The following is a 288358-nucleotide window of genomic DNA, read 5'->3' as shown; positions in this document are numbered from 1 at the left end:
TGCCCTGGCTCTAGAAAACACTTCTCCAAATGTTCCGAAACAGCTGCGTAAAACTGGGACAGATCCTGATCCTGATCCTGATCCTGATCCGACTTCTTCCCCTGGAGCTGAGCACATCGTCTGGAATCACCATATCACCTTTTAATGTATGGAAGATGGAAAAATATGTTTTGAGGCTAAATATTTATGAGATTCGTGACTAGAAACAGGAGCTCCCCGTATAGTAACACAAATCTGAATGAGATTAATATGAACTGTAGCTGCTCCGTCTGTGTAAATGTGTATCGGCCTAAACTCGTCGTCTGAATAACAGCAGGAAGTAAAAAGTACATTTTTTTAACTGAAACGGTACTGAACTACAAACGCTCTCTTCCCTTCCACCTTATGGTCTTTCATTCATTCTTTTATTCGAGCAGCTTAAGAACCAACGCTGAACATAAATTTGAAAGAAAAAACAAGAAAAAAAAAAGATGTGTAAAAGTGATAAAGTGTAAAGTAACACAATAAGATTTGAGCCGTGGACGGGTAAATTTGTCCTTTTTATGGGTAAATATTGGTACATTCTGTTGTTTATTTGTTGCAGCTCGTGTCTTTTACTGAAATGGTCTTTTTAAAATGGTTCTCTAGGATTGTCTTGCATTATTTTAGTTTAAATATTATCGTTTATCTCAGTATTTTTCTGTTATGATGGGCCTTTACGCAGAGTCTGGGCCAGGGGTCGGGAACCTATGGCTCTTTTGATGACAGATAAATCTTAGCTGACATTTGTTAACACTATTTTTGAGAATTACTTCTGTATTTATGTATAATTTATTCATTACTTAAACAATACTACGGTAAGAAAACCATTTGGCGGTGTCTTTATGCGCTGCCTCACACGTTCTCACGACGCGTGCAGTTTTTTTCCCTTGTGCGCGGTAACATATTTACGTAAAACTTCAATAATGACATTCTTTAGATATTTTCCAAAATCAACATTAATGCAATAAAATAAATGCAGCTTATACATATAAATCAAATATTAACATAAAACAATTTATTAACATTAAAATATTAACACTCTGAATTTGCGCTTTACCAAATATAAACCAAAACGTGGCTCCCACAGATGTTATTAAAACACTTCTTATTCTCTAAAATTGTTGGTCTTGTTTTCACACATTTCACACATTTAGTCGTATTCAGAGCCAAAAAAAAAAATTGTATGACTCTCACGGAAATACATTTTAAAATATGTGACTTTTTTGGCTCTCGGCTTAAACGGTTCCCAACCCCTGGTCTGGACTGTTCCACTGACAAACCAGGAGGGGGGGTCCAACTGCAGAATGAATGAAATATAAGTGTTTTTTAAATATTTAATTCAACTGAACAAATGTAAAACTCTATAAAAAAACAATATATAAACTTGAGCGTGGGGAAATTTGATAAAGTTTATCGTTATATTTTCACCTTAACTGTCTGTATGAAAACTCAAAACATTCTATAGTCACTTCTGCAGCGCTTCCAACAGGGGGCGCTAAATCAGGTACATCCACTGTAGGTACTGTGCTCTTAAAGCTCCACTATGTCACTTTTGTGGTTGGGTGTTTGCTAATTACTTGTCTTTGAGAGTTTGTTGCGCTGCCCAGTTGCAGGTTTTCACACCTTCATTTCTAGAATCATTTGGATCATTTCAGCTCTGGAGTTTTCAACTGAACTAAAGGTAAAAGGAGCTGTTCACTTTAAAACTACCACTTGATGACATCACAAGGTGGAACAGAGCGTTTTGAGCTTGTCATTAAGTGGTAGTTTAAGTTCACAGCTCCTTTTACCTTTAATTCAGTAGAGATTGGCAGTAATTCCAGAGCTGAAATGATCCAAATGATTCTAGAAGTGAAGGTGTGTGGAGTTTAAAAACGCACTGTAGCACTTCCTGTATCACCACTTGATGACATCACAAGGTGGAACAGAGCGTTTTGACCTTTGGAGATGTTACAGACGAATAATAAAGTGTGACTCAAACATGTGTGAATGAAACAAAACACAACTCCAGGTCTGTTTTTGAGGAGGAAACATCATTAGAACACGACTTAAAGCTCATAAGAGTCAGTTTTGCTTAATATTGGACCTTTTAATGCTCTATTACGGAACATTCCAGGCTAATAGCATCTCCATGTTGCGTTTTTAACCGTTTTTTCCCCTGAATATTTTGTCTTGCAGTTTTACAGAGGAGCCCAAAACCCGGATCGTCCTCAAGCCCATAATGTCTCCGTATTCCCCTGACGCTAAGTCGTACATCCACTGCCGCGGTAAACACGCCCTCGGGAACCTCCTGGTGGTCCCGAGTCCCACAGAGGAGCCCGAAAAGAAGAATCGCACCATCAACCTCACTCCTCCCATGAATCTCTGCATATCTGTGACCCCCAAACCCCCAAACCTCAGGCCCTCGTCCACCCCCAAACTACTGTCCAAGTACAAGAAGAAGAAGTACAAGAACTGGGGTTTATCGCAGAGACAGAGCTGGAGGAGAGAGACCGCCGCCCTCGACCCAGACCCAGACCCGCCCAGCCCCCCGCCCACTGTCGCTATGCAACCGGAGCTGGACGATGTGGAGGGCCTGATGTTTGTGTCGTTTACATCCAAGGTAAAGATCCACAAATAAACCATAAAACACGAGAAGCTCAGTAAAGATGTTTACACGTGTTCTGTTTGGACCTGGTTTAGTCCCGGTTTAGCCCTGGTTTTTGTCCTGCTTTAGCCCTGGTTTTTGTCCTGCTTTAGCCCTGGTTTAGTCCTGGTTTTTGTCCTGCTTTAGTCCCGGCTTTAGTCCTGGTTTAGTCCTGCTTTAGCCCTGGTTTTTGTCCTGCTTTAGTCCTGCTTTAGCCCTGGTTTTTGTCCTGCTTTAGTCCTGGTTTTTGTCCTGCTTTAGCCCTGGTTTTTGTCCTGCTTTAGCCCTGCTTTAGCCCTGGTTTTTGTCCCGCTTTAGTCCCGCTTTAGTCCTGCTTTAGTCCCGCTTTAGCCCTGCTTTAGTCCTGGTTTTAGTCCTGCTTTAGCCCTGGTTTTAGTCCTGCTTTAGCCCTGGTTTTAGTCCTGCTTTAGCCCTGGTTTTTGTCCTGCTTTAGCCCTGGTTTTTGTCCTGGTTTAGTCCTGGTTTTTGTCCTGCTTTAGTCCCGGCTTTAGTCCTGGTTTAGTCCTGCTTTAGCCCTGGTTTTTGTCCTGCTTTAGTCCTGCTTTAGCCCTGGTTTTAGTCCTGCTTTAGCCCTGGTTTTAGTCCTGCTTTAGCCCTGGTTTTTGTCCTGCTTTAGCCCTGGTTTTTGTCCTGCTTTAGCCCTGTTTTTTTCCTGCTTTAGTCCTGCTTTAGTCCTGCTTTAGTCCTGCTTTAGTCCAGGTTTAGTCCAGGTTTAGTCCAGGTTTAGTCCCGGTTTAGTCCATATAGTCTTTATGATTTGTGCAAATCTTTATAGAAACTTGCTAAAAAAAACAGACGCTAATTCGATTCTTTCCTTCCATTGATTCTTCAGGCGGCTCTGGACAATCACATCGAGGACCAACCGATCAAAACTGAAGCACAAGATTCTCCACCTTCACAAACCTCTGTGCTGCTAAATCAACCCAGTAAGTTTTATTTATTTGAAAGAACATCTTTTTTTAAATAATTATCTTTATTTAAACTTGTGCTGAAACAGGAGCTTCGGAGACTGAAGAGAAGTTGATCTGTTTGGAGGCACAACTTCTACAAGACCTGCAGCTCCTGAAACACAGACAGACCCTGCACCCCGTCCTGCAGGAGGGTGAGTCACAGCGGAGCTTTACAGGGTTATTTAAAGCCACAGTGTGTAACTTTTTAGCCAAAAAACAGTCTAAATAATAAAATATGACTCGTTTTTAGGCCTGGAGGACGTCCCGCTCCTACTCGTTTCCATTGGGTTGTAGTTGTAGGACTGGGACAAAAAAATCGGTTAAATCGCAGTTGAAGTTCAGATCAGTTTGTTTGTTCGTTAGTCCTGGTTTAGTCCTGGTTTAGTCCTGGTTTAGTCCCGCTTTAGTCCCGATTTAGTCCCGGCTTTAGTCCTGGTTTTAGTCCCGCTTTAGTCCTGGTTTAGTCCTGGTTTAGTCCCGCTTTAGTCCTGCTTTAGTCCTGCTTTAGTCCCGCTTTAGTTCTGGTTTTAGTCCCTGTTTTAGTCCCGTTTTAGTCCTGCTTTAGTCCCTGTTTTAGTCCCGCTTTAGTCCCGTTTTAGTCCCGGTTTTAGTCCTGGTTTAGTCCCGCTTTAGCCTCGTTTTTTGGCCTGGAGGACGGCCCACTCCTACTTGTTTCCATTTTGTAGGACTGGGGGAAAAAAAATTGGTTAAATCGCAGTTGAAGTTCAGATCAATTTGTATTTTTATTTAATTTTTTTTCTTTTTTGACTTGGAAATGGCTCTAAAAATGCAAGAAAAGCCGGTCGCTGCCGTCACAGGAGCAGAGTTTAGTTTAGACGCTGTTGGGACACGTTTCTAATGTTTTAACATGTACAAACTCAAAAATTGTCTGTTTATAACTAACATCGCTTTACAAAGTTTAACCGAGTGGTTTTCTGTCTCAGTGGGTTTAAAGTTGAGCTCGTTGGACCCCGCTCAGCCCATCGACCTGCAGTATCTCGGGGTCCAGCTGCCTCTGCCTCCTAAAATATCCAGTGTAATGACCGGAGGTAAGTTCACTTTTACGCAGGTTTTGCCGTAAAAATGTGTTTAGCAAGCAGTTTATTTATATAACACCTTTCACGGACCAGGAAGTGACAAAGTGCTTCACCACGAGAAGGTAAAAATAAAAATAACACATAGTAACGTCGATATAAAGATTGTAGTAGCTCCCAAAAACGAATGCACCTTAAAACGCGTGAGCAAAGAAGTGCGTTTTACAAAGTACGTTCCAGAGTTTGGGAGCGACGACCTGGAGGAAAAGGTCTGAGAGCGAGGAACTACGGGCAGGTTCTGATCCAGAGACCTCAAAGAACGAGAGGGGGCATAGGGTCATAGAGTGTTTATATAAATGGACGTAGCTGACCTGCTAGCTGCAACGCTCCAAACAGGAAGTGAGCATGTGCGCACTTCCTGCTCCATCGTCTCTGGCTCCAGTTCACTTTCTGTGTAAAAACTCTGTCTCCTGTCTCTGTCTCTGCTGCTTCAGACTTAAATGTTCATATTAACCCTCTACATGATCCTGGGGTTCTTTTAGTTTTTTTTTACTGTATTAGTTTTTTGTTTATATATATAGTTTTTTTGTTATTTTGAGTTTTTTTATTTTTAATTATTTCTTTTTTTTTTACTGTGTCCTCTAACTGCTGCTGTCAGACTCATTTTGGTCTTAAATGTCCATATTAACCGTCGTATGTTGTTCGTATTAAGGCGCCTGATTTGTCTGTTTTTAATGTTCATATCTTGATTTACAGACACAATAGTGAAATAAAAACCCCAGGATCATGTAGAGGGTTAATACGAACATTTAAGACCAAAATGAGTCTGAAGCAGCAGGAACAGAGAGAGACACAGAAAAAAAACAACCCTCAAAATACCTTAAACAAAAAAAAAAAAAAAAAATCAACACAACTAAAAGAAATTATGATAAAAATAACAAACAAAAAAAAATTATAATAAAAATAACAAACAAAAAACCCTCAAAATAAAAACAATATATATAACAAAAAAAATAAAAACCCCAGGATCATGTAGAGGGTTAATACGAACATTTAAGACCAAAATGACGAGTCTGAAGCAGCAGAGACAGAGAGAGGACGGCGATGTGAAGTTATTACCATAGACTGTTCATATAAATGAAGATTTGAGCTGTAGAGACGGTGACTGTGGCTGATTCTCCTGGTTTGTGTCGGTGGCCTAATGCAGTTTCAGTTTTATCATTTATTCTGTAGCAATATATTGTTCTTCAAAACGTGTTACCGCGACACGTTCGTTTGTAACGCTGTAACGTGACTTCACTCTGCTCTTTTGACAGACGTGGGATTCCCATTTATCTCCAGAACGGGAAAAACGAGTGACTTCACCAAAATCAAAGGATGGAGGAACAAATTTGTGAAGAACGACACATTGGCTCTAGCTGATGGTCAGATTTTACTGCGTTCTTACCGTGTTCTTTCAATTATTCATTTTGATTTGTAGATATTGAGGTGTAATCGGATAAATATAGCAGAAAATTGACTTGGCGAGCGCTAATTTTGGAGTTATAAGACTGTTAAAATGCTCTGATTTCTTTCTGATCATGCTCCCTCTGATCACTCCTTTACGCTTTTACAGTTTACGTTTTATTTATGTAATTTTAACACATATTTAATCATGTTTTTGTCTTTTTTAGCAAGTCAATCTGACGGATCCAGCTCCAAAAACCTCTCCGCGTTCTGTAGCAACATGTTGGACGAATATCTGGAAAACGAGGAGCAGCAAATCAGCGAACGCGCCAAAACTCTGTCCTCTCAACCCGAGGGCTCCGTGTCGTACGAGCTGCCCGCGAAGAGCTCCAGCTACGTCAAAACGCTGGACAGTGTTCTCAAGCAGCGCGTGCCTCCTCCAGCTAGTGCTAATGCTAGTGCTAATGCTAGTGCTAGTCCGCAGTTGTTGAGGCCGTCTGGTCAGAACTCGGAGCCTGAGTCGCCGGCGTCTCCAGTCCCCAGTGCTTCTCCCGCTGTTTGTGAAGGTTACACCATCGACCACTCGCTCCGGCCGAGTCCTGTCGCACAGACGATGGCGCAAAGGTAAGAATCCGCGCTAGAGCTTTGAAAATACTCGACTTTTTTTTACAAAGATTGAGATTCAGGCATTTCTAATTGTCAGTCAGAAGCTTTAATAGTCTCGGATTATTATCAGAGCAGAGTTATAACCATAAAAAGTGTAAAGAAGTGGAATTCTGAGCGTGAGTATCATAGCAACCAAAGCGCCAATCCAGAGTGAGGCTGTTGAAGGTGACGCCTCTTCCCGCCCGCAACGCTGGTTTAGCAGGTGGGAGTGGAAAGGAGCCGTTATTTTGGTCTTAAATGTTCGTATTAACCCTCTACATGATCCTGGGGTTTTTATTTCACTATTGTGTCTGTAAATCAAGATATGAACATTAAAAACAGACAAATCAGGCTGTCAATCAAACCTGTTGCTAACGTTAGCGGGAGTGACCTCGGGGAAAGAAGGCGCCTGATTTGTCTGTTATTAATGTTCATATCTTGATTTACAGACACAATAGTGAAATAAAAACCCCAGGATCATGTAGAGGGTTAATACGAACATTTAAGACCAGAATGAGTCTGAGAGCAGCGGGTACAGAGAGTGGAGACAAAAAAAACAAAAAATCAACTCAAAATAAAAAAAAAGTTAAAAAAAAAGAAAATGAAAAAAAAAAAGAAAAAAATACTTAAAATAACAAAAACAAAAAAAACAACAACCTCAAAATAACAAAAAAGTGAAAAAATAAATATAAAAAGAACTCAAAATAACAAAAAAGAAAGAAAATTGAAAAAATCTACTCAAAATAACAAAAAAAAACCTGAAAATAACTAAAAACCAAAAAAAAAAAAAAAAAAAAAAATTAAACAAAAAACCCTCAAAATTACAAAAAAGGTAAAGAATAAATTTTAAAAAAGAACTCAACAAAAAAAAGGAAAAAAATAAACTCAAAATAAAAACTCCAGGATCATGTAGAGGGTTAATATGAACATTTAAGACCAAAATGAGTCTGACAGACGCAGGTACAGAGAGGGGACAGTTTTTCAATAGAAAGTGAATTGGAGCCAGAGTCGATGGAGCCGAGAGTGCACCCAGGTTAGCCATGTCCATTTATAGAAACAGTGATGGGAAGAGTACTTGGAGTACTTACAGAGTACTGAATACCTGCAGTAAAATGTATTTTGTTTCATATTTTAATAAATGGTCCAATCAGAGTACTGCGTTCTGAATACTTAAAATACTTTCACATTGAGCTGCATTTAAATTATAGCGTCAAAACACAACAGAGGAAATGCAGAACAAACAGTGAAATAAAAGAATGAAGCTGTTTGTAATTAGCATCACCAATTAGAGAAGTTAAAATCTCACCTGCGTCGCCTCAAGAGACGTGTTTTATATTTGTCACACTCATTCTGTGCAGTTTAATTTTATAATCAATGTGTTCGTTAGATTTTAGAAAAGTAACTGTACCAGAATACTCAAAATCATATGGTAACACACTTTAAAGTTCAATATATCGCTGAAGTAAATAGACGATAAAATGGCATATTGAAACCATAAATCAGAGGCGTCAAACTCATTTTCACCGATTTCACCACATCAGCAAAATGGCCGCCATCAAGGGCCAGATGTGACTGTGCGGCAGGATAAATGTCACTAAATGTAAACAAATGTCATGTAAAATAAATGTAACAACTTTTAAACTTGTTAAATAACTATTTCTGTATTTATTACTTATTCAAGTTATAAATATTACGTGTCCGTTTATCAGAAAATACACAGTTACACGGCGTTACACAGACATTTTTAAAAGTATCTGGTCAGAACCTTCAGCTCTGATTCAAAAACAGACTTTTAATTATTGGACAATTTGTTGTTTTTCTTGCAGACTCACTTTTTCACACTTAGCTCTGTGTTTGGTGTCAAAATGTCGACGTAGATTGTACCGACCGCGCCTCAAAACACAAAAAAAAACATACAGATTTTCTCCTTAAAGCACAAACTTGTATTCACCTTTAGCGTCTTTCTTGAAACTTCCTTCCACGCCGACAATTTTCCTCTTCCTGAACAATTTGGGATGATTATTTGCAAATATTTCTCAGTGTCACTTGTTGGAAAATCTCATACGTTTATTGTCAATACACACATTAAAGCAGCACAGACTTATTTTAAAATGACAGTCAAGCTTTAATTTACCTTCTCGTGGCCACATAAAATGACATGGCGGGCCGCATTTGCTCCCCAGGCCTTGAGTTTCACACATGTGCCATAGACTGTTTATATAAATGGACGTAGCCAACAGCAGCAGGATCTGGTGGAGGGTAGAATATCCAATGAGTAAGACCGAAACAAGACGGGGAAAAATAAGAACTGAGCCGAGCGAGAAAACCACTCGGGTACTCGGACGATCTGGCGCCGAGTGTCAGGTCCTGGCTCCTCTTATTCTCCTCAGGTGCGGCTGATTAGAGATTAGCCCCAGGTGTGTGGGGAGGAGCCAGCTCTCCGCCCCAGCTCCAGACTCAGACATTTGACCAAGCAGGAAAAAATACACAAAATATGACAGACAGACCAGGACCATGACAAGGAAGTGATCACGGGCGCACATCCGGCTCAATCGACTCGTCAGTTTTTGGTCTGGTGTTTTTATTTTGCTGTTAACCCTCTGGTGCACAGCGGTCATTGCAGTGGACGGCTACTAAAACATAACTTTCTCTTTAATGCATTGGTTTATGTGGTGGAGCTGCAGATCAGTCTCTAGAGTGCTCTCTGCTGCCACTCTCCATTGAGGTCAGTTCAGTGGTCAGTCGGTGTAACTGCAAGTAAATTTTCTCTGTTTAGGCGCAATGTTTAGGCCTGAATAAGAAACCCAGTGTTGAAATTTCCCCAAAAATTGTTGAAATGTTTTTCAAAGCATAAAAAAAACATGTGTTTGTATATTTACAATAGAACACAAGTTAATTCATTTTTACAGGCAGTTCACGATGTTGTTTCATGTCCAGAGAAGAATAAAAACACTTCAGAAAAAAAAATCTTGACCAACGCTTTTATAATTCATGCATCAGAGGGTTAATAACAGACAAATTGGACGCCCTTTTTCTCTGAGATTGTTCTTGTTAGCGTTAGCAACAGGTTTGAGTGACAGCGTCGCTAAGGAAGGGCCATTACCTTTAACAGCCTCGCTCCTGATTGGCTCTTTTGTTGCTATGATACTCATGGTCAGAACTTGGCTCCAAATTCGCCGCTATCATTTCTCTAGCCTCGAGGAGCTTCATTCGACTGGACTCTCAACGGCCTTAGTCCACTTCTCTCCACTGACACAACGACCCTAAAGGATTATCCCAAAAATATTCTAAATGTACAATATATATTAAAAAAAAAGTAAATAAATGGCAGATTGAAACACGTACTCGCTTTGTATCTATAATGAGTCACAGAAGTTACTTATTTAACCCTCAGAAAATGACTGTAGTACAAAAAAATGAAGTTCCACACTAGCAACTAAACATGGTTTGTTCTGGTGGGTCTGGTGGACCTGGATGTTCTGATGGGTCTAGATGTTCTGGTTGGTTTTGGATGTTCTGGGGGACCTGGATGTTCTGTTGGACTTAGATTTTCTTGTTGAGCTGGATGTTGTGGTGGACCCGGATATTCTGATGGTCTAGATGTTGTTCCTGTGGACCTGGATGTTCTGGTTGGTTTGGATGTTCCTGTGGACCTGGATGTTCTTGTTGGTCTGGATGTTCTGGTGGACCTGGATGTTCTGTTGGACTTAGATTTTCTGGTTGAGCTGGATGTTGTGGTGGACCCGGATGTCCTGCTGGTCTGGATGTTCTGGTGGACCTGGATGTTTCAGTGGACCCGGATGTTCTTGTTGGTCTGATTGTTCTGGTGGACCTGGATGTTCTGATGGACTAGACGTTGTTCCTGTGGACTCTGGATCTTCTGGTTGGTCTGATTGTTCTGGTGGACCTGGATCTTCTGGTCGTCTGCTCAGATTAAAACTGGACAAATCTCTTAAGCGATGGTTTTGCAGCGATGTTTAAAATTCTACGTATTAATGGCACATCTGAACACACAACGATGTGAACGGAGCCAGTGAACGTGTGGAGTTTGGAGCAGAGTTCAAACTTTGGAGGAAGAAATTTGTTAATGATTAAACATCTGCCAGGCTCATGTTTGGGAAGTTTATTTTGAAAGTAATTTGTTTAGTTAAATCATCCAGATCCAGGAGAAACTGCAATAACAATGATCACTGTTTAGCGAATCGATAAACATGGCGGTTATTTAGTTATTTTAGTTTTGCGAAAGCCCAGTGAACATCTGATTTTATTTATTTATTTTTATTAAATTTGACCCAGATTGGCCTGTCAGGATAACCACTAATACCAACTTATCATTTTGTGTATAAAAGCTGGAACAATGGTCAGTATTTATGTGAGTACTTTTACTTTTATTTGTTTATTTTTTAGCTCTACAATGAGATTTAAGTCGTAAAAACGTGAATTAATAATTTTTATGACTCATTACAGATGCAAAATAACAACTAAAGTGTTTGATTCTGCTGTTTATTTTTGCAGCTCATGATTTTTTTTAACAATATTGTAAATTTAAAATAGTTTTTGTGGTTTAAATCTACTTTTTTGGGGTTTTTTGTGTGTCAGTGGTGTAAATTCGTTCTAATATTATCGTTTATCGTCTATTTACTTAAGCGATATATCGAATTTGCGACAGACCTAGACACAAACTAGAAATAGATTTACACATTTCCTGTTTCATTTTTGAGATATTTGTTGGTCTGTGTTGAGTCAAACCTTCTCTCAATGGTTTTTGGACTCTGGTAAATGACTTTTTGTGTCGAAAAAGTCAATTAAATCAGTTAAAGTAACAGAATAATCAAACTGTAGTAAAGTACAGACGATAAACGATAACGCACAAAAACCCAAAAGCGGATTTAAACCACAAAACGATTCTAAATCTACAAAATAAAACACTTTAGTTGTTAGTTTGCATCTGTAATGAGTCATAGAAGTTAGAAATTCAACCTTCTGCGGCTTAAGTCTCATCATAAAGCTAAAAAACAACACAAAATTTCCCAGTAGTGCAAAGAAAAAGTCCACACTATAAATACTGACCCCAAAAACGTGTCGTTCCATCTTTCATAGACGGAACGAGAAATAGCGATTATCGAGACAGACCTAGTTCCACACACATTACCATAATCCTTGGTTTAGACCGTAGACTGTTTGTTTATATAAATGGACGTAGCTAACCTGCTAGCCGCCGCGTTCCAAACAGGAAGTGATAAATATCAGAGGTCGAGTGGTCAGATCACTGCCCCCCACAGGTTGACGGTCCAATCCCAGCTCCCACAGGTGAACGATTGAACGTGTAAATGTGAGGGACTGTTATTGTGTCCTTGGGCAAAACACTTCTCACCCCCAGTGTCAGAGTGCACCGGTGTGTGAATGTGAATGTGTGTGTGAATGTGAATGTGTGTGTGAATGTGAATATGTGTGTGTGAATGTGAATATGTGTGTGTGAATGTGAATATGTGTGTGTGAATGTGAATATGTGTGTGAATGTGTGTGTGTGAAGGGGTGTGTGTGGGGGTGTGTGTGAATGTGTGAGGGGGTGAATGTGTGTGTGAATGTGGGGGTGTGTGTGAGTGTGTGTGTGTGTGTGAAGGGGTGTGTGGGGGTGTGAGTGTGAATGTGAGTGTGAATGTGTGAGTGTGTGAATGTGAGTGTGTGTGGGGGTGAATGTGTGTGTGTGAAGGGGTGTGTGTGTGAATGTGAGTGTGTGAATGAATGTGAGTGTGAATGGGGGTGCGTGTGAGTGTGTGTGTGTGTGTGTGAGTCGTTCCTTGACATAGAGAGTTTTCAGTGACTTGAAGTTGGAAAATCGCTGTGTAAAAACGTGACTTTTAAACCATTTTACAAAAACAGATCTAATTTAATACCGTAAATTTCGGACGATAAGCCGCTACTTTTTTTCCCCACACTTTGAACCCTGCGGCTTATACAACAGTGCGGCTAATTTAACGATTTTTACTGCCTAACGGCCACTGGGGGGGCGCTCTAACAGTAAATTCAAAAGTGAGACATGGGGAAAGACGCAATATAAAAAATAAAAAAAAAGAAGCATTTCCTAAATTAAAACTAAAAAAACCTTCAGTGTACCGTCTTTCTGTGTAAATATCACATGTTACAACACAAAAACCTGCGGCTCATATTCAGGTGCGGCTTATATATGGACAAAATTGATTTTCTTTTCAAATTTAGCTGGTGCGGCTCATATTCAGGTGCGCTCTATAGTCCCAAATTTACGGTAGTTCCTTGGCATAAAGAGTTTTGAGTGACTTGAAGTTGGAAAAACACTGTGTAAAAACGTGACTTTTTACACCATTTTACAAAAACAGATCTAATTTAACACTTACCTTTACAACAGCACAGCAAATAAAAACGTAACGCCATTATAACCCCCAATCCGACCGAATCCAACAGGTGTACGTGCGTTTATTTGTAAATTTTGTGTTGAAACTCTAATTTGTTCAATAAATGCAAAAGTTTAATTTAAAAACAATTAAACCCTCGTTCTAATGTGCTCTAATTACAATCCCTCTGTTTTCAGGTTGGCCAAGTTTCTCCCCGAATTAACCACCACCTCAGAACTTGAGCCCAACCCCAACCCCACCTTTGACCCCGCCTTCAGACCGTCCCCTGACCCCGCCCCCTCCCAAGGCGATGTCTCCAAGTCGAGGGCGTCCAACGAAAGCTCCGCCTTCTCCAAGCCTCAGCTGCAGCTCCTCGAGATGGAGACGGGAGCGTGGAACCAAGGGCTGAGGAGGACGCATCTTACACAGGACAGACTGACGGTGGCGCTGTCTGCGATTTTAACCAAATGGGTAATTAACAAGTTATATTTTTTAAAACTGATGATCCTACTTTTTCCGCTGGTTTGACGTTTGTAACAAGAAGAATTTTCTCTTGGGGGTAAATAAAATGAAAGGCAGGTTTGTTTAAAGGTTTGATTTGCCTGAAATGTTGGGATTAAATTTAAGTCGATTTAAATCTCCATGGAAACGAGCAGGTGTGCCACGCCCCCAGGTTACCAGGTCAGAGCTGTGAGGAGAACGCGCTCGCCGTCACTCTGTGTTTGTGTGTTTTTAAGGGATTTTTGAGCAAAGAAAACACTTACATTGAATAAATACATGCAAGAGAAGCTTAATGCCACACTGCGGAACATTCCAGTCAAAGCAATCAGATCTAAAATGATGGATATCGGATCAGAAAAGCTCCATGTTGTAACTTTAGGTTAATTCAGCGTTAGAGGTGAACTATTTGTCTTCATGAGGATGTCGTTTGACTAGAATGTTCCACACTGCAGCATTAAACTTATCCATCTACACAAAGACGAGCAAGTGACGCCGCCAGACAAAGTTAAAGTCAGATCTGTGGAGAGGCGAGCCTGTAAAGTGTAAAAATGTGCATGTTTTATAGTTTTTTTCTAGCAGTAAAAACATCTGTAGGAATAAATGAAGGACGGATACATTTAAAGCCATACTGTGGAACATTGGCAAAGCTATAACATCGTCATGGAGACCAGCAGGGGGCAGAGTCTCCACCAAGAAACGCTACGAAGTGCATCTTTAACAGACCTGGAGTTGTGTTTTGTTTCATTCTCACATGTTTAAACGCACAAACCTGCAGATTTAGGCTGAGAAAATGCTCTGTTCCACCTTGTGATGTCATCGTGTGGTGATACAGGAAGTGCTCCACTGTGTTTTTAAACTCCACACACCTTCATTTCTAGAATCATTTGGATCCTTTCAGACCTGGAATTGCAGTTCTCGACTGAGCAAAAGGTAAAAGAAGCTGTTAACTTGAAAAACTACCACTTGATGACATCACAAGGTGGAACAGAGCGTTTTGAGCTTTGGAGATGTAACAGACTGATAATAAAGGATTTTTCAAACATGTGTGAATGAATCAGGTTTGTTTTTGCTGAGGTGACAACATTATAACATGGTTTAGCGCTCACAAGAGTAAATTTAGTGTAATATAAAACCTTTAATTCACTTTTTGCTGTTTTTTCATCGCAGACTCAACTCAACGAGGTGTTCAAAGTGCCTAGATACGTGAAGAAGCCGTCGCCCCCTTGTGGTCGGGAGTTCTGCAGGCTGGGCTGTGTGTGTGACAGTCTCTATGGGTATCACAGAGGAGCTTTCCGCGCCTCGTTCCACTGTAAACGCGCCGAGTGCATGTTCGGCTGCAGCTGCTTCAAAGAGACGATCACCAAAAACCTGTTTATGGCGATGACAGAGCCAGACCCCGCCTCTGCGAGCGGTGAGTCGTGTTTGTAACATAGACCGTTTATGTAAATGGACATAGCTAACCTGCTAGCTGTCGCTTTCTAAACAGGAAGTGATCATGGGCTGAGCTTCTCTGGCTCCAATTCACTATCTATGTAAAAACTGTGTCCTCTCTCTGCTGCTGTCAGACTCGTCATTTTGGTCTTAAATGTTCGTATTAACGCACTCTACAAGATCCTGGGGTTCTTTTTTTTTTTTGTTATATATAGTGTTTTTATTTTGAGGGGTTTTTGTTTGTTATTTTTATTATAATTTTTTTTATTTATTTATTTTTTTGTTTTCTTATTTTTTTTTAGTTATTTTGAGTTTTTTTGTTTTCTTATTTTGAGTTGTGTTTTTTTTTGTTATTTTGAGTTTTTTTGTTATTTTTATTATAATTTCTTTTAGTCGTTTTGAGTTGTTTTTTTTTTTTTTTTTTTTGTGAGGTATTTTGGGGGTTTTTGGGGTTTTTTTTTAAGTTTTTTTTTTACTGTGTCCTCTCTCTGTCTCTGCTGCTTCAGAGTCATTTTGGTCTTAAATGTTCCATATTAACCCTCTACATGATCCTGGGGTTTTTATTTCACTATTGTGTCTGTAAATCAAGATATGAACATTAGAAACAGACGAATCAGGCGTCTTCTTTCGCTGAGGTCGCTCTCGTTAGCGTTAGCAACAGGTTTGACAGTTTTCCAGTCATCCCTCTCTTTCCTCTCTATCACTCTTTCCTCCCCCCTTTTCTCCTTCTCCTCCTCACTCCCTCTCTTTTCTCTCTACGAGGCTTTCCTTCCTTCCTCTCTCTTTCCTCTCCTCTCTCCCTCTTTCCTCTCTACCACTCTCTTCCTCTTTTCGTCTCTCTCTTTTCTCCCTCCTCTCCCTCCTGAACATTAATAACATACAAATCGGGCGCCTTCTTTCGCTGAGGTCGCTCTCGTTAGCGTTAGCAACAGGTTTGATTAACAGCTTTCATCCCTGTCTTTCTTCTCTACCACTCTCTCCTCCTCCCTTCCTTTCCTCTTCTTTCTCCTCCTCTCTCCCTCTCTCGCTACCACTTTCCTCCCTTCCTCTTTCCTGTCTTTCCTTTCTACTTCCTCTTCTCCCCCCTCTCTTTCCTTCCTCTTTCCTCCTCCTCCTCACTCCCTGTCTCTTTCCTCTCTCCCTCTCTCTCTACCACTCTTTCCTCCCTCTGTCTCTTTCCTCTCTACCACTCTTTCCTCCCTCTCCTCTCTCCCTCTTTCCTCTCTCTACGAGGCTCTCCTTCCCCTTTCTTTCCTCTCGCCTACCTCCCTCTCTACCACTCTCCTCCTCTTTTCCTCCCTCTCTTTTCTCCCTCCTTCCCTCTTTCCTCTCTCCTCTTAAATATGTCCAAGTTATGAACATTAAAACAGACAAATCAGGCGTCTTCTTTCGCTGAGGTCGCTCTCGTTAGCGTTAGCAACAGGTTTGATTGACAGCGTTGCTAAGCTAAGCGAAGGGGCGTTACCTTCAACAGCCTCGCTCCTGATTGGCTCTTTGGTTGCTATGATTTGGTTGAAGGTGGAAAAGCGCTGTATAAAAATATGCCCAGTGTATTTGTATTGGTGACATCTGAAGATTTATTTTTATATATTTTTTAAACTCCATATTGAGAAGAAAATACATGTAGTTACATTTGTAGTTTTTTTTGTATTTTTATTTATTTAATATTTTGTTTTTCCCGTGTTTGCTGTCCCAGTGAGATAAATACATGTTTGAAATAATTCGTACAAAAGTGAACAGTGAATATGTAACTTTACTATAGCATAATTTTAATCCATAGATGTAAAATGCAAAATATTAGTTTATAAAATTAAATATTGTCATATATTTGTTGTCAATTTAAAACAGGACCTTGAGACATTATGGATCCAGTCTCCAACAAATGATTATCTTTTTAAATGTTCTATTTAATCTTTTTAATTATCTTCAAGTTTTACAAAAATTAATGGAACCTAGTCTTTTTAAATTATATAAATATTACTTTTTAATTTCTTGAATGCAAAAAAGAATATCAACACAAGATACAGTATTGGAATTTCTAAATATTAAACGACTTTTGCACATTTTGACAGGTTTTTGATGTGTTTTGCCCAATTATAATTTATCAGCTTTTATCAGTCAACATCCACCAGCAGAGTGAGGTTTTGTTTATTATTTTAACTAAAAATACAGATAAATCTTCTGAATTCATGTCATTTCCATTTAGATGTACTATTTTTGCAACTTCTGAAGCCGTAAATGTACAAACTTGTGTCTTTTTTTTCAGTTAAAATTCCTCAGTCGAAATCGAATCCCAAAAAACTCTGGATCAAAGACGCGAAAGATTTAGACAAAGAGCTGCTCCTGATCCCGAAACCTGGAAAGATCGATCCTCCGGAAGTTCAGACACCAAAGGTAAGGTTCAAATGCTGTTCAGTCCTGGTTGAGTCCTGGTTGAGTCCTGGTTGAGTCCCGCTTTAGTCCCGCTTTAGTCCCGCTTTAGTCCCGCTTTAGTCCCGCTTTAGTCCCGCTTTAGTCCCGCTTTAGTCCCGCTTTAGTCCCGCTTTAGTCCCGCTTTAGTCCCGCTTTAGTCCCGCTTTAGTCCCGCTTTAGTCCCGCTTTAGTCCCGCTTTAGTCCTGCTTTAGTCCTGCTTTAGTCCTGGCTCAGTCCTGGCTCAGTCCTGGCTCAGTCCTGGCTCAGTCCCGGCTCAGTCCCGGCTCAGATCTAGAGAAGTCTAAGGTCTCAGTGAAATCAGTTTCTTCTGTATTTAGAAGTTCTGTACAAATTTAGTATTGGACCTACATTTGCTTGAAAACTACCGTCTGCAAGTTTATTTGATCATTTATTTATTTATTTTTTCTACCACTAGATGACAGATGTGAAACCTGTCCCCTCCCCTCACCTGTCCCCTCCCCCCTCACCTGTCCGTTGTTCAGACTCACCTGTCCCCTCCCCTCACCTGTCCGTTGTTCAGACTCACCTGTCCCCTCCCCCCTCACCTGTCCGTTGTTCAGACTCACCTGTCCCCTCCCCCCTCACCTGTCCCCTCCCCCCTCACCTGTCCCCTCCCCCCTCACCTGTCCCCTCCCCCCTCACCTGTCCCCTCCCCCCTCACCTGTCCCCTCCCCCCTCACCTGTCCCCTCCCCCCTCACCTGTCCGTTGTTCAGACTCACCTGTCCCCTCACCCCTCACCCGTCCGTTGTTCAGACTCACCTGTCCCCTCCCCCCTCACCCGTCCGTTGTTCAGACTCACCTGTCCCCTCCCCCCTCACCCGTCCGTTGTTCAGACTCACCTGTCCCCTCCCCCCTCACCTGTCCGTTGTTCAGACTCACCTGTCCCCTCCCCCCTCACCCGTCCGTTGTTCAGACTCACCTGTCCCCTCCCCCCTCACCTGTCCGTTGTTCAGACTCACCTGTCCGTTGTTCAGACTCACCTGTCCCCTCCCCCCTCACCTGTCCGTTGTTCAGACTCACCTGTCCCCTCCCCCCTCACCTGTCCGTTGTTCAGACTCACCTGTCCCCTCACCCCTCACCTGTCCGTTGTTCAGACTCACCTGTCCCCTCCCCCCTCACCCGTCCGTTGTTCAGACTCACCTGTCCCCTCCCCCCTCACCCGTCCGTTGTTCAGACTCACCTGTCCCCTCCCCCCTCACCTGTCCGTTGTTCAGACTCACCTGTCCCCTCCCCCCTCACCTGTCCGTTGTTCAGACTCACCTGTCCCCTCCCCCCTCACCTGTCCCCTCCCCCCTCACCTGTCCCCTCCCCCCTCACCTGTCCCCTCCCCCCTCACCTGTCCGTTCAGACTCACCTGTCCCCTCTGATAATGTGACGGCTTTGTCCTGACAGAAGAATTACAGAAATAAAGTCACTCATTTAAATCGCGTATAGAAAGTGCGTCTGACTTCATTATTTTTGACACGAGAACATCCCTGTGTTTCTCTGATTGGTCACTTCACCTGTCAATCACCCTGTCCATCGTTGACCCGGTTTAGACTAGGACACGCCCTCACCTCTTTAATAATGCGTTTGATTCTATGATGTGTTTTTTTTTGGACACTTTACATTTGTTTGATTCTTTCACTTCACAGACGGAACCCCGACCTTTTCCAGTTCTCAGCAGATTCATCAAACCGGTATGTGACGTGTCTTGCTCAAGGACACAATAAACGGGAATTGAACCATTTTGTGTAGAAGGACAAGACACTGCGGTCCCTGTTTGTCTAGAATAGAAACAAGCAGTTCTTTTAATTCGAGATGTACTGCATTATGGCATTTATCTGTCTAAATTCCTTCGGTTAATCATGCGTTTGTAGTGTGAGCGGGGTCGCCTCTCCACAGTTCTGACCCGTAACATACATACACAACTTAAAGTGCCCATATTACACTGTCCTCTGATCTGTTCTAATGTCATTTCCTCGTCACAAACGGACCCGGAGTTGTGTTTTTTCGTTTCATTCGCACGTTTTTAACACACAAACCTGCAGATTTAGGCTGAGAAAAGGCTTTGTTCCACCTTGTGATGTCATCGTGTGGTGATACAGGAAGTGCATCATGGTGTTTTTAAACTCCACACGCCTTCACTTCTAGAATCATTTGGATCATTTCAGTGTCTGGAATTGTGAATCTCTACTGAACTGAAGGTAAAAGGAGCTGTTCACTTTGAAAACTACCACTTGATGACATCACAAGGTGGAACAGAGCGTTTTGAGCTTTGGAGATGTACAGACTAATAGTAAAGTGTGACTCAAACATGTGTGAATGAAACAAAACACAACTCCAGGTCTGTTTTTGAGGAGGAAACAACATTAGAACATGACTTATTTAGGCTGAGTTCTTCTTTCAAAACAGAAAACGCTCTGTTCCACCTTGTGATGTCATCATGTGGTAATACAGGAAGTGCTCCACTGTGTTTTTAAACTCCACACACCTTCACTAGAATCATTTGGCTGATTCCAGGGCTGAAATGATCCAATCTCTGCTGAACAAAGGGTAAAAAGGAGCTGTTCACTTTGAAAACTACCACTTGATGACATCACAAGGTGGAACAGAGCATTTTGAGCTTTGGAGATGTTACAGACTAATAATAAAGTGTGACTCAAACATGTGTGAATGAAACGAAACACAACTCCAGGTCTGTTTTTGAGGAGGAAATCACATTAGAACATGACTTAAAGCTACAAGAGTCAGTTTTGTGTCATATCAGACCTTTAATGCCATACTGTGGAACATTCCTGGGATAAGGGATAACATCGCCATGGAGATAAAGAGGTCGCCACTATAAAAAGTGACATGACGCGCCTGACGTTTTTTCCTTTTGCTTTGTTTTCAGATCCGAGAGGAGGACAAAGGCCCCGTGTACAAGTATCTGGAGAGTAAACTGACCTGTGCCAGAGTGAGAGAGTTCAACTACAAACCTCCCCCCGAGCAGACGTTCACCAGCCTCAAAGCCGCCGCTCGAGCCGCCGCCGCCGCCAGAGCCGCCGCTAGAGCCGCCGCCTACGCCGCCTACGCTGCTACTACAACTACTGCGCCACCTGCTGTTACTAGTACTACTACAACAACAACTACTGCGCCACCTACTGCTCCCAAAGCTGCTAACGCCACCACGTCCTCCTCCGCCGCCGCCGCCGCCACCACCAACGCCACCAACGCCACAAAACCAGGAGACACGACGACAGCCCCATCCAAAAGTAACGTGTTTGTGCTGAAAAAGAGAACAGGTAAAGTACTATTTAATGCAGTAACTTTTTTTTATTATTTTTTTTTATAATTCTTTTTATTTGAGTTTTTCTTTAAAACAAATGTAAAACAAAAACAATGTACAAAGTAAATACATGAAAAAAGACAACAAATGTAAAATTAAATAGGTAAAATAATTAATAAAAATAATGAAATAATAATAATAATAAAATAAAAACGGGGAGGGGTTCAGATAGCATTTTCTATACCTTTAATGCAGTAACTTTAAATAAATGTGTGTGTTTTTAAAGCGGATCTGTTCTGCAAAATGGACTTTTCAGAGTTTTTAAGCCGCGTTTTAGTCGTTTCCTTCACATTTTCCCTCTCAAAATTGTTCATGTTTGAGTTTAATCTTTAAATTGACTATTTTCAAGACGCCATTTTGTCCATCTGCCCCCCGTTTTTCACCTCGAATCATTTAGATAATTTCAGACCTGGAATTATCGCCGATCCACTGCTGAACTAAAAGGTAAAAGGAGCTGTTAACTTGAAAAACACTACCACTTGATGACATCACAAGGTGGAACAGAGCGTTTTGAGCTTTGGAGATGGAACGGTCTAATAATAAAGTGTCAATAATGAAACAAAACGCAACTCCAGGTCTGTTTTTGAGGAGGAAACGACATTAGTTTTGTGTCATATAAGGAACTTTAAACTGAAAGTGAAACTAAACCAGGTCTAAAATGGTTAAAGTTCTGTTAATGTTTCCCCCAATTTTGGTTAATCATCGTTTAGAACATCTACCTCTAATTAAAAACACATACTTCAGAGGAACCTGTATAACGCTGCTGAAGAAACGCTCTACTAAAGTTTAATATAACGTGATGTTTTTCTGTAGACTCCAGCGTTAAGGCGGACCACAGACGCCCGCGGACGCTCATCGAGATCCAGTCCACCTGTAAATGGGCCAAAGACGACAGGAAAATGGTTCTGGAGGCTCTGTGTTTGAACATGAACCGAAACCGTCTGTGCCGACCCTTCACGGTGGGAGCGTACCACATCAGACCGGTGGCGAAGGTCGTCATGCAGAAGCCCGACGAATGTATCATCACGTACAAGGTAGGACCATGTGTATATATATTTTATTTATCAGTCTCCTCCTGTCGTGCGTCCTGATTGGCTGTTGGACTGTAGACCATTGTGTCGTGCGTCCTGATTGGCTGTTGGACTGTAGACCATTGTGTCGTGCGTCCTGTTTGGCTGTTGGACTGTAGACCATTGTGTCGTGCGTCCTGATTGGCTGTTGGACTGTAGACCATTGTGTCGTGCGTCCTGATTGGCTGTTGGACTGTAGACCATTGTCCATCAGTCTCCTCCGTGCCGTGTCTCCTGTCCAGTACAGAATGTGTTCAGACAAATTTACATAAACGTTGGATCTCAGTGTGACTCTGAAGTGCTGTACGTTTGCAATTTGTTTTCTCCCCGACAAAACCCACAATGTCGATGAAACGTTCTGCACCGACAAAGACGCCTACGAAGGTTTGAACTTTGAGAGAGTTTAAACGAGAGAGAAATGTGAGAAAATTCTTTTTCTTTTCCTTTCTTTCTGTTCTTTCCTTTCCACATCCCTCTTTTCATAATTCTTTCCTTCATTCTACCATTCTGGTTTTATTCCTTCCTTTCTTTCTTTATCCATTATTCTTTCTTTTCTTCTTTCTGTCTTTCATCCTCCATCCCAGGCTTTTATCTTTGTTTCTTTTTCTTCTTTTCTTCCTAGTTCGCTCCTTTCCTAGTGGTTTCCTTCATCGAACCATTTTAGTTTCCTTCTTTCTTTCCTTCCTTCCTTCGTTCCTTCCTTCCTTCCCCTCAATTCTCTTCTTTTTTCTTTCTTTCCTTTCTTCCTTCTCCTCCATTCTCTTCTCTGTTTGCAATTTGTTTTCTCCACCGACAAAACCCACAATGTCGATGAAACGTTCTGCGCCGACAAAGACGAAGGTTTGAACTTTGAGAGAGTTTAAACGAGAGAGAAATGTGAGAAAATGTTAACGCCTGTGTGAGAAAAGTGTATAAAGTGTGTGGTGAGGGGTTTTACAGACAAAAACAGAGAGAATAATGTAAAAAATAAAGCTGATACTTCGCGGATTTCACTTACTGGGGGTTATTTTTAGAACGTAGCCCCTGCAGTAATATATAAATGGACATAGCTAACCTGCTAGCCGCCGCGTTCTGAATAAGACGTGAGCACGGACGCGCTTCTGGCTCCAATTTACTTTATATTGCAAAACTGTTGCCCGTCTCTGTACCTGCTGCTCTCAGACTGGTCATTTTTTTGGTCATAAATATTCATATTAACCCGCTCTACATGATTCTGGTGTTTTTTTTGTTTTGTTTTTTTTTGAGTGATTTTGAATTAATTTTTTTTTTTTTTTTTGTTATTACTTTTTTTTAGTTACATTTATTTTAGTAAATTTTTACTATATATATTAATATATTTTTAAGTTATTTTGAGTTGGGTTTTTTTTTTTATTTATTTTAAGTATTTTTATTTTATTTTTTTTGTAAAACTGTGTCCTCTCTCTGTCTCTGCTGCTTCAGACTCGTCATTTTGGTCTTAAATGTTCGTATTAACCCTCTACATGATCCTGGAGTTTATTTTTTATTTTATTTTTTATTTTTGAATGATTTTGAATTTAAATTTTTTTTTTATTACTTTTTTTTTTAGTTACTTTTATTTTAGTTATTTTTACTATATATATTTTAATATATTTTTAAGTTATTTTGAGGTTTGGGGTTTTTTTTGTTGTTGTAATTTTGAGGGTTTTTTGTTGTTTTTTTTTTAAACTGTCCTCTCTCTCTGTCTCTGCTGCTGTCAGACTCGTCATTTTTTTGGTCTTAAATGTTCGTATTAACCCTCTACACGATTCTGGTGTTTATTTCACCAATAATAGTCGACAAATCAGACGGCAGATTCAGTCATTTTCAGAAGTTAAAATTGTGGACTTTTGTTTTATTCCTGCTCTACTTTTTGCTCCTGGCAGGTCCGTATCAGTGTGAACCCGACGGGCAACAGCGAACGAGACGGCTGTGGATCAGACGAGGAGAAGAAAAGTGAGGGCGATAAGGAGGAGGAGGAGGAGGAAGATGCTACAGGAGACGGGCCTCAGTTTGGCGTGGGACTGACCCCCTTCATCGCCGGGATCCAGCCTGCGGGAATCCTCAAAGCCACGACGGCACAGTCCGGCCCAAACGCTCCAGGACTGATCCAGGTCGGTCTGTTTTCCACAAAGACGCAGTTGGACTTTTCTGAGCTTTTAATGTTCTTTTTCATCTTTAATCGCTTATTTCCAAGACCCCATTTTGCCGATCAAACCCCCATTTTCGCGCCCGCTGTGACGTACGCACTTCGTTGTTCGATTTTATTTTCTCAATCGATGATACTCGTAGGATCCGGGCAGCGTCGCGTCGTCATTTTTGGTACGAATGAAAAAAGTAGGAGGGGCTTTCGATGGTTTAATAATGGCACCGCTTTCTGAATTTCTAGAGTATAAGCCGCACCAGCAAAAAAATGACATAATAATGAAGACAAAAAAACATGTAAGTCGCATTTTTGGGGGAATTTATTTGACAAAATCCGTGACCAAGAACACGCGTTTTATCTTTAAAGAGAAGTTATAATAATAATAATAAAATGTGGAACAACAGGCTGAATATCAGTACGTCACGCTAACGTAACACATTTATATTTATTCAGCTCCATGAAGCACAGACAGAACTGAACACGTGTCTGGTTTGTTAACGTAAGATATTAACAGTTAATCAGATAAATAAAGAATAAAAACAAGCAACAAGTTTACTCTGGAGATGTGAAATTATATAAGATCTGCCTTTATTAGTCCCACATTTGGAAATTCCAGTGTTGCACCGCACAGTTCAAAAACAGTAGGAAAATGCTAACATGCAATAAAACAAGATAATAGATAATAGCTTAAAATAAAAATAAAAAATAGACTTAAAAATAAACTAAAAATAGACTCTAATGTAACATCTCTGTATATATTTGAATAATTTCACATATAAGTCTCACCCCTGGACAAACTGTGAAAAAAAACGCCACTTATCGTCCAGAAAATGTGGTACTAAATTTTTTTTTTCGACCTTTTACGTGTCTTCAACAGGTCAATAGAAAGTTCTACAGTCACGCCCGGCTGATGTTGGGCAGGATGGGCTCTCTGCATCCGGCCAATCGCGTCGCAGCGTTCGTCACCGGTCGATTGGGCGGGACCAGTAACCTCTACAAGAAACCCACCAGTCCTACTCCTACTAAACCTGCCACACATCCTGCTCCTAAACCTACCCCAGCCCCTGTCCCTCAGACCACCCCTCACCCCACGGCGCCCCCTGCGGTCCAGAAGAGGCCGCTCGTGCCTCAGATGCTGTCGTCGCTTCAACTGAAGGTTCCCGCGAGACCGATACGACCCGCAGGTGGGTAGATCGTGGTAAAAAGGGTAGACGGTAATCGTTCATGGGATGTTTTACTTTCCCCCGGTGACGTAAAGACGATTATCTTTGTTGCCGATTATCCTGATTGTGTAAAAGAGGAACAAAACGTTGGAAAAGCCGTCTCTGCTTATGGATGTCCAAAAAAATGGCTTTTGTTAAATCTAAGAGTTTAAAAAAATAGGACACAATTTTAAGAAAGAACAAGCTAATGTCGCCTAGCATGGACGAGAGAGAGAACAAGCTAATGTTGCCTAGCATGGACGAGAGAGAGAATAAGCTAATGTCTCCTAGCATGGATGAGAGAGAGAATAAGCTAATGTCGTCTAGCATGGACGAGAGAGAGAACAAGCTAATGTTGCCTAGCATGGACGAGAGAGAGAATAAGCTAATGTCTCCTAGCATGGATGAGAGAGAGAATAAGCTAATGTCGTCTAGCATGGACGAGAGAGAGAATAAGCTAATGTCGCCTAGCATGGATGAGAGAGAGAATAAGCTAATGTCGCCTAGTATGAACAAGAGAGGGAGAACAAGCTAATGTCGCCTAGCATGGACGAGAGAGAGAACACGCTAATGTCGCCTAGCATGAACGAGAGAGAGAACAAGCTAATGTTGCCTAGCATGGACGAGAGAGAGAATAAGCTAATGTCGCCTAGCATGGACGAGAGAGAGAATAAGCTAATGTCTCCTAGCATGGATGAGAGAGAGAATAAGCTAATGTCGTCTAGCATGGACGAGAGAGAGAATAAGCTAATGTCGCCTAGCATGGACGAGAGAGAGAATAAGCTAATGTCTCCTAGCATGGATGAGGGAGAGAATAAGCTAATGTCGTCTAGCATGGATGAGGGAGAGAATAAGCTAATGTCACCTAGCATGGATGAGAGGGAGAATAAGCTAATGTCGCCTAGCATGGACGAGAGAGAGAATAAGCTAATGTCGCCTAGCATGAACGAGAGAGAGAATAAGCTAATGTCACCTAGCATGGACGAGAGAGAGAACAAACTAATGTCACCTAGCATGAACGAGAGGGAGAACAAGCTAATGTCACCTAGCATGAACGAGAGAGAGAACAAGCTAATGTCACCTAGCATGGACGAGAGGGAGAACAAGCTAATGTCGCCTAGCATGGACGAGAGGGAGAACAAGCTAATGTCACCTAGCATGAACGAGAGAGAGAACAAGCTAATGTCACCTAGCATGAACGAGAGAGGGAACAAGCTAATGTCACCTAGCATGAACGAGAGAGAGAACAAGCTAATGTCGCCTAGCATGGACGAGAGAGAGAACAAGCTAATGTCACCTAGCATGGACGAGAGAGAGAACAAGCTAATGTCGCCTAGCATGGACGAGAGAGAACAAGCTAATGTCGCCTAGCATGGACGAGAGAGAGAACAAGCTAATGTCGCCTAGCATGGACGAGAGAGAGAACAAGCTAATGTGGAAACTAAACCTAGAAGAAAAGGTTTAAACGGCTGGTGAGTCGGAAAAGCTTCACAGGATTTTCAGACGATATGAAATTCCGGTCTATTTCAAATCTACCAACATTTTAAGACAGAAACTAGTTCACCCAAATGACAAAAACCCCGAGACACGAACAAATTAACGTGGTCTACTCCGCTGAGTGAAGTGAAGTTTTTCATTGTAAAGTCCTTGTTTTCATCCTGTTTTCAAAGATTTTGCGCTTTAGTGAATCGGCCAACGTCAGCCTCTTTGTCGAAGAAAAGAAACGGTTTGAGAGGCGAGTTAAAGAAGCAATTTTTGTTAGGAAAGACCATCCACCTCCTATTTTTAACTCCATCCTCAGACTTAAACTAGGAGAACAGTAGTGCTAGCCGGTATGCTAATGTGTGCGAGCATCATTAGGAGCCTGAATAATTATACTAAACATAACTCGGGCACAGTTCACGCTTAGTGTAGCTCATTAGACCTAACGAACAAGCACAAACTGTAAACAAACGGGTGTGTTAGCTTCAGTGTCGTTAGCTTCAGTGTCGTTAGCTTCAGTGTCGTTAGCTTCAGTGTCGTTAGCGCCTCCTTCAGACAGATATAAGTCCGTGTCCAGCAGGAATCTGACCAGAACCGAAGACGAGACTTGGACGAGCAGAGACTTAACTGGACAAAGACATTTTTATTGGACAGAATTAAAATTTTCTTTTACTATTACGTCGTCAAAATGTGCAGAACAAACCTACTTTTCCCCTGACGATTGCTTCTAGATCACTTTTGTTTTCACTTATAACAAAAATACAACAGTGTAACAGCAGTTTTAAATATGCAACCTTTACATAATATTAAAATTATAATAATATTCATGTCCAGAAGATTTTTAAACTGTCAGAAACTTCAGTAATTATTGTGATATAATTGTTAATCTCAATAATTTTGGCCTTGATAATCTCAATACGTCTCATGTCCACAGGTAGATTTTTTTTTCCTTCAAAATAACGAGAATTTTTGATAAATTTCGTAACATTTTTGGCTTTTCCTTGTATGATTCTTTTGCGTTTTGATCAGTTCGGCGTAACAGAACCTCGTAAAATTGACTGGGAATGTGCGGGGGGAAGGCTTAGGTGCGAGTAAACGTCCAAAGATTCCGAGGATCAGCACTTTCGTTTCCTCGGTGACGGCGCCGGGGAAACGCGAGGGCCCCGGGAACGCTGATCTTAAGTGCGTAAGTCGTCCTATTTTAGACCGTCTCCCTTTCGGCGGGATCGCAGCTTTGTTAAATATTTAAGCACAGTTTTACATCAGCGGAGTGGCAGTTTGTGAAGAAAGAAGAAGAGCGGAGGTTTAAAAGTGAAGCGTTTTATCTGCGCTCAGGGGCGGCGCCGGGAAGGGGGGCTCCTGGGGGCCCCAATGCACCACCCTCACTCCCTCACTTTCTTAGCTCATTCAGTTTTGACTAAAATGTTAAAATGGCGACTACAAAGTGAACAAAATGAGAAAAGTAACGTTAGAGAATGGTCTGTTGTGGTTCACTTTTGTCTCGTCTGTGCGTTTCTCTAAATCACACGCGTCAAACTCAAGGCCCGGGGGCAAAATGCGGCCCGCCATGTCATTTTATGCGGCCCGTGACGAGGCAGATTTAAAATGTCAGTTTATCAGGAGTTACGCAGTTACACCGACATATTTTTTTATATCTTTTGCAAATTTGAGACGAACCATTTTGCTGATGCGGCCGTCAGTGAAATTGAGTTTGACGTCTCTGCTCTAAATGTTCTGTTTCTGACCTGCCTTAGGACGACGGACGTAAACTCGCTATCGCGCTAATTCCCGGCAGATTTACGTTGATGCTGTTTGCTGACATGTTGATTAATATTCACTGTCCTAATTAAAATAAATAAATAAATAAAACTTGCTTAAAACATCGAATCAAACGTGGCAGGAGGAGATGAAGGTGCGATCTTTTTTTTTTTTAAACTTATATTTATTGTTTTCAAAAGACGTTACAATAAAACAATGAACAATCGATCAGCTGTTATTTAAATACAGTTTTCATTTTCTCAGAGTTCTTCTCATGCAAACGATTTAAATGAACATGTGTTAAGTTGTACGTCGTCTTTGAAGCTCCTCCGACCAAAAATGTCACACTTTCTCATTTATTTCGTCTTTATTTCTGTGATTATTTGCGTTGCAGATTCTCACTGAAGGCGTCAAAACTGAACGAAACACAAACGCACAAAAAACTAACTCAGACTTGTTTCAGAGTTTGAAAAATGGCCGCCCGTTGCTTTTATCACTGCTTTTGAGAATTGTCTTTCCATGTTCTTGGCACGGCACTTTTTTATTGAAAACCATTCCAGGAGACTTCGTTAAGGAGATCGTAGACAGAACGCAGAGGGTTTGCGGCGCCGTCGACAAAGCGAAGGGCGAATACTTCAAGGAATTGCTTAAAATACCGTCTCACACTCGCGTCACTTTTATTAGTGCGACGTTTCAGTTCCTCTGACCTTCCTGCCGAACGAGGACAGGACCTTCCGCTTCCTTTATACTGCCCCCTAAAGAGTAAACGACCAATAACGGTGAAAAAGTGTTGTTTGTAGACTGTAGACCATTGTGTCGTGCGTCCTGATTGGCTGTTGGACTGTAGACCATTGTGTCGTGCGTCCTGATTGGCTGTTGGACTGTAGACCATTGTGTCGTGCGTCCTGATTGGCTGTTGGACTGTAGACCATTGTGTCGTGCGTCCTGATTGGCTGTTGGACTGTAGACCATTGTGTTGTGCGTCCTGATTGGCTGTTGGACTGTAGACCATTGTGTCGTGCGTCCTGATTGGCTGTTGGACTGTAGACCATTGTGTCGTGCGTCCTGATTGGCTGTTGGACTGTAGACCATTGTGTCGTGCGTCCTGATTGGCTGTTGGACTGTAGACCATTGTCCATCAGTCTCCTCCGTGCCGTGTCTCCTGTCCAGTACAGAATGTGTTCAGACAAATTTACATAAACGTTGGATCTCAGTGTGACTCTGAAGTGCTGTACGTTTGCAATTTGTTTTCTCCCCGACAAAACCCACAATGTCGATGAAACGTTCCGCACCGACAAAGACGCCTACGAAGGTTTGAACTTTGAGAGAGTTTAAACAAGAGAGAAATGTGAGAAAATTCTTTTTCTTTTCCTTTCTTTCTGTTCTTTCCTTTCCACATCCCTCTTTTCATAATTCTTTCCTTCATTCTACCATTCTGGTTTTATTCCTTCCTTTCTTTCTTTATCCATTATTCTTTCTTTTCTTCTTTCTGTCTTTCATCCTCCATCCCAGGCTTTTATCTTTGTTTCTTTTTCTTCTTTTCTTCCTAGTTCGCTCCTTTCCTAGTGGTTTCCTTCATCGAACCATTTGTTTTTCTTTCTTTCCTTCCTTCCTTCTTTCGTTCCTTCCTTTCTTCCCCTCGATTCTCTTCCTTTTTTCTTTCTTTCCTTCCTTCCTTCCCCTCGATTCTCTTCTTTCTTCCTTACTTCCCCTCGATACTCTTTTCTTTTTTGTCTTTCTTTCCTTCCTTGCTTCCTTCTTTCCTTCCCCTCGATTCTCTTCTTTCTTTCTTTCCTTCTTTTTCCTTCTTTCCTTCCCCTCGATTCTCTTGTTTCTTTTTCTTTCCTTTTTTCCTTCTTTCCTTCCTTCCTTCCTTCCTTCCCCTCGACTCTCTTCTTTTTTCTTTCCTTCTTTTTTCTTTCTTTCCTTCCTTCCTTCTCCTCCATTCTCCTCTTCTTTCCTTCCTTCCCCTCGACTCTCTTCTTTTTCTTTACTTCTTTATTTCCTTCTTTCTTTCCTTCCTTCCTTCCTTCCCTCGATTCTCTTCTTTCTTTCCTTACTTCCTTCCCCTCAATTCTCTTCCTTTTTCCTTCCTTCCCCTTGACTCTTTCTTTTCCTTTCCTTCTTTTTTTCCTTCTTTCCTTCCTTACTTCCTTCCCCTCAATTCTCTTATTTCTTTCCTTCCTTCCCCTCGATTCCCTTCTTTTTTCTTTCCTTCTTTCCTTCCCCTCGATTCTCTTGTTTCTTTTTCTTTCCTTCTTTTTTCTTTCTTTCCTTCCTTCCTTCTCCTCCATTCTCTTCTCTGTTTGCAATTTGTTTTCTCCACCGACAAAACCCACAATGTCGATGAAACGTTCTGCACCGACAAAGACGCCTACGAAGGTTTGAACTTTGAGAGAGTTTAAACGAGAGAGAAATGTGAGAAAATGTTAACGCCTGTGTGAGAAAAGTGTATAAAGTGTGTGGTGAGGGGTTTTACAGACAAAAACATAAAAAATAAAGCTGATACTTCACAGATTTTGCCTGTTGTGGGTTCATTTTAGAACGTGACCCCCGCGATAAACGAGGGACCACTGTATAAAAAACATTTCTTTTTGACCTTTCTAAAGTCTTTGAATCTTCCATCTTCACTAATTTGTCTCCTGATTGGTGCGTTTCTTTCTCACAGTCAGAACAACACAACCAGACGTTCGACAACCAACCCAGGTCGACACCATGCCGCCTCCTCCTCCACCTCCTCCACCTCCTCCTCCACCTCCACCTCCTCCAGAACCAGTGAAGCCCAAACGATCCAGCCCCTTCCAGAGCGCGACCCCGGTCTCCATCACCGTCTCCCCCTCGCTAAAAACACCCAGCTTTTTGTCGCAGAAGGACACGTACTCCTTCAGGCTCTGCCCCCCGGAAAACGACACCTGCAGACTGCCCGGGGTGGCTCTTCCGGGGGGATTCACCTTGATCCATCTTCCCAAACCGACTTCCGATCAGAACCACGCCAACCGTTTGTTGTCTCAGATTGTGGAAAACGCCCTTAAGAAGAGCAGGTCTGTGGTTATCAGCGACGGCTCCGAGTCCGACGGGTTCAGCTCTGGTGGAAGCTCCGATTTCTCAGACGAAGAGATCGACGTCGACGGTGTAAGTGTTTTTTTTACGAAAATGAATTAATATCAACAAACGTAGAGAGAACATAAAGGTCCAATATTACGCAAAACTGACTCTTGAAGCTTTAAGTCGTGTTCTAATGTTGTTTCCTCCTCAGAAAACAGACCTGGAGTTGTGTTTTGTTTCATTCACATGTTTGAGTCACACTTTATTATTAGCCTGTCACATCTGCAAAGCTCAAAACGCTCTGTTCCACCTTGTGATGTCATCAAGTGGTAGTTTTCAAGTGAACAGCTCCTTTTACCTTTAGTTCAGTAGTAGATTGGCAATAATTCCAGAAGCTGAAATGATCCAAATGATTCTAGAAATGAAGGTGTGTGGAGTTTAAAAACACAGTGGAGCACTTCCTGTATCGCCACACGATGACATCACAAGGTGGAACAGAGCGTTTTCAGTTTGAGAGAAGAACTCAGATGGAAATCTGCAGGTTTGTTTTTGCGTTAAACATGTGTGAATGAAACAAAAAAACAAAACTCCAGGTCTGTTTGTGACGAGGAAACATCAGAAAATAGTGACATTAACCTTTAAACTTTGACCTGTATTTTTATAATAATGAATAAATCCTCTCTTTGTGTCTTTAGGAGATCTCAGTGGATGTAGAGACAGTTTTGGAAACGGAAGAACAGATAATGGTGAAGAGACTTCGAGTCGCTGCAGGTTTAGATCCAACTCCACTCAGGTAAAAACATTTAAATAATAACTGAATAGTAATTATGTAATGTGTCATGTATTTTGACCATTTTTTGCGTGTTTTTTTTTTTCCCATCAGGAGATTTATGCCCCGGAAGAATCCACAGCAGTTCACGAGGCCTGAGGTTGGTGCATAGACTGTTTATATAAATGGACGTAGCTAACCTGCTAGCCGCCGCTTTCCAAACAGGAAGTGATCATGTGCACTCTTCTGACTCCATTGACTCTGGCTCCAATTCACTTTCTATTGGAAAAACTGTCTCCTCTCTCTGTCTCTGCTGCTTCAGACTCGTCATTTTGGTCTTAAATGTTTGTATTAACCCTCTACATGATCCTGGGTTTTTTTTGTTTGTTTTTTTTGTTTGTTTTTTTAGTTATTTTGAGGTTGTTGTTTTTTTTTAATCTATATTGTTTTTATTTTGAGGGGTTTTTGTTTGTCATTTTTATTTTTATTTTTTCTTATTTTTTTAGTTATTTTGATTTTATTTTATTTATTTTTTTGAGTTGTGCTTTTTTTGTTATTTTGAGGGGGTTTTTTTGTTTATTTTTTTTAGTTATTTTGAGTTTTTTAAATATATGTTTTTATTTTGAGGGGTTTTTGTTTGTTATTTTTAGTAAAAAAAATTGTGGGTTTTTTTCTTTTTTTTTTTTAATTTTGAGGGTTTTTTTTGGTTATTTTTATTATTTATTTTAGTTGTTTTGAGGGTTTTTTTTAGGTTTTTTTTTTAGTTATTTTGAGGTTTGTTTTTGTTTGTTTTTTTTAACTGTCCCCTCTCTCTGTCTCTGCTGCTTCAGACTCATTTTGGTCTTAAATGTTCGTATTAACCCTCTACATGATCCTGGGGTTTTTATTTCACTATTGTGTCTGTAAATCAAGATATGAACATTAAAGACAAATCCGGCGCCTTCTTTCCCCGAGGTCGCTCCTGTTAGCGTTAGCAACAGGTTTGATTGACAGCGTTGCTAAGCGCTCGCTCCCTGCTAAACCAGCGGTGTGGTTGAAAAAGGAGTCTCGTCTTTCCAACCCTCCGTCCTGATTGGCTCTTTGGTTGCTATGAACGCTGTGGGTGACGTCGCACTCACTTAGTCCACTTCTTTATACGGTCTATGATTTATATAAATATTTTTGTGAAACTATCACACTTACAGAGCCAGGGGTGGGGGTAGGTGATGAGTGAAAATGCATTTTTTTTTTTTTTCAGCTCTTGAGCCTGAGTGTGTTAATAATGAGGGAAAACGTCTGGGAGTCCCTGTTTAGACTCCGGCCTCGGGTAAAGTGGAAGAAAATGGATGGATGTCTCCTTTAAACCAGCCCTATTGTGCTTGAGTCTCTATGGTTCTCATCTCTGGATGTTTTTGTTATAATTTACACATTTTAAATCACAATATTCATCTAAAACCACTTCATAAAAGAAACAAATCCGCTGACTTCCGCGTTAGAAAACTGTGGTGTCCAATAGGAGCTGACATCGCCGTAAACGTCATCACACTAAAGCGCCGCATGCTGTAGCGCCCCCTGTGGACAGACGCACGTCACACTAGAGCAGCACTTTTTTTTTTCATTTGTACCAAAATGACGACGCGACGCTGCCGAATCCTACGAGTATCAACGATTAAGAAAATAAAACTGGAGAAGGAAGTGCGGACGTCACAGGTGGAGGTGAAAACGGGGGTAAATCGACAAAATGGCGTCTTGAAAATAGTCGATTAAACTCAAATATGAATCAGTCCAAATACAACTTCAGGAGCGTCAACGAGAAGAAACGACTAGAACACGAATAAATCTCTGGTCTGATTTAATTCATGCCGCTAATTTAAGTCTTATCTTTTTGTTTTACAGGACGACACCCGGAAAGAGGAGAAAAGATGCACAGAGCAGCAGAGACGTAACGAACACAGGGAGCTTTTCGACAACCTCCAGAGTCTCCTGGAGCCGTCCAGCGTCGTCGCCAGCCCCAAACTCCACCTGCTCACTCTGGTCAGTGCTCCACCTTTGTCTCATAATGCTTAAAAAATAAATATATACCGTGTTTATATTGAGTTGGCGACGCAAGACGAGTTCATTTGTACAGCACAATTGGTCCATAAAGTGACATTAAAACACAATACAACAAATATAAACGTAAATAATCATCATAAATTAACATTAAAATAGAAGAAAAGTGCAGAATAAACCCCTTTCGGTCTCATGCACAGAACCGTTTGGAGCCTGGATTTACTGTGGAACATTCAAGGCAAAGCAATAACATCTCCATGACGACAAGCAGGCGACGGGCGTTCTACCAGAAAAGTTACACAGTGCGTTTTTAACTCGATTTGAGCTTAGATTGGTTCCGTATGTTTTTAGATTTTAGGCTAAAAACAAATAAAACTGTAGACTGTTTTTATAAATGGACATAGTTAACCCGCTAGCTGCCGCGTTCCAAACAGGAAGTGATCATGTGCGCACTTCCTGCTCCATCGACTCTGGCTTCAATTCACTTTTTATTGAAAAACTGTCCCCTCTCTCTGTCTCTGCTGCTTCAGACTCGTCATTTTGGTCTTAAATGTTCGTATTAACCCTCTACATGATCCTGGGTTTTTTTATTAGGCCCGAGCCTGGGACTCCGTCCCGGCGAGGGACTCATTAAAACCGCGTCCGAAACCCAGAAAATGGCAAAAATCAAGTAGTAAACACGCCCCGACATGGCAGTGAGTGGTGTCAAAAATTAGAACTCAACGAGCTCTAATTGTCACAAAAGACCCCGAGAAAAAATAACGAAAGATGACTCGGTAGCGCCACCTCAAACTTTGATTTTCATGGGGCCAATGGGAGCCCGACTCGGAAAAAAGTCGACGTAAAAATCCGAAACTCACATCAAAAAATAGTACATGTCGGGACATGACAAAAATGATATTATGGCCCCGCCCTAAAATGTACAGGACGTCGGCCATATTGGATCAAACCCGAGAACGACAAAAGTGCACACCCTCACATTCAGGACATTTTCTCGCCCAGTTTTCATCACAAACACGTCAAATTTGGCCAAATCCCTCTAAACCCATGTGTGATTAAAGATTAACAATTACATTTTGATTATGACTTTGGGTGTGGTCAGGGTGAATTTTCAACAAAATCGCAATTTTTGCAATATTTCAATAAAATATTTCTCTTTCACACATTTTTTGTTGGGAAAACGCTAATACAGCGTTTATGCACATTTGTAAGCTGAACGCAATGGTATGCAAATCAAGGCACTCTCTCACAAAATGGCTCTCTAGCGCCCTCTTCAAATTTCATTTTCAAAAATTCGTAGAAGACAAGCGATTTGTCGTGGACGTGTGAAAAAATTCACAGGGGCCTTATTTGTGATGGGGCACAATGTGAAAAAGTCACATGACTGTAGCTGTTATGGTTTAGGAGAAAAATAATGGGTGGAAAATGCGTTTCCATTATTATTATTCTTCTTCTTCTTCTTCTTATTTTGGTCGCGACTTTGAATCCACTTTTGACCCCCTGAACGTTAACGAAAAGTCAATTTTATTGGACCCAAAATTCAAGATTGGTGAAAAATTAATTATTTTGATGTTCAAAAAAATTAATGTATCAAAATGACTCAATAGCGCCACCTCAAAATTTGAAATACATTGCGGCAATGAGAGACCTTTTTCATCGTAGACAAATGAAATTTGGTACAAACATAGAACATGTCAAGACAAGTAAAAAATTATATTATGACCCCACCCTAAACCCTACAGGAAGTCGGCCATTGTGGGCGGAACCTCATTTTTTCAAAATTTTACCTCTCACATTTGGATTTTTTGCGCCTTGGATTTTCATTAAACAAACTTGCAAATTTGTCAAAATGAACTAGACTCATGTGGGATTATAAGCAACTCTTTTGGAATTTTCTAAGTAATAAAATGTGGGTGTGGCCAGCCTGCAAAGAAAAAAGCCATTTTTAAAAGTTTTTAATTGCATGTAACTCACACAGTTAGTGTCCTACGTCCCGGCATGAATATACTTTTTTATTCAAAATGTTGATCTGAACACATAGATATACAATTTACACAGGTCAGATTTTATATTGCTCCACAGCGCCCCCTCAAACTTTGATTTTATGGGGCCAATGGGAGCCCAACTCGGAAAAAAGGCAACTTAAAAATCTGAAACTCACATCAAAAAATAGAACATATTGGGACATGACAAAAATGATATTATGGCCCCGCCCTAAAATGTACAGGAAGTCGGCCATATTGGATCAAACCCGGGAACGACAAAAGTACGCACCCTCACATTCAGGATATTTTCTCGCACAGTTTTCATCACAAACACTTCAAATTTGGCCAAATCCCACTAAACCCATGTGTGATTAAAGATTATCAATTTTACTTTGATTATGACTTTGGGTGTGGTCAGGGTGAATTTTCAACAAAATCGCAAATTTATGAATATTTCAAAAAAATATTTCTCTTTCACACATTTTTTGTTGGGAAAACGCTAATACAGCGTTTATGCACATTTGTGAGCTGAACGCAATGATATGCAAATCAAGACACTCTCTGACAAAATGGCTCTCTAGCGCCCTCTTCAAATTTTATATTCAAAAATTCGTCGAAGACAATCGCTTTGTTGTGGACTTGTGGAAAAATTCACAGGGGCCTTATTTGTGATGGGGCACAATGTGAGAAAGTCACATGACTGTAGCTGTTATGGTTTAGGAGAAAAATAATGGGTGGAAAATGTGTTTCCATTATTAGGCCCGAGCCTGGGACTCCGTCCCGGCGAGGGACTCATTAAAACCGCGTCTGAAACCCAGAAAATGGCAAAAATCAAGTAGTAAACACGCCCCGACATGGCAGTGAGTGGTGTCAAAAATTAGAACTCGACGAGCTCTAATTGTCACAAAAGACCCCGAGAAAAAATAACGAAAGATGACTCGGTAGCGCCACCTCAAACTTTGATTTTCATGGGGCCAATGGGAGCCCGACTCGGAAAAAAGTCGACGTAAAAATCCGAAACTCACATCAAAAAATAGTACATGTCGGGACATGACAAAAATGATATTATGGCCCCGCCCTAAAATGTACAGGACGTCGGCCATATTGGATCAAACCCGAGAACGACAAAAGTGCACACCCTCACATTCAGGACATTTTCTCGCCCAGTTTTCATCACAAACACGTCAAATTTGGCCAAATCCCTCTAAACCCATGTGTGATTAAAGATTAACAATTACATTTTGATTATGACTTTGGGTGTGGTCAGGGTGAATTTTCAACAAAATCGCAATTTTTGCAATATTTCAATAAAATATTTCTCTTTCACACATTTTTTGTTGGGAAAACGCTAATACAGCGTTTATGCACATTTGTGAGCTGAACGCAATGATATGCAAATCAAGGCACTCTCTCACAAAATGGCTCTCTAGCGCCCTCTTCAAATTTCATTTTCAAAAATTCGTAGAAGACAAGCGATTTGTCGTGGACGTGTGAAAAAATTCACAGGGGCCTTATTTGTGATGGGGCACAATGTGAAAAAGTCACATGACTGTAGCTGTTATGGTTTAGGAGAAAAATAATGGGTGGAAAATGCGTTTCCATTATTAGGCCCGAGCCTGGGACTCCGTCCCGGCGAGGGACTCATTAAAACCGCGTCCGAAACCCAGAAAATGGCAAAAATCAAGTAGTAAACACGCCCCGACATGGCAGTGAGTGGTGTCAAAAATTAGAACTCGACGAGCTCTAATTGTCACAAAAGACCCCGAGAAAAAATAACGAAAGATGACTCGGTAGCGCCACCTCAAACTTTGATTTTCATGGGGCCAATGGGAGCCCGACTCGGAAAAAAGTCGACGTAAAAATCCGAAACTCACATAAAAAAATAGTACATGTCGGGACATGACAAAAATGATATTATGGCCCCGCCCTAAAATGTACAAGACGTCGGCCATATTGGATCAAACCCGAGAACGACAAAAGTGCACACCCTCACATTCAGGACATTTTCTCGCCCAGTTTTCATCACAAACACGTCAAATTTGGCCAAATCCCTCTAAACCCATGTGTGATTAAAGATTAACAATTACATTTTGATTATGACTTTGGGTGTGGTCAGGGTGAATTTTCAACAAAATCGCAATTTTTGCAATATTTCAATAAAATATTTCTCTTTCACACATTTTTTGTTGGGAAAACGCTAATACAGCGTTTATGCACATTTGTAAGCTGAACGCAATGGTATGCAAATCAAGGCACTCTCTCACAAAATGGCTCTCTAGCGCCCTCTTCAAATTTCATTTTCAAAAATTCGTAGAAGACAAGCGATTTGTCGTGGACGTGTGAAGAAATTCACAGGGGCCTTATTTGTGATGGGGCACAATGTGAAAAAGTCACATGACTGTAGCTGTTATGGTTTAGGAGAAAAATAATGGGTGGAAAATGCGTTTCCATTATTCTTCTTCTTCTTCTTCTTCTTCTTATTTTGGTCGCGACTTTGAATCCACTTTTGACCCCCTGAACGTTAACGAAAAGTCAATTTTATTGGACCCAAAATTCAAGATTGGTGAAAAATTAATTATTTTGATGTTCAAAAAAATTAATGTCTCAAAATGACTCAATAGCGCCACCTCAAAATTTGAAATACATTGCGGCAATGAGAGACCTTTTTCATCGTAGACAAATGAAATTTGGTACAAACATAGAACATGTCAAGACAAGTAAAAAATGATATTATGACCCCACCCTAAACCCTACAGGAAGTCGGCCATTGTGGGCGGAACCTCATTTTTTCAAAATTTTACCTCTCACATTTGGATTTTTTGCGCCTTGGATTTTCATTAAACAAACTTGCAAATTTGTCAAAATGAACTAGACCCATGTGGGATTATAAGCAACTCTTTTGGAATTTTCTAAGTAATAAAATGTGGGTGTGGCCAGCCTGCAAAGAAAAAAGCCATTTTTAAAAGTTTTTAATTGCATGTAACTCACACAGTTAGTGTCCTACGTCCCGGCATGAATATACTTTTTTATTCAAAATGTTGATCTGAACACATAGATATACAATTTACACAGGTCAGATTTTATATTGCTCCACAGCGCCCCCTCAAACTTTGATTTTATGGGGCCAATGGGAGCCCGACTCGGAAAAAAGTCAACTTAAAAATCTGAAACTCACATCACAAAATAGAACATATTGGGACATGAGAAAAATTATATTATGGCCCCGCCCTAAAATGTACAGGAAGTCGGCCATATTGGATCAAACCCGGGAACGACAAAAGTACGCACCCTCACATTCAGGATATTTTCTCACACAGTTTTCATCACAAACACATCAAATTTGGCCAAATCCCACTAAACCCATGTGTGATTAAAGATTATCAATTTTACTTTGATTATGACTTTGGGTGTGGTCAGGGTGAATTTTCAACAAAATCGCAAATTTATGAATATTTCAAAAAAATATTTCTCTTTCACACATTTTTTGTTGGGAAAACGCTAATACAGTGTTTATGCACATTTGTGAGCTGAACGCAATGATATGCAAATCAAGACACTCTCTCACAAAATGGCTCTCTAGCGCCCTCTTCAAATTTCATTTTCAAAAATTCTTAGAAGACAAGTGATTTGTCGTGGACGTGTGAAAAAATTCACAGGGGCTTTATTTGTGATGGGGCACAATGTGAAAAAGTCACATGACTGTAGCTGTTATGGTTTAGGAGAAAAATAATGGGTGGAAAATGCATTTCCATTATTCTTCTTCTTCTTCTTATTTTGGTCGCGACTTTGAAGCCACTTTTGACCCCCTGAACGTTAACGAAAAGTCAATTTTATTGGACCCAAAATTCAAGATTGGTGAAAAATTAATTATTTTGATGTTCAAAAAAATTAATGTATCAAAATGACTCAATATTGCCACCTCAAAATTTGAAATACATTGCGGCAATGAGAGACCTTTTTCATCGTAGACAAATTAAATTTGTTACAAACACAGAAGATGTGAAGACAAGTAAAAAATTATATTATGACCCCACCCTAAACCCTACAGGAAGTCGGCCATTGTGGGCGGAACCCCATTTTTTCAAAATTTTACCTCTCACATTTGGATTTTTTGCGCCTCAGATTTTCATTCAAAAAATTTGCAAATTGGTCAAAATGAACTAGACCCATGTGGGATTATAGGGAACTTTTCTACATCATAAAATATGGGTGTGGCCAGCCTGCAAAGAAAAAAGCAATATTTTGAAGTGTTAAAGTGAGCATAACTCACACATGCAGTGTCCTATTTCCCGGCATATACATTTTGTTTAAAATCTTGATCTACATGAAATGATATACAATTTACATATGTCAGAATTTTTTTTACTCCACAGCGCCCCCTTGAACTTTTGAATCGGCCCAAAAAAATTAATTTGACGTAAACATTTGAAATTGGGCATGGACATTTGGCTTGGCAACCTGAACAAAAAAGTCAATAAGAACATACCTCTAATTTCAAAGGTGTTGCCATGGCAATGTCTGACATTTCTCATTGAAATACATGGGTTTTGGTTAACTGGGATGAAAAATATTTACTGTGTCATAGACCATTAAAATTTGGTACACATATTCCTCTCATCATACTGAATAAAAAAGCCAACAAAGACATACCTCTATTTCCAACCGTTCAGGCGTGACAATGTCATAAATGCTCTCATTGGAATGAATGGAGTAGTATTACTCAGTTGCTGATTTTGGGGGGAGGGGCGATGTAAGCAGGAACGAAAGGCAGGATCTCCGCGGTGGCGTGTACCCCGCGGTCGCAAGGGGTGGCGAGGGCCTTTATCACTGCTTGCAGTTTTAATTTCACTATTGTGTCTGTAAATCAAGATATGAACATTAATAACAGACAAATCAGGCGCCTTCTTTCCCCCGAGGTCGCTCCCGTTAGCGTTAGCAACAGGTTTGATTGACAGTCTAGCTTTGATTTAGTAAGTCGTATTTTATTCGGTCATTACATTCAGAATCAAACATTATTCAACTCGTATAAGTTTGTACGTAACATTTTTATCATGACTGAACACACATCAGCAAAAAGGCAAATGTAAAATAAATCTAACTAATTTTATAACTTGTTAATTAACTGTTTCTGTATTTATTACTTATTCACGTTATAAATATTGTATATGCATTTGCCTCGATGTAAAAATATGACTAACTGTGTATCTCCTGATAAACTGAGATTTTAAGACCATCAGACCTTTTAATTTATCCTGTCGATGGCCACATAAAATGACGTGGAGGGCCACATTTGGCTCGCGGGCCTTGAGTTTGACACACGTGGTTTAGACTGAAGTAAAATTGACTAATAACGCACAAGAATTAAAAGAAAAGCAGCATCAGTTCTACAACAAATGACTGTAATGAATGTAACAAAAGAAAAACTACAAACCGCGACAGTCACATGGATCAGTCCTGAGTCCTGTCATTTTCAAAAAGTCATGTTTTTCCTCCTTTTTTAGAAGCTTTTTAATTCATCATCCAGGTCGTTTCACACATTAACCCCTCGAACTGAAGCACAATGATGTTTTTTTTACTGGTTCTAGTCTTACTTTTTTTTTTATTTACCGTTTATCGTTTATGATATTGACTCTTTGTTTAAATAACATCTGTAAAAGGAGCTTATGATTTTCTGCTTTATACATCAGTACGGCTCAGATCAACAGGATCGGACAATTTTACTAGTTTTAACTTAACAAAAATAGGATTTGTTGGATTGTTGTTGTTAGAATAGTTCAAAAGAAGGTCGTTAGGATTTAGATCGTCTGCTTGGTGGAGTAGAAAAACTGATTTTATATTAGATTTTATAGATATTACCCCAAATTTCTACACAATAATTCAAATATGGCAGGAATACGGTGTTGGTTTCAGTTGTACTTTTCTATTTTTAAAAGTAGATATGTCTGAGGAACTATTTGAACGTTTTTTTTTTAAGACAAACCTTGAATATTCTGAATGTATTTTCCGTTTCAGGCGATAAAAGAAATCAAGGCCCTCACGGATCGCTCTGAGTTTTTGCAGGAGGAGAAGAAACTGCTGAGTCGGATGAAGAAGGTTTATGTGCAGAAGATCTCCATCATGTCGGGTCGGTCCCTTTAAAACACAATTCACATCAGTTCAAGGTTATTTATATACAGAACATTTAAAACGACTGGAGCTGAACCGAGTCCTTCACATAAAAGTCATCTGTATATTTGTTTGTGATGACACCATACGTAGGAAAAAAGAACAATAAAACACCGAGATGTCCTGTTTGGCTCGTGTTAAAGGGCCCATGTTATTTTTATCATTTCTTTTAGTTGTTTTGAGGGTTTTTTTGGTTTATTTTTTTTAGTTATTTTGAGGTTTTTAATATATATTTTTATTTTGATTGTTTTTTGTTTGTTATTTTTATTATAATTTTTTTGAAGGTTTTTTTTTTGTTTTCTTATTTTTTGTTATTTTGACTTGTTGTTTTTTTGTTATTTTGAGTTTTTTTTTTAAATTATAATTTCTTTTAGTTGTTTTGAGGTTTGTTTTTTTTTGTTTGTTTTTTTTTTAGTTATTTTGAGTTTTTTTAATATATATTTTTATTTTGATGGGTTTTTGTTTATTTTTATTATAATTTTTTTGAAGTTTTTTTTTGTTTTTTTTATTTTTGTTATTTTGAGTTGTGTTTTTTTTGTTATTTTGAGGGTTTTTTTTTATTTTTATTATAATTTCTTTTTGTTATTTTGAGGGTGTTTTTTTTTTATTAATTAATTTTTTATTTTTTTTAACTGTCCCCTCTCTCTGTCTCTGCTGCTGTGAGACTGGACATTTTAGTCTTAAATGTTCGTATTAACCCTCTACATGATCCTGGGGTTCTTTTTTTTTTTTTTTTTTAGTTATTTTGATTTTTTTTTTAAATATATAATACGGTTATGCTATAATGTTCTTTCTGCATATTTAGGTTCTTCTCTCAAACTGGAATCACTCTGTTCCACCTTGTGATGTCATCAAGTGGTGATACAGGAAGTGCTCCACTGTGTTTTTAAACTCCACACACCTTCATTTCTAGAATCATTTGGATCATTTCTGTCCTGGAATTATTGCCAATCTACTACTGAACTAAAGGTAAAAGGAGCTGTTAACTTAAACTACCACTTGATGACATCACAAGGTGGAACAGAGCATTTTGAGCTTTGGAGATGTAACAGATTAATAATAAAGTGACTCAAACATGTGTGAATGAAGCAAAACACAACTCCAGGTTTGTTTATGAGGAGGGAACAGCGTTAGAACATGATTTAACCTCCTAGGACCAACACATTTTGGGTTGTCTAAGCCACAATGCAAATTTGAATAAGAAAAATATTTAAAACATTTTTGCATTGCACTGTTTCTGTTCTTAAGAGTTTTGAATGTTCAGAATCTTTTTTTTTTGTTTTTGTAAAGGCATACGTCTTCCTGCACCAGCAACACTTCAAATGAGCCACAACTGTTTGACGCACAACTGTTTTTACTCAGGACAAATGTTGCTGTGTTCAGGATCTTAATAGTTTTTTGCAAATCATTACTCCAATGTTTTATTAAAATGATTAAAATGTAGAACCAATGTCCTCATACGTGGACACCGTAATGTAAAAATATAATTCTTTGTTTTTACTCATCAGGTCCATTCAGCCTAAATAACAAAGAGAAATTAATAAAGTTAGGCAGGAACTCGGGTCTTAGGAGGTTAAAGCAACAAGAGTCAGTTTTGTGTAACACAGGACGTGCACTTCCTGATTAAAAATATAATGTTTTCTAGTTAGACGCAGATTTATATTGTATAAGTAGCTCTTGAGGTCAAAATACCAAATACGCTCAAATATATGTTGGAAAAAATCAGGCACAGGACTTTTAACGCTCTGATTAAACATTTTACTTGTGTTTTTGTCGTGTTTTAGGTCAGACAGAGGAGACCATCCTGGAGCGGCTGCTTGACGTTTGTGAAAAGCAGAGACAGAAGGAGCTGATGACGTCGGACTCTCCGTACTCGAACCTGCTCCAGTCCAACGCCGCCATGATCCAGGCCATAAGCCCCTCGAGCAGACCAGAGACGACCCCCCTGCTCAGGCCCGTCACCCTGGAGGTACGAGCGCAGAGGCTTTGTGTGATCAGGAGCACACGGGGGGATTATTACACTATCACCATGAATATTAAGTCCACCGTTTGAGTATTTTTACACTAATCATGTCTGTGTAATCTCTGTCGTCCAGGTCTGACCCATAGGACGGTTACAGATTTGAATTTATCTTTTACTTTTATAAATATTGAAGCAAGATCATTTTTTTTTTGTATGCATTTCGTTTATTCAGAATTCAGTTAATTTCATTTTTGTACTGAATAATTTACAGGGCGTACTTATTTATTATTTTTTTAAAGTACATTTTTTTGTGTTGTGTTGTTTATTCAATGTTTTCTTAAGATAAAGACGTTTCGCACATGATGTTTCTGAAGCCCGGTGCGTTGGCGAGAGCGTGTGTAATGCTCAAAAAATCAAAAATGAAAAAAAACTCCTGCACAAAATAAGCGTTATTATTTATTTACAGTGGAGCAGCAGCGTTTTGTCATCAGGCAAAAGTCCAGATTATTTCTAACAGAACAGATGAGTGATTCTGAACAAAAAAAAAAACATTATTGGGCTAACAATGTATATGTTTTATTTAAATCATATGTGTCCCAAAAATACTGAATCACATGCATATTTTTATATTTAAAAACACAACCTTTTTGTTCAGTAGAATTAATTATTAAACAATCAATAATTCATTTTATAATTAATAATTAATTTAAGCAAGGCAAACCAGATTTATTTGTAATTGGTCCACAAAATAATTAAGTGTTTTACAGAATAAGAAAGACATTAAAATCACAACAGAACAAATTAAAACATAAATAATCTTGATAAAGTGAACATTAAAAGAAAAGACGGAATTAAAAACCTTTCAGTCGCTGATTCCCCATGTTTAGTCCTGGTTTAGCCCTAGTTTGGTCCCGGTTTGGTCCCGGTTTGGTCCTGGTTTATTCGCGGTTTAGTCCAGATTTGGCCCCGGTTCGGTCCTGGTTTGGCCCCGGTTCAGTCCTGGTTTGGCCCCGGTTTAGTCCTGGTTTGGCCCCGGTTTAGTCCAGATTTAGCCCTGGTTTGGCCTTGGTTCGGCCCTGGTTTAGTCCTGGTTTATTCGTACTTTAGTCCAGATTTAGCTCTGGTTTAGTCCTGGTTTAGTCCTGGTTTGGCCCTGGTTTGGCCTTGGTTTGGCCCTGGTTTAGTCCTGGTTTGGCCCCGGTTTAGTCCTGGTTTGGCCCCGGTTTAGTCCAGATTTAGCCCTGGTTTGGCCTTGGTTTGGCCCTGGTTTAGTCCTGGTTTAGATTTGAACTTTAACAGCCAAATCAATAACATAACAAAATGTGTGAATGGTCAAAGGAGTTGGCGAATGTTAAATCATTTGTCGTTTTCATTTTCATAATTGTTCTCATAATTCCTCGTTCTCATCTGTCGCCTCAGTCTCCGTCTGAAACTGAAGAACCAGCCAAACCCGAACCATCCGAGGCCCAGAGAAAAGCGTCGGAGCAAATCCAAGCCACAGCCAAGAACTTCCTACAAGAGCTTCTGACCAAACTGAAACCGATCATCCACAACGCCAAGTTCTGCCACCAGGCGGCGAGACGGAGCCGCGCCGAACAGGAGAAGGCGCTGGGCATCGCGACAGTAGAAGTGCCCACGTCTTCAGTTACTATGCCAACGGTGTCCAAATCTAAAAGGACAAAGACGAGAAACAAACCAAACAAACCACAAACGCTCACTCTTCCTCTGATTCGGTCCAAAGACGGTCGAATAATTCTCCCCTCGTCCATGAAGCCAGGTACGTTTAAAAAAATTAAGTTTTTTTTTTTTGTTAAAATTATGGAAATAACAGAGAAAGTTAATCTATCATTCAAAGACGTGCTGCTCATTTTCATCCATGTGTGAACTGCTAAAGGTGCAATATGTAACCAAAACAGGAAGTGATCATGTGCGCACTTCCTGCTCCATCGACTCTGGCTCCAATTCACTTTCTATTGAAAAACTGTGTCCTCTCTGTGACCTGCTGCTGTCAGACTCATTTTGGTCTTAAATGTTCGTATTAATCCTCTACACGATCCTGTTCAGGTTTTTTTTTTTTTTTTTTTTTTGTTATTTTGTTTTTTTATTTTTTATTTTTTATTTTTATTTTTTTTTTTGAATTTTTTTTAGAATTTTTAGATTTTTTTTTTTTTTTTAAGTTTAGGTTTAAAATTTAATTCCCCTTTTTTCACGGAGGAGACTGATGGACAATGGTCTACAGTCCAACAGCCAATCAGGACGCACGACACAATGCACGTTAATAATAATAATAATAATAATAATAATAATAATACATTTTATTTATAACGCACTTTACATTTGAACAACAAATCTCAAAGTGCTACAGTGCAAAAAAAAAAAAGACATTAAAAACAGAAGACGCTGTTGTCTTAATCTCTCGGTTTTTTTTGTTCTTTGCAGCTCCTCAGACCTACTACACACTCACCCTCGCCCCGAACAGCGAGCAGAGACCCACCATTTTCCTAAAACCGTTGGAACAAGGATCTGCACCAGCGCAAGACGGCGAAACTCCGGCTGTTCTCGTTCAACAACCAACTTCCTTAGACCCTCAGCAGCCTCGACCGGCTCCGCCACAACCGTATATTTTTAAATCTCCTTTGGCAAACATCGGGTACCTCAATAAGACCGTCTCAAACCAAACCTTACCTACCTCACCTCCTTCTGCTACAACTACTACGACTAAAACTAAGCTGACGCCTTTCCACCAACCAAGAACCTACCCAACACCAGCGAATCGACCCAAGGAATTCCCAATCCCCCCAAAACTATTTCACAAACCGCAAACCATCGCCTCGTCTCCGGTTAAACGCAGAAGAGGTCGTCCACGGAAACACCCATTCCCGGATGACGCCCGGACCCCGAATTCAAAACTAGAAATAAAAGAAGATCCCGATTACTCGCCGACAAACTTGCAAACGACTCCATCGCCGACGAACAAAAGGGCAGCGGCGGGAATTTCCAGTCCGCAACCGGCGAAAAGAGGCAGGGGACGGCCTCCGAAAAGCAGACGCGGTTTGATGTTAAGTCCTCGGGTTGAATTGGAACGCTGCCCGTATCTGGAAGTGAAGAAGGAAGAGGAGGAGTGGGACATTGACATAAGCAGTGTACACGTGAACGGGTCGCGCCCTTTAACCCGCGGTTTGTTGGGGAAGGATTTTCCGAGCGCAAAAAAACGGTCCTGGATCGACTTGGAAAGCGAGTTGGACGTGGATATAGAATAAGTCGCGAGTCTATTGTTTTGAACACTACTGCGGTCTATGCACGGCCCTCACACTTGAATGCTGGAACTTCATCTCAGAAATAACTACTGTGCCTTTTACTTTTATAATAATGTTACTGCAATAAACTCAACGGTACGCTTAAAGTTCCGCTACGTAACTTTCCTGTTGTGGACTCGGCCACTTGCTCGTCTCCATTATGTGATATAAATTTGGTATTACTTTGAATCGTTGACCCAAAGATGGAAAAAAAAAACAAAAAAAAAGCATTAATCGATGAAATAATCAAACTGCAGAGGCGTTGCTGTACCACTAGAGGCAGCAGTTTGAGAAACACTGGTCTAGAATATTCCACAGTATGGCTTTATGTAATTACATAGGTTTTATTGCTTAGAAATGCTGTATTTTCTGGAGCATAAGTCTCGCCCGAGTATAAGTCTCAACAGCCAAAAGCCAAAAAATAATAATATAATAATGAAGAAAACATAGTTGACATATAAGTCGCACCTGAGTATAAGTCACACCAGCCAAAAAATGCACAATAATGAAGAAAAAAAACATACTCAGATGTGATTTATACGTGAAATATGCTTTTTTTCTTCATTATTATGCTTTTTTTTGGCTGGTGCGACTTATTTCATGTATAAGTCGCACCAGAGTATAAGTCACGGCAGACAAAAAATCCATAATAATGAAGATAAAAAACAGCATTTCACGTATAAATTGCACCTGAGTATAAGTCGCACCAAAAAATGCACAATAATGAAGAAAAAAAACATACTCGGATGCGATTTATACGTGAAATATGTGTTTTTCTTCATTATTATGCATTTTTTTGGCTGCTGCGACTTATACTCTGGTGCGACTTATACATGAAATAAGTCGTACCAGCCAAAAAAATGCACAATAATAAAGAAAAAAACATATTTCACGTATAAGTCGGACAAACTATGAAAAAGTGCAACTTATAGTCCAGAAAATACAGTTTATTGAAAAACAAACATTTTTAATAATAACTTCGATTCTTGTTGTTGTTTCCTGCTTTTTTTTCTATGAAGATGCTCAAGTTTAAACATCTCCATGGAGACAACCAGGTGGCGTACAGTCGACCAGAAAAGTTACATAATACGCCTTTTTAAATGCAGGGAAACGTGTTCTCTGCGTTTGACCCACTCTTCGTTTACAGAAACTTAGCTCTTCGTGAGGCGTACTGGAAAAATTAGCATAGCATTAGCATATACCTGACCCAAACACGGGCAGAACATGCAAATTCCACTTTAAACAACCTTATTATTATTATTCCGGGAATCAAACTTGAGACCCTCTTGCTACGATGCACAGTGCAGCTTCCTAAACGCATTACTTAGGGAATAAAACGTAGAAAAAATCAACATGAACTAGCTTTCTGAACGTAAACATTAGCGATGGTACCGTTAGCGATGTGTTTTATAAGCTAATTTAGTTTGTCTAATTATGTTTACGTTAAAATCACTGACCACGGACATTTTTTTGACGGATTTTTTTTGTGTGAATGTTTAAAAAAAATCTGTCGTGAAACATTTTGAAACTAGAGCCAATACTTTTACTTTTTTTTTTTTGTTTTTTTGGACAAACATTAAAATCATCACCGTTACATCCGTAGCACTTTGTTTGGGCGTAAGTGCACTTATCCCCGTACGAGTCACAAAAAACAGTCCGTGAGAGCCATATAGAGTCAATGATAATGTAAATATGTATTTCTTTTAAACGACTTTTTCTCCAGATGATGTTTTAAGACCCGGTTTTTCTCGCTGTGACAAATCGTGTGGCCTTTATCAATGAATAAAAATTATGTATCGACTCGTTTCTGTTTTCAGTTGTAAAATGGGGCGTTTGAGGTGAGTTGGACGAATTTAAAATCTAAAATCAGGTGAAATATTTATAGATTTCGCTGAATTTACACCTGCGTCTGTTTACGGTAATGGACCTTTTTTTTTTTTTTTTTTTTTCTTAGCGCAATAGCGGGTGAATATATAGCCAATAAAATCACATACGCAGAGACTTAAATGTTTTATTATTTAAAGCTAATTGTATATAAAGTAACAGCCTGTAAAAGTAAGATTAAATGACATCGATTTAATTAAAATAAAGAAAAGAAAATTATTTAAACCCGGCAGTTATTTGTAGAAAATTTTAATCAAATTTAGGTTTTTTTTTTGTTTTGTTTGGGGTTTTTTTTGTTTTTTTTCTATTGTCATTGGTGGAAGAAGTACTCAAAAAAATCTACTCAAGTAAACGTATAAAAATGTACGGAAAGAGTAAAAAGTGTAAGTATTTCTCGCAGATTTCAACATCTAATAAAACTTCAAATACAGTGATTTTGATACAGATTTGTGCTGAATTTTGTTCAACAGAAACTTGAATATTTTGTTTTTTCTAGCCGTTTTTATTTGTATATTTGTATTTGCTCAAATAACAAATGTGTTAAAAAATAAACCCTCAGCCTTTTCAGCAGGTCTCAAACGCTAATAAAAAATACTTTTACTTTTCAAAAATGTAGTGGAGTAGAAAGTACAGATACTGCTCTCAAATGTAGTGAAGTAAAAGTAAAAAGTATCACTGTAAACTTTACTTAAAAGTACTGCGCTTTGGTATAAATTGTAGGTATCTGTACTTTACTTGCCTTTACTTTGTTAATGTACATGAGGGGGGCCCACGTGAGGCTTCTTGACCCCGGGGGCCCCCAAATTTCTGTTGCCAGGCCTGGTAATGTTACATGATGTTGCTTTAATTCAAGTAAAAAGAGAAAACCAGTCAGAAACTCCATAAACGAGTCTAAATAATGTAATGCCTTTAATTTGATTAGATTTACGACGGAGGGAGCGGAACTTTTATTCCGCAGACGAACGTGATTGGGCGGGCGCAGCGTGGGGGCGGGCGCGGCGTGGGCGGGCGACTGTTAGGAGCCGACTCCTTTCTTTAGTGATTGGACGTTTGGCTCTTTTATGGGATCTGAATCTTCTGAATCAGTTCATTTCAAAGAGCCGTTCAAACGACTCTGGCTCTTTTATTTACGACCAAAGTGAAAACTCATTTTAACAACAAACTAATCAGAGAAATGTGTTTAAACGAGTTCAAACTGAGCGTGGGACTGAGTTTAACCTTTGGAATTATGCAGAACAGAAATAAAACAAAACTACAATAATAATAATTTAAAACTATTATAATGTGAAATGGTTTTTGTGCATAAATCTGTCGCTTCTTCTGCTTCTGTGTTGAATCTTGTGTCAGTTCAGTGTTAATCAGTAAAAAAATGCAGACTAATTAGAGAAAGATTAATCAAATAATTAATTAATACAAATTTGATCCGGATCCAACTGTTGAAAAGAGCCGACATTTCTCATATCAGTTTTATTTCAGTGATGCCCGTCCTGGGAGGAAAAAAAAAGAAAAATTAATTATAAAATATAATAAATGTTAATATTTGTCACTGGTGTGTTTTATAAACCCCTTTTCTGTTTTAATATTTTTTATTAATAATATCAGACTTGTCCCGTGGCTCCTGTTAAACCCAGAGGAGCCGTGAGTCTGTGGCTCAGAGTCTCACAAACTGAAAACACTGTCACAAATAAAACTCTGACCTTTTCCTCTGTCCATGTTCTGGATCATGTGTGAAATGTGTTTAGACTCAGATTCATTATAAAACAGTAAAAGTCTCACTGGACGATTCAAACACACGATTCATGTTCTTCGTTCTTGAATACGTTTATTTTTATTTACAATCTGCCGTATCAAAATGGAAGATTACACAAAACACAATATTTGATTTCCAAGATTTAAAAAAAGGCAAATCTAGTTTTTCAGTCAAAGAAGAGATTTCTAACTAAAAGGAGATGCCGGAGCTGAACGGCCTCGGACTCTGGAAACTTTACCTTTTCTTTTCAAACGGGACGATTCACTCCGTTTTCAGCGAGTGACGGCGTGAACTGTGGGACTAAAGACGAGCGACTTGTGACTGAACGAGGTGGTTTGTGGTTTTGATGAGGCTGAGTGGGCGTGTCAGACTGAACGACGCTTCTGGACAAGTAAAGGTAAGAACATAAACTTTTATTTAGTCTTTAAATCAGCTCAATGTACGGAGCCCCGTGTAGGACATTTGAGAAATATAATATTAAAACACGGCCACGAGATAATATCAGTTCTCTTCTTTTTACCGCGCTTCCTTTTCTACCTGTACTTCTAGCACTTGTGCGCCACCTGGAGGTCGCCTGCTGCACCTGTTAAAAATATGTAATAATAATTTCTGTACATATATTTTCACGAGATATTTAACTTAAAAAATAAAAATGCTGGGGATTGATGAGGATACCTGCGCGTGTCTTAATCAAGTCGTTCCCTCGTGATAATTATCTCGTTCCCTCAAGAAAATATATATATACATTTTTATTTTGAAGTAAAGTATGCTAAATTTAAGAAATAATAACAGAGGGGGTGGGATTAAGTAAGTTTTCTTCCCACTCCTTTTTGGGCAATCGGAGATACTTTTTTTGTGTTTGTGTGTGTTTTGTTTGTCTGTTTTTGTTTATTTTTCCTTGTCTCTTGTATCATTGCGTTGATATTGATTGTGGCTGCAAAGAGAAAAGATGTCCATTTGCCCAAGACAAATAATAAAAAAATTAAAAAAAAAGTTACTCTTCTTTCAGTCACCTGCGGGGCTCCGTACAATTGGAATAAATTTTGACCTTAAATAAAATGTGTTATGTTTATATTGATATGAGATAAACATGTACAGCAGAACTCTCATCAAATTATATTAAAGCAGCTCTTTTGGTATTAAAGTAAAAGTATTAAAGTACCTGTTTAAACATGTACTTAAAGAGCAAAAAGTGGAAGTATTTCACAGATTTTGACTCTTCTAAAACTTCATATGTGCTGATTTTGATACAGATTTGTGCAGAACTGAATCAGTCTTTTTTTCCAGTTCATTCGTACATCAGTTTGTTATGAAATGTTTGTTTAATTTGATTTATTTTTGAACAATCACAACATTTAATGGTTTAACAGGAGCTGATAGAAAACCCGACTTAAACTGTTATTTGTCATTGTTTTGGTTCAGATCAGGCTGTTTTGACTCCACCACAAAACCAACAGTGTTTGTATTTAAAGACATTTTGAGCTTTTTTATTTTTTATTTTTATTTTTTTATAATTACTAAAGGTTTACAACAATTATGGCAAAGTAGAAAAGTTCCACAAATAACAGAACAGACAAAGTATTAAATCGAAATGCAGATGAGGAAAAAAATGAATAAGTGCAAAATAATACAAACGTTAAAGAATAATGATAAATTCTATAATCATATATAAACATACACACAATACGAGGAGTTGTCCATAAGATTTAGATCATCTGTTACATTTTTATAGCGTCTCTTTTCCATAAAACTCACAGATGAGGAAAAAAAACACAAAGTTCTTTATAAAATGTGAGGAAGAAGCTGCACATGTGGAGTAAGAATTTACCCAAAACAAAGATCACATTTAAACTTAATTCCCTTTTTTTGTCATGCACTTTTTGAGTAATTTATCAGTTCCCTTTAGCTCTTTAAACAGCGCCCCCTCCTTGTCACTAATCCCATTAACCGGGCCCCACCAATAACATTGAAATGTGACGTAATCATGTGAGGGGCGTGGATCTAAAACTTTCAGACACGCCCACCGCAAATAACCTTTATATTTCTCCAAACCGGGGATGAACTCGAGCTGCAGAATCGCTGAATAAAGTTTAAAGTCGCAGTGGTTTGAGCAGCGGCCCGTGCGTAATCACAGGAGATTAGCGCGCGCACATCCACGCCACGGTGCCAATTACGCGCGACTTTTTCCACTAAGCGCCCGGCACAGCACAGCACAGCGCGGCTCCAGGGCGGAAGGATCAGCCCCACAGGTCGATCACTCGTTTGGGGGGGAAAGAGGAGGTAGTTCGGGGTCGGTTTGGAGTCAGAAGCACCGGCGCCGCGGGGACCATGCCCGGGGAAGGCTCCACGCTCCGGGGACGCATCAGGAACCTGCTCCGGTCCAACAACAACAAGAGGAAAGAGTCTCTGAACAGCCAGGTACACGTCTGGAAACTCTGCTCCTTTGGGTTTTTCTATAGATTTGCTAATTAGAAAAAAATCCCGAGTAATTTTATGTTATTTAAAGTTTAATGTAACTTTAAAATAATAATTTAAAGGGCCATATTACACTATTTTCTGATTTTGTCATGTTTCCTCGTCAAAAAACAGACCTGGAGTTGTGTTTTTTTTGTTTCATTCACACATGTTTAACGCATAAACAAACCTGCAGATTTATGCTGAGTTCTTCTCTCAAACTGAAAACGCTCTGTTCCACCTTGTGATGTCATCAAGTGGTGATACAGGAAGTGCTCCACTGTGTTTTTAAACTCCACACACCTTCATTTATAGAATCATTTGGATCATTTCAGCTAATCCGGAATTTCCACTTATCTCGACTGAACTGAATAAAAAGGAGCTGTTCACTTTGAAAACTACCACTTGATGACATCACAAGGTGGAACAGAGCGTTTTGAGCTTTGTAGATGTTACAGACTGATAATAAAGTGTGACTCAAACATGTGTGAATGAAACAAAACACAACTCCAGGTCTGTTTTTGAGGAGGAAACAACATTAGAACACGACTTAAACCTCACGAGTCAGTTCTGTGTCATGTCGGACCTTTAAAGTACTAGACTTTTCCTGTCGAGACGTAACATTTGACGTATAATTTAAAGTTAACTGATAGATGAATAAGTAAATAATGCAAATAAAAACTCAAGTAAAAGTAAAATTACCACATGAAAAAGTCGACTTAAGTAAAAGTATTAAAGTACCTGTTTAAACATGTACTTAAAGAGCAAAAAGTAGAAGTATTTCACAGATTTTGAGTCTTAAAAACTTCAAATGTGCTGATTTTGATACAGATTTGTGCAGAACTGAGTGAGTCTTTTTTTCTAGTTTTATATTTGTACATTTTAGTTTTGCTCAATTTATGAATGTGTTAAAAATAAACCCTCAGCTTTTTCAGCAGGTCTCAAATAATAATAAAAATACTTTTACTTTTCAGTCCTGTTCAGAAATGGTGGAGTAGAGTAGAAAGTACAGATACTGCTCTCAAATATACTCAAGTAAAAGTAAAGTATCACTGTAAAATGTACTTAAGTAAAAAAAAGGTATCTGTACTTTATTTAAGTACAGTATTTTACTACTTTTACTACATTCCACCATTGAGGAGTAAAATGTCTGAAAAGTAGGCTACAATTTCAGAAAAAAGTAGTAGCAAAGTAAATATATGTAATGCAAAGTAAAGTAGTAAAGTAAATATATCTGAGTACTACCCACATCTGTTTATTGTGTACTCTATAAACTATCTACAAGTATCTATAACTCAAGAAAAGTAAATGCAAACTAGACAAAAATACTCAAAATATGAAGTTTTGATTAAATCTCTGGGCAGATTCGTGTTTGCAGTGAATGAGATAAATCTGATTAATTAAATGGGTTAAATTGGTATATATTGATTTTATATTAGCTTTGTATTAGCTTCATATTAGCTATGTTTTGTCTTTATATTGTCTTTATATTAGTTTTATACTGTCTTTATATTAGCTTTATATTAGCTTTATTTTGTCTTTATATTAGCTTCATATTAGCTTTGTTTTGTCTTTATATTAGCTTTATTTTGGCTTTATATTAGCTTTATTTTGGCTTTATATTAGCTTCATATTGTATTTATATTGTCTTTATATTAGCTTCATATTAGCTTTCTTTAGTCTTTATCTTTATATTGACGTTCTTGTGTTTTACTTCCTGGATGTTTCTGTCTGCTCTCACGTCCCTGATAAAATAAATAATATGAAATCATTGTTTCTTTTACCCGTCGTTGATCTAATCTCATTTTATCACTGGGCTGATTGTTCGCGCTGCCCCAGACTGAGCAGATTAACAGCTGGAGGACGACCTTCTGCCACAGGTCACAGGTCAAACTCCACCAGGGACGCTCTAGTTCAACCTGGATTTTACCGTGTAACTGTCAGATTTCAGTTGTTTTGCCGTGGTTTATGGTTTCTACAAACACTTTTAAAGACGGAAACTGGTTTAGTCAAAGGACAAAACCCCCGAGACACAAATAAAGAGAACGTACCGACGCAACGCAAGAGCAGCTCAGGACCACAATCGGCGGTTCAGCTTCGTCTCAAAGCCACAAAACGCAAATTTCGAGATGGTGAGGGACAGATTTTAGTCAAAGAAAATTATAATGACGACTGTAATATGCAAATAGCTTGAATTCGGGGCAGGTGTGTATCTACAAGAGAAAAAAATAAACAAATACAAACAATGTATTAATTATAAATCAACATGGTGGTTACACAAGTGGTCGCGTGGTTATTTACGTCATGTGAATACGAAAAAGTTAACAAAATGACCCATAGGAGGCCAGTCTAGTCACGAGGCGAGCGTGTATAAAATCAAAAGTTATACTCAAAAAAACTCTAAATCTGCACAAACTACGGTCAAATTAGAAGAAGTTTTAAGCATAATATCACAAAAATACACAGAATACTTTAAATCTAAGGGACGCACGCTATAATTTAGACGTTAAGTCAGCCCGAGATGAAGCTGATGCGCGTAACGTTGTGCGACCGTGTAAAATAATCATAATTGTGTGCACTGGCGCCCCCTCTAGTGGTGCGACGAGGGATAACGAGGAATAAGAACGACAACTGAACTAAACCAGCGATGTAACAGAAACTAAACGGGCTCTGTGGATACTGTTTTGTACAAAAATAAATGGTTTGAGAGGGGATTTAGAGAGGAAGTGTTTGTTAGGAAAAACAATCCATCTTTGGACAGAAATGTGGAGCTTTATACGTCGTTTATCGTCGTATTTATCATCGTATTTATCGTCGTATTTATCGTCGTATTTATCGTCGTATTTATCACTCCATCCTCAGACTTGGAAGTAAAACAAGGAAAACAACAGAGCTAGCTTTACTTGTGGCTTTTACTATGGGTCAGACCTGGACGACTGAGGGATTACACAGAGAGCTAGCCAGTATGCTAACAGCCAATATGCTAATAGCCAGTATGCTAATAGTTGTGAGAGCATCCATTTTGGGCCTGAACGATGATGTTAAATATGACTTAGGCACAGTTAACACTTGTTTTAGACCTAGCCAACAAACAGAAACGGTAAACAAACAGGTGTGTTAGCTTCGGTGTAGCTAGCTCCTCCCTTCAGACAGATATAAGGCAGCGTCCAGCGGTAATCTGACCCGTAATCTGAAGAAGAAGCTTGGACGAGCAGCGAAAACGTCTTCACTCTGACAAAGTTTCGTCCAGTTGACAGATTTTTATATTTTTCCTTTGCATTCGATCAGAACTGGATGACGAGGGATTACGCAAATGTAAACAAACGGGTGTGTTAGCTTCGGTGTAGCTAGCGCCTCCCTTCAGACAGATATAAGGCAGCGTCCAGCGGTAATCTGACCAGAACTTGGACGAGCCGCGAAACGTCTTCACTCTAAACACGTTTTTATCCCGTTGACAGATTTAAATTTAGCTTTTACTATGACCCGGTTTATGGTAAATAGTTAAACATCTTCTCCGTCAGTATAAATAAACAAAAGTTAAATCATTTTGGCTCAATGGCGTCGGAAAGCGATGCGATTATTCAACCCGAAGCTGTGAAAGATGTGATTGCTGTCAGTCGAAAAGACGTCAAGCCGTGAGGTTAAAATGACAGATTTATGGTCCCAGTTACTCAGATTCAGCGCGTGGGGATGATAAATTTGGATTTCTCTTCCAAAAACGTGTCCCCTAGAGCTACACGGGCTGAAAATCTGAAAATCTGAAACGGTAGGAGGCTACGTGGACGCGACCTACTGAAGTCCTACATGTAAAACTAATATGGCGCCTCAAAACTGTTATTTCTGCATCTTTATGACGTGCAAAATGTGAATATAAACTACTGTCTGTGTTTTCAGGTTACACTAGAGCGAGTACTGGGAGTCACGGCAACAGGAAATAGCGGTTTGACCTCTGACCCCTGCTCCGGTTTGGTGGCGTATCCAGCCGGGTGAGTCTCCAGATCAGATTTATCTAAACGATCAAACGTCTGTAAACTTATCAGCTCCTTATCGCAGCAGCTCTCGTCATCCTAATTTCTCGCAGTGATGAGTTTGTAAGCACGTTTTAGAATTGTCAGGGGTTTGTCGTCACGGTAACGCGGAAAAAAAGCTAGCATGCTAACAGCGCGGACGATAAAACGCTTTAGAATTGGATGCAAACAGTCGACAGTGGTCTCATTTTGATCCTGTCCTGTACTGGGGTAAACTCATTCTGCTCAGTTACGCAAACAAAAATCGAGTTGTCAAAACGGAGAATTGAAAATGCTCGATTCCACCTTGTGATGTCATCAGGTGGCAATTCAGGAAGTGCCTATTTGCCTTTTTAAAATTAAAAAATTAAAAAAACCACTAGAGAGGTGTGTTAAATAAGCAGTATGTAGCACAAACACACCTGGAGTTGTGTTTTGTTTCATTCACACAAACCCTGAAAAACTGAAAACGCTCTGTTCCACCTTGTGATGTCATCATGTGGTGATACAGGAAGTGCTCCACTGTGTTTTTAAACTCCACACACCTTCATTTCTAGAATCACTTGGATCATTTCAGCTCCTGGAATTGCCAAATCTCTACTGAACTAAAGGTAAAAGGAGCTGTTCACTTTGAAAACTACCACTTGATGACATCACAAGGTGGAACGTCGCGTTTTGAGCTTTGGAGATTTAGACAGACTAATAATAAAGTGTGACTCAAACATGTGAATGAAACAAAACACAAGTCCAGGTCTGTTTTTGACTCAGTAGCAGCATTAGAACACGACTCAAACCTCACGAGAGTCAGTTTTGTGTGATATCGGACGTTTAAATTTAAATTACTCCCTGATGTATTGCTTATAGTCGCGCTCATTATTAGCCTAATTATAGTCTATTACTTGCCTTGTAATTTCTGGCGGTCGTGCAGCATTATACAACACCATAATTATCTGCCATATCAAGTAATGCAAACACTCATTAAGTTAACAATATATTTATTTAAACAGCCGTAATTAAAAGTAAAATACTGGCTAATTTGTACAAGAGAAATACACACATCGCTATAATGTGAAACAGGCTAGCTTACGACGCTATTTTCTGATCTGTTCTAACGCCGTTTCCTCCTCAAAATCAGACCGGGACTTGTGTTTTGTTTCATTCACACATGTTTGAGTGACACTTTATTATTAGTCTGTAACATCTCCAAAGCTCAAAACGCTCTGTTCCACCTTGTGATGTCATCAAGTGGTAGTTTTCAATTAGCCGCTACCGTTTTAGCTTTAGCGCGGTGTAGATTGGCAATTCCAGGTCTGAAATTACCCAAATGATTCTAGAAATGAAGGTGTGTGGAGTTTAAAAACACAGCGGAGCACTTCCTGTATCACCACATGATGACATCACAAGGTGGAACAGAGCGTTTTCAGTTTTCAGTTTTGCTGGGTTTGTGTGTTAAAACATGTGTGAATGAAACAAAACGCAACTCCAGGTGTGTTTGCGTTACGTACTGCTTATTTAATCCAACTCGCTAGTGGTTTGTGGATTTTAAAAACACAAATGGGCACTTCCTGAATCGCCACCTGATGACATCACAAGGTGGAATCGAGCATTTTCAATTCTGCGTTTTGACAACTCGATTTTTGTTTGCGTAATTGAGCAAAAATGAGTTTACCCCAGTACAGGACAGGATCAAAATGAGACCAGTGTCGACTGTTTGCATCTAATTCTGAAGCGTTTTATCGTCCGCGCTGTTAGCATGCTAGTTATTAGTCAGTGTTACCGTGACGACAAAACTCTGCTCGTGTATTTGAGCAAAATGAGTTTACCCCAGTACAAATATCCGGTAAAAGCAGCTCTTGGGATCAAAATGGGACCACTGTCGACTGTTTGCATCTAATTATACAGCATTTTATCGTTTATGCGCTATTAGCATGCTAGTTATCGTCAGTGTTACCGTGACGACAAAACTCTGCTCGTGTATTTGAGTAAAAATGAGTTTACCATAAAACAAATACACGGTAAAAGCAGCTCTTCTCACAAGGTGGAACATGAAGAGGATTTTAAAATAACGATATCGACATTTGCTATAAAAAAAACAAAAAAAAACCAAAAAAAACGTAAAGTACGAACAATTTTCTAGTTCAATTCTTTTTCATATCGAGTTGTACTGTTGTTGCGTCATTCGGCGACACTTTTTACCCCGGAAAAGTGCAACAAATATCAGCCAAATGCGTTATAATTTTGAAGTTTTCTGTTTTCTTTGTGCTCCGTGTCGTTTTAATCCTTCAGAAACACTCGAGCGGGTCACCGGACGTCGTTTAATCAGGAATCAATGGAGATTAGTTTAATTAAGCTCATGTCTTAACCTTTGCCGAGCGCCTCGTTTACAATCCTGTTACATCACCGCGTACGTTTTTAAGGCGACGGCGCGTTTGGGAATTACACGAGACACCAGATCAGATTTATCTAAACGATCAAACGTCTGTAAACTTATCAGCTCCTTATCGCAGCAGCTCTCGTCGTCCCAATTACTCACGGTGATGAGTTTATAAGCACGTTTTACAACTGTCAAGAGTTTTGTCGTCACGGTAACGCAGGGAATAACTAGCATGCTAACAGCGCGGACGATAAAACGCTTTGGAATTAGTTGCAAACGGTCGACGGTGGTCTCATTTTGGTCCTGTCCTGTCCTGGGGTAAACTCATTTTTTCTCAATTACGCAAACAAACATCGAGTTGTCAAAACGCAGAATTGAAAATGCTCGATTCCACCTTGTGATGTCATCAAGTGGCAATTCAGGAAGTGCCTATTTGCGTTTTTAAAATGCAAAAAACACTAGCAAGGTGTGTTAAATAAGCAGTACACAACGCAAACGGGCCGAGAGTTGAGTTTTGTTTCATTCACGCAAACCCTGAAAAACTGATGACTGAAAACGCTCTGTTCCACCTTGTGATGTCATCATGTGGTGATACAGGAAGTGCCTATTTGTGTTTTTAAAATAAATTAAAAAAAAACACTAGCGAGGTATATTAAATGAGATTTAATAATGAAGAATAAAACATATATAAGTCGCATTTTTTGGGGGAAATTAATTTATTTTATTATATATATTAATAATTTCACATATAAGTCGCACCCCCGGACAAACTATGAAAAAAGTGCGACTTATACTCTGGAAAATATGGTAATAAATATATGAGTTGGTCTGGGAATGCGCCTCCTCTTGGGGTCGCACAAGACGAGGAGCTGGAGGAAGTGTCTGGGGTGAGGGAAGTGGGAAGAGAAAGAAAATACAGTAGATGGATGGAATAGATGTGTAAGAGATAATGAGTAATATTATGTTTGTTTGATGTGTGTTCAGGTGTGTGGTCGTCCTGTTGGATCCTCAGAGCGGCCGACAGCAGCACATCATCAACACATCGAGGTGAGTCATGTCCGGACTGGAGCGGAGCAAAGCGAGGCAAAAAGGAGGCAAAAATGAGGCAAAAACGACACAAAAACGACACAAAAATGAGGCACAAACGACACGAAAATGAGGCAAAAACGACAAAAAAGACAAAAATGAGGCAAAAACGACACAAAAACGGCAAAAAAATGAGGCAAAAATGACAAAAACAAGGCAAAAGCGATCTATATCTGCGTGTGTATGTGTGTGTATCAGTGCAGGTGTGTATGAATGTATTTGTGTGTGTTTGTGTGTGTGTGCATATGTATCAGTGTGTATGTATTAGTGTCTGTATGTGTGTATCTTTGCAGGTGTGTGTGTATGTAGGGGTGTGTGTGTGGGTGTGTGTAGGGGTGGATGTGTGTGTGTATGTCTATATCTGTATGTGTATGTGCATGTGTGTGTTTCAGTGTATATATGGGTGTGTATGTGTGTATCAGTGCAGGTGTGTATGTATCTGTGTAGGGGTGTGTGTGGGTGTGGGGGTGTGTGTGTATGAGTGTATCAGTGCAGGTGTGTGTGTATCTGTGTGTGGGGGGGGGGGTGTGTGTGTGTGTTTCAATGTATATAGGGGTGTGTGTGTGTATGTGTGTGTGTATAGGTGCAGGTGTGTGTGCTTCAGTGTATATATGTGGGGGTGTGTGTGTGGCTGTGTGTGTGGGGGTGTGTGTGTATGTGTGTATCAGTGCAGGTGTGTGTTTCAGTGTAGGTGGGGGTGTGTGTGTGTGTGTGTTTCAGTGTATATATGTGGGTGGGTGTGTGTGTGTGTGTGTGTATCAGTGCAGGTGTGTTTGTGTATGTAGGGGTGTGTGTGTGGGTGTGTGTGTGTGTGTGTGTGTGGGGGTGTGTATCAGTGCAGGTGTGTGTAGGAGGATCCTCTGTAGAAGAGTTTTATCTTCAGGAGGAACAGGAGCCACAGTCGTGTCCTTGAGTCTCAACAGTTTTTCTTGTTGTGAAATTCACTTTCACACACATTAGCTTTAGCATTAGCATTAGCATTAGCATTAGCTTTAGCATTAGCATTAGCATTAGCACATCGAGACACAACTGTAATAGTAAATGTGGACACTTTACGACAAACCTGAACATCGCTGCAAAACAAATCTACAAATACAACTACAAACAGTCCTGAACACACCTGGAGTTGTGTTTCGCTCAGTCTGTTACATCTCCAAAGCTCAAAACGCCCTGTTCCACCTTGTGATGTCATCAAGTGGTAGTTTTCATGTCAACAGCTCCTTTTACCTTTAGTTCGGCAGAGATTTTAAATGATCCAGATGATTTTAGATTGTCAGAAGTATCAAAAATCAGATCCTAATCGATACTAAAACTAATATCAAAACTAGATACTCATTTTTCGCAGGTATCGATACTAAAAAGTCACATTCACGGCACAAAAACGCACCTTGAACCGGGTATTTTAGCATCAAGACAACACTTTTTTATGGACTGACGTTCTATAGTAATATGATCCATGGATTCATTGTGATGTAGATGTATTTCTATTATTTTATTCCAGGCGTAGATCAGCATATATATAGTTTTCTGGATATTTATGCAGTAGCAATAACTCGATACAGGCTTTACACACAGTACACAAAGTATTATTAAACCTTCATATCTCTCCACAGAAAGACCATCACAGCTCTGTCCTTCTCCCCGGATGGAAAACACCTCGTCACCGGAGAGGTACGTCCAGAAAACTGCGATTGTGACGCTTGTTTCCACGTGGTTCTCATCCACAGTTGCTTCTTTATGGTTCTCTCATCCAACAAAAATGGCGTCGTAAAAGTATAAAGTCTAAGTCAAGTTTGTTTCTTCACAAACGGACGATTTTACGAGGTTTTTTTCTTAAACTAAAAGCGATAAAAGTGAAGTACAGATTCATAAAGGTGCAGTGTGTAACTTTTCTAGTGTAAAGGCGTGGGCTAAGTGTGTGTGATGTCGCCCGTAGCGTTGGGTCAAGGTTAGCGGTTATCGCGGCGAATTTGGAGCCGAGTTGCATATTACGGATTTCGACCACAAGTATCATAGCAACTAAAGAGCCAATCAGGAGTGAGGAGGTTGAAGGAGCGGGCGCTTAGCAACACTGTCAATCAAACCTGTTGCTAACGCTAACGGGAGCGACCTCGGGGAAAGGAGGCTGCCATCTGCTTGTTGTCATGGAGATGTTATTGATTCACCTGGGATGTTTCACTGGATGGCAAAAAATAAATAAATAAATAAAAATAAAATACAAAAAAAAATCAAATTAAAAAAAGTTTAATTATATGGCAAAAAATAAATAAAATAATAATAATTAAATGAATAAAAATAAAATAATAAAAATAAAATACAAAAAAATTAAATAAAAAAGTTTCACTGTATGGCAAAATACATAAATAAATACATAAAAATAAAATACTAAATGAATTAAAAAAAATTCTGCATGGCAAAAAAATAAAATACAAAAAAAATCAGAATCAGAAGACTTTTATTGCCATCATTTTTGAACACAGTTCACAGGAATTTACTTTGGTGATAAAGTGCAACATAAAACACTGAATAAATACAAATACAAATAAGAGCATGCATGAAGAAGAAAAAAGATGTGCTTAAAAAAATAAGCGTTGAGCTCCAGGTTGTTGCTGCTGCACCAGGAGCAGCCGGTCCACCTCCCTCCTGCAGACTCATCCCCGTCTGAGATGAGTCCGATGAGGGTGGTGTCGTCCACAAACTTAACCAGTTTGGCGGAGTCGTGGCTGGAGGTGCAGCAGTTGGTGCACAGGGAGAAAAATAAAATAAGAAAGTTTCACTGTACGGCATTGAATTTATCTATCTCCATGGAGACGAGCAGCCAGTTCTGCTAAATTACAGAAATAGACACAAATACACAGGTTTAATTCTATACTGTGGAACATTTCAGACAAGGCAATAAATCTACACAGATAAGCAGAACTGAAGACCACTAGAAAAGTTACATAGTGCATCTTTAACACACGGCCCACAGTTTATCCTCCATCTCTGGATCTGTTTTCAGGATTACGTAAGATTAGCAGATTCAGAAACGACAGATGCACCAGGACAGAGAAAAATATTCAGAAATATTTATAAAATATGTTTTATTCTTTTTCTGTGGAACTGGGTAATACTTGATTTAAATGACAACATGTAATACTGTAGTTGTGTCCTTGGGCAAGACAAAAAATGAATAAAAAAATTTAAAAGAAATATAAAAGAAAATATATAAAAAAGAAAAATGCAATAAAAAATTACAATTAATAAATAAATACAAATAAAATACGAAAATAAAATAAATATAAAAGAAAAATATTATAAAAATAAATAAATAATAACAATTAATAAATAAATACAAATACAATACGATAATAAAATAAATATAAAAGAAAAATATGATAAAAATAAATACATAAATAATAACAATACATAAATACAAATAAAAATACAATAATAAAATAAAAAATTAAATAAAGCCACTGAATGGAACCATGTTACGTTTGCAAATGGTATCAACTAAATCAGCTCTGTTGTGCTTGTGTCTCTATGGTTCTCATCTCTGTTATAATTTACACATTTTAAATCACAATATTCATCTAAAACGACTTAATAAAACAAACAAATCCACTGAGTTCCGCATTAGAAAACCGCGGTGTCCAATGGAGCTGACGTCGCCGTAAACGTCATCACAACAAAGCGCCGTGTAGCTGTCGGCGCCCCCTGTGGACAGATGCACATCACACTAAAGCAGCACTTTTTTTTTTTCATTTGTACCAAAATGACGAAGCGACGCTGCAGAATCCTACGAGTATCAACGATCACGAAGTATCAGCTTTATTTTTTACATTATTCTCTCTGTTTTTGTCTGTCAAACCCCTCACCACACACTTTATACACTTTTCTCACACAGGCGTTAACATTTTCTCACATTTCTCTCTCGTTTAAACTCTCTCAAAGTTCAAACCTTCGTCTTTGTCGGTGCAGAACGTTTCATCGACATTGTGGGTTTTGTCATTCCTTCCTTAATATCACGCACAAATGTAACCACCGGCCCGTTATGTCATAAAACTTAAAGCCCGTATACGCTGTTGACCCTTGACCCTGAGCCGTGCCCCTCATGTTTGCCTCTGTCTGAATAGCACATTGTATTTTAATCCTCCGTGGCCAATCAGAGCCGATTAAAGCCGCCTCTGTGTAAGTGGATGAACGGTTTCCACGACGACGCAGAGCAAAGTTTGAAAGAGCAAAAATAATGTGACGATTGTGCGGCGTTTTGGGCTGAAAAGAGACTTGTGGCTACCCAGAATGCAACAGTTCCTTCTATTAAAAGTTATCTTAAGCTAAATACGAAAATAAACTACAAAACAGAAGCACAATATTCAAATTTGGACGATGTTTTGGTTGGGAATTTACAGATTTTAACATGAAACAGTCACACTTTGTCTCGTATAAATCTTTTAAAATTAATTCTTAAACGCGTCGCTTTTGTTGAAGGATCCAAATACGACACCTCCCCATTCCCCCCCCCCCCGCGCCGTAGTTTACCTCTCACCTTTTGCCTTTGACCCCTCGAGGTTCGCTCCCCGATTAAAAAAGCGTCAGGACTCAAATAGCGTCCGACCTCTTGATCCTCGCGACAAACGTACGGTGTGCAGATGTCAGAGGTCACGGGATAATCCTCAACACGGCGGGACAGGGTTTAAAGACTCAGTGTGGATAAACGTGACCGAGGTGTTTGTTTACTCTTTAAAAATTAATTTGAATTAACTGAAGTTACTGAAGTGAATGGACGGGAACTGATTTTTTTATTAATTTTTTTATTTTTTTGTCGTTTCCTCATCGCAAACAGACCTGGAGTTGTGTTTTGTTTCATTCGCACATGTTTTAACACACAAATCTGCACGTTTAAGGCAGAAAACACTCTGTTCCACCTTGTGATGTCATCATGTGGTGATACAGGAAGTGCTCCACTGTGTTTTTAAACTCCACACACCTTCATTTATAGAATCATTTGGATCATTTCAACCGTGGAATTATTGCCAATTTCTACTGAACTAAAGATAAAAGGAGCTGTTAACTTGAAAACTACCACTTGATGACATCACAAGGTGGAACAGAGCGTTTTGAGCTTTGGAGATGTTACAGACGAATAATAAAGTGCGACTCAAACATGTGTGAATGAAACAAAACACAACTCCAGGTCTGTTTTTGAGGAGGAAACAGAAGGAAAGAAGGAAGGAAGGAAAGAAGGAAGGAAGGAAGGAAGGGAGGAAGGAAGGAAAGGAGGAAAGAAAGAAGGAAGGAAGGAAAACACAACTCCAGGTCTGTTTTTGAGGAGGAAACAGGATTAGAACACGATTTAAAGCTACAAGAGTCAGTTTTGTGCCTTTAAAGTAAAACTGTCTGTGTCTAATTTTAAAGCCTTTTTATTGTCTGTAAATCAGGGAGAAATACTGGTGTGTTGTTAGCATACTAGTTGTTTTTAGCTGTTAACATGAAATGAGATTATAAACCACAGACTGTATAAAGACGTCTATGTCATAAACTCACTGTGGAAAATAAGTTTGGAGTTTAAATCAGTCTTGTTTTTGCTTTATAGGTTTAATCTCTGACACCCATGGATCATTAGGTTATAATTTACTATTGAAGATTTAAACGGGGCAGATCGGCAAAATGGCGTCTTGAAAATAGTCGATTAAAGATTAAACTCAAACATGAATCAGTCCAAATAAAACTTCAGAGGCTCAACGAGAAGAAACAACTAGAACATGGAGAAAAGATTTGGAAAGTCCAGTTTACAGAATTGGTTATGATTTAAAATATTTTCCAGGACTAAAATAAGTCGCTCTGGAGTATAAGTCACACCAGCAAAAAAACGCATAATAATGAAGAAAAAAAACATATAAGTCGGATTTTTGGGGCAAATTTATTTTACAAAGTCTGAGACCAAGAGACATTTTATCTTTAAAGTCAAGTTATAATAATAATAATAAAATGAACAACAGGCTGAATATCAGTACATCACGCTAACGTAACACATTGATTTTATTTTTCCCTGTCCCTCCTGTCCCTCTCTGTCCCTCCTGTCCCCCCCTGTCCCACCTTGTCCCTCCTGCCCCTCCTGTCCCCTCCTGTCCCCCCCTGTCCCACCTTGTCCCTCCTGCCCCTCCTGTCCCCTCCTGTCCCCCCCTGTCCCACCTTGTCCCACCTTGTCCCTCCTGTCCCTCCCTGTCCCTCACTGTCCCTCCTGTCCCTCCCTATCCCTCTTGTCCCTCTCTGTCCTCCTGTCCCTCTCTGTCCCTCTCTGTCCCTCTCTGTCCCTCTCTGTCCCTCCCTGTCCTTCTCTGTCCCTCCTGTCCCTTCTGTCTCTCTCTGTCCCTCCTGTCCCTTCTGTCTCTCTCTGTCCCTCCCTGTCCCTCCTGTCCCTCCCTGTCCCTTCTGTCTCTTTCTGTCCCTCCTGTCTCTCTCTGTCCCTCCTGTCCCTTCTGTCTCTCTCTGTCCCTCTCTGTCCTCCTGTCCCTCCCTGTCCCTCCTGTCCCTCTCTGTCCCTCCCTATCCCTCCCTGTCCCTCCTGTCCCTCCTCGTCCCTCCTGTCCCTCCTGTCCCTCCTGTCCCTCCCTGTCCCCCCTGTCCCTCCTGTCCCTCTCTGTCCCTCTCTGTCCCTCCCTGTCCCTCCTGTCCCTCTTTATCCCTCTCTGTCCTCCTGTCCCTCCTGTCCCTCCTGCCCCTTCTGTCCCTCCCTGCCCCTCCTGTCCCTCTCTGTCCCTCCTGTCCCTGCAGTCTGGACACTTACCTTCCGTGCGGCTGTGGGACGTGGCACGGCGCCATCAGGTGGCCGAGCTGCAGACGCACAAATATGGAGTTTCCTGCGTGGCCTTTTCACCGAACGGGAAACACGTCGTCAGTGTGGGGAACCAGCACGACATGATGGTGAACGTGTGGGCGTGGAAGGTCAGACTTTAAACACGGAGACGCAGATTCAAGTCTCCGCCTCCGAAAACACCAAAACCAAACACGACTACAGTTTTGATTTAATAGTTTTCTACTTTTTCAATTTTAAAAGGATCATATTACACTATTTTCTGATCTGTTCTAACGTCATTCACACGTTTAACGCACAAACAAACCTGCACATTTAGGCTTTTAGTTCTCCTCTCAAACTGAAAACACTCTGTTCCACCTTGTGATGTCATCGTGTGGCGATACAGGAAGTGCTCCGCTGTGTTTTTAAACTCCACACACCTTCATTTATAGAATCACTTGGATCATTTCAGCTTCTGGAATTGCAAATCTACAACTGAACTAAAGGTAAAAAATAACTTGAAAACTACCACTTGATGACATCACAAGGTGGAACAGAGCGTTTTGAGCGTTGGAGATGTTACAGACTGAAACAACGCAACTCCAGGTCTGTTTTTTGAGGATGTGACGGCGCCATAACGACGTTTAAATCTCATAAAAGTCCATTTTGTGTAATGTTTGTTTGTTTTTCTGCCTTTCACTCATTTCACTCGAGTTATAAATAAACACATTTTTCCGGCTTGTTACAGAAAAACGTCGTGCTGGCTGCAAACAAAGTGTCCAGCAAAGTGACCGGAGTGTCGTTCTCTGAGGACGGCTCGCACTTCGTCACCGTGGGCAACCGACATATTAAATTCTGGTATTTGGATCAGTGCAAAAGCAACAAGGTAAAAAAAAAAAAAAAAAAACTACGACTGTTTCAAATGGCGTCTTTGTTTGTTTCTGGGCGATTTGAGAAAAGTAAATATCTTAAATTAAAACCAAACTGTAAAATAAATGTAATTCCTCTTATTTACGGGAAGTTTAACAGTTTAAAATCTAAACTTTAAAGCCGCTGTACCGGATTTTTACGTCTTAAAAACATTTAAAAAAAAACAGAATTAGTTCATTTTAAACAGTTTACAGTCGTCCAAAGTCACTCCTCACTTATTTTATGCATTCAGACCACCTTAAGTATTCACCATGATGAGTTTATAAGCACTTTTCAGAACAGAGACCAGAGAACTAGCATGCTAACTGTGCACTTCTGATTACCGGGCAATAAAACGCTTGATAATTAGGTTCAGGACACATTTTGAGCTCAAGAGCGAGACACGTAACGGAGGAATTGGTGACAGGATCTTTAAATCATCCGCATTTTGAGCTTGTGTCTTTATGGTTCTCATCTCTGTGGATCGTTCTGTTATAATTTACACATTTTAAATCACAATATTCATCTAAAACGAGTAAAAGAAACAAATCCGTTGACGTCCGCGTTAGAAAACTGCGGTGTCCAATAGGAGCTGACGTTGCCGTAAACGTCATCGCAACAAAATGGCGCCCCCTGTGGACAGATGCACGTCGCACCAGAGCGGCGGATTTTTTTCAGCTAAATGACGACGCGACGCTGCCGAATCCTCAGAGTATCAGCGATTAAGAAGATAAAACGAGAGAAGGAAGCGCGGACGTAAAGAGGCGCAAAGATGCAGATTAACCGGGTTTATTGAAAAGAAAAATGTAAAAAAGGGGGAAGTTCGGAGCCGGAGGATGTGTCGAAAAACAGGAACACGGGAGGATGAACGGATGAACGGGAGGATGAACGGGAGGATGAACGGGAGGATGAACTGATAAACGGGAGGATGAACGGGAGGATGAACGGATGAACGGGAGGATGAACGGGAGGATGAACGGGAGGATGAACGGGAGGATGAACTGATAAACGGGAGGATGAACGGGAGGATGAACGGGAGGATGAACGGGAGGATGAACGGGAGGATGAACTGATGAACGGGAGGATGAACGGGAGGATGAACGGGAGGATGAACGGGAGGATGAACGGGAGGATGAACGGGAGGATGAACGGGAGGATGAACGGGAGGATGAACGGGAGGATGAACTGATGAACGGGAGGATAAACGGGAGGATAAACTGATAAACAGGAGGATAAACGGGAGGATAAACTGATAAACGGGAGGATAAACTGATAAACGGGAGGATAAACTGATAAACGGGAGGATAAACGGGAGGATAAACTGATGAACGGGAGGATAAACTGATAAACAGGAGGATAAACGGGAGGATAAACGGGAGGATAAACGGGAGGATAAACGGGAGGATGAACGGGAGGATAAACTGATAAACAGGAGGATGAACGGGAGGATAAACGGGAGGATAAACTGATGAACGGGAGGATAAACTGATAAACTGGAGGATAAATGATAAACTGCCAGTTTTTGTTTCATAAATCATAGTCTGTGTGTATAAATGGGCGTGGCTAACATGCTAGCAGCTAAGCACGTATCGTAAACGGCTCCGTACGTAAACACCGACTGATTCTCTTGGTTTCCGGACACTATTTTAAATTTGTAACACATTTTAAGTCTTTACAAATCCTTAAAATCACAGTCAGATGCTTCACTTTAGCTCATTTTTAATGCAAACGTAAATATTCCTGTTATTACTTTCTGTTTTTTTTTTCCAGAAACGATAATTACAGCACGTTAACTTCAACACAAACCTCCATTTTGTATTATGTCACTGTCTCATTATCTAAACACGACCTTCACAGAACCGCGCTCCCGTTTCCTGGCTCTTCGGCGGTTAATTGCGTCGTAGCTTTCAGCCCCGCAGGCGAAGTTGTGGACACTTGTTACCATGGAAACGTTTAGTTAAATTAACCAGTACCGCCGGCGGACAAAAGCCGTAAAAATGGGTCATTTTTTCCCTTATTGTTCTCGTAGAGTTGGTACATAATGTATGAGGCGTCGTTCCGAGGGGCTGCAGAGGAGCTGTGGGAAAACGCTCCGGTCTGTTTGAGTTTTAAATCGGTTTAAAATGTTCGTGTAGCGACGGGATAAAGTCAAAATAAACTCGAATGGATGGATTAGTTAAGAGTTATTGGAGGTTTAAGGTTCGAATCCCGCTCTCGAAACATGAACAGCGTCGGTTTTGTAGCTGCACAGTGAAAAAAATGGACTTGAATTTTGTTTCACTGATGTTTTTCCAATAAATAAATAATGAATGAATCGATGGCGGTGTTTGTTTCACAGCGAGAAGGTTCCAGGTTTGATTCCCACGTCGCTTGAGCCCGTCTGTGTGGAGTTTGCATGTTCTCCTTGTGTCTGTTCGGGTTTTCGATCCAAAACAATCACAAAACAATCAATCAAATCCTTCAGGTCTAAACCAGATCTAAACTATGTCTAAACCAGGACTAAATCAGGTCTGAACCAGGTCTAAACCAGGTCCAAACCAGGTCTAAACCAGGTCTAAATCAGGTCGGAACCAGGTCTAAACCAGGTCTAAACCAGGTCTAAACCAGGTCTAAACCAGGTCTAAACCAGGTCTAAACCAGGTCTAAATCAGGTCTGAACCAGGTCTAAACCAGGTCTAAACCAGGACTAAACCAGGACTAAACCAGGTCTAAACCAGGACTAAATCAGGTCTAAATCAGGTCTAAAACAGATCTAAACCAGGTCTAAACCAGGTCTAAACCAGGTCTAAACCAGGTCTAAACCAGGTCTAAACCAGGTCTAAACCAGGTCTAAACCAGGACTAAACCAGGACTAAATCAGGACTAAACCAGGACTAAACCCGGTCCAAACCCGGTCCAAACCCAGTCCAAACATTCGTATTTCTTCTCAGTCCAGTGCTCCGGTCCCTCTGCTCGGACGCTCGGGTTTACTGGGCGAGCTCAGGAATAACTTCTTCAGTGCGGTGGCGTGTGGGCGTGGCTTAAAGTCTGACTCCGCCTTCTGCATCACCTCGTCCGGCCTCCTCTGTGAGTTCAGCCACCACAGGACGCTGGACAGATGGGTCGACCTGAGGGTGAGTGAGAACGGGTCAAGTTAAAGTTTCACTGTGTAACTTTTCTGGTATCACACAGGATTAATCTGACACTTTTTGCGATTCTTCAGGCATTTTTCTTGCTCAAAAATACCTTGAAAAACTGCGTTCTACTGTCAGCGGGGTCTCCTCTCCACAGATCTGACCTGTAACTTCACCTGATGCTGTCACTTGCTTGTCTTTGTGTAATTAGACGGGTTTAATACTATACTGTGGAACATTCCAGGCAGATGTCAGACCCTCCCATAGAAAAGTCACATATTACACGAATTACAAGTGTCTTTGCTAAAAAATCAGACATAGACCACGATGTAATGCTCAGTTTCAATGCAGATTATGAAAAAATCACTGGTATTAAGCACTTGAAGCTTATTTTGGGGGATTTTGGGGGATTTCTAACAGTTTTGTCGAGGATTTTTTAAAGGAAAAAGCATCATTTTCATAATTTTGTTTTGTTGCTTCCACAAAATATCGAGAAAAAAAATCATCCTTAGAGATTTAGATATTGTTTAAATCTCTATTAACTAATGTAGATGCCTCAAGACGCTGAACTTCTGCCAGTTTTTGTTTCATAAATCATCGGCTGTGTGTATATAAATGGGCGTGGCTAACATGCTAGCAGCTAAGCACGTATCGTAAACGGCTCCGTACGTAAACACTGACTGATTCTCTTGGTGCTGACCCTCAGACAGGTGCTGCTCACTCCCTGTGCGTCTCGGAGGACCTCGTTTTCTGCGGTTGTTCCGACGGCACAGTCAGAGTCTTCAGCTCCGCAGACCTGAGCTTCGTCTGCACCTTGCCCCGCCCACAAACCCAAAGGTGAGTGACATACAATGAAGAATATTAACTTATTTCAGAGTAGGCTAAACGAATAAACCTAAAATACGCAAAGGTACTTCAGTCATTATGTATTTTTTTTACAGTAGTGTATGTTGTATATTATAAAACGTACGTGGTCTGACTGTGTCCCTGAACAGTCCTCACAGCTCCAGTACAGACGCCCGTTATCCTGATGCTGTGGCGGTGACCTTTGACCCTGTTAGCAGCTGGCTCAGTTGCGTGTACAGTGACCACAGTGTGTTTGTGTGGGACCTGAGGGACGTGAACAGAGTGGAGAGGGTTCACTGTGCCCTGTACCACAGCGCCTGCGTCTGGGACCTGCAGGTAACTACATCAGATCATACTACTGTGATAATGAATATGATTGTATACAAAATATCACCTAAGATACTGGGTCTAAACTGGGTCTAAACCGGGTCTACACCGGGTCTACACCGGGTCTAAACTGGGTCTACACCGGGTCTACACCGGGTCTACACTGGGTCTACACTGGGTCTACACCGGGTCTACACCGGGTCTACACCGGGTCTAAACCGGGTCTAAACCGGGTCTACACCGGGTCTACACCGGGTCTACACCGGGTCTACACCGGGTCTACACCGGGTCTAAACCGGGTCTAAACCGGGTCTAAACTAGGTCTAAACTGGGTCTAAACTGGGTCTAATCTGGGTCTAAACTGGGTCTAATCTGGGTCTAAACTGGGTCTAAACTGGGTCCAAACTGGGTCCAAACTGGGTCCAAACTGGGTCTAAACTGGGTCTAAACTGGGTCTAATCTGGGTCTAATCTGGGTCTAATCTGGGTCTAAACTGGGTCTAAACTGGGTCTAAACTGGGTCTAAACTGGGTCCAAACTGGGTCCAAACTGGGTCTAAACTGGGTCTAAACCAGGTATAAACCAGGTATAAACCAGGCCTAAATCAGGTCTAAACCAGGTCTAAACCAGGACTAAAGCAGGACTAAACGAGGTCTAAATGAGGTCTAAACGAGGCCCGAGCCAGGTCCGAGCCAAGTCTGAACCAGGTCCAAACCAGGTCCAAACCAGGTCCAAACCAAGTCCAAACCAAGTCCAAACCAAGTCCAAACCAAGTCCAACCAAGTCCAACCAGGTCCAAACCAGGTCCAAACTAGGTCCAAACCAGGCCCAAACCAGGTCCAAACCAGGTCCAAACCAGGTCCAAACCAGGTCCAAACCAGGTCCAAACCAAGTCCAAACCAGAAATAGTTGAGGTCTTGAAAAGTCTTATATAAATAAACTGTATTTTTATTATAAATATACATCAAAAATGCTAAGAATGCTGTTCTCCAGAGGCCCAGATCCTCACCCTGCCCCAGGCCCCAGACTTCACCAAAATATCCCACGTTAACCCTCGACCCGACTGAGAAATAAAACGCACAAACTGCAGCTCTAATGCACAGATGCTGATGTGTGGCATAAATGTGTCGGGGAAACTTTATTCTCCCTAAAACTGAAATTTACATAAACAGCCTTTGCTCCAGACACATGCGGCACGAAAATCCATCTCGACATCTCTACGCTGCTTTGTCGTCTCGGTAGATTAACTCAAACAGTTTAATACGTCGGTTTGCTCGTGCCGTGTTACTCACAGATACTTAATATTCCTCTTCCTGTTTGTTCCCAGATGTTCCCAGATGTTCCGTGTCAGCCCGGTTTGTCGTCAGGTTCCTTCTTCAGCTGCTCCGCCGACAACACGGTTCGAATGTGGCACATCGACGATTCAGTTCAAGCTCCTCTCAAGTCGAAAAACCTCGTCACTAATGTAAGTGTTTTACGGTTTTAAAGGAGCATTACGGAACTTCTCTAGTGGAGGATCGGCATGGAGATTTTATTGCTTTGCCAGGACAGTTCCGCTCGTGTTTTGTACGTGCTCCATTACAGTTTTTATTGCTTAAAATAGCGTGTAAAGCGTGCAAGCTTACCGCGGGCTCGCCTCTCCACAGATCTGACCTGTAACTTGGATTGTTGGGGTCTCATTGAGATTGATAAGTTAAATTTTTTACTCTAAAGACAAAAGCTACATCGTGCATCTTTGAAATGGGGGAGATTTGATGGATTTGTTTAGTAAATGATGGTGAAGGAGGAGGTGGAGAGGATGTGAAGGCTGATGGTTCTGCTGCTGCGGTGAAACCATAAACTGTGTAAAGAAGTGGGCTGAGTGAGTGTGACGTCACCCTTAACGTTCAGCTCCAGTCAAATGAAGCTCGTTGAGGCTGTTGAAGGTTCACGTCTCTTCTACGTCGCGCTTAGCAACGCTGTCAATCAAACCTGTTGCTAACGCTAACAAGAGCGACCTCAGGGGAAAGAAGGCGCCTGATTTGTCTGTTATTAATGTTCAGATCTTGATTTACAGACACAATAGTGAAATAAAAACTCCAGGATCATGTAGAGGGTTAATACGAACATTTAAGACCAAAATGACGAATCAGCAGCAGAGACAGAGAGAGGACACAGTTAAAAAAAAAAAGAAAGAAAAAAAACAAAACTCAAAATAACTTAAAAAATATAATAAAAATAAAAAACAAAAACCCCTCAAAATAAAAAAATAAAATAAAAACCTCAAAATAACAAAAAATAAAATAAAAAAATAAACTCAAAATACCTAAAAAAAAAAAAAATTGAACCCCAGGATCATGTAGAGGGTTAATACGAACATTTAAGACCAAAATGAGTCTGAAGCAGCAGAGACAGAGAGACGGGACAGTTTAAAAAAACAAAAAATACACTCAAAATAACAAAACCAAAAAAAAAAATCAAAATTTTTAAAAAACAAACAAAAAAAACTCAAAATAATAATAAAAAGAAAGAAAATTAAAAAAAACAACTCAAAATAACTTAAAAATTATAATAAAAATAACAAACAAAAAACCCTTAAAATAAAAAAATAAAATAAGAACCTCAAAATAACTAAAAATAAAATAAAAAAATAATAATAAACTCAAAATACCTAAAAAAAAAAAAAAAAATTAACCACGGGATCATGTAGAGGGTTAATACGAACATTTAAGACCAAAATGACGAGTCTGACAGCAGCAGAGACAGAGAGAGGACACAGTAAAAAAATATATATATACACTCAAAATAAAAAAAAATTACAAATCCAAATAATTAAAAAACAAACAAAAAAAAACTCAAAATAATAATAAAAATAAATAAATAAATAAATACTCAAAATAACTTAAAAAATATAATAAAAATAACAAATAAAAACCCTTAAAATAAAAAAAAAATCAAAACCTCAAAATAACTAAAAGTAAAATAAAAATAAAAAAATAAACTCAAAATACCTAAAAAAAAAAAAATTAACCCCAGGATCATGTAGAGCGAGTTAATACGAACATTTAAGACCAACATGACGAGTCTGACAGCAGCAGGTACAGAGAGAGGACACAGTTTTTCAATAGAAAGTGAATTGAAGCCAGAGTCGATGGAGCTGTAAGTGTAGACTGTAGCCGTCGTCGTGTTGTTGTTGTTGTTGTTGTGTCGTGATGTTTTGCTAATTGTCTGACAGTGACAAACGTTGATTTTTCTTTTACAGAACCTCCTGAACATACTGTATATTGATGAAAACACGGCTCCCCTGGTGGATTCAGAAAGTACTGCAACTGCTACTCCAGATAAAACCGGAGAAGGGCCGAGCGCAGAGAACAGAACGGGCATCCGGGTTATCTCTGTCCGTCCGGATGGAAAGCACCTCGCGTCTGGAGACCGCAACGGCGTTCTGAGGTAATACGCTCTTTACAAACACGTACCGATAAGTGGTTAGCATTAGCAGTTAGCGTTGTAATTAAGTAGTTACTAAGCCTTAATCCTGCTTAATATCGCGATTGGAGATGTTATTCCCTTGCCTGGAATGTTCCTCCATATGGCATTAAAGTTATCTATCACAATGGAGACACTAGACCAAGTTACAGGCCAGATATATGGAGAGGCAAGCCCGCTAACAGTAAGAATGCATGTTATTTTTTTTTAAATAAATGCATTTATCGGCACAATGTGAAAAAGATCATCAGAAAAGTTACGTAAATTGTAAACGGACACATTTTTCTATCGAGCTTTTCCATCTTCAAGGCTCCAACTCACTACCAACTGAGCTGCCGTCGCCCATAATGCACCTCTCTCAGCTTTAACGCAGTTTAAGACCAGACTGAAAACCCGCCTCTTCTCCCTGGCATTTAACACAAGCTGGACAGGGCATCTGGGTGTTTTGTTGGTCTTTTCCTGTGCGTCGTGTTATCTGCGTAGTGTATTTTCCGTAGTATAAGTCGCACGAGCCAAAAAATGCATCATAATGAAGAAAAAAACACATATAAGTCGCATTTTTGTGGGAAATTTATTTTACAAAATCCGAGACCAAGAACAGACATTTTATCTTTAAAGTCAAGTTATAATAATAATAATAAAATGTGGAACAACAGGCTGAATATCAGTACATCACGCTAACGCTAACGTAACACATTTATATTTATTCAGCTACAATCAGACAATCATCAAACATATAAAAAATATGTCTGTGTAACTGCGTAACTCCTGATAAACTGACATTTTTAACATGACATACATTTAAATTCACCTTATTGCGGGCCACATAAAATGACATGGCGGGCCGCATTTGGTCCCCGGGCCTTGAGTTTGAAACATGTGAGCTGAAGCACAGACAGAACTGAACACGTGTCTGGTTTGTTAACGTAAGATATTAACAGTTAATCAGATAAATAATGCAGAAAAAACAACGAGTTTACTCTGGATCTCACAAAAATCAATAAATCCACTGAATTCTTCATCGTCGGAATCATAATTTCACATATAAGTCACACCCTCAGCTATGAAACTATTAAAAAAAACGTGCGTCTTATAGTCCAGAAAATACGGTATTTGTTTCTCGTTGCCTTTTTGTGGAGGACTTTGATCAGCTGACGTTGTTTTAAATGTGCTGTAGAAATAAACTTGGATTGAATTGAATTATATCCATGTGTTTATACGTTTGATCGATAACAGACGCGTTTATCTCCACCGTATAAGTAAAGACGTTAGTGATTTAATGTTGTCTGTGTCTTATTTTCCGCAGAGTTCATGACCTGAGCAGGATGGAGCAGATTCTTAAAGTGGAGGCCCATGAAGCTGAGATCCTGTGTCTGGAGTTCGGCCAAACAGACACAGGTCACAGTCTGAAACGGAGAAAGGACAAAATGAGACAGAAAAACAACAACAGGCAATTTGTACAGAACAAACAGTCCACAGAGTCATTCAAAAGTGTTTTACAGAAGAAGAAAGACGTTAAAATCACAATACAACAAATCAACACATAAATAATCAGCATAAAGTGAAGATGAAAAGAGAAAAGTGCAGAATAAAAACATTTCAGTCACATTCAGATAAACAGAGTCTGGATTTAAACACGGTCAAAGTCGAGGTCTGTCTCATCTTTAGGAAGAAGTCCTGGTTTAGTCCTGGTTTAGTCCTGGTTTTAGTCCTGGTTCAGTCCTGGTTTAGTCCTGGTTCAGTCCTGGTTCAGTCTTTGTTTAGTCCTGGTTTTAGTCCTGGTTTAGTCCTGGTTTAGTCCTGGTTTTAGTCCTGGTTTAGTCCTGCTTTAGTCCTGGTTTAGTCCTGGTTTAGTCCTGGTTTAGTCCTGCTTTAGTCCTGGTTTAGTCCTGCTTTAGTCCTGCTTTAGTCCTGGTTTGGTCCTGGTTTAGTCCTGCTTTAGTCCTGGTTTAGTCCTGGTTTAGTCCTGGTTCAGTCCTGGTTTAGTCCTGGTTCAGTCCTGCTTTAGTCCTGGTGCTTTGTTTCTCTTTTAATATTAATTTGATGCTGATTCTTTGTTTTCTTTGTTGTATTGTGTTTTTTGTCTTTGAATCACTTTATGGAGCGTTTGTTCATAAAGTTTGTTCATAAAGTTTGTTCTGCACAAATAAACTCGTCTTGTTATAATAAAAACACAACACACTGGAGAAAAGACAAACTCAAACTCATTCCCCAGTTTTTCTTAAATGTTCAGGCTTTAATTGTTTGATGATGATTTTAAATGATTTCCAGATTTTTTTTCTTTTGTCAAAACATGAAGAATGATGTTTACCTAATAAATGTGTAATACTCTAATTTCTGATACTACAATAATAATAAAAACACTTTTTCTTTAGACAATAGAATGATATTTTCAGCATTAAATGGTCAAACTTTCTTTTCTTTTCCCCCTTGTTTTCTGTCTGTGAATGTGACTTTTCTTATCTGATTTTCAATACTTTTGACAACCTTGTTTCTTTCTCTCTTCTCCCCTCTCTCCCAGCCTCCCTCTCTTAACCCTCTCTCTCTGCCCTCTCTCACTCCTCTCTCTCTCTCCTCTTCCTCTCTCTCTTCTCTCTCTTGCTCTTTACTCTGTCTCTCTTTTCCTTCCTTTCTCTCCCCTTTCTGTCTCTCTCTCCCCCCCTCTCTCCTCTCTCCTCTCTCTCTCCCCCCTCTCTCCTCTCTCTCTCCCCCCTCTCTCCTCTCTCTCTCTCTCTCTCTCTGTCTCCCTTCCTCTCTCTCCCTCCACTTCTCTCTTTCCCCTCTTTCTCTTTTTCTCACTCCTCTCCATCTCCCCCTCTCTCCCTCCCTCTGCTGTTCCTCCTCTCTCCCTCCTCCTCCTCCTCCTCCCCCTCTCATAATAAATGTCTTTTAGGTTCTGTACATATTTTCTTCACTGTTTTCACATTTTCCACCACATTTTGTTGAACTTTTCTTTTCCCTCTTTCTCCTGAACCTTCTGGACTGAACCCTGTTGTTTGTTTTTATTTTCAGGTGTGACTTTTCTGGGCTCCGGGAGCAGAGATCGTCTGATCCACGTCCTGGACTCAGACTACAGCCTCGTACAGACTCTGGACGACCACTCGTCCTCCATCACCGCGCTCAAGTTCACCGGTGAGAAACGCCACAAACTGTTTAAATATGTCCCTGAGGATTTATGACTTTAAACCAGCTCCATTGAGTCTCTATGGTTCTCATCTCTGTGGATCATTCTGTTATAATTTACACATTTTAAATCACAATATTCATCTAAAAACGACTGAATAAAAGAAACAAATCCGCTGACTTCCGCGTTACAAAACTGTGGTGTCCAGTGGAGCTGACGGCGCCCCCTGTGGACAGATGCACATCACACTAGAGCAGCACTTTTTATTCATTTGTACCAAAATGACGACACGACGCTGCCGAATCCTACGAGTATCAACGATTAAGAAAATAAAACTGGAGAAGGAAGAGCGGACGACACAGTGGGCGTGTCACAGTGGGCGTGTCACAGTGGGCGTGTCACAGTGGGCGTGTCACAGTGGGCGTGTCACAGTGGGCGTGTCACAGTGGGCGTGGCACAGTGGGCGTGGCACAGTGGGCGTGGCACAGTGGGCGTGGCACAGTGGGCGTGGCACAGTGGGCGTGGCACAGTGGGCGTGGCACAGTGGGCGTGGCACAGTGGGCGTGTACAGGTGTTGGTGATTCACATTTGACACATTCTGACTCTCGTCACTTTGTCCAGTTGTTTTTGTGTTTATCTGAACAACATCAGACTGAAAACATCCAGAACGACACAACTACAACAACACAAACACGTAAGAACAACACACAAACACATAAGAATGACACAAACACGTAAGAACGACACAAACATATAAGGGGGGGTCAAGAGTTTTAAAATTCTAGACATTTTTTCTTAGTTTCTGGTGGATTTTTGTGTGTTCAGTTGTGCGTCCAGTTGTGCGTTCAGTTGTGTGTTCAGTTGTGTGTCCAGTTGTGCATCCAGTTGTGTGTCCAGTTGTGTGTTCAGTTGTGTGTTCAGTTGTGTGTCCAGTTGTGCATCCAGTTGTGTGTCCAGTTGTGTGTTCAGTTGTGTGTCCAGTTGTGTGTCCAGTTGTGTGTCCAGTTGTGTGTTCAGTTGTGTGTTCAGTTGTGTGTCCAGTTGTGCATCCAGTTGTGTGTTCAGTTGTGTGTTCAGTTGTGTGTCCAGTTGTGCATCCAGTTGTGTGTTCAGTTGTGTGTTCAGTTGTGTGTCCAGTTGTGTGTTCAGTTGTGTGTCCAGTTGTGTGTCCAGTTGTGTGTTCAGTTGTGTGTCCAGTTGTGTGTCCAGTTGTGTGTCCAGTTGTGTGTTTCTTACATTTCCATTCTGTCGGGTCCTTGCTCCGGTGTAAACACAGAGCTGTCCTCACCTCTGCCCGACTCAAAATCAAACACAGCAGCAGATAATTTACTACTATAAATATTTTTTTAAATGTAATTATTTTCGAGGGATATTTACTCTGCTGTAAACAAACAAACCCTGTGTTGAATAAAACTTGATATTATGTTATTTTCAATATAAATGTATGAGCTCTTGGGGGCCCCCTGGTGGCCTCGGGGCCCTGCGTGTACGTCACAGTGGCGGTTAAACGTGAGTAGATCAACAAAATGGCGTCTTGAAAATAAGCGATTAAAAATGACGCAAACATGAATCACTCCAAATACGAATGAGAAGAAACGACTAAAACAAAGCTCTGAAAAGTCCGTTTTACAGAATACGTCGGATTTAAGAGGAAACCACAGCCATAGTTCACACTGAATCCACCTCCATTTCGAACAGCGGGTGGAAAAAGTCCCGTAGTGTTTGACTTTAGTGATGTTTTAAATAATATTGTAAAAATGTCAATATGGTAAATGACATTTGGTATTTGTTGACTTGTCTAGTCTCTTAATTCATTCCTTACTTTTTAACCTCCTGAGACCCGAGCTCTTGCAGGACTTTATTTGCAAAAACTGTTAAGAGCTTGAACACAGACATTGTAAAAAACAAAATGAGAAACAATTGTGCCTCTAGGATCAATGTGTCTCATTTGTGCTGCTGACAGGTCCAGGAAGATATATGCCTTTAAATAAAAAAAAAAAAAATAAATAAATAAATCAATCAATAAAAATTAAAATACAATCAAAAATTATAAAACAAATAAAAATACAAAAATATAAAATCAAATAAAACATAAATACAAAAATAAAATAAAATTAAATTAAAATAAAAAATACAATAAAAATACAATAAAAAAATCAAATCAAATAAAAAAAATAATTTAAAAAACATAAAAAAAATCAAATCAAATAAAGATAGATAAAAATAAATGAATAAATAAATAAATATTCTAAACTCCTAGAAATATTCAAAATTGAACATGTTCTTGTTGCTGTTCTTCTAAAAATTTGCACTGTGGCCTAAACAATCCAAAAGGTGTTGTCCACAGATGAGGACACCAGGTCTCAGGAGGTTAATTCATTCCTTAGTTTTTAATCTGGCCCTTAGCCGTTACAGAAAAGTTTCCACAAAATAATGACCTTTTTTTTTTTACTTTTTCAGCCAATGACGACAAAGTTGGGATGATCAGTTGCGGGGCAGATAAGAGCATCTACTTCCGCACGGCTCACGAGGTAAAACCAACTGCACGACTGATTTAAAGAGCGAGTTTTCTGCGTACGGGGGTTTTATAAAGTTCATAAATGCGCTTGGTTTCATAACTAATCTCCGTGAATCACAAAGGCTCTGGTTGCTGCGTGTTCTGGGTCACTGGGGCAGGTTTCCTTTGTCTGAAGTTGTGTAACGTTCTGAAAATAAGATCCGGGTCAGATTGAATTTAGGACGCGAGGTTTTGGCGAAGGCTCAAAAACATCGACGTCTTGATTTATGAACCTGTGACTTTAGGGATCGTTAAGATACTGTTGGGTTTTCATGATCACAGGCGTTTTTCCCACTTGCCTTTTTGTAATTTTTACCAGGATAAAAGCGACATCCTGAAATTTACACGAAGGTATTAATATATTTTAACCACAGAGTGAGAGCGACGTCACCCACAGCGTTCAGCTCCAGTCGAATGAAGCTAATCGAGGCTAGCAGTTATAGCGGCTAATTTAGAGCCGAGTTCCACATTTGCAATTCCGACCACGAGTATCATAGCAACCAAAGAGCCAATCCAATCCAGAGTGAGGCTGTTGAAGGTAACGCCCATTCGCCGCCCGCACCACTGGTTCAGCAGGGAGCGGGCGCTTAGCAACGCTGTCAATCAAACCTGTTGCTAGCGCTAGTTACTTTCTGTTGTACTTACTGCTGTTTGTACCTGTAAATACTGAAGTAGTTATCAGTGAGGCTGGACTGTATTTTAAAGCGAGACATTATGGTAGTTGCACTAGTAATTACTGGTACTTTCTGTAGTAGTTACTGCTGTTTGTACTGGTAATTACTGGTACTTTCTGTAGTACTTACTGCTGTTTGTACTAGTAATTACTGGTACTTTCTGTGGTACTTACTGCTGTGTGTACTGGTAATTACTGGTACTTTCTGTAGTACTTACTGCTGTTTGTACTAGTAATTACTGGTACTTTCTGTGGTACTTACTGCTGTGTGTACTGGTAATTACTGGTACTTTCTGTGGTACTTACTGCTGTATGTACTGGTAATTACTGGTACTTTCCGTGGTACTTACTGCTGTTTGTACTAGTAATTACTGGTACTTTCTGTGGTACTTACTGCTGTGTGTACTGGTAATTACTGGTACTTTCTGTGGTACTTACTGCTGTATGTACTGGTAATTACTGGTACTTTCTGTAGTACTTACTGATGTTTGTACTAGTAATTATTGATACTTTCTGTGGTACTTTCTGCTGTTTGTACTGGTAATTACTGATACTTTCTGTGGTACTTTCTGCTGTGTGTACTAGTAATTACTGATACTTTCTGTGGTACTTTCTGCTGTGTGTACTAGTAATTACTGATACTTTCTGTGGTACTTTCTGCTGTTTGTACTAGTAATTACTGATACTTTCTGTGGTACTTTCTGCTGTGTGTACTGGTAATTACTGGTACTTTCTGTGGTACTTTCTGCTGTTTGTACTAGTAATTACTGATACTTTCTGTGGTACTTTCTGCTGTGTGTACTAGTAATTACTGATACTTTCTGTGGTACTTTCTGCTGTGTGTACTAGTAATTACTGGTACTTTCTGTGGTACTTTCTGCTGTGTGTACTGGTAATTACTGGTACTTTCTGTAGTAGTTACTGCTGTGTGTATTAGTAATTACTGATACTTTCTGTGGTACTTTCTGCTGTTTGTACTAGTAATTACTGATACTTTCTGTGGTACTTTCTGCTGTGTGTACTAGTAATTACTGATACTTTCTGTGGTACTTTCTGCTGTGTGTACTAGTAATTACTGACCAAAATGATGAGTCAGACAGCAGCAGGGACAGAGAGAGGACACGGTTTTTCAATAGAAAGTGAATTGGAGCCAGAGTCGATGGCACACATGATCACTTCCTGTTTGTAACGCGGCGGCTAGCAGGTTAGCTATGTCCATTTATATAAACTAGTCTACAGCTTCAACTTCCTGTTTATATGCACCATTTTGAGGACATGGTGACATTCAAAAGTTATGATATTTAAAAATTAAACAAAGATGGAACTAGAGGCAGTTTGACGTGACGCACGAGCGAGTTTATTTTATTTACAGCACAAGTCACACACAGAGTAACTCAAAGTGCTTTACAGAATAAGAAAGACACGAAAATCACAATACAACAAATGAAAACATAAATAATCATCATAAAACATTAAAAGAGAAGAGTACAGAATAATTTAATTCCATTTAGTTTGTTAATTTCTATGACAACGGTGCATTTTGGGGGTTTTTATATTAATTGGCCACAAAATCACATGCAGTTCAGATGTAATTTTATCTCTGTACTATATTCCAAATTTTAGATTGTCTTTAAAAATGAATAAATACCATTAGCAATTTCATAAAAAGTAGTAAGACGAGGCTGGGTGAAGTGTCTTGCTCAAGGACACAACGACCTTATAAACTAGCTAAAACTGGAATTGAACTTCCAACTTTCCAGTTTTAAGACGATCACTCTCCCGTCTGACCACTTTAACCATCTACGTACAGATTTTTATGTTCCAGTCGTTGAAGGGCGGGTGAAATACGGACGACTCAACTCTGTGTTTTGTGTCTCCTCCCAGACTGAAGGGGGCGCTGTGTTTCGTCGTTCCCATCACTCGGTGAGGAAGAGCACTCTGCACGACATGAGCGTAGACCCGACCTGTCGATACGCCGCGGTGGGCTGTCAGGACCGCTGCATCAGGTCTGTGTCTGTGGAGATGATTTTCCACAGTGGGTCATTTTAAAAGTGCCGCATGTTTCTGTTTGTGGAGGCTCCGGATAAAAATACTGTGTTTGTAGTTTCCCCCCAAGAAATAAACCTGTCACAACTTTGAGGTGTGATGTAATTCTGCATAAAATTATCACCATCCATCCATTTATTTTCTTATCCGGAGTAGTCCTGGTTTAGTTCTGGTTTAGTTCTGGTTTAGTCTTGGTTTAGTCTTGGTTTAGTCCTGGTTTAGTCCTGGTTTAGTCCCGGTTTAGTCTCTCTTTAATCCCAGTTTAGTCTCGGTTTAGTCTCGGTTTAGTCCCGGTTTAGTCTCTCTTTAGTCCCACTTTAATCCCGGTTTAGTCTCTCTTTAATCCCAGTTTAGTCTCGGTTTAGTCTCTCTTTAGTCCCACTTTAATCCCGGTTTAGTCTCTCTTTAATCCCAGTTTAGTCTCGGTTTAGTCTCGGTTTAGTCCCGGTTTACTCTCTCTTTAGTCCCACTTTAATCCCGGTTTAGTCTCTTTAATCCCAGTTTAGTCTCGGTTTAGTCTCGGTTTAGTCCCGGTTTACTCTCTTTAGTCCCTCTTTAATCCCGGTTTAGTCTCTTTAATCCCAGTTTAGTCTCGGTTTAGTCTCGGTTTAGTCCCGGTTTACTCTCTTTAGTCCCACTTTAATCCCGGTTTAGTCTCTTTAATCCCAGTTTAGTCTCGGTTTAGTCTCGCTTTAGTCCCGCTTTAGTCCTGGTTTAGTCCCACTTTAGTCCTGCTTTAGTCCCGGTTTAGTCCACATTTAGTCCACATTTAGTCCACATTTAGTCCACATTTAGTCCCGCTTTAGTCCCCCTTTAGTCCCGGTTTAGTCCCGCTTTAGTCCTGGTCTAGTCCTTGAAACTGTTCGCTCATCATTAGTGTTTCTCTCATATCGTGTGTCGTTTGTCGTTTGTTGTTTGTCGTTTGTCGTTTGTGGTCAGACTTTTTGACATCAGCTCGGGGAAACAGAGGAAGTCGTACAAAGGCTCTGTGAGTGAAGACGGGAGTCTGCTGAAGGTGACGTCATTTATTTCAAACGTTCACTGTTCATTTTCTCTAAGACCCGTATTAACTCGGCGTTTCATTTGGTCACAGGTTCAGATCGATCCCTCTGGTCTGTACATCGCCACCAGCTGCTCTGACAAAAACATCAGCATCTTTGACTTCTACAGCGGAGAGTGCGTCGCCTCCATGTTCGGACACTCGGGTAAGAACAAACACTTATGTACGGGTCACTTTTGTTCAAACTGAGGTACCACTTAACTCATAATGAACAAATATCTTACTGAAAATGATTAATAACTTACTTAACGGGTTGGGATTAAGAGGTCGGGTTAAAGGTGTTGATTAGCGTAGCAGTTATAGCGGCTAATTTGGAGACGAGTTCTATATTCTGAATTCCGACCACGAGTATCATAGCAACCAAAGAGCCAATCCAGAGCGAGGCTGTTGAAGGTAACGCCCCCTCCAGTCTGCACCGCCGGTTTAGCCCGGAGCAGGCGCTTAGCAACGCTGTCAATCAAACCTGTTGCTAACGCTAACGGGAGCGACCTCAGCGAAAGAAGGCGCCTGATTTGTCTGTTTTTAATGTTCATATCTTGATTTACAGACACAATAGTGAAATAAAAACCCCAGGATCATGTAGAGGGTTAATACGAACATTTAAGACCAAAATGAGTCTGAAGCAGCAGTTAGAAAGAGAGGACACAGTAAAAACAAAAACAAAAAATAACTCAAAATAACAAAAAAAAATTAAGAAAAAAAAATAAAAATGTCATTACTCAAAACAACTAAAAGAAATTATAATAAAAATAACAAAAAAAACTCAAAATAACAAAAAACACAACTCAAAATGACAAAAAAACAAGAAAATCAAAATAACAAAAAAAAACTAAGAAAAAAACCCCAAAACCCCCTAAAAAAAAAAAACAACTCTCAAAATAACTAAAAAAAAGAAAATAAACCAAAAAAAACCCTCAAAATAACAAAAAAAGATTTTATTGACAAAAATAACAAACAAAAACAAAAAAATAAATAAAAGAAAATCTCAAAATAACTCAAATTAAAATAAAAACCCCAGGATCGTAGAGGGTTCATACAAACATTTAAGACCAAAATGAGTCTGAAGCAGCAGAGACAGAGAGAGGACACAGTTTTACAATAGAAAGTGAATTGGAGCCAGAATTGATGGAGCAGGAAGCGCTAGCACGTTAGCTATGCCCATTTATATACACAGTCTTTTTTGTCATGAATTAAATCATCATTTGTGTTTTATTAAGAAAAGTTTGATCCATTTTCTTTCAGAGATCATCACTGGGTTGAAGTTCACCAACGACTGCAAACATCTTATTTCCGTCTCAGCCGACAGGTATAAAACGTCTGTAGCGCTCTTTGCTAAACGTTCATCCTGTCTTCATCTTTAAACTTAGAATGAGCGACTCTTTTTGTCAGACGGGAGTTTGTTTTCCTGCTTTTCATGTTTCACTTCCTGTATTTTCCTCAGAAGCGTCACATAGCGGTGGAGTGATGTTTCGTGTTTACTCGGTCAGACACTAGGGGGCGTAAGCTTCCCCTCAGACAGTTATTAATGAAACCACAGGACAGAATAGAACCACAACACAAATGTGACGTAATACATGAGATACTTTGTTTATTATGCAACAAAATAGGAAGAAATGGCAAAAACAAATGACCAGTAAAAGAACAAACAGAGCAGGAAAATATGAAATCAGCCAAAATATGAAATCAGCCAAAATATGAAATCAGCCAAAATATGAAATCAGCCAAAATATGAAATCAGCCAAAATATGAAATCAGCCAAAATATGAAATCAGCCATGTCCGACCTCTGCAAAAGACAAAACCACATCGTAGACGGGAACAAGGCCAGGGTCAAAGCAACAAAATACTACTGCTGGATCAGAGAGGCTGTCGAGGTCCACAAACGCGGTCCAAGGAGCATGAACCGAGACGAGGGACCATACACCTTATCACACACACGGGATGCTTTAGTCCTGCTTTAGTCCTGTTTCAGTCCTGGTTCAGTCCTGGTTCAGTCCTGGTTCAGTCCTGGTTCAGTCCTGGTTCAGTCCTGGTTCAGTCCTGATCTAGTCCTGTTTCAGTCCTGGTTTAGTCCTGATTTACTCCTGCTTCAGTCCTGCTTCAGTCCTGCTTCAGTCCTGGTTCAGTCCTGATTTAGTCCTGGTTCAGTCCTGGTTTAGTCCTGGTTCGGTTCAGTCCTGGTTCAGTCCTGGTTTAGTCCTGGTTTAGTCCTGGTTCGGTTCAGTCCTGGTTCAGTCCTGGTTTAGTCCTGGTTTAGTCCTGGTTTAGTCCTGGTTTAGTCCTGGTTTAGTCCTGGTTCAGTCCTGGTTCAGTCGTGGTTCAGTCCTGGTTCAGACCTGGTTTAGTCCTGGTTCAGTCCTGGTTCTGTCCTGGTTTAGTCCTGGTTTAGTCCTGGTTTTGTCCTGGTTCAGTCCTGGTTCAGTCCTGGTTCAGTCCTGTTTCAGTCCTGGTTCAGACCTGGTTCAGTCCTGATCTAGTCCTGATCTAGTCCTGATCTAGTCCTGATCTAGTCCTGGTTCAGTCCTGGTTCAGTCCTGGTTCAGTCCTGGTTCAGTCCTGGTTCCGTCCTGGTTCCGTCCTGGTTCCGTCCTGGTTTTGTCCTGGTTCAGTCCTGATCTAGTCCTGATCTAGTCCTGGTTTAGTCCTGGTTCAGTCCTGTTTCAGTCCTGGTTCAGTCCTGGTTCAGTCCTGGTTCAGTCCTGGTTCAGTCCTGGTTCAGTCCTGGTTCAGTCCTGGTTCAGTCCTGGTTCAGTCCTCACATGGGCCTCCCTCTATTATAAATAAATAAGATGAAAGTTAAATTCTGGGCCCTCAGACCCTGCGTCCCGGGACAGCAGACTCCCTTTTTCTCTGTTTTTTTTTTTTCAGACACTAGAATGTAATGACGTCATACTCCCAGATGGGGGCGCAACAGCCAGATTCCCCTGTTGATTGCGTCGTACTTTGTCATGAAATATAGACCCATTAACTTCATCAATATTAATTTTAACTGCCCCCGTCTGTGTTTTGAACGTGACTGGTCGATGGAGTGTAGTGATGTCATCGAGACGCGGCGCTATGGTTACGGTAAAATGTTCCAGCTCCTGTATAATTAATAGAGCAGTTCTCCTGAAACGGCCTTAAATTCGATCACAAAGGAATCAGCAGTGTCTTTGAGTCATTTTTCGCCGAGAGCCGTGTTTCCTCCTCGGTCTCGGGGAAATAGAAATATAAAAGTTTAATGTGCGGCGTTTTCTTCTTCTTCTCTTGTGTTGAAGTTGTATCTTTGTGTGGAGACTGGCCCCGGAGCTCACGCTGAAGATGAGACGGAGGCTGCGGCAGCTCAAAGACGACCCCCGCGCGTCCATACACCGGGCGGACAGCAGGTGGTGATATAGAGTGTTATGTAAAGCAGCACTGTGTAACATTTCAGCTGGTGTGTTCGTCTGTCTCCGTGGAGATGTTATTGTTCTGCCTGGGATCAAACTTATCGTCCATTTTGTATTTGTTTTATTGAGCTAAACTGTGAGTGGTGTCGCCTCTTCACAGATCTGACCTGTAATTTGACCTGGTGGTTTAGTCCCGGTCTAGTCCTGTTTTAGTCCTGTTTTAGTCCTGCTTTAGTCTTGCTTTAGTCCTGCTTTAGTCCTGGTTTAGACCTGGTTCAGTCCTGGTTTAGTCCTGGTTTAGTCTTGGTTTAGTCTTGGTTTTAGACCTGGTTCAGTCCTGCTTTAGTCCTGCTTTAGTCCTGCTTTAGTCCTGGTTTTAGTCCTGGTTTAGACCTGGTTCAGTCCTGGTTCAGTCCTGGTTCAGTCCTGGTTTAGTCCTGGTTTAGTCCTGATCTAGCCCTGGTTTAGTCCTGATCTAGTCCTGGTTTAGTCCTGATCTAGTCCTGATTTAGTCCTGGTTTAGTCCCGGTTTAGTCCCGGTTTAGTCCCGGTTTAGTCCCGGTTTAGTCCCGGTTTAGTCCCGGTTTAGTCCTGGTTTAGTCCCGGTTTAGTCCCGGTTTAGCCCTGGTGTGTCTCCTGCTTGTTTCCATGGAAATAGATACATTTAATGCCATACTGTTGAATATTTTTGGGAAAGTAATAACACGTGTGAACCAGCAGGAGGCAGATGCTCTTACAGAAAAGTTACAGTATTATTTTAATGCCATACTTTGGAAAATGCCAGGCAAAGCTATGATATCTCCATGGAAACAAGCAGAAAAATAAGGATGAAGATTTAGTTTGTGTCTTTCGATCGATTTTCATTTAAACATGTAGATGTTTTACGTCGTCAAAGTCCTCACCTTTATCTGTTTTAGGGCAGAGCTGTACAGCGCTCTGCCTCTAGGGGGCGTCTCCTCAGAAAGTGACCACGAGCAGGAAGACGCCGCCACAGAAGAAGAGCACGCCGTGACCTCCGACAGCAGCCACGAAGAAGAAGAGGACGACACAGGTGAAAACTCAGATCAGAGTAAAGCTGCACACGGAGAATATGAGTAAAAGAAATAAAATCACTTTAAGTCACTATGGACATAATTATAATGTTTAACATAAATATGAAAAATATAAATAAAAGCTCGAGTGAAACCGCCGGATGTTCTACTGGTGAACGCTAACGTTAGCATTTAGCATCGCCAGTAAAATCTCCATGGCTTTAGTCCCGGACCAGTTCCGTTTTAGTCCTGCTTCAGTCCTGGTTCAGTCCTGGTTTAGTCCTGGTTCAGTCCTGGTTCAGTCCTGGTTCAGTCCTGGTTCAGTCCTGGTTTAGTTCTTGCTCGTCGTGTGTTTAAACCTGCTGCTCTGTCTCTTTATTTTCATGTAAATGTTGTGACTGAAACGCTCTGAAGGTTTTTGTGTCGATTATAATGTGGCTCATAAATATGAATCTCGTCCACAGGCTCAGATGAAGGACGCGACTGGGAGCTGAAAAAGGTTTGTGCAGAAACACCTGGTCTGCGCTTTTTTAAAGGTTTAAGCAGAAACACCTGATCTGTGCTTTTATAAAGATTTAAGCAGAAGATTCAAAAAGGACATGTTTAAAATAATATTAAAGGAGCTAAATGACACAAAACTGACTGTTGTGAGGTTTAAGTCATGTTAAAATCCTCAAAGACAGACCTGGAGTTGTGTTTTGTTTCATTCACATGTTTGAGTCACACTTTATTATTAGTCTGTAACATCTACAAACCTCAAAACGCTCTGTTCCACCTTGTGATGTCATCAAGTGGTAGTTTTCAAGTTAACTCCTCCTCCTTTTACCTTCAGTTCAGTCGAGATCGGCAGTAATTCCAGAAGCTGAAATGATCCAAATGATTCTATAAATGAAGGTGTGTGGAGTTTAAAAACACAGTGGAGCACTTCCTGTATCGCCACATGATGACATCACAAGGTGGAACAGAGTATTATGTGCACTTTAAAATTTGAAAAATGTAAAAATTATGCTGAAAAACAGTTATTTTATTTTATTTAAACGCAGCATCTAATATATGGCTTAAAACTTGTGACTGATCATTCTTAACTGAGCAAAACTTCTCCATAGAGACGAGCAGGTGGCAGATTGTCTCCACCAGGAAAATTCCACAGTGCTGCTTTAAATGTTCCTGCTGCGATAAAACTCTTTAAATATTACACAATTTTTTTTATCTGTTTTAATGTTGTTTCCTCGTCACAAACAGACCTGGAGTTTTGTTTTTTTGTTTCATTCACACATGTTTAACGCACAAACCTGCAGATTTAGGCTGAGGAAACACTCTGTTCCACCTTGTGATGTCATCATGTGGCGATACAGGAAGTGCTCCGCTGTGTTTTTAAACTCCACACACCATCATTTCTGGAATCATTTGGACGATTTCAGCTTAAATTGTCAATCTACTACTGAACTGGAGGTAAAAATGAGCCGTTAACTTAAATGAAAACTACCACTTGATGACATCACAAGGTGGAACAGAGCGTTTTTGGGCTTTGAAGATGTAACAGACTAATAATAAAGTGTTAATAATGAAACAAAACACAACTCCAGGTCTGTTTTTGACACAATAACACTATTATAACATGACTTAAAGCTACAAGAGTCAGTTTTGTGTCATATAGCACCTTTAATTTAGAGCGTTTATATTTTTTTTGTACTTTTTATACGTGTGAATAAATGTCTTTCTTGCTCCTTTTGTCGGTGAACCTACAGAGACAGGTTTTCGTAGCGTTTGTCCTGACCTCTTACCCGTTTCCTGCCGTGTTTTAGCCCAGGGCGGTGACTCCGGAGCTGGGTAAACGTCCCCGTCGGCGCTGGTCTCACCGGGTCGGCGCTCTGGAGCTCATGGTCAAGTCGATGTTGGACTTGAGACAACTGGAGACGTTTGGGCAGAAGAAAAGCCCCGAAGACGCCCTCAGCCCGCTCCAGAACACGGACGGGAGGAGCATGTGCAGCCTACACGACCCTCAGGTGTGTGTTTAGTCTCGTGTTTGCTCGTTCTACCTGTGTCTGGGCAGGTTTGTGTGTAACTATCAACACTTTAAGCTCAGATATGAGACAAAACTGACTCTTGTAGCTTTAAGTCGTGTTCTAATGTTGTTTCCTCCTCAAAAACAGACCTGGAGTTGTGTTTTGTTTCATTCACATGTTTGAGTGACACTTTATTATTAGTCTGTTTCATCTCCAAAGCTCAAAACGCTCTGTTCCACCTTGTGATGTCATCAAGTGGTGGTGTTTTTCAAGTTAACAGCTCCTTTTACCTTTAGTTCAGTAGCAGATTGGCGATAATTCTAGAGTCCTGGTTCAGTCCCGGTTTAGTCCTGGTTTAGTCCTAGTTCAGTCCTGGTTTAGTCCTGGTTCAGTCCTGGTTTAGTCCTGGTTTAATCCTGGTTCAGTCCTGGTTCAGTCCTGGTTTAGTCCTGGTTCAGTCCTGGTTTAGTCCTAGTTCAGTCCTGGTTTAGTCCTAGTTCAGTCCTGGTTTAGTCCTGGTTCAGTCCCGGTTTAGTCCTGGTTTAGTCCTAGTTCAGTCCTGGTTTAGTCCTGGTTCAGTCCTGGTTTAGTCCTGGTTTAGTCCTGGTTCAGTCCTGGTTTAGTCCTGGTTTAATCCTGGTTCAGTCCTGGTTCAGTCCTGGTTTAGTCCTGGTTCAGTCCTGGTTTAGTCCTAGTTCAGTCCTGGTTTAGTCCTAGTTCAGTCCTGGTTTAGTCCTGGTTCAGTCCCGGTTTAGTCCTGGTTTAGTCCTAGTTCAGTCCTGGTTTAGTCCTGGTTCAGTCCTGGTTTAGTCCTGGTTTAATCCTGGTTCAGTCCTGGTTCAGTCCTGGTTTAGTCCTAGTTCAGTCCTGGTTTAGTCCTGGTTTAATCCTGGTTCAGTCCTGGTTTAGTCCTGGTTCAGTCCTGGTTTAGTCCTAGTTCAGTCCTGGTTTAGTCCTGGTTTAATCCTGGTTCAGTCCTGGTTTAGTCCTGGTTCAGTCCTGGTTCAGTCCTGGTTCAGTCCTGGTTTAGTCCTGGTTTTACTCCTGGTTCAGTCCTGGTTTAGTCCTGGTTTAGTCCTGGTTTAGTCCTAGTTCAGTCCTGGTTTAGTCCTGGTTCAGTCCTGGTTCAGTCCTGGCTTAGTCCTGGTTTCAGTCCTGGTTTAGTCCTGGTTTAGTCCTGGTCCAGTCCTGGTTTAGTTCTGGTTTAGTCCTGGTTTAGTCCTGGTTCAGTCCTGGTTCAGTCCTGGTTCAGTCCTGGTTCAGTCCTGGTTCAGTCCTGGTTTAGTCCTGGTTTCAGTCCTGGTTTAGTCCTGGTTTAGTCCTGGTCCAGTCCTGGTTTAGTTCTGGTTTAGTCCTGGTTTAGTCCTGGTTCAGTCCTGGTTCAGTCCTGGTTCAGTCCTGGTCTATCCCCAATTCTAGAGCTGAAATGATCCAAATGATTTTATAAATGAAGGTGTGTGGAGTTTAAAAACACAGCGGAGCACTTCCTGTATCACCTGATGACATCACAAGGTGGAACAGAGCGTTTTCTCAGTCTAAATCTGTGTGAATGAAACAAAAAAACACAACTCCAGGTTTATTTGTGATGAGGAAATAACATTAGAACAGAGATCAGAGAACAGTTTTTGGGGGGTTTTTTTAGCATAACTTTAATATCGATCTTGATGTAAACGTGATTTCAGTTTTGTTTTGTCGACGCCGTAAAAGTTGTCGGTTCGAATCCCGCTCTCGACATAAACATAAATATTGGTCGCGCGGTCGGATCTATTGACCCACGGGTTGTCGGTGCGATTCCAGCTCCCACAGATGAACCCTGCCGTTGTGTCGTTGGGCAAGACACTTAACCCCCCCGTATAAATGTGTGTGTGATGTGAAGCATTTTGAGTGACTTTAAACTGGAAAAGTGTGTATTTAATGTATTTGTTGACTTAATATTGAGCTAAAATTGTACTAAATGTTGGTCTCATAAATATTTAAAGCTGCACTGTGTGACTTTTCAACCTGCACGTCTCCAGGGAGATGTTATCGTCTGTCGTGGAATGTTCCGTATATGGTTTTGTGGAATTTCTAATAGTAAAAAACCTTAACAATATATGAAATAGAGAAGTCGTCTTGAATCAAAAAGTCAGATTTATTGAATTAATTGTGCGCAAACGTTAAAAAGCTGTTTCCTTAATCGCGTCGTCTCGTCCTCAGCTGAAAAATAAATAAATAAACAAACAAACGGTGAATTTAAACCATCAAAATAATCGTAAAAAGTTTAAATCTGGTCCAAGTGACGTCAGGCTGGACACATCGTCTTGTACGTGAACAAACAAGCGATATACTCGTGCGTAACAACCGAGAGTATCACGAAAATCAGGTCAAAGAGATAGAAAACATTACACATAAACCACATGTGTCAAACCCAAGGCCCGTGTGCCAAATTCGGCCCGCCACGTCATTTTACGTGGCCGCGACAAAGTAAATTAAAAGGTACAACTGTCTTAAAATGTCAGTTTATCAGGAGATACACAGTTAAACAGACTTTTTTTTAATGTCTATGCAAATCCATGTGCAATATTTGTAATTTGAAAGTAATAAATATAATAAAATAAAATAAAAATAATACAGTTTACTTACAGTTACATGTGTGGAATATAAGTAAAGATTTAGGGTAAAGAATGTCATAAAAATGGCAATATGGCATTTAAATTCACTATTTTGTATTTAATCAATAATCTTTAATTGTAACGTAGAATTACCTTGTTGCGTCTCCACAGATCTGACCTGTCACTTGCCTTTGCAGTGTCAGCTCCTTGTCTGTACGGGGATAAACAATTTAATGCCGTACTGTGACATTTTCTACGCAAAGCGATAACGTCTCCATGGCAACAAGCCGCCGTCAGATCCGACACAATGTTCTCTAAAGGATTTTATCACTTTTCGTCCTGTTTTCTCCTGTAAATCTGTGTTTCCAGCCAAACGCTCGGACTGAACTCTTTTATTTTTGTCTTTTTAGCTGGACGACAGATCCCGGCGGCGCAGGGCGTGGCTCCGCTCTGATTGGCTCTCTCACTCCAGGAGCACGCCAGACGCCAAAGAGGCTCCGCCCTTCTCCGACGACAGGGAAAGGTAAAGTCTGAAAACACTACGGCCGCACGAAATATAACAAATTAATAAAAAACGGCATTCGAGTCAGTGGGATTATTATTTATTTATTTATTTTTTATTCATATTTTTATTAATGTGTGAACAAATATTACAATATACTGTCATTTAAAACAACAAATCTATTCACACATTTTTAATTTTTATATATAACAAAACTAAAACTTAAAAAGTAAATAAATAATATAAAATAATAATAATAATAATAATAATAATAATAATACAAAAAAAAAAATAATTAAATAATCACACAAATCCTGACTGTAAATAAATAAGAAAAGCATCACATAGTAAATAATAATAATAATAAAATAATAATAATAATAAAAATAATAATATTAAACAAATAATAATAATAAAAAACAAATAATAATAATAATAATAATAATAATAATAATAATACAAACAAATAATAAAAATAATAATAAAAACAATAATAATAAAAATAATATAATAATAATAAAAAACAAATAATAATAATAATAAAAAACTAATAATAATAATAATAATGAGTCAGTGGGATTATCAAAAAATTATCAAAGACAGATGCCCTCCCTGTGTGTCAGATGCCCTCCCTGTGTGCGTCAGATGCCCTCCCTGTGCGTCAGATGCCCTCCCTGTGCGTCAGATGCCCTCCCTGTGCGTCAGATGCCCTCCCTGTGCGTCAGATGCCCTCCCTGTGCGTCAGATGCCCTCCCTGCATTCTAAAACATGTGATTCCTGTGTTCATTCATCAGTTTATATTTCTGTATTCTCTAAAACTCTCCTGAAGCTGTTTACATCCAAAAATCCTACTTTTTAAACCTAAACTTAACCTCAAATCTACACGTATCAGATAAATCATAATTACATTTTCCTCTAAAATCGTGCAGCCGTACGAAACACTTTCACCCAGATTATCACAGCCAAATGATCCCTGGGTCTAATTGTTTCTATTTCTGTCCCTGACGTCAGTGATTACAGAGCGAAGGCGGCGTCCAGCAGGGGGCAGTGGAGAGGGAGGAGGAGTGAGAGTCAGGAGAGCCAAAGCCCCGACAGCGCCTGTTCTGTGGGATACGACAGCAGAGAGTCCAGCCCCGACCACCTCCCGCACGGTACGGAGACTTTACAGTGAAAATGGGCACGTTCACGACTTAAAATAATGCAAAAAAGTCAAAAAAAAACTTAAATTATTCATCTTAACTTGGACAGATTTGATTCAACACCTGTAAATTAGTCACCTCGTGCACTGGAAAATAATCATCTTAAGAATCTAAGAAAATCTTTGAGACTTTCTGCTGAAAAATGTCAAAGATTTTGGGAGAAATTGGTTTGTTATATTAAAAAATTAAGTATTTGATTACGTCTGTCATTGGAACAACTATACTTTTGTCAGGATTTGGGTTTTTTTTGTGTGTTCTGTGTCATTTTCCCTCCTCCCTTCTGCGTTTGGACCTGGGCGGAGACTCTAGCACCTCCTCCACATCAGCAATCCAGCTCCACCTGTGAGTACTGAAGGACGGAGGACCCGACACTCAGGGCCAGATCGTCTTGTCATCTTCCTGTATTTCCACGGGTCGTTCTTCATGTCACGTTCCGGGTTATTCGTCCGTGTATCCACCCTGATCCCACTCTGCTCCTCCGTCTCCGACCCAGCTCTCCACGACCGGTACAAACACCTCAGCCTCTGACCCTGCGACTTACAACCTGCTCCAAGACGACACCGCCCCCAAATGTCTCCTAATAAACTTTGCTCTAACCTGTTTCCCCGAGTCTGTATCTTCGGTCCGTCCGTCACTCTTTACGACAGAACGATCTGGTCCAGAGTGTCGGTTCCTCCGTCTTTTAGCGCTCACAGGTGCAGCGTGATTGCTTGATCAGAAGCAGGTGTGTGGAGGTGGTGCTAGAGTCTCCGCCCAGCTCCAGACTCAAACACAGAAGGGAAGAGGAAGACGGCACAGAGCACACCAAAAAAAACAAAAAAACTAATCCTGACGACGTGTTTTTTCTGTAACTGCTTTCCCGAGATGCTCCGTGTTGTTTGTGGTCTGCTCTGTTTCTTTGTTTGAAAATGATATATATAAGAATCTGATCAAACCACCATAGTTTATTAAAATTGTCTGAACACGTCAAACCAAACTCTTACTGATTGAAAATTGGAAATAAAAGTTAAATGTTAATCTTGGTTAACTGCCCATTTTGCACCAGTTTTCTGCTTATGTAAGATTTGTAGACAGTCACGTTTACACCGGTGACATGTTTAGAATGGTTTTTTTTTCCAGAAGCGGACTCTCTGAACCGGGACAGCTCAGAGGAGGAGGAGGAGGAGCGGGGAGCAGAGGAGGCGCAGGTGTCTCCTCTCACGGTGAGCAGTGTGGAGGAGGCTCTCAGGGCAGTGACTGAAGACGACACGGACGACTTCACGAACAAAAACCAGCAGGATCTGAAACACGGAGCGGGTGAGGGCATCTGGGTTAAATTTAGAGATGATGTTTCTCGTTATAAAGGAAGTAAAGTCGGATTACGTCGCTTTTCTGGTGGGAGGTTTAGCATCTTCTTGTCTACGTGGAGATACTGTCGCTGTGTTATCGTTGTCGTATCCTTAAACGAGACGCTGCATTTCTACATTTCCTTGTGCAAAAGTCGCGTCGGAGGGGCCGATGGCACAGATCGGCAGCCTCGCTTCCCTCAGTCTGCCCCGGGACGACTGCGGCTACAGCTGTAACTTACCACCAGAGTGTAGAGCGAACGAATGACGCAGGAAACTTTGAGCGTCTGGAAAAGCGGCGTGTAAGACGAAGGGATTAGGATTATTATTATTGCTTTGTCTCGAATGTTCCGTATCTACAGTGCATTTATTTCTTTACAGATGTTTGCTCAAAATCCCTTTATCTACACTTTATTTACTCCAAATGCTGTATATGCGCTGTAGCTTAACCACTGAGCCACATGGGAAAACGGGCTGCTCAAAAACTCTAGTTAAATTGCCTTTATCTGAAAATAACGCCTTTGATCAAAACGTTGGTTGGCAGTTTATATATAAAGTAGAATATAATCTCTTGAGTGTTTTTCTCACACACAGACTGGATGTATTTGAAACAGAGCTGTCAAAAGTATCGCGAATCGGATGCTAATCGATGCTAAAGCTAGTGTTGAAACTTGACGCTCATTTTTCGCAGGTACTGATGTTAAAAAAAGTCACATTCACAAGGCAGAAATGAACCTTTCCTGAATATTGTCTTCTGTTTTTAATGTCTTTTTTTGCACTGTAGCACTTTGAGATTTGTTGTTTAAATGTAAAGTGCGTTATAAATAAAATGTATTATTATTATTATTATTTTTAGATGATTTTGAGCTGCATCAGGACAAGAATTAGAAACAACGCAAACGCCGTGCCGAGGAGCGTGCGTCAACCTCGATGCGCTTACGTTACATCACCTCGCTCCGTAGTATCTTTATTCAAACTTTAACAGTTTCATGTCGCGCTTTTTTAGCTGAGATAAACCAGTATTTATTTATTTTTTTACATTTAACCCTTGTGTCGTCCTGGGGTAATTTATGACCCCAAAAAAATAACTCACTCCCAGCAGAACTTGGACATTTCTTTATCAAATAGGTTGAAAAATTGGGCCACTTGGAAAAAATGTTGATTGTATAATAAGAACTGTCTGAAAAACAAGTCACGTTAAAGTTCAATTTGACCCCAATTTGTTTGTTTTATAACTCAAATCAACTTAATTTCCACCTCTGCACTTAAAAAATTAAGAGTTGCAGGAGATTTTGAGGTCTAAAAATGCACCATCTTTACTAAAATAGGGCCAAAATAAAAAGTCAGACTGAAAATAAGCTCCAAATTATATATATTTAAAAAAAAGTGTGTTATTTTATGGCTGAATTATGAGAAAAATAAATTGGGGTCAAATTGAGCCCAGAGGAACTTCGACGTAACTCGACTGGGAGGAACACACGAGGGTTAAACGTGTATTTCCGAACCGGATGACAACCCAACAGCGGCCGCGGACTCCATTTTCTCTCGTAGAAGGCGAGACGTCACGCGTGGTGGTGCGTGATGGGATACAGGATGTACTCTTCGTTCACGGGCGAGCTAAATGGAAACGTGAGCCGCATTTTCAGGCCGTAATCGCGGGTTTCGTGAAATGGGACGCGCCGGATGTTACGTAACTGCCCTTTAAAATGTAACTGACGAAGTGTTTAGGCGTTGAATTGTGACACGCAGAGGGATTACACAGATATAAAGTCAAAGTTCTGCTATTTAATGTTGAAAATCACTGTATATTGTCTAAAGAAAGAGCTTTTTTGTTCAGTATCGAGTCTATTCCTTAGTATCCAGTTTGAAAAGCGTTAAATACCGAATACTTTAGAGTCTCGTCTGACGTCGGCTCAAAACAAAGTCTAAACGTGCGATGCATTTTTTTCACTGTTGCGTCTCCAGCTGTGGATGTTCGTGACGGCGGCTTCGTGTCCAGAGCTCAGAGCCCCGTCCCCAGACCCGGGCTCCCGTCACGCTTCCTGAGCAGAGGACAGAACAGGTACGACCCACATAATGCCACACGCACGGACATTATCACACAGACAAACCCGGGGAGGTTTGAGACGCGCCGGATCCTTCTCATGACTGTGGGATTGTTACGGTGGAACTAAACATTTCTCATTTTTTTCACTACTAAATTATGTGTATGATTTTGAATTGCATCATCTATTGTTTCTTATAATTTTTGGGGTAATTTTAGTTCAAACTAGGTAAATTTTGAGCGTTCTGGTAAAAAAAACACTCCAAAAAAACAGATAAATCTAAGTTCGTGCTGCCTCCAGTCGTCTCTGCAATTTCCAGTAGTTGGTGACATCACTCATGTCTGCCTTGGTGTTTCTGATTACAAACATTTGGCTGCAGGGGGCGGAGTTTAAAGCGAGGATATTTTATTATTATTATTTTATGTTAAACCAATCACACTGTTTCTTATCTGTCCAGATCCCGTCCCTCCTCCTCCCTCACTCTCCCGTCTTCTAGAAACGAACACCCCCTCCTCTCACGCTCCCCTTTACTCCTCCAGAAACCAACACCTCCTCCCCCTCACTCTCCTCCTTTTGTCCTCTAAACGCCACCCCTCCTCCTCCCTCACTCTCCCCTTTAATCCTCCAGAAATCAACACGTCCTCCTCTTTCACACTCCCCTTTACTCCTCCAGACCCCGCCTTTCCTCACTCTCCCCTTTAGTCCTCCTAAAACAAACACCTCCTCCTCCTTCACTCTCCCCTTTAGTCCTCCTGAAACAAACACCTCCTCCTCCCTCACTCTCCCCTTTAATCCTCCAGAAATCAACACGTCCTCCTCTTTCACACTCCCCTTTACTCCTCCAGACCCCGCCTTTCCTCACTCTCCCCTTTAGTCCTCCTAAAACAAACACCTCCTCCTCCTTCACTCTCCCCTTTAGTCCTCCTGAAACAAACACCTCCTCCTCCTTCACTCTCCCCTTTGGTCCTCCTAAAACAAACACCTCCTCCCCCCTCACTCTCCCCTTTAGTCCTCCTGAAACAAATACCTCCTTCACTCTCCCCTTTAGTCCTCCTGAAACAAACACCTCCTCCTCCTTCACTCTCCTCTTTAGTCCTCTAAACCCTGCACCTTGTCCCCCTCTCTTTTCCCTTTAGTTCTCCAGAAACCAACATCTCCTCCTCCTTCCCTCTCCCTTTTAGTCCTCCAGACCCCGCCCTTCCTCCCCCCTCACTCTCCTCTTTAGTCCTCCAGACCCCGCCCTTCCTCCCACCTCACTCTCCTCTTTAGTCCTCCACACCCCGCCCTTCCTCACTCTCCCTTTAGTCCTCTAGAAACAAACACCTCCTCCTCCTTCCCTCTCCCTTTTAGTCCTCCAGACCCTGCCCTTCCTCACTCTCCTCTTTACTCCTCCAGATGTCGCCCCTCCTTCCCCTTCACTCTCCCCTTTAGTCCTCCTAAAACAAACACCTCCTCCCTCTCACTCTTGCAGTTAGTCCTCCAGGTACCGTCCAGTTTGTTGACCAGGCACATCCTTTTTTTTGTTTTTGTCTTAGCTCTAAGCCCCCAGTGTCCAAAGTGCGCCCCCTGATGGAGAGCATAGGTAACACATGCAGCGAGGACGTCACATGCTCCAGCTACACGAGTCTGCGGTGAGAAATAACAGTTTTACCTTCCGTTTAGTTCAGTGTTTTACTTTGGTTCTTATTAAATCCACAATTCATGATCATTACTACTATTTAGCCGAGTATTTTCGTGATAATAAAGATAATAATAATAATTGGTTGTTCTTTCTTCAGGGCAGACGCAGACGGCGCTCCTCTCCTCCGGGCGCAGAAGAACACGACGCCCTCTGGTGGACACTCGTGGAGACTCTCCGTCCCTTCAGTCAAAGCTCCTCCCGCTCTGGACGCTCACATCTGTTTATATAAAGCTCACTCTGTCCAGAACCTGCCGTCTCAGAGTAAGATCGATACGACACAACCGTTTTTACACAACCTCAGGCAGCGAGAATGTTTTATGTGTTTAGTTTCATTGCCAAAAAAAAAAAAAAACATCTTGTTGTCGGTAAGCTCAGACCAGACTGATGCACGTAGCCCTCTGAGTGAGTTCTACGCATTTATCTGGAAAGGTTCTCGCTGAAAGTGATCGGGGAAAACGCAGAACATCGCGACTAATACTTGAATCTGATTGGGCGAAGCTTCAAAATGGCGGACAAAAGATGAAAATCTAACTTTTGTTACATCCAGTTGGGGAAAAAAGCACAGACATCTTCCCTGTTCGAAAAAAAAATCATAAAGCTTTGACCTTCTGCTCGTATTTCTTCGCCATTTAAGCTGAAGTTCGTTCGGGCGCTTCACCTTTGGCTCCGCCCAAGTCTCATTGCCACGCTGTGATTGGTCCAGGGGTGTCATACAAAATTCTGGATCGTGGATTAAACATCATCTTGGTGGACCTGTGTTACATGTTCTCTTTATGAAAATTGCATATTACAGATTTTGTGAAGGGCCCCCTCCTGCTCTGGGCCCCGGGGAAACAGCCCCCTTTACCCCCCGAAGTCCGACGCCCCTGGATTAGATCGGTCCACAGTGGGAGAATCTCAAGATGCGTTTTCGTGATTTTGTGAACCCCCAAATATCACGAGAATCCATCTTGCAGCAAAGTTACTTCATCAGACTAAAAAACATTTTCAATTATTGTATTTTCAGGACTTTACGTCGCTCTGGAGTATAAGTCGCACCTGCAAAGAAATGCTTAATAATGAAGAAAAAAGTATATAAAAGTCGCATTTTTTGGGAAATTTATCTGAGTATAAGTCGCTCTGGAGTATAAGTCGCACCAGCAAAAAAATGTGTTTTCGTGATTTTGTGAACCCCCAAATATCTCGAGAATCCATCTTGCAGCAAAGTTACTTCATCAGACCAAAACACATTTTCACTTACTGTATTTTACAGACTTTACGTCGCTCTGGAGTAGAAGTCGCACCTGCAAAAAAAATCGTAATAATGAAGAAAAAAAACATAAGTCGCAGTGGACTATAAGTCGCATTTTTGGGGGAAATTTATCTGAGTATAAGTCACACCTGCAAAAAAATTCGTAATAATGAAGAAAAAAAACATAAGTCGCACTGGACTATAAGTCGCATTTTTGGGGGAAATTTATCTGAGTATAAGTCGCTCTGGAGTATAAGTCGCACCTGCAAAAAATTTATAATAATGAATAAAAACATATATGAGTCACATTTTTGGGGGAAATTTATCTGAGTATAAGTCACACCTGCAAAAAAAATGTATAATAATGAAGAAAAAGTATATATAAGTCGCAGTTTTTGGGGAAATTTATCTGAGTATAAGTCGCTCTGGAGTATAAGTCGCACCTGCAAAAAAATGTGTTTTCGTGATTTTGTGAACCCCCAAATATCACGAGAATCCATATTGCAGCAAAGTTACTTCATCAGACCAAAAAACATTTTCAATTATCGTATTTTCCGGACTTAAAAACGCTCTGGAGTAGAAGTCGCACCTGCAAAAAAATGCTTAATAATGAAGAAAAAAACATATACGTCGCTCTGGACTATAAGTCGCATTTTTTGGGGAAATTTATCTGATTATATGTCGCTCTGGAGTATAAGTCGCACCTGTAAAAAAATGTATAATAATGAAGAAAAACACATATATAAGTTGCATTTTTATAAGTCGCACCCCCGCACAAAATATGAAAAAATGCCATGTATAGTGACGAAAATCCGGTACATATTTTTAGCTTATAATAAATTTTTGTATTATTTGTTTTCAACCAAAATATTCGTCAAGAAAATTCCCCTTAAAATATATTTTCGTTTTAAAATGTCTTTGTTTGGAGGTTTTACAAGATTTAATAAAACACAATGAGTCAAAACGGCTCAAATCAAGATAAAAACTCTGGTAGATTGAACTTTTTTCAGATTCGAGGCAGATTTGACGTGTTAAAATAATAAATTAATATAATCTACGTGAAATAGCTTGACTCTTTTTCTCTTTCTCCAGTGTCTCCGGTGTCTCCTGCGCTCTCCAGTGACCACCGACCGATCCCAAAACGACCTCAGCACCTGTTTTTGGACCGGCCCAAACCGTCCCTCCTCCTCACCTCCCCTCCCTCCTCTTCCTCGTCCTCCGTCTCCCCCGTCTCCCCTCTCCCCTCTCCCAGGACGCCCCGCTCCTACATGAACCCCACAGCTAGCTCCATCGCTAAAATTAGCCGCTCGTTCTCTCTGGGTGACGGCCTGCAGCTCGGATCGCCGCCGCGCTCGCCAGATTTAACCAAAACAAAACCAGATCCGTCTCTCGTGTCGTCTCCCGTGGCATTTTCACCGTCCAAAAGCCCCGCTGCCACCGCCCCTCGACGCGCTTCTGTTACCTCCACGATAGTCACACCTTCTCGGATCCCGCAGCCCCAGTGGCCCCTGAGCCCGCGGCGCAGCCTGGTGCCAGAGGTGAGACCCACAGTGTACACAAAGATCAGCACGAGTAATTATGTATTTATATTTGAAATTTTAGCTCAAAGTCAAGTTTTATTTTTAATTTTCTATGACAGGAAACACTGCACTTTTACATAAATATAGATACTTTTTTGTGTGTAGCCATTGTTGACATATGAACCATCAAGTAAAGTTATTCAGTTAAATGTTTGTTTTTTTGCACAACCTAAAATATTTACAAGTTAGTTACAAGTAGTTCAGGTTTTGTTGATTCTCAAATTCTTACAGTTGTCCTGATTTATTGCGGCGTTTATAATAAAAAAAAACTAAATAAATCCGTGGTAAAAAAATACGATTTGTTTAAAAATATTATATATAAAAATACATAAAATTATATTAAACATATTTTTCATAGGCAGATTTTTTATTAAAGCCCCACTATGTAACATTTTTATCCCCAAAATAGCCTCCAGAAAGGTACACAGAGTTACTTTATAATAAGAAAACTTTATGGACGTGTTTTAAGAAATATATGCAAATAAATGTAAACATCAACATAAAATTTAAATATTTTTTTCTAAATTTAAATAGATTTTCTCTTACATTTTTCCTCATGTTTTTAAAACCGTTTGGCTTTAAAATTAAGATAAATTATTCAGAATTTAAACATTTTTTCTCATGTTTTATTTTGTTTTTTAGATCATATTTGTATCAAAGTTTTATTAGCTTAATTTTCTGTTGCATTTGTCTTCATTTTTTTTAAACCGTTTGGCTTTAAAATTAAGATAAATTATTCTGACTTTAAATATTTCTTCCAATGTGTGTTTTTCTTTGTGTTTTTAAACTATTTGGCTTTAAAAATAAGATAAATTATTCTGAATTAAAAAAAATTTTCTCATGTTTTTTTTTTTTTAGATCATATTTGTATTAAAGTTTTATTAGCTTAATTTTCCGTTGCATTTTTTTTCATGTTTTTAAACCGTTTGGCTTTAAAAATAAGATAAATGATTCTGAATTTAAACATTTTTTCTCATGTGTTTTTTCTTTTTTTTCATATTTGTATTAAAGTTTTATTAGCTTATTTTTTCAGTTGTATTTTTCCTCATGTTTTTAAACTATTTGGCTTTAAAATTAAGAAATTATTCTGAATTTAAAAAATTTTTCTCATGTGTCTTTTTTTTTTTTTTTTTTAGATCATATTTGTATTAAAGTTTTATTAGCTTGTTTTTCCGTTGCATTTTTCTTCATGTTTTTAAACCGTTTGGCTTTAAAAATAAGATAAATTATTCTGAATTTAAACATTTTTTCTCATGTGTGTGTTTTTTTTAGATCATATTTGTATTAAAGTTTTATTATCTTGATTTCCCGTGGCGTTTTCCCTCATGTTTTCAAACCGTTTGTCGTCGCAGTCCGCCCCGTCTCGCTCTTATCCTCCCGCCCGCCTGGACTCTGCCTCCGTCGCTGCCCCTGGAAACGATAAACCAGGTTAGACAGTTAACCCAATCACACTGATGATGGACAGAGACAGGAAGAGGAAACGGAGGACGAAATGTGATTAGCCGTGTCACTTTGTCTCCTCAGCGCACGGAGCACAGGCCTCGGAGACGCCCGGACTCGACCCGACGCCAACGAAGCGAAACGCCAGCTCCGAATGTGAGAGGTAAAAGTCCTTATGTAACCTCTGCTCCTCGGTTAAACTGTTCTGTTATATCACTAACTCTATTTATGTGTCATTGGCAGAGTGAAGGAGGCAAAGGAACAGCGCCCTCTGGTGGACGAGCAGCGCGGCATGGCGGGTGTAGCGTCACAGAGAGGTGGAGTAAACGGTAAAAATGAGGGTTTTGTACGGCGCTTTTCCGTCTACGGGGCACTCGAAGCAAAGTGTTTATGTCGAGAGCGGGATTTGAACCGTCAACCTTCAGGTCAGGGGGCAAACGCTCTACCAACTGAGCCCAAGAGGGAAGGAAAACCCCGAGTTCGAATCCCAACCGCTACGAACACAACGGCTCACGACTTTATTGGACCAACAGGGTTTTTCATTTGAATTTGTACATTTTTTGTGCAATATCAGTGTCGTAAGTAGCAATATATATTTATTAAAAAACAAATGATTAAATATGAAGTACGGCAGACTCGGCTGAATACTACTACTGCAGTTTTTCATATACTCGACTTATTCACGACCAAAATAATCGTAAAGTTACACAACAACGACGGATACGCAGTTGTTTTTGTCGAGTAAGTTACGTGTACAGAGTATTTGTCCCGTCGCTAGCATCAGTACACAGAGTATTTGTCCCGTCGCTAGCGTCAGTACACAGAGTATTTGTCCCGTCGCTAGCGTCAGTACACAGAGTATTTGTCCCGTCGCTAGCATCAGTACACAGAGTATTTATCCCGTCGCTAGCGTCAGTACACAGAGTATTTGTCCCGTCGCTAGCATCAGTACAGAGTATTTGACCCGTCACTAGCGTCAGTACACAGAGTATTTGTCCCGTCGCTAGCATCAGTACAGAGTATTTGTCCCGTCGCTAGCGTCAGTACACAAAGTATTTGTCCCGTCGCTAGCATCAGTACACAGAGTATTTATCCCGTCGCTAGCATCAGTACAGAGTATTTGACCCGTCACTAGCGTCAGTACACAGAGTATTTGTCCCGTCGCTAGCGTCAGTACACAGAGTATTTGTCCCGTCGCTAGCGTCAGTACACAGAGTATTTGACTAAACGGCAGTAGTTACACTTTTTTTTTTTTTTATTTCTTTGTAATGCAGTATTGCTAAAGTTGACGTTAGCTTTGTGTGACCATTTCTACGTTAGCGGCAACAGTGAAGCTAATTTTATTCAGTTTGAAACGGCTAAACGTGTGATATTTAATAGACAGTGAAAGTACTTACGGCAACACAAAAAAACGAAAAAAGTGTACGACAGATACCTCTTAGCCCAGGCATGTCCAAACTGCGGCCCGGGGGCCAAATGCGGCCCTCAGACCAATTTTTCTTGGCCCTCAAGCTTCCAGGTGAATTAGCCTGTATTTCTTTAAACAGTACTTTTTACTGTATATTTCTGAAAATCTGCTTTAACAAGCCCTTATCAAATATTTAATGTGTCCCATTGAGGATGTAAGTGTGAATAAAGGTCTAGCGGTTCAGTCTAACTTGTAATAATAACACACATTTGAAGTATTCACTGTGTTGGCGACCAGTCTATGGCCCTCAGTCGGCCCTCGGCTTTGTCTGTGATTTTATATGCGGCCCTTCATGAAAAAAGTTTGGACACCCCTGTCTTAGCCTGTCAAAAGATTGAGCGGAGTATTTGATTGGATCTAGAAATATGGAGACAGTCAGTGATTGGCTGTCAGAACTTTGCCCCGCCCACCTGATTGGCGAGGGAAAGATAAACCCGCAAACGTCAACATTCAAAATTGTTCATGTCTCAAAGAACCGTATGGATGTAGAATAAATGATCTATCTTTAGTAAATACTGTGGAGAGTCTGCGTTTTGCTTGTTTCCATGGAGATGTGATACCTCTAAATGAAATGTTCCACAGTATGGCATTAAAGGGGCGGAGACAAACAGGGCTCCTCGCTCACGGCAATAATGTCATAATGTTTTTGGAGTAATTGTTTGAGCGTAACACCTGCAACTGCGGGAGATTCAAGGCGAAGCAATGACGTTTCCATGGAGACGAGAACGCGGCGCACCCTTGGCTAAAAAAGTTACATAGTACAGCTTTAAATTTAGCTCGACATGCTTGGATTTATTGTGTTTCTTGTCTGCGTTTGTTGTTGTTTTAAATGTTCCTTCTCCTCCCTCTGTCGCAGATGAGCCCGTCACCGTGGAAACGTGCGGTCAGGTGGTCTCCGAGCTGCGGGACAGTCTGCGGAGGGCCGTCCACGCCTACACCGCGGTCAGTCTGTCTGTCGAAGCGCAGCGTAATAAAACTGGTACAGGGCGAACGGCGGCGCGTATGTCGCCCACTAACCTGAGGGTTTGAGGTTCAGCGCTCACGAGGGCCATGTTCAAGTGTCACTGTGTCAGACGACCTCACGAGTGAATAATGAGAGAATAATGTGAGCGAGGGATGACACTCGTTTAATCTGCACAGTGGACTTTTCAAAGAGTAAAAGAGAAGAAACAACTACAACAAGATTAAACCTCTAAGTTGGATTTGGAGCGATTCTTTTCTTCTTTTTTTTTCTTTCTTTGTGAGGGACATGTACAAATGCATTAATCTTACAACTGAAATTAAAATGAAGCTAATGCTAACAAATTAAAATGAAGCTAATGCTAACAAATTAAAATGAAGCTAATGCTAACAAATTAAAATTCAGATAATGCTAACAAATTAAAATTAAGATAATGCTAACAAATTAAAATGAAGCTAATGCTAACAAATTAAAATTCAGATAATGCTAACAAATTAAAATTAAGATAATGCTAACAAATTAAAATGAAGCTAATGCTATCTAACATTAAAATGAAACTAATGCTAACTAACATTAAAATGAAGCTAATGCTAACTAATATTAAAATTAAGCTAATGCTATCTGAAATTAAAATTAAGCTAATACTAACAAATTAAAATGAATCTAAACTATCTAAAATGAAGCTAATGCTAACAATTTAAAATTAAGATAATGCTAACAAATTAAAATTAAGATAATGCTAACAAATTAAAATTAAGCTAATGCTAACTAACATTAAAATGAAACTAATGCTAACAAATTAAAATTAAGATAATGCTAACAAATTAAAATGAAGCTAATGCTATCTGACCTTAAAATTACGATAATGCTAACTAACATTAAAATGAAGCTAATGCTAACTAACATTAAAATGAAGCTAATGCTATCTGAAATTAAAATTAAGCTAATGCTAACAAATTAAAATTAAGCTAATGCTAACAAATCAAAATTAAGCTAATGCAAAGTAAAATTAAAGGGAAGCTAATGCTGACTGAAATTAAAATTAAGCTAATGCTAAAAATAAAATTAAGCCAATTCTAACAAATTAAAATGAAGCTAAGGCTAACAAATTAAAATAGATTTTAGATGAAGTGGGTTATGTCTTTTTAGATGAATATTGTCATTTAAAATGTGCTGTGTCTTAAAGCTAACGCTAACTGAAATGAAAATGAATTAGTGACATTAAAATAGCGCCACAGTCTGGATGATTTTGCACAGAAAAACAATGGACTTGTCATTAAATGCATTTTCTTAAAGTCGTTTTCTTTCTGTTTTGAGATTCACATGTTGTTAGCATTAGCATTAGCATTAGCTTTGAGACACAAATACCTTCTTTTATAAACACACGAGCTTCCTCCGGTTAAGTTCTCACGTCGTCGTCTGTGATCGTCTGATATTTAAATACTGATTTATTTTAGGTAGACCTGAGCACTTTTTGAGTTTGGCGGCTCCGTGAAAAGAGTCAATAATATTCACGTTTATCAGTCTAATGTTTACTTTTATCCGTCTAACCTTAAATCCTCTTGTTCCTCAGGTCGTCGGCAGCAGCACAGACTTGACCGAGGACCAGCGGCAGATGAAGAGTCTCTTGGTTGAAGCGTTTGTTTCGATAAAGACGGAGCTCGACTCTCTTCCTCTTCTCCCTCCTGTCCACCCCCAGAGAGAGCGCCCTCCGGTGGGCGGAGCAGAGGAGGACAACACCCTGGTCCTACTGGAGCAATACTCACAGCTCCTGCTCCAGTCGGTCGAGAAGAAACTGAAATACTGAGATTATGTGGAAATGAGGTCAATGCGAAATGTTTATGTCTAAAAACATCGCGCTGGATTTATTTATTTATTTATAGATTTTTTTTTTTACTTTGTGTTTGAACCCAGATTAGCAGCGAGCGGGATCATTTTCACTTGCACATTCACCAAATCAAAACTGGGACTAAACCTGGAACTAAACCCAGACCAGACCCAGACAAACTAGGACAAAACTAGAATAACTGAACCAGGACTAAACCAGGACTAGACCGGGACTAAACCAGGACTGAACCAGGACTAAAACCAGGACTGAACCAGGACTAAACCAGGACTGAACCAGGACTGAACCAGGACTAAAACCAGGACTGAACCAGGACTAAAACAGGACTAAACCAGGTCTAAACTGGGCTCAAACACACCATAGTGTAATTTTCTTTGTCCAGTTTGAGGTAATTTTGCTTGAAACTAAAACCAATGGAAATCAGTAAGAAATTAGTTTTAAAAAATCTAAAAAAAAACAACAAAAACAAAACACTACTGAATAACTGTTACTCAAAACCATTCTGACTCATGTAGGATTATTTTTTTCCGTGTTCTTTGCACATTTAAGCTCAGGGGTTGTGTTCTTACTCTCGTTCTCGTTCTCGTTTGATGGATGCTTTTTCTTGCACAGTTTTGTGGAAAGTTTACAGATTTATTTCTATAATGTCTGAATCCTGAATGTTACGCCTTATGTAAAAGTCGCACCTGAACTTTTGATGTTCTACCTTTTTGTCAATGACGTAGTTTGATCAAGTTTTCTCTGTAAAATAATCGTTTCTAATTGAAATAAAAGTACAAAAATAAACTTGACCCCCGTGATTAAACGAGACTCGCTTTGAAACGGCTAAACTTTGACACACGCTAACGGCTAAACTCCACGTGAGTTTAACCTCGACGACACATTTTGAATCACGATATATCGCTAGAGAAATATCACACTGAACGATAATATTGAAACTGCTTCATGCGACTAAATAAAGCCCGATTATCCCAGGGAAACATTTTAAATCGACTGTTTCATTAACCTCCTGAGACCTGGTGTCCTCATCTGTGGACAACACATTTTGGATTGTTTAGGCCACAGTGCAAATTTTTAGAAGAACAGCAACAAGAACATGTTCAATTTTGAATATTTCTAAGAGTTTAGATTATTAATTTTTATTTTATTTTTTTTTATTTAATTTTTTTTATTTAATTATTTTATTTTTATTTGTTTTTATTATTATTTTTATTGTATTTTTATTTTATTTTTTATTTACTTATTTTTTTTATTATTTTATTTGATTAAAGCTCAGGTCTCAGGAGGATAAAAGACATGAGCTGCATAAATAAACAACAGAATGTACCAATATTTATTAAAAAAAATGGGCTTTTTCACAACAAAAATACACAAAATATCCAAACGTTTGATCATGTGACAGGCTTATAATGTTGTTGAATTAACGCTTTATTTTCAATCAAATCAAATACAAAAAATACACAAAATTATTACAAAATATGATTATTATATTATACTTTTTGTTAATATTAATAATACCATGCAAAGCAAATAACAGTAAACTTTATATTTAACGAACAAAACAAACAAAACTCCAAAAGCAGCTTGTAACTTTAGTCAGTTTTTCCACATAAAAACACGCGGCGACAAGGAAATTAAGCTAAAAATTAAATGGGTTACACATATTATACATCTGAGAGGCTGCTTAAAGGTTTATTATGTGACTTTTTCGGTGAAATGTCCCACAGTTTGGCTTTAAACTCATCTCACAGGTGTTTTTCTTGCTCAAAAATACCTTGATGTGAAGCGTTTTTGAGCGACTTAAAGGTGGAAAAGAGCTGTATGTAAAACTGTGACCGTGTGACCGACATAGATGAGTTTAATGCCGTACTGTGGAACATTCCCGCCAAAGCACTTCCACGTACACAAGCAGGTGGCAGACGTGATTTATATTGTTTTATATAGAGAACGTTTAAAGATTAGCCTGTGGAAAAGCAGAATTGGAAAAAGCGTAACTGTCCAAGTCGCTTTTTGGTCGATTTTATTCTGTCTGGCTTTACTCTCCAGACTCTGCTGCATCTATAAGTTTCATTTGCTCCTTCCTCGACCAATCAGATCGTTTTTTAGAGCCAAGACAAACCGGTTACATCATTGGATTGACATACAACGGTTTATTTTTGCATTTTCGCCGAAACAATATCACGCAAAACTGACTCTCGTGAGGTTTAAGTCGTGTTCTAACGCTGTTTCCTCTTCAAAAACAGACCTGGAGTTGAGTTTTTGTTTCATTCACACATGTTTGAGTCGCACTTTATTATTAGTCTGTAACATCTCCAAAGCTCAAAACGCTCTGTTCCACCTTGTGATGTCATCAAGTGGTGGTTTTCAAGTTAACAGCTCCTTTTACCTTCAGTTCAGGAGAGATAAGTGGCAATTCTAGAGCGGGAATGATCCAAATGATTCTAGTGAAGGTGTGTGGAGTTTAAAAACACACTGGAGCACTTCCTGTTTCACCGTATGACATCACAAGGTGGAACGGAGTGTTTCCATTTAAAGAAGAACTCATTAAAACGCAGATCAGAAAAGAGAAAACGACTTGGACAGTTACGCTACGAGGCTAAAGACGTGATGTTTTTGATCCATAACTTGTACCGCCTAAAGTGACCTGACGCGTTGCTACGGCAGCGTCTCCACGTGGACGTAGTTGAGGACGACGTCGTGCAGGATGTTGATGCGGTTGACCTGGTTGAGCTCGGCGACGCGGTGCTTAAACTCAAACAGGGGAATGTTGTTCACCGCCACCCTGAACGACTCGTGGGTGCACAGGATCTTCATCTGGAAAACAGGGAGAAGAGCAGATCCATCAGCGCCAACGGGTCCCACCGCTCAGGCCACGCCCACTGCACAGGCCACGCCCACTTCAACACAAACACAAGATGGAGGAGCGCTCATGTGCAAAATGTTATAATCTGGGAGGAGTCTACTTCTGTTTTAAAATTAGCAGTGCCTGTTTGTACCGTATTTTCTGGAGTATAAGTCTCACCGGAGTATAAGTCGCACGGGAGTATAAGTCGCTCCGGAGTATAAATCGCTCCGGAGTATAAGTCGCACGGGAGTATAAGTCTCACCGAAGTATAAGTCTCACCGGAGTATAATTCGCACAGGAGTATAATTCGCACAGGAGTATAATTCGCACAGGAGTATAAATCGCTCCGGAGTATAAGTCTCACCGGAGTATAAGTCTCACCGGAATATAATTCGCACAGGAGTATAATTCGCACAGGAGTATAATTCGCACAGGAGTATAAATCGCTCCGGAGTATAAGTCTCACCGGAGTATAAGTCACTCCGAAGTATAAGTCGCTCCAAAGTATAAGTCGCACCGAAGTATAAGTCGCACCGGAGTATAAATCTCACCGGAATATAAGTCGCTCCGAAGTATAAGTCGCGCAGGAGTATAAGTCGCTCCGAAGTATAAGCCGCTCCGAAGTATAAGCCGCTCCGAAGTATAAGTCGCACAGGAGTATAAGTCACTCCGGAGTATAAGTCGCACAGGAGTATAAGTCGCACAGGAGTATAAGTCGCACCGAAGTATAAGCCGCTCCGAAGTATAAGTCGCACAGGAGTATAAGTCTCACCGAAGTATAAGTCTCACCGAAGTATAAGTCTCACCGAAGTATAAGTCTCACCGAAGTATAAGTCTCACCGAAGTATAAGTCGCTCCAAAGTATAAGTCGCACCGGAGTATAAGTCGCACAGGAGTATAAGTCTCACCGAAGTATAAGTCTCACCGAAGTATAAGTCTCACCGAAGTATAAGTCGCACCGGAGTATAAGTCTCACAGGAGTATAAGTCTCACCGGAGTATAAGTCTCACCGGAGTATAAGTCTCACCGGAGTATAAGTCTCACCGGAGTATAAGTCGCTCCGGAGTATAAGTCTCACCGAAGTATAAGTCTCACCGAAGTATAAGTCTCACCGAAGTATAAGTCTCACCGAAGTATAAGTCTCACTGAAGTATAAGTCGCTCCAAAGTATAAGTCGCACCGGAGTATAAGTCGCACAGGAGTATAAGTCGCACCGAAGTATAAGTCGCTCCAAAGTATAAGCCGCTCCGAAGTATAAGTCGCACAGGAGTATAAGTCTCACCGAAGTATAAGTCTCACCGAAGTATAAGTCTCACCGAAGTATAAGTCTCACCGAAGTATAAGTCTCACCGAAGTATAAGTCTCACCGAAGTATAAGTCGCACCGAAGTATAAGTCGCTCCAAAGTATAAGTCTCACCGGAGTATAAGTCTCACCGGAGTATAAATCTAACCGGAGTATAAGTCGCTCCGGGGTATAAGTCTCTTTGGAGTATAAGTAACACCAGCCAAAAAATGCATAATAATGAAGAAAAAAACATATATTTCACATACAAATTGTAGTATAAGTCGCACCCCCGGCCACTTATAGTCCAGAAAATACGGTATTTACAATGTTTTAAGTTAGAACTAAGAACCCACCACCTGTTTACCTTTTCGCCTCCACAGACATGTATATACTTTGCTTAGAATGTTCCACGGTATGGCATTAAACGTATCCGTCTTAATGGGGACAGCACAGGTCAAATTCAATAAAGATGTGACCGCACTAACAGTAAAAATACATGTTTTTCAAAGTACGTCAGCGCAGAATAGAAGCATCTGCGCTTAAATAAATTCAAAACAGATACATTTAATGCCATACTGTGGAGCATTTCTTCCTTTTGTCATCTTATCGTGAAGTGGATTGTGTTTTAGGACAGAGTAAAACAACAGCACAGCCCTATACTGACCTCCAGTGGTCAAGGAGCCTGCCCAAACGTCTTTCCACTTCCTCTGCCAAACGTGAAGTGTAAACAGAAGCTGGGGTCAGTCAAACACACTGTGGTTTTTATGTTTTTATAAAAGTTTAAACCTGAAACTGGAACGTGAATCTGTAACTGGACGAAGGAAGTCGTAGGAGTGAAGACGTTTGGCTGCTCATCCAAGCCGCGGCTTGGATGAGCAGCCAAACGTCTTCACTCCTACGACTTTTTGTCCAAATAACAGATACATTTTTCTTTTACTACATATAATCCTGACACTAGAGCTTATTTATAATGTTTTCTACCACGAAGATCCAAAAAAGACTGTTCCAGAACTCATTAACTTTGGATTTCTGCGTTCATTCTTTTATATTTAGAAGTTATTTGAGATGATTTGACGTTAATCATAAAACATAAACCGTGCCGTTCAGTTCAAAATTTTGGTTTCACAAATTTTTATATACATTTTTTTAGCAAAGTTAAACCTTTTCCTGTCCAAACCGAATGAAAACATGTTCAAGAATGTGTCTGGAAAAAACGAGTGAGCTTTGAGTTTCTTTGAGTTTTGGTGTAAATCAACGGAAATTTGGGGGCCTGGGGTAAAAAATCTGACATGGGCCCCCCTCTAATGTAAATTAGTAAGGAAAGGGTCCAAATCTGTGGCCCGGGACGACCATAGACTGTATAAAGAAGTGGACTGAGTGAGTGCGACGTCACCCACAGCGTCAAGCTAATCAAGGCTAGCAGTTATAGCGGCTAATTTGGAGACGAGTTCTATATTTGGAATTCCGACCGCGAGTGTCATAGCAACCGAAGAGCCAATCAGAAGCGAGCTTGTTGAAGGTAACGCCCCTTCAAGCCCGCACCACTGGTTCAGCAGGGAGCGGGCGCTTAGCAACGCTGTCAATCAAACCTGTTGCTAACGCTAGCGGGAGCGACGGAAAAGAAGGCGACTGATTTGTCTGTTATTAATGTTCAGATCTTAGACATATTTAAGAGGAGGAGAGAGGGAGAGAGGGAGGAAGGAAAGGGGGGAGAAAAGGAGGAGAGTGAAAGGGGAGGAAAAGAGAGGAAAGAGTGGGAGGGAGGAGAGAGGAAGAGCGGAAAGAGAGAGGGACAAAAGAGTGGTAGAGAGGGAGAGAGAAAAGAGAGAGGGAGGTAGGGGGGGAAGAGAGAGAGGAAAGATGAGGGAGGGAGGAAAGAGTGATAGTGAGAGAGGGAGGAAAGAGAGGAGGAGAGTGGTAGAGAGGAAGGAAAGGGGGAGGAAGGAAAGGGGGGAGAAAAGGAGGAGAGTAGTAGAGAGGAAAGAGTGGGAGAGAGGAAAGAGGGACAAAAGAGTGGTAGAGAGGGAGAGAGAAAAGAGAGAGGGAGGTAGGAGGGGGGAAGAGAGGAAAGATGAGGGAGGGAGGGTAGAGAGGAAAGAGTGGGAGGGCGGAGAGAGGAAGAGAGGAAAGAGAGAGGGACAAACGAGTGGTAGAAAGGGAGAGAGAAAGAGAGGGAGGTAGGAGGGGGGGAAGAGAGAGGAAAGATGAGGGAGGAAAGAGGAGGAGAGTGGTAGAAAGGAAAGAGGGAAGTGTGGGAGGGCGGAGAGAGGAAGAGAGGAAAGAGAGAGGGACAAAAGAGTGGTAGAGAGGGAGAGAGAAAAGAGAGAGGGAGGTGGGAGGGGGGGAAGAGAGAGAGGAAAGATGAGGGAGGGAGGGAGGAAAGAAAGGGGGAGAGTGGCAGAAAGAAGAGGGAAGGAGCGAAGAATGGTAGCGAGAGAGGAAAGAGGGAGGAGGAGAGAGTGGTACAGAAGAAAGAGGAAAGCTGTCAATCAAACCTGTTGCTAACGCTAACAGGAGCGACGTCGGGGAAACGCGGCGTCTGATTCGTCTGTTTTTAATGTTCATATCTTGATTTACAGACACAATAGTGAAATAAAAACCCCAGGATCATGTAGAGGGTTAATACGAACATTTAAGACCAAAACGACGAGTCTGACGGAGACGAAACGCGGCGGCGAGCAGGTTAGCTTTGTCCGTTTCTATATACAGTCTATGGGGACCACTGACCCTTTAGTTGGTCAATAACGGTCCTGACTTTTCTCAAACGGCCCCCGCTCACTCTCCCCCCGTCCTCACCTCAAATGGACTCCCCTTGGCGAACGGAAACGCTCCCTTCAGGTCCCTCTCTTCGGGGCCCCAGCGATCGCCCACTTTATGGTTCCGGACCAGCACCTGTTTGCCGCCGTCGTTGAAGCGAGGGTTGATGTGGAACGCGATGTCGTTCCCTTTGAGGAAGTTTACGGTGAACCTGCGAGAAAAAAAAACATAAAAAAAACAGATTATGAACTAAATGGAAAGTATTCATCATGATATTAATTTTGTTTTTCGATTCCTGACACTATAACAAAACAGTAAAGACTTTAACTTTCTTTTATTCATGTCCATTTTAAATCAAACTTTCTGAATCATTGTGTTAAAAGGTGCACTATGTATTACAGGTCAGATCTGTGGAGAGACGACCCACCTCACAGTAAGAACGCATGTGTTTGACCAATAAAAACAACCGTATTTGAATAAATATGAGTAACTTTGCCATACTGTGGGACATTCCAAGCAAAGAAAAGTTACGTAGTGCGTCTTTAAAGGCCCTATATTACGTACAAACTGACTCTTGGGAGGTTTAAGTCGTGTTATAAAAGTGTCACCTCGTCAAAAAACAGACCTGGAGTCGTGTTTTGTTTCATCCACAACTCTGTATTATTAGTTTGGCAACATTTCCAAAGCTCAAAACGCTCTGTTCCACCTTGTGATGTCATCAAGTGGTAGTGGTAGTAATAAATAAATAAATAAATAAAATAAAAACAACAAAAATGTAAAATAAAATAAAATAATAACAACAAAAATGTAAAATAAAATAACAACAAAAATGTAAAATAAAATAACAACAAAAATGTAAAATAAAATAATAACAACAAAAATGTAAAATAAAATAAAATAAAAATAATAACAAAAATGTAAAATAAAAATAATAACAACAAAAATGTAAAATAAAAATAATAACAAAAATATAAAATAAAAATAATAACAAAAATGCAAAATAAAATACAAATAATAAAAACAAAAATGCAAAATAAAATAAAATAATAACAACAAAAATGCAAAATAAAATAAAATAATAATAATTCTTCAGTATTAAACATGTATAGTTTTGATCTGGTCCTATATCAGACCAAACTGACTCTTGTGAGATTTAAGTCGTGTTCTAACGCTGTCACCTCCTCAAAAACAGACCTGGAGTTGTGTTTTGTTTCATTCACATGTTTGAGTCACACTTTATTATTAGTCTGTAACATCTGCAAAGCTCAAAACGCTCTGTTCCACCTTGTGATGTCATCAGGTGGTAGTTTTCAAAGTGAACACCTCCTTTTACCTTTAGTTCAGTAAATATTAGCAATTCCAGGGCAAATGATTGTAGTGAAGGTGTGTGGAGATTAAAAACACAGCGGAGCAGTGTAATATGGACCTTTAAAGAGACATAGAAACACTTTTTGGACTGAAACTCTAACATTGCCACTGTTTTTGTGTTTTAGTTTCTGTTCTATTGTGACCTGTATAACCACGATCATCAGTGAGTCACTTCTCTTCAGTCCTGCTGTACTCACATTTTAGCGTCCGGTTTGACCTGTCCCACGATGGTCATCATCATTTTGTCATATACTCCTCTGGACAGGTTCAGATTGTACGGCACGCTCTGAAAATCAACACAAAAATAGATTTAATGTGAGTTTGGCTGTTCTGTGCAGTGATCCAGAGATTCACAACTGTTTTTGTCTGGAGCCCCACGAACTCAGAGACAAGACAAATCAGATGGGTTAAATTAGATTGAATCCTTGAGTTAAATCCTCCAAAGCTGCTGCTGCTGTGTCCTTGAGCAAGACACTTAACCCCCCTCGCCCCAGTGTCTGTGTGCACTGGTGTGTGAACGTGTGAGTGAATGTGTGAGTGAACGTGTGAGTGGTTCCTGGATGTAAAGTGTTCTGAAGATGAAAAGCGCTGTATAAAAATGTGACAATTTACCAGCAGTATGTTGTCAATTATTACTATTATATTTTAATTATATTGACATTCTTCAAAACATTATTATTTTTTATGTATTTATTTATTTTATTTTTTTTATTAAAGTTTTTTATTGGTTAAGTAAAAAATCAAATAATTAATAAAATAATAAGATAATAATAATAATAATAATAATAATAATACAATAATAATAATAATAAATATACAAAGTAATTACATAAATAAGACAATAGACACATAAAAAATAATAAAATTAAAATAATAAATAAATACATAAACACATAAATAAATAAATAAATACATACATAAATAAATAAATACATAAATAAATAAATACATAAACAAATAAATATATAAATAAATAAATACATAAATAAATAAATAAATAAATGAGGGGCAGGGTTCAGGTAACATACTCTGTACTTGCATAATCACCTGTTTCTTAAAATACTCCAGAAACACATCCCATGTCGAGTAAAAAATGTTCACTTTCCCTCTACGTTCAAATTTATAGTTTTTTTTTTGTTGGACATGTTTCATTATGTCATGAAATTCTCCAAAACATTCTTAAAGGAGAAAAATGTACCACCCAAATGTATAATCTGAGACTCGGTCTGGGCAGTGCCTCGTGAGCTCATCCCTCTGACCATCTGCTTTTTTGGTGAAATCGTCGCATGTGATTCACTGATTTTCTCTTGAATGCAGCTCTGTGCTCGAAAAACAAAGACCTTTTTTTCCCACTCGCTCCTCATTGGTCGGCCTCAGCCCCGCCCCCGAGTGAGTGACAGCTGGATTTAACCACGAGAGAAAATGGTAAATGATCAAGGTCACACTTTTATACAGCACTTTTCCACATTTAAGTCCCTCAAAACAAACATTCATCCAGACTGTAAGCGTCACTTTTTTCATAGTTTGTCCGGGGGTGCGACTTATATGTGAAATTATTAAAATATATAATGTCACATTTTCGTTATTTTCACACGGAGAACCACACGAGGGCGCTTTAGACTTGTACCAGTATTTACTACACGCCGCTTCATCTTCCTCCAGAGTTGGCGTAGATGTTCAGACGCGACACCGAGGACGAAGAATTCAGTGGATTTATTGATTTGGAGTGAGATCCAGAGTAAACTCGTTGCTTGTTTTTATTCTTTATTTATCTGATTAACTGTTAATATCTTACGTTAACAAACCAGACACGTGTTCAGTTCTGTCTGTGCTTCATGGAGCTGAATAAATATAAATGTGTTACGTTAGCGTGATGTACTGATATTCAGCCTGTTGTTCCACATTTTATTATTATTATTTTAACTTGACTTTAAAGATAAAATGTCTGTTCTTGGTCTTGGATTTTGTAAAATAAATCCCCCCAAAAATGCGACTTATATGTGTTTTTTTCTTCATTATTGTGCATTTTTTGCTGGTGTGACTTATACTCCAGAGCGACTTATAGCCTGGAAAATACAGTATTCATTTTTTGACATATGACCCTTATCTGAAACCATCTGAAGTAGAATAATAAAAGCTCGTGGACCCTGATTGGCCGGAAACACTGACATAATTCACCCCGACAGTCGGCTTAAACTCACCAGAGGCCCTGAGGTGGGTGGGAGCCAGTTCGGGGGCAGGAAGTTCGGGTGCTGCCCGGGCCATCCAGACTGCCCCGGGTGGTACCAGCTGGGACGCGGGGGCCAGATGTACGGGCGCTGGCCAGAGGAGGGCGCTGCGACGGGTGCGGTGAGGGGGGCAGGGGTCAGGACAGGAGCGGGGACGGTAGAGGGCACTGGGGCGGACATGGGGGCGGATACTTGGGCGGGCATCTGGTTTACCACCGGAGCGGAGGGGGTCCAGCAGGTCTGAGTGGGACAGGGCTGGACCGGGGCAGGAGTCTGGACCATGGCGGGAGGCGGAGCCACGGCAGGGACCGAGACCTAGAAATATGTAAAGAAATATTCAAAATAATTAATAAATAGATAGATAGATTAAAAAAAATGAATATATACATAAAAATAAATAGATAAATAGATAGATGGATAAATAGATAAATAAAAAAATAAATAGATGAATAAATAATTAAATAGATAAATAAATACAGATAAATAAAAAAAATATAAATAAATAGATTACAAAAATGAATATATACATAAAAATAAATAGATCAATAAAAAATAAATAGATTAATAAATAAATAGATAAATAAATACAGATAAATACAAAAAATGATAAATAAATAGATAAAAATAAGTGGACCCTTTAAAGTTCAACGTTTGATTTTTTTTCACCTTTATTTATTTTTTTAAAGATGCACTTAGCAATACAACTTTTCTACTGTGCCTTGTTAAATCTTACATTTGTTCAATTTAACTTCTAAAATAAATACTTTGAAAATATTTTATTGTGAATGGGCTTGCCCCTTCCACAGATCTGACCTGCGCTTAGCATATTTGTGTCATCTGCATAAAAAGAAAAGTTAGATAGTGTATTGTTAGATAAATTAAAGATTAAAGATAAAACAAAGTTAAAACGCATTCAGAAACTGTTTTCACGTGAATCAGTGATAGTCAGAGTTGGCTTATCGATTCGTTTTTTGTTTTTAGACTAACTAAATAAATAGATAAATAAATAAATATAGATAAATAAATAAAAAAAATAAATGGATAGCTAAATAAATAGATAGATAAATCAATAAATAGATAAATAAATAAATAGATAAATAAATAAATATAGATAAATAAATAAAAATAGATCGATAAATAAATAAATAAATAGATAAATAAATAAATAAATAAGTAAATAATACTTTTTTTCAGAGCTTAACAGCTTTAGGTCAGAGAATTGCGATGGAATTCTGCAAAAAATTGTACCAAGTTCTAGAAAGAATACATTTTATATTTAACTCTTAATATGGAAGTCATTGTTATGTTGTTTGCCATCTGTGGAAATCGTACTTTTTTTGTTTATGAAAATTCTGTTTGGTTTAAGCCATTTGTGTTTCCATCCCTTTTTCTAGAGAAATGTTTTCATTCCAATTGGATTATAATGGATTTCAAATGTTTTCCTTGTTTGCACTATAATGAAAAACATCTCTCCGCTCCTACAAATGCTCACAGTAAAACGGTTTTATTATCATTTTATTATCATTTTATTATCATTTGAGCAGCATTACCATGGGGGTTTGGACCACTGCTTGGGCCGGGACCATCTGTGGAGCTTGGACCATCATGGGGGCAGGAGGAGGGGCAGGGGCGGGCACGGACATGGGCACGGACATGGGCACGGGGGCAGGCGCCAGGACAGGGGAGGGCATCTGCTGCGAAGAGGGGACGCTCCAGCACGGAGTCATATCTGGAGATGTGAGGAAAAAGAGAAGCAAGTTTGTTTTTAGGACGAAAAACATGAAAAATATTTAAAGTACGTTTAGATTGACAGTCTGTATGTGATGAGTTTAAATGCACTCTCTCTCCTCAGCGACAATCCAATAAATTTTAAATCTGTCCTATTGCGCTTGTGTCTCTATGGTTCTCATGGTTTCATTATAATTTACACATTTTAAATCACAATATTCGTCTAAAACCAATGGATAAAAGAAACAAATCCGCTGACTTCCACGTTAGAAAACTGCGGTGTCCAATAGGAGCTGACGTCGCCGTAAACGTCATCGCACTAATGCTGTAGCGCCCCCTATGGACAGATGCACGTCACACTAGAGCAGCGCTTTTTTGAAAACATTTGTACCAAAATGACGACGCGACGCTGCAGAATCCTACGAGTATCAACGATTAAGAAAATAAAACTGGAGAAGGAAGAGCGGACGTCACAGGGGGCGTGTCACAGTGGGCGTGTCACAGTGGGCGTGTCGCAGTGGGGCGTGTCATAGTGGGCGTGTCACAGTGGGGCGTGTCATAGTGGGCGTGTCACAGTGGGCGTGTCACAGTGGGCGTGTCACCGTGGAGGTAAAAACGGGGCAAAATGGCGTCTTGAAAATAAGCGATTAAAGATTACTCCAAATATTTCAGGCGAGTAAATGTTGAGGAGAAACAACTAGAACACGTTTAAACACTCTGGAAAAAAAAGCTCTGATTTAAAGTTGCAATTTGTACCTTTTCTGGAGATGCTAGTGCTTCGTTTTATTGCTAAACAACTTCAAAAACACGCACTTTTACTCTGATGTTCGCCTTTCCACAGATCTGCCTTCTAACTTGGCCGGATTATGTGCAAAACTTTAATGTCATACTGTGGAACATGGCAAGGCAGTAATATCTCCCTGGAAACAAGCAGTTTTTTGTTGTTGTTCATCAGACTCAGTGTAAACAAAGCATTTAATTTATGTTCTAATGGAAGATAGAGGTGGGATTTAATAAGTTTTCTTCTTTCCACTCCTTTTTTTTTTAGCTTAAACGAGTAAAAACATGTGAAAAGTGCGTTAACCACTACCTGATTTATTTCATTTTTATTAATTTAGAGCAGATTAATGAAGACAAAGACAAAAAGTTGCATAATGTACCTTTTAACGTTGATACTAAACCTTTTTTTAGTTCATATTACTTCCAAATCCCAAGTATTTCCCTTGTAAGTTTCTCTCTGTGTCTGTACCTGGCTGTCCCGTCCAGCAGGGGGCGGCGGGTTGGACCACTGGAGCCGCGGGGGTGAACTGTGTGGACGTCCCAGGCCAAGCAGGGAAAGAGGAACCTGAAGCCTGAACCGGCCACATCGCACTGGGCTGAGGTACAGAGCCGGAGGAGACACACCCCCCACACAGAGGGTCCATGGGGTCAGGGGTCTGGGGCGGAGGAGGAGGAGGAGGAGGAGGAGGAGGAGGAGGAGGTGAGGGGGAGTTCAAGATGGAGTAATGGGGGAGAGACAGAGTGGAGAGAACAGAGGAGACCAACTTGACGATGCAAAAGCAGGAAAAATATACAATTAAACAACATGTAGATATGTTCTTACCATCTGAGCGACCATGTTTGGGGAGGTGGTACTTACATCCATCCTGCCTGGAAAAGACACAAATATATGAAGAAAATGTTTAAGAAATACAATATAAGACTAAATTCTTAGTGTCAAACATGTTTAGTTCAGATTTCAAAGGAATATTGAGTTAAACTGTTGTGAATGTAGAATATAAACAGCCTGTAATCAGACTGAGCAGCCACCAGAGGGCCTCAGAGAGCACACACATTTACACTGAAAATAATTATTGAAAAGGTTTTATTCTGAAAACTAAATGGCGCTTTATTCTAGTCAACATGTCCCTCTTAAATGATTAGATGTGTTTTATTTCCAGTAGCTAAAAACATGTGCTGCTACATGTTTTTAATCAGGCAGAGGTGAGGACAGGACTAGAAGGACCCCTCCCCTCCAGGTGCACTCTGGGAGCTCTGAGGCAGAGGGACATTTGAATGAGTGTTTTACAAACTAAAAGACTAAAAGTGAGTGAAGTTGAGTTTATCTACAGAACAGGACAATGTTTGAAGAGCCCAGAGGAACTTTACAGAGAAGAGTCAAAATATGTCCCACTTTACACCTGAGGACACACCTCAGAGGGACAGAGGACAGAGGGACAGAGGACACCCCTCAGAGGGACAGAGGACACCCCTCAGAGGGACAGAGGACACACCTCAGAGGGACAGAGGACACCCCTCAGAGGGACAGAGGACACCCCTCAGAGGGACAGAGGACACACCTCAGAGGGACAGAGGACAGAGGTGAGTCTGTTTATTGATTCCTCACTGATTATGACACAAACCTCCTGAACGCTGTAAATACAGAGATGAACCGATACCACGTTTTACAAAACCTCCTTCATTTTGAGTCCTCGCCGATACCGATACTGAGTAAAAATACAGTTTCCAGACATGACTTTTCTGGTGTTTGATTACACTGGTAAATCTAATTAATTCCATAGGATTTATATAATATAACCTCTTTTTCATCATATCTTCTCCCCAAAAACACTGTAATTTGGTAAAATTCAAATAGAATTTATTTAGATAAGAATGTAGCTTTAATATTTACCCTTTCCTCTGCAACTGCGCGCCTCCGAGCTAACTGCTAACTGCTAACGAGCTAACAGCTAACAGCTAACGCTCCACTGTTAGCATAACAGTGAGTGACTTTCTCCAGGTCACACTTTCACACACATGGACATGTTCTGTCTCTTTTTAAAGCTCTAAACTCGCTCAGTTCAATCCTTAAATGTGTTTGTTAATTGTAATAAATTATAAAGCAGCACAAGTAAATAACCACCCGCGCCATTTAGCCGCGTTAGCATGCTACTATTGTAAACACAGCACTGAGCTGATGTCCTCTGGGAAAAATAAACACCTTTGTATATTTGATGTGACATGTGATTAAAGCTGTGTTTAATATGCAGAACAATGTGCAGCTCTAAGGTCTCCTCATGGTCTCTGTCCCTCAGAGGTCACTGCTCTGTGCAGATGAGCTGTGAATCAAACAGGAGCCAGAGCTACAGTGGTATCGGCTCTTGGTATCGGCAACTCATTGACGAGTACTGGTAAGAGTTTGTTTGTTTGTTTATCTACGAGTCAAAACTACCAAAAATCCCAACATTTGACCTAATAAAGACTTGTTCTTTATTTCAGACTTTGTACATCAGCACATGAGCTGGAGACAATTCCCTCCGTCCACCAGCAGAGGACGCTAGAGCCCAGAGGAGCACCACAGAGGCGCATTGAGGAGGTAAGTGGAGCTGAGTGCATCGTAATTGACTGAACGAGCCACGAGACTCGAGTCATTTTAAACGAGAATGTGCCGAATACAGACTTTAGTATTGTTCACGAGACAAACGAGCGACATGAGAAAGAGAAACAGGAGGAGCAGCTGTAGAAGAAGAACTAATGCTGTTACTTAAGTAAAAGTACAGATACCAGAGCAAAAAAATACTCAAGTAAAATTTAAAGTATCATATGGAAAAATCTACTGAAGTAAATGTGTTAAAGTACCTGTTTAAATGCACTTAAAGAGTAAAAGTAAAGGTATTTTGAGTCTTATGAAGCTTCAAACGTAGTGATTTTGATAAAGCTGATCTGTTTTTATTTGTATATTTTTATTTTTTCAAATTATAAACGTGTTAAAAATAAACCTCAGCCTTTACTGCAGGTCTCACACAATAATAAAAAATACTTCTACTTTTCAGTCCTGTTCAAAAATGTAGTAGAGTAGAAAGTACAGATACTGCTCTCAAATGTAGTGAAGTAAAAGCAAAAAGTATCCAGTGTAAAATGTAAAAAAGTAAAGTACAGATACCTAAAAATTATACTTAAGTGCAGTATTTTACTACTTTTACATCATTACGTTGCACCACTCCCAGTTTTAGTAGTTTTGGCCACATCCCACACTCATAATTCAGATTTTTTTGTCCACGTTTTTACTTACAGCTGTTATTTTGATGTCTGTAAAATAGTTTCATCATAATTTCCATCTTACATCATTCAGCAGAGTTTATTCAAGTCACGTTTATTTCTATAGCACATTTAAAAAACCCTGAGCTGATCAAAGTGCGTCACATAAAAGTCAACGGCATCGCGACTGAATGAAGAGAAAGAGGAGGGACCGACACAAGATCATTTTTATATATATTTATTTTTATATTGAACTGCGCCGTACGTTTAAATGAAACGTCAGGGCCAGGACTGACATGGAGCCAGAGCAACGACAGAAAAGACTCGTACTGTAATGTTCAGCTTATGTTAAAAAAAAATAAAATAAATAAAAATAGATAAAAAATAAATAGATAAATAAAGGCTTATCTTATCTTATAAATAAAACATAAATAAAAAAAATAAAATAAATAAAAAATAAAATAGATAAATAAAGGCTTATCTTATAAATAAAAAAATAAAAAATAAAATAAATAGATAAATAAATAAAATAGTAATTTAAAAATATCCAGTTTAAAATAATACAAAAAAATGAATGCATGTAACAAAAAAAAATAAAAAATATTAATTGCAAACATGTTTAGAAAAGCAATAATTTTAAAGACTGAAAATGGTCATGAAATATGATTTATGTTGATTTAAAATGGGACAGTGCACAGAGGTTAGCTTGTGTTAGCGTGTGTTAGCGTGTGTTAGCGTAGCATGTGAATGTTTTAGCTCAATGTTTAAGTCACAGTTTAAATCTATTATTTTAACATGAGGAAAAACAAAAGTGTAAAAGTCTGACCTGAGTCTTGAGTCGTCGTGTCCCAGGAGCAGCTCTGTGGGTCAGATGGACGTGGGACACTGTCTCTTATATATTTTGATCCTCCCTCCTCCTCTTCACCTCTTCCTCTTCCTCCCTTGTCCCTCTCCTCTTCCTCACTCTCGTCTTCACCTCTTCTTCACCCTCTCCCTCCCCGTCCCTCTCTTTTTCCTCACCCTCCTCCAACTTCCTCTCTCCTCTTCACCTCTTCCTCACCCTCCTCCTCCGTCTCCTCCTCCGTCTCCTCCTCCGTCTCCTCTTTCTCACCCTCCTCCCTTTCCTCTTCACCTCTTCCTCATCCCCTTCTTCTTTACCTCTTCCTCCCCTTCCTCCCCCCTTGTCCTTCTCCTCTTCGAAACTTCCTCCCTCTCCTTTCTCCCTCCTCCTCGTCATCCGTCTCCTTTTCCTCACCACCTCCCTTCCTCCCCCTCCTCCCTCATTCACTCTTCACCTCTTCCTCACCTTCCACCCCTCTCCTCTTCATATCTTCCTCCCCCTTCTCCATCCTCTCCTGTTCTCCTCCTCCTCCCCGTACCCCCCCCGCCTCCTCACATGCTCCTCTCCCTCCCTCTCCCTCCCTCTCTCCTCCCTGTACTCCCCCTCTCCCCCCCTGCTCACATGCTCCTCTCCCCCCCTGCTCACATGCTCCTCTCCCTCCCTCTCTCCTCCCTCCCTCTCTCCTCCCTCCCTCTCTCCTCCCTCCCTCTCTCCTCCCTCTCCCTCCCTCTCTCCTCCCTCCCTCTCTCCTCCCTCTCCCTCCCTCTCTCCTCCATCTCTTCATTCATGGGTAACGTCCTCACATGACGTCTGTCCAAACAACAGAACAGGCTGAAGTGTAATGAGATCATGGACGTCTGAGATGCCAACGTTTAGAAAATCACTCGAAAAATTTCAGACTGATTTAAGTTTTAGTCTCAATTTCATTTTCTCTATTTTCTGATCTGTTCTAATGTCGTTTCCTCGTCACAAACAGACCTGGACTTGTGTTTTTTTGTTTCATTCTCACATGTTTAACACACAAACAAACCTGCAGATTTAGGCTAAGTTCTTCTCTCAAACAGAAAACGCTCTGTTCCACCTTGTGATGTCATCATGTGGTGATACAGGAAGTGCTCCACTGTGTTTTTAAACTCCACACACCTTCATTTCTAGAATCATTTGGATCATTTCAGCTCCTGGAATTTACCATCTCTACTAAATGAAAGATAAAATGCACTGTTCATTTGGATCATTTCAGTCCTTCACTTCACTTATCTCGACTGAACTAAAGGTAAAAGGAGCTGTTCACTTTGAAAACCACCACTTGATGACATCACAAGGTGGAACGTCGCGTTTTGAGCTTTGCAGATGTTACAGACTAATAATAAAGTGTGACTCAAACATGTGTGAATGAAACAAAACACAACTCCAGGTCTGTTTTTGAGGAGGAAACGGCGTTGGAACATGATTTAAAGCTACAAGAGTCAGTTTTACATAATATAGGACCTTTTAATAAAACTTAACTCCCTTTTTCTGTTTGTTTAAATTAAAAAAAGTGAAATGACGTAGCTGCACTAAACCTCCAAAACCTATAGATTCACCATGTGGTTTGAACATGTTTGGTTTCCCGTTTCAACTTACATACCAGTGTTTTTTTTTGTTTTGTATTGTATGAACTATTAAATGAGTTACTTGCCGTCTTAATCTCCATGGCAACAGCAAAAAAGAAATATTTACGTGCCAAGAATGTGGGACAAGTGGAGCGATTGTTTTCATATTAGATTCAGCATCGTCTGGTTCGACAAATGTCACAAAATGGCTGAAATGTTTTGGACGCGACTCACCGGTAAAATAACAAGACACAATGGCCCAACATCGTCCGACATGTGAAGACGCGCTGAGATATGTGTGGACGTTTAGAGCTTTACAAACCACACGGGGTTTTTAAAGATCCACTGTGTAACTTTTCAGGTGGAGAGGTGTTGTTTTTTACTGTGAACCAGGCTGCCTCTGACCCACCTATCACAGATCTGATCTATAACTTTGCCTGGTGGTGAAGCCTGCTTGTCACTGGTCTGTCGTCGGGTCTTTGGGTGGAGTCGTCACTGGTCTGTTGTCGGGTCTTTGGGTGGAGTCGTCACTGGTCTTTGGGTGGAGTCGTCACCGGTCTGTCGTCGGGTCTTTGGGTGGAGTCGTCACCGGTCTGTCGTCGAGTCTTTGGGTGGAGTTGTCACTGGTCTTTGGGTGGAGTCGTCACCGGTCTGTCGTCGGGTCTTTGGGTGGAGTCGTCACCGGTCTGTCGTCGGGTCTTTGGGTGGAGTCGTCACCGGTCTGTCGTCGGGTCTTTGGGTGGAGTCGTCACCGGTCTGTCGTCGGGTCTTTGGGTGGAGTCGTCACCGGTCTGTCGTCGGGTCTTTGGGTGGAGTCGTCACAGGTCTGTTGGGTCTTTGGGTGGAGTCGTCACTGGTCTGTTGGGTCTTTGGGTGGAGTCGTCACAGGTCTGTCGTCGGGTCTTTGGGTGGAGTCGTCACCGGTCTGTCGTCGGGTCTTTGGGTGGAGTCGTCACCGGTCTGTCGTCGGGTCTTTGGGTGGAGTCGTCACCGGTCTGTCGTCGGGTCTTTGGGTGGAGTCGTCACCGGTCTGTCGTCGGGTCTTTGGGTGGAGTCGTCACTGGTCTGTTGGGTCTTTGGGTGGAGTCGTCACTGGTCTGTTGGGTCTTTGGGTGGAGTCGTCACTGGTCTGTTGGGTCTTTGGGTGGAGTCGTCACAGGTCTGTCGTCGGGTCTTTGTTTTTCTCAAATTATGAACGTGTTAAAAATAAACCCTCAGCCTTTTCAGCAGGTCTCAAATAATAATAAAAATACTTAAGTACAGATACCTAAAAATTCTACGTACGTACAGTACTTTACTACTTTTACTTCATTACTTTACACCACAGTAGAAAAGTTACATAGTTCATCATTAATTGGCAATTTTACCTTGAAATTAGTAACAAGTAAGAACTAAAATATAAGCACAAAAAAAAAAAAATCAAAATAGACTTTAATGCACAGTTTTATAGCGCCCCCTTCAGGCCGTTAGTTGCATTAGAGAAAAGAAGAAGCTCACATCTCGTATGAGTCGGGTCTGAACAGAAATGAAACGACAAAACAAATACAACAAATACAACAGAAAAAGTGTAAATTACATTAATATAAACGTCCTGAGATTTAGTCAGATATGCTCCTCGTCTTTGGGTGGAGTTGTCACTGGTCTTTGGGTGGAGTTGTCACTGGTCTGTTGGGTCTTTGGGTGGAGTTGTCACTGGTCTGTTGGATCTTTGGGTGGAGTTGTCACTGGTCTGTTGGCTCTTTGGGTGGAGTCGTCACTGGTCTGTCGTTGGGTCTTTGGGTGGAGTTGTCACTGGTCTGTTGGATCTTTGGGTGGAGTTGTCACTGGTCTGTTGGATCTTTGGGTGGAGTTGTCACTGGTCTGTTGGATCTTTGGGTGGAGTTCTCACTGGTCTGTCGTTGGGTCTTTAGGTGGAGTTGTCGAGTCTTTGGGTGGAGTTGTCACTGGTCTTTGGGTGGAGTTGTCACTGGTCTGTCGTTGGGTCTTTGGGTGGAGTTGTCACTGGTCTGTCGTTGGGTCTTTGGGTGGAGTTGTCACTGGTCTGTTGTTGGGTCTTTGGGTGGAGTTGTCACTGGTCTGTCGTTGGGTCTTTGGGTGGAGTTGTCGAGTCTTTGGGTGGAGTTGTCACTGGTCTGTTGGGTCTTTGGGTGGAGTTGTCACTGGTCTGTCGTTGGGTCTTTGGGTGGAGTTGTCACTGGTCTTTGGGTGGAGTTGTCACTGGTCTGTTGGGTCTTTGGGTGGAGTTGTCACTGGTCTGTTGGGTCTTTGGGTGGAGTCGTCACTGGTCTGTCGTTGGAGTCTCTGAGCTGCAGGAGTTGGTTGATTTTGTTGAAAAGTTCACAGTCGGGAGAAAAGTTGTTTCTCTAAAGAAGAAAGATGAGACTGTTATTCTGCTTTGGTTTGTGACATTAAGAGTAATTTAAGATGTAACAGTGTAAAATAATAATAATAATAATAATAATAATAATAATAATAATAATAATAATAATAATAATAATAATAATAATAATAATAATAATAATAATTATTATTATTATTATTATTATTAATTATAATTGTCATGGTGTTCATTTTCTTATTTCATTATCTGTTCAGTCTGGTTTTATTTTGGAATCTCTAACCCTGTGTGTATTTGAGTCTTACTTCCTGTCTCATTGATCACTTGCCCCGCCCTAATGTGCTTCACCTGTGTCTCGTTCTTCTGTGTGTGCACATAAACCCTGTGCTCTCCTCTGCCCTCTACTGGTCCGTTGTGAGCGTCATGACCTGCTAGTTTTCATTTTGGATTTTGTGTCTAGTTTTACTTCTAGTCTTAAAGTTTACATTAAAGACCGTTTTTCTAGTGTCAAGTGCAGTCCTGCATTTTTAGGTCCTCCCTCTTTTTAAAACGTGACAAAAAAGATAATTATAATAAAGCTGTTTGAATTTGTGCACTTTATGGTTCCCGTCTGCGCTCTATGGGTCCTCAATACTCCACCCAGGGCCCTGAAGTCAGTTTAATGCAGTTTAAGACTGGCGTAAAAACCCACCTCTTCTCCCTGGCATTTAACATTAGCTAGACGAGGCGTCTCGGTCTTTTCTTCAGTATGTTTTGTATTTGTATATTTGTTTGTTTTTTACTTTTAGCACTTTGTTCAGCTGAAGTGGTTTTAAATGTGCTATAAAAATAAACAAATGGAATAATCAGACGTACATTTAAACAAAGACGCAGCAGGCCTCCCTCTGTCTGCTGCTCCAGAGACGTCAGGAACAGACGCAGCGACTTCTCCGTTATTTCGTTGCCTAGAAACAGAAATAAACAAACACATTTAAAACACTTTGTAAATCACCGTAAACAAAATCATAAACTGCATTTGTGCTGCTTTATATCCAGATCTCATTCAAACGCCCCGTAACAACAATAAGAATCATTCAGCCTCAAATGCTGTTATTAAAACTTCATTCTGGAGTTTTTTCTGGTGAAGTCCGCTGCCTTCTTGTTGCCATGGAGATGGTACACTGTGGAGCATTACAGGCAATGCAGTATCATTACATTTATACATCTTGGATTTATTCAAAAGATGTTTTTATTGTGCAAAAATTCAGTGAAAAGATTCCAGGTAAAGCAGTAACATCTCCATGGAGACGAGGACTTAGCGGGTCCTGCACCAGAAAAGTTACACAGTGCAGCTTTAGAGGAAATTTTAAGAATTGGGATAAAATGGACTATTTGTATTTTGTATTTCAAATTCACCCTCGATACAGTGACGTGAACAGGCAGAACATGCATCATTACTGTTTCTATATTGAACTGAATGTGTCTGAATCAGAGACACATTTATATAAACGTGGACTTGACGTTTAACTTAACGTCTTTCTTCTTCTGTCCTGTAGGGACTCGCCGTCGTACCAAAACACAAAAACAATTTTCAAAAACCAGTTCAGTTCAAATCAAATGAGTTCAACAGGTGTAAAGAAGCCACATCACAAATATTTAATCACTTTTCCACTTTTTAAACTGTAGACGTTTGAACCTGCCCGAGTGCCCTCTCCTGCCCCCTACTGGACTCACTGCACATTCTAATAAACAACATAAAGTGTCTATAGTGTTGGTTTAATAATGATGTAACTGTCCCGTCGTCTGTGCGAAAGAAAAAAATCTAATGTCGACTGAACTGAAGTTTTAGAGTGAAGATGTTCCACTGCTGCTGGATGTTCAAAGTTTTTCAGGAAAAAGTTTACAAAATAAGAAAATTAAGAAGATTCTGATCATTTCTTTTCACCTGGAACTTAAACCCTGAACCCCAGAGCGCCCCCTCTCTGTCTTTTTTCTTTTTTTTCACTATCACACTGCAGAACAACCTTTGGATTATGGCATGAAACTGTTTTTTGTCTTTTATATGTTTAAAAAAAGAGATAAAGGTCTAGTTTTATTAAATGAAACGTGTTATTTTCCACCAGCAGGACATTTTAGTTTGTTTTTTGTTGTTAAAATAAAAAAAATGAAACATGACATCATTCTAAAACTGTGTGTAAACTTGAGTTGAATTTTGGAGGAAAAAAACCCAAACATTTACAACATAATTTAAAGTGATGAAGCTGAAAATGGTCGTCACGTCAAGTCTCCGTGTGTCTTTATAAAGTCTGTGGTCGTAATGACAAAGATACTTCCCAGGATGCAACGCAAACTCGCATAACAGCCCCTAATCGTGTTATTTTGCTTTTTTTTTTCAAGCGTAAATTCCTGACCTGCCAAACTGAGGTAGACCAGAGTGGAGTTTCCGGGCAGAAACACTCGTCCGTCCTTGCGATGTGCCAAAGGATCCAGCAGGGGGCTCACTACCTCCACTTCAGACTTTGATCAGATCAGAAAGGTACAAAACGTGTGACATAACATTAGACTTAAACTGTATTCAAACTCAAAAGGTCCAGACAAACCACCACAAATGAAACGATCTAAATGTTTTACAGAGACGTAGCCGCTCACAACAGAAGGTCGTTTCTGTCTCGCTGTTTTTTCTCCTCCGGCTGCAGCTGGTTTAGTTGGACCTAATACAGATTTAAGCAAGATTTGCATTTTGTCGTTATGTTTTGATGCACATTTTGTATATTTCCGTACTTTTCGGTGGATTTTGGGTTCCCTTCTTCAGGTTTTCTTTGCTGCCGTGTCCTTTTTCTGCTTTTTCCTCTCTCTTAGTGAAAGAAAAACAGCCTCATATTTAAAAATAAAGGTCAAGGCCGTGTTTCCTGGAGCAGTTATTACGGCGGTTACCTTCTTCTTGCCTTTAGGTTTGACCGGTGTGTGTGGCTCTGGTGTTATCTGTGTTTCGCCATCGAGCTCCGACAAAAGATTCTGTTAGGAGTAGAATAAATGAGAGTGTGAATATAGAACCAAACTGATAAACACATTTTGTTATAACGACAAACGTGCAGACGAGTGAACTCAAGAATTAACAGGGTTTAGTAACAAAACACAAAGGTCGGGAGCTCGGGGCTGGGAACGTAATCCGTGTTTAGACCGCTGCCCCCGCGACCTCGGATAAGAGGCAGAAAATGGATGGATAGAAAAATATACAAATAAAAACAGCTAGAAAAAAACATGATGCAGTTGTTTCTGTTGAACAAAATTCCTCTCAAATCTTTATCAAAATCACCACATTTGAAGCTTTATAAGATGAAATCTGTGTGAAATACTTTTATTTTTATTCGTGTACTTTAACACTTTTACTTAAGTAGGTTTTTTCATGTGTTACTTTTACTTGAGTATTTTTTGCTCCAGTATGTACGAGGCTCATTCAATAAATAAGGTGAATTTTTCGGTATAAGGACTTTTTAATACAGTTAGAAGCTTACTTTTTTTTTTTTTTTGTTTTGTTTTACTTGTTTTTCACATGGATTTCATTTCTTTTGCAGATTTAAAAAAAAACGTTGAGAGCTTTGGCGATTAACAAAGATGGACAACCAAGAAGCTCCAGGATTGAACAGCGGTCACTTATCAAGTTTTTGGTTGCTGAAGGTGCAAACCCGTTAAAATTTATAGGAGAATGTCACTGTGTCTGGTGCCACATGTTTCAGCCAAAAAAATGTCTACAAGTGGCTAAGTAGTTTAAAGAAGGACGGAGCAGTGTTGAGGATGAAGGCAAGACAGGGAACCCTAAGGAAGTGACGTCTCCTGAGGTGATAGAACCAGACACAATCGACATTCTCCTATGAATCTCAACGGGTTTGCACCTTCAGCAACCAAAAACTTGATAAGTGACCGCTGTTCAATCCTGGAGCTTCTTGGTTGTTCATCTTTGTTAATCGCCAAAACTCTCAACGTTTTTTTTTTTTAACCTGCAAAAGAAATTAAATCCATGTGAAAAACAAGTGAAAAAAAAAAAGAAATAAGTAAGCTTCTAACTGTATTAAAAGTCCTTATACCGAAAAATTCACCTTATTTACTGAATGACCCTCGTCCTTTTGCTTAAGTAACGTTATTAAATACTTTTTCCACCACAGGATCGGTGCAATATTTGTAATCACAGTTCAGATGTGACTCACACACAAACACAGACATGGCCACACATTTACCAACTCTGACTTTTCTACGAGCAGCTTCCTTCTCTCCACAGCCTCCTCATGAGTCAGAGGAAACTCCCCCAGAACCTGAAACGACACAAAGTCCACCTCGTTTCAGCTCAAACTTACAAACGTACACTGTTTTAATGTAATGAGAGGAATGTGGCGTAAAACGGCTTCACCAGAGTTACGAGAGGATCTGTGCGAGTGAAAAGCTCTGATGTAAACTCAACAGCCACTGCGTAAAATAATGTCGCAAGAGCAACTCAGGACCACAATCTGCCGTTCATCTCCATCTCAAAGTCACTAAACCGTACAGATCTTAGCCAGAGAAAATACATAGTTTCAGAGGGAGTTAGAGAAGCAGTTTTTGTTAGGAAAGACATAATCCATCTCCTATTTCTAACTCCATCCTCAGACCTAAATCTAAACAACAGAGATAGCCAGTATGCTAATAGCCAATATGCTAATAAGTGTGAGAGCATCAATTAACGGCCTGAACTAAGTCTGACTCAGGCACAGTTCATACTTACGTCAGTTCATTAGACCGAACCAACAAACTGGGACGGAGGGTCTGGGAGGCAGTTTGTTTTGGGACAAAGGAGGGACCGGGTCTACTACGGGACGGGTGTGACGTTAGCTTCCAAACCAGAGTCTAATGCAAATACAGCGAACGGAGGCTTTTCAGAGAATTCGCTTTGCTGTGATTTGTCAACGCTCTGACCGCCGTCGTCTCAGAATCACCAGAATTTGTGATATTTTTTTTGGTTTCGGTGAGACTGAAGGACTGAAAAAGCGGCTTGGACGAGCAGCCAAACGTCTTCACTCCTACGGGTTTTTATCTAGTTGACGGATTAGATTTTTTGAGGTCAACGATACCTCGGACAAAGCAGCAGCTCCCGAGTCTCCGATTCGATTGTCGGCCAGTGAGAGGTAGATCAGGGCTCGGTTCAGACGCAGACCCTGGACACGAACAGCGTCACATTACGTCACATTACGTCACATAAACAGTAAAAGTGTTAGCAGAAGTTCACAGAGCAGAGGCAAAGAAAAACAAACTGACAGAACGTTTGACAAATCTGAAAATACTGATTCTATTTTTCTCCAAAACACAACAGATGATGTGAGTTTTCATTTGGTTAAAGCTGTAATAACGTTTAGTTTTGTTATATTCTGTTTACATGTAAAATAATATGAACAGTTCAGTAGCAAAACCAGAGATCTCCATTTTGAAAATTCGCCAAAAAGTGTTTTCTTTTCGTTACCGTCTTCTACAGATATTAACAATGACAATAACGTAAAGAGAATTTTATTAAGAAGAGATGGAATTAGATTGTGACAGCAGTAAAATACATTTGGCTTTTGAAAATATTACTGTACGAAGAGAAAACTACAAGCCTCCAGTGAGTTTTTCCACTGGCATTTATCTGTTCATATTTGTCCATGTACAGTTACAGCAACACAAATGTGAAGCAGATTGAAATATACTCCAGAGCGACGTCCAGAAAATACGGTATAAGCCGCACCAGCCAAAAATGACATAATAATGAAGAAAAAAAACGTATATGTCGCATTTTGGGGGAAATTTATTTTACAAACTCCAGGACCAAGAACAGACATTTTATCTTTAAAGTCAAGTTATAATAATAATAATAATAAAATGTGGAACAACAGGCTGAATATCAGTACATCACGCTAACGTAACACATTTATATTTATTCAGCGACATGAAGCACAGACAGAACTGAACACGTGTCTGGTTTGTTAACGTAAAATATTAACAGTTAATCAGATAAATAAAGCAGAAAAAACAACGAGTTTACTCTGGATCTCACTCCAAATCAATAAATCCACTGAATTCTTCGTCCTCGGTGTCACTTCTGAACAACTCCACCAACTCTGGAGTGAAGATGCGGTACTTTAATACTTTTACTTAAGTAGATTTTCCATTTGATACTTTTACATGAGTATTTCTTTACGCTGGTATCTGTACTTTTACTTAAATAACAACATTGAGTATTTCTTCCACCACTGACCAGAGTTTACTGTGTTCATTTTGATCGGAGTATTTCATTTTTTGATAAGACCCCGACTATTTGATGTTTATGTCTTATGTCTTGAAAATATGTGGTATTTAAAGCTGTACTGCGTAACTTTTCTGAGGGTATTCTAGCTGATTCTAGCTTTACATGAAGCACAGACAGAACTGAACACGTGTCTGGTTTGTTAACGTAAGATATTAACAGTTAATCAGATAAATAAAGAATAAAAACAAGCAACGAGTTTACTCTGGATCTCACAAAAATCAATAAATCCACTGAATTCTTTGTCCTCGTTGTCGCTTCTGAACAACTCCACCAACTCCAGAGGAAGTTTCGTTTTCTGCTTCCTCTTCTGCGCGGCTCAGACTCGGCAGAATACAATTTTATTTTAGGGGCGTTTTTGTTCAGTCTTTCTCAGATGTTTTTTTTTTTTTTTTTAATTACTGTAATGTTGAAATTTTAAATGTTCAGTGGTTCAGGAGGAGTCGATACTGGTACAAGTCTAGAGCGCCCTCGTGTGGTCGTCACCGTGACAATAACGAAGATGTGAAATCATATCTGAAATTATTAAAATATATAAGTCGCATCTGAGTATAAGTCGCACCCCGGACAAACTATGAAAAAAGTGAGTTATAGTCCAGAAAATGCAGTAAGTCTTTCAGTCTTAAACAGTTTGTTGTGCTTTTTAAGTGCCGTTACTATGGTTACTGTCGTGTTACTAATGAAAACTGTCACATAGACACGTAAAAATATGTCCAAATGACGGTTTAGCTCCATGTTTTCAGAGCAGAGTGATACTGTGTAGTGTGTAGTACTTTTTCCAGCTAAAACTGTTCAAACGGTGGTGCTCTAATATTTGTACTTTTTCGACTTTACCTGAGCGAGATACACGGCGCCCGCGTTCCCAATACAGTTGAAGGCGAGGTTGAGAAAGAGGAGGTTTTTATTGGTCGTTTTGGCCGTGGATAACGCCGAGCCGATCAGACGAGCCGCTTCATCCCCAATGCGGTTATTTCTCAGGAACAGACGACTGATGCTGAAAAAAGAACACGACTAAAAAAAGAGATACGCCATATTTTAAAGACACATATCACGCCGTTTCTGTGTTCTAATGTCGTTTCCTCGTCACAAACAGACCGGGAGTTGTGTTTTGTTTCATTCACACATGTTTAACGCACAAACACTGCAGATTTAGGCTGAGAAAACACGCTGTTCCACCTCGTGATGTCATCGTGTGGTGATACAGGAAGTGCTCCGCTGTGTTTTTAAACTCCACACACCTTCACTTCTAGAATCATTTGGATCATTTCAGCTTCTGGAATTGACGATCTCTACTAAACTAAAGGTAAAAGGAGCTGTTAAAGCTGCTGAAAAGTACCACCTGATGACATCACAAGGTGGAACAGAGCGTTTTGAGCTTTGGAGATGTCACAGACTAATAATAAAATGTTATTCAAATGTGTGAATGAAACAAAACACAACTCCAGAATTCCTCCTGATGCTGGGTAGAAAAACTATAATGTCAAAATGAGATAAAAGATAAAATAATAATAAAAGAAAAAAAGAATTGCCTCAGTGGTAAGTCCAATCTTTTCAAAAAAAATGGGAAAATGTTCTGGACTGTCTGAAAATTAAAAGGATAGAGGTGTAGTACTGACAAAAAATGCTGAACGTTATAAATGCTGCATCTGATATGACTCATTTATTTATCTCTTTGCTGAAGTAATGTGCTGTTGTTCTTTGTGTGTTTTGTTTTTTACTTTAATCTGTATAAAGCAAAAATTCTATAAAAAAAACAACAAAAAAAACCCAACAAAACACAACTCCAGGTCTGTTTTTGATGCGTTAACGGCATTAGGACACGGAATAAAGCTCACGAGAGTCAGTTTTGCGTCATTTAGGTGCTGTAAAATGAGTCAAAACCGTTAAACTTGAACGTACCCGCTCTCCGCAGACAGGAGGAGGTGGTAGCTGTGACGTGGGAGCGGGTTGCCGTCCAAAAACACAACTCTAACACAAAGAGGAACGGAAAAGTCAAGATGGGTAAGTGATCCAACGCCATTTTTGTAGAGAGTAAGCTGTGGATGGATAAATACCGTAAACTTGGGACTATAGAGAGCACCTGAATATGAGCCGCACCAGCTAAATTTGAAAAGAAAATCAATTTTGTCCATATATAAGCCGCACCTGAATATAAGCCGCAGGTTTTTGTGTTGTAACGTGTGATATTTACACAGAAAGATGGTACACTGAAGGTTTTTTTAGTTTTAATTTAGGAAACGCTTTATTTTTTTTTATTGTGTCTGAAAATCATCAGTTCATAATCTTTCCCCATGTCTCACTTTTGCATTTACTGTTAGAGCGCCCCCCAGTGGCCGTTAGTGCGGCTAATTTATACATTTTTTCTGCCTGTTGTATAAACCGCAGGGTTCAAAGTGTGAGGGAAAAAAGCAGCGGCTTATCGTCTGAAATTTACAGTATTAAAAAAAAAACATAACACGTTCTTTCAAATAAGCGGGACCAAAGCAGGACTAATACAGGGCTAATGCAGGACTAAAGCGGGACTAAAGCGGGACTAAAGCGGGACTAAAGCGGGACTAAAGCGGGACTAAAGCGGGACTAAAGCGGGACTAAAGCGGGACTAAAGCGGGACTAAAGCGGGACTAAAGCGGGACTAAAGCGGGACTAAAGCAGGGACTAATACAGGACTAATGCAGGACTAATGCAGGACTAAAGCAGGACTAAAGCAGGACTAAACTTTTTAATTTAGGACTTTTGCATTTACTGTTAGAGTGCCCCCCAGTGGCCGTTAGGCAGTAAAAATCTTTAAATTAGCCGCGCTGTTGTATAAGCCGCAGGGTTCAAAGTGTGGGGGAAAAAGTAGCGGCTTGTTGTCCGAAATTTACAGTATTAAAAAAAAACATAACACGTTCTTTCAAATAAGCAGGACTAAAGCGGGACTAAAGCGGGACTAAAGCGGGACTAAAGCGGGACTAAAGCGGGACTAAAGCGGGACTAAAGCGGGACTAAAGCGGGACTAAAGCGGGACTAAAGCGGGACTAAAGCGGGACTAAAGCGGGACTAATACGGGACTAAAGCGGGACTAAAGCGGGACTAAAGCAGGACTAATACAGGACTAATGCAGGACTAAAGCAGGACTAAATTAGGACTAAACTTTTTAATTTAGGACTATTGCATTTACTGTTAGAGCGCCCCCCAGTGGCCGTTAGGCAGTAAAAATCTTTAAATTAGCCGCACTGTTGTATAAGCCGCAGGGTTCAAAGTGTGGGGGGAAAAGTAGCGGCTTGTTGTCCGAAATTTACGGTAAGTCATTCTGATTTAACTGCATATGCATTATTAACTATTACAAATGTTTATGACGACGGTGGCTCAGTTGGTAGAGCGTTTGTCCACTGAGCCACATGTTGTCGGGACGATTCCAGCTCCCACAGGTGAACACTGGCGCTACGCAAAAACGAACCCAGTAATAAACGTGAACAACAAAATAAATCACACAAAATGCTTCATGTTTCTGAACCACAAACTATAGAATAATGTCCCTGTGTTGAAAATAGTGACGTGGCTTTGTGTTCTAAAGGTTTAACTGATTTTATTCTTACCCTATTCACTCTTTTTTGTGTTTTTTTTCTTGTTTATTTGATTAGGGACAGATAAAACAAACATAGATTAACAATTGAGTAATCTAATCCAGGTATCACAGTATTTATAACTCCAGAAGTGCTTTTAAATCTGTTCAAAATTCACTAAAAACTGTCGGATTAGTTGCAGAAAAAGCAATAAATACAGTGAATTCAAGAGGATCAAATAGTACAAATATTACATCATATAAATCTAAATATATTTGACTTAACTCTTGTCAAACGTCACTGAAAAAGTCATGAAAAAGTTGCAGTTTTGTGTGAAAAGTATAAGACGTTTTACCTTAGACTGGAGACCGAAAGTGACGTCACCATGTCGTCGTTGAGTCGCGCGTGCCAAAAACTAAACAACGAGACGAACGAAAAGATGAAAACGCACGAATGTCCAGTTCATTCAGTTAAATCGGACGTTTCTCACTCACTAAACGCTCTGAAGTCGGCTCAAACGCTCAAGCATCTTGGTCAGAACTTTCCAAATCCGCTCGTCTACTTTCCATCCTGCATCACAAACACTTACAGTTTTCGCGGATGAAACTAACTCGTGATTTTCTTTTAACATTTCTTACCGTTTATCCTCAAACCTTTGCAGCTGTACACACTTTTGTCCTCCAACTCGACACAGACGCACGGCTTCCGACGTTCATCTTGAGGCTTGTTTTCTTCTATAAACGGACAACGGTTTTCAGTTTGATGCGACGTTATTTTGAGCAGATCTGAGCTTTTGTAGACGTACCACACAGTGACAGACAGGGGGCAGTATAAACACAACACAGAGGTTTAAGGTCTGGGTCACTATTTGCCTCCAGAATGGTCGATCATCGCATTTTTATACAGCGTTTTTCCACCTTAAAGACACTCAAAGATCAAGGAACCACTCACCGATTCAGACGCACATTCGTCCATCAGGTTTAGGGGGTTTTGGGGTTTTATTTGCCACTTCTCTCCCTTCAGTTTCTGTGGTTTAGGGCAGGAATCCCCAACCTTTTTTGCACCACGAACTGGAATAATGTAGGTTTTATTTTCACGGACCGTCCTTCTACACGTGGCAGATCGTCGCTTGTTTCTTCTTTCCTTCTTGTTCATTTGTTTCTTTCAAAAAACTCTAAAGGTTTATCTGTTAATCCTCCGTCTCCATGTGCTGAAGCAGTTTTGAAGGTTTCATTGCCTTTTTTTTTTTTTTTTTTTTTTTTAAGTAGGATTCCTGGTGTTTCTGTTAAATTTCGCTTTCTTTTTCTCAGAGGTCGTAGTCTCTTCTCGCTCCTCAGTTTGCCCTTTTTTCCTTTGCAAAAAACCTCTCCAAAGACTTTTGTTTTGTCTCGTTTTCTCTCGCTTGTGGCTCTTCTTTTGTGCGTCGTGTCTGATGTTTTATACGGGACACGTCGTCACGGAGACAAGAGCCGATCCAGCACAGATAGAATAAACTCGCCGTTATATCAAATGGATTTTTGTGGTGATTTCCTCTCAGGATTTTCATTATATTTCTACGGACGAGCTTATCGTGTCATGAGGGACGGGCGGAAGTTACTATAATAATAATAATAATAATAATAATGATAATAATACAGTTTATTTATATCCTCCTGAGACCTGGCGTCCTCATCTGTGGACAACACATTTTGGGTTGTTTAGGCCACAGTGCAAATTTTTTGAAGAAAAGCAACAAGAACATGTTCAATTTTGAATATTTCTAAGAGTCTAAGAGTATTTTTTAATGTATTTTCATTTATTTTAATGTATTTTTAATTTTCTTTATTTATTTATTTATGTTTTAGTTTTTTAATTGTACTTTATTATTATTTATTTTTATTTTTAATTTAATTTTCATTTTTATTTAAAGGCATATGTCTTCCTCCGCCTGTTTGCAGCACTTCAAATGAGACACATTGTTCTAAGAGTGATGTGTGTGTTCAGGCACTTAATAATTTTTGCAAATAAAATCCGGCAAGAGCTCGGGTCTCGGGGGGATATCGCGCTTTTCAAGACACTCGAAGACACTTTATATAGAAGAACAATTTGAAAAAGTACAATCAATACTCATAATAATTAAAGATTAAAAGCAGCTTTAAACAGGTGAGTCTTTAGGTGTTTTTTGAAGGTGGTGAGGTCGGTGCAGTCTCGGAGTTGTTCCAGAGGGTGGGGGTGGCGATGGAGAAGGCTCTGTCTCCCCAGGTTCTCCCCAGGTTCTCCCCAGGTTCTCCCCAGGTTCTCCCCAGGTTCTCCCCAGTTTCTCCCCAGGTTCGGAGGGAAAGAAGTTTTGCGTTTGAGGAGCGGAGGGAGCGAGAGGGAACGTGGTGACGGAGCAGATCTGTGAGGGAGGAGGTGGGCCAGGTTATGGAGAACTTTAAAAGTGATAAGAAGAACTTTGAACTGAATTCGCTGAGAAATGGGGAAGCCAGTGGAGGTTTTTGTAGGACCGGGGTGATGTTACGTCGGAGAAGAAGCGCTCGCTGATAAATTATTTACCGGATTAGGGGTTTTACCTGCCGACGCTCTCCCCTCGGTGTCTGTAGTTTGGCAGTAGACAGGTGGGATGTTCTTTATGTCCAGGAGAGTGCAGAGTCTGATCAAGTCCACCTGAACATCGCCTGTGCATTGATATTCATCTGGAACATAAAAAGTTGAGTTTTGAACTGAACCTGAAACATCACGGACCAAACGGCGTCGTCCTGTAACTCACCAAAGGTCCGGCCGACGTCTGATTCAGTGAGTGTTTGTCCTGGAAACGAGAAAACATCCTTTAAGTACACTTTAAAGTAAATACGTTTTACTTTTACTTCAGTATATTTGAAATCTAAACTCATTCTACTCATTTTATACCTGGTCTGAAAAGTGTTATTATTATTGTTGTAAGATAATAAAAATACTATTAAATATTTGACCCGCTGAAAAGGCTGAGCGGTTAAAACTAAAATATAACAACACATATACAAATAAAAACAGCCAGAATTAAAAGATGAATTGAACTGGGAACAAAATTCAGCACAAATCACAACATTCGAGTCTTTATTAAACCTTAAAATCTTTTGAGAAAAACATTTACGTTTTACTCCAAGTACATTTTAAACAGGTGCTTTAATACTTTTACTTAAGTAGATTTTTTCATGTGATACTTTCAGTTTTACTTGATTCTTTTTTTTTCTCTCTGGTGTCTCTAGTTTTACTTACAAAATTCCAACACTTCATAGTAATTATAGATTATACCAGGAAACAAATAATAATATAATGTCCAAACACTTCAATGCTGGAATAAATTAATGTTTCATATCTGGTTTACAGACATGTGAGGATTGATCGTTTCTGGTGTAAGAGTCAAACGGGACCAAGAGTCTGAAACGTGAAGTTAGAAGAGTTTAATTAACTCCACAGGTAGAACGAGCAAAGAAGCAACAGAAACTCAGGAAAGGAAAGAAAGAGAGTCCTGAGATGTGCATGTAGACAGCTTTTTGTGTGTTTCTCTCTTTCTCTCTTTCTTTCTCTCTCTTTCTTTCTTTCTCTCTTTCTCTTTCTCTTTCTTTCTCTCTTTCTCTTTCTTTCTTTCTCTTTCTCTCTCTATCTCTTTCTTTTTCTCTTTCTTTCTCTCTTTCTCTTTTTCTTTGTCTTTCTTTCTCTTTCTTTCTTTCTCTCTCTCTTTCTTTCTCTCTCTCTCTCTCTCTCTTTCTATCTCTCTTTCTCTTTCTTTCTCTCTTTTTCTCTTTCTTTCTTTCTTTCTTTCTCTTTCTCTCTTTCTTTCTCTCTTTCTCTTTCTTTCTCTCTTTCTTTCTTTCTTTCTTTCTCTCTTTCTCTATCTCTTTCTTTCTCTCTTTCTCTTTCTTTCTCTCTTTCTCTCTTTCTTTCTCTTTCGTTCTCTTTCTTTCTCTTTCTTTGTCTTTCTTTCTCTTTCTCTTTCTTTCTCTCTTTCTTTCTCTCTCTCTTTCTCTCTTTCTCTCTTTCTTTCTCTTTCTTTCTCTTTCTTTCTCTTTCTTTCTCTTTCTTTCTTTCTTTCTTTCTCTTTCTCTCTCTCTCTTTCTTTCTCTCTCTTTCTTTCTCTCTCTTTCTTTCTCTCTCTTTCTTTCTCTCTCTTTCTTTCTCTCTCTTTCTTTCTCTCTCTTTCTTTCTCTCTTTCTTTCTCTTTCTCTCTCTCTCTTTCTCTCTCTCTCTTTCTCTCTCTTTCTTTCTCTCTCTTTCTTTCTCTCTTTCTTTCTCTCTTTCTTTCTCTCTTTCTTTCTCTTTCTCTTTCTCTCTTTCTCTCAAAATTCAACATTTTTACTCTCTCTATTTACTTATCTATCCATCATTCACTTCCTCTCTCTTTACTGAAAAATGTAGAACGCAAACAAATCCACTGAACGATATCTGAGAGTTTATTCTGTTGTTGTGTTGATCCGTTAGCCTAACTGCTAGCTTACATTTTTGATAAACGTTCTGTCTCTGTCGTACCTGAGCGTCTCGACTCCTCATCTGCAGCAGACGCCCTATTATCTTTGCCTTTTTTCTTCATCGCGCTGATTCTTTAGATTTGAGACGACTTTTAAACTTTTATTTTATCAGTTTAGCTAACGAGGTGCTAGCTTTGACACCGCGTCACCATGACAACCGCGTAGAACTGGGTTGTGTGTTTGTTGTGCTTAGCAACGGGACTCGCTTATCGGGTTTTAACTGCTTTTTATGAAGTTATTGGGTTATTTTTGAATATTTACAGACGCGCTGAGGCAAAACACAGACTTTAAATAAAAGCATAACTGTTAAAACACACAGTGATGCCCGTTAAATATGTTTCCACCTTTCAAAATGCGCTTAAATCGTTCTATGCACAAATCAAAACTCATCTGAAGCGAGAGAATAGACTTTTAAATGGTTTTACGTGTGATATTTGTGCGTTATGTGACTTTATGCCCGTTTGGTTGCCTGGTTACAGGAGCTGGCCACCACCAGTCCTCCAGAGGGCGCACCGTGCACAGTGTCTTTTTGGTTTTCACTCGCTCTGTTCTTTAGTCGTTTGCCGCACATGTTTGAGTTTTGTCCAAAAGTTTGCAGGTTCTTTAAAATGTTCAAATGCTATAGATTTGTTTGCTAAAAGTGGCTGCCTCAGTCGTTAGCGAAGGACCGCGGAAGGTTATTATGAAACGTTTGAACGCGTAAATGTTGATTTGTACACTGGCAAATAGAAGAAGAAAAAATTACGCTTACAAATGTTGTTTTACAGTTACAAATTTGTAATTTTACACGTACAAATCTGAAAATTACGCTCACGAGTTTTGAGACATTTGTTGCGCCGAGTTTGTCTCAAGATTCGTGAGCGCAGCGGATGACGACAGCAGGGGGCGGGGCTAGAGGGGGCGGGGTTACTGTGGCAACGGCTAAACTGGTTGAAATACAGTGAAGGAGCAGCAGATATGTGCGTAGATAAAGTCAGTGCGGCTACAAAAGCGTTAAGTTTTTCAGTAAACGACATGTTAGCATTAGCGCCTGATGCTAGTGGACTTTTCCTCAGCAGCCTGTCCGCCCCCTCTAGCCCCGCCCCCTGCTGTCTTCAGCCGCTGCGCTCACGAATCTTTTTGAGACAAACTCGGCGCAACAAATGTCTCAAAACCCGTGAGCGTAATTTTTAAGATTTGTTCGTGTAAAATTACTAATTTGTAAACGTAAAACGACATTTGTGAGCATTTTTTTTTTTTTTTTTTTGCCAGTGTATAAATCAACATTTATACTTTCAAATGACATTTCCATGGAAACGAACAGGAAGAGGCGCTAATCAAGCCCGAAAACGAGTCAGGTTTGTGGAAATGCAAGCCCACACAGAGTAAAGATGGAGTTTTTCCAGTTCATTAAACAAAACCAAAATGGAAAAAACAAAAAAACACACTTGTATATTAATCTCTTTCCGGGCTAAAACGTTACACACTGTGGCTTTAAATCTCATCACCAGTTACCTGCAAGTTTGTACTTTCTGTTTTACTTTTATTTGTGAGGGATCGTGTACAAATGCATTAATCTTACAAAATAAAAGATGATTTGTACCAGATGTAACTTTATTATTAACTTTATTTATTATAAGACAAACGGTTCATCATTAAAATTTGCAGGAAAATACAATAAAACGTCCGTAAGTCCAGTTCACGATGTTTCCAAACGCGTATAAAACATCATTCTGTGCGAGTTTATAGCTTTGTCTGTGTTTTTAGTGCGTTCTGTTGTAAATAACGACTGTGAATGTGACTAAAACAGCATATGTCGGGGGGATAGTTTATCTGTGCGCGGATTTAAACGTATGTAATGATCTTATATGAACAGATTGAGCCGTATCGAAGAGGAGCTGCTGCGGCGGCGCCAGAAACAGATTGTAACAGGATCAGACCAGCCAATGAGCAAATGGGCTTTAGGACGGGTTTAGAACAACGCGCGGAGACAGACGGGCTCTATGTGTGGAACTGTTTTCACTGCTGCCGTTGATAACTTAAAAGATCGTGTCCGTGTGTGCGTCTTTATTCACCTCCAGAGACGTTAAATGACCTGAATTTACAAGATTTAAACGATTGATTCAATGTCTGACTGTGTAAAGAAGCGAACTGAGGCTAGCAGTTATAGCGGCTAATCTAGTGCTGAGTTTCATATTTGTAGCTCCGACGTGAGTATCATAGCAACCAAAGAGCCAATCCGGAGCGAGGATGTTGAAGGTAACGCCCGTTCCCGCCCACACCGCCGGTTTAGCAGAGAGCGGACGCTTAGCAACGCTGTCAATCAAACCTGTTGCTAACGCTAACAGGAGTGACCTCGAGCGGTGAAAAGGCGCCCGGTTTGTCTGTTTTTAATGTTTCATATCTGATTTACAGACATGTGAGGATTGTTTGTTTCTGGTGTAAGAGTCAAACGGGACCAAGAGTCTGAAACGTAAAGTGAGAAGAGTTTAATTAACTCCACAGGTAGAACGAGCAAAGAAGCAACAGAAACTCGAAAGGAAAGAAAGAGAGTCCTGAGATGTGCATGTAGACAGCTTTTTGTGTGTCTTTCTTTCTTTCTTTCTTTCTTTCTTTCTCTCTCTCTCTTTCTTTTTCTCTCTTTCTTTCTTTCTGTCGCTTTCTTTCTCTCTCTCTTTCTCTCTTTCTTTCTTTCTTTCTCTTTCTTTCTCTTTCTTTCTCTTTCTCTCTTTCTCTCTCTCTTTCTCTCGCTCTCTCTCTTTCGCTCTTTCTCTCTTTCTCTCTCTCTTTCTCTCTCTCTCTCTTTCTCTCTCTCTCTCTTTCTCTCTCTCTTTCTCTCTCTCTCCCTCTTTCTTTCTCTCTCTCTTTCGCTCTCTCTTTTGCTCTCTCTTTTCGCAGTTCAACATTCGCTTGTTTTCTGTTGATTAATTTGTCTTTTTCTGTTTCATTGTTGATTTTCAAACTTTGTGTTGGTTAAATAAAAAAATACATTGAATTAAAATAATAGTTTAATAGTTTACCCTGAACTATTTTAATATAATTTGTTCATGTTTGGCGGATCGATGGTCTGTAGTATGGAATAAACATACGTCTTTAATTTTACTCAACACATTTTTACATTTTTATTGCCAGAGAAAACACAAAAACAACAGCTCGGTTTGATCTCCATGGAGATTTCTGTTTAATGCCATTCTGTGGAACATTACAGGCAAAATAACATCTGCATGAAGAACAGAAGGTTTTACATCCTCCAGCTAAAATACCAAATGTTAATAACACAAAAACAATGAGACTCAGAAGGCGGGTATGAAGTATTTTTGGTGGATTTATTATTTAAAACATTCACATTTCAGAGATAATTCATACGTGATTTTTCTATTGTCTGTGCTGAATCTTTATCTGAGCCGTACAGTTGACTTCTTCTTCTCCTGAGTTTTTTTTTTTCCAGACACGAGGAGCACACGCTGTAGTCGAGCGAGGCAGTAATCATGATGTCATTTTGTAGTAGTATCTGTCCTTTTATAGAATCGACCAATGGGAGCGCAGAAGAGGAAGGAGGACGCTGGTGCTAGGCAGAACAGAGCATCCTGGCAGCGGCCGTTTAACTCCTTTTTAGAAGCTTTTTTTTTTTTTTTTGGGCATTGTTCCAACTCCTCCCTGTGATTCTCTTTGTTTTTGTCCCGTTAAAAGACAAAGTGACGTGTTTTTTTTTTTACCTCAGGAGCCGGTGCAGAAACAGACCGATGAACGAGAGCAACCTGTGGCTCTTTTCTCTCAATCGCTCGGGTGTAGATGACGTCACCCCAGACATGTCCTCCAGCTCCTCCGGTGGGGCCCCATGGCGTTCCCAGGCCGCCTAGAGAGATGTTCCGGGCACTTAAAGATGCATTATGTAGCTTTTATAGAGTCGAGGGTCGGCTACCTGCTTGTTTCCGTGGAGATGTTGTTGTTTTTTGTCTGGACATTTCCACAGTCTGGCAGCAGCTCCACTGATCTGAAGGTTGCCGGTTCGAATCCCGCTCTCGACATAAACATAAATATCGGTCGAGCGGTCGGATCGATTGACCCACAGGTTGTCTGTGCGATTCCAGCTCCCACAAATGAACGCTGTCGTCGTGTCGTTGGGCAAGACACTTAACCCGCCTCACCCCTTGTGTGTGTGTGTGCACCGGTGTGTGAATGTGTGTGTGATGCATTTTGAGTGACTTGAAGGTGGAAAAAGTGTGTATTTAATATATTTCTACTATATGTTAAATTTTGGGCTCAATATTTAAAGCTTCACTGTGTAACTTTTCAACTCGCAACTTACACGTCTCAAGGGAAACGTTCCGCAATATGGCATTTAACTTAACTGTCTTGCGTTTAACTCAATAACAGCTTTTATTGTGACATAAAAACACCTTAAAACACATGCTTTCTAATGGAGAGCGAGGTCGCCACTCCACAGATCTGACCTGTAACTTGACCTGTCTGCCGCGTCACCTGCTGTTTGTCTTCGTGGAAAACAGATGGGAATTTCCACAGTGTAGCTTTAAACTCAAGACAATGGCAAAGAAGCAAAAAGAACACGTCCATGGAAGTATTTGGTTGCATATTTCCACCAGAAAAGTGACATAGTGTTGCTTTAATGTGTTGGTTTTGTGACGTTGTTGGACTTTGGCTTTAGCTTTTTGTGATTCTGGTTTCAACACATCTGAATTTTTGTTTATTTATCGAGACGTTTGTGACAAAATCCTGTCTCCTGCTTCATCAGTGCAACCACAAAATCAGTACAAACCTTAGACGTTTTTTATTTTATTTTTAATTTTCAATAAACGATAAACGCCCAGAAAGTCCAGTTAACGACGCCACCCGAATCCCAGCAGGACGGCCAAAAACGACGTCTTTAATATTAACTAAACACAACACGAATACAACTGTGAAACACCCAATCGAGAGCGGGGAGGGGGAGCGTTCAAAGAAAATGATATTTCCACAGTTGCCATGGGGACAGCAGCATGTTCTGGAGATAGTGACGCGTCTGTGCGGCGTTTACACGAGCTCAGACTGGAAAAGGCTTTAAGTACGTGAGCGCTGACATTAGAACAATATAAAGTGTAATACAGTGTAAAAGTGTGTAGTTGTAGTAGTGAGTTTGTCATTCATAGTAACCTGAGGTGCTACCGGGGGCCACCACTAGAGGGAGGTGTCCAATGGAAAGTGAGGGAGCAGTTTTCCTGTGTTGAAAGAAATGGGATGGTTAAATAAATAGTTACTACGCCCGAATGATTCTTTTATAAACAGTTTGTCCTTTATGAATGAAGTTTTATGGCTGATTAAAGGTCCGATATTACAAAAAATGTACTTTTATAACCGTTAAGCTGCGTTAGAATGTTGTTTCTTTCTCAAAAACACACCTGGAGTTATGTTTTGTTTCATTCACACACGTCTAAATGATCCTGGATTATCTGACTGTTGCTCAAAATCCTCCGTTTCAACTTGTGATGTCACGAAGTGGTAATTTTAAACTTAGCGATGATTTTTAACCTTAAGTTGTTGTTTATGTCTCTGGATATTTTTACCTTTTGCGCAATAAAATGTCTCCAATATCGGCGGGTACATCGAGGAGTGACGCAGTGTCGATGAGGCTAAAACAACAGCTGTGACTAAAATGAAGGTGTGTGGAGTTTAAAAACACAGCGGAGCACTTCCTGTATCGCCACACGATGACATCACAAGGTGGAGCGGAGTGTTTTCAGTTTGAGAGAAGAACACAACATTAAAAAACATAGATCAGAAAATAGTTTAATACGTGCTCTTTAAAGTATACTTATTATAAAAATGACAGCGGAGATTGCTTTAAAGATGCACTACGTAACCTCAAAGTGTGACAGACTCATCCGTTTCCATGGAGACGAGCAAGGCCAAGCTACAGGTCAGATCTGCGATGTGCGTACCCTTCGAAAGTGTTTTGTTTTTTTGTTTTTTTCAGCCATAACATCACGTGTAATTGATTAAATGTAAGTTAGATGAGTTTAACATTTCAGGCGACGCAAAAACATCTCTATGGAGACATGGAGTAGGTGGTGGAAACTCCACAGTGCAGCTTTAAAGGGCCTATGTCACGCTGTTTTCTGACCTTTATTATGTTTTAATGTTATTTCCTCGTCACAAACGGACCCGGAGTTGTATTTTGTTTCATTCTCACATGTTTAACACGCAAACCTGCAGATTTAGGCTGAGTTCTTCTCTCACACTGAAAGAAAACGCTCTGTTCCACCTTGTGATGTCATCATGTGGCGATACAGGAAGTGCTCCGCTGTGTTTTTAAACTCCACACACCTTCATTTCTAGAATCATTTGGATCATTTCAGCCGCTGGAATTCCTGCCAATCTCTACTGAGCTAAAGGTAAAAGGAGGAGCTGTTAACGCTGAAAACTACCACTTGATGACATCACAAGGTGGAACGGCGCGTTTTGAGCTTTGGAGATGTGGATAAATGTCACATGTGTTTGCGAGATTTGATCACACCCCAGAGAAAAATGTGTTCTGTACTTCAGCATTTTATTAAACCTGTGCTAATGATCGTGTACAGCGTCTGAGGAGAAGTCGAGTTACTTTAAAAAAATGTACTCGAGTAAATGTAACTAAGTACTACCCACGTCTTTCCTACTTGGATTTGATATGTGTAATTTATTCCGTGGATAAGCTTTTGCCTTTGCTCAAATCATCAGAAGGGTAGTTGAAATGTTAAAATGATAAAAGAGCGAGTGTTGATTTTATGAATATGTCTTGAAACGTGATTGGTTAAGAGGTAAAGGTCGCAGGCTGTGATTGGCCGATACCAACAAACAGGTGAGAAGAGGTTCTGATCTGTTCTAATGTCGTTTCTTCGTCACAAACAGACCTGGACTTGTGTTTTTTGTTTCATTCGCACATGTTCAACGCACAAACCCTGCAGATTTAGGCTGAGAAAATGCTCTGTTCCACCTTGTGATGTCATCATGTGGTGATACAGGAAGTGCTCCGCTGTGTTTTTAAACTCCACACACCTTCGTTTATAGAATCATTTGAATCATTTTAGACTGGGAATTCCTGCTAATCTACCACTGAACTAAAGGGTAAAAAGAGCTGTTCACTTAAACTGCCACTTCATGACATCACAAGGTGGAACAGAGCGTTTTGAGCTTTGGAGATGTAGACAATAATGAAAGAAAACACAACTCCAAGTCTATTTTTGAGGAGATAATATTATAACATGACTTAAAGCTACAAGAGTCAACTTTGTGTAATATAGTCCCTTTAAAAACACAGTGGAGCACTTCCTGTTTTACCACATGACATCACGAGGTGGGACAGAGTGTTTTCAGTTTGAGAGAAGAACTAAATATGCCTAAAAATATGCAGGGTTTGTGTGTTAAACGTGTGTGAATGCCAACTGCCAACTAAAGGTAAAAAGAGCTGTTAAGTTAAACTACCAATTGATGACATCACAAAGTGGAACAGAGCGTTTTGAGCTTTGGAGATGTAAACAGACTGATAAGAAAGGGTTAATAATGAAACAAAACTCAACTCTAGGTCTGTTTTTAAGGAGAATACAGCATTAAAACACGATTTAAAGCTCTTGAGAGTCAGTTTTGTGTCATTTAAACGTCTAAATCCTTGTATCTACACCACAGACTCTCACGTTTTACGCTTATTCCCCTTTTTGCCTCTTCTGTCTCTGCTCCTCGGATCTCGCCGCACGTTTCTATCGATAAGAGCAGACGGGCAGGTGGTCGGCAGCTGTAGACAAAAGTTCACCTATTGAAAGTGCGCACAGCCGAGCCAGATCTGTGTCGGCGATACAAAAAACAGATGCTGGAGGACAGAGTCTAGACACATCTGATATTTTTCCTATTCTATAACTCCTCTGCATCCTACACCACAGCTGCTACAGTGATTTTTACAGTGTGTGTTTGGTCACATGGTCGCGGTTAAAGTGCGTGTGACAGAACAGACTACACGTTTTTTAAAAAAGGTTCAAGTTTTCTTCACAAACTGCCACGTGACTGCTTTAAAACAACGATAAATATATTTGAAAAAACATGAAAACTGAGTGAAAGTCGTATACGCTTAAAGATTCACAGTAAAGATGTCCCTGGTTTAATTCTGAGGTGGGTTCAACCAATCACAGTGAAGCAGATGGCGATGTAAAGTGTGTATATCTAAAGTATGTCAAACATGTTGGAGGATTAGATTTTAGCTCAATATCACGTTTTCTTCTATAAACTGGTGCAATAAGACGATTTACTGGACGATCTTGGCCTAAAACGTCTCATAATTTTCAACTTTTACTTCTACAAAGCTGTTCTGTCTTTACAAAACACATTTGGACCATGTTTTACCTTACACCAGGGCTGGTTCAGCGTATAAGCAGACTAGGCACTTTGCTGAGGGCCCCAAAGCCACCAGGGGGCCCCCAAGAGCTCATACTGGAATACTGGAAAATAATGTAAAATGTAAAGTTATACTAGAAAGTGCTCAGGTGTTTACAGCAGCTTAAATATCTATAAACATTACATTTGTTTTATTTATGTGTTTACACCCCCGAGGTGCCGCTGAGGTACTTTTGAAAGGCTGTTTCACGACTTAGATTAAAATATTTCAGTCTTTTGGTCATATAAATACAAAATGTCAACGTCAAATGTGAGTCACGAACAGCTGAGCCCAGGTTCATCCACTGCCGAGGGGCCCAGAGACACATTTTGCTCGGGGGCCCCCTAAAAGCTAGAGCCGACCCTGCCTCACACGTTTGTATTTTAAGGAAATAAATGTTGTTTTCAGTCTCCGCTTTGGTATCGGTTGATATCGGGGATCGGCAGATACGTAAACCAAAGTATCGTCGTAGTAATATTAATTTTTTACTTCTTCTTTGGATCTTTCCGTCAAGCTAACACACACACACACACACACACACACACACACACAGTAAGCACGTCCACTACATCCCCAAGATACTTCAGTAATAAATGTATTGCAGTAGCAGTACTCTTACATTTGTGTTTCCTACAGCTCCTTTAAATATGATTAAGTTTGACTCATTTTTGTGTCTTGAACAGATTTTGTGCTTTATGTAATGTCTCAAATTATAAATCCGATGTTACGTCCAGACCGTGACTCTTTCTTCAGTAGTAGTAGTAGTTTCTTGAATTAGTTTTACTTCCACTTAGATAATCTTTCCTTTATTTTGAAGTAACACTCGCCTGCCCTTACTCGCGTGGATTTTTTCGTTTCTCGTGATAAAAAGCATCGACAATAACAGTTTGTGACACATTTTATATAATCGTGATAATCTCCAGAATGTGCAGAAAAAAACGACTTATCCATAGGGGAGTCGACGGGGGGACAAAGGGGTCTGTTATCCTGGGGTTTAGGGGGCCCAGAATTGAACCTCATCCTATTAGTTTGTATTAGAGGGGCCCCATGTGACACTTTTTTACCCCGGGCCCTCAAAATATCAGTCGACGGCCCTGATCGTACAAAATATTCTCCGCTCGATCGTAGTTTCGTAGTTTTTTCACTGATAACAAAGCACCAGACTATAACCGTTCTTTAAACACGAAATTCATAAGATTAAAATGATAATTATTCACATCCATAACATTTTACAGCACGTGTGTCAAACTCGAGGCCCGGGGGCCAAATGCGGCCCGCCACGTCATTTTATGTGGCCCGTAAATTAAGGCTTGACTGTCATTTTAAAATAAATCTGTGCTGGTTTAATGTTTGCAATGACAATAAACGTATGAGATTTTCCAACAAGTGACACTAAGAAATATTTGCAAATAATCATCACAAAATGTTCAGGAAGAGGAAAATTGTCGGTGTGGAAGGAAGTTTCAAGAAAGACGCTAAAGGTGAATACAAGTTTGTGCTTTAAGGAGAAAATCTGTGTTTTTTTGTGTTATGAGGCGAAGTCGGTACAATCTACGTCGACATTTTGACACCAAACACGGAGCTAAGTATGAAAAAGTGAGTCTGCAAGAAAAACAACAAATTGTCCAATAATTAAAAGGCTGTTTTTGAATCAGAGCTGAAGGTTCTGACCAGATACACACTTTAAAAATGTCAGTTTATCAGGAAATTCACATACAGAAAGTTATTTAACAAGTTTAAAAGTAGTTACATTTATTTTACATGACATTTGTTTATATTTAGTGACATTTATCCATTTTGCTGATGTGACACCTGTTTTACACTGTCAGCAGCTTTAAAAATGATCGTGATAATCGTGATTAATCGCAATTATTTTGGCCTTTATAACCGTGACAGGAAATTTCAGCATCGTCCCAAGTCTGTTCCAGAGTGAATAAAGACGTCAAACTTTACTTTTTTCACATTATGAATCAAATATTACATCCAGACAGCTTTGTATTTTTGAAGCAACACTCGCCTGCTCTTACTTGTGTGCATTTTTGACCGCTCTGCCCTCTTCTGCAGCGAATAAAGACGTCAAACTGCCCGAAGACGTTGGTATTTGACTTTTGCAGAGACGTTTTGAGTTGGGAGGAGCAGACGGAGCGGAGGGGCAGAACTGACAACTTCATACTCGCTCAAAACCAAGGAGCGTTTTAAAATCTCAGTCACCCACAGCGTTCGGCTCCAGTCAAATGAAGCTCGTCGAGGCTAGAGCAGTTATAGCAACCAAAGAGCCAATCAGGAGCGAGGATGTTGTAAGTAACGCCCCTTCCTGCCCGGATTTGTTGGTTTAGCAGGGAGCGAGAGGTTAGCATCTCTCAAACTGTCCGTCAAACCTGTTGCCAACGCTAACAAGAGCGACCTCAGGGAAAGAAGGCGCCGGATTTGTCTGTTATTAATGTTCATATCTTGATTTACAGACACAATAGTGAAATAAAAACCCCAGGATCATGTAGAGGGTTAATACGAACATTTAAGACCAGAATGACGAGTCACAAAAAACAAATTAAAAAAATTAATAAAAATAAACAAAAAACAAAAAAAAACAACTCAAAATAACAGAAAACATCAAAAAAAAAAAAAAAAAAAAAAAAAAAAGAAGAAAAAAATAACGCAAAATAAAAAAAAAAGAGGAAAAAATAAACTCAAAATAACTCCAAATAAAAAACCCAGGATCATGTAGAGCGGGTTAATACGAACATTTAAGACCGAAATGACGAAAAAAATAAAAAATAAATAAAAATAAACAAAAACCAAAAAAACCCAACTCAAAATAATAGAAAACAGCAAAAAAAAAAACTAAGAAGAAAAAAGAAGAAAAAAAAAACCTCAAAATAAAAAAAAAAGAAAAAAAAAAGGAAAAAATAAACTCAAAATAACTCCAAATAAAAAACCCAGGATCATGTAGAGGGTTAATACGAACATTTAAGACCGAAATGACGAGTCTCAGAGCAGCAGTTTTTCAATAGAAAGTGAATTGGAGCCAGGAAGTGCGTTATGATCACTTCCTGTTTGTAACGCGGCAGCTAGCAGGTTAGCTATGTCCATCTATATATACAGTACAGTCTATGCTTTTCTTGCTAACACATTTTGAAGTTTGATGAATCACTGAAGTAAATATAGATGATAAACGATAATAGTGAAAATGATTTATAGCACTGACACAACAACCCAAGAGCAGATTTAAACAACAATAACTAAATCTACAGTATTGTTAAAAATCAGGAAGTGCTCCACTGTGTTTTTAAACTCCACACACCTTCATTTCTAGAATCATTTGGATCATTTCAGCCTTGGAATTATTACCAACCTCGACTGAACTAAAGGTAAAAGGAGCTGTTCACTTGAAAACTACCACTTGATGACATCACAAGGTGGAACAGAGCATTTTGATCTTTGGAGATGTTACAGACTAATAATAAAGTGTCACTCAAACATGTGTGAATGAAACAAAACACAACTCCAGGTCTGATTTTGAGGAGATAACAGCGTCAGAACATGATTTAAAGCTACAAGAGTCAGTTTTGTGTCATACAGGACCTTTAAGATTTGATTTGAGGCTCACATTGAATAATCTTATATATATTTCTAATCCAGCGGTGTCTAAACGTTTCTCATTAGGGGCCACATATAAAAACACAGATAAAGCTGAGGGCCGATTGAGGGCCATAGACTGTTGGCCAATACAGTGAATACCTCAAATCTCTGTTAAACTGAACCACTAGACCTTTATTCACATTTACATCCTCACAGGACACATTAAATATTTGATATGGGCTTGTTAAAGTAGATTTTCAGAAGTGCACAGTAAAAAGTACAGTTTAAGGTAATATGGGCCAAGAAAAATGTGTCTGAGGGCCGCATTTCGCCCCGGGCCACAGTTTGGACATGCCTGTTCTTTGCATTAAAATAAATAAATGAACCAGACTTTCTGTGTCCTGTATGTTGTGTCTATATTCAGCTCCATCTGTGCAGTGTCAGAGTCTCTCAGTATCTGGGCCCCGGGTCAGCCTCAGGTCTCTCCTGCCCGGCCTCCTGGAGCCTCCCGGAGCCTCCTGGGGCCTCTCCACCGGCCTCTCCACCGGCGCAGGAGCTGTCCATACCGGGTGCAGGTGCTGCGTATTGGCTGCGCTCCCCGCCCTCTCCGGCGCCACAGCGCGCGCTCATTCGCTCTCTCCTCCCAACACCCCGGATGTAGCCCACACCACGGCTCCTCCACTACTCCTCCTCCTCCTCCTCCTCCTCCACTCCACTCAGTCAAAATAACATGGCGCAGGCGGATACATAGCGGCAACCCTGTAATAACAACAAACAGCACAGTAACAGGACAGACCCAGAGACAGAGACGGGAATGTGAGCGTCTGGACCGCGCGTGAGGAGGTAAGAGCGCGGCGTTTGGCGTTTGCGTCCTGCCTGCGTGACTTTGCCTTGGAAACGATGTGGCTGTTTGGCTGGTTCTTGCAGGCGTTTTTTGGAGGAGACGAATGCTTCCAATTTGCAGAAGGTTAGGGTTTTGTTTTTTGTTTTTTTACGCTGTGTCTGTGGAAATAGATGCGGGATTACGCGCCGCGGTGAATCAGCGGGTTTGGTGCGTTTTGGAGACATAGCGCACGTTGTCATGGCTGTCGACCGCTGTCCTTGGTGTTGAACTGGGTGGGCAGCCTCGCATCTTGTAATCTAGCAGCAGAATCACCAATTTTGCCCGCGTTTTAGATGGGAATGTGTTGCCAGATGTGAAAATGAGACGTTTTTGTTGCAGATTTTCTTTGCCAGACAGTTGAAAAATCCCCCTTGTGCGTGTGTCTTCCCTGCTCTGATAATCCTATAGGAGCCTAGTGTCTGTAGTGAGTTTGAATGGGCTGGTGTTCATCCTCTGTCTACATGCTAGCATCCTCAAGGCTACTATGTTACCTCATGCTATTGATGCTGTGTTTGAACAAAGTGGTGCCTTTCTTAGACCTTTTGAACCAGATTTATCTTAAAGCAAGAGGCAAACGGGCCAAATATGCACAAAAACGTTGATTTCTTTTCAGTCTGGATAATAAAACCAACTCTGACCTGATGTTCACCCAGGGATAATCGTGCAGGCCTGATTTATATTGTAAATTTTCACTTTTATTATTGTGTAAAAGACCTACAGCTGTATTTGCTTTTCATTATTGTGCCTGTTTGTAACCTTAAAGCAGGGTCTCAAACTCGTGGCCCGGGGGCGAGTTACGGCCCGCGAGACGATATTTTGTGGACAGTATGAAAGTTTAATGTTAGCGTGGCGAGTTTAGTTGTGCGTAGAAGCTTCCGTTGTAATTTGTAAACCCCAAACGCGCACTGTGGTCGGCCGTTTGTGCCGTTTGTCACCAAAGATTCAACAAATAACGACGTATATCCGTAAAATCCACATGAATTTGCGTATTTCCTCGTGTATTTTGAAAACAGTGAGGACGTTTGAGACTTTAACAAAGCTTTTTTTATGAAATACCTGCCTCAACCTGACTCTGCCTCCTTCGGCCCCCAGATAATTTGAGTTTGAGACCCCTGCCTTAGAGTTTTTTATTTTTATCCAGCTGCTTAAACTGCATTTTACACCTTATATCATAAATACACCATAGGCACTTTTACTATTGTTGTCCTCTTAGGCTTCCGTAGACGACTAAAGGCCTACAGCTATGTTCGTTTTCCTTTATTGTGCGTAACACGAGTTTTTTTTTTTAATCCAGCTGCTTAAACTGCATTTCATTCATATCTTTCAACTCTATTTCCGTCTATTTTTAGTTTAGTTTAGTCTTTATTTGACGGGACGGTGCACAGAGACGCTGAGACGGGTCCCGCCGGAGGAGCCGGAGGAAGCGTCTGGGGTGACGGGAGTCCGGGAGTCCTTGTTTAGACTCCTGCCCCCTGCGACCTTACCCCGGATAAACGGAAGAAAGTGGATGGATGGATGTACAGAGGCATTACGCTAATAAGAAACAGAGTCCTGCATCAGATTATCGCGGAGTAGCTAGTTTCCATTTGCGGTTCCTGATTTACAGAAATAAATTATACAGCGTAGTTATGTTCAGAACAACGAGAGCGATTCACACGGTCCACTCTCTGACCCAAACACACTCACGCACAACATGACACGTGTACGACGCAACCGCACGTCTCAAACAAAACGTTAGCCGTGCACAAAACCGCCGCGCATGAGTTAGCTTCATCTTATAAAAGGCACGCAACGCACTTTACATCAGGAAACCACTCGCACATTCACACACGAGAGTAAACACACACACACCACAGACTGAGCGAGCGCGACGTCACCCACAGCGTTCGGCTCCAGTCAAATGAAGCTAATCGAGGCTAGCAGTTATAGCGGCTAATCTGGAGCAGAGTTTCTTATTTGGAATTCCGACCGCGAGTATCATAGCAACAAAAGAGCCAATCAGGAGCGAGGTCGTTGAAGGTAACGCCCTTTTCTAGCCGCAAAACTGGTTTAGCAGGGAGCGGGCGCTTAGCAACGCTGTCAATCAAACCTGTTGCTAACGCTAGCGGGAGTAACCTCGGGGAAAGAAGGCGCCTGATTTGTCTGTTTTTAATGTTTATATTTTGATTTACAGACACAAAAGTGAAATAAAAACCCCAGGATCATGTAGAGGGTTAATACAAACATTTAAGACCAAAACGACGAGTCTGACAGCAGCAGAGACAGAGAGGAGACAGTTTTTCAATAGAAAGTGAATTGGAGCCAGAAAACGCGGTGCTAGCAGGTTAGCGCTGTCCATTTATATAAACATGTATAAAACACAATCACAGACTCGATTAATGACACACTCCAACCAATATGTTAAATAAACAGTGGAGTTTAAACATATTTCTTGCCCCTCGCTCCCGTTCTAACAGGTTTAAAGACAAACTGTGTAACTTTTCACGCTGGTTTCAATGTTATTTATGTTATTGCTTTGTCCAGTGGTGGAAGAAGTACTCAGCTTTGTTACTTAAGTAAAAGAACAGACACCACTGGAAAGAAATACTCAAGTAAAATAAAAAAAAAATCTACTTAAGTAAAATTATTAAAGTAACTGTTTAATAATGTACTTAAAGAGTAAAAAGTAAAAGTATTTCACACAGACTTTGAGTCTTATAAAGCGTCAAATGTGGTGATTTTGATAAAGATTTTTATTAAATTTTGTTCAACAGAAACAACTGAATGTATATTTTTTTCAGCTGCTTTTTATTTTATTTTTTGCTCAAATTTGCTTGATTTACAGACACAGTAGTGAAATAAAAACCCCAGGATCATAAAAAAATAAATAAAAAAATACTCAAAATTACAAAAAAAACCCAAAAAAAAAAAAACCAAAAAAAAAAAAACCTCATTAACAAAAAAAAAAAATCCCAAAACAAACAAACCTCAAAATAACTTATAAAATATATATATAGTAAAAATAACTAAAATAAAAACAAAAAAAAAACACCAAATCACTCAAAAAATACATAAATAAACACCAGGATCATGTAGAGGGTTAATCCGAACATTTAAGACCAAAATAACGAGTCTGACAGCAGCAGGTACAGAGAGAGGCGATGGTTTTTCAATAGAAAGTGAATTGAAGCCAGAGTCGACGGAGCAGGAAGTGCGCCTGTGCTCACTTCCTGTTTGGATCGCGGCGGCTAGCAGGTTAGCTATGCCCATTTACATCAACAGTCTATGACACAGACACTGGGAGCGAGGTGGGTTTAAGTGTCTTGCCCGAGAACGCAACGACGGTCTTTGGTTTGTGGGCGCCGGAATCGCACCGCCGACTTGTGATCCAGTGGGCAAACGCTCTACCGACTGAGCCACTGCCGCTCCTTTGTACGTTTCACTATAACATCAGTCCTTAGTTTGATGAAAACCCCAGTACACCAGTGTTACACAAGTGCGTCCGTGTGTTGTGCGGCGTAAACGCTACAGGCCACGGCGTTAGACACTTGACTAAACAGTTATTTTTAGCCGTTTGCTTCTTCTAGCGTTAGCATCTGTACTCCGCCGTTATCATCGACCTGGATTATGTAAACGCGGTCAAATACCATGAGATAGTTGTGAGTACGATTACTGCGCGCCTTAGACATTTCACACTGGGCTGAAAATAAGAGTGAACTCGTGTTAAATGCCTGGGAGACAGAAATAAGGGCAGGAGCAGGGGTCAGGGGTCAGGGGTCACGTGTTGGCTCCCAGTGGTCAGTCGCTCTGGATTCTTTTCTATCGTTTTGCACAAATGTTTTAAACTGATGTTATTTCAGTGTTTTTTTAAGGAGGCGCCAGTTTAAACTTTTAAACCGGGACTAAAGCGGGACTAAACCGGGACTAAACCAGGACTAAACCAGGACTAAACCACGACTAAACCAGGACTAAACCGGGACTAAAGTGGGACTAAACCAGGACTAAAGCAGGACTAAAGCGGGACAGAACCAGGACTAAACCGGGACTGAACCAGGACTAAACCGAGACTAAACTAGGACTAAACAAGGACTAAACCGGGACTAAACCGGGACTAAACCGGGACTAAACCGGGACTAAAGCAGGACTAAAGTAGGACTAAACCGGGACTAAAGTGGGACTAAACCGGGACTGAACCGGGACTAAACCGGGACTGAACCGGGACTAAAGCAGGACTAAAGCGGGACTAAACCGGGACTAAACCGGGACTAAACTGGGACTAAACTGGGACTAAACCGGGACTAAACCGGGACTAAACCAGGACTAAACCAGGTCTAAACCAGGTCTGAACCCGGACTCTCTGGGTCTCACAGATGTAGGTCAGTGTGTGTTGGTGGATTGGGGACATTAGGTCGTATCACAGGAGGATTACTCTGGACTTATCCTCCATTTTTTTATCACTCTTTTAATCAATGGAAGCCCCTCGGCCTCGGTGACCTCCAGGGGGCGCCACCTTTACCCTGGTTTCATAATCTCGGCCTCGGTGACCTCCAGGGGGCGCCACCTTTACCCTGGTTTCATGTTGTAGCGATTAACAATTTAAAACTAACTATTGCATAACATTAGAAAAATGAGTGTGTGTCAGTTCAAAGCTCCGCCTCCTCCTAGTCTCCATGGAGATGGTGTTGCTTTACTTGGAATGTTCCACAGTATGGCATTAAATTTATCCATCTTCTTGGTAGTGTGATGTCCAGCCAAGTGGTAGAGATCTAAAGGTTGCGGGTTTGATCGACAAACTTATTTCTCTCTTCTCTTCTCTCTTTCTTTCTCATTCTCACTCTATCCAACATGACCCCTCTCTCTCCCTCCTCCTCTCCTCTCTCTCTCTCTGCCTCTCTCTCCCCCTCACTCCCTCCTCCCCTCTATCCCCCCCTCTATCTCAGCCTCCCCCTCTCTCCCTCCACCTCTCTATCACCCTCTCTCTCTCTCCAAGTCTCCCTCCCCCTCTCTCCCCTTCTATCTCCCTCTCTTTCCCTCTCTTTCTCATCCCTCTCCTCCCTTTCTATCCCCCTCTCCCCTTCTCTCTCCCTCTCTTTCCCTCTCTTTCTCCATCCCTATCCTCTTCTCTCCTCCAGTCTCCTCCTTTTCTCTCCCCTTCTCCCTTCTGCTCTCTCCCCTTCTCTCTCCCTCTCTTTCCCTCTCTCTCCATCCCTCTCCTCCACTCTCCTCCCTTTCTCTCTCCCCCCTCTCACCTTCTCTCTCCCTCTCTTTCCCTCCCTTTCTCTCCCCCTCTCTCACCTTCTCCCTTCTGCTCTCTCCTCTCTCTCCCCATCCCTCCCACTAACTCTCCCCCTTCTCTCTCCCTCCCTCCCTCTCTCTCTGTGCGTGAGTATAGACCATTTACCATCTAAGTTACATGTCAGATCTGTGGAGAGGCCAATCCTCTCAAACCTCTGTAACCGATGAGTTTGAGCGATAAAGTGAAGAGTAAAACTAAAGTGATCTCCATGGAGACAGGACGACGCTTAACCCCCTGCCCTTCCAGAAAAGTGACATAGTGCAGCTTTACTTTGCACATTTCAGATCCTGTTTGTGTGAAGTGGAGGATGAACAGGTTTTAGACTCTGTGTGGGGCCTGTGCTTTTGTGTGTCATAAAAGTTGTTGTGTGTTTGTGTTTGTGTTTGTGTTTGTGTGTTCAGTGTCAGACGGAGCATCGTGATCAAAGAACGAGCCACTGATAAGAAGAATAACCTTTGAAGTTATCGCTCTATCCCTCTCTCTATCCCTCTCTCTATCCTTCTCTATCCCTCTCTCTACCCCTCTATCCCTCTCTCTATCCCTCTCTCTATCCCTCTCTCTATCCCTCTCTCTATCCCTCTCTGCCCCTCTCTCCCGTTTGCAGTCTTTCTTTTCCTCTTTCTCTCCTTTCACCCTTTCCCTATCTATGTCCCTTTCCCTTTCTCTCCCCCTCTCTCACCCCCCTCCCTCCTCATCTCTATCACTCCCTCTCTCCCCCTTCTCTCTCACCCTCCTCCTTGCTGTCCCCCCTTCCTTTCGCTCCCCTCTCTCTTTCTTCCTCTCCAACTCTCCCCTCTCACCCTCCCTCTGTCTCGTTCCCCCTCTCTCCCTCCCTCTCTCCCCCTCTCTCCTCCCTCCCTCTCTCTCCCTCTTCTCTCTACCACCCTCTCTCTCCCCTTCTCTCCTGCCCTCTCTTCCCTTCTCTCCTCTCTCCCTTCTTCCCTCCCTCTTTCCCCCTCTCTCCCCCTCTCCTCCTCTTCCTCTCTCCCCCCTCTCAAAGCTCCTCTTTCCTCCTCTTTCACTCCCTCTGTCTCTCCTCTCCCTCCCTCTCTTCCTCTCTCCCCCTGTCAAACCCACTCTTTTTCTTCTCTCTCCTCCTCTCCCTCTCTGCCCCTCCCTCCCTCTTTCCTCTCTCTCCCCCCTCTCAAAGCTCCTCTTTCCTCCTCTCTTTCGCTCCCTTCCTCTCTGCTCTCTCCCTCCCTCTCTCTTCCTCTCTCCCCCTGTCAAACCCACTCCTCTCCTTCTCTCTCCTCCTCTCCTCTCCCTCTCCTCTCCCCTCTCCCCCTCTCAAACCCCTCTGTCGTGTTGTTGTGGACACAGGGGGACGTCTCTAAAGAGGACAGATAATGACCAAATGTGTCTCTATTTTGGTCCTTCTCTCTCTCTCCGTCTCTCCCTCTCTCTCCCTCTCTCCCTCTCTTTATCTGCTGCAGACTCGTCCTTCTGTCTGCGGAGGCTGTTCACTCGCTCCGTTACATAACAGTCCGAGGGAGTTGGACGATTGGACACAATTTTGGACGAAAAAGCCACAGTTTGGTGCTTTTTGAAAAGTCTCTGCTTCTATTGACCCACATTTGAGTTTTATACAAACGGAGGAGAAAAAAGTAAATTTATTCATCTTTAAAGTTTTAAAAATCAGATAATAATCGATAATGAGACTGAGATGGAGAGATTTACAAGAGGGAGACAGAAAAAGAGAGAGGGAGGAGGGAGAAAGAGGTGAAAGAGGAGGGAGTAAGGAAAGAAAGAGATGTAGAGGAGAGAGGTGGAGGTAAAGAGTGATATCAGAGAGAGAGTTGAAGCCAGAGAAAGAGGGAAAGAGACATATAAGGGAGAGAAAGAAGAGAGATATAGGAGAAAGTGAGGATGAAAGAGGGAGAGAGAGAGGACGAGTGAGAGAGAGGGGGAGGGAGAGAGAGAGGAAGAGAGAGAGCAGATATAAGGCCACATAGGAACATAGAAACTTCTACCATCTAATATTGAAAGTCACATCCTCCTGTCTAAAGAAAGAGAGTTTTTGTGGTATCGGGAATCGGTATCGAGTCTATTCCTTAGTATCGAAATGGAGTTTGAAATGTTATTACTGATGTCGATTAATCTGGACACGATACTAACACGAGGAGTGAAACAGTGAAACAGAACAGGTGAAAGACTCAAAGGAAGAGAAGAAAGAGGACGAGATCCGAGGTGAGACAGGACGGAGTGAGGCAGGGCGAGTCGAGACAGGACGGGGCGGGACAGGCAGCGGCAGCTAGCAGGTTAGCTATGTCAATTTATGTATATGTAGTCTATGCTAGCAGGTTAGCTAGGTCCATTTATGTATATGTAGTCTATGCTAGCAGGTTAGCTACGTCCATTTATGTATATGTAGTCTATGCTAGCAGGTTAGCCATGTCCATTTATGTATATGTAGTCTATGCTAGCAGGTTAGCCATGTCCATTTATGTATATGTAGTCTATGCTAGCAGGTTAGCTATGCCAATTTATGTATATGTAGTCTATGCTAGCAAGTTAGCCATGTCCATTTATGTATATGTAATCTATGCTAGCAGGTTAGCCATGTCCATTTATGTATATGTAGTCTATGCTAGCAGGTTAGCCATGTCCATTTATGTATATGTAGTCTATGCTAGCAGGTTAGCTATGCCAATTTATGTATATGTAGTCTATGCTAGCAGGTTAGCTATGTCCATTTATGTATATATAGTCTATGCTAGCAGGTTAGCTATGTCCATTTATGTATATGTAGTCTATGCTAGCAGGTTAGCCGTGTCTCTTTGTATATACAGTTTATGTGTGTACCATCTGCATCTTGTTATAAAGTGTGTTATTGTCGGAGAATCAGGAAGAGAAACGGACTGTTAGCATGCTAGTTGTTGTTAGCATTACCGTGATGTGGTCTGAAACTCGAGAAAAGCTTATAAACTCATTGTGGTGAGTAATCAGGAGGCTCAGGACGTTTAACAGGTTTGCAGAGATTTAAATTTGATGTTGGGTGAACTAAAATGTATTTTTCAAAGTGAGAGTTACACAAAATGTACTCGTGGTATCGAGTATCGAGTCTGTGGAGTTTGTTACTATGTCGTTGCTGTGATTCCGTTCTGCTGTTCCTGTGGCGGGATAAGAAAAGGGAGCGTCCCGAGCGGTTCGTGCTCGACTGAGCCTCTGTCAGTGACAAAATGAGGCCTTTATGTGGGAACGAGGGACACGGAGAGATGGAAGAGAGGGAGCAGGAAGTAACAGGAGGAGGTCACAAGAGAGAGGAGGAGGAGGAGAGGAGAGGAGGAGGTAACGACATGATCTCATTAGAGAATACATTTATTTCAGATATATTTTGTTTTGAGGGGTTGTAGTACTCGTCTCTGGTTCAGTGTTTTTATATGGATTTATATTTAGATTATTCACTATTTTACCAACAACTGCAAACCATTACTACTACTATTTCTAATACTGCTACTGCTACTACCAGTACTCATACTACTGCTGCTTCTACTACTACTACTGATACTATTACTACTACTTTTGCTACTGCTACTCCTCCTACTACTTCTGCTACTACTGTTGTTGCTACTACTTCAACCACTTAGTGCTGCTGCTACTATTTCTACTACTGCTACTACTACTCCTTCTACTACTACTACTCCTTCTACTACTACTACTCCTTCTACTACTAATACTAATACTACTGCTACTTCTATTACTACTGCTCTGCTACTTCTACTACTTTTACTGTTAGTGCTGCTACTACTACTAATACTACTGCTACTACTACTAATACTACTGCTACTACTACTAATACTACTGCTACTACTACTAATACTACTGCTACTACTACTACTGCTATGACTACTACTGCTATTGCTACTGCTACTACTTCTACTACTTCTACTTCTGCTACTACTACTATTGCTACTTCTACTACTGCTACTTCTATTACTACTGCTCTGCTACTTCTACTACTTTTACTGTTAGTGCTGCTGCTACTACTGCTACTACTACTAATACTACTAATACTAATATTAATGCTACTGCTGCTACTGCTCAGGGGAGTGGACTGGGGGACAGAGGGGTCTCTTGTCCTGGGTCCCTGTGGTTTTAGGGCCCCAGTATTTGTCCCTCTTGGGGGGCCCATGTGTGGCTTCTTGCCCCAGGCCCCCAAATTTCTGTCAACAGGCCTTACTACTACTACTACTACTACTACTACTACTACTACTACTACTACTACTACTACTACTACTACTACTACTACTACTACTACTACTACTACTACTGTTACTACTACTACTAGGCTACAACTACTTATACTACAATAAAAAATACTCATAGCAAAGATATTGTAGGCCTTGTATTTTGTCAAATATTTTTAGGCTTTTGTTTTTGTACGAGTTTAGGACCTGAGTGCTTTTCTCCACTCGATACAAGATTCATAATTTAAATGTGTCTATTCCCCGTGAGACTTAACCCACATTTACAGAGAGCAGTGGAGTAGAAGAAGTCCACTCCAGCTCCACCCCCACGCCCCGCTAACAGCACTGTTAGCTAGCAACGTACACCTCACAGCACTGTTAGCTAGCAACATCCCAAACCCATCACTGTTAGCTAGCAACATCCAACTCCCATCACTGTTAGCTAGCAACATCCAACTCCCATCACTGTTAGCTAGCAACGTACACCTCCCATCACTGTTAGCTAGCAACATCCCAAAACCATCACTGTTAGCTAGCAACATCCAACTCCCATCACTGTTAGCTAGCAACATCCAACTCCCATCACTGTTAGCTAGCAACATCCAACTCCCATCACTGACTTAATGTTGGAAAAGCGCTATATAAAAATATGGCCTTTTACCATTTACTAAAATAAATTAAAAAAATAAAATAAAATGGCGTCTGTAAATATCTTGGTTGAGGTTTAAACCGACTCCAAAAATATGCTTTGATACTTTCCTTTTTTATATTTTTTACCCTAACTTTAAAATCCCCTCTTTTCCCAAACACTGCAGTTGCTGGACATTGACTAGCTCCATGTGTTAGCCTAGCCTAGCGTTAGCCCTTTAGCCTGCGGCCGTACAGCCCGTTGGAGAGGGGTTAGCCGTGAGGGGTCCAGTGAAGCTTGAACACCCAGTGGAGCCCTCAGGCCACGGGCACGTCTGCCTCCGCCCGGCCCCCGGCCCCCGGCTCCTCTGGCCCCCGGCTCCTCTGGCCCCGCGGCGCCGTCGGCTCCGCTATTTCTGGCGTTTGGAAGTGTGCATTAGTGATACGCTAAGTCAGATGCTACGAAGACGTCTGGAGTCCTTAGCAACAGCAGCCGGACTCTTCCAGTTGGTGCAGGGCTGTAGAAAATCAAAACTATTAAATATCTGTGTCTGAGCCAAACTGCACTGACCAGACTCCACCTGCAGGGGGAGCTCACGAAAAAACAGATGTTTATACAGAGAAGATCCACAGGGGCCCATGGTCATGAGTCTGTGTCTTATACTCAGAAGAAGAAGAGGAAGAAGAACGAGAGAGGGTAAAGGAATGAAGAGAGGGACAGAGTGAAGGAAAGAGGAGAGAGAAAGAGGAGATGAGAGAGATATGGAGGGAGGAGGAGAGAGAGAAAGGGGAAGGGATAGTGAGAGGGGAAGGAGGTAAATGGGAAGAGAGGGAGGAAGAGGAGAGGAACGAGGAGGGATAGAGGGAAGATGAGGAGAGGGGGAGGAATGAAAGAGCGTGAAGGAATGTAGGGACAAAGAGAGAAAGAGGGAGACCGAGAGAGAGACAGAAACAGAGAGAGACAGAAAGAAGGGACAGAGAGAGAGAGACACAGAGAGAAAGAGCCAGCGAGAGAAAGAGACAGAAACGGAGAGAGAGAGACAGAAAGAAGGGACATAAAAGAGACAGAGAGGGAGACAGATGGGGGAGTAAGAGCAGAGAGAGGGGAAAGAGAGAGTAGCAAGAGAAAAGAGAGAAATATGAGGAGGGATAGAGGGAAGACGAGGAGAGAGGGAGGAAAGAAAGGGGGTGAAGGAATGTAGGGACAAAGACAGAGAGAGAAAGAGACAGTAAGAGAGATACCGAGAGAGAGACAGACAGAAAGAAGGGACAGAGAGAGACACACAGAGAGAGAGAAAGAGCCAGCGAGAGAAATAGACAGAGAGAGAGAGAGAGACAAAGACAGAAAGAAGGGACAGAAAGACAGAGAGAAGGGACAGAAAGAGAGACAGAGAGAAGGGACAGAAAGAGAGACAGAGAGAAGGGACAGAAAGAGAGACAGAGAGAAGGGATAGAAAGAGAGACAGAGAAAGGACAGAAAGAGAGACAGAGAGAAAGGACAGAAAGAGACAGAGAGGGAGAGAGATGGGGGAGTAAGAGAGAGGGGAAAGAGTAGCGAGAGAAAAGAGAAATATGAGGAGGGATAGAGGGAAGACGAGGAAAGGGGGAGGAAAGAAAGAGAGTAAAGGAATGTAGGGAGCGAAAAGAGAGGAAAGATAGAGGAGAGAGAGCTCAGTGCAGTAGGTCCATCGTGGTCCACGGTGTTTGAGTCTGTTTTATACTGAAATGATCCAAACGAAGGTGTGTGGACTTTAAAAACACAACGGAGCACTTCCTGTATCACCACACGATGACATCACAAGGTGGAACAGAGTGTTTTCAGTTTGAGAGAAGAGAGGCTTTGTGTGTTAAACATGTGTGAATGAAACAAAAACACAACTCCAGGTCTGTTTGTGCGTTTTCTGATCTGTCCTGACGCCGTTTCCTCGTCGCAGAGTTCAGTTTACAGTACTCTGATAACTCTAGAAATGAGATAACCATCAGATTTTTGGCGCACCTGAAATGGAGCCACAGACAGCTCTGCGAGGGCGGAGTCGTGGTGCTGTGAAATTCAGAACATGGCTGTCAGCAGACGCCAAAACGAGCTCAAACTTCTTATGCAACAAAAGTAAGAATTTATGACTTTGTTTACTCGGCTCCTCGGGGCTGAAGTTTGAGGCGTTAATCTGCAGTAATGTTTTAATAATGGGGTCGTCTTCGGAGTAGAGATGGGGTTTTCAACGTTAAATGGTATATTATTATTTTAGGAACGGCATCTGACACACAGGGAGGGCATCTGACACACACAGGGAGGGCATCTGACACACAGGGAGGGCATCTGACACAAGGGAACATTTCAGAACGTCTTTGTACAGATTTAAACTTTTATTTGCTGTTTTTATTATTGTATTTTTATTATTGTTGTATTTTAAAAACTTCAGAATGTGTTTGTACAGATCTAAACTACAGGGTTAGCAGTTTTTATGCAGAATAAACCCCATGGAGACACAGGGAGGGCATCTGACACACACGGAAGGTTTCAGAACATCTTTATTAGTGTTTTTTATACAGTATAAGAGGGAAATATTGTACTTCAGAAACATCAGAATGTGTTTGTACAGATCTAAACTACAGGGTTAGCAGTTTTTTATGCAGAATAAACCCCATGGAGTCACAGGGAGGGCATCTGACACATAGGAATATTTTAGAACGTCTTTGTACGGATCTAAACTTTGTCTAATTATTTATGTGGGGTCGATTCATCGCCGTACGTGCTAAAACTTGTGCGTTTCCTGCTTTCTATCACTTGCACTGTAAAAGTTAGCATTGTTAGCATTGTTAGCATGGCTTTGTAAACACTAGGGGGGGCTAATTCGTGTTAAATCACAGTGAAATCGATCCCTGGTCAGACTCCACACTGTGTCTGGACCCATTCACATAATTACTACCACTGTAAAAATCCATCCCAGCAGCGACTCCCAGGCTTCCCCCACCCCAGACGCTTCCTCCAGGCGCTCCTTCAGTTCAAGTTCATCTCATTTTTACAGCGTTTTGTAAGTTGGTTTGAAGTTTGTCGCGCTCGAATAAAGGTTAACAGTTCAATCCCCAAAACCAGATGTGAAATGAAGGTGTGAGTTTAAAAACACAGTGGAGCACTTCCTGTATCGCCACACGATGACATCACGAGGTGGAACAGAGTGTTTTCAGTTTGATTCATTTAAAGAGGGTAAATATCCACGGTATAAAAATAAAGAGAGTGAAGGAGAGAGAAAGGGGAGGGGCAGTGGGAGAGGAAGAAGGTAAAGTGGAAGGAAGAGCGAGGGAGGAAGAGGGGAGGAACAAGGAGGGATAGAGAGAAGAGGAGGAGAAGGGGAGGAAAGAAAGAGTGAAGAAAAGAGAGACAGAGACAGAGAGAGAAAGTGGGAGAGTAAGAGCAGAGAGGGGGAAGAGAGTAGAGAGTGAAGGAAAGATGAGAGGAAAGAGGAGATGAGAGAGAGAGACAAAAGGAAAGGACAGTGTGGGAAGGAGGTAAATGGGAAGAAAGAAGAAAGGAGGGATAGAGGGAAGATGAGAGGGGGAGGAAAGAAAGGGTGAAGAAATGTAGGGACAGAGAGACAGACAGAGAAAGAGAGAGGGAGAGTAAGAGCAGAGAGAGGGGAAGAGAGAGTAGAGAGAGTGAAGGGGAGATGAGAGAGAAAGAGGGAAGGAGGGGGAGAGAGACAAAAGGAAAGGACAGTGTGGGAAGGATGTAAATGGGGAAAAAAGAGATAGGAGGGAGGAAGAGGAGAGGAACGAGGAGGGATAGAGAAGAGAAGGGGAGGAAAGAGTGAAGAAATGTAGGCACAGAGAGAGACAGACAGAGAGAGAGAAAGAGAGGGAGAGTAAGAGCAGAGAGAGGGGGAAGAGAGAGTAGAGAGTGTGAAGGGGAGATGAGAGAGAGGGAGGGGGAGAGAGACAAGGAAAGGACAGTGTGGGAAGGAGGTAAATGGGAAGAAAGAAGAAAGGAGGGATAGAGGGAAGATGAGGAGAGGGGGAGGAAAGAGTGAAGAAAGGAAGGGACAGAGACAGAGATTAAGACAGAGGGGGAGACAGAGAGACAGAGAGAGAGAGAGGGAGAGATGGTGGAGTAAGAACAGAGGGAGGAGGTGGAGAGAGTGAAGGAAAGATGAAAGGAAAAAGATGAGAGCGAGAGGAGGAGAGCGAGAAAGGGAAAGGACAGTGTGGGAAGGAGGTAAATGGGGAAAAAAGAGATAGGAGGGAGGAAGAGGAGAGGAACGAGGAGAGGGGGAGGAAAGAAAGAGAGTAAAGGAATGTAGGGAGCGAAAAGAGAGAAAGAGAGGAGGAGAAGTGGGGAAAGAGAAGGCCTCAGTGCTCCAGGTCGACTCTATAGTCGTCCGTGGAGTCTGTGGTTCAAGCTTCAGTTCTGTTCTGTAAATGTGACTTTTTCAGTATCAAACCTGCTCAAACGAGTATTTAGATTCGATACCGGTTTTAATATCGCTTAGCATCTGATTCCCGATACTTCTGACGGCTCAGTTCCGTTGTGGCTGCACATTATAAACCCTGAAAGCTCCACTCACGCTTCAGTGTTTCCGTGTTAGCTTTGTGATGCTAGTGTTAGCTCCGTGTTAGCTTTGTGATGCTAGCGGTGCTGGTGTAAACTCGGCGCTAACTCTCAGCGCTGACAGACGTTGGTTTTATGCAAAGCTAATCGTGCTAGCGGCGCCGTCTTTGTGTCTCATTCTCTATAATTACCTTCTCCTTTTGTTCCTCCTGGCGGACTCCAGCTCACAGAGAGATTCCAAATCACATTTCCACAAAGCGGCTCCACACTCCGGCGCTAGAAGACGTTTTGTGAGCAGTTTTGTATCTTTGGCTAGTATTTTTTTTAACAAAGAAGGTAATAATAATAATAATACTGATAATGGGTTAGGCTTATGTAGTGTTTAGTGGTCCCTCGTTTATCGCTGGGTTATGTTCTAAAAATAACCCGCAATAGGTAAAATCCGCGAAGTATCACCTTTATTTTTTATGTTTTTGTCTGTCAAACCCCTCACCACACACTTTATACACTTTTCTCACACAGGCGTTAACATTTTCTCACATTTCTCTCTCGTTTAAACTCTCTCAAAGTTCAAACCTTCGTCTTTGTCGGTGCAGAACGTTTCATCGACATTGTGGGTTTTGTCGGTGGAGAAAACAAATTACAAATAGAGAAGAGAATGGAGGAGAAGGAAGGAAGGAAAGAAAGAAAAAAGAAGGAAAGAAAAAGAAACAAGAGAATCGAGGGGAAGGAAAGAAGGAAAAAAAGAAGGAAAGAAAAAAGAAGAGAATCGAAGGGAAGGAAGGAAGGAAGGAAAGAAAGAAGGAAAAAAAGAAGGAAAGAAACAGAGTTGAGGGGAAGGAAGGAAAAGAATAGAATTGAGGGGAAGGAAGTTGGAAGGAAGGAAAGAAAGAAGAGAATCGAGGGAAGGAAGTAAGGAAGGAAGGAAAGAAAGAAAGAAGGAAAAAAGAAGGAAAGAAAAAGAAAGAAGAGGAGAATGGAGGAGAAGGAAGGAAGGAAAGAAAGAAAGAAAAAAGAAGCGCCCTCTGTGGTACCTGGTGTTCTCTGCTGTCTCCCAATCCATGTTCAGACTTTGACAATGAAGTAGCCAAAACTTGTCATGTAAGAGTACAGTTACTTCAAAGTTATATTACTCAAGTAGAAGTACAAAGTAATCCAAGAAATGACTAAGTACTGTATTTTCCGCTCTACAAGTCGCACTTTTTTTCGTAGTTTGTCCGGGGGTGCGACTTATATGTGAAATAAATGTTTTTTTTCTTCATTATTATGCATTTTTTGGCTGGTGCGACTTATACTCAGGAAAATATGGTAAGAGAAACTGGAGATGACGTTTGACTTGATTTGTGATTTGGAAACTACTTTTTTCTTTAATAATGACAACCATAGACTGTATATGTGAATGGACATAGCTAACCTGCTAGCGCCGCGTTACAAACAGGAAGTGGTCATGTGCTCCATCAACTCTGGCTCCAATTCACTTTCTATTGTAAAACTGTGTCCTCTCTCTGTCTCTGCTGCTTCAGACTCATTTTGGTCTTAAATGTTCATATTAACCCTCTACATGATCCTGGGGTTCTTTTTTTTAAAATATATATATTTTTTTTTTTTGTTATTTTGAGGGTTTTTTGTTATTTTGAGGTTTGTTTGGTTGTTTTTTTTTCTTGTTTTTGCTATTTTGATTTTCTTGTTTGTTTTTTTTAGTTATTTTGAGGTGTGTTTTTTGTTATTTTGAGTTTTTTTATTTTTATTATCACTTCTTTTAGTTGTTTTGAGTTGTTTTTTTTTTGTTTTTTTTATTTTTATTTTTTGTTATTTTGAGTTTTTTTCTTTTTTTTAAATTTTTTAGTTATTTTGAGTTTTTATTTTATTTTATTTTTTTTACTGTCCCCTCCCTCTGTACCTGCTGCTTCAGACTCATTTTAGTCTTAAATGTTCGTATTAACCCTCTACATGATCCTGGGGTTTTTATTTCACTTTTGTGTCTGTAAATCAAGATATGAACATTAAAAACAGACAAATCAGGCGCCTTCTTCTTCTTCTTCTTCTTCTTCTTCTTTCCTCCAGTTCGCTCCTGTTAGCATTGACTGATTGACAGAGTTACGGCAAAAACTAGCAACACAGGCCTTACCTTTATACCTTCAACAGCCTCGCTCCTGATTGGCTCTTTGGTTGCTATGATACTCACGCTCAGAGTTCCAAACATTGAACTCCAGATTAGCCGCTATAACTGCTAGCCTCTTTTAGCTTCATTTGTCCACTTCTTTACACCGTCTCTTCTCCGTGTAAATCTTTTCTCTTCCTCACAGTGGGAAGAGTTACCAAAATGTTCTGGAGTAGGAGTCGGAGGAGTTAGAACTGACTTGACTCGTGCCCACCTCCGCTGTTTGAACGTGTGCGAGCGCCGCGGCTTGAAAGCGCGTTTGATGAAGAGCTAACGCGCCGGCGGTGCTTCCGCTCCACGGCCCGGTCCTGTTTTTCATGTTGCTTTAATGAATTTGATGATGTCGTTACACGCTGTGCCGCTCACTCAGAATAAACGACTAACTAGAGTTTAGCAAATAACATAAAGCCCGGGGAGGTTTTCGAGAAGCGGCCGTAGATCAGGACTGAAACGTACGCGACAAAACGCCAACGTACGGTTTAAACGTGGAGGAAAGAGGAGGGGACATGGTTTACAGCAGAGTCTGGTGCTTAGACGGTGGCAGGTAGAGATGTCAGAAGAGAGATGATGATTATAGTTTAGGTGAGAATGAAGAGGAAATCGAGAGGCTGGAGAGGCTGGTGGTTCTGCTGCTGTGGTGCAGATGAGGTTAGAGGAGGTTTGATGCTTCAACCTGAAAGTGCAGAGTGTGTAAAAGAGTCAGGGTTAAACCAGGACTAAACTGAGACTAAACGGGGGCTAAACCAGGACTAAACTGAGACTAAACGGGGACTAAACCAGGACTAAACTGAGACTAAACCAGGACTAAACCAGGACTAAACTGAGACTAAACGGGGGCTAAACCAGGACTAAATCAGTGCTAAACCGTGACTAAAATGGATTAAACCGAGACCTAAACCAAGACTAAACCAGAACTAAACTGAGACTAAACCAGGACTACACTGAGACTAAACCAGGACTAAACCAGGACTAAACTGAGACTAAACCAGGACTAAACTGAGACTAAACCAGGACTAAACCAGGACTAAACTGAGACTAAACCAGGACTAAACTGGGACTAAACCTGAGCTAAACTGGGACTAAACTGGGGCTAAGCCAAGACTAAACCGAGGCTAAACCAGGACTGAACCAGGACTAAACCAGGACTGAACCAGGACTAAACCGGGACTAAACTGAGACTAAACCAGGACTAAACCTTGGCTAAACTGGGACTAAACTGAGACTAAACCAGGACTAAACTGAGACTAAACCAGGACCAAACTGAGACTAAACTAGGACTAACTGGGACCAAATTGAGACTAAACCAGGACAAAACTGAGACTAAACCAGGACTGAACCAGGACAAAAAAAATGCAGAAGGTTAAATTTGTGTATTTTTAGATTTTTGTACTATTATGATATAATCTGATTTCCATCTTTACAGCCAGTGTTTGTTTTTTTTTTACTCTTACCGTGAAATATTCTGAGCATAAATCAGTGTAATCCCTCATTCGTCCATCGTAGTCTCCTGAAAAAGCTGAGGGTGCAGATTGGTAGCTCTCCAAAAAAAAAAAAAAAGAAAGAAAAAACAAATCACAAAATTCATTCACAAAATTCATCTTAAATTTGTATCAAAATCACCACATTTTAAGTTTTATAAGACTCAAAATCTGCATGAAATACTTTGACCTTTTACTCTTTAAGTACATTTTTGAACAGGTACTTTAATACTTTTACTTGAGTAGATTTTTTCATGTGATAGTTTTACTTTTACTCCAGTATCTGTACTTTTACTTAACAAAATTGAATACTTCCATCACTGATTATAAGCTGCAACACTAGCGCTTGCCTTGATGAGTACGTTTTTCATTTGTACAGCGTAAAGATGCACTAAAGCGGCATCTTACCCTCCGTCTTATAACATGAAGCTACGTCAGTGTGTACTCTGTGTTTGAGATCAGTGATTTGAGTGATTTGAGTGATTTGAGTGATTTGAGTGATTTGAGCTCTCATCAAACCCCGCATGATGAAGTCCTCGTTACACCTCACCTTGTTTGAGCAGGAACCTTCAGCTCCACAGCCCCTGGGGACACTTCAAAAGGGGAACACGCAGGAAAGATCCGACACATCCGCCATCTGCGAGCGCCGCGCTAAGCTAACGAGACGATTAGACCTCAGTTTAAACCTCAGCTACGTCCTGATCTATGTTCTGATGTCGTTTCCTCGTCACAAACAGACCTGGAGTTGTGTTTTTTTTTTGTTTTTGTTTCATTCACACACGTTTAACGCACAAATTGGACAAATAATAAAGTGTTACTCAAATATGTGTGAATGAAACACAACTCCAGGTCTATTTTTGTGGAGATAACGACCTTAGAACGTGATTTAACGCTCACACGAGTCAGTTTTGCGTAATATAGGACCTTTTAAAGTTTGTACTGAGCATAAATATTGTCTCTAAATTACACAATGTTTTTAATCACACACTCACTTTACTCACTTTAAACGGGGATGTCGTTAGCGTCCTTGATTTGACGACACAAACGCAAGTCGTATTTAGTTGTAGAATCTGTGCAAACCCAGTGCGAGGAGCTAATTCTGCTTTTGGCGATTGGATAATTTGATTGAGAACCAAAGACGTAAACAGCTTGACCGTCATTTCATAAAGATTTATAAAGTTGGACGCGATTTAATTTGATTCCCTCGCCTTAAATGAATGTAACTGCGCCAACGCTTCCATTACGGGTTCGTCAAGTGTTGAAGTGGCTAATTAACGGCGTAACTCGCGTCACATCGCATGGGATCAGTGGACAAATGCTCTACCAACTGAGCCACTGTCGCTGTTTATTGGCGCCACGTGACTGGAAGAGACTCGTAAAAGCACTTTAAGCACGATTATGAGTCCGACCAAGACGCAGAGTTATTAAAATAGTACTAAATCAAACCCAAAAAACGGGGAAGACAAGTGGAGCTGTCTGATTTTGGGAAAAAAAAGAAAAAAATCAGAATTTTTCTAACAAATAAAGACAAACTGCGATTAGATTTGTAATATTCCTGGTAGCCTGGCAAATCCAGACTGATTTCTCTGTTTTTTTAATACAGATTGATCTCAGTCTGGTCCTCACGTCCTTCGAAGCGTCTCAATCCCGGTCAAACGTGATCGTCCAATCAGATCCGTTTATTTCGGTGACACGTGTGCGACGAGGAAGCTCATTGGTCATTTATGATTCACAATAAAATGACGTTTCTCTCGCCTCCGCTCACTGATTCTGCAGAAATCCACCGTGTTTTTCAACTCCTGGGAGATTTTTTCATTCATTTTTTTTGCCTGTCCGTGATTGGTTCATCCACCTGTCAATCACGTCTGTTTATAAATCACACGATAAAGGTTTGAAGAAGTGCGTATTTGAATATGAACTTACAAACTAACACAAAAATCCCACGCGTTTCAGATCATTTGTCGACGTCTAAACTACTGTGGCGCAGCTAAATATCTGTATAAAATGACGTATATTTTGTCCGTAGCAGAGGACATTCTTTATCTAAATAACTGCGGCCTGAGCTCGCCATTTCGCCGATTCAAATTTTGATTTTGATTTGATCCCGACCGCGCACGGACGGAAGATTAGCGCTAACAATCTGTAGCTCTATTACCGTAATCACGTTTCCTATTGACCATACAGCGCTAGCCGTGCCGTTCGTCTCTCGGCTAAACCCATTCCATCAGAGTTAGCGAGACAGTTAGCTTCCTGCGTTTAAGCTAATTACACAGAATAGACGAGTTTCTGATTGGAGGCAGTCGGCTGACAATGATTTATATGAGTTCAATGGGGCTTAGCGTTAGCGCGTTGGAGCTCTATAAAAATTGACTGCGTTCGCTTCCCCGAGCCAGGTTCGCCAATCGAGATTCCAGGCGCGGCGTCGGCCCGTCAGCTGCGCGGGTTATTGACACAAACAGATGTCTTTGAACGCACCGCTGCCTCGTAACGTTTTAATGCCGGAGTTTTTCTGTCGCGTGTCTCGCTGATTCCTGTTTGCGCGGCCATGTTTGATTTTCCGCTCCGTCTGCGTCACTTACGGTCATGAGGATTCGTCGATATTTCAATTAATTATGATTACAGACGTCTATAGTTGGTCGGCGTGAAATATATGAACGCCAATACGTAAAAACCTTGAAGCTGTATCACGCAACAAGATGGAAAATGTATTAAAAATGTGTGTTCTTTAGTTACAAGGTTTGGATTTATTTCGTTTTCATCCTCATCTGTTTGTTTTATATTTATTCAAACACAGTCGTTTTTTTTATTGCTGAAAAAATACTTTGAAATCCATGTTTTCCTACTGTGAGCGGGTTCGCCACTCCACAGATCTGGCCTTTAACTTGCGTTCGAGATAGAAAAGTTGAATGTCATAATTAGAAATTGACCGATACGAGTTTTTTTCCATGGCCAATACTGATGCCGATTGTTTAGAGCAACTATAGCCGATATTTTGGGTCGATATTTTGGCTGATTTTAATTTTACTGCTTAAATTTTCTCCCCAATCCTGTTTTTAACAGCTGTGCACGACATTTAGAGCATCTCTTCTTATCAAAGTGTTAGTAAAATGCTTTTTTTTTGTACGTTCTAGACAGTGAATAATAATATAAAATAAAATATCGCCCTCTGCTGGAGAGTTAAGGCCGGTAGCCGATATGCTAAAAAGGCCAAATATCTGCCTTATGTATCGGCCAAAAGATGAGTAATAACATAAAACTGAGAAACATTCAAGGCAAAGCAAGTACATCTCCATGGAGACCAGTAGGTGGCGTACTCTCCCAGAGATTGTGTGAGTGGTTCAAAGTAAAGAACATTTCCATAGACTGTTTATATAAATGGACATAGCTAACCTGCTAGCCTCCGCGCTCCAAACAGGAAGTGATCATGTGCGCACTTCCGGCTCCATCGACTCTGGCTCCAATTCACTTTCTATTGAAAAACTGTGGCCCAGGACTCGTCATTTTGGTCTTAAATGTTCGTATTAACCCTCTACATGATCCTGGGGTTTTTATTTCACTTTTGTGTCTGTAAATCAAGATCTGAACATTAATAACAGCACGCTCTCTGCTAAACCAGCATTGTTGGCGGGAAGGGGGCGTTACCTCCAACAACCTCACTCCCGATTGGCTCTTCGGTTGCTATGACACTCGCGGTCGAAATTCCAAATACGAAACTCTGCTCCAAATTAGCCGCTATAACTGCTACATAACCTTTGATGAGCTTCATTTGACGCTCACTCAGTCCACTTCTTTATACATGCGTCTGGGTTAGCGACACGGTGAGCTAGCTAGCATGCTACTGTGCACAGAGTCGATTGAAAATGGCCTCTGGATGGGAGCGGAAACGCAAAAAAAACGTCGTCAGATAACTCCTGCTGAAACCTTTACATCACAGTGCTTCATTAAACACTATTAACAAATATTTCTATGATTTTTGTCGATTAATTTCCACGTTTTAAAACCAGATCGTTTCAGACTCGAGACTTCTTCGCTAATATTAACCCCGTTTCGCTGGAGTGTCCTGAGTACGAGGTGACGTAGCCCGGCACAGCCCCAGATGCCGAGGTTTGAATACACGAGGAGCTCTCACCCACAGCTGCGGCTCTTTGAAGCTAAAACTACAGGAAGTGACACAAAAGAGCCACGTTAGCGCTGTTAGCTTCAGCACAAAAAGACTGCGCTCTGATGCCGCGGGCGCTATGCTAGCACTATAATGGGGCAGCTGCAGGCTAATGCTTTTCTAGTGCACTTCTTACAACGATTGACACTGTATTTTTAGGAGGAGGTTTGCGATTGTGCTGTTTAAACGGTGAAACGAAACCATAAACTGTATATAGAAATGGACACGGCTAACTGCTAGCTGCGGCGTTCTCTTTGTAACTGCTGCTTGTCAGACTTGTCATTCTGATCTTAAAATGTTTGTATTAACCTACTGTACTTGATCTTTGGGTTTTTATTTCACTATTTTGTCCGTAAATCAAGATAAGAACATTAATAACGGACAAATCAAGCGGTTTCTATCTCCGAGGTTACTCCGGTTAGCGTTAGCAACTGTTTTGATTGACTTTTTTACCCGCACCGCTGGTTTAGCAGGGAGTGGGCGTTTAGCGACACTGGAAAGGGGCGTTACCTTCAACATCCTCACTCCAGATTGGCTCTTTGGTTGCTACGATACACGCGGTTAGCTCCAAATTAGCCGCTGTAACTGCTAGCCTCGATGAGCGTTGTTGTCCTTCAGCAAGACACTTCAAGTATGGAGTAGTTGGAGGTTGGAGGAGGCGGTGGCGTAGATTGGCGGTTTCGTTTCCTTCAGTTAAAGATCAAGTTTGAAGTAAATGAACAGTATATGAAGTAGTTTGACCTTGAAATACACGTACGTCCAAGATATTATTCATAAACACACAACGTGTAATAACATCATTTATTCTTTATTTCCGGATTTATAGATTGCTTGTTTATTGATAACCTCTCTCTCTCTCTCTCTGTCTCTCTCCCTGTCTCTCTCTCAGTCTGTCTCTCTCTGTGTCTCTCTCTCTGTTTCTCTCTCTGTCTCTCTCTATCTTTCTGTTTCTCTCTGACTCTCTCCGTCTCTTTGTCTCCCTCTCTCTGTCTCTCTTTCCCTGTCTCTGTCTTTCTCTCTCGCTGTCTCTCTCTCTGTCTTTCTCTGTCTCCCTCTCTCTGTCTGTCTCCCTCTGGCTTTCTCCCTCTCTGTCTGTCTCTCTCTCCCCCTCTCTCTGTCTCCCTCTCTCTCTCTGTCTGTCTCCCTCTCTCTCTCTCTGTCTCTCTCTCTACATACATACACAGACTTGTTTATTGATAACTTCTCTCTCTCTGTCTCTCTCTGTCTCCCTCTCTGTCTCTCTCTGTCTCCCTCTCTGTCTCTCTCTCTCTCTCTGTCTCTCTCTGTCTTTCTCTCTACATACACAGACTTGTTTATTGATAACCTCTCTGTCTCTCTGTCTCCCTCTCTGTCTCTCTCTCTCTGTCTCTCTCTGTCTCCCTCTCTGTCTCTCTCTCTCTGTCTCTCTCTCTCTCTGTCTTTCTCTCTACATACACAGACTTGTTTATTGATAACCTCTCTCTCTCTCTCTCTGTCTCTCTCCCTGTCTCTCTCTCTCTCTACATACACAGACTTGTTTATTGATAACCTCTCTGTCTCTCTGTCTCCCTCTCTGTCTCTCTCTCTCTGTCTCTCTCTGTCTCCCTCTCTGTCTCTCTCTCTCTGTCTCTCTCTCTCTCTGTCTTTCTCTCTACATACACAGACTTGTTTATTGATAACCTCTCTCTCTCTCTCTCTGTCTCTCTCCCTGTCTCTCTCTCTACATACATACACAGACTTGTTTATTGATAACCTCTCTGTCTCTCTCTCTCTCTGTCTTTCTCTCTACATACACAGACTTGTTTATTGATTACCTTCTACTGTAGATTCAGGAGAGATATAAACATAATGAGCCACATTATACGACTAACAGACCTTTGTACAGTACTGCATGTTTGAAGTATCCATGGGGCTGTATTTGTAGTAAAAGTATCCGCCTGTGAGTCTTTTTGTGGTGTTTTTAAAGAGCTGTGAGAGACTCTAATGAGACGAGGCGTGAGTGTCTCTGCGAACAGGAAGTGCACATCCGTTCTACTATGACTTTGTAAAACTAATCTGATTACTGCGTCTGAAAGTAATCGAATGACTACTCTGATTACTTTAGAAATAATCTGATTACTGCGTCTAAAAGTAATCGAATGACTACTCTGATTACTTTAGAAATAATCTGATTACTGCGTCTAAAAGTAATCGAATGACTACTCTGATTACTTTAGAAATAATCTGATTACTCATTACTCTAAGTGACGTCTCTCTCCTCCTTAAACCAGTGTCCTGTTGTTGTTTTGGTTCAGCTGATCTGAGTCTGACACCAGGACGTCACATCCTCAGAGATAGAGAGAGAGGCAGAGACAGAGAGAGGCAGAGAAAGAGAGGCAGAGAGAGCGAGACAGAGAGAGAGAGACAGAGGGAGAGACGGAGAGATTATAATGATCATATCTGTGAAGAACATCCACATGAACAAACTGCTCCTTTAAACACGACTCAGTTTAGTTTATTTATAGAGAACATTTAAAGTTTATTTGTCTGTGTATGTAAAGAGAGAGACAGAGAGCCAGAGAGCGAGATAGCCAGAAAGAGAGAGAGACAGAGAAAGAGATAGAGAGACACAGAGAGATAGAGACACAGAGGGAGAGAGAGACAGAGAAAGAGAGACAGAGAGACACAAAGAGAGACAGAGAGCCAGAAAGAGATAGAGACATCTTCTTCCTCCCCTCTTCCTCCTCATCTCTCCTCCTCCTTCTCCTCCTTCTCCTCCTCCTCCTCCTTCTCCTCTTCCCCCTCCTCCTACACCTTTTCCTCTTCCTCGTTGTCCTCTCTTGCCTCCTCATCTCCCCCCCTCCTCCTCTTCCTCCTCTCTCCCCGTCCTCCTTTTTCTCTTCCTCCTCATCCTCTCTCCTCCTCATCTCCCCTCCTTGTCCTCCTCTTCCTCATCTTCATCCTCATCTTCCTTTTTCTCTTCCTCCTCCTCTTCCATCTCCTCCTCTTCCTCCTCCTCTTCAGACGTCCACAGTGTCTCCTTCTGTTTCGTTGAGCTAAAATCTCTAAACATTAAATAAAATACAATAAAATTAAAATAAATATAAATAAATATATATATAAATAAAATTACACACACGTTTAAAGATGAGCGATGCTGCGGAACATTCCAGTGACGTCTCCATGGCGACCAGGAAAGTTAAATCAAATAATAGAGGAAAAAAAAGACTAAAAATTATCAACTGATTTAGCAAAATAAACGGCGTATATCTCGTGTATTCACTTCCTGAGTCAAAAACGAAAAACTGAGGGACAGGAGCGAAAATGTGAGGCGGCCATTTTGTCTGCAGGTCACATGACTCCACACTTCCTGTCCAGAGTCGGTGATTAAAACATTAAAACGTGTCATGTTTCACTGTAAAGGAGTAAAAAAATCTGCTGAACGTGCCACATTCACGTCTGCCGTGTTTATCGGGAGGGCATCTGGGTTAGATTCTGAGTGACAGGAGCTGCGTTTTACAAATAAACGTTGTGTCATTTCTCCGTCGGGTTTGTGTTTTCGCTGCCTCCGTCTCGTTCTGTCGTTTCTATGGGGACGTTCAGATTGCTCTTAGATAATGGTGTTTTACATAATTACAGTTGGACGTGTTTTCTGGGTCAGTTCGTTCGTTCAGCGGCGCCGGGATCTGCTGATGTCACATGACCGGAGCGTCTCTGTGGGGGGGCGGGGTCTAAAGGAGGAGGAGGAGGAGCCTGTGCAGCTCTCGACCACCGCTCTTTTTTTTACTTGTACAGTTACGTCGAGAAAATGAATGAAGGGTTTCTCTCTACCTTCTCTCCACCTCCCCACACATGCTCCCCTTCTTTCATCTCTTTTCTTTCTCTCTATCCTCTCATCTCTCTCTTCTTTCTGTCTCTCCATCCCTCTTCTCTTAGCTCTCCCTCTCCCCTCCTATCTCTACCACCCCCTCTCTTTCTTTCTCATCTCCTCTCTCCCCCTTTTTTCTTCTTTCTCTCTCTATTCCCTCTCTCCACTCTTTCCTTCCACCCTCCTCTTTCTCTCTCTCTGTCCCTCCCATCCTCCCACTTTCCCCTGCACTCCCATCTCTCTTCTTTTTCTCCCTCTATCTTCTCTCCCCCTCTTTCTCCCTCACTCTCCTCTTCTTTCATTTCTCTTTTCTTTCTCCCTATCCGCTCGTCTTTCTTTCTCCTCTCAGCCCCCACCCTTTCTCATCTCCTCTCTCCCACTTTTTCTCTTCTTTCTCTACCTCTACTCCCTCTCTCTCTCTCCCCTTTTCCTCCCACCCACTCACTTCCACTCCCATCTCTTCTTTTTCTCCGTCTATCCTCTCTGTCCCCACCTTCTCTTCATCTCCCCTAACCCCCTCTCTCCCTCTCTCTCCCCTTCTTGCATCTCTTTTCTTTCTCTCTATCCTCTCGTCTCTCTCATCCCTCTACTCTACATCTCTCTACTTTCTCTTTACCACCCCCTCTCTTTCTTTCTCATCTCCTCTCTCCCCCTTTTTTCTCCTCTTTCTCCACCTCTACTCCCTCTCTCTCCTTCTTTTCCTCCCATCCCTCCTCTCTCTCTCTCTCTCCATCCCTGTCACTTTCCCCTCTCATCTCTCTCCACCTTCTCTCTATCTCTCCTTTTCCCCCTTGGTTAAACTTCACACCACATGTTTGTCTCTATGGAGATGTCCCTGTTCCCCAGTGTGGTATTAAAAAGTTACACAGTGCAACTTTAATGCTCATAAATAAATATTGAGGTCAATGTTAAATGTTTTTTTTTTTTTACACGGCCTCAGGTCAGTCAGAGCGACAACAAGGAATCACACACACACACGTCACACACACACGTCACACACACACGTCTCACACACGTCACACACACTTCACACACACGTCACACACACGTCACACACACACGTCACACACACACGACACACACACGTCACACACACTTCACACACACGTCACACACACGTCACACACACACGTCACACACACATCACACACACACGACACACACACACACGACACACACACACACGACACACACACACGTGTCACACACACACGACACACACACACGTCACACACACACACACACATCACACACACACGTCACACACACACGTGTCACACACACGTCACACACACACGTCACACACACACGTCACACACACGTCACACACGTCACACACACACACACGTGTCACACACACACGTGTCACACACACGTGTCACACACACGTCACACACACACGTCACAAACACATCACACACACGTCACAAACACGTCACACACACACCTCACACACACCTCACACACACACACGTCTCACACACATCACACACACACGTCACAAACACGTCACACACACACCTCACACACACACACGTCTCACACACGTCACACACACACACACATGTCTCACACACGTCACACACACGTCACAAACACGTCACACACACACCTCACACACACACACGTCTCACACACGTCACACACACACACACACGTCTCACACACGTCACACACACGTCACACACACGTCATAAACACGTCACACACACACACCACACACACACACGTCTCACACACACCTCACACACACACACGTCTCACACACATCACACACACGTCACAAACACGTCACACACACACCTCACACACCTCACACACACACACACGTCTCACACACGTCACACACACGTCATAAACACGTCACACACACACACCACACACACACACGTCTCACACACACGTCATAAACACGTCACACACAGACACTGGGGGTGAGTGTCTTGCCCAAGGATACAACGTCAACGTTCATCTGTGGAGCTCTGTGTGTGTGTGTGTGTGTGCGCATGTGGGGGTGTGTGTGTCAGTGTAATGTGGGTCAGCAGGTATAAGCTTCTATGCTCCATCACAGATGAGCACCAGAGTGGAAGAGAGAGGGAGAGAAAGAGAGAGGGAGAGAAAGAGAGAGGGAAGAGGGAGGAAGAGAGAGAGACATGAAAGAAGAGAAGAGGGAGAGAGGAGAGAAACGGCGTGAGAGGGGATGTGAGAGAGGGAAGGAGACAGAGAAAAAGACGGTAGGTAGGTGAAAGAGATGAAAGAAGGAGAGGAGACAGAAAGAGAGGGAGAGAGAGAGGGAAGAGGGAGGAAGAAAGATGGACATGAAAGAAAAGAAGAGAGAGAGAAGAGAAAGGTAGAGTGGGCAGAGGGAGTATAGGCAGAGATATGGGGTGAGAGGGGAGATGAGAAAGAGGGAGTGAAAGAGGGAAGAAGACAGAAAGATAAGGTAGGGAGGTGAAAGCGATGAAAGGAGGGAGAGAAAAGAGGAGAGGAAGGAGAGAGAGGATAGGGAGACATGTGGATCAAGGAGAGAAAGAGACGGAGTAGAAGGAGAGAAAAGAATGGGCAGAAAGAAGTAGGGAGGTGAAAGAGGAGAGAGAGGTGAGGGAGGGAGAAGGTGAAGAGAGAGAGGAGAGAGAGAAGGGGAAGAGAGAGGGAAAGAGGGGGGAGAGAGAGAGAGCAGTGTGTTCTCCAGGCCACAGTCTGAGTGACTCCATCAATGTTTCATAGTTTTCATGAGCGACTCTGGACTCGGCTCTTTGCAGCTTCACTGTGTCACACGACTCAACACAACGGAGACAAAGTGAATTTAAACCTGACGACAAAATGATTCCACTTCAAAATCATCCATGAATTAGTTTGATTTAGAAAAATATATAAATAAATATTCACACATTTGTGCCTCCAGACAACTGCATTTTTCTGTTTCTTTCATTTGTGTTTTTTGTGTTGAACTGTGTCTTTGAGTGCTTTACAGGGCTTTTTAAAATTTTAATTTAATTAAATTTTTTTTATTCATTAATTTATTTTTTATATTTATTTTTTAATTTTTATATTTTTATTTTTTATTTTTTATTATTATTTTTGTATTTATTTTTTTATGTTACTTATTATGATTATTATTCCTGGCTGGTGATGTTTCTCCTTCCAAACTATTTAAGCTCCTTTGTGTTTTTAAAGTGCTGCTGATTTGGTCATTTCCCATGATCCTTTGTTCACGGTTGCCCCTGGAGACAAGCAGGTGGCAAACCCCCCACCAGAAATGTTACATGTTGTACCTTTTAAGTGGTAAAACATGAAAAACCTGTCACTGTTTTTAAATTACTCATCGAGGAAGAAAAGGTAGAGAAGAAAGAGGAGAGGAAAAGGGTGAGATTGGGTGAGAAAGAGACAGAGAGAGGGAAGGAGGCAGAGAAAGAGTGAGAGAGAGGAGAGAGCTCCCCGAGACAGAGAGAGATGGAGAGAAAGAAAAAGAGAGATGAGAGAGAGAGAGAGGAGATACAGAGGATAGGGAGAAAGAAAAAGAGGTGAAAGGAGGGAAGAGGGAGATGGAGATAGTGAAAGGGAAGAGGGAGTGAGAGAGAAGATAGAGCGACAAGGGGGAGAGGGAATGAGGGGGAGATAGAGAAGCGGGAGAGGAAGTGAAAGAGAGGGAGAAGAGGGAGATGGAGATAGATAACGGGAGAGAGAGAAGAAGGTGATAGGTAAGGGGGGAGAAAGAGAGAAGAGGAAGAGACAGAAAGGGGAGAGGGAGTGAGAGAGAGGGAGATAGAAAAGGGGTAGAAGGAGAAGAGGGAGATAGAGAAGCGGGAGAGGCAGTGAGAGGGAGAGACAGAAGGGGGAGAGGGAATGAGAGGGAGGGGGAGAAAGAGAAGAGGGAGATAGAGAAGCGGGAGAGGAAGTGAAAGAGGGAGATGGAGAAGGGGGAGAGAGAAAGGGAGAGAGAGAATAGGGAGAGACAGAAGGGGGAGAGGAAGTGAGAGAGGGAGAAGAGAGAGAGAAGGGGGAGATAGATAAGGGGGGAGGGAGGGAGTGAGAGGGAGAGACAAGGGGAAGAGGGAGTGAGAGAGAGAGGGAAATGGAAAAGAATGAGACAGAAGCGGGAGAGGAAGTGGGAGAGGGAGAGGAGTGAGAGAGAAGAGGGAGAGTGAGATAGAGAAGTGGGAGAGATAGAGATGGGTGAGAGAGAGAAGGGGGAGAGAGACACAGAGAGAGAAAAGGGAGAGAGAGCGGCTTTAAACCAACACCAGACTGTGTCCAGTTTTTGTTCTGACATAAACTAAACGAGGCTAAAAGTCCAAACTGTTTTAAAATTCCAGACTCAGATCCTTTAAAGTTTCACTCTTCACTTCCAAACTGAACCCAAACTGTTTTTTTTTGTTGTTGTTTTTTTACAAACCCTTGCTCCTCGTGTTTAAACGTGTTTGTACAGTTTCCCCGTCGCAGCAGCAGCACCGTTTCCTCCTGAAGCATCAATAATAGATAATAGAAGCTGAGGCCGTCCCTTTAACACCAGAGTGGAGATAATGGAGCAGAGAGAGGCTTTCAAAGAACACGGAGCTTTTAGCCCGGAAACCGCCGACCAGCGAGCGGAGGTTAAAACGCCAGGATCAGTCTGCAGCGCTAACGTCTGAGCAGGGGCGGGGCCAGTGTTTGCTCACCTAAAGTTTATTCATTTAACCTAAAACTGATATTTAGCAAATTAAACGCTCTGTTTTCTTTTAAATTCTTTGTAAAGTGGAAAAAAACCAGTTTGAAATTACAGGAAGTAGCGCTGATTTTTAAAAAGAAATTGATTTACAGGTGCGTCAACAGAAATTTGGAGGTCCCGGGGGCAAAATGGCTGAAATGGGGCCCCCGCTAATATAAATTCTGGGGCCCGGATAAAAAAGGAATTTATCTACACAGGTTTGTCGACAGAACTTTGGGGGCCCCAGGGCAAGAAAGCTTAAATGTGGACACAGTTTTTCATTAAGAACATAACGGCGATGTTATATATTTTTATTTTTGTCAGATAATAAATATTGCATAATCTAGACGTGCTTTTTTTTTTTTTTTTTTTTTTTTTACAGTGCACAGTGTGGTTGCTAAGTTACAGAATCATCTCTGTCACTGAGGTAATAATTTAGGAGCTTAGCATTCCCCATTGACGTCTGCGTATTAGCGAAAGTCCTCGCTGTGCCGGGTTTAACCAGGGGAGTCGACGGGGGGACAGTGGGGTCTGTTGTCCCGGGCCCCAGGGTCTTAGGGGGCCCAGAACTGGAACCTCTGCTTATGAATTTATATTATACGGGAATTTGTTGTAGCTCAAGACTGATCCAACTATGGCGTAAAATTCAAGATTCCCAAAAGCTGGAGTTAATCTAAAAGCACAATTGAAAATGATGAAAAATGTCTCCATGGCGCCCCCTTAAAAAGTCAAAATGCATTACGTCAATGGAAGAAGACGCCAAACTTTTTTCAACATGCAAAGATGAAACTTAGCATGAAATTGGTCCGTGTCATGGCAAGTAAAAAATTGAAAAAAATGACCCCACCTTAAACCCAACGGGAAGTCGGCCATATTGATATTAGGCGGAACCCCACTCTTCTCGTACTTTTAATATCTCCACCTTGGAATTTCTATCAAAATGCTTGAAAATTGGTCAAACTCACCAAGACCCATGTGCAATTAAATATTATTGTTTAGATTTGTTTAGATAGTCTGATGTCCCGGGCCCCAGGGTCTTACGGGCCCCGAACTGGAACCTCTGCCTATTCATTATATTAGAAGGGGGGCTATTTAAGACATCTTACCCCGGGCCCCCAAATTTCTGTCGATGGGTCTGCGTATAATACTCCCTACAACAGAAGCATAGCCAGACTGGGGTGTGACTGGAGTAGAATGGACAACTCTGAAGGTTTTTGTCTCCGAGTCCCAGGTCTTGAACTGATTTTAAATACGTTTTTTCTGCATCATCTCTTTTTTTAGTTTTATTTCTACTTCAGTTTATTCAACAGTAAATTTATGATGGACCCAAATTAATCCTCTAAGTTTTAGCTTTGTGTTTGGTGTCTCTTATGTTCCACCACTGGGATATAAAGTAAAAGTAGTCAATTTTAGGTATCTGTACTTTACTTAAGTACATTTTACAGTGGATACTTTTTACTTTTACTTCACTACATTTGAGAGCAGTATCTGTACTTTCTACTCCACTACGTTTCATTTTTGAACAGGACTGAAAAGTAAAAGTATTTTTCATTATTGTCTGAGACCTGCTGAAAAGTCTGAGTATTTTTTTAACACGTCGAATAATTTGAAAAAAACAAAAATATACAAATAAAAAGAAAAAAATCAGTCGTTTCTTATCAAAATTCAGCTCAAATATTCATCAAAATCACCACATTTGACGCTTTATATGACTCAAAATCTGCGTGAAATACTTTTACTTTTTACTCTTTAAGTACATTTTTAAACAGTGACTTTATTTATTTAACTTAAGTCGATTTTTCATGTGATACGTTTACATTTTTTGCTCCATTATTTTCACTTTTTCTTAACAAAATGGAGTCCTTCTTCCTCTGCGGCTGTTCTGTGTGAGAGGAGCCGTTCTCTTTCCCCGTCACGTCTCCGTCTGCGAACGTCATGTGTAAAACCCGCTTCATTTTGAGTAGAACGCGTCTTGTGTCTGAATCTGTGTGTTTACAGATGTTAGCCCTGCGGCGCGCGGACTAGCATACGCCGCAGACTTTCACGTCACACTCACTCAATAAAACGAGGCGAAACTGTGAAAGAACGGCTCCGTGTTGTTTCCGTGTTTCGATAAATACGTCCGTCTGTCGTATGTTTTATTTGGTAGATGGATTTCGAGATGCGTTTCCCTTTTCTTTTTCTTTTTTTACATTTTAATCACGTTAAATTTATTTATTTTTACCGTTTATGAATAAGTATTTCATCTTTACTTACAAATCTAGTCGTGAAAAGGCTTGTTCCACTGTCGAACATTTACACTACTAAAATCTTAACATTTCCGAGCTTTTCAAATTAAAGCTGCACTGCGTAACCTTTCTCGTCACCATGGAAATGTTAATGCTTTGCCAGAAATGTTCCGTGACCCACAATATGGCATTAACATATATTTCATAAGCAGCTCATGAGGTGAAAATAAGTCTAATCTACTTTTTTTTTTTTTTGCCCGATAATCAGAAAGTGCACATTAGCATGCTAGTTGTTGTTGGCTTTTACCGTGACAGTTGTGAAAGTGAAAGTGCTTATAAACTCATCACTGTGAATATTTACGATGTTCTGTAACTTTGGGCGACTGCAAACTGTTTAAAATGAACTAAACAGTAAAAATCCGGTACAGCACCTTTAAATGTGCCTCCACGTCTCCATGGTGATGAGAAGGAAAAGTTACATAGTGCGCTTTTTAAGATTAACTGTGTGTGTTCAGATATAATATGACGTCTTTTTTGCACTTTATCTTATAACCTTAACGACATGTAAAGTTTAAAGGTTCCTGGTTGCAGAATGTTGACTCTTGTAACAACATTATAAATTGGCTTAAAGCTCATCACCCCTGCTGTGTTCCTCTGCATGTTCTTCTGTGTTCCTCTGCATGTTCTTCTGTGTTCCTCTGCATGTTCTTCTGTGTTCCACTGCATGTTCTTCTGCGTTCCTCTGCATGTTCTTCTGTGTTCTTCTGCTGTGTTCCTCTTCTGTGTTCCCCTGCACTGTTCCTCTACCATGTTCCTCTGTGTTCCTCTTCCATGTTCCTTCTCTGTGTTCCTGTGTTCTTCTGTCTGTTCCTCTGTGTTCTTCTGCTGTCTTCCCCTGCCGTGTTCCTCTTCCATGTTCCTCCGCCGTGTTCCTGTGTTCTTCTGCCGTGTTCCTCTTCCCTGTTCCTCTGCTCTGTTCTTCTTCCATGTTCCTCTGTGTTCCTCTTCCATGTTCCTCTTCCGTGTTCCTCTTCCGTGTTCCTCTTCCATGTTCCTCTTCCGTGTTCCTCTTCCGTGTTCCTATTCCGTGTTCCTCTTCCATGTTCCTCTTCCGTGTTCCTCTTCCGTGTTCCTCTTCCGTGTTCCTCTTCCGTGTTCCTCTGTGTGCCTCTTCCATGTTCCTCTTCCCTGTTCCTCTTCCATGTTCCTCTTCCCTGTTCCTCTTCCGTGTTCCTCTGTGTGCCTCTTCCCTGTTCCTCTGCCGTGTTCCTCAGCCATGTTCCTCTGTGTTCCTTTGCCGTGTTCCTCTGCCATGTTCCTCTTCCGTGTTCCTCTGCTCCAGGTGAAGTGTCAGTAGATCTTCTCCTGATGCGAGTCTCTTTCATTGAACAGATTATGAACATTTTCCACTCACATATTCTGAGCTGCTAAAGTAAAACAGCTGCACTTAAAACCAAACGCTAACACCGAGCAGCATTTATCTCACTAACGAGAGCTCGTCTTCTGACAGTTGTAAATCTGGCAGCTGTTCGCGTCTTGGAACGAGTCTGAGCGTCACTTTAAAGAAGAAATATGAAGCTTTTATGACTATTTAGTGTGAAACTATTTCCCTGACCAGTCCACACTCATCTGTCTGTTTTTTTTTATACAGATTAATGTCAGTCTGGTCCCCACGTCTCCTGTTACATCTCAAACAAGAACTAAACATATCGTCCAATCAGATGTGTTCATTTCAGTGACACTTGAGCTCATTGGTCGCCCATGATTTTGAACAAAACCAAACTTCCTTCACCTGAGATTAGAGTTTAGTGCTTTGCTCATTGATTCTACCGAAATCTCTCATGTTTTTTTTCAATCTCCTGTGTATTTTTTCCCTTTTCCGATTATGAGCCATGTTTGTTTCGATACCGACCAACCGTGCGTGTCTCTGATTGGCTAATCCACCTGTCAGTCACGCCCATCTGAACTCTGGGACCTCAGCGTAGACCAGACTCACATCTTTGTAAAGAGTTGGACAGCTGTGTTTTCTGGGTCCGAGGCAAAGACATGCTACGCGCTAACTAGCTACGTGCTAACCAGCTACGTGCTAACAAGCTACATGCTAACTATTATCCATAACGTGGTTGTTTTAAGTCCAAAAAGGTCATTTAAAACGCAAGATTCTGCAAAATGTTTCACTAATTTGGCAGTTTATAAAGTTTCTTAGTCAGATTTTTTCTTGTTCCGACACATCTGATTATCCGGGCAAACTTCCGAACTTTTAATACACATTTTTTTCGGAAAGTCTATGAGGAAAAATGACTGGGAAACGTGCAGCTTTTACAGTTTATTCTACGAACGAAAACGCAACATTTACGATAAAACAGTCTTAACTCCTAGAATCCCAAACGTTTGCTTGTGTCTCCAGGTTTTATTTAGTCTGCAGCTGCCTGTTCGACTCCTCCTCCTCCTCGGAGCGTATAGATTTGGCGCAGGGCCTCTCTCTGCCGGCTCACCCCCCCCTCGGAGCCTATGGTCCTGTAGTATTTTTAACCAGAGGAGCCGTGTTTGGGCGTGTCGTCTTGAGCTGCCGCCGTCAAACTGTTTCTCCTCAGGAATGCTCCGCCTGCTGTGGCTGTGGGGCGTGTGGGCTGATGGCGGGGCAGAGGGGGGCGGGGCAGAGGGGGGCGGGGCAGATCCAGCTCAAATACACGACTCGGGAACCAGAGTTTAACATTCTGTGGCTCACTTTTTTCTAGAACTGGCGATGTTTACACCACAAAACTGATCTGTTTTCTGGAGATATCAGTTTTAACCATGTTCTAGTCGTTTCTTCTCGTTGAGCCTCTGAAATTGTGTTTGCAGCGATTCACGTTTGAGTTTAATCTTTAATCGACTATTATCAAGACGCCATTTTGTCCGTCAGCTCCTGTTTTCACCTCCACCTGTGTCGTCGGCGCTTCCTCCTCTAGTTTTGTTTTCTTAATCGTTGATACTCGTAGGATTCGGCAGCGTCGCGTCGTCATTTTGGTACAAATGAAAACAAAATAGCGCTGTTCTAGTGTGACGTGTCCATAGGGGGCGCCGACAGCTACACGCCGCTTCGTTGTGATGACGTTTACGGCGACGTCAGCTCCACTGGACACCGCAGTTTTCTAACGCAGAACTGAGTGGATTTGTTTCTTTTTTTAAGTCGTTTTTGATGAATATTGTGATTTAAAATGTGTAAATTATAACAGAATGATCCACAGAGATGAGAACCATAAAGACACAAGCAAAATACTGATTTAAATAGTGAGTTATCTGAAATACTACTCTAAACTTCGCGGATTAACTGACATGTCACCAGTTCGCTAATCTAATTATAGCGTAATCTGATTATGATAGTTCTTGACGGGTGGGATTGAATAAATTTTCTTTTTCCCACTAGTTTTTGAGCTTGAATACGAAAAAAAACAAGTGAAATTAAACTAAAACGGACACATGAAACTGACTTGTTGTGTCCATTGTTACTGGAAATGTTCCTTTAAAAGTCTTTTAAAAGAACATTTTAAAAAAGAACAAGTTTTTAGTTTTGTTTTCATGTCAAAAATTAAATCATTCCTGCCGTTTGTGTTTTGTTCCCGTTTGAGTTTAATCCTGCGTTGGGTTTGTTTTCTGAATAAAAAATAGGTCAGTCGTGTTTCCCTGTTTGACGTTTATGGAGTTCGTTTAGTTTTCTGTCTAAATGTGAGAAATATCAGCCTCGTGTCAGAATCTCTGCGGCACGAAACAAATGTCTGCACACCTACCCCCCCGATCGGAAAAGTTACGTAATGCTTCTTTAAAGGTGCTATAGTGCGCAAAACTGACTCTTATAAGATTTAAGTCGTGTTCTAATGTTGTTACTGTGTCAAAAACAGACCTGGAGTTGTGTTTTGTTTCATTCACATGTTTGAGTCACACTTTATTATTAGTCTGTGACATCTCCAAACCTCAAAACGCTCTGTTCCACCTTGTGATGTCATCAAGTGGTAGTTTTCAAAGTGAACAGCTCCTTTTACCTTTAGTTCAGTAGAGACTGGCAATAAATCCAGAGCTGAAATGATCCAAATGATTCTAGAAATGAAGGTGTGTGGAGTTTAAAAACACAGTGGAGCACTTCCTGTATCACCACATGATGACATCACAAGGTGGAACAGAGTGTTTTCAGTTTGAGAGAAGAACTGTCTGTCTGTGTCGGGTGATTGTTTTTTTTCTTAGATGCCACATTTGTTTCTCTTTGCCTCACCTCAAGTCCTTTCTTTCCCTTTCATTTTCTCTTTCTCTGCTCTTATCTCTATACCACACATTCTCTCTCCTCGTATCTCTCACTTTTCTCTGTTAGTCTCTTTCTCTCTCTTGCCTTTCTCTCTCACTTCTCTGTCTCTCTTTGTCGCTCTCCCTCTCTCTTTTTTGCTCTCTTGCATCGGCACTTTTTTCAACTTGAGATATTAACCTCTCTTTGTCTGTCTCTTTTTTCTCTCTTGCCTCTCTCTCACCTCTCTTCCTCTCTCTCTCTCCTTGTCTCTTTTTTCTCTTTTTCTCTCCCTATCTCTCTTTCTGTCTTTCTCTCTCTCCCTGTTTCTCTTTCTGTATCCCTCTCTTTTTCTCTGTCTCTCCCTCTCTCTTTTTGCTGTTTCTCTCTCTGTCTTTCTGTCTCTGTCTCTCTTTCCCTCTGTCTTTCTCTGTTTCTCTCTCTGTCTCTTGCTCTCTTTCTGTCTCTATCTCTGTCTCTCTCTCTTACGCTCTCTCTTTCCCTCTGTCTCTCTCTCTGTTTCTCTCTGTCTCTTTCCCTCTGTCTTTCTCTCTGTTTCTCTCTGTCTCTTGCTCTCTATCTCTGTCTCTCTCTTACGCTCTCTTTCCCTCTGTCTCTCTCTCCCTCTCTCTGTTTCTCTGTCTCTTGCTCTTTCTGTCTCTCTCTCTCTCTCTCTCTTACGCTCTCTTTCCCTCTGTCTTTCTCCCTCTGTCTCTCTGTTTCTCTGTCTTCCTGTCTTTCTCTGTCTCTGTGTGTCTCTCTGTCTCTTTCTCTTTCTCTATTGCACTCGTCCTAAAATGTATAAACATGTTGTATTTTGACCCTCTGAGGCTGCTGTACTTTTATTTTAATGTTTAACCGTTTATTTTTTTATATTTATTATATTTTATTTATTATTATGTTACACTTGTGTGAAATGTGACAGTTAAACATCAAACTCCACCCGAGAGTCTCCACCTGAGAGTCTCCACCTGACGTGTCTCCAACTTGAGTCGTCAAAACTAAAAACAATCGATTATCAAGTTTCTTCGTCCCGTTTGTCATTTCATCATCGTCCCCTCGTCCTGCTCAGGTTAAACTCTAGACATGAACCTCTTTCTTTCCTTTTGACTCTGATCCCGTGTCTTTCTGACCCTCTGAGGCTTCCGTACTTGTCACGATTCCAAATGAATAATCCAAACAGTGGAAGTGGCTCGGGTCATTCCTCCGTCTGGCTGCGCGGCTCGTCCTGCAGCGTCGGCACTTTTTTTAGTCCGTTTCACATTGGAAGTTATCAGAGCATGTAGACAGGGACTATCCTCGCTCTGGCATCTCCGCTCGCCCAAACTTTACACCCAGATGAATCCTGCGGGGAATCCACGCCCGATATTTGAGTTGCGGCGGCGTTTTCGGGCTGTTTGGCGTTTGGTGTTGTGCAGAGGGGAAATTGGGACGCGTAATGGGTTTATCAGACGTGCGTTTTGACTTCAAAGTGAGAGATTCGGAGAGGAGGAAGAGGCGGAGGAGGGGGAGGAGGAGGAGGGGGTAGAGAGGGGTCTGGTGTCATGGCGTTTCCACGGAGACGAGAGGGGCTACGAGGTAAGAGCAGAGACGAGAGACGAGAGATTTTACTGTTAGCGTGTTTTATCATGTTTTATCGTTTTTGCTCGTGTTTTTTTTTTTGAATGAACGGCTCTAAAAGTGACTAAAATCGACTTTTTACTGTGGAGCACTTCCTGTATTACCACTCGATGACATCACAAGGTGGAACAAAGTGGTTTTGTTTGAGAGAAAATAGCGTAAAATGTTCCGTTTAAGGTTCTATTCTGATTTGAAGTCGTGATTTAGTGTCTAGAATAATCCAAATTTAAAAAAACGCCTATGATGCTACGTTTTAATTTGAAGCTAACAGCTATTGGAGATGTTTTTGCCTGCGATGTCCCACAGTATGGCATTAAACTCAACAGTCTCCATTGACAAAAGCAGTCAGCGCCACCACCAGTCTAAGTTACCGGTCAGATCTACGGAGAGGAGACGCCTCTCACAGTAAGAATAAAACATAATTTGTTTAGCAATAAAAACACGTTCAATAAAAATCAAAATGTAGAAGTTAAATGCATTACTCTGGAACATCTCAAGCAAAGCGATCACCATGGAGACAAGAAGACGACTCCTCACGCAAAAAAGTTACGTAAAAACCTCATTTCTAATGTTTTTTTTGAAGCGGGTCAGTACAGGACAGAAGTGTCTCCACCGTCTAAAGTGAAACGTCCCGTGTGAGGGTCTGAGGCTGGAGGGGACGAGGGACGGGACAATAAACAATAATATCGTTTATCGTGATAAAAAGGGTCCACAATAATCGTTCGTGGGGCTTTTTATATAATCGTGATAATCGTCAACAAAGATAATCACCATTTTATCACCAGAATGTGCAGAAAAAAGGAGGAAAGTCGACGGGGGGGACAAAGGCGTCTGTTGTCCCGGGGTTCAGGGGCCCAGAATTGGACTCTTTTCCTATTAATTTGTAATAAAATGGGGCCCATGTGAGACGTCTTGCCCCGGGGCCCCCAAAATATCAGTCGGCGGCCCTGCTCACCTTGACTTTTTTCTGTTTTTAGCCATAAATATCATGTTAAAGGAGGTATCAGCGTGTATTTTTGTCCTTATTCGCACAACTACCTCTATTTTACACTTCTGTCCATCCTTATTTTTCCTTTGATGCATCAAAAAAGTGTAATACCAGTTTAAACGGAAGAAAAATATAAAAAATGAAGGTACTTTTGAGTAACTTTTATGCAAACAAACAATGAAAAAACTATCTGGCCCGCTCCGAAACACTTTAAATTATATATCTGAACAATAATCCAACATTTATATAAGAGATTATGCAGATTGGATGTGGAAATGTTACAGACTGATAATAAAGTGTGACTCAAACATCGGTGAATGAAACAAAACACAACTCCAGGTCTGTTTTTGAGGAGGAAACGGCGTTAGAACATGATTTAAACCTCAGTGTATCCAGGCCTTTAACACACGTGATCGTTTTTACACCTTCGCCTCGGTAATTTGCAGCGTAAGACAAAAATAAAAGTGGTTCCTTTGTGATTTATGTGCACACGAAACGCTGTGGTCTCCAGGAGGAAACACACAGACCAGTCGTTCCGTCGCTTTGTGAAGTTAAGTACTTTAAAGGCGAACGATGGCGTCTTTCATCATCTCGTTGGGTTGTTCGCCGCGCTGGGAGATCGTACCGTCTAAGCGTGGGACGGTATTTAAATTTAGCGTCACGTGTGTCGTTATCGTGGCCAAAATAATTGCGATTAACGATTATATCACGATTATTAATAAAGCTGCAGTTCAAAATGTTCTGGATATGAATAATTTTAATCTGATGAATAAATTCCATGTTTAAAGAGCCGTTTTAGTCTCATCAGCGAAAACAACTACGATCTAGTGGAGAATATTCTGGATGAACAGGGCCGTCAACTGAAATTTGGGGGCCCGGGGCAAGACGTCTCACATGGGGCCCCTCTGATACAAATTAATAAGAAGAGAGTCCAATTCTGGGCCCCTGAACCCCGGGACAACAGACGCCTTTGTCCCCCCTGTCGACTTTCCTCCTTTTTTCTGCACATTCTGGTGATAAAATGGTGATTATCTTTGTTGACGATTATCACGATTATATAAAAAGCCCCACGAACGATTATATTGGGCCCTTTTTATCACGATAAACGATATTATTGTTTATTGTCCCGTCCCTCGTCCCCTCCAGCCTCAGACCCTCACACGGGACGTTTCACTTTAGACGGTGGAGACACTTCTGGCCTGTACTGACCCGCTTCAAAAAAAACATTAGAAATTAGGTTTTTACGTAACTTTTTTGCGTGAGGAGTCACCTTCTTGTCTCCATGGTGATCGCTTTGCTTGAGATGTTCCAGAGTAATGCATTTAACTTCTACATTTTGATTTTTATTACATGTGTTTTTATTGCTAAACAAATTATGTTTTATTCTTACTGTGAGAGGCGTCTCCTCGCCGTAGATCTGACCTGTAACTTAGACTGGTGGACCATACTGTGGGACATCGCAGGCAAAAACATCTCCAATAGCTGTTAGCTTCAAATTAAAACGTAGCATCACAGGCGTTTTTTAAAATTTGGATTATTCTAGACACTAAATCACAACTTCAAATCAGAATAGAACCTTAAACGGAACATTTTACTCTATTTTCTCTCAAACTGAAAATGCTCTGTTCCACCTTGTGATGTCATCATGTGGTGATACAGGAAGTGCTCCACTGTGTTTTTAAACTCCGCACACCTTCATTTCTAGAATCATTTGGATCATTTCTGTCTTGGAATTATTGCCACTTATCTCGACTGAACTAAAGGTAAAAGGAGATGTTAACGTGAAAACTACCACTTCATGACATCACAAGGTGGAACAGAGTGTTTATTATTAGTCTGTCTACATCTCCAAAGCTCAAAATAGTTACTCAGACATGTGTGGATGAAACAAAACACAGCTCCAGGTCTGTTTTTGAGGAGGTAACGGCGTTAGAACACGACTTAAAGCTCATTTAGTGTCATATAGGACTGTTAAAGATCAAAACTGGACAGAAATAAAAACTTGGAAATAAAAATTAATACATTTCCTAATCAGTATAACGTGGTGTTTTGGTGTTTTGGTGTAGTCGTGCGTTCTTGTCCTCATAATGCCGTGTGCGCTCCTCTTCCCTGTAGCAGCCTGCGATCGCGTCAGCCCCCCTCCTTCTGCTTGTTTATCAGCAGTAATTTGTGTTTCTCCATGTTCCGTTTTAAATTATGTATGAAATGTGTTTGTGTGTTTGTGCCTACTCAGCCTCTGTAACAAATCGTGCTTCTAAATTATATCGGCGCTCCCTCCGAAAAGCTGCCTCCAAAAAGCTCCCCCAAAAAACCTCCCTCCAAACAGCTTCCGTTAAATAGCTCCTCAAGAAAACCTCCTTCCAAAAAGCTCCTTCCCTCCGAATGGTTCTCTCCAAACAACTCTCTCCATAAAGCTCCCTCCAATGAGTTCCCTCTCAACAGCTTCTTCCAAAAAGCTCCCTCAAAAAGATTCCCTTCAGATGGCTCCCTCCAAACAGCTCCTCAAGAAAACCTCCCTCCAAAAAGTTCTCTCCAAACAACTCTCTCCATAAAGCTCCCACCAAAAAGTTCCCTCCAAACAGCTCCCTCCAGAAAACCTCCTTCCAAAAAGCTCCCTCCCTCCAAAAAGTTCTCTCCAAACAACTCTCTCCATAAAGCTCCCTCCGAACAGTTCCCTCCCAAAAGTCCCCACCAAAAAGCTCCCTCCAAAACGTTCTCTCCAAACAACTCTTTCCAAAAGGTTCCCTCCAAAAAGCTCCCTCCCAAAAGCTCCTTCCAAAAAGTCCCCACCAAAAGGTTCCCTTCAAATAGCTCCCACCAGACAGGTTCTTCCAATCAGTTCCCTCCCAAAAGCTTCTTCCAAAAAGCTCCCTCCAAAAAGTCCACACCAAAATGTTCCTTTCAAATAGCTTTCTCCAAAAAAAAAAAAAACTCCCCTAAAAGCTTCTTCCTAAGGCTCCCTCCAAACAGCTCCCTCAAAAAAGTTCCCTTCAGATAGGTCCCTCTAAGCAGCTCCCCCAAAAAAGCTTCCTCCAAACTCTTCCCTCCAAAAAGCTCCTTCCAAAAAGCTTCTTCCAATCAGTTCCCTCCCAAAGGTTTACTCCAAAAAGCTCCTTCCAGAGCTTCCTCCACAAAGCTCCCTCCAAAACGCTTCACACATTTAGAGAACAAAAATAGACTGTGGTAAAACGACTGAACAGAAGCAAATGGACGCGGCTGATTTGATTTGAAATGATCTTATTGTTTTTGTTTCCTGATTGTAGGATGTGATGAGGTGATATCGTCACATGGGGCAGGAGCCAGTTCCTCTGGTGATTATAGGAGAATTTTACAAGAAATATGCAAAAGATGAACCACAAATGTTCAGTCTAGTGTCACGACGCTAAGATTTCGATTTCGACCAAAGACAATGGTTGAAACTCAGAACTGATTTCAATCCCACACTGATAATTAAGTCTCAACTGCTCATTTGACGAAAACATAGTTAAAATCATTATATTTAAGACTTTACAAAACATTTTAACTATTTTTTTTCCCAGTTTGGCTATGTTTAGGTTTAGCTGTACCGACGTAATCTGCCACAAAACATCTTTTCTTTTGTAAGATTAATGAATTTGTACACAGACATTTTACTTCCTGTTTGTAAATCACAGTGTGGTTATAGTTTAAATCAAAAGTCTTTTATCGTGGCAGAACAACAACAGACAAGACAAGTTTATTTGTACAGAACAATTGATCCACAAAATAATGCAAAGTGTTTTACAAAATAAGAGACATTAAAATCACAATACAACAAATCGAAACATAAATAATCATAAAATGAACATTAGAAGAGAAGAGGCAGAATAAAACCCTTCAGTCGCTGGTTCCACATGTTTAGTCCCGTTTAGTCCCAGTTTAGTCCCGGTTTAGTCCCGGTTTAGTCCCGGTTTAGTCCCGGTTTAGTCCCGGTTTAATCCAGGTTTAGTCCCGGTTTAGTCCCGGTTTAGTCCCGGTTTAGTCCTGGTTTAGTCCCGGTTTAATCCAGGTTTAGTCCCGGTTTAGTCCTGGTTTAGTCCCGGTTTAATCCAGGTTTAGTCCAGGTTTAGTCCCGGTTTAGTCCCGGTTTAGTCCCGGTTTAGTCCCGGTTTAGTCCTGGTTTAGTCCCGGTTTAATCCAGGTTTAGTCCCGGTTTAGTCCTGGTTTAGTCCCGGTTTAATCCAGGTTTAGTCCAGGTTTAGTCCCGGTTTAGTCCCGGTTTAATCCAGGTTTAGCCCCGGTTTAGTCCCGGTTTAGTCCCGGTTTAACCCCGGTTTAATCCAGGTTTAGTCCCTGTTTAATCCAGGTTTAGTCCTGGTTCAGCCCCGGTTTAGTCCCCGTTTAATCCAGGTTTAGTCCCGGTTTAGCCCCGGTTTAGTCCTGGTTTAGTCCCGGTTTAACCCCGGTTTAATCCAGGTTTAGTCCCAGTTTAGTCCCCGTTTAATCCAGGTTTAATCCAGATTTAGTCCTGGTTCAGCCCCGGTTTAATCCCGGTTTAGTCCCGGTTTAGTCCCCGTTTAATCCAGGTTTAATCCAGATTTAGTCCCGGTTTAACCCTGGTTTAATCCAGGTTTAATCCAGATTTAGTCCTGGTTCAGTCCCGGTTTAGTCCCGGTTTAGCCCCGGTTTAGCCCCGGTTCAGTCCCGGGTCAGTCCTGGTTTAGTTCCGATATTGAACATTTTGATGGATCAAATATCTGTTCCGAGATATCGGTTCAGTCGATATCTCATTTTAGTTTTTGACGGGACAAACTTGACCCAAAAACCTCATATTTTTTGTCTGTTCTGTCGTCACTTATAAACGTATAAATAAATTACAAAACGCACTTGTATCATTTTTACCATACGCTGTTTTTGTTTAAAGGAAATAAATGTTCAGTGTCTGCCCTGGTATCGGTTGGTATCGGTTGGTATCGGTTGGTATCGGTTGGTATATTGGTGTGTCCTTTTATTATCTCAATATATTCTTTTATTTCTATTCTTGACACCTGTAGGACACTGATGTCTGTGAGAGCCATAAATAGTGACGGGGAAGCGCCTGGGGAGCTGAGACAGATGGAGCTGGAGACATTTTGAACCATGAGACAAAAACTGCACCTTTGGACGACTTTAAAGGGCCAGTATCACATGTTAAAAGGGCCGATATCACATGTTTAAAGGGCCAGTATCACATGTTTAAAGGGCCGATATCACATGTTTAAAGGGTCAATATCACATGTTTAAAGGGCCGATATCACATGTTTAAAGGGTCAATATCGCATGTTTAAAGGGGCCGTGTCACATGTTTAAAGGGGCCGTGTCACATGTTTAAAGGGGCCGTGTCACATGTTTAAAGGGCCAGTATCACATGTTTAAAGGGCCGATATCACATGTTTAAAGGGCCAGTATCACATGTTTAAAGGGCCGATATCACATGTTTAAAGGGTCAATATCACATGTTTAAAGGGCCGATATCACATGTTTAAAGGGGCCGTATCACATGTTTAAAGGGCCGATATCACATGTTTAAAGGGTCAATATCGCATGTTTAAAGGGGCCGTGTCACATGTTTAAAGGGGCCGTGTCACATGTTTAAAGGGGCCGTGTCACATGTTTAAAGGGCCAGTATCACATGTTTAAAGGGCCGATATCACATGTTTAAAGGGCCAGTATCACATGTTTAAAGGGCCGATATCACATGTTTAAAGGGTCAATATCACATGTTTAAAGGGCCGATATCACATGTTTAAAGGGGCCGTATCACATGTTTAAAGGGCCGATATCACATGTTTAAAGGGGCTGTGTCACATGTTTAAAGGGCCAATATCACATGTTTAAAGGGGCTGTGTCACATGTTTAAAGGGGCAATATCACATGTTTGAAGGGGCCGTGTCACATGTTTAAAGGGGCCGTATCACATGTTTAAAGGGCCAATATCACACGTTTAAAGGGCCAATATCACACGTTTAAAGGGCCAATATCACACGTTTAAAGGGCCAATGTCACACGTTTAAAGGGGCCGTGTCACATGTTTAAAGGGGCCGTGTCACATGTTTAAAGGGCCGATATCACATGTTTAAAGGGGCCGTATCACATGTTTAAAGGGCCGATATCACATGTTTAAAGGGGCCGTATCACATGTTTAAAGGGCCAATATCACACGTTTAAAGGGCCAATATCACACGTTTAAAGGGCCAATATCACACGTTTAAAGGGCCAATATCACACGTTTAAAGGGGCTGTGTCACATGTTTAAAGGGCTAATATCACATGTTTAAAGGGGCCGTATCACATGTTTAAAGGGCCTATATCACATGTTTGAAGGGGCCGTGTCACATGTTTAAAGGGTCAGTATCACATGTTTAAAGGGCCAGTATCACATGTTTAAAGGGCCAGTATCACATGTTTAAAGGGCCAATATCGCATGTTTAAAGGGCCAATATCACACGTTTAAAGGGCCAATATCACACGTTTAAAGGGCCAATATCACATGTTTAAAGGGCTAATATCACACGTTTAAAGGGGCTGTGTCACATGTTTAAAGGGCTAATATCACATGTTTAAAGGGCCAAAATCACATGTTTAAAGGGCCAGTATCACATGTTTAAAGGGCCGATATCACATGTTTAAAGGGCCGATATCACATGTTTAAAGGGCCAGTATCACATGTTTAAAGGGCCGATATCACATGTTTAAAGGGCCAATATCACATGTTTAAAAGGCCAGTATCACATGTTTAAAGGGCCAGTATCACATGTTTAAAGGGCCAGTATCACATGTTTAAAGGGCCAGTATCACATGTTTAAAGGGCCGATATCACATGTTTAAAGGGCCAATATCACATGTTTAAAGGGCCAATATCACATGTTTAAAGGGCCAATATCACATGTTTAAAGGGCCAGTATCACATGTTTAAAGGGCCAGTATCACATGTTTAAAGGGCCGATATCACATGTTTAAAGGGCCAATATCACATGTTTAAAGGGGCCGTTTTGTTTCATTCACACATGTTTAACACACAAACCCTGCATATTTAGGCTCTGTTCCACCTTGTGATGTCATCATGTGGTGATACAGGAAGTGCTCCACTGTGTTTTTAAACTCCACACACCTTCATTTCTAGAATCATTTGACTCATTTCAGCTTCTGTAATTGCCAAACTCTACTGAACTAAAGGTAAAAGGAGCTGTTAACTTGAAAAGTACCACTTGATGACATCACAAGGTGGAAGAGAGCGTTTTGAGCTTTGGGGATGTTAGTTTATGTAGTAAAAGTACTTTGCAGTGCTCTTTCGGGTCCATTATTGTATTTAGTGCAGTACTTTCTTTAATCCTGACTCTTATAGTGTCTCTAGTGCAGACTGTTGTTGTGTCCTTAGGCAAGACACTTCACCCACATTGCCTGTTGTGAATGAGGTGTGTGTGAGAGCGTTGTGGAGCCGATGGAGCAGATTTGCAGCCTCGCTTCTGTCAGTTTGTCCCAGGGCAGCTGTGACTATAGAATGCTGTCAGTCAAACGTTTGGACACGCCCCCTCTCATTTAAGTTGTTTTTCTTTATTTTTACAACTTTCTACATTTTATATACACAGAAAACATCAAATATATGTAGAGACGAATGGAATTATGTATCAAGGAATATTTTTTATTTTTTTTATATTCAAATCCTCCGCACTTTGCTTTGTCGAAAAATATTTAGTAGAGTTATTTCACTTTTTTTATTTACTACATATTTCCATATATTTTACTTTATATATTTGACATCTTCTATTTGTGTATAAAATGTAGAAAGAAAATAAAAAAATTAAAAATTATATATATATTATTTTATTTTAATTATATATATATTATATTTTAGCGTCATCTCATATGAAGTGAATGAATAATGCACTTTAAAGCAAAATGGGTCAAATACATCCATAGACTGTTTATATAAATGGACATAGCTAACCTGCTAGCCGCCACCGCCGCGCTCCAAACAGGAAGTGAGCACGTGCGCACTTTTGGCTCCATCGACTTGTCATTTTGGTCTTTTTATTTCACTATTGTGTCTGTAAATCGAGATATGAACATTAATAACAGACAAATCAGTCGCCTTCTTTCCCAAACGTCTCTCCCGCTAGCGTTAGCAACAGGTTTGATTGACAGCGTTGCTAAGCGCTCGCTCCCTGCTAAACCAGTGGTGCAGGCAGGAAACGGGCGTTACCTTCAACTGCCTCGCTCCGGATTGGCTCTTTGGTTGCTATGATACTCATGGTCGGAATTCCAAAGACACAACTTTGCTAGCTGCTAACTGCTAGCCTCGATTAGCTTCATTTGACTGGAGCTTAGTCCACATTTTCTGGATTAATTTCTTCATTATAAAATATTCCAATGTCGCGTACTGTTGTTGTTGAAGAATTCACCGTGCTTTACCTGTATGGATGCGCTAGCTTGATTGAAGTGGCAGTAAATTGCGCAGATTAGCCTCCACGTCTCTGTCCGTCAGCCCCAGGGCAGCTGTGGCACCAGAGTTACGTCACCTCCGTCCTGAGCGACTGAGACGTGAATGAAAAATGGTCCAAACTGTACTGTACGATCTGGAGTGTGAAAATGGTTTTAATATTACATGAACCTCACTCATGTTCAGAGCTCTCCGTTTTGCGTCTGAGATAATGGGAGTCCTGATGTGGGGGCGGGTGTCGCGTGGGGGGCGGGTGTCGCTTGGGGGCGGGTGTCGTCCGTCTGAGGTGACACAGATTCACCTGAAGGACCCGAGTGTTCTCAAAGTACTTTACAATCTGGACATAAATTCAGCCGCACAGAGCGACGAGTTCAGCTGGAGAGAGTAAAAACCAAAATATACGATTCAGATGATTTAATAGTTTAGATTAAAGATGCATTATGTCACTTTTCTGGTGAGGGGTGCGCCACTTGAATCAGGTGTTAAACGTCCTGTATTACGCAAAAGTGACTCTTGTGTCTAAATATTTATATATCATGGTATTTCATTGCCATAATTATTTTTTTTTTTGGTTTATTTTACAAAACTAAATTGCAGCAGAACCTAAATGTACATATTGTGATGACAGTGGCTCAGTTGGCTGATCTGAAGGTTGCCAGTTCAAATCCCAAACTGGACATAAACATCATTGATATATCACCTAAAGTTACTTCACTTACTTCGCCAAAATGAACTAAAGGCAGATTGTGTACTAATAATAATAGTAACATCCCCACTAGAAGTAAGTAGCAACAGAAATAATAGTGTTAATATTATAGTAGTTTGTAGTATTAGGTCGTAGTCATGATGGTAGTAGTAGTAGTAGTAGTAGCATAAGATATATAAACTGGCCACATTTGTCAGTACATAGATATATTTGGTTTATTTTTGCAGTGTTCAGTCTGGTCCTATTTCTGAACCAGCCCGAGCAGCCTGTTAGCTCGTTGCTGTTAGCTTGTTCCTGTTAGCTCATTGCCGTTAGCTTGTTGCTGTTAGCTCGTTCCTGTTAGCTCATTGCTTTTAGCTCGTTCCTGTTAGCTCGTTCCTGTTAGCTCGTTCCTGTTAGCTCGTTCCTGTTAGCTCGTTGCTGTTAGCTTGTTGCTGTTAGCTCGTTCCTGTTAGCTCGTTGCCCTTAGCTCGTTGCTGTTGGCTCCTTCCTGTTAGCTTGTTGCTGTTAGCTCGTTCCTGTTAGCTCGTTGCCCTTAGCTCGTTGCTGTTGGCTCCTTCCTGTTAGCTTGTTGGTGTTAGCTTGTTGCTCTGAGCTAGCGCTGCTCTGTCTCAGCCCATGATTCAGCTCTTGGTGCTGCCCAGCTTCACTCACAGCTCAGAGGTGACTGCACTGAACCCAGCACTATAGTAACACAACACTACACTAACACTACACAAACACTACACTACACTAACACTACACAAACACTACACTACACTGACACTACACAAACACTACACTACACTAACACTATACTTCACTAAAACTATACTATACTGACACTATATTAACACTACACTAACAAGACATTAACAGTACACTAACACTATATTAACGACACTAACACTATAGTAACACAACACTACACTAACACTACACAAACACTACACTACACTAACACTACACAAACACTACACTACACTGACACTATACTTCACTAAAACTATACTATACTGACACTATATTAACACTACACTAACAAGACATTAACAGTACACTAACACTATATTAACGACACTAACACTATAGTAACACAACACTACACTAACACTACACAAACACTACACTACACTAACACTATACTTCACTAAAATTATACTATACTGACACTACACTGTACTAACACTACGTTAACAATACACTGCACTATACTAACACTGCACTACACTAACACTATATAAACACTACACTAACACGACACTAACACTATACTTCACTAAAACTGTACTATACTGACACTACACTGTACTAGCACTGTGTTAACAATACACTAACACTACACTACACTACACTACACTGACACTATACTATACTAACACTATATTAACGACACTAACACTATACTTCACTAAAACTATACTATACTGACACTATACTACACTAGACTGTACCAACACTACACTATACTACACTATATTACACTATATTAACACTACACTACACTAACACTACACCAACAGAACATTATACTACACTAACACTACACTACAGTTAACTATACTAACACTAACACTATACTATCCTTACTCTGCCCTTCACTGCTGTTGTGGTCTGTTTTTTTTCCCCTCCGCTCCTCTGCTCCTCCTCTCCGTAGCTCCGGCTCGTCCTTTGCCGTTGTCTCGTGTCTAAACGTCTTTAACTGTCACTGTGATGATGTCATCTTCAGGGGTCATCGTCGGGGCTAAAAATAGGACGAGGTCGTCGGCCAAAAGATCAGATCTGAGTTTGTTATGTAACAGATTTTGAAGTGAGTGAGATTTTGAGATTGGATTTATTTTATTGGATTTAGTTTGGATTTTCAGATTTGCCTCATGTTCTTAAAAAAAACATCATGTCGTTTTTAAAGTCTCCAGAAAAACATGAGTTTGATTTGTACTTTTACAATCCTGATACTTAAAGTTTAGTTTGTGCAAAAATATTGAGTGAAATATTAAACAGAGAGAGAGAGATGAGAAGAGAGAGAAAAAGACATGGAGAGAGAGACAGGCAGAGAAAGGGAGAAAGACATGGAGAGAGAAATATTGAGAGAATGAGAAAGCGAATGAGGATGAAAGAGATGGGGAGAGAGAAGAGACAGAGAGAGAAATGGCGAGAGAGAATGAGAGAGTGAATGAGGATGAGAGCGGAATGAGCGGAATAAGGACGGAAGACAGGGAGAGAGAAGAGAGTAAGAACAGCATGGAGAGAGATGGACAGAGAAAGCGAAAAAGAGAGAAAGAACCAGAAAGAGAGAGCGGGAAAGAGAGGGAGGGAGGGAGAGAGAAACAAAGAGAGAATGAGAAAGAGAGCGAATGAGGACGAGAGACAGAGAAAGAGAGATGTGGAGAGAGAAGAGACAGAGAAAGAAAGACATGGAGAGAAGAGAGAGACAGGGAGAGAAAGGGAGTGAGAGAGAATGAGAGAGCGAATGAGGACGGAAGACAGAAACAGATGGGGAGAGAGAAGAGAGAGAGATACAGAGAAAGCGAAAAAAAGAGACAGAACCAGAAAGAGAGGGAGGGAGGGAGAGACAAACAGAAAGGGAGAAAGAGAATGAAAAAGAGAGCGAATGAGGACGAGAGACAGAGAAAGAGAGATGTGGAGAGAGAGGAGACGGAGAGAAAGAATGAGAAAGAGAGCAAATGAGGATGAGAGACAAAGAGATGGAGAGAATGAGAAAGAGACCGAATGAGAGACAGAAAGAGAGATGGGGAGAAAGAAGAGAGAAAGAAAGACATGGAGAGCGAGAAGGAGGGAGAGAGACAGACATGGAGAAAGAGAAAGAGCGACAAAGAGAGGGAGAGGGAGAGAGTGAAGGAGGAGAGATAGAGCTGTCTTTGTCTTCCCTGAGAACAATGACCACAGACCCCAGACAAGGCGTCGCATTCAGGGCCTCGTGATATTTTGTCCCTGTGACACTGAACGTCCCAAACACGTCTCCACTTTGTCCAGAGGTTTGGGGCCCGAGAAAAACACAAACCAAAACCAGCCAAAAAAAAAAAAGGCTGGAATTCACTTGGCCCGAGTCTGAGATATGTGTCAACCTCCACAAAAACCTCCACAAACACCCAACCTTTTCTCCACCTCTTTGGCCCTCGCTCCATTGTTGTTCTTTATTTGTGAGGTTATGTAACGTCGCTGCACCAGATTTTTGGGCGTCTTGGACAGAGCCTGTTCTATTTTCTGTTTTTGCAGCTCAAACTCTAAAAGAACATTTCTGAACAATGTTTGGAGCGTCAGAAGTGGGAAAAAGGACAAACTCTGCTCTTTTTACGTGTTTTTTTTTACACCGTCTGACTGTGATTGGCTGTTGGACTGTAGACCATTGTGTCGTGCGTCCTGATTGGCTGTTGGACTGTAGACCATTGTGTCGTGCGTCCTGATTGGCTGTTGGACTGTAGACCATTGTGTCGTGCGTCCTGATTGGCTGTTGGACTGTAGACCATTGTGTCGTGCGTCCTGATTGGCTGTTGGACTGTAGACCATTGTGTCGTGCGTCCTGATTGGCTGTTGGACTGTAGACCATTGTGTCGTGCGTCCTGATTGGCTGTTGGACTGTAGACCATTGTGTCGTGCGTCCTGATTGGCTGTTGGACTGTAGACCATTGTCCATCAGTCTCCTCCGTGCCGTGTCTCCTGTCCAGTACAGAATGTGTTCAGACAAATTTACATAAACGTCGGATCTCAGTGTGAGTCTGAAGTGCTGTACGTTTGCAATTTGTTTTCTCCCCGACAAAACCCACAATGTCGATGAAACGTTCTGCACCGACAAAGACGCCTACGAAGGTTTGAACTTTGAGAGAGTTTAAACGAGAGAGAAATGTGAGAAAATGTTAACGCCTGTGTGAGAAAAGTGTATAAAGTGTGTGGTGAGGGGTTTTACAGACAAAAACAGAGAAGAGAAAGAAAGACATGGAGAGAGAGAGAGAGGAGAAAGAGAGAGACATGGACGTCCCAAGTTACGGGTCAGATCTGTGGAGTGAAGCAGGTTTGCAGTGTTGGTATAAAACGTACACAAATAGTTGAAAGTCCTCCACAAATTTCAGTGTAGTCCATTCCATTTTAAAATGTTCTCGACGATTAGAACACCCAAAACATCTTCAAACATCTCTACTAAGTTGTTTCGATACCAATACCGATACTGGTATTGGCAAAAGCTCCGATACTGCACATTTTTAAGGTATCAGACCAAATCACTGATACCACTCTGTATTTTCCAGAACGAGAACCCGCAGATGTGAGCGCTGCCACTGTTTACATCTACGGCTAATGCTAACGCTAACGCTAGCGCTCAGATCCGGTTAAACGCAGACTGTGGAGCTTCTGCGGACACTTAAAACACGCTAATAACGACAGAAAAGACGTTTGTGTCGATATCAGAACAACTCTAACCTCGCCTTTTCCTCGCCGCAGGTTTGCCAGGGTTTTCCAGCATGTTTGGGAAGAAGAAGAAACGCTTGGAGATCTCTGCGCCGTCCAACTTCGAGCACCGCGTCCACACGGGATTCGACCCCCGGGAGCAGAAGTTCACCGGTCTGCCCCAGCAATGGCAGAGCCTGCTGGCCGACACCGCCAACAGACCCAAGCCCATGGTCGACCCGTCCTACATCACCCCCATACAGCTCGCCCCCATGAAGGTACAAGGGGGGCGGGGCCAACCAGGCAGACTTCACACTCCCCAGACGCTTCACATACACAACCAGACAAACGTTTGGACACAGTATTTTTATTTTTACTACGTTATACATTTTATTTACACACAGAAGACCCTATTTTCCGGAGTTTACGTCGCTCTGGAGTATAAGTCGCACCAAAAAAAAAGCATAATAATGAAGAAAAAAACATTTATAAGTCACATTTTTTGGGGGAAATTTATTTTACAAAATCCCAGACCAAGAACAGACATTTTATCTTTAAAGAGAAGTTATAATAATAATAATAAAATGTGGAACAACAGGCTGAATATCAGTACATCACACTAACGTAACACATTTATATTTATTCAGCGACATGAAGCACAGACAGAACTGAACACGTGTCTGGTTTGTTAACGTAAGATATTAACAGTTAATCAGATAAATAAAGCAGAAAAGACAAGAAAACAAGTTTACTCTGGAGATGTGAAATTATGTATTTGACTAATTTCACATATAAGTCGCACAAACTATGAAAAAAGTGACACGTAGTTCGGAAAATACGATATATGGAATTTTGTAGTAAAGAAAAAACTTAAATAACTGTATTAAATGTTTGGACAAAGCAAAGGCTGTTCAGGATTTGAATATTTCGTATAAAAAATCGATTTTTTGATTGGACCATGTACTGAAGTATTCCTCCCAACACTACAAATATATCATCAAATATATACAAAACTTCAACTAATAATTTTGAGTTGCTTTGACTTATATTTTTTACATAAACACATATATAGAGATAGATATACTTCCATATTATGAAACACAAAGATAAAATCCAGTTTAATCTCTTGCTCAGTGGTTTTAGGGCAGGTCTCCCGCTCACACCGTAGCAATTCTGCCCCCTACTGGCCGAAAAACACTGCCACGTTACTTCAACCTTTTATTCTCCACACGAAACGTCACTTTGTGCATGTGTGTTGTGTCATGGTTGTGTCTCTTGTGTCAAACCTTCCGTGTGTCTCCTCTGGTGTGTTGTTGTTCATTCACTCACAAAATAGTACTTTTATTATTATTTTATTTATGATTTAATTTGTATATCTGCATGTCAGTTTAGTGTTTTATGAATTTTCTCTGGTCCTGAGCGTGTCCTGCTCGTGCGACTCGGACCAGGACGTCTCTGAGCCAGTGAACTTTATACTTTATACTTTATACTTTATACTTTATACTTTATACTTTACATCTGTGGCTCCAGAACAACAAGTCCAGGCTCAAATATAAAACACAATGATTTAAAATGACTTGACAAGAGTTTGGACACGACTTATTCTGCATTCAAGTCATTTTAACATCTTCAGATCATAAATTTGACAGTGTCCAGACGCAACGTTACTGCAAAATGAAGCTGATAATTGTTGCTCAACTTTGGACTTTTACAAAAATAAGATACAGATTAAAGTTGGATTTTTTATTTAGATTTTTAATAAAGTTTTGCAATTGTTCTACTTATTAGACAGAATATTTGACTCGCAATTTTCTTCCAATTTTACAGAGTATTCAGTCTATTTTTACAGAAATTGTGTAGTTTGTTACTTTATTTTATTTTTTTTATTATAGTGCATAAGGTTTTGTGAGTTTTTTTACAGTGCGCACACGTTGGCACACGTTAGTACACGTTGGCACACATCGGCACACGTTGAGACACACATTGACACATGCTGGCACACACTGGCACACGTTAGCACACATGTTGGCACACATTGGCACACATGGGCACACGTTGAGACACACATAGACACACACTGGCACACGTTAGCACACACTGGCACACGTTAGCACACACTGGCACACGTTAGCGCACACATTAGCACACACTGGCACACACAGGCACACGTTAGCACACATGTTGGCACACATTGTCACGCACACACTGGCACACATGGGGACACGTTGAGACACACATTGAGACACATGCTGGCACACACTGGCACACACATTGGCCCACATTGGCACACGTTGGCACACACACTCGCACATACTGGAACACATTGGCACACATTAGCACACATTGGCACACACGTTGGCACACATGTTGGCACACACATTGTCACACATTGGCACACGTTGGCACAGGAGGGGATATCTCTGAAGAGGCGTGGCCAGGGAATAACGCTCTTGCTCTCTTCACAGATATCTCCCAAGAAAGTGCGGCCGTCTGAAACGCCTTTGGTTAAAGTATGACTCTTCCCTTCTTCCCCTCCTCTCACATACACTGAAAAAACCTCTGCACCAGCCAAACCGCCTTAAAGCTGCAACGTGCAACTTTTCTGGTCTCTGGGGAGATGTTGTCCCGCAGTGTGGCTTTAAACACATCTAAATGGGCACATGTTTAAATATGTGTTAGTGAAGTTATGTTGAATTTGCCTCTCCGTAGATCTGACCTGTAACTTGGCTTTGTGGTGCCGTCTGATGAGAGAAGTTTAATGCCACACTGTGGAACATGGGTAAAGCAGAAACATAAGCTAATGGTGTGTGCTCTCCGCTGGAAAAGTTACACCGTGCTGCTTTAAATTCAGAATATTACACTGGTGAAACGACGAGTCAAATAAAAATATCTGGACTTGAGTCGGTTTTGACGAGTTACTCGCCAACAGGAAGGAGAGATTTTTTCTCCCCCTCTCTCTTTCCTCCCTCTCTCCTCCCTCTCCCTTTCCTCTCTACCACTCTCTCCTCCTTCTCTAGTCTCTCCCTCTATCTTTCCTCTCCCTCTCTATACCCCTCTCTCCTCCTCTTTCCTCCCTCTGTACCACTCTATCCTCCGCATCTCCCCCTCTCCTCCCTCCCTCTCTTTCCTCGCTCACTCTCTCTACCACTCATTCCCCCGGCTCTCCTCCTTCTCTCCCTCGTTCCTCCCTCTCTCTCTCTTTTCTCTCTACTTCCCTCTCCTCCTCTTCTCCCCCCTTTCCTCCTTCTCTCCTCCATCTCCTTTTCCTCTCTACCACTCTCTCCTCCTTCTCTAGGTTCTCCCTCTCTCTCGCTCCCTCGTTCCTCCCTCTCTCCCTCTCTCTTTCCTCTCTACTGCTCTCTCCTCCTCTTCTCCCCCCTCTTTCCTCCCTCACTCTTTCCCACCTCCCTCCCCCTCTCTTTCCTTCCTTTCTTTCTCTGCGTCCCTCCCACCCTCTTTCCTCTCTCCCACCCTCTCCTCCTCTTCTCTCCCTTCTCTTTCCTCCCTCGCTCTCTCTAACACTATCTCCTCGCTCCCTCCCTCTCTCTTTCCTCTCTACTGCTCTCTCCTCCTCTTCTCCCCCCTGTTTCCTCCCTCTCTCCTCCTTCCCTCTTTCCTCTCTCCCTCGCTCTCTCTACCACTCTTCTCGCCCTCCTTCTCTCTTTCCTCCTCTCTTTTTTTTTAACATTTTGATTATTTCAGTTTAATTTTAAGTTCATAAAGTTTTATATTTTGATTTAAACTCGTTCTTTTGGCAGTAACAGTCAGAATGTTCCAGAATGTTCCAGAATGTTCCAGAATGTTCCAGGTTGTTCTCGGGTCCAAAGCTTCATATTTTCCAGTGTAATTGTTTTGAGTCTTTGTGATCTTTTAAATGTTCCGTGTCTCAGACTGAGCGTTTTGTCTGGTGCAGATGTGTTTTTTCGGTCGTAGATCTGTTTGTTCCATGTCTCTGTGGAGGCGGAGCTATGGACCATCCAAACATCCGAGTGTAGAGTCTCATCCACAGCATGGCTCTGAACCACGGTAGAAGCATGGGCCCTCTCTCCTTTTACCCCATCTCTCTATCGCTCCTCTCTCCTCTTTTTTACGTCTCCCTCTCTATTCTCTCGCCCCTTTCCTCTTTTTCTTTTCCGCTTTCCTCTTTCTTTCCACTATCTCTCCTCCCTGCCCTCTCCCCTCGTCTCTATCTTACACTCCCTCTCTCTAATCTCTTTTTCACCCTCTCTTTATCTATACTCCACTTCTCTCCCTCTTCTAATGTCTTTTTCTCTCCCTCTCCCTGCCCCTACTCCCTCTCTACCACTCCCCCCTCCCCTCACCCCTCCCTCTGTCTCTCTCATTCCTCCCTTTCTCTCTCCCCTCCTCTGTATCTCTTTCCTCCCTCTCTCTCTTCCCTCCCTTTGTCTCTCTTTACTCCCTCCCTCCCTTCTCTCCATCACCCACTCTTTCTACTCTCTACCACTCTCTCCTCCTCTTCTCCCCGCTCTTTCCTCTCTCTCTCCTTTTCTCTCTCTCGCTCTCTACCAGTGTTTTCTCTCTCTCATTTCCCCCTCCCTCTCTCCCTCCCTCTACCACTCTTTCTTCCCTCTCACTTTCTCCTTTCCTCTCTCCCTCTTTTTCACCCTTCCTCTCTTTCCTCTCCCCTCCCTCCCTCTTTCTCCCCCCTCTTCTCCTCCCTCTCTCTTTCTCCCTCCTCTCCTCCCTTTCTCCCCTTTCCTCTCTCCCTCCCCTCTCTCCCCTCCCTCTCTCCTCTCCTACCTCGCTCCCTCTTTCTCTTTCCTCCTCGCTCCCCTCTTTGCTTCTCTCTTTCTCCCCTTCCCCCTCCCTCTCCTCTCTTCCCTCTCTCCCTCTCCTCTCTTCCCTCTCTCCTCTCTTCCCTCTCTTCTCTTCCCTCTCTCCCTGTCCTCTCTTCCCTCTCTCCCTCTCCTCTCTCCCTCTCCTCTCTTCCCTCTCTCCCTCTCCTCTCTTCCCTTTCTCCCTCTCCTCTCTTCCCTCTCTCCCTCTCCTCTCTTCCCTTTCTCCCTCTCCTCTCTTCCCTCTCTCCCTCTCCTCTCTTCCCTCTCTCCCTCTCCTCTCTTCCCTCTCTCCCTCTCCTCTCTTCCCTCTCCTCTCTTCCCTCTCTCCCTCTCCTCTCTCCCTGTCCTCTCTTCCCTCTCTCCCTCTCCTCTCTTCCCTCTCCTCTCTTCCCTCTCTCCCTCTCCTCTCTTCCCTCTCTCCCTCTCCTCTCTTCCCTCTCTTCCCTCTCCTCTCTTCCCTCTCCTCTCTTCCCTCTCTCCCTCTCCTCTCTCCCTGTCCTCTCTTCCCTCTCTCCCTCTCCTCTCTTCCCTCTCCTCTCTTCCCTCTCCTCTCTTCCCTCTCTCCCTGTCCTCTCTTCCCTCTCTCCCTCTCCTCTCTCCCTCTCCTCTCTTCCCTCTCTCCCTGTCCTCTCTTCCCTCTCCTCTCTTCCCTCTCTCCCTCTCCTCTCTTCCCTCTCCTCTCTTCCCTCTCCTCTCTTCCCTCTCTCCCTCTCCTCTCTTCCCTCTCTTCTCCCCTCAGTCCCACATAGATGCTAATGCTAACGTGCTAACCTGATGTAGATGATGCTGATGTTGCATGTTGCCATGACGCCCTCTTCTCGATGCCTCAGTGCAGAATCAGACTTTTCAAACCCGTGCATGTTTCAGCTCAAGATTTTTTTCACTTTTTCTTGGTTTTATGACCTTTGACCTTTTCTTCAAGCCTCTCCAAGTTATGAAAACATTTTGAGAATAAATAAAACTCCAAAGCGGCTGCAGATAAACTCGAGTCGACTATTGATCCATGAGGGAAAAGAACTTGGTGCGTGACTTTTTGTGTTTCCAGGTTCAATGACCAAATGCAGCAGGTTTAAACCAAAAAGGACTTTGTCTGGTCTGAAAGGTCACGACCTCGACCCCACGAGACCCGTCCAAATACTGAGAATGAGACGGTTTATATAAATGGACATGGCTAATCTGCTAGCGACACGTTACAGACAGGAAGTGATCATGGGCGCACTTCCTGTTCCAACCGTCGCTGCTTCAGACTCATCATTTTGGTCTTAAATGTTCGTATTAACCCTCTACATGATCCTGAGGTTTTTATTTCACTATTGTGTCTGTAAATAAAGATATGAACATTAAAAACAGACAAATCAGGTCCTTCTTCTTCTTCTGTTAGCGTTAGCAACAGGTTTGATTGACAGCTTTCATCCCTTTCTCCTCCCTCCCTTCCTCTTTCCTCTTTACCACTCTCTCCTCCTCCCTACCTTTCCTCCTTCTCTCCTCCTCCTCCTCTCTCTCCTCCCTCCGTCTCTCTCTCTCTCTACTACTACTCTTTCCTCCCTCTCTCCTCCTCTTCCCCGTCTTCCCTCCCTCTTTTCTCTCTACCACCCTCTCCTTTTCTCCCCACTCTTTCCTCCTTCCCTACGTGATTCTCTCCCTCTTTTTCCTCTCTCCCTCTCTCTACCACTCTTTTCTCCCTTTATTCTGTTCCTCTTTCTTCTCTACCACTCTCCTCTTCTCCCATCTCTCTTTCCTCCCTATCTTTTCCCTCCCTCTCTCTTTCCTCTCTCCCTCTCTCTACCACTCTTTCCTCCCTCTCTCTTTTCCCTCTCCCTCTCCCACTCTTTCCTCCCTCCCTCTTTCCTCTCTACTGCTCTCCTCCCCTTCTCCCCCCTCTTTCCTCCCTCTTTCTTTCCTCCCTCCCTCTCTACCACTCTCCTCCCCTTCTCCCCTCTCTTTCTGCCCTCTCTCTTTTCCCTCCCACTTTCCTTCCTCCCTCTCTTTCCTCTCTACCGCTCTCCTCCCCTTCTCCCCCCTCTTTCCTCTTTCTCTCTCTTTCTTACTCTTTCCTCTTTCTCACTCTTTCTTCCCTCTTTCCCGCTCTCCTCCCTCTCTCGTCCGTCTCTTTCCTCACTCTTTCCTCTTTTCTCACTCTTTCCTCCCTCTCTCCTCCCTCTTTCTCTCTCTTTTCTCTTTCCTCACTCTTTCTTCTCTCTTTCGTCTATCCTCCTCTTAAATATGTCCAAAATATGAGGCGTCTTCTTTCCCTGAGGTCACTCCTGTTAGCGTTAGCAACAGGTTTGATTGACAGCGTTGCTAAGCGCCCACTCCCTGCTAAACCAGTGGTGCACGTGTGAAGGGGCGTTACCTTCAACATCCTCGCTCCTGATTGGCTCTTTGGTTGCTATGACACTCACACTCGTCTGTAGTTTAGCCGCTGCACCTGCTGTAGCCTCGATTAGCTCCGGTCTGTGATCTGCACATCCCTTTAAGCAGCTCAAATGTTTCGTGGACACTTTCCCCTCGTGTTTTTGCCGCAGTGGCGTTTGCGTGTCGTGTCTGTGTCATATTTGACCTTTGCCCCCGTGTCTCGCTCTGGCGTGTAAACATGACAGTTGGCCTTTGCCGTTGCCGCGGTGACACTGGTTTGTATCTGTGCTCGGCTCAGGTGGGGGTGAGGCTGGTGTCGCTCTGATCCTCCGGTGCGATCGCCCTGACGTTTGATTGACAGGAGGCAGCTCGGCCCCTCCCCCCCGCCGTGTGTGTGTGTGTGCGCGTGTTTACTGAGTCATGTGGGGACTCTTAATTTATCACAGAACAGATTTAGTCTTTGTGTCGGAAGAACAGAGGATTTATAAGAGACAAACACAAACTGTAAAGAAGTGACTGAGCGAGTGCGACGTCACCCACAGCGTTTGGCTCCAGTCAAATGAAGCTAATCAAGGCTAGCAGTTATAGCGGCGAATTTGAAGCCACGTTTCATATTTGTAATTCCGACCGCGAGTATCATAGCAACCAAAGAGCCAATCAGGAGCGAGGCTGTTGAAGGTAACGCCCCTTCACGGCCGCACAGCTGGTTTAGCAGGGAGCGGGCCCTTAGCAACGCTGTCAATCAAACCTGTTGCTAACGCTAACGAGAGCGACCTCAGGGAAAGAAGACGCCTGATTTGTCTGTTTTTAATGTTCATATTTTGGACATATTTAAGAGGAAAGAGGGAAGGAGGGAAAAAGAGAGGGAGTAAAGGAGGTAGAGAGGAAAGAGGGAGGAAAGAGAGGGGGAGAAGAGTGGTAGACATGAAAAAGGGAGGGAGGAAAGAGGAAGGAAAGCCTCGCAGAGAGAGAGGAAAGAGGGAGGGAGGAAAGAGTGGTAGAGAGAGGGGGAGAGGAAAGAGACAGGGAGTGAGGACGAGTAGGAGGAAAGGGGGGAGGAAAGAGTGATGGAGACGAAAGAGGGGGGAGAAGAGGAAGTAGAAAGGAAGGACAGGAAAGAGGAAGGGGGGAAAGAGTGTTAGCGAAGGAGGGAGGGAGAGAGGAGGAGAAAGAGAATAGGAAATGGGGGAGGAGGAGAGAGTGGTAGAGAAGAAAGAGAAGGATGAAAGCTGTCAATCAAACCTGTCGCTAACGGTAACAGGAGCGACCTCTGGGAAAGGAGGCGCCTGATTTGTCTGTTTTTAAGCAGCAGAGACAGAGAGAGGACACGGTTTTTCAATAGAAAGTGAATTGGAGCCAGAGTCGATGGAGCAGGAAGTGCACACATGCTCACTTCCTGTTTGGAACGCGGCGGCTAGCGGGTTAGCTACGTCCATTTATATAAACAGTGTAAAGAGACGACAGTAGAAAAGAGACATGAGCGAGTTGCCTGAAGATTTTGAGATTTTTGTAGATATTTCTGTGTAAAAGGCAGATCATGATTCACAATTTAATCTGTTTCCTTGGACTTTTTTCTGCATAAATAGTAGTTTTTGTGTGAGCTCCCCCTGCAGGTGTCGTCTGGTGACTGCAGTGTGGCTCAGATAGACGCACAATAGTTTTGACCCCAACTTTTCAGAATAACCAAAGTAACTGTACAACCAGCCTGACACGCACTCTGCAAAACGAAACTGATTTTTAAGAATAATTTTAACATTTAGAATCAAGTTTTTGTTGTTTATTATTGTGTTTTCCACATTCTATCACTCAAATACAGCGTTATCTTCTCTGAAAACAGATAAAAACAGTGTCATATTTTAAATTATATTCAAAATCATCTTATGCGTTGACCTTTTATGCATTATTGTGTATTTAGCTTTTGCTTTTGTGTGTTTTTTTTACTTTAAGTGACTCTTACTGAGCCGTGAGTGTTTCAAAGCACTGAGCCTGCATTGGTGCGCCCTCTGCTGGCCACAGGAGGAAGTACCATATGAAACTTGAGTTGTAGTTATTCTGAGGAGTTTAATATTTCTGGAGGAGCTTTTTTTTTTGTTTTTTGGGACATATTTTGGTGCATTTTCACATTTAAGTATTACATTTCTAAGACTAGTGTTATTTCAGTGTGAGAAAGTCTTTATTGTGCCTGGAATTAAACCTCGACATACATTTTTTTTAACAAATACATGAGTTTTTTGTGTTAGTTTTCAAAATAGTTGTTCTTGTGTGCAATCTGAACAAAATTCTATCTTTTAAACTGTTCAAATCTTACTTAAACTGCAATTCTCATCTGAAAAATCCCATTTAAACCCCCGTCTACACTTTAATTTGTCATATTTATGCCTGTGTCTGAATGTCCACACTACTCCCTACAGGGGGCGCTATTTAGGGGTTCAGGTTGTTTTTAGTGCTGTCCTGGTGAGAAAATAGCGCACTCAAAATTTCCCACAATGCACCTTTGTAAAGTAGTGCGCATCAGTGGTCACTAAACTGGTCAGTAAATCCCACAATGCACTGGGAGAGTTGGAAAAACAAACTTGAATGACGACTAAACGAAGCAAACGGACGCTTTTGTATCGCACTGATCCTGATTATGGATTAAAAAAACTCTTGAATAAACCGTCGCTGTGTAAAGTTGCTAGCGTTAGCCGTTTCCCTTAGCCCGAGCTGCTAACAGAGCGAGAATGTCCACGTCTCAGACTAGCTAACCCTTTGTGCGCGCGCTAATGCGTCGCCTTCGTTAGCGGCTCAGGGGCAGATCTTTGGGGTTTGAATTACTGCCTCTCGTACTGAACTTTAACTTTCACACAGATACTTTAACTGCCCCCTCCTCCTCTTCTCCTCCTCCTCCTCTTCTCCTCTCGTTCTCTTCCTCCTCCCCCTCTTCAGTCTGCGCGCTCACGTTTCACGGCGGAGGCTAATCGTGTTTTATTTTTGTCTTTGAAATAGACCTGGAGTCACCAAATGTTCTTTAAAAGCTCACGTTACGCTATTTTCTGATCTATTTTCTAATGTTTTCTCGTCACAAACGGATCTGGAGTTCTGTTTTGTTTCATTCACACATAAACCATGCACATTAAGGCTGAGAAAACGCTCTGTTCCACCTTGTGATGTCATCATGTGGTAATACAGGAAGTGCATCATGGTGTTTTTTTGTTATTTGTTTTACTTTTTTAAACACCTTCCCTAGAATCATTTGGATCATTTGAGCTCTGGAATTACCGATCTCTCCTGAACTAAAGGTAAAAGGTGGAGCTGTTAAATTTAAAACTACCACTTGATGACATCACAAGGTGGAACGTCGCATTTTGAGCTTTGTAGATGTTACAGACTAATAATAAAGTGTGACTCAAACATGTGTGAATGAAACAAAACACAACTCCAGGTGTGTTTTTGAGCATTATAACGCGACTTAAACCTCACAGAGAGTCAAATTTGCGTAATATAAGTCTGCTATGTGCTTGTTGCCATGGAGATGTTATTGCTTTGCCCGAAATGCTCCACAGTATGGCATTAAACCTGTCTTGCTCTGTCTTGCGTTTAGGTTTAACATTCTAGACAAGCCATTTAACATCTCTGAAAGACAAGCACATGGCCTATCCCCCATCAGAAAAGTTCCACAGTGCAGCTTTAAAGTGGCCGTACTCTGAATTTGTTCCTCATCTTTTCATATATTAATAAAACCTGGTCTAAGTGCAGTTTTTTTGGCCGTGCTTTTCAGAGTCGTGGGTCTGTTTTCGCCGGTGTGGGAGGAGAGCTGGTGTATTTTTGGGGCGCTCTGAGCTGTCGGAGCTGTAGTTACTCTCCAGAATATCCGCACGTACCTCAGACTGCAGCGCGTTCGTCGGCACGTTACAAACTGCACAGGGGTCACGCTCTCCCGTCGCCTTCGTTTCAAAAATATTCCCACAAATTCTGACTTGAGCTGCAGGATTTTTTTTGGCAGCACGAGTTATAAAAACGTGCTTCCTTTGCGTTTTTGCTGGTTTTACTCCACGGAGCTGTTGTCTCACATTTACTTTCAGTTTATAATGTTTCTGCGTTGTCGTGGTGATAGTGCAAAGCTAGCTTGTTGGCTAACGGCGTAATGTGTCAGTTGTAGCTGTTCGTTAAAGGTCCAAACCTGACTCTTGTGAGGTTTAAGTCGTGTTCTAATGTTGTTCTCTCGTCAAAAACAGACCTGGAGTTGTGTTTTGTTTCATTCACACATGTTTGAGTCACACTTTATTATTTCAAAGCGCTCTGTTCCACCTTGTGATGTCATCAAGTGGTAGTTTTCAAAGTGAACAGCTCCTTTTACCTTTTAGTTCAGTAGTAGATTGGCAATAAATCCAGAGCTGAAATGATCCAAACGATTCTAGAAATGAAGGTGTGTGGAGTTTAAAAACACAGCGGAGCACTTCCTGTATCGCCACATGATGACATCACAAGGTGGAACAGCGTGTTTTCAGTTTGAGAGAAGAACCCGGCTTAAATATGCAGGTTTATTTGTGCGTTAAACATGTGAGAGTGAAACAAAACACAACTCCAGGTCTGTTTGTGACGAGGAAACGACATTAGAACAGAGCAGAAAATGGCGTAATATGGAACTTTTAAGGTTAAATCGAGTTCACATGTTTCACTTTAACATTACAAAACACATGACACAGGCCTGTTACATTAAAGTGAGTTACTCTGGATGTTTCTCTTTATTGATTTGGATTATTTGCAGTTAAATCCTGTGTTTTATAAATGTCTGTTTGGCTCATATTTAAATTAAAATAAACACTGATGGCTCATATTACATGTTATGTGTCACTGTGGTACCGCTCTGTTCTCTCTATGATTCCACGTTTGTCAGAATTTGTGATAGACAGATGGACAGACAGAGAGATAGATGGATAGACGGATGAACAGACGGATAGATAGACAGGCAAACAGACAGATTAGACAGATTAATAACGATGTAATGTCACTGTTTAACATTCCAGGAAAACGCAACATCTCCACGAGTCAAACAGTTCTCCAACTCTCTTTTGGAAAAGTTACACAGTGCTCCTTTAACCTTAGCCATCGTTAGCCGCTAGCTCATCGTTTCTGTTGTATCCACTGCCTGAATCGTAAATATTTTCTGAAGTAGCAGTAGAGTAATTATGTTTACTGTAAAGAGTTGGCAGCGTGCCTGGTTAGCTGTTTTTAACTCAGACAAAACACGCTCCTGGTAACTCTATCCCCACTGTCGCCCCCCGCTGGTCGCCCCTTGTAACCCCATCCCCACTATCGCCCCCCGCTGGTCGCCCCTTGTAACCCCACCCTCACTGTCGCCCCTCTGCTATTTTCATGTTCTCCCTGATTTATATTTGTGTCAGATGTGCGGCTTAAAATAACAGTTTGGAGCTTAGCAATAATAGCACGTGCTAATGCTAACTACTACAGTAAATGTCAGTGGGTCAGTGGGAGCTATGTGGAGCTGTGGCCACGCCCCCCCCTTGGCTCGGCGAGGTGACTGGGGAGGGGGAAACCCGATCGTAGGACACTCTTCAGAAAGCACTTGGCTTGTCTGGTCCTGCTGGCTGTCGAGTGCCGTCCGCCCGGAGGATACTAACGGAGGCAGAGAGTGTTAGCGTAGTGAGTGTTAGCACGGTGTTAGCATAGCATAGCGTTAGCATGGCAGGGGGGCGTGGCGTGGATCAGCCGAGAGGACAGCAACTGCAGACAGGAGCGAGGAGGGAAGAAGCGATTCAGACAAAAATACAGGTGCGAACAGAACTTGCTGGTTTGTTTTGTGATGTAATTCTCATGATAATACACTTAATTAGTGTTAATAAAGCATGAACAAAGACTTACTTCATGGGAACAAACATTATTACATGTATAACTACTTAATTAAAGGGTTTGGGTTAAGGTTTTAGTTAATTTGATCCTAAATCTACATAATTTTTAATAATAAATTGTTTAGTTCGTTATGATTATGTCGGATAATTAAAGTTTAGGCCGTTTTTGGAAAGTTTAACATAAAGTTTTTTGTTTTTGCAGAATTTTATAAGTGATATTTTACTGCTACACTTAAAAAAATAGTCAGCGTGTTTATAAAATTGCATTGACCCTGTGTAAATCAGCCTTGTATCGTATCTTTCTATTAACACGTGTCATTCTATTCGCCGCAGAGTCTTTAATAATCATCCCATCGTCTGTTTTATGTTTTTACGAGCTTGGCCGATGATGTTCGTGTTAAAGTGCTCCTATACTCTCTTGCCAACGCTGCACATTCCCTTGGCGACAGGCCCCGCCCCCTTTGGCTTCACCGTTTTAAGTGTAAACGCAACAACAACGAGTCGGACTGGAACCCGATCCGCTGACGATGCTAGCGACGCAGATCACGCACGTTAATTTTAAAACCCTCGTGGATTTGTTTTGCATCATTTTCTTCACAAACGTCAGAATGTGTGTATTTATCAGCGCGGCGGGGTGTGGTGTTGTGTTCACGTCGCGCTAACTTTAGCTCGGACAGGTTATTTTGGCGAGTTGGCTGCTTGTGGCTGGGGGGACACGCCACAGGCACAAATGCTGAGTGCAGCGTTTATTAAAGTTACATGTTATGGGTTAAACATGTGGACGGCGCTAATTTAAGATACACGTCTGTTAATCGGCGAGAGTCAGATCTGAATGAACTGAGACATGAGAGACGAGATCAACTGAACAAAAGGAGAGCGTGTAAATAAATCAGAGCGATGAGATGAATACAACACAGACAGATCAGTCACTCACACTGATCAGGACAGGAAAACAAGAAGAAGAAGAAGAGAGGAGAGAGGGAGGGAGGGAGAGAGGAGAGAGAGAGAGAGGCACATGTCTCTCACACTGATGATCAGGACAGGAAAACAGAAGAAGAGAGAGAAAGGGAGAGAGAGAGAAAGGGAGAAGGAGAGAGGCAGATGTCACTCACACTGATGATCAGGACAGGAAAACAGAAGAAGAGAAGAGGGGAGGGAGGGAGAGAGAAGAGAAAGGGAGAAGGAGAGAGGTAGACGTCTCTCACACTGATGATCAGGACAGGAAAAAGAGGAGAGGAGTGGGAAAGGAGAGAGTAAGGGGGAGGAAAGAGAGAGGGAGTCAGGGGGAGGAGAAAGGAAGGAGAGAGAGGGGGGTAAGAAGATAGTGAAGGAGAGAGGGAAAGGAAAGAGCAGGAGAAGAGAGAGGGGGAGGAGAAAGGGTGGGGAGCGGGGGGGGGGGGGGTGAGAGAGGGAAAGGAGAGAGAGAGGGAGGGGGGAGATGATGATGATGCTGCTGCACCAAGTCCATATTTTACTGATTAAATACAAAACAGTTAATTTTGTTATTAATCTGTGGAACATTCCTGTCAAAGACATAACATCTCCATGGAGACGAGCGGGGGGTTAAAGTTCCATAGTGCAACTTTGATCTGCCGCAGCTCTCGTTTTAGCCTCATTCTCACTGCTTCACCCCTCGAGCCGCAGGTGGAGTGTAAATCTGTGACACCCTGAGGCTCTGTGGTGTCAACACTCTCAGGTCAAAGGTCACTGGGTCAAACCGGTCGTCGGCGTCTCGGCTTAATGAGCATCTGCTGAACTTTAATGAAGCACAGATAGACCTTTGTGAGGTGGAGAAATGGACTGATTCCTTATGGTTCTCATCCAACTAAATTTCTTCTAAAATGTAAAATAATTCAGTTTGTTTTTCCACAAATGTCTGTTTTTACGACATAAAAGACATTACTCTATTTACCACATCTGACTCAGCACAAACAGACCTGGAGTCGTGTTTCCACTCAGACACAGGGAGAACATGCAAACACAGAAAGACCTGAGCAGCCTGGGAATCGAACTCAGAACTAAAGACAGAACTAATCAAACACAGAACTAATCAAAGACACAGAGAGTTTGTGTTTGTGACGAGGAGCCTCAGGAAACACGACAGACACAACAGATTATTCAGATGAGTCTGAATGTTTCCCAATAATGTGTGTGTGTGTGTATCTGTTTGTGTGTGTGTCTGTGTGCGTGTGTAGGTGTGTGCGTGTCTGTGTATCTGTCTGTGTGTGTGTGTCTGTGTGTATCTGTGTGTGTGTGTGTGTGTGAGTGTCTGCTGTTTCTGTGTGTGTCTGTGTGTATCTGTCTGTGTGTCTGTCTACATGTGTCTGTGTGTGTCAGTGTATCTGTCTGTTTCTGTGTGTGTCCGCTGTCTCTGTATGTTGTGTGTGTCTGCTGTCTGCATGTGTTTGTGTGTCTGCGTGTGCTTGTGTGTCTGCGTGTGCTTGTGTGTGTCTGCGTGTGCTTGTGTGTGTCTGCAGCCCCGAGTATAGACGCCAAACAAATCTGAAATCTCCTCGAGACAGGACAGACGACTCTGTACCAGTGCATTGTGGGTATCTGTGGTGTAGTGTTATATATATATATGTGTTTTATATATATATATATGTTATATATATATATATATATATATATATATGTTATATATTTTGTGGTAGTAAAATCATTGAGATAAATCCATGTTCTGATGTTTTCTGTGGTGTGTAAACATTTCACAGCAAACACACTGTGTGATTCTGATGTTTGACCAGCAGAGGGCAGCGTCCTGCAGGAGATGTTACTCAATTTCAAACCTGCATTTTTACTGTCAGTGGGCTCACCTCTCCACAGATCTGACCTGTAACTCGGCCTGGTGCTGTTAGTGGAGTTACCTTCTTGTCTTCATGGAAATAAGACAAGTTTAAAGCCATACCGTGGGACATTTTTAAAGGAGCTCTACTACACAAACGGCTTTGATTGGACAATGCAGTTTTCTCACCTGGAAAACAGTGGAGTTGTTGCTTTTATGAAGTCGTTTCAGATAAATATTGTGATTTAAAATCTGCAAATTATAGTATAAAGATCCACGAGTGTCACATTGTAACTACAGAGCAGCAGTTTAAAGGGAGTAACGCACAGTACTTGGGTATACGTTTTAGGTATTTGTACTTCACTTAAGTACATTTTACAGTGGATACTTTTTACTTCACTACATTTGAGAGCAGTATCTGTACTTTCTACTCCACTACATTTTTGAACAGGACTGAAAAGGTTGAGGGTTTATTTTTAACACGTTCATAATTTGCACAAACAAAAATTTAACAACAAATATACAAATAAAAACAGCTTGAAAACAACTATTATAATTCAGTCGTTTCTGTTGAACAAAATCACCACATTTGAAGCTTTAAAGACTCAAAACTCACGAGAGATTTTTATACTTTTAACTCTTTAAGTACATGTTCAAACAGGCAATTTAATACTTTAATGGTAGATTTTTTCATGTGATAATTCTACTTTTACGTGAATATTTTTTTACTCCAGTGTCCGTACTTTTACTTAACAAAACAGAGTAGTACTTCCACCTCTGTAACGCTGATAAATACATGTCTTTGTCCACTATCGAGTTGACAAACGAGAGACGAACGAAGACGAAGACAAAAATATAAGACGACTATAGTTTAATCAGTATAATAAATGTATTTGTAAAAGTATATTTTAAAAACTGTCTCTACATTTCACTTGATTAGTCCGTTAAACTCTTGTCTTCTCTCTACAGCACTGCACACTTCATTTTTTACTTTCACTTTGAACGTGTCTGTGTTGTCATTCCGCCTTTCTCCAGCAGAGGGCGCCACACACTCACTCCTCTCTCTTTTTTCTCTTACTGTAACTTACACCAGATCTGCTGAGCTCTGCTGCATTGTCTGATTGATACTCACAGCAGTGACGATGCGCGCGGCTATTTTTACCCTCACCCCGAATCACTCCTCGCGTAAAAATAGTCCCTTTCTTTCATTTTTTCCACAGTTTTGGGTTCACTGCGTCGTAAGTGCAGGTCGCGTTGGGTCTTATCTGGACTGAGGAGAGATCGGCGAGCATTTCAAGGGCTCGTGATCTTATCTTATTCAGACGATGGTGAAAAAGCACATCTCCGGAAGAGGATCAGAGAAGTACTGCAGTGTTTGTAGTACAGATATTACTGCTCTGTGTGTATTGGCGTGTACTCGATCTGCTGACGGGAGATAACGACGGGAAATACAAGGTTTAGTGTCAATGTGGAAAAGGAAGAAATAGATCCTTTCTGAATACATGCGTTTGTATTTATATTTATCACTTTAAGTTCATTTAAAAGGATCATTACTTTCACTTTAACTCAAAATCTCGATCTTTAGTTTTGGTTTTAACTGGTGAGAGATACTTCATAATATTTCTGACCTGTTTTTATTTAAATTTTCCTTTTTTCCCCCCACAATTTTATCTAAACTGTGAAAAAAAATGTGAAAAAGACTTAGAATTAGTGATTTTTTAAAACCAATCATGAATATTTAAAAACAATTTGCAGAGTATAAGCCAAAACTGCACCAGAACATAGGGAATAAGAATTGGTTTGGAATATTTTGTGTGGTAAAATGTAAAATAAATCAAATAAATAATAAAATTAAGTAAAAATAAAAATAAAATAAAAATTAAGTAAAAATAAAAATAAAATAAAAATTAAGTAAAAATAAAATAAAATAAATAAAATTAAGTAAAAATATAAATAAAATAAAAATTAAGTAAAAATAAAAAATAAAATGAAGTAAAAATAAAAATAAAATAAATAAAATATATTTAAAAATTGTAAAATAATATAAGCTTTCTACTAAATATTTTAAACATTTTTGCTCCGTTGAGAAAATATTCAAGACCGTCTGGACCTATTTTCTTTTTTTTCTTTTTCCTTTGTTGAGTCCGAGGTGCTGCAGACTCGGAGGAGAGAGCGGAGAATGAGGGGACGTTAAATTATATAAAGATATTTGTCAGTGGAAATAAAGCTACACAAAAACCTGAAATGTTTTATACAGAGTTTACAGGATATGGCACAAAAACGCTCATTTAGTACAAACACGTGCACATTTACACACTCGGGCGTCTTTCATAGTACTACTACTACTACTGTACGTACAAGTGTATACTGTGCACATACTTCTCCGTGTACATGTGTCCGTGTGTAAATGACACGGTGAAAAACCATCCATGTCTCAGCAGATAGTTATGTTTTAGTTTTTGTTTCTGTTCTTTTAAAATGTTTGTTCAGTGAGTTGTGGCCACTGCGGATTTAAGAGAAGAAGAAGAAGAAGAAGAGGAGGAGGGTGTGAGGGGGAGAGGACATGTTGGGTTAGAAATAGAGGAGAAGAAGGAGAAAGAAATGAGAGGATGGAGGGAGAGGGGGATGGTCGTCCAGACAAAATCAAAAATCTAAAATACATACGACTGTAAACCTTTGTGTTAGTTTTTCTTTGGGTTGTTGCACTGCGGACGTGGAGGAGAGGAAGAGGAAGAAGGACGAGAGGAGGAAGAGGAGGAAGAGGGGGAAGAGGGAGATGGTCGTCCAGGCGAAATAAAAAAATCCAAAATATGTTAAATAAATAAATAAAAATTAACAAAACAACAAAACAAAAACAGAAAAAAATTTGTTTTCTAAATGAATAATTCTGTTTTGTATTGGTTTTCCTTTGCGTTGTTGCTCTGCGGACGTGGAGCAGAGGAAGAGGAGGAAGAGGAGGGAGAGAGGGAGGTGGAGGTCCAGACAAAATCTAAAATACCTGTAAAAAGGAAAAATCACTTTCTACATACAAACTTTTAGGCCTTGTGTTGATTTTCTTTTGCGTTGTTGCTCTGCGGACGTGGAGAAGAGGAAGAGGAGAGAGATGAGGAAGAGGAGGAGGGAGGGAAAGGGGGAGATGATCGTTCAGACAAAATAAAAAATTCCAAAATATCTTAAATAAAAAACAACAAAACAAAAACTTTACAGTATTATTAATTTAAGGGAAAAAAATAAAGTTTTGTTTTGGTTTTCCTTTGTGTTGTTGCTCTGCGGACGTAGAATCAAGGAGAAGAAGAGGAGAGAGATGAGGAAGAGGAGGGAGTTTGTCCAGACAAAATAAAAAATCAAAACCTTTAAAAAAAAAAAGTAAAAATCTAATGTTTCTAAATCCATACTGTAAACCTTTGGGCTGTTACACTGCAGAGTTTTAGTAGAAGGAGAGAAAGAAGAGACGAGGAAGATGGTCCAGACAAAATAAAAAATACAAAATATGTAAAAAAAAAATAAATTCTAAATACATATAGTATAAATATGCTGTAAACATGTACTGGGTTTTGTTTGGGTTGTTGCTCTGCGGACTCGAAGAGGAAGAGGAAGAGGAGGAGGGGGGGATGGTTCAGACAAAATCTAAAATATGTATAAAAAAAAAAAAAGCAAAACAAAACCCTCAAAAAACATTTATAAAAAATTTAATTGTTCTAATTACGTACGAGTGTAAACCTGTGTAATGGTTTTTTATTGGGCTGTTACACTGCGGACGGAAGGAGAGATGAGAAAGGAGAGGAGGAAGGAGAAAGGAGAGGAAGTAGAAGAGGGAGAGAAGAGGGAGCGTGGAAGATGGTTGTCAGGACAAAATGGACAAAAAAAAAATGTTTTAGTACAAAAATCTAAGTACAAATGCTGTAAACTTTGATAATGGTTTTGTGTTGAGTTATTACACTGCAGAGCTGTCGTAGAGGAGAAGAAGAGGAGGAGAGAAGACGAGAGGAGGAAGAGGGGATGGAGATAAAATCCAAAATCTGTAATATGCAAAATAAAAAAAATAAACGTAAAAAAACAACAACTAATCTTTCTAAATCCTCACTACTGTAAACCTTTGTACTGCTTTTCGTTCGGTTGTTGCATTGCGGACTTGGAGTAAAGGAGAGGAAAAAAAAGAGAGGGACAGACGAGCGGAGGGAGAGAGCGGAAGACGGTCGTCCACGCCTGACTAAAGACAGTAGAGGGGGCGGGGCCTGGCATCTGCTGCAGACGTGCGAGCTGGCGTCACGTCCCATCGCGTTCTTTTGCTGACGCAGGACTCCTCGGGCTGATAGTCGATGCAAATGGAGCCGTAAAGTGGCGAGCGGGGAGCGGAGGGGTCGGGTTTGATGGCGTTTTGGGGGTCGGGAGGTCGGGAGTCGGGTCGTTTGAGCGGGTTTTAAACGACTCTGCGGTTTACATGTGTGCTTTTAAAGATTAGCACGCATCAGAGCGGCGTTTGGAGAGTTTAAAAAGGCCGACAACCTCTAATTTCTGAGGAAAGTTTAAAGGGAGTTTGGAGGTTTTAGGCTCGTGGGCACAAAGGCGGCGCTGGGATTGGGTTTAAAATGTCCTTATGTAACGCTCCGACGGGAAAACTATGGAAAAGTTTGGACGCGACCTCCCGTTTACGACTTTCTACATGTGAAATACAAACGGAAAACATCAAATATAGAAGTAAAAAGTGTGGAATTAGCGGCTTTCTACGGTGGCTCAGTTGTTAGACCGTTCGCCCACTGACCAGAAGATTGGAGGTTCGAATCCCGCTCATGAATGAATAAATGCTGCTGTTGTTGTTGTTGTTGTTGTTGTTGTTGTTGTGTCCTTGAGCAAAAGCGTCTTGGCCGTTTAACCTGAACAGATGAACATGAGAGTGAGTTTATTGATGTGGAGCGTCGTAACAAAACCCATTTTCCGGTTTCACGTTTTCGCTGACTGCAGTAATTCTCTCCTCTCTCTCACACACACGTTAACTCTCCCCCTACCTTTCCTCCTCTACCTCTTTCCTCCCTCTTTCTCCTCTCCCTTCTCTCTACTCTCCTCCCTCCTCTCTTTCCCCTTTGTCCCCTCCTCTCTCTTCCGCTCTTCTCCCCCCTTTCTTCTCCATCTTCTTCCATCCTCTCTCTCTCTTCTTTATACATCCCTCCTTCTCTTTCTCCCTTTCTCCATCCCTGTCCTCGATTCAAACTTCCCCCCTCTCTTTCCCTCTCCTCATCTCCCCCTCTCTCCTCCTTTTCTCCTCCGTGTATCACCCCTCTCGCTGCTGTCCCGGGACCCTGGTGTCCGCTAAAGCACAGTCTGTCCCCCCTCTCCATATCCCCCACTCTCTCTCCTCCTCCTCCTCCTCTCCTCCCTCTATCATCCCTCTCTCTCTCTGATGCCCATTTGAAGCGCTCCCTCCCCTCTCTCTCTCTCTCTCTCCCTCTCTCCTCTCCATATTTCCCTCTATCCTCTGCCTCCCTGCCGTCCCGGGACCCTGGTGCCCGCTGATGCACATCCTGCCCCCTCTCCATCTCCTCCTCTTCCCTTCATATCCCAAACTCTCTCCTTTTCTCTTCTCTTCTACTCCCCCTCTCTCCTCCATCTCTCCCTCTCTGCCATCCCTGGTGCCCGCTGAAGCGCTCCCTGCCCTCCCCTCTCCTCTTCTCCTCTCCTTCCCTCTCTGCTGTCCTGGGACCCTGGTGCTGGCTGAAGCGCTCCCTGCCCCCCCTCCCTCCCCTCTCCTCTTCTCCTCTACTCTCCACATCCCCCTCTCTCCTCTTCTCCTCTCTCTCCCCCTCTCTACCGTCTCGGGACCCTGTTGGCCACTGAAGCGCTCTCTGCCCTCCCCTCTTACCCTCTCCTCCTCTCCTGTCCATATCCCTCCCTCTCTCCTCCCTCTCTGTCGTCCCAGGACCCCGGTGCCTGCTGAAGCGCTCCCTGCCCTCCCCTCTCCTCTCTCCCTCTCTCCTCTCCTCCTCCTCCTCTTCCCTCTGTCGTCCCAGGACCCCGGTGCCCGCTGAAGCGCTCCCTGCCCTCCCCTCTCTCCTCCTCTCTCTCCTCCTCTCTCTGTGCAGTGAGCAGGAGTCAGGAGAAGGGCGCTCTCATTCATTACCCGTGCTGTCACTCCCCTCTTCATTACAGCAAGGTTAATCCTCTTTATCTCCCCCTGAGGGCCATTTTTCACCGGACCCCCACCCGTCCCCCTCTAACCCCGCCCCCCTCTAACCCCACCCCCAACCCCCCGCGCCCCTCCCCTGCTCCTCTGTGTCCGATCACACCAACACTTTAAACGTCACTGTCCCAAAAGTCACTGCACAACTTTTTAATCAACTTCAGCATTTACCAAAGATTCATTTAGTGAAGGTGGAGTTTAAAAACACAGAGGAGCACTTCCTGTATCGCCACACGATGACATCACAAGGTGGAACAGAGTGTTTTCAGTTTGAGGTGCGTTGCTCGAGGGTCCGACAGGGAATCAAACCTTCTGTGGTGAAAATCTTAAGTTTTACAAAGTCGATCAGTTATTTACCAACATGATTCTCATCAGAGAGAAAATAACACAGTATTTAAAACAGCACTTTACTTTTACATCCTCCCTCCTTCTCTCTCCTCCCTTTCTCCTCCATCTCTCCTCTCTGTTCTGTGCTTACCTCTCTCTCCTCGTCTCTCTCTTCCCTCTCCTCCTTCTCTCTTCTGTGCTTACCTCTTCTCCTCCCCCTCTCTCCTCCTCCTCTCTTCCCTCTTCTCCTCCGCCTCTCTCCTCCTCCTCTCTTCTGTGCTTACCTCTCCTCCTCCTCCTCCCTCATCTCCTCCTCCCCTCTTCTGTGCTTACCTCTCCTCCTCCTCCCCCTCTTCTCCTCCTCCTCTCTTCTGTGCTTACCTCTTCTCCTCCGCCTCTCTCCTCCTCCTCTCTTCTGTGCTTACCTCTCCTCCTCTTCTCCTCCTCCTCTCTTCTGTGCTTACCTCTTTTCCTCCTCCTCTCTTCTGTGCTTACCTCTTTTCCTCCTCCTCTCTTCTGTGCTTACCTCTTTTCCTCCTCCTCTCTTCTGTGCTTACCTCTTTTCCTCCTCCTCTCTTCTGTGCTTACCTCTCCTCCTCCCCCTCTCTCCTCCTCCTCTCTTCTGTGCTTACCTCTCCTCCTCTTCTCCTCCTCCTCTCTTCTGTGCTTACCTCTCCTCCTCCTCCCCCTCTCCTCCTCCTCTCTTCTTACCTTGAGCGTGCGAGCGGAGGAGTAGATCTATTACACCTTATCAGTTGAGGACAGGCCAGCGCCGCACGCCGATGAAATATGGCTCCTGTCAGGGACGCGAGCGAATAACACGCTAGCTAGCCTCTGCGCGCTCCGTGAGGACAGAGAGAAGAGGAGGAGTGGATGGAGGGATGGAGGGAAGGGAGGGCGAGATCCGGGAACCAATATCACCCCTGTAATTCAAATTAATGGGCAGATTTTGGGTCTTGATGCCGGCGTTTGACAGTGATTTCAGATGTAATTAACCTCGCGCTCCGTGGTCACCTTTGGGTCCCGCTCTTCGTTTCCTCGTCTTCGCCGTATAGCCGTCGCCGTCCATTGATTATGACCTCGCGGGAGATGATAAGCTCTCATTGGATAACGCGGGCGGGCGGCGCTGTTCGGGGGGGAAATTGAATTAGCCCAGAACGGCTCGTGTCCGGCGCAGACGAACATGACGTGACCTCGACCTCAGATCCAAAATGGCGGCGGAGATGAATTATTACCGATGAAACGGCGCTAACGATGCTAACGATTGTTTTCAGATTATAAACTGTGTCGATGTTGCAGTTTCAGATGGGACTGGAGCGAGGACACGCCCACATCCTGGATACTGTGTTTTTCTGATAGAAGTAAAGACACAAAATGGACGCGCCAAAGCTCAAAACGCTCTGTTCCACCTTGTGATGTCATCAAGTGGTAGTTTAACAGCTCCTTTTACCTTTAGTTTAATAGAGTTTGGCAATTCCAGCGCTGAAATCATCCAAATGATTCTAGTGACGGTGACGTAAAGTGTTTTGAGCCACTTGAAGGTGGAAAAGTGCTGTATAAAAATGTGACCGTTTACTATTTTTTGAGTTTACCCAAAATTTTGAGCCAAATGAGCCGTAGATCAAAGTGAATCCTGATCCTGTTTAAAATGAAATGTTCCTGAATCCATCACGTTTTTACTAGAACTTTTTAAATCGAGCACTTACACAGTTTATTTCAGTGACTGGTTCAAAACTCCATTGGTGCCTCCTCCTCCTCCTCTTCTTCCTTCTTCTCCCTTCTCCTCTTCCTTCTTCTCTTCTTCCTCCTCCTCCTCCTCTTCCTCCTCCTCCTTCTCCTCCTCCTCCTTCTCCTCTTCCTCTTTCTACATTTTACTCAGAGCGTTTATTGGCCATTTGACTTTGAGTTCCAGTTCAAGGGTCTCCACAGGAGCACTAGACACACACACACACACACCCCCCCACGCACACATGCACGCACACACACGCACACCCCCACACATGCGCGCACGCACACACACACACCCACACCCCCCCCACACACACACACCCCTACACACGCACACACCCACACACCGCACATACATACATGCACAGAGAGGCCAGTGGAGTGTTAAGGAGAGAGGGCAGGGCAGAGGAGGGGAGAGGAGTGGGGGAGGAGAGGAGAGGGCAGAGGAGTGGGGGAGGAGAGGAGAGGGCAGAGGAGTGGGGGAGGAGAGGAGAGGGCAGAGGAGTGGGGGAGGAGAGGAGAGGGCAGAGGAGTGGGGGAGGAGAGGAGAGGGGAGAGGGCAGAGGAGTGGGGGAGGAGAGGAGAAGGCAGAGGAGTGGGGGAGGAGAGGAGAGGGCAGAGGAGTGGGGGAGGAGAGGGGAGAGGAGAGGGGGAGGAGAGGAGAGGGCAGAGGAGTGGGGGAGGAGAGGAGAGGGTGTGGAGACGGGGAGGAGGGGAGAGGGCAGTGGGGAAGAGGAGAGGGAAGAGGAGAGGAGGACGACAACAGAGGAGAGGAGTGGGTGAGGAGAAGGAGGAGGAGAGCAGAGGGATGAGAGGAGTGGAGGAAGAGAGGAGAGGTTTGTTTTTCTGTTGTTTTTTTCATATTACAGTTGATGCAGTGGATTCAAACACTTAAGTTTCACTTTATTTTGACACATGGAATCAAACAATCAGAGCTCAGGACTCGTCTGGACTCCAAAGTGTCCTCCAAAGTGTCCTCCAAAGTGTCCTCCAAAGTGTCCTCCTCATAAATCAGGTTATGGTTAAACTGAGGTTTGGCTGTGTCCACGTCCCTCATCATCAGAGTGGAACTACTGAGGGTCAGGGTCAGGTCAAAGGTCAGAGGTTAGTGTTAGAATCATAGACTGTATAAAGAAGTGGACTAAAGGAGTGTGACGTCACCCACAGTCGATTTTAAAGGAATAAAATGACGATAAGTAATAATTAAAAAAACATATTAAGACGTGTTAGTGTGAAAAATTTAAACAGGGATATTTTGTTTTGGCCGTTGTGCAGATGAACCTCGACATGTGCCTTTGTCTGCTGAAGTTTAGGCGTCTCCAGGTCTGTTTGTGACGAGGAAACAACATAAAGATCAGAACGAATTACTATTAGCGACAGTGGCTCAGTTGGTGTTTGTCCACAGATCCAAAGTCTGGTGGTTTGAATTCCCCTCTTGAGTTAAATATAATTGATTGAACAGGCAAATCCACTAATCCACAGGTTGTCGGTGCAATTCCAGCTCCCACAAATGAACGCTCGCCCCCAGTGTCTGCGTACACCGGCGCTTTGAGTGACTTTACTTTACTACTACTACCTCTACTACTACTGCTAAACATGAACAGTTTTTATAAGGAGTGTGTGTACGGATTGGACACTACTTGATGCCTGAGTGACATGGATGTGTTGACTACTACTACCAGTACTACTACTACTATTACAAGTATTTCTACAGCCACTTAAACCTCCTCAGACAGTTTAATGTTTTCGCTGACTTGCTGAGTGACAGGTGAGCTGACAGGAGCAGTTTTCAGTTCCTCAAACCTGCGTCAGCTCTGATCTGTGTGTGGGAGTGTGTATTAGTGTGTGTGTGTCGGTGTGTGTGTGTGTGTGTGTGTGTGTGTGTGAGAGGAGGGGGTGGTCCTGTCTCAGCACATGTGACTATGGCCCTGACAGGTGACGTTTTGACAGGTGACACAGAGGAGACTCATGGGACACGCTTCTGCACCTCCGCACAGACAGGGGGGGCTGTTCTGACGACTCTACATGTGTGGACTGGGCTTTTATTCACTACTAATACTACTACTATAACCACTACTTACTAATACTGCACTATACTAATACTGCTGCTAGTACTACTACGACTATTATATGTGCCACAGTATCTACTGAGACTCCTCCAGCAGAGGGCGCAACTCTGACAACTCATTGACTTTATTGGTCTTTTCTTCACTACTACAACTACTACAACTGCTACTACTATCAATACTACTACTACTACAACTATTACAACTACTTCTGCTTCTACTAGTACCACTACTATCACTACTACAACTATTACAACTACTACTACCACCACTATCACTACTACTACTAATATTACAACTACTTCTGCTTCTACTAGTACCACTACTATCACTACTACAACTATTACAACTACTACTGCCACTACTATCATTACTACAACTACTCCTACAAATGCTACTGCTACTACTACTACCACCACTATCACTACTACTACTAATATTACAACTGCTACTACTAATTGAACTGCTACTGTTACTACTACCACTACTTTCCCCAAAACTGCTACTACTACTACAACTACCACTACTACCAGTACTATCACTACTACTACAACTGCTACTACTACGACGACTAGTATAAAACTACTACTAGGGAATTATAATAAAAGTATTTACTGGTTGTGAGTACAAAGTCTCATAATGTTTGTGTTTTATTTTTTGTTTGAAGAAAATAAATACTCATATCAAATCTCAGCAGATATTTAAAGCTACAGTATCAGAATCGGTATCAGAACTGGGTACATAACAAATACTACTACTACTACTACCACTTTTGCAACTACTTCTACAGAATTATTTGAATGAACTGATGGCACTAACTCCACTCACATAAGCGGGGAAGTGATGGATTGGATGGAACAAAATTTCACGAGTACTACTGATACTACAACAATACTGCTACTAATACTACTACTACTACTACTAATATTGTAAAATAAACTACTTCTGCTGCTAGTGCACGCTCAAAATGAGGTTATTATCAGATTTTTTTCATTAAAACACATTAAAATGACACGTAAACTCGCAGAATAATCCCATTTCTGTCTGAACTTGGTCCTTCAGATCATAGACTCTGGTATTTAAATAAACAGCCATCGTTACTTTTTACAGACAAATATCGTGTTGTACTGATACTTCATCTGCTCCACAGTCTGCAGACGCTTCCTTGAGTATAATTGTGTAATCTTTTTGGCTACTACCCACCTCTTTAAACTACAGCGTGTGTGGGACTTTATAACTCATAACGATCGTGTAATTCGTTCTAATCGTTCCAGATCCGCTCAGGGAAAGCAGATAACGGGCGATGAAGATCCCCTCCTCCTCCTCCTCCTCCTCCTCCTCCTCCTCTCTGTGCCTGCAGTCCTCTAACCAGCTCGTGTTTTAGTTTTGTGGAGGTGGATCAAACCAGAGCAAACATTACAGTCACGACACAGCAGTGAACAGGCAGAGACGGAGAGATAAGAGCAGATCAGAGCAGATCAGAGCTCCCCCCCCCATACTAGAGCTACAACTGAACTCACATCCACTAAGACCTGGTTTAGTCCTGGTTTAGACCTGGTTTAGACCTGATTTAGACCTGGTTTAGACCTGGTTTAGTCCTGGTTTAGTCCTGGTTTAGACCTGGTTTAGACCTGGTTTAGTCCTGGTTTAGACCTGGTTTAGTCCTGGTTTAGACCTGGTTTAGACCTGGTTTAGTCCTGGTTTAGTCCTGGTTTAGACCTGGTTTAGTCCTGGTTTAGACCTGGTTTAGACCTGGTTTAGTCCTGGTTTAGACCTGGTTTAGTCCTGGTTTAGACCTGGTTTAGACCTGGTTTAGTCCTGGTTTAGACCTGGTTTAGACCTGGTTTAGACCTGGTTTAGTCCTGGTTTAGTCCTGGTTTAGTCCTGGTTTAGACCTGGTTTAGTCCTGGTTTAGACCTGGTTTAGTCCTGGTTTAGTCCTGGTTTAGACCTGGTTTAGTCCTGGTTTAGACCTGGTTTAGACCTGGTTTAGACCTGGTTTAGTCCTGGTTTAGACCTGGTTTAGTCCTGGTTTAGACCTGGTTTAGTCCTGGTTTAGTCCTGGTTTAGTCCTGGTTTAGACCTGGTTTAGACCTGGTTTAGACCTGGTTTAGTCCTGGTTTAGTCCTGGTTTAGTCCTAGATTAATCCTGGTTAAGTCCTGGTTTAGTTCCCATTTAGATCTGGTTCAGAACCGCATTAATCCTGGTTTAGAACTAGTTTAAAGAGCTTAGGAGAGCTGGGACCTTCTTCACTGCTCTGACACCATAGCTGCCTCCTTCGTAAAGCAGGTTTGTCCTGGTTTAGACCTGGTTTAGACCTGGTTTAGTCCTGGTTTAGACCTGGTTTAGTCCTGGTTTAGTCCTGGTTTAGACCTGGTTTAGACCTGGTTTAGACCTGGTTTAGACCTGGTTTAGTCCTGGTTTAGACCTGGTTTAGTCCTGGTTTAGACCTGGTTTAGTCCTGGTTTAGTCCTGGTTTAGACCTGGTTTAGTCCTGGTTTAGACCTGGTTTAGACCTGGTTTAGACCTGGTTTAGACCTGGTTTAGTCCTGGTTTAGACCTGGTTTAGTCCTGGTTGTTTTGGGTTTATTCCATGTTTGGTGCTGGCAAAGAACTGGTGTAAAGGTTTTGTAGTGAGAAGATGACAGTCAAGTCCTGGTTAAATCCTGGTTTACTCCTGGTTGAGTCCCTGTTGAGTCCTGACTGAATCCTTGTTGAGTCCTGATTAAGTCCTGGTTAAATCCTGATCGAGTTCTGTTTAAGTTGATTTGTGATTTATTTTTTCTGGTTTCATCTCGAGTCTCTTTACAAAATTCTTCAACAGCTTTAGCAGACACTTTTCCGTTTACCCTCGACACATCTTGGTGATATAATACGCCTGTAGCCACAGCTGCCCTGGCTGATTAGAGGTGGCTGCTGATCTGCGCCAACGGCCTCTTTAACCAAGAAGATTTGACAAGTTTAGTGCAAAAGGCTTGAAAATCACTCGCCTGTTTGGATCCTTCTCTCAGAGCTGCTCAGTTCTTTATACGATGTTATTGTTTTACTTCCAAAAGTGAAAACTGCATTTGTTTCACTCTTTTCACTGAATTCACCAGAGTTTATTTTAAAACTCAGAGCCAAGAGTAAAATGGTGGAAAAGGTGTTTAAGATTCAAAATGCAGAGTGATCCAGTGTAGCTGCTCACGAGCCTCACAAATCCCCCACAAAACCAGTCACGACCAGAATGTTTTGATCGTCCCACTGAAAATGAAAGTGATCTGCAGCGAGGGAAATGGAGCAGGAATTAGCTTCTTAAACGCACGACTGGATTAGCGCGGTGACGTTAGCTTACGGATTTCTTCAACTTAAAAACCATAGCACCGGATGTGTCATACCTGAAATATGTGCTGATGTAGGTTTTGGCGTTATAATAGTAAATGTTTCACGTCAAAAAGTGATTTGAAATTTCACGGCGTGCCAATCAGAACGTGTTGGATTATGCTAGCAGTGACGCTACCTGCCACGTCCCTGTTTAAACTATAATAGATTAGCATTAGGAAATATGCTACAGCCCGTTTAAAAGCATTTGAGAAGTAATGGGTTATTGTGAAAACCTCGGTTGAAAAGTAATTTGAAATATCGCCAAGTGCAAATTTTTACGTTGCGGTGTAGTGGGTTGAGTCTTTGCCCACCAACCACAGGGTAGCTAGTTCAATACTCAACCCAACTAGATAAATACTACTTCAAGGCTCAACCAAAATAGTTCAAACAGGTTAATTTGGCAACAATGTTTGAGTTAAAGTAAAAGACAATAGGCTCGGTGCACATTAGCATGCTAGCGAGCGCACTGCGTCTCAAAGCTAATGCTAACTTTTATTAAAAAACCTAAAATATAAAACAAACAACTTATTAAAATGAAGATTAATCAATGTAAAGACCACCTTATTGTTTTTATGATGATGATTTCAGTTTGTGGTGTTATTTTAATGTTTGTCAAGCCTCAAAATTAGCATAAGCGTTAGCATTGAGGCATAAACGTCTCTTACTAAGCGCAGAAGTGTCCTCTGCTAATGTTTTCAGAGGCCCTCAAGTCCCTGTCCACTGCCTGATTTTTAAATATTTATTAATTTTAGAGTGACAATTGGACAGGGAGTAGTGACGCTAACAGTGAGGTCGCTAGATGCTAATGTGCACTGAGCTAATTCAAAAATGTAAAACAGAGCTGGAGACAGGTCAAAGTTCTCAGGTGGCGTTTTCTGCGTAAATGTTAAACTGCAGATGTGTCGACCTCGTTTATGGTTAATAAATTTGTAATTACTGGATCTATCCACATGAAACAAAAACTGACACAAAGTTCAACGTCTTCTCCGACAGTTTAAATAAACAAAAGTTAAATTATGTTTTTACAACAGCTTCGGAAAGTGATACCATTATTCAACCCCAAAAGACGTGATTTTAAAGGTCCCATATGATACATTCACACATTTTAACTGACAAACCCTGCATCTCGAACATAAAACGCTCTGTTCCACCTTGTGATGTCATCATGTGGCGATACAGGAAGTGCTCCGCTGTGTTTTTAAACTCCACACACCTTCATTTCTCTAATCATTTGGATAATTTCAGCTTCTGGAATTGCCAATTTCTACTGAACTAAAGGGAAAAGGAGCCGTTAAAGCTGCTGAAAAGTACCACTTGATGACATCACAAGGTGGAACAGAGCGTTTTTGAGCTTTGGAGATGTTACAGACTGAAACAAAACACAACTCCGGGTCTGTTTTTGACGAGGTAACGACATTATAACGCAATTTAAAGCTCATAAGAGTCCGTTTTGTGTCGTATAGAACATCGTCAAACTGCAGCGTGTGAACCAAACCCATTTGTTTTTTAATAAGAGGTTTAGGTGTTCATTCGTTTCCATTATCGTCTGAAATGGTCTAAACCGTCGGTGTGATGTTCCGGGTTGTTCTGTGTAACGCCGTGGTTCATTCGGTCGCTGTCACAGAGTCCTTGTAGCATAATGTGATTTTCTTTGTGCATTAATTTGTTTTTATTTGAAGCCAGATTCAGCTGAGCAGGAATTTCAATTTATGTCACTGCCTTTTTCTCACTGAACCAAATGGAATGTTTCATATTCACGAGGGCCGCATTCATCAAAGTGTCAGGGGCCGCTTCACTCAGGGCTAACGGCGCTTTTTCACCTCTGTAGATATTACTGCTACTACTACTATTACTATGACTATGAGTACTGCTACTACTGCTACTACAATGTCTACTACTACTACTACTGTGCTACTACTGTAACTACTACTACTACTGTGCTACTGCTACTACTATGACCATGAGTACTGCTACTACTGCTACTACAATGTCTACTACTACTACTGTGTTACTACTGTAACAACTACTACTACTGTGCTACTGCTACTACTATGACCATGAGTACTGCTACTACTGCTACTACAATGTCTACTACTACTACTGTGTTACTACTGTAACAACTACTACTACTGTGCTACTGCTACTACTACTACTGTAACAACTACTGCTACTGTGCTACTGCGACTACTACTATGACTGAGTACTGAAACTACTGCTACTACAACGTCTTCTACTACTACTACTGTGCTACTGCTACTACTATGACTATGAGTACTGCTACTACAACGTCTTCTACTACTACTACTGTGCTACTGCTACTACTATGACTATGAGTACTGCTACTACAATGTCTACTACTACTACTGTGCTACTACTGTAACAACTACTACTGTGCTACTGCTACTACTATGACTATGAGTACTGCAACTACTGCTACTACGTCTTCTACTACTACTACTGTGCTACTATTGCTACTACTATAACAACTACTACAACAACTTAGTAGTATGCTACCATGCTACTCCTACTACTGTGTTACTGCTACTGCTACTATGACTATGAATACTGCTACTATGACTATGAATACTGCTACTACTACAATGCTTACTGCTACTACTGTGCTATTAATACTACTACCACAACAACTACTACTGTGCTACTACTGCTACTAGCACTATGACTATGCCTACTACCACTACTACTACTATTACTACTCTGTTAATCTACTACTACAACTACTGTTACCACTACTACTCCAAGCCCACTACTACTACTACTACTGTGAGTTACTAATGTGAGTTATTTAACGCTTTTTGTTTACTGCATAATCCCATATATTTTACTTCATGTATTTAATGTCTTCTGTGTGTGTATAAAATGTAGAACGTAGTAAAAATAAATAAAATTAAATTAAATAAACAACACTGACTGAGGTTGTGTCCAAACGTCGCAGTGTAGTTATTTTAGGTAGTTTTCATTGACATTGTATTTTTTTATTAGAAATAACTACAAGAAAATACACAAATATTTAACCAGATTATTTATATTTGAGGATTACGGACTCTTGAACGCAAAATACAAAAATCTATATTCATTTAACTAAGTTCCTTCTCTTAATTAAATACTGTAGGACTGTGGAATGTTGTTGCGTAATCTGAAACGCAGCCATTTTGAAAACCTTCCTCTCTATTTACATTATGTCACTTTCCATTTACAGACCATAGTTCGAGGAAACCGACCGCCCAAAGACGCTTCCATCAACGGTTTACTGGAAGAATTCGACAACATCTCCGTGACCCGGTCCAACTCCCTCAGAAAAGAAAGCCCGCCGGGACCGCACCAGGCCGGACCCCCCTCCAAACCGCTCATCGGCAGCTTGCCCGGGGGTCCCGAAGAAAACGGATTCAGCCATTACTATTCCCGCTACTCCTGCGATCTGGACACGTCGAGCAGGGACTTTGCGCTGGACCCTGGCAAACCGAGCTTTTCCATCGACGGCGAATGGGCGGTGGGACGGCATTACCGATTCACCAAACAAAACGGACACTCGCATCCGATTCGTAGTCCGTTCTATCCCGACGCTATGCCGCAAAAGTCGGACTACGGCAAGCTCCCGCCGGACTACCACACGTACCTGGAAAGCAAGGGACGTTCTGCTGATGAAGTAGCGTCGACGGTGGGTAGCGGGGTGGGGTCGAGCGGGTACTACCGGGCGTCAGTCGGAGGATCGTCCAGTCAGGATTACAGGGAAACGTCAGTGGGGACGCCGTCTCGAGCGTCCCTACACAGCGAGCAGATCACGTACCCGGATAGCGATTGGAGTTATGGCGGATTAAGAGACGATTACGACAAGAGGCCGAAGAGTTCTTACGTGTCGCAAACGAGTCCGACCCCGGCGATCAGGCAGAGGTCGAGGTCTGGGTCTGGGCTTCAAGAACCAAACGTTCCGTACGCGGCGAGCGGCGGGCTAAGGAACCCTCCGCAGGCGCATTCGTACAGCTCCTACACCTATCCAAGGCTGTCGGAAAGTCTGGCCAATTCGCAGACGCTCGGGAAGGTAAGGGTCGCTACGGTACACAACGCGAGACAAATGTTATGTTTATGTATCAGTGCTGGAAGAAGTACTCCATTTTGTTAAGTGAAACTACAGATACCAGCAGAAAAAATACTTAAAAGAATCGTATGAAAAGATCTAACTAACAGTATTAAATTAACTGTTTTAAAATGTACTTGAAGAGTAAAAAGTAAAAGTATTTCTCGCAGATTTGCAGATCTGATAAAGCTTCAAATGTTGTGATTTTGATAAAGATTTGTTCTCCAGAAATAGTTAAATCAATCGTTTTTCATAGCTGGTTTTCTTTGTATATTTTTGTTTTGCTTAAATTATAAACGTGTTAAAAATAAACCCTCAGCCTTTTCAGCAGGTCTCAGACAATAAGAGAAAATACTTTTACTTTTCAGTCCTGTTCAAAAATGTAGTGGAGTATAAAGTACAGATACTGCCCTTAAATGTAGTGAAGTAAAAGTAGAAAGTATCCAGCATCGTGTTATAAGGCGCCATTTTGAGGACCGGTGACCGTTTGAAAGACATATTTTATTTTGACTTGTTAATTGCCATGGTAACGGCCCTAACTTTTCATCATTCTGAAACCTATGAATGAGTTTATGTTAAGAATGAAATGTAATTTGAAAAAATCGTACGCAATTATTGTCCATTTCTATGAATTTAGTCGAGTCTAGAGCATATACTTGGATTTTAAGTGAACATACTTAAAGGTGCACTGTGTAACCTTTCTAGCGGAGGGTGCGGCGTCTACTTGTTTCCATGGAGATGCTCTTTGTTTGCCTGGAATGTTTCACAGTCTGGCATAACACGTATCCATCCGTCTTTATTTAATTAAAGGTGATTTTATTGTTTTATTAACACTTGAGAAACATTAAAAAAAAATAAATAAATTCTTACCGGAAGCAGGGGTCACCTCTCCACAGATCTGATGTTTTTACCTGTGCAGGTGTTGATGCTTGTTTAATTTATCTATGGAGACAAATGTGGTTAATGACATACCATGGAACATTGCAAGAAAAGCAATCACCGTGGAGACAAACAAGTAGCAGAACCACTAACTGAACAGTTTTTACAACATAAATATAAAACACGACTTTTTGTTTAATTTATTGAACTTTGGTGCTTGGGTTGGCTGTGATAGATTTGTAATGTAAAGAAGATGGAGTGTCTGAAGTGGCTTGATGGTTGTGCTGCTGCGGTGCTCTAGAGATGGGGGATTTTAGCATGTTCTCTATCGATAACTCACCGTCTGATGTGGCCTCTCTAAATATCGATCCGCTCGAGCTTGACCCGTTAATTCAATAAAAAACACATCAGGGCTAAAGTGAGCAGCAAGTTCTACGCAAAAATATACTGTAAGACGAAGACGCTCAACGGAGACGCTCACTGTGTAGCTCCTCAGTCGTCCAGGTATGAGCCATAGCTAAATTAAATTGTGGACAAAGTGGGCGAAAAGTTTTAGAGTGAAGACGTTTGGCTGCTCCAATCCATCTCTGAACAGGAATGAGGCCTTAGACATTATAAGTCCATCCTCACACCTAAACCTAAACATGGAAAACAGTAGTGCTAGCCAGTATGCTAATAGGGGCCTGAACGATTATGCAAAATATGAATCGGGGACATTTATTGTAGTGAAACAGGTGTGTTAGTTTCAGTGTTGTTCGTTCTTTCAGATCAGACTGTGTAAAAAGTGGACTGAGTGAGCTCGACGTCACCCACAGCGTTCAGCTCCAGTCGAATGAAGCTAATCGAGGCTAACAGTTATAGCGGCTAATCTGGAGCAGAGTTAGATATTTGTAATACCGACTGCGAGAATCATAGCAACCAAAGAGCCAATCTGGAGCGAGGCTGTTGAAGGTAACGCCCCTTCCTGCCCGCAACAATAGTTTCACAGAGAGCGGGCGCTTAGCAACGCTGTCAATCAAACCTGTTGCTAACGCTAGCGGTAGCGATCTCAGGGAAGGAAGGCGCCTGATTTGTCTGTTTTTAATGTTCATATCTTGATTTACAGACACAATAGTGAAATAAAAACCCCAGGATCATGTAGAGGGTTAATACGAACATTTAAGACCAAAATGACGAGTCTGACAGCAGCAGAGACAGAGAGAGAGGACAGTAAAAAAAAAAAAAACACTCAAAAAAATAAATAAATAAATAAAACCACTCAAAAAACACAAAAAAGACAAAAAAACAAACCTCAAAATAACAAAAAAAAACCAAAAACAAATAAACCTCAAAATAACCAAAAGAAATAAAGAAAATAAACTAAAAAAAAAAAAAAAAAAAGTAAAAACTAAAATGAAACCTCAAAAAAAAAAAAAAAAAAAAAAAAAAAAAAAAAAAAAAAAGCTAAAAATAACTTAAAAAAACCCAACAGGATCATGTAGAGGGTTAATACGAACATTTAAGACCAAAATGACGAGTCTGACAGCAGCAGGTACAGAGAGACGGGACAGAGTTTCAATAGAAAGTGAATTGGAGCCAGAGTAAATGAAGCCGGAAGCCATGTTCATTTATATATACAGTCTGTGGTACTGGGGCTAGACAAATTTTACTTTATCATATGTGAATCATTAGGAACAGCCCCTTTAATTTTAATTTTACTATTATTTTGCCATATTCACTTGTGCAATAGGAGAAACTTGACTCCACTGTGCATCTCTGGAGCATCTCGGCCATAACAGAGGATGAGTCGACGAGCTCTTCCTCTTTGAAACGCACGAGCAGCTAGCAGGTCAGCTACGTCCGTTTATATATACAGTCTACGCTTCAGCCGTAATCTGACCAGAACTGAAGAAGCGTCTCGGATGTGCGGCCAAACGTCTTCACTCTAAAACTTTTGTCCAGTTACATATTTGAATTTTTCTTTCGTTTTGCTAAAGAAAAGCACATCTGCGGCAGAGCGAGCGTGCGCAGTTTGTATTCTCACGTCCCTTTAGTTCAGTCCAAATGGTCCTTTACAGTGTATTCCGTCTGCTCTCATTATCTGACAGGGCTGGAGTGGAGTGTCAGCCCTTAATCTACTCCTCCGCACTGAATTAGCCTCTCCTCTCTTCTGCCTCTCTTCTGTCTCTCTTCAGCCTCTCTTCTTCCTCTCTTCTGCACAAATCAATTAAAGCCGACGGCCGGTCCAGTCCCAAAGCTCAGAGCTGCAGAGGAGGAGGGAAAGAAACTGTTGAACTCTCAGCTCTGTGTAGTTTTTAAGATTCTCTGTAAGTCGATCCATATGTACTGATATTAAACTATTCAAAGTAATAATTTGTTTTCACTCATAGGGCTATATTTTGTGTACTCTGCTGTTTGGATACACAGAATACTGCAGTTACGTTGTTGTAGAGAGGAGGATGTAGCTGCTACGACCCAAAAAAAGCAGATTTTAGGGAGACGCAGGGGGGACAAAGACACAGCTAGTGCACACGGCGACAAAGAATATAAATATTAGTTAAAATGACGTGAATAAAGACCATAAACCTGCTTAAAACCGTAGTACTTTTTTTGTTTTTTCATTATGTATGTGTTTATTGCGCTGATAAATATAGACTAACATGCGTTGTTATTGTGATCGGGCTTGCATCTCCACAAACTTGACTCATATTTCACCTGGAGGACGGCCTCTTCCTACTTGTTTCCATGGAAATGTTGTTCCTTTGGATATAATATTCCAGAGTCTGGCATAAAACCTATGTGTTCTGAAGTATTGTTTTTTTTTTTAACCGTTCTATTTCCATGGCAACACGCAGCTGAGTTTCCACCTCCAAAAAGTTACATATATGACTTTAAAATTTGAGTCATTATTATTATTTAAAATTTTTACAGCGTATGTACACAGGGCGACAGTGGCTCAGTTGGTAGAGCGTTTTTTTTTTTTTTTTTCCAATTCCAAAAACCACATCCTGTCATTTTTGTTTTACACCAGATAATTTTCAGTTGTCTATTTCATACCATTTTAAAATTAAATACATCCTCTTGCCAAAACGACTCAAATTCCCTCTTTTATATAAGTATTTTTACAGTATATGGTTTTGTCATTTGCCGCACTGTTAAAACGCGCCTCGTCGGCCCATTAGCTCTGGGACTGTGCGAGCGCCGCGGTCCAGTGTCACACGCCGAGTCCACAGCCTCCGCTCTGCTGATGTAGATCCCATGGTGCCTTAATGAAAAAGCATTTAACCTCCACGCTCCGGTACATATCCACTCTCACAAACAGAACGTGCACGGAGCAGATCCCACCGCGGTCCTGCCACAGTCTGACCACGATCCGACCACATTTTCACCGTGATCTGACCGCGATCCGACCATGGGCCCACCACAGTTCTACCAAGATCTCACCACACACCAACAACGATCCCGCCAGTCCCACCACGATCTCCCCACGTTTCGACCAAAGTCCCACTACACTCCAACGACGGTCCCACCAGAATCCCACCACGATTCCACCATCCAACCATCATCCAAACAAAGTCCCACCATGGTCCCACCACATCAAACACGAGGTCACTTTCTCCAGTGTTTTATTTATTACCCTGAGCTGCTCCGGGGGCTCTGTCTTTCTCTCTGGAACTGGACAATCTCTGCAGGGAATGTAAAGATGGAGGCCATGATAGAAAATGTAAAACGTACATGTGGATTTGGTGAGTTTAAAAGTCCTAAATTACACAAAACTGACCTTTGTGAAATTTTAGTCGTGTTCTAATGTTTCCTCCTCAAAAACAGACCTGGAGTTGTGTTTTGTTTCATTCTCACACATCTCCAAACCTCAAAATGCTCTATTCCACCTTGTGATGTGCACTAAACCAGGACTAAACCAGGACTAAACCAGGACTAAACCAGGACTAAGCCAGGACTAAACCAAAATTTACCTATAGGACTAAGCCAGGACTGAACCAGAACTAAACCAAGATCAACCAATAGGGCAAAATCTGGACTAAATTAGGACTGAACTAGGACTAAACCAGGTCCAAACCAGGTCTAAACCAGGTCTAAACCAGGTCTAAACCAGGTCTAAACCAGGTCTAAACCAGGTCTAAACCAGGACTAAACCAGGTCTAAACCAGGTCTAAACCAGGTCTAAACCAGGTCTAAACCAGGTCTAAACCAGGTCTAAACCAGGTCTAAACCAGGACTAAACCAGGACTAAACCAGGTCTAAACCAGGTCTAAACCAGGACTGAACCAGGTCTATAAAGCTGCAGATGCAGTGCAGACCCTGGAGGTGTAATGTGCTGTGGTATTTAAAGGCACTTTCAGAACAATGGAGGGAAAAAGAAAAGACGTGTAGTCAGGTGGCAGGTTAACAATGACTATTCTCTCTCTCTTTCTATTCTTTCCCCTCCTCCCCCCGCCCATCCCTCTCTCCACTACAGTAAACTCCCTCACATAAAGTGTAAGTGAGTGCAGTCCCAGCTGTTGTGTAGCCGTGGGGAAAGAGAGGAGGAGGAGGAGGAGGAAGAGGAGGAGGAGGAGGAGGAGGGGGAGGAGGAGGAGGAGGAGGAGGAGAAGGAGGAGGAGGAGAAGGAGAGGAGGAGGAGGAGACACACACAGATACAATCACACACACATTCAGAAAAAATACACTTCCTCTGCTGTGACTTCAGGCTTCCCCCATTCGTCCTCTCTTCCTCCTTTCATCTCTTTCCATCATTCTCTCTTCTTGCTTTCTCTGTATCTCTTTCCCTACTCTCCAGCCCCTTTTGTCTCTTTCTTGCCTCTCTTCTCTCCCTGCCCCATCTCTTCTCTTTCCTTCCTTCCTCCTTCTCCACTCTCTCCCTTTCTCCCCTCTACCCCTCTTTCCTTCCCTTCTTCCTCCCTCTCTTCTTTCTTCCCCTCTACCTCTCCCTCTCCCACTGCTTTTCTCTCATCTCTCTACCTCCTCTACCTTCTTCTTCCTTTCTTCTCTCTCTTGCTCTCTTTATCTCTCCCTTTCTCTCTCTCCACCCCATCTGACTCCTCTTTCTCAGCTCTCTCTTTCACCATGCCCATCTTTTCTCTTTCGCCTCCATCTCTACCTACTCAGCCATTTCTCCTCCTTCTTTCCTCCCTCTCTTCTCTCTCCTTGTCTCTCCCTCTCCTCCTTTCTCCTTCTCTCTCTCTCTTTCCTCCTCTCCCCCTCTTTCCCCTCCCTCTCTCTGTATAATAGTGGGCTCAGTGACAGATTGCTGTAGCTGCACTTTTCTTTCTCTCCCCTCTCCCCCCTCTCCTTATTCTCCCCTCCATCCTTTCCCTCTCTTCCTCTTTCTTCTCTGTCCCTCCTCTTCCCCCCTTTCTCTCTCTCCCTTCTCCTCCCTCTCTCTTTGTGTAGTAGTGGTCTCAGTTCAACTCTCGGTGACAGATTGCTGTTGCGGCACTTTCTCTCTTGCCCTCCTCCCTCCCTTTCTCTCTCTCCTCCTCTCTCTCTTCTCTCTCCCTCCTCAGTCTCAGTGCGGCTCTCGGTGACAGATTGCTGTAGCGGCGCTTTCTCTCTCTTTCTCTCTCTCTTTCCCTCTCTCCGCAGCGTTAGCATAAACGCGGCCGTCCCGTGTCGCGGCGCCCGATTCAATTTCACACTCGAGTTGTGTCGTTGATTACGCTGCCAAACTCAGATTAATGCTCGTTTAACCAACATGGATCAGGAGCCGCCGCGGCGACAGGCCCGGCCCGAGGAGGAGCCGGACAGCGAGGGGGGGAGGGGGGCTCACAGGGGCTGCCCCGGGAGCAGTGTAACCCCCCCCCCCTCCTCCTCTTCACCTTCTACCCCTCCTCTCTTCCTCCTCCTCTCTCCCGTCTCTCCTAACAACACGAGCAGCACATTCACAAAATAATATACGTCCTGTGCTTCAACGTCAGGCTTCCCCCATTCATCCTCTCTTCTGTCTCTCTCTCTCTCTCTGCTCTTTACCTTCTACCCCTTCTCTCTTTCAAAATAATATACTTACTCTCTCCTTTTCTTTCTCTCCTTCTACCCCTTCTCTCTTTCAAAATAATATACTTCCCAAGCTTCGACATCAGGCTTCCCCATTTATCCTCTTCCTCTCTGTTTCTTTCTCTTTATTCTTTACCTTTTACCCCTTCTCTCTTCCCTTTCTTTTAAAATATTTCCTCTCTCCTCCCTCTATTCTTTCACTCTCTGCTCTCTACTCTTTATCTTCTACCCCTTCTCTCTTTCTTCTCTCTCCTCTTCTTCTTCCTCCTCATTCTTTCTGCCATCCCCCCTTTTCCTTCCTCATTTTTCCTTACTTCTTCCTCTTCCTTCACCTCCCCATTCTTCTTTATACTCCCCTCTCCTCCACCCGTCTCACCCTCCTTTATTTTCTCCTCTCCTCCTCCTCTCTCCCAGCCTTGAGAGTGATTGATTAACACACTTGTGTTGTAATTAAACCTGATGCCCCGGCTCCTCTACAGGCTGTGATAGAAACTCTAGTGTGAAAGAGAGAAGCACGACCCAAATACAAGCTCCAGTCCTCTCTCCTCTTCTCTCTTTCCTCTCTACCCCGTAACCCAGCCCTCTCTCACTCTTCCGCTCTTTTCCACTGACTCTTCTCCCTCTCTTCCTCCCACCTCTCTTCCTCCCTTTCTCCTCTCTTCTTCCTTCTCCCTCTTTCTTATTCCTCTTTCTCTCTTCCCCTGCCTCTTTCCCACTTTCTCTTCTTCCTCTCTCTCTCCCACTCTACATCCCACCTCTTCCCCCTTTCTCCTCTCTAATTCCTGCTCTCTCCTCTTTCTTCACTTTCTTACTCCTCTCACTTTCTCTCTCACCCCTACCTCTCGTTCCCGCTCTTTTTCATCTGTGTCCCTTCCTACCTCCCACCTCTCTTCCCCCTCCCTTCCTTCTCTCCTCTTTTTTTCATCTTGCTTTCTCGCTCCTCCCACCTCTTCCCCGCTGTCTCTTCTTCCTCACTTTCTCCCTCTTAACATCACATTTCTCTTCCTCCTTCTTTCTCCTCTCATCTAGCTTTCTGTCTCTCTCCCCCTTTCTCACTGTCTCTTTCTCCTCTCTCACTCCCTCTACTACCCATCTCTTCTCCTTTTTCCTTCTCTCCTTCTCCTCTCTTCTTTCTTACTCCTTTCTCTCATCTCACTTTCTATCTCTCTCCCTTCCTTTCTTTCCCACTGTCTCCTCTTTCCCTCTTTTTCTTCCCCTCTCTCTCTTTCCTCTCTTTCTCTCCTCTCCAGTCTTCAGGAGCAGAGGGGGGGAGGTGTGAGGAGATTTAATTACATTTTATTGTCAGGCCATCACTCCCACAATGCACCAGTTCTGGTATCGATGTTTAAGGCTACACTTTTATCATCCTCCCAAATGCATTATGGTCCTGACAGGTTTAGAATTAACGCCGCTCCACAGACGTTGTTTATCAGCGAGTGTTACAACTACTGTAATGATTTCCTAATGCAGTTTGTCCCTGTCATTAATCTGAGCGACACTTCAAACACTTCACCTCATTTATTTTAGATTCATATTTTCACTACATTTTTTCAATTTTTTATTGTTGCCGTTGACTAAAAACTCTTCACGTGCTGCCATTCGATTGGTCGACTAAAAAGGGGGCGTGGCCAAAGCTATCAAAACTATTAAAACTATTGCGTAACCATGACGGGGGGGATGAAGGAGGCTGTTGTCCCGGGGCCCAGAATTTGACCCTTTTCTTATTAATTTGTGATCGAGTCCCGTTCAGATCAAGTTCTGTCGTTGTGTCGTTAGGCAAGACACTTCACTCACATTGCCAAGTATGTGTGTGTGTGTGTGTGTGTGTGATTGGTGGTGGTTGGAGGGGCCAATGGTGCAGATTCGCAGCCTCGCTTACATCAGTCTGTCTCAGGGCAGCTGTGGCTACAATAGTACTTTACCGTCACTGAGTGTGGAGTGAATGAGCTTTGAGAGGCTTCAACAAGACAAGTGTAAGACATTATTATTATTATTATTATTAATTTAGATTCGCAAGAGAGAGGAGAAGAGAAGAGAGAGATTGAGGGGAGAAAGAGATGGGAGGGAGAAAGAGAGAGAGAGGAAGAACTTCTGATGGTGTGATTGATGCAATTCAGGATTAGCATGTTAGCGACAGTGTGTCCTTGTGTTTGCGATTCCAGACCAGGTAGAGAGTTGAGAGAAGTTTATCTGATCAGATGAAGTACAGACGGCAGGTACATGTGTCAGGGAGTTTGTCCAGTACTTAAAACCCGAGAAAAGTACTATCTGTAGAAGACTGGTCCTATAAAGACTTAACTCGTTTTACATACTGTTCGTACAAGGTCATAAATGGAAATACTGTTAACTGTTTAGAGGAAGGTAGAATACGGCACAAAAAAAGATACTTGCAGTCACTGAAAAGACGTATTACAAAACCTCGTCAACTTGAAAATGAAGAGCTGTGTCATGTGACTGAAGTAGCAGGTTCCAGTGTAAACGTCTTAAAATAAGTATGTGTCACATTCTTATTGAGAAAAAAGTTTATTCTTAAACCTCGTGTTGAGAGTAAAGCATCAAAAATCATCCTTCACTCCATCTCCAAGTCCATCTTTAATAAATCTAATATATTAATTGGTAAATGAGTCAAAGCTAAATGGGTCAAAAATATATGGTCTATTAATAAAAAAAAATAAAATATACAAAACAAAAATGTATGTCCACCAATACAGTAATTATATTGCAACAAAAAAAATATGAGATTAACTGATTTTCATTAACATTTTTAGGAATAATTCAGGCTTGATTTGCCATTTTTTAAGTTGTAGCTTAATCACTGAATGAAATCACAAAAATAAACCAAAAAATTATCAAATACTGATTTTTTTTTTTAGTACGAGACGATCTTAAAATGAATTGCTGAAATCAGTCAAATCAGTCAAATTAGTCACGCTTCCTGTCCTGAATTCCTGTTTGGCGTTTCATTTTGTTGCAGTGTAATATTGGTCGTGAGTGGGTCGTATAGTGAGTAATCCCTCTCTGAGTCAGCCGGTTTGATCTGACTCATCCCGTAGAGCTGAAAATAGACCCGTGTAACAGGAGGGGGGGGGGGTTCCTCGTTTACCCCCTTTCCCTCCTCCATTCACGGCGACAGGCTTCAGAGGAGTCCTGAGGGAGTTTGGACGGGGGTTCTTCCAGAGGAGTTCCAGGAGTGTCCCCGGTTCCAGATGCTCGTCCCTGATAAATGAGGCGGGTGTTGGGGCGGTTACGATCGAGCGAGTTTCCTGTCGTGTTGCTTTACTAATAAATGTACTGTATTAAACCTGGTTAGACGTTATGTAGACGTGAAGTGTTTAGTTTTAGTTTTTTGTTTTAGTGTTGTTCATGTTACACCGGGAGCTCTGATAAAAGTTTGTGTTTTAGATCCTATAATTCAACGGATTCAAATCTAAGAAAATTATTCAAAATTATTAATAATGAAGCTTCACCTACATTAAAAAAACTACCCGATTCACTCGTTCCTCCGTAAACCGAAATTGCATAGTTCCAAAAAGATCCTCGGCCTTTGCTCAATCGGCTTTTTCTTATCAAACCATGAGGCAGTGGAATCAGCTCCACACAGTCTGAAAGTGTCTGTGGATTTTAAGTTTTACTAGAAATTTGAAAAAAGTTCATTTTAAATAATCAAACGTGTCCACATCAGTCTAGTTCAGTGCTTCTCAATTATTTTCTATCATGCCCCCCCTATAAAGAAGAAAAAATTTCGCGCCCCCCCCCCCCCAAAAAAAATAAATAAATAAATGAAATGATATAATGAAATTTAATTAAATATCAAATAAAAAATAAAATTAAATAAACATCAAATGACTAAATTAAAATTAAATAAATATCAAAATAATACATTAAAATTATATAACTATCAAATTAAAACAAGTAATTTAGCAGTTTGGTACACCACCTTACATGATGCTCAGTGCTCGCTGGTTTAAGTCACATTTACAAAGTGGATGATTGTTGTTAATATTTGACACGTTTACGCTGAAAAAACTCCAGAGTCTTATCAGCGTGACTGAGGTGTAATGAGGTGGGGTCTTAACTTATTTGTCTTCATACTGTCCACTGCCACAGGAGACATCGGTCTGTCCTCGTGTCCCACCAGTGAAGCTAAATACGCTTCATCAGACTCCTCCTCGTCTTATTTTTCGGGTGACTTTACCTCCGTCTATATCCGCCTTTCTTTTCATCCCTGTTAAAATGTTTTCCATAGTGTCTCTTTAGCAAAAGTGTTTCTTGTTCACTGCCCTGTGTCACGATCTGTTCGCTCTCTCCTGCTCTTTGCTGCGTACAGTACGACAGTGTCATACGCGGAGTCATACGCGCCCCCCACCGCATCTCACCGCGCCCCCCTATTTGAGAACCACTGGTCTAGTTAGTTGGTGCTGCTCTGTGCTCACTGTATAAACCTGCACATAATGATTTTTATATTAGTTTCGACTGGGGGGGACATATGTACGGCAGGTCGGTCGTCGTATATTGTAATTGTTAATTGATATGTGTTTTTTTAATGTGTGTTCACCTGCTCAGGGACTGCAGATGGAAAGTAGCAGTAGCTAAATCTGGTGCAAATCATCTTTTCCTTGTAAGATTAATGAATTTGTACATGGTCCCTGTCAAATAAAGAATAAAGAAAGAAAGAAAGAAACAAAGGCTGCACCAACATTCAACGGCCCATTTTACACCGTTTTCTATGTTCTAATGTTGTTTCCGCTTGACAAACAGACCTGGAGTTGTGTTTTTTTTTTGTTTCATTCTCACATGTTTCACACACAAACAAATCAACCTGCAGATTTAGGCTGAGTTCTTCTCTCAAACCGAAAACGCTCCGTTCCACCTTGTGATGTCATCATGTGGTGATACAGGAAGTGCTCCGCTGTGTTTTTAAACTCCACACACCTTCATTTCTAGAATCACGTGGATGATTTCAGACCTGGAGACCTGCTAATCTCTGCTGAACTAAAGGTAAAAGGAGCTGTTCACTTGAAAACTACCACTTGATGACATCACAAGGTGGAACAGAGCGTTTTGAGCTTTGGAGATGTAACAGACTAATAATAAAGTGTGACTCAAACATGTGAATGAAACAAAACACAACTCCAGGTCTGTTTTTGAGGAGGGAGCAGCATTAGAACACGACTTAAAGCTACAAGAGTCAATTTTGCGTAATATAGGACCTTTAAACTTGGACTAAATCCAAACTAAACTTGAATATTTTCTTAGAACAAAACAAAATCACCATGATACAAGACTCAAACATGTCAACATACAGTCTTTGCTCTATTTTCAACCAGAATAACATTTATACAGAGGAGCAACGTTCACAATGTTCTAGAGACGGCCTTGGATTTTAATGGTGGTGAAGAGGAGATGGAGACACTGAGGAGGCTAGTGGTTCTGCTGCTGCGGTGGAAATAAAAGGCAGAATGAGGGTTACAGCCTATAGCACAAAGAGAGTGGTGATTAGTTGATTCACGAGTTTCAGCTTCCTGTTACTTGGAGCCATTTTGAGGACGGTGGACCATTCAAAAGACATAATATTTGTTTGTTTTGAGTTGTTAATCGCTATGTCAACGGATACACAGAGAGTTGTGATTGACTGATTGTGGAATCCAGGTAGTAAATATGGTCTTTACTGAGTTTCCCTTGAATGTTGTCACGATACAAAAATGACAAAATTGATTTCGCTACTAAGAAAAAGACCGGGGACGATATTGATGTTATTTTGTGTTGTTGTGATGTTATTTTGTGATGTTGTTTGTGTTATTATCATGGACAAAGTTATTACGATTAATGATTATATGACGATAATGATTAAAGTTGTTATGGATATGAATAATTATAACTTTAGCAGATATGCCCCCCCCTGTAATACAAATTAAACAGGAAGAGGAACCAATTTTGGGCCCTGAACAACCGACCCCTTTGTCGTCTTTTTCTGCACATTCTGGTGACACAATGGTGATTATCTTTGTTTGGCGATTATTACGATTATATAAAATGTCCCACAAATGATTATTGTCGACCCTTTTTATCACAACAAATGATATTATTGTTTATTGTCCCATCCCTATTCAATACCTGTTCTGATACCACAGCTTGAATGTGACTTTTTTCCGTATCGATTATTATCTGCCTTTCCTTTTTCCAGCCCTTCTTCCCTCCATCACTAACCCCCCTCTCTCTCTCTTCTCCACAGAGCGATTACGAGCGTCAGTCGCGAGACACCAGCCCTCAGGTGCTCAGTGGAGACACGTACCCGCGTGGGCCTCTCAAACTACCTCAGAGCCACCCCAAACCGCCAGGGTACCCCCCGGCTCACCTGCCGCCGCACCTGCCGTACCCGCCCGTGTTCCACCACTACAAGCCCTCGCCCTACCACCACCCGCCGTCCCAGCCCAGCCCCCCCTACACCCCACAGGTAACCGCGCCAGACTGGTACAAACGCACTGGACTCTAGAAAGTAATGATATTAAAAGTTTACAAGACAAACAAGTTAAATTGGACATATATTTTTTACCACTAATATAGTTTTACGACTCTAGCTAGGACTGGAGGAAGTGTCTGGGGTGAGGGAAGTATGGGGATTCCTGCTAAGACCCGGCACCAGATAAGTGGCATAAAATGGATGGATATATTTTTTACTACGACTTTAACTATTACAGAACACTGGAAGTTGCTTAAGTCTGTTAAGTCTGAGCAAGTTAAAACCGCAAGCGACACTGAAGGAACTTGACCTCACTAAACCTGTTGTGATGTAGAACTGCATTTACCTGAAAAATCCACATTTTGGAATCTGTCTCAATGTTTATTTATATTTGTGAAATAATTGTGATTAATCTGATAAGTTTTAATAAATCTGTGTTTTAATGTTTCCTCGTCACAAACAACAGACCTGGAGTTGTGTTTTCATTCACACATGTTTGACTGACACTTTATTATTGGTCTGTAACATCTCCAAAGCTCAAAACACTCTGTGCCACCTTGTGATGTCATCATGTGGTGATACAGGAAGTGCTCCTCTGTGTTTTTAAACTCCACACACCTTCATTTCTAGAATCAATTTGGATGATTTCAGTCCTGGAATTGCCGATCTCTACTGAACAAAAAGTAAAAGGCTAACGTGAAAACTACCACTTGATGACATCACAAGGTTGAACAGAGCATTTTGAGCTTTGCAGATGTTACAGACCAATAATAAAGTGTCACTCAAATATGTGTGAATGAAAAAAAACACAACTCTAGGTCTGTTTTTGAGGAGGTAACACTATAAAAGCTTTTGACAGCAGTACAAAAGCTCAAATAAAATACTGTCTAAAATTATGTTTGCTGATTTAACCTAATACTTTAATCTAATGCGTTGTTATGTTTTGTGTGTTTTGTGTGTTTTGTGTGCTCAGGGGGCGTACTCCCAGCCCTCGTCGCCGTACATCCCCCCGGGTGCATACCCTCCACCCTCATGGGGCTCCAGCTCAGACACCCAGCCCTCCAGAGTGTCCCATGAACAGTTCAGAGCCGCGCTGCAGCTGGTCGTCAACCCAGGTCAGGAGAAACTCTGTTGCCATAGCAATTAAAGGTGCATTATGAAACTCCCAGTTCCCCCAGACACTTCCTCCACCACTGAAGGAGCTGGAGGAAGTGTCTGGGGTGGTGGGAAGTCTGGGAGTCCCTGTTTTGACGGCTGTGCCCGCAACCCTGCTCTGGATAAGCAGAACATGGACAGATGGACTATGTATGTTGTATAGAATCTATCGCCATGGAGATAAGTAGGCCAACTTAAAAGGTCAGCCTGAGTTCTTTTGAGAAATAAAATCATCTATAATTGAATAAATATAAGCTATGTAAGTTTAAAGATATACTGTGAAATATTCCTGACGAAGCAAGTGTTTCCATGGAGACAAGCAGGCCACCAGAAAAGTTATGATTTTTCTGTTGACGACTTTATCTGAAATGCTATTATATATTCAAAATAGAGTCCGTGGATGTTCCCTGTTGCTCACCGCTTGTGCGTTGACCCCCAGGTGACCCCCGGGAGTACCTGGACAGCTTCATAAAGATCGGGGAGGGCTCCACGGGGATCGTGTGCATCGCCAGCGAGAAGCACAGCGGCAAACAGGTGGCGGTGAAGAAGATGGACCTGAGGAAACAGCAGAGACGAGAGCTGCTCTTCAACGAGGTCTGGACTCTGCACTCACACAGGCTGACGAGAAAAATAGATTCTTAAAAGGATCGTGATTCTACGTCGTAATCACATTGGAACGCAGCGGCTAGCAGGTTCAAAACAGGAAGTGAGCACGGGCGATTTCCGGCTCCATCGACTCTGGTTTTGATTCACTTTCTCTGTGTAACTGCTGCTGTCAGACTCGTCATTTTGGTCTTAAATGTTCGTATTAACCCTCTACATGATCCTGGGGTTTTTATTTCACTATTGTGTCTGTAAATCAAGATAAGAAAGAAGGAACTTGATTTGTCTGTTATTAATGTTCATATCTTGATTTACAGACACAATAGCAAAATTAAAAAACACCTGGATCATGTAGAGGGTTAATACGAACATTTAAGACCAAAATGACGAGTTTTACAGCAGCAGGTACAGAGAGAGGACACAGTTTTTCAATGTAAAGTGAATCGATGGAGCCGAAAGCGTGCACACGATCACGCGGCAGCTAGTGTGTTAGCTCTGTCCATTTATATATACAGTCTATGGTCCTTTACAATCCCAATAAGATTATTTTGATTGACTGATTAATGGACTCACACATATGAAAATAGTAGTAGTTTGAGTTTAATAACAATGTCTGTTCTTCTCACTGTTACACACATGATATAAATGCAAAGAGCTCAGTGATGACAATGTGGGTGTGTGTGTGTGTGTGATCTCATTAGCTTCATGTAATCCTCCTATAATCCTCTGTGTAATCCGTTTACTCTGCAAGCTATACTACTTCTATATATATATTTTATTATTTAATTTTTAATCACTTACCCTGTTTTTAATATATTTTCCTGTGTAGTAGTGGGAGACTAGTGCAGCCTAATCTTTGTATATAATCAGTTTTAAAATATAAAAAATGTACAAATTAAATGTACTAAAAAAAACAAAAAAACAAACGTAATAAAAACACACCTTCTCGTTATTTTCCTAGCATTTAAAATAAAGTTTGATCGTTTAAAATTGTGTACATAATGAAGGTGTCTGATCAGATGTTTTAAGGAGTCGACGTTCAGAAGTATAAAATGAATAGTATGTTTTGTGTAGTTTTGAAATAGCGATGCATAAATGCGATTCATCTCCGACGTGTTAGTGTCATATGAACCCTCTCACACTCTAAGGACTAAAGCAGGACTAACCCCAGACTAAACCAGGAATAAACCAGGACGAAACCAGGACGAAAACAGGCTTACACCAGGATATGACTAAAAAAGAGGTAGAATGAAAAACTTTCTGTGTTCACTTTATGATGATTATACATGTTTTGATTTGTTGTATTGCGATTTTAATGTCTTTAATGTGCCTCGTCTTGCCTGAATGTGATTTTGAATGTGTCTTTGTGATTTAGGTGGTGATAATGCGAGATTATCACCATGACAACGTGGTGGACATGTACAACAGTTACCTGGTCGGAGACGAGCTGTGGGTTGTCATGGAGTTTCTGGAGGGAGGGGCTCTGACCGACATCGTCACTCACACCAGGTAAACGGCTCCGGTCAATCCCATCCATCCATTTTCACTTTCACTTATCTTAGCGGCAGTTTTCGATTCAATTCAGTGTCTTTTTGTAAAGCCTGAAATCACAGCAGCAGTCGCCTCTTAGGACTGAACGTGAGAATTAATTTTACCAACAGAAAGTTAGAAAATCAACAATGAAACGGAAACAAATTAATCAACAGAAAACAAGCAAATGGAGAACTGTCCTAGAACATCCCCTGTCCTTAGACTTTTCTTCTAGGCAAGGAAAAACTAAAAAAAACAAACTTCCACCAGCTCCTGCGGTAGAATCCCAAGGCGTTCCCAGGCCAGCCGAGAGACATAGTCCCTCCAAAATGTCCTGGGTCTTCCATTACCTTGGCTCTTAAGTTACTACTGAAGCCACAGCTGTCCTGGGGCAGACTGACAGGTTATAGGCTGCCAATCTGCTCCATCATCCTACGATCACACCAATAAAACACTCATGTAGTTATTACTTTACTCTACTACCACCCATTACTTCTCCCCAAAAATTATTTAATCATTACTTTGCTGGTTCATAAAAAGTAACTCATGACCAAATAAATTACTGTTATCCCTAAATTAAACTGTCCATTCATAAGTGTCTTGCCCAAGAACCCAACATAAGTCAGCAATCACACCAGCAGCAAGCAAGTCTTTACTTATTAATTTGCTAAAAGTGTGTAAACTAAACACCTCAAATCATATCTCAAGTTGAAAGTTGGTCTGAGTGTGAATCGAGGGTCCAAACCTTGAGCAGTGATGGGAAGAATACTCTGAAAATGAATGTTGTTACAGAATACACAAATGAATATGTATTTTGTTGCATGGTCCGATCAGAGAACAGTATTCTGAATACTTAGTTTACTTTTCAGTCCAGTTAAAAAATGTAGTGGAGTAAAAATAAAAAGTATTCAGTTTAAACTCTACGTAATCTAAGTTAAGTACAGATACCGAAAATATATACTTTAGTAAAAATACTTTACTACTTTTACTCAAAATTACTATTCGCAATATGCATTTTCATTACACATATTCAGTTACTTTCCGTTACTGCCACTGAGCCACTTTCTCTTATAGATTTTCTGCAAATAGTTCTTATGTTACGTACGATATCGTTGACAATATTCAAACCACTTTCGCTCAAACTTCGTGGTCACATTATAAAACAATCCATTCTTGCCTAAACGCCCTCTCGTTATAATCTCACTGGAGGCTAAAGGTGCGGCGCAAACCCTCACGAATCCCGAGCGCCGCACCGGCTCGTACGGGGAAGAAACCGTCTCAAACTTTTGCATAATGGCTGGTGGGCTGGTCTTGTCATTGTTTTGGACCTACTTTGTGCGGCGTTTGATTACAGTCATTTGCGTGGAGTGTCTGCGACGTGTCAGATGTTAATAACACGCTTTGTGGAGGTTGCACTTGAACGCGTCTCCCACACAGATGTTAGCCTGTTTGCGTATGCACGTTCCAGTTGATCAGGATGCCCGCGAGCGCTAGCTAAAGCCGCTAATGGAAAACCGGGGATGGATATTATTAGAAGCACTAAGCGTTTTGTCTATAGTCGCCGTTTTAAATACGTTGCACAGTTCGGTTTTTCAGGTACAGAATAAGAATGAGAGTTTTTTTAGCTTGAGTCTAGTTTTATCTGCGTTGCAAAACAGATCGATTACAAAAAAAATGCGTTTTTCTTTCAGATATAATACAAAATGGCTGCTGGCTAATCTTTAAAGCAACACTATGAAACTGCATCTGCTGCTTGTTGCCATGGAGATGTTATGACATTAACTTATCTACATGGAAACAACAAGTTACAGGTTAGATCTGTGGAAAGCTGACCCTGCTCACCGTAAGAATGCGTGTTTTTCCAAGGTGTTGAGGTTACGGAAATACTTATAATATATACACAAGATTTAAGAAAGGTTTAATGCCATACTGAGAAACATTCCAGTCAAATTATTTACACCTCCATGGAAGAGGCGCCTGAAAATGTTACATTGTGCATCTTTAAACTCACATTTTTTTGGAGGTTATTTTCAAATTCTAAATCTTTTTAATGTACCAATACACCATGTTGATCCAAATGTAAAGGTTGCTGGTTCAATTCCCCATTCTTCAAGATTATCAACATTGCGTACTGTCAGTGTGTCCTTTGGCAAGACACTTCACCTCACCTCCACATTTGTGCTATATGTGAAATTGTACTACAGATTTGAGTCTATTGAAAATTATTATATAAAACCCTTTTGTTTGTAATCTCCAAAATATCATAATAAAGTGATCTAAGCTGATTCTTAGAGAGTTGTATCAATTTAAAGGTTGCTGGTTCGATTCCCTATTCTCAAATATTAGCCACGCTGCATACTGTCACTGTGTCCTGGGGCAAGACACTCAAGATACGTCAATATGTTAAGCAATCTCCAAAAATTATTTATTGTTGCTCAAAAATACATTGAAAAACATGCATATTTACTGTGAATGGGTTCGCCTCGTCTCCGTAGATCTGGCCTGTAACTTGGCCCGGTGATGTACCCTGCTTGTCTCTATGGTGACGTAAAAGCTTAATGCCGTTTCGTTGAAGCAATATAGATGACCCGTCGCTCTGAAAGGCGCAGTGTGTAACTTTTCTGGACGAGGGTCTGTCAGGCTAGTATGGCATTAAATGTATCTGTCTCCAAGGAAACGAGCACAGACAAAAAGACAAAAATACTTATAAATTAATAAATGCAAGATAGATCAATTTAAATCAGACCTATTCTGCTTCTTTTAACCATATTATAATTGTTTCCTGTCATCATTTACTCGCCCGAAGTTGTATTTGAAGTGATCCGTGCATGTTTGCGTAATCTTTAATCACGCCATTTTGCCAATTAACCACATTTTCACCTCCACCGGGACACGCCCATCGCTCTTTACGGCGACGTTGTCTCCCACTGAGTTTTAGATGAATACTGCGACTTAAAATATCCAAATTACACCACAATGATCTACGGGCCTCACAGATTATAACTACAGAGCGACACACAAGCAAAGTAGGTCTTCTTTAACGCCATACTGCGTAACATCGCTATGGAAACAACACCTTTTTGTTAGTATTCTCCAAAAATAGTACAACGCGAAGCCCATTTCTACATATACAGACACTGACCCAACACTAATTGAAAAGTCCGATCTTCACAGTTGTCCAAGTTCTTCTATAGATGCTGTGTTCACATGTCCAGGTTGTGCTATTTTTATGAGTGTTTTGTTGCAGAAATAACCGCAGTCTGCCTCATGTGGCGTCAGGCTTTTCAGCTCACTCAGCTGTGCACAACGGGCCTGTTCTGGTGCAAACACACAAACCCCATTGTGCAAATCTACAAACGTCAGCTCAGCGTTTTAACTCGTTTAAACGTTTTCTGACGGGATTATTTGTCAATTAGAACCAAAAATATCCGACAATGGGGTAAAAAAAAAAAAAAAAAAAAAAGTAGCAAAATCATACAAAAATCTAATTGCAATTTAAAAAAAATTCTATTTATTGAAATCATTAAATCTATGTAAATACTTAAAACTGGAGTAGACAGTGGTTCATGTTCCGACCTTTTACCAGAAGGTCGGTGGTTCAAGCCTTAGACTGTATAAAGAAGTGGACTAAGTTGACGTCACCCACAGCGTTCAGCTCCAGTCAAACGAAGCTCAACGAGGCTAGAGCAGTTATAGCGGCGAATGTGGAGCCAAGTTCTGATTGCGAGTATCATAGCAACAAAAGAGCCAATCCGGAGTGAAGTGGTTGAAGGTGACGCCCCTTCCCGCCTACACCACTAGTTTAGCAGGGAGCAGGCGCTTGGCAATGCTGTCGATCAAAGTTTAGCGGTCACGACCTCAGGGAAAGGCGGCAGTTGATTTGTCTGTTATTAATGTTCATATCTTGATTTACAGACACAATAGTGAAATAAAAACCCCAGGATCATGTAGAGGGTTAATACGAACATTTAAGACCAAAATGAGTCTGACAGCAGCAGAGACAGAGAGAGGACATAGTAAAAAAAAAAAATTCAAAATAACTAAAAAAAAATATGAAAACAACTCAAAATAACAAAAAAAAATTAAGAAAAAAAACAAACAAAAAAACAACTCAAAACAACTAAAAGAAGTGATAATTAAAAAAAACTCAAAATAACAAAAAACACAACTCACAATAACTAAAAAAAACAAACAAGAAAATCAAAATAAAAAAAAAACAAAAAACCTCAAAATAACAAAAAAAAAAAAACCCTCAAAATAAAATAAAATAAAAATATATATATATAAAAAAGAACCCCAGGATCATGTAGAGGGTTAATATGAACATTTAAGACCAAAATGAGTCTGAAGCAGCAGAGACAGAGAGAGGAGACAGTTTTTCAATAGAAAGTGAATTGAAGCCAGAGTCAATGGAGTCAGAAGTGCACACGTGCTCACTTCCTGTTTGGAACGCGGCGGCTAGCGGGTTACCTATGTCTATTTATATAAACAGTCTATGGTTCAAACTAAACTCCAGCCAAGACATATACTGTACTGTTATGTCCTTGGGCAAGACACTTATCATCTTTCTTATATACAAGTTTGATGGGCATGTGTGCAGACATGTCTTTATCAGTCCGCCCCAGGGCAGCCATGGCTCATTTTATTATCATGTTGGGATAGGACTGAACAGTAACATCTTTGAGAAGCTAGGTGGTTAGATATTATTAAAAGGGCACTACGTAACTTTTCTAGTGGAGTTTATTGACCTCAATGGAAACAAAGTGACGCCACTGGCTACGTTACAGGTCAGATCTGTGGAGAAGCAATCCTGCCCACTGTAAGAACGTATTTTTTCTTGAGCAAAAAAAACATATATGGATGAATAAATGCGAAATCCATGCGTTTAAAGCCATACTGTGGAATATTTCAGGCTGAGAGACATTCCAGATTTGCAGGTTATACAGAAAGCGCATTAAAATTCCCTCATTGGCGGAGTCTGTCACATTACAATTTCAATTATACTTTGGAGTTTGTTAATGAGCTTCACTACACAGTCATTTATCCATCTAAGTGCTCCTGGTGTGTGTGTGTGTGTGTGTGTGCGGGTGTGTGTGTGCGGGTGTGTGTGTGTGTGTGCGTGCGCAGGGGTGCATGGGTAATTCTGCGTCCTCGTGACAGGCTTTACAGGCTCGTTATTAAAACTGTTTTTCACTTTGTGTTTAGGAACAATTTTCTCTTCGACTGATCCTGTTTTCTGTGAGATTGGATGTGTTTATTCACCCGAGCGTCCCAGATTTTAGTTACAATCTGGGGACTTGTGTCAGAGGGAGTCCGTTTTTTTTGTAAAAGGTTAAAACGTGTTTCAGTTTCCGTTGATGTAGAAGCAAAGAGACGTTTTATTTGGTTGTTAAGGCATTGAATATAGATTTTATCCCAACAAAGACCCTTATTTCTTTTAGACATGCACTCACAAAATAGAACGGTGATTTATTTAAAGGCGCACTATGTACCTTTTCTAATTAATTGTTCCAAAGTATGGCATTAAACCTGTCTATCGTACATGTGTTCAGTTGCAGATGTTGTTATTGCTCCAAAAATACCTTGAAAATATGGATTCTTACTATGAACAGGGACAAATCTCCACAGATCTGACTTGTAACTTGGCCTGGTGGCGTCACCCTCTTGTCTCCATGGAGATATAAAGCTTTAATACCGTTCTGTTCAACATTTCAAGCAAAGTAGTGTGGATGACCTGTTACCCTTCAAGGAACACTTTTATGTAACGTTCTATTTGAAGGTCTTTGTCTGGTGATCCGAAGGTTGGCGGTTCGAATCTCGCTCTCGAAATAAACACCTTTAGTTGTGTGGTCAGATCCACAGACCCACAGGTTGGCGGTGCGATTTGTGTCCTTGGGCAAGACGCTTAACCCACCTTACCCCCAGCTGAAGTGAATAAATGCAAGATGGATACGTTTAACCCCATAATTTACGCCAAAGCAACATCTCCATGGAGACGAGCAGGGTAGAACTCCACCGCAAAAGTTACATAGCATACTTTTATCGCACGTTGCTTTTCAGAGCTAGCCAGGTTAGCATTAGGGATGAGACGATAGACAGTAATATCATTTAGGTTTGACAGTAATCGTAATTTGCACTTTTTATATAATGATGATAATCGCCAACAAAGATAATCACCATTGTGTAACGAGAATGTGCAGAAAAAAACAATTTCTCCCTGATGATCTTGTGTAGATAACGGTTGTTTTCACTTATAACAAAGTACAAACTATAACAGGAACTTATTCATAATATTAAAATTGTGATTGTTCCTATCTAGAACATTTAATTTTATTCATAATCGTTAATCGCAATTACTTTGGCCGTGATAATCGTGACACCAAATTTCAATATCGTCCCACGCCTGGTTAGCATAAGACGCCGCTTGGTTAAAATGCTCCTTAAACCTGAACAAATGAGTTCATTATGGAGAGAGTTGTGGCGCGTGGGTGTAGGATCTACGTCGTGAGAGCTCGAGGCAGCAGGGAGGAGGTGGATTGGCTGGCTCCGCTTTCCCTCATTCACTTTGCATTAGCCTGTTGTTTTCTCCATTATCCCAAACCTCATTTATGCCTGTGAATGCATACACGTGTGACTGTCAAATCTGCTCCCGTCTCTGCCATCAAATTTGTCTCCTTATGTACGAATACAGCCCGGGGCGGGTTTCTCACAATTACAATAGAGCTGAACGATTTGAGATTTAGATTTTAAAGGGCCCATATTACACTATTTTCTGATCTATGTTATAATGTTTCATCATCACAAACATACCTGGAGTTCTTTTGTTTCATTTGCACATGTTTAACACACAAACCCTGCATATTTAGGCTGATTTTTCACTTAAAAAGGAAGCTGTAAACTCGAAAACTACCACTTCATGACATCACAAGGTGGAACAGGGCAGTTTGAGCTTTGGAGATGTAGACAGAGTAAAAGTAAAAAGTGTTACTCAAGCATGTGCGAATGAAGCAAAACAACTCCAGGTGTGTTTTTGAGGAGGTAACAACATTATATCATGGCTTAAAGAGTCAATTTTGTGGTTTTATGCAGAATAAGCCTCCATGGAGACACAGGGAGGGCATCTGACACACAACAATGTCTCAGAACATGTTTGCACAGATCTAAACTACACGGTTAGCAGCTTGCAGAACAGGATATTTTGTTTTTTGTGGAGAAAATATTGGTACTTCAAAAACTAGTCATTCAAATTACGATCTCAATAATTTATAAGATGAATATAAAGGTTGTTTTTTTTTCATTTATTTATAGAAAAACCATCGTCCTCTCTGACCTAAGAGTGAGGAAGGGAGTGAGCACATGTTTGGAGTTAGCTTAGCGTGTTGTGTGTCTGTGGGCCAGCTGGAGCTAAGCGTTAATGTTCAGTGGAGCTAGCAATAGCATGTTAGCGCAGTGAGTGTCCATATGGGGCCCTCCTGCTCTGACCGTACAGCCGCTGGGAAAAGGGCTGCGGATAGAGACGATGAGAGAGGCGTTTTAGCTCGCGCAGTGGTTAAACCCGTCATTGTGATGTATCGTATTGTGCGCGTTTGCAGACATTAAGAAAAACGATTAGGTTTCAAAGATAGTCCCCGGTCCCTTCAGGGCAGTAGCGGTCCTCGCTCTCCAGGTCGGTACCTTGAGTCCATTTCAAAAACATTGTCCAGATGAGTGCCTTTAATAACCTTTTGTCCCATGAATCAGTCCTGGACAATTGAGCTTTGCAGACTAGTTTCTAAAAGTTTAATATCTGAAGGTTGGTGGTTCGACATAAACATCATCGGTTGAGCAGATCCACTGACTCACAGGTTGGCGGTGTGCGATTCCAGCTCCTACAGTTTAATGCTGTTGTTGTGTCCTTGGGCAAGACACTTAGCCCACCTCACCCTCAGTGTTTCTGTGCACTTGTGTATGAATGTGTGTGTGTGAATGGGCTTTGAGTGACTTGAAGGTGGAAAAACGCTATATAAAAACGTGAGCATTGACCATATAGTAAGTAATTAGTAAGATTAATGTTTTTTTTCAATGTGTCATCAACATCAAGAAACTATTTGCCACACGGAAATTAATCTGTTTGAGCGATATGATCTTCAGCCCTCACAACAACAAAGTTCTGGGTTCAATTTGCAGATTGCGTGCGGCCTTTCTGTGGAGTTTGCATGTTCTCTCTGTAAGGTCTCTTCTGGGGTGAGACTCCATCCATCCATTTTCTTCTGATTTATCTGGAGTCACAGGGGCAGAAGACTAAACCAACGACTCCCACACCCCAGACACTTCCTCCAACTCCTTTGGTGGGACCCCAAACTGTTCTCAGGCCAGCCAAGAGACAAAGTCGCTCCAAAGTCCCACTGGCATCTCCTCCCGATGCTTTTTATTACTTCAAAATTTGGTCCATTCCCTCCACTGTCTTAAAAGTAGATCTAACTCATCTTTCTGCTGCTAGGCTTCCATTTCCTCCATGTACATAATGCATATTTACCAGCAGATATTAAAATGTTTATAATCTGCAGGGTATAAACTAAAGTGAATGTGTTGTTCTGTTATAGGATGAACGAGGAGCAGATTGCGACGGTGTGTCTGTCTGTGCTGAGGGCTCTGTCGTACCTCCACACTCAGGGCGTCATCCACAGAGACATCAAGAGCGACTCCATCCTTCTCACCAGCGACGGCAGGGTAAGAACGCTGTTATATATGTCCCTACATCCAAACCAGAAAGGATTTTAATCATAGGCTGTATATATAAATGGGCATGGTTAATCTACTAACGAGGGGTCGGGAACCTATGGCTCGCGAGCCAGACGTGGCTCTTTTGACGACTGCGTCTGGCTCTCAGATAAATCTTAGCTGACATTTGTTAACACCATAAGTAATGACTAAATTATACATAAATGCAGAAGTAATCAAATCAAGTAATTCTCAAAAATAAACAATACTACAGTAAGAAAACCGTTTGGCTCCGTCTTTATGCTCTGCCTCACACGTTCTCACAGTGCGTGCTGTTTTCCCTCGTGTCGCTGTCGCTCTTAAAGTGACATATTTACGTAAAACTTCAATAATGACATACCTAAGACATTTTCCAAAATCAACATTAATGCAATAAAATAAGTGTAGCTTATACATATAAATCAAATATTAACATAAAACATCATTTATTAACATTAAAATATTAACACTCTGAATTTGCGCTTTACCAAACATAAACCAAAACTTGGCTCCTACAGATATTAAAAAAAATATTAACAATACATTCAGATACTTTTATACTCTATTTTTATTTTGCTATTGTTTCGGTAAATCACGATATGAACATTAATAAACAGATCAGGTGTGTTCCTTCCCCGATGTCGTGCCCACCAACGTTACCAACAGGTTTGATTGGGTTTAGCGTTTAGCAACACTGTCAGAAATGTTATTTCCGTTGTGGACCTGAACTCTAACTTAGGCTGTATTCTCGCTTGTCCTGGTTTAGTCCTGATGTAGACTTGGTTTGGTCCAGTTCTAATCCATGTTTAATCTCAGTTCCAGTGTGAACCTACCCGTAAAATTAATCAGCTTCGACAGTCAGGCATTTTCATTCTGTTTATTACCTTCTACAACGCTCCCTCACCATTATAGTAAAATTGACCTTTGCCCCCGTATTTGAAATTTTGACATAATCCAATTCTGCTACACGGCTTATTTAATTTACTTAACATTTATGACCCCTATAGTTCAAATAACACCGTCCTCTGTACTGTGCTGCGCTCCTGTCTCTGCTCCTGTCTCACACAAACACTGACCTTCTCCGTGGGTGCTAGGCCTGCCACTCGTCAACAAATTCTTCCAGAAACCCATCAGCATAAATTAGCCCTTGTACCACTGTAATTAAAGCCTCTAATGTCTGCTGATAAGACATGATTAATTGAGGAATAATGAGGCTCCTAATATAGAAGATTAGTGCTTTTCCGCAAAGCTCTTGATCAAAGAAGGTCACTGTACTTGTTGGAACGAGATTCTGGATTCAATGGCTGATGACACGGGTTTAGAAAGACGAAATTCAACCAGGAAGAGTTTGTTTACAACTCTGTCCAATCAGAGCCTGATATTTTCGCCTTACAGCCAATCATGTCTCAGGGAATTTATTTAAATACATTCACTCTGTGTTCCACCATCTTGTCGTCTTATCATAACAACAGCAGTAAGAGCATCAGCTTCCTCAGCCTCTCTGTTCGCTCCTCTTCACCACCATCTATCCAATCGATCAGTCTCTCTGCCGAAGCCTAGCCGCCAAGTTTACCCTCCTCACCATACTTAATTCTGCATAATATAGAACCTTTAAGCGCTGATACTGTCGGTGTTTTAATAGTCTGGTGGTTCAGGCTTAATTATTTTTGCCAAGGGCCATATTTAATTTCAGCCATGTCGAGCAGAGCCGGACCAACACGATCACTGGTGTAATAAATTCTCTAACAAAAAAAAAAACATTTAAACTACAGAGTGCTTTGATCACCAGCCTATGGCCCCTCGATTGGCCTTGAAACTTGATGAAAAGTTCTGGATTGTTTGTTTGCAGATCAAACTGTCAGACTTTGGCTTCTGCGCCCAAGTCTCCAAAGAGGTGCCCAAGAGGAAGTCTCTGGTTGGCACCCCCTACTGGATGGCCCCGGAAGTCATCTCACGGCTCCCGTACGGCACAGAGGTGAGATGGGGGAGTTTCACTTTTTGTCCCTGTCCTGGGTTATTCTGTGTTTAAGCAACTTCTTTTCGTCTGATCAGGTGGACATCTGGTCTCTGGGCATCATGGTGATTGAGATGGTGGATGGAGAGCCGCCGTACTTCAATGAGCCCCCCCTACAGGCCATGAGGAGGATACGCGACAACTTGCCACCAAGGCTAAAGGAGTCGCATAAGGTAAATGCAAATTCATGTCATCATTAATCTTACTTAGTTAAAGGGACAGTACCTGACTTGTTTCCATTTAATAAATATTGTATATACAAGGGCAAAATAAACTATCAGTCAAAACTTTGGACACACACTGTCGCAAAAGCAGCTCAGGACTTTACAACATAATCTTATATATTTTACTTCATATATTTGGTATCTTCTGTATGTATACAAAATGTATAAATTAGGGGAAAAAAACACTGAATGGGAGGGTGTGCCCAAAGCTTTGACTGGTAGTAATTAATAATAACAGTAAAGTAAAAGTAGTAAAAAAAAAACCTTGGTGTAGAGTTACTTCTCCGGGGCATCCGTACTACAGATGCCCCGGCTATACCCCAGTACCTCCTGAATTCTAACTAGACAAAAGACAGCAGAGAGCTTTAGGCCAAAACAGCCACATTGAAGGCATGAACACAGTAACATAATGGCATTGTGATGCTTGGAACACTTTTGTCCTGAGGGCTATTACTCATCTCTAAATGCCTTGATACTGCGACCTGTTAAGCTGCAATGAGACCTTTTTTTAACTGCTCAATATGCTTAAATAGCCCCTTGAGAACACATATCCATTTTCTTCCGCTTATCCGGGGCAGCAGTCCAAGGTGGGACCCCAAGGCGTTCCCAGGCCAGCCAAGAGACATAGTCCCTCCTGGCTGACTGAGTTCCTCACCCTATCCCTAAGGGCGCGCCCAGCCACCCTGGCCCAAAGAAGCCATCAGGACAACAACATCCACAAACAGCAGAGATGAGATGCTGTGGTTCCCGAACCAGACCCCCTCCGGCCCCGCCTAGAAATTCTGTCCATAAATATGATGAACAGAACAGGTGACAAAGGGCAGTCCTGGCGGAGTCCAACATGCACTGGGAACAGGTGCGACTTACTGCCGGCAATACACCACGAGGGACATGGTTGAATACCTTCTCCAGGTCCACAAAACACATGTGGACTGGTTGGGCGAACCCCTCGAGGACCCAATGGAGAGTATAGAGCTGGTTGGTCCAGTGTTCCACGACTGAGACGAAAACCACACTGCTCCTCCTGAATCCGAGGTTCAACATCGGTGGGATTCTCCCTTCTTATACAGAGGACCACCACCCTGGTCTGCCAGTCCAGTGATACTGTCCCCGACCGCCACGTGATGTTGCAGAGACGTGTCAGCCAAGACAGTTGAGATACTCGGCATGATGTCTGCCTCCAGGTCCCTCGGAAGACATGACTGGATCCTCAAAGTATTTCTTGAGGCGTCGGACAGTTTGCCAGAACGTCGCCTCCCCGGCACGCCTGTACTCATCAGCTGCCTCAGGAGTCCCATGAGCCAGCAAGGCTCGATAGGACTCCTCCTTCAGCTTGACGGCATCCCTTACTTCCGGCCACCCTGCGGAAGAAAGCCGCTTGTATCCGTGATCTTGTCCTTTCGGTCATTACCCAGAGCTCATGACCATAGGTGAGGGTAGGAACGTAGATTGACCGGTAAATCGAGAGCTTCGCCTTCCGGCTCAGCTCCTTCTTCACCACAACGGACCGATACAGCGACCGCATCACTGCAGACGCTGCACCGATCCGCCTGTCAATCTCACGCTCCATCCTTCCCTCACTCGTGAACAAGACCCCGAGATACTTGAACTCCTTCACTTGGGGCAGAGACTCACCACCCACCCGGAGAGAGCAAACCACCTTTTTCCGGTCAAGAACCATGGCCTCGGATTTGGAGGAGCTGATTCTCATCCCAGCCGCTTCACACTCGGCTGCAAACCGCCCCAGTGCCTGCTGCAGGTCCTGGCTCGAAGAAGCATCAGGACATCATCATCATCTACAAACAGCAGAGATGAAATCCTGTGGTTCCCGAACCAGACCCCCTCCGGCCCCTGGCTGCACCTAGAAATTCTGTCCATAAATATAATGAACAGAACCGGTGACAAAGGGCAGCCCTGGCGGAGTCCAACATGCACCGGGAACAGGGAGAAGCTCTCCCGGAGGTGTGAGTTGAAGGCCCCTCTGACAGAGGGGTCCACCAGACGTTCCCAGCAGACCCTCACGATGCGCTTGGGCCTGCCAGGTCTGTCCGGCTTCCTCTTCTGCCAGCGGATCCAACTCACCACCAGGTGGTGATCGGTTGACAGCTCAGCCCCTCTCTTCACCCGAGTGTCCAAGACACGCGGCCGGAGATCAGATGACACGACAACAAAGTCGATCATCGACCTCCGACCTAGAGTGTCCTGGTGCCACCGTGCACCGATGGACACCCTTGTGCTCGAAGATGGTGTTTGTTATGGACAAACTGTGATTAGAACAGAAGTCCAATAACAAAACACCACTCAGGTTCAGATCGGGGAGGCCATTCCTCCCAATCACTCCCCTCCAAGTGTCACTGTCATTACACACAAGGGCATGACAGAGAGGTGACATTCCATGTCCCCAGAGCTAGTCTCCATGTCCGGAGATCCGGTCGTCGAGATCCCCGCCTCGAACTGCTGCCCGGATCTCTTCTGCACCCACCCCGCAGATAAATATGGACAAAAGTAAGTTAAGTGCATAAAAAATACAACTCACCACTCGCTGCATCAGTGGGAGCCCTGCACTTGTTTCTTCTTTCCTTCTTGCTCACGTTTGTTTCTTTCAGAAAACTCCAAATCTTATCTTTTAATCCCAGGTGCTTAGTCTCCATGTGCCAAAGTAGTGTTGAGGGTTTCATTGCCTCATTTGCTTTTCTCACATATTAAGCAGAGCGGACTCAGCGCGTGAGACTCACCTGTAGCGACAAACCCAGATTTTAAGTAGGATTCCTGGTGTCTGTTAAATGTATCTTTCTTTTTCTTGGAGGTCATAGGCTCCTCTTCTGGGTCCTCAGTCGGCCTTTTCCCTTTGTTAAAGACTTTTGTTTTGTCTCATTTTCACTCGCTTGTGGCTCTACTTTTGGGCGACGTGTCTGATGTGTTATACGGGACACGTCATCGCGGAGGACAAGAGCAGATAATAAACTTGACACTACATCAAATAGATTTCTGTGGCGATTTCATATCGGGATTTTCATTATATATCTGCGGACGAACTTATTAGCTCGTCATGAGGGATAGGTGAAAGTTGCATCGAAGAAGATGCGACCGCTGATAAATGATTTACATTTTTGTGCGGCCCGGTAGCAAATGAGTAATGGCCCAGTAGTTGGGGACCACTGCTGTACTGTTTACTTTTACTCCACTACATTTTTGAACAGGACAGAAAATTAAAAGTATTTATTATTGTTAGAGACCTGCTGAAAAGGCTGAGGGTTTATTTTTAACACGTTCAAAATTTGAGAAAACAAAAATATACAAATAAAAACAGGTAAAAAAAAAATTATCGATTTAAGTCTTTCTGTTAAAGTTCAACACAAATAAAGCGCTACATTTGAGGCTTTATAAGACTCAAAATCTGCAAAAAATACTTTTACTTATTACTCATCAAGTACAGGTAAACGGGTACTTTTAATACTTTTGAGTATATTTTTTTTGATCGAGTATTTGTGTTTTTACTTGCGTAACAAAATGGAGTACCTCTTCAACCACTGCTCATTTCTGATTTGAAATCTCAGGATGTCTAGCTTGTACACTTTTCACTAAATTTTTTGCGTTTTCTCCTCCCATCCTGCAGGTGTCATCTGTGCTCCGATCCTTCTTGGACCGCATGTTGGTGAGAGAACCATCTCAACGCTCCACAGCCCAAGACTTGCTCCAGCATCCCTTCCTCAAAATGTCCGGACCCCCGTCGTGTATCGTCCCCCTTATGAGGCACTACAGGCACCGCTGACCCCCTCTCTCCTCCCCCTTCTGTCTGCTCCCAAACTAACACCCCCCGCGCAAGACTCTGCTCCACACCACCGGGGGGGCACTTCTGCGAAACAGGGCAACACTACGGTGTGCCACGAACTCTCACAAAAGTTGACGTAGATTAGCTAGAGGAATATATAACCACGTACACAAGGAAGAAGACATTTTGAAGCTAGAGGAATGACGTTTGCTAGTAGTTCTAAGCTTCTGAGCTAGTCCTGATCAAGATGCGAGCTCGAGATCCGGAGATGGGTCCCTTGGGTGCTCTGGACAGGTTGCCCCGGCGGCTTTGAAGGAAGGACGGGTCAAATGCAGAGGACGAAATTTCTTACGAACTTGAACATAGAAGCGTTTTTCTCTCTTCCTTAACAAGAACTCTTCAGTGTAGAGTTTTGATAGCCATCAGTCTCAAAATGGACGACGATACTGGCTGTGAATATCCAGTTATATTCACAAAATTAACTGTCAAAATGTATTTTAGAAAGGCATTTTCTTCTGTACAGTTTTGATAATTTGCAAATTTTATCGTGTCGTAACCATTGTGATATGAACAGTATTAAATCTAGAGATCTTTTTCCTACTGTTTATAATCCAACTTTTTTGCTTAAAGATCATATAAAAAGAGTTATCCCAAAAATAAACCCAACTTAAGCTAAATGTTATTAAAATACTAAATATATTTATTATTATCTCAATATTTGTAGACAGAACTTCCATTTTGATGTTGGGGGTTAAAGGGTTAAAACTGTTTTGTACATTTGGAATATTTATTTATTTATTTATTGGAACTAAAGGATTTTTTTTTTTGTTTTTGTTTAAGTAGGATGGATTTCTGTTTTGGTGTTTTGGTGATTTCTTTTTTTTGGGGGGTGGGGGATTTGACATTTTTAAAAGTTGGCATAGAGCTAATTCATTGGAGCAATACCCAGTTATGAACACGTGATAAACCTTGTACTGTTTCAGACGCTGTAACTGACTCAATGTAGCACAGAATGAGTAGTTTTGGACTTCAGCTCAAAATGTGATTCTATGCCAACGTGTTTTTATAATAGAAGTTTCATTGTTTGTCAAAGATCGCTTTAAAAACAAAACAAAAAACGTTGACGCACATATTTTACTCACAGTGCAAAAACAAAATGGCTACTTGAGTTTAAATGACTTGAATTAATAAGTAAGTTTAGAACAATGTGGGTGTAGTGTCTTGCCCATAGACTGTGTACAGAAATGGACTAAGCGAGTGTGACGTCAACGATGGAGTGAAACTTATCCAGGCTAGAGCGGTTATAGCGGCAAATTAGGAGCAGAGTTCTGTATTTGCGAGTATCATAGCAACCAAAGAGCCAATCTGGAGCGAGGCTGTTGACGATAACGCCTCTTTCCACCCGCACCGGCCATTTAGCAGAGAGCAGATATTTAGCAACGCTGTCAAACCTGTTGCTAACACTAGTGGGAGCAACCTTGGGAAAAGAAGGCGCCGGATTTGTCTGTTATTAATGTTTATATCTTCATTTACAGACACAATAGCGAAATAAAAACCCCAGGATCACGTAGAGCGGGTTAATACGAACATTTAAGACCAAAATGACGAGTCTGACAGCAGCAGGTACAGAGCGAGGACACAGTTTTTCAATAGAAAGTGAATTGGAGCCAGAGTCGATGGCGTCAAAAGCGCGCACATGATCACTTCCTATTTGGAACACGGTGCCTAGCATGTTAGCTATGTCCATTTAAATATACAGTCTATGGTCTTGCACAAGGACACAACAACTGCATGTGATTGGGCAAGGTTTGACCCAGGCACCTTCTCGTTATCAGTTGTTCACTCATCTCACTGTGCCACTGCCACAAGCACTACACGTTTGGACTAATCCTTTATTGTTCTTACCCGACTGACAAAAATTAAAGGTTGACCATGTAACTTCTCTGGTGGAGCCTGTGCCCATAAAGACTTTGTGTTATTGCCTGGAATGATCCACAGTGTAACTTTAAACTTCTCTATAACGCACTGACTAAGTAACAGGGCAGTAGGACGCACAGAACTGACATTTTAATTCGGCCTGGTAGTGTTAACGTGCTCTTCACCATGGAGATAAGTTAATGCTTTAATTTGAAACATTACAGGCAAAGCAGTAACATATTGTGACGTGGGCTCTATCGGACCGTACTGCAATTTTAATTCAAACGTAATTAAACGCACGTTACCAAGACACTAGTTTTTACACTGTTGAACCTTTGCCTGAAAATTAAATAAAACCACACAAAAAAAAATTTGTTTTTAATTTAAGTCATTTGAACTCACGTCATTATAGTTTTTACAGTGCACCCTGTCGTCTGCCTCGTCTGTCACTCACCGAGACGCACCACAAACGCTGCCATTCTCCTGTCTCTGTGCGTGTGTGTGTGTGTGTGTGTGTGTGCGTGAATAGCGTGTCCTCTGCCCCATACAGCACTGTGATCTGTGTGTACATAGGAAGAGAGAGATGGATGGAAAGGTGGGAGAGAGATTGTGTGTGTGAGAGAGAATCCTTTGCCCCGCCCTGCACTGATGTGTAAATACAAGTGTCTGTCAAAAAGTGGGGTGAGACAGACAGCGGTGAGAGAGAAAGAGAGAGGGAGAAAGAGTGGAGAGAGAGAGACAACAGAGAAAGCAAGAGTGTGTGTGTGTGTGTTTGTTTATCAGAGAGCAAGAGAGAAAGGAAAAGAGAGGGAGTTTCTATCTGTAGACATCAGAAGGCTTGTCATCTGTGAATGAGTGTGAGAGGTTGAGTGAGCGAGAGAAAAGTGTGTGTGTCAATCAGAGAAAGAGAGGAAAAGTTTCTATCTGTAGACATCAGAAAGCTTGTCATCTGTTGAGTGTGTGAGAGGCTGCGAGAGTGTGTGTGTGCGAGTGGTGTTTGTGCGAGTGTGTGTATGCGTGTATGTGTGCGAGTGTGTGTATGTGTGCGAGTGTGTATGTGCGTGGGATCCTCAGACTTGAATGGGGGTCGTGGCCCCTGTGGCTTGTACAGTCATATTGCATGTTTGTTATCAGTGACGCTGCTTTCAATTAAAATCAAAACACCCAGAAAACACGGCTGAATGGAGTTTTATTTTGGCGTTTTTCAGTGAACTTTTCATTTTTCTCATGTACCGTATTTTCCGGACTATAAGTTGCATTTTTGGGGCAAATTTATTTTACAAAATCTGAGACTGATTACAGACATTTTATCTTTAGAAGGCAAGTTATAATAATAAAACATAGAACAACAGGCTGAATATCAGTACATCACGCTAACGTAACACATTTATATTTATTCAGCGACATGAAGCACAGACAGAACTGAACACGTGTCTGGGATGTTAACGTAAGATATTAACCCTTTAAGGACTGAGCGCACTATGGACCAGTATAGCTCACCTAGACTTGTGTGAAAAAATGCACTAAATTACGATACTTCTTTTAACATGATTTTGATGACAACTACCTCTATTTTACACATCCATCTGTATTTTTTCTTTTATGCATCGAATAAATGACTGGGAAAATCCCCGCGCTCTCATTCGTCACCTTTGAGGGACAACAGAGGCAGATTACCGTAATGATGGTAAGATGTATAAATAGCCCCGTGCCTCCACTTTGAGACGCCGTTTGAATTTACATGAGAGCACGACTGGTAACTGAGTTACGCATCCGACACAATACGGTTAACAGTTAATCAGATAAATAAAGCAGAAAAAACAAGCCCACAAGTTTACTCTGGATCTCACTCCAAATCACTAAATCCACTGAATTCCTCATCCTTTGTGTCGCTTCTGAACAACTCTGGAGGTAGATGAAGCGCCGCGTGGCCTCGCGCAGTCGTCAGTGTAACAATAACGAAGATGTGAAATTATATATTTTAACAATATTCAAAATATAAGCCGCATCTGAGTATAAGTCGCACCCCCGGACAAACTATGAAAAAAGTGTGACTTATAGTCTTGAAAATACGGTACATAAACCTGGCCCCAGTACAGATCAACTGTATAAGCAGCTCTAAGTAAAAGTAAAAAAAATAATAATAATAATAAAAAAGGTCTACGGACTTGTGTGCATGTAACTAGAAAGTGTTTTATTTTCCGAGTAACAGGAAGTGTGTGTTAGCATGCTAGTGGTTAGCATTACCATGATGCCAAAACTTTGCTCTCAAAGTTGAGAAAAGAGCTTATAAACTCATTGTGGTGCATAATTAGGATGTTCTGAATGCATACGGTAAGTGAGGAACAACTTTGGACAAATGCAACCCGTTTAAAATGAACTACTTCCATTTTTCACGGTTTTAAGACAGTAAAAAAATGGTACAGCGCCTTTAACAATATTTTGTTGGTGATTTTAATATAGGTTTTCTAACTGTCAGGGCAACAGCTGAAGGATGTTACTTCACTAAAGTTGTAAAAAATCTATTTGAAAGTTCTGGTTCCTTGGCATCCAGTTTTAGTTAAAAATAATACAATTATTCATTAAAAACAAAAACAAAACAAAAAACCTTATCATATTGTGAATTTGGAAGCTTATCCTAGTTTTATCCTCTTCACTACTTTTTGGGTGAGTGAGGAACATTTTGGCTCCCATAGCCTTTATCGCATGAATAAATTGTATTAAAAGGGCCTGTAACTCATTTTCCCCCATTCGTTAGAGCAACATTATTGTCCGATAATCAGTAAGTCCACTGTGAGCATACTAGCTGTTAGCGCTACTGTAACAGCAAACCTCTGCTCTGGTCTCCAAAAGTTGTGAAAAGGGCTTATAAACTTATCATGGTGAATATTTACTATGCTCCAAATGCATAAGTGAGGAGTAACTTTGGACGACTACAAACTGTTTAAAATTAACTACTTGTGTTTTTCGTGTTTTGTAGACAGTAAAAAACAGGTACAGCGTCTTTAATAGTTCACATTTTTCACGGAAATGACCCGGGTTGACTTGATCCCGTGTTTTTGGAGCTCTTCCAGCCGTGAGCGTGGACACGTTTGGCTGTTTTGTACGAGGTGCTTTGTCAGTGCTGCTCTGTGGTGCTGTCCGCTCACACAGTGTAATGGAGTATTGATCCGGCTCACACTCAGAGGAGTTGGCTCTTCTTCACAGACTCACTGTACGGAATCTGCAGCCGGCCGTACAGGACCTTTGGGAATGCCGCCAGGAATCACGCAGGAAGCGAACGCAACGCTAATAAAGACGGTTAGACTGGTTTTATGTAGGAATACGCTAATGTCGCTATATCTGCTTTAAATGGACATTTGCTCAAAAGTTCATCAAAGTTGAATATGCATTTTTCTACCGGGTATGAAAGAGGGGGTATTTGACTTCTACGGGGTATTAAAGAGGGGGTATTTGACTTCTATGGGGTATTAAAGAGGGTATTTTACTTCTACGGGGTATTAAAGAGGGGGTATTTGACTTCTATGGGGTATTAAAGAGGGTATTTTACTTCTACCGGGTATTAAAGAGGGGGTATTTTACTTCTACCGGGTATTAAAGAGGGGGTATTTTACTTCTACCGGGTATTAAAGAGGAGATATTTTACTTCTATGGGGTATTAAAGAGGGTATTTTACTTCTACCGGGTATTAAAGAGGGGGTATTTTACTTCTACCGGGTATTAAAGAGGAGATATTTTACTTCTACGGGGTATTAAAGAGGGGGTATTTTACTTCTACGGGGTATTAAAGAGGGGGTATTTTACTTCTATGGGGTATTAAAGAGGGGGTATTTTACTTCTACCGGGTATTAAAGAGGGTATTTTACTTCTACCGGGTATTAAAGAGGGGGTATTTTACTTCTACGGGGTATTAAAGAGGGGGTATTTTACTTCTACCGGGTATTAAAGAGGGTATTTTACTTCTACGGGGTATTAAAGAGGAGGTATTTTACTTCTACGGGGTATTAAAGAGGAGGTATTTTACTTCTACCGGGTATTAGAGAGTGTTTTACTTCTACGGGGTATTAAAGAGGGGGTATTTTACTTCTACCGGGTATTAAAGAGGGTATTTTACTTCTACCGGGTATTAAAGAGGGGGTATTTTACTTCTACGGGGTATTAAAGAGGGGGTATTTTACTTCTACCGGGTATTAAAGAGGGTATTTTACTTCTACCGGGTATTAGAGAGTGTTTTACTTCTACGGGGTATTAAAGAGGGTATTTCACTTCTATGGGGTATTAAACGTATAATGAAACAAAACAAAACCTAATAACATGGGTTAAAGCTTAAGAGTCAATAATATAATTTACATAATATAGGACCTTTAAGCCGTTAGATCAATAAAACGATTTACAAAAAAGAATTTTAAAAAAATCTAACTACTGTGTGATAGTTTGATACTAAAACAGCAGAACACGTGAGGTAAATGATCATGATTCTTTGGTTTTATAGTGTTGTTCAAGTGTCACTTTACATTTAGACCTTCACCACTCACTCATGACATTCAAACAGGAGGTGGGCGAGGTGTATTGCCCAAGGACATAACATACATACAGTGTTCAGAGCTGCGATCCAACCCCCAACGTTCGATTTATATTTCACTCTAGCATCAAGCCAGCAAAATAAGAAAAGGTTCTTCTTTGAAATGTGCAGTTCAGTTATTTTTGTATTGAGTGACCCAAAATAGCCTGGCAAATCCAGACTTGTATCTCTGTACTTTTTACACACATTGATATCAGTCTGGTCTCTACATCCTCCATTGCATTTCAAGCCTGACCAAACTCACATCTTCATAAAATGTTGAAGTGTGTGTTCTGGTCCCAGGTAAGGCCCAAATATGATTATCTGTTCATTCTTATGCGATTAGGCAGTGGAAAACAAGCTCCTGGAACAGTTAAAGGTTTGAAGGAGTGATGTAAAAAGATCGTTTCAGTCTTAAACCTTTTATATGAACTTAAACTGAAAAGTTGAGTTCTTTTTATATATATATATATATATATATATATATATATATATATTTTTAACGCATTTAGAGGACTTTTAATTGTAAATAATTTTGTTTTAATACCCCATTTTGTTTAAGTTCTATATTAAGTTCATTGTATTCACCCTGTACACTTTTCAAATCAATTTTGTAACTAAGTTTACACCATGTTCCTTTTAAAGTTTACAAAATTGTCATAAATCCAAATAATCCTACAAGTTTTTTAGTTTTGTCGAAATTTTATATAATTCTTTTACTGTGGATCAGAACTGGACAACGCTGGATGACAATTACGCGGAAATCCAAATAAAATATTGATTAAGCAAAATGAGAACAACTTTTTCTAAATGTCCATTAGTTTAGCAAACCCTGTCGATGTTCTTTAGCAATGCGTCCTGTAGGTTCAAGTGCTCCTTTAATGTTTATAGCAGTGGTCCACAATCACTGGGTCATGGACCAGTACCGGTCCATTACGCATTTGCTACCGGGCCGCACAACATAACTTTCGCCCGTCCCTCATGACACAATAAGCTTGTCCATAGATATATAATGAAAAGAGAGGAAATCACCACAGAAATCTATTTGAGATAACGGCAGGTATATTATATTTGCGCTAGATCTGTGCAAAAGTAGAGCCACGAGCGAGTGAAAATGACACAAAAACAAAAGTCTTTGAAGAGCTTTTTTGCAAAGTGGAAAAGGCCAACTGAGGAGCCAGAAGAGGAGCCTACGACCTCTGACAAAAAGAAAGCTACATTGAACAGACAAGACCAGGAGTCCCACTTAAAATATGTCACTGCAGGTGACTCTCACATGCTGAGTCCGCTCTGCGTAATATGCGGAGGAAAAATGAACAAGGCAATGAAACTGCTTTGGCACATGGAGACTAAGTATCCTCGATTAAAAAGATAAGACTTGAGTTTTTTGAAACAAACATGAACAAGAAAGAAAGAAAAAAACATGTGCAGGGCTCACTCTGATTCAGGGGTAGAGTGAGTTGTATTTTTTGTACACATAACTTATTTTTGCCACATTTATCCGCCACCAGTAGATGACCAGTGCGTGAAAATAAAACCTATATTATTACTGTCAGTGATGCAAAAAAGGTGGATCACCCCTTGTCTATAGAATCAACAAAGACAAAAAAATATCTCCTACCTCAGCCTTGGCAGTGAGTTTGTAGGTGTGGAGACAGGACCACGTGGTACTCTACTACAGCACCTCCTTCAGGGCTCCTGTCCTGGGGAGGGCCACCATCCTTATCTCAGTGGGAAGTTCAGAGTCCAGAACCTTCTCTCAACGTTTCCAGGGGACAACAAACCTGGCAGGACACACCACGAAGAAAATGATTTTAGTCCATTTAGTAAAAGTACCCCTCCTCTAAATGAAAGCGGAGCGTCTGACGTGGCTACGTGACGTTGTACAAACTCAAAATGGCGGCTGCTCCGCACAATAATTTAGCATTGTAGTGTTTCCACATGAAATATACCGAAAATACATAAACTAGAATATATTTAGGCTTAAACAGTATCAAATAATACAACAAACAACATAAATATGCCGGTTCTTGGAGTTTTAGGAAAGTTTAAATTGTGTTAATTACCGCGTTTAACCACAGCAGCGTGCACGTTACAAAAGGAGGCAGAATATGACATAAAACTCTTCTCTTAATGGCTTAAACTCTTATTTCGGTCACACTCCTCCTTCAGTCTGGATAGAAAACAAGTTTGCGCCGATATCTTTGAGTATTTCTCAGTAGTTTTCTGCTCGTCTCTGCTGTGCGTGCTCGTTCACGGCTGTACGCGCTCGTTCGTGTGGGCCTGGCACGCAGCCTCGTGGGTGGGGGAGGGGCTTTTGGAAAACTTTATCGATATAAAAAAAACTTTACAATATTATTCTTTTTTTTTTTTTTACAAAATAATAAAAGTCATGAATTCAGATAGATATAAGGCAGTGTCCAGCAGTAATCTGACCAGACATTTACAAATACAAATACAAATAACATTTATATTTTTACAATCACGGTGTTTTTAGATGTTTTAATCACGTTTTTAATATATTTATTTATTATGTCGGTTAATCCCTCAGGTCTGATCCATAGTAAAAGCTCAAATCAAAATTAAACCAAAAATAAAAACAGGAACTAAACCTACATGTACAAATAGACTCAGTAATAACAGAACATTTTAAGATAGAAAAAGGGTCAATAAACACTAATAAATAAATTGTAAAAGCCGATGTTAAATCTGTGAACTGGACACAGCTTTGTAGGAGTGAAGACGTTCTGCTGCTCATCCAAGATGCTTCTTCAGGTCTGGTCAGATTACTGCTGGACACTGCCTTATATCTATCTGAAGGGAGGCAGCTATTGTCTCCAGTTTCAGCCTTAATCCAGTCTTTAATGGTCCTACTGGCTCACCCTACTGAGAACAAGTTTCGGTGTACGTAGCCCCTCCCTTCAGACAGTTATAAGGCAGTGTCCAGCAGTAATCTGACCAGAACTGAAGAAGAGGCTTGGATGAGCAGCCAAACGTCTTCACTCCTATAACTTTTTATGCAGTTGACAGATTTTACTTCAGCTTTTACAATTTTTTTTATTAGCATTTATTTACCCTTTTTCTATCATAAAATGTTCTGTTATTACTGAGTCTCTTTGTACCTGTAGGTTTAGCTCCTGTATTTATTTTTGGTTTAAATTTAATTTTAGCTTTTGGTGATTATTTTCGTAGGATGGATGTAACGCCTGAAGCCCTGAGGTCTTCTTTGATTACGTGTCCATCTTCAGCGTGTAGCTATTACACTGACGCCTTTGTACATCTAAAAGGCCAATGCAAATGTGTGAATACAGCCTTAGACCACACAGAAGCACACAGGAAAGGTACCAGCAGATCTAAACCAGGTCTATGACAGGACTACTCCAGGTCTAAACTTGGACTAAAATTGGTCTGCGTCATTGCTACAGTTTAGTTCTAACCAAGAAATGATCCAAAGAAAAACCAAGAAGTGGAGAAAATGGAGTATAACGGAGCTGTATCTGATTTTTACTCTAAAAAACATTAAAAACAGTTTGCAGTGGTCCAAAGTTATTCCTCACTTACCTTTTGCATTCAGACCATCCTCATTAATCACAGAGATGAGTTTATAAGCACTTTTCACAACCTTCAGAGACCAGAGAGAGCGGAGTTGGGCTGTATAAGCAGATCATGAGGTTAAAATAAAAGTCTGCTGTGTACTCTACTAATTACTACTATGTGTTTTATTGTTTGAGAATCAGAAGTGTGCGTTAGCATGCTAGTTGTTGTCAATGTGCCATCAGATAACCTCCAGCTAAAGTAGTCCTGACCAAGCCTAGCAACAAGATCACGACAATCACAAAGTGTACCTTAACCCGTGGTGGAAGAAGTACTCAGTTCTCTTAAGTAAAAGTACAAATACCAGAGCAAAAAATACTCAAGTTAAAGTATCACATCAAAAAAATCAACCTAAGTAAAAGTATTAAAGGATTAAATATTGTATTAATCTAGCCTGAAGCTTCTTATATATTTCAGTGTATGTAGTTTTGTTTCCAAATCTTTACAAAATAGCATACACTGTGTATATAAATGGACATAGCTAACATGCTAGCTGCCGCGTTCCAAATAAGAAGTTAGCATGTGCGCGCTTCCAGTTTCATCGACTTTCTGTACCTGCTGCTGTCAGACTCGTCATTTTGGTCTTAAATGTTCGTATTAACCCTCTACATGATCCTGGGGTTTTTATTTCACTATTGTGTCTGTAAATCAAGATATGAACATTAATAACAGACAAATCAGGCGTCTTCTTTCCCTGAGGTCACTCCCACTAGCGTTAGCAACAGGTTTGATTGACAGCGTTGCTAAGGAAGGGGCGTTACCTTCAACAGCCTCGCTCCAGGTTGGCTCTTTGTTTGCTCTGATACTCACGGTCGGAATTTCAAACATGGAATTCAGCTCCAAATTAGTCGCTCTAACTGCTCCAGCCTCGATGAGCTTCATTTAACTGGAGCGGAGCGCGGCGGGCGACGTCACACTCACTCCGTCGACGTCTTTCCGCGGTCTGTGACGGCGGCGTTCGTTCTATCAGTCGTTAATGTTCGCAGGAGACGGGACGCTCTGTCTCTGTCCCATTTCTCTGACGTTTGTGTCTTGATGTGAAATCAATAGATCATGATTTAAGCAGATGTCAGACGGGCGTATCCATCTGCCCAAACCGTGTCATCCGAATCTGTTACCACGGCGACGCCATTGGGCAAAACAATGTGGCGGGTTTTTTTTTGGAGAATGCATTTAACACTGTGGTTCCATTCAGATAAAACTACAATTTAAACCCCCTGATTTACTTATCAAACTC

The 288358-nt window shown here is 41.4% G+C and overlaps 4 protein-coding genes across 6 annotated transcripts in view; 3 read left to right on the top strand and 1 right to left on the bottom strand.

Annotated features, from left to right (window-relative positions):
* LOC117392574 (MAX gene-associated protein-like) overlaps nt 1–48465 on the top strand; it is a 56424-nt gene extending 7959 nt beyond the window's left edge. The window contains exons 3-24 of the mRNA XM_033990666.2: nt 2200–2623; nt 3501–3594; nt 3666–3770; nt 4563–4667; nt 5969–6076; nt 6326–6722; nt 13312–13585; nt 14783–15026; nt 17313–17440; nt 19116–19160; nt 20357–20747; nt 21605–21825; nt 23745–23972; nt 24882–25188; nt 31115–31578; nt 32187–32284; nt 32375–32420; nt 34136–34273; nt 42289–42400; nt 44226–44410; nt 45824–46181; nt 46844–48465. Of these exons, the coding sequence (XP_033846557.2) occupies nt 2200–2623; nt 3501–3594; nt 3666–3770; nt 4563–4667; nt 5969–6076; nt 6326–6722; nt 13312–13585; nt 14783–15026; nt 17313–17440; nt 19116–19160; nt 20357–20747; nt 21605–21825; nt 23745–23972; nt 24882–25188; nt 31115–31578; nt 32187–32284; nt 32375–32420; nt 34136–34273; nt 42289–42400; nt 44226–44410; nt 45824–46181; nt 46844–47664 (5293 nt within the window). The 3' untranslated portion in view covers nt 47665–48465. The remainder of the gene's footprint in view (nt 1–2199; nt 2624–3500; nt 3595–3665; nt 3771–4562; nt 4668–5968; nt 6077–6325; nt 6723–13311; nt 13586–14782; nt 15027–17312; nt 17441–19115; nt 19161–20356; nt 20748–21604; nt 21826–23744; nt 23973–24881; nt 25189–31114; nt 31579–32186; nt 32285–32374; nt 32421–34135; nt 34274–42288; nt 42401–44225; nt 44411–45823; nt 46182–46843) is intronic.
* Nucleotides 48466–53662: 5197 nt separating this feature from the next.
* LOC117392573 (mitogen-activated protein kinase-binding protein 1-like) lies at nt 53663–110389 on the top strand. The gene is made up of 33 exons (XM_055232189.1): nt 53663–53752; nt 57683–57774; nt 61154–61216; nt 62869–62926; nt 68015–68185; nt 68785–68922; nt 71876–72058; nt 72765–72895; nt 73054–73240; nt 74558–74686; nt 76472–76659; nt 78002–78093; nt 79708–79827; nt 82280–82350; nt 84934–85055; nt 86035–86110; nt 86189–86300; nt 87398–87461; nt 89412–89519; nt 90440–90573; nt 91018–91052; nt 92359–92559; nt 95561–95673; nt 96664–96803; nt 97971–98147; nt 100142–100238; nt 101757–101852; nt 102000–102163; nt 104226–104705; nt 106238–106316; nt 106397–106482; nt 108478–108563; nt 110156–110389. Exons 1-33 carry the CDS (start codon nt 53663–53665, stop codon nt 110387–110389), a joined length of 4317 nt encoding a protein of 1438 aa, XP_055088164.1.
* Nucleotides 110390–113052: 2663 nt separating this feature from the next.
* LOC117392571 (galectin-3) lies at nt 113053–124285 on the bottom strand. Its single transcript, XM_033990664.2, has 7 exons — nt 124244–124285; nt 123890–124076; nt 122463–122641; nt 120886–121227; nt 118882–118970; nt 117356–117527; nt 113053–113242 (listed from the first exon to the last, which is right to left on the bottom strand). Exons 1-7 carry the CDS (start codon nt 124283–124285, stop codon nt 113084–113086), a joined length of 1170 nt encoding a protein of 389 aa, XP_033846555.2. The 3' UTR covers nt 113053–113083.
* A 34170-nt stretch (nt 124286–158455) lies between these two features.
* pak5 (p21 protein (Cdc42/Rac)-activated kinase 5) lies at nt 158456–280125 on the top strand. 3 transcript variants are annotated; one of them, XM_055232054.1, is made up of 12 exons: nt 158456–158545; nt 212197–212420; nt 214608–214652; nt 244807–245646; nt 258785–259006; nt 259986–260127; nt 260607–260761; nt 262146–262279; nt 270883–271009; nt 272889–273014; nt 273092–273226; nt 276894–280125. In XM_055232054.1, exons 2-12 carry the CDS (start codon nt 212217–212219, stop codon nt 277047–277049), a joined length of 2286 nt encoding a protein of 761 aa, XP_055088029.1. In that variant the 5' UTR covers nt 158456–158545; nt 212197–212216; the 3' UTR covers nt 277050–280125. The 3 variants fall into 3 exon arrangements, with proteins under 3 accessions (XP_055088029.1, XP_033847123.1, XP_055088030.1); XM_033991232.2 differs by lacking the exon at nt 214608–214652; XM_055232055.1 differs by lacking the exons at nt 158456–158545; nt 212197–212420; nt 214608–214652 and adding an exon at nt 224919–225068.
* Nucleotides 280126–288358: the final 8233 nt, after the last annotated feature.

This window comes from Periophthalmus magnuspinnatus, chromosome 24 (genome assembly GCF_009829125.3).
Source record: "Periophthalmus magnuspinnatus isolate fPerMag1 chromosome 24, fPerMag1.2.pri, whole genome shotgun sequence".
Classification (NCBI taxonomy): Eukaryota; Metazoa; Chordata; class Actinopteri; order Gobiiformes; family Gobiidae; genus Periophthalmus; species Periophthalmus magnuspinnatus.
This window is presented reverse-complemented; position numbering and strand designations above follow the sequence as displayed.

Coding starts and splice junctions, on each gene's coding strand:
- LOC117392571 (XM_033990664.2), bottom strand. CDS start 124,285: ATGGATGTAAGTACCACCTCCCCAAACATGGTCGCTCAGATG. Junction 124,077..124,243: donor CAAACATGGTCGCTCAGATG/GTAAGAACATAT, acceptor CCTCCGCCCCAG/ACCCCTGACCCCATGGACCC. Junction 113,243..117,355: donor CCAAGGGGAGTCCATTTGAG/GTGAGGACGGGG, acceptor CCTGTTTTCCAG/ATGAAGATCCTGTGCACCCA.
- pak5 (XM_055232054.1), top strand. CDS start 212,217: ATGTTTGGGAAGAAGAAGAAACGCTTGGAGATCTCTGCGCCGTCCAAC. Junction 214,653..244,806: donor CTGAAACGCCTTTGGTTAAA/GTATGACTCTTC, acceptor TTCCATTTACAG/ACCATAGTTCGAGGAAACCG. Junction 259,007..259,985: donor GCCCCCCCTACACCCCACAG/GTAACCGCGCCA, acceptor TTGTGTGCTCAG/GGGGCGTACTCCCAGCCCTC.
- LOC117392573 (XM_055232189.1), top strand. CDS start 53,663: ATGCCCGGGGAAGGCTCCACGCTCCGGGGACGCATCAGGAACCTGCTC. Junction 79,828..82,279: donor CACCGCGCTCAAGTTCACCG/GTGAGAAACGCC, acceptor TTACTTTTTCAG/CCAATGACGACAAAGTTGGG. Junction 91,053..92,358: donor GCGACTGGGAGCTGAAAAAG/GTTTGTGCAGAA, acceptor GCCGTGTTTTAG/CCCAGGGCGGTGACTCCGGA.